Source organism: Podarcis bocagei (genome assembly GCF_964188305.1).
Source record: "Podarcis bocagei genome assembly, chromosome: 7".
In the NCBI taxonomy this organism is placed as follows: domain Eukaryota; kingdom Metazoa; phylum Chordata; class Lepidosauria; order Squamata; family Lacertidae; genus Podarcis; species Podarcis bocagei.
In genome coordinates, this window is record NC_138132.1 from 9,271,000 (window position 1) to 9,491,038 (window position 220,039).

General features: G+C 46.9%; 6 protein-coding genes and 2 long non-coding RNA genes across 10 annotated transcripts; 6 read left to right on the forward strand and 2 right to left on the reverse strand.

Moving 5' to 3' along the window:
- Positions 1-3,585: 3,585 nt before the first annotated feature.
- On the forward strand, positions 3,586-13,375 carry SELENOW (selenoprotein W). Its single transcript, XM_081200776.1, has 6 exons — positions 3,586-3,744; positions 6,608-6,632; positions 7,458-7,511; positions 9,060-9,134; positions 11,805-11,922; positions 12,734-13,375. The coding sequence occupies exons 1-5, from the start codon at positions 3,716-3,718 to the stop codon at positions 11,877-11,879; spliced, it is 258 nt and encodes an 85-aa protein (XP_081056902.1). The 5' UTR covers positions 3,586-3,715; the 3' UTR covers positions 11,880-11,922; positions 12,734-13,375.
- Positions 13,376-20,789: 7,414 nt separating this feature from the next.
- Positions 20,790-27,175, forward strand: LOC308590600 (histone H3.3A). 2 transcript variants are annotated; one of them, XM_081200796.1, is made up of 4 exons: positions 20,790-20,947; positions 24,514-24,672; positions 25,207-25,360; positions 26,450-27,175. In XM_081200796.1, the coding sequence occupies exons 2-4, from the start codon at positions 24,545-24,547 to the stop codon at positions 26,576-26,578; spliced, it is 411 nt and encodes a 136-aa protein (XP_081056922.1). In that variant the 5' UTR covers positions 20,790-20,947; positions 24,514-24,544; the 3' UTR covers positions 26,579-27,175. The 2 variants fall into 2 exon arrangements, with proteins under 2 accessions (XP_081056922.1, XP_081056923.1); XM_081200797.1 differs by having other exon boundaries at positions 24,517-24,672.
- Positions 24,101-146,179, reverse strand: LOC308590683. Its single transcript, XR_014009872.1, has 2 exons — positions 145,994-146,179; positions 24,101-24,357 (listed from the first exon to the last, which is right to left on the reverse strand). It is a non-coding gene; the product is annotated as an uncharacterized lncRNA (long non-coding RNA).
- On the forward strand, positions 44,334-122,956 carry LOC308590505 (homeobox protein otx5). The gene is made up of 6 exons (XM_081200612.1): positions 44,334-44,383; positions 61,515-61,720; positions 100,072-100,129; positions 109,005-109,255; positions 116,354-116,505; positions 119,058-122,956. Exons 4-6 carry the CDS (start codon positions 109,159-109,161, stop codon positions 119,679-119,681), a joined length of 873 nt encoding a protein of 290 aa, XP_081056738.1. The 5' UTR covers positions 44,334-44,383; positions 61,515-61,720; positions 100,072-100,129; positions 109,005-109,158; the 3' UTR covers positions 119,682-122,956.
- Positions 139,482-164,222, forward strand: PRSS16 (serine protease 16). Its single transcript, XM_081200439.1, has 12 exons — positions 139,482-139,669; positions 147,095-147,285; positions 149,057-149,156; positions 152,481-152,610; positions 152,909-153,032; positions 154,364-154,441; positions 155,732-155,779; positions 156,771-157,043; positions 159,690-159,831; positions 161,091-161,270; positions 162,463-162,608; positions 163,952-164,222. The coding sequence occupies exons 1-12, from the start codon at positions 139,594-139,596 to the stop codon at positions 164,012-164,014; spliced, it is 1,551 nt and encodes a 516-aa protein (XP_081056565.1). The 5' UTR covers positions 139,482-139,593; the 3' UTR covers positions 164,015-164,222.
- A 4,880-nt stretch (positions 164,223-169,102) lies between these two features.
- LOC308591731 (uncharacterized protein) lies at positions 169,103-172,868 on the reverse strand. 2 transcript variants are annotated; one of them, XM_081202626.1, is made up of 3 exons: positions 172,289-172,868; positions 170,983-171,208; positions 169,103-169,442 (listed from the first exon to the last, which is right to left on the reverse strand). In XM_081202626.1, exons 2-3 carry the CDS (start codon positions 171,172-171,174, stop codon positions 169,239-169,241), a joined length of 396 nt encoding a protein of 131 aa, XP_081058752.1. In that variant the 5' UTR covers positions 171,175-171,208; positions 172,289-172,868; the 3' UTR covers positions 169,103-169,238. The 2 variants fall into 2 exon arrangements, with proteins under 2 accessions (XP_081058752.1, XP_081058751.1); XM_081202625.1 differs by having other exon boundaries at positions 172,284-172,867.
- Positions 172,869-181,928: 9,060 nt separating this feature from the next.
- On the forward strand, positions 181,929-204,935 carry DMAC2 (distal membrane arm assembly component 2). The gene is made up of 6 exons (XM_081200626.1): positions 181,929-182,057; positions 187,664-187,854; positions 190,086-190,166; positions 192,559-192,686; positions 195,916-196,078; positions 204,401-204,935. Exons 1-6 carry the CDS (start codon positions 182,019-182,021, stop codon positions 204,618-204,620), a joined length of 822 nt encoding a protein of 273 aa, XP_081056752.1. The 5' UTR covers positions 181,929-182,018; the 3' UTR covers positions 204,621-204,935.
- On the forward strand, positions 196,073-197,760 carry LOC308590659. Its single transcript, XR_014009848.1, has 3 exons — positions 196,073-196,188; positions 196,892-197,315; positions 197,654-197,760. It is a non-coding gene; the product is annotated as an uncharacterized lncRNA (long non-coding RNA).
- Positions 204,936-220,039: the final 15,104 nt, after the last annotated feature.

Below are 220,039 nucleotides of genomic sequence, written 5' to 3' on the forward strand. Positions count from 1 at the left end.
GCCTTTTCAACACTGGCCCCGGCCTGGTGGAACACTCTGTCTCATGAGACCAGGGCCCTGCAGGATCTGATTTCTATCCGCAGGGCCTGTAAGACAGAGTTGTTCCGCCTGGCCTTTGCCTTGGAGCCAATTTGATTCCCTCCCCCTCTTTCTTTTTTCTTTTCCTTTCTCCTCCTGCGATGAGGCTGCATTTTAATATTTCAATATTTTAATGTTGTATTTTAGTTTTGTTTTTAAGTTGTATTTATTCAACTTGTTTTTTATTATTGCTTGTTAGCCGCCCTGAGCCCGGCCTTGGCTGGGGAGGGCGGGGTATAAATAAATATTATTATTATTATTATTATTATTATTATTATTATTATTATTATTAATATCTCCTGCAAACCAGGTGCGTATTCTGTGTGGTGTGAACAAAGTGCTTGTTTCCACTAACAGGCTGGGTGAAAGCAAGGCGCTATCTGTCCCAGTGAGTCAGGGTGCAAACTCTGCGCTTTCACTAAAGGACAACACAGACATGAAGAAATCAAGAAAAAGATGTGTGAATTAAGGATGTCAGCTGAATCTGGCCAAAGATGGGAACTGCAAGGTTCAGTGCTAACAGCCAAGACAGCACAGAACAGCACAAGTTTGTTCCCTCGGGCCTGAACAACAAGTGGTGTTTGCTTGGTGTTGTTTTCTGCCATTTCTCATGCTGTTAAGACTTCGCATCTGTGATTTGGCAAGAATTGGGATTGATGGGATGTCATTTGTCCAACAAATTTCCCTAGTAACTGCCAGGTTTTCTGAATCCAGGGAGCGTTTCTTGAGAAGATCTCATGTGCAGAAAACACCCTCTCGACTGTTGGATCCACTCTTGGTCTCATCTGCTCAATCTGTCAGAGCTTTTCTGGCTACCTGGTTTGGGTAGCCAGTTGAAGCCATTCCTGGAGTGCGGGTGACAGCTTCTAGAAGCCACAGGTGAGAGCTGAGTGCAGCGTGGGGACCAAAGGTGGACAAACTTCCCCAGAAGGAGCACATGTCCTCCACCAGAGGTGCTACCCCTCCCTTACCACAGCCCCATAAACCCCAAACCTATTTGCCGAAACCTGGGTGGTGTACATGAAAATATTTTATTGTTGCTGTTTAGTCGTGTCCAACTCTTCGTGACCCCCTGGACCAGAGCACACCAGGCACTCCTGTCTTCCACTGCCTCCCGCAGTTTGGTCAAACTCATGCTGGTAACTTCGAGAACACTGTCCAACCATCTCGTCCTCTGTCGTCCCCTTCTCCTTGTGCCCTCCATCTTTCCCAACATCAGGGTCTTTTCCAGGGAGTCTTCTCTTCTCATGAGGTGGCCAAAGTCTTGGAGCCTCAGCTTCAGGATCTGTCCTTCCAGTGAGCACTCAGGGCTGATTTCCTTAAGAATGGATAGGTCTGATCTTCTTGCAGTCCATGGGACTCTCAAGAGCCTCCTCCAGCACCATAATTCAAAAGCATCCATTCTTCGGCAATCAGCCTTCTTTATGGTCCAGCTTTCACTTCCATACATCACTACTGGGAAAACCACAGCTTTAACTATACGAACCTTTGTTGGCAAGGTGATGTCTCTGCTTTTTTAACACAGCAATAATAGCAGTAAAAGCATCAATGGAATTTACTTCTAATAAATTTTTTCTAAGGGCTGTGTGGAGAGAGTCTCTCCCTTTAAATTCCTAGGAGTTTATCTCAGTGAAGACCTTGCTTGGAAAATCAATACAACCCAGGTGGTTAAGAAAGCCCAACAGAGACTCCATCTCCTCAGAGTCTTGAGGAAGAACAATGTCAATCAACATTTGATGATCTCCCTCTACCGGTCCACAATAGAAAGTGTCCTTTCATACTGCATCACGGTGTGGTACACTGGTTTGACATCAGCTGATACAGAGGGTGGTGCCTACAGAGGGTGGTGAATACAGCACAAGATATTATGGGCTGTCCCGTGAATCCACTGGATGACATTGCGGAAGAACGTTGCCTCAGGAGAGTGAGGAAAATTCAGACCCTGGCTGGCACTTTCTTGATCTCCTACCCTTGGGCAGAAGATATAGAAGCATGATTAGTCACACCAACAGGGTAAAAAACAGCTTCTATCCTGGGCTGTTAGGCTGCAGGATGAAAAGATAACAACAGGGCAACTGACTTTCGGGTTTGGTGGGTGTGCGTCAGTAAACGAGGGGAATTAAGACTAAGAGAGCTGAGGGGGGGTGCTCGTGTAATCTCACTGAATACAAGCTGTACAAGTGACAATAAAGTATTTCAATTCTAAGTATGCTACAGGATCACAGCCTTGCTTGGAAGTATGTTCCCCTGGGAAACCAGAGGCCTTACTCCTGGGCATGGTCGGCCAATTGGTGCCAAATAAGGATAGAACTTTTTTTATGTATGCTACAACAGCAGCAAGAATACTCATTGCAAAGTATTGGAAGACACAAGATTTACCCACTCTGGAAGAATGGCAGATGAAGGTGATCGACTACATGGAATTGGCAGAAATGACTGGCAGAATCCGAGACCAGGGAGAAGAGTTGGTGAAAGAAGACTGGAAGAAATTTAAAGACTATTTACAGAAATATTGTAAAATTAATGAATGCTAGAAGTATGTTGGATAGAAACTAAGGGGTTTCCAGCTGTAATGCTTTAGGAGATACGAAAAAAAAGTTTTATAAATCGGTAAAAGCTTAATGGTAAGGATTTGCTGAACTAACAAATTGAAGTGGAATACAAAGAAGGGAGGTATGAGGAGGTCTGGGGAAATAAGCGTAAGGAAGATATGTTATGGGAAATTATTTGTTTTTTAAACTGTTTTTATGTTGTATTTTGTTTCTTTTTTTTTTTTCATTGTTATATTTTAAAAAACTTTAATAAATATCTTTTTTTGGGGGGGGAAGGAAGTATGATCCCCTGGAACTAATACGCCACGCCCATAAAATTTGATTATGTCTGCCGAGGGCTGTGAAAAATCAGATGTTGCACGCTGCCCTTCCTGAGCTTTGCCCATGCAATGTCAGATCAACATCCAGAGAACCACAGACTGTGCCATCCTCGCTCTCTGTGTATCCCTCGGGCCACGTTCAGGCATGGTTGGCTTTTAACACGCGACCGGGTCATTTAGGAGCCCCCGGCTCTCACCGCTCAACTGCTTAATGTTGCAGAACCAAAGTCCTTCCTTCCTTCCAGAATGTTCCCGCTAAGTGCTAATCAGGTGCTTTTAATAAAATAACAGCCCGTAACCCTGTCGATTATCCAAGCTCCTTTTTTTCCTTTTGGAGGCCCGGAGACACGTGAAACCCTCGCTTCGCACCTGCGAGCCGTGGCCTCACCGTGTCTGGTTGCGGCGGGGTTGGGACGACACCATAGCAGGAAAAGGGGGGGGAAGGAAAGAGATGTAGTTTTCTTTTGCTGCTTTTTCTAATTAATGGTCTCGAGCGGCCGGCACAATCGTGTCTGCGCGCGGGTGTCTCTTATATGGAGGAGGTAGGGGCGGGGGAAAGAGATGCGGAAGAGGGAAGATGGGGAAGAGGGTGGTTTTTCCCATTTCCCGCCTCCCCTACTTTCGTGGTCACAGTGGTGTCGTCCGAACGTCGAGATAAAAGCCTCCTTGCTGCAAGGTTCCGAAGTAGAACGTTGGAGGCCTGAACTGCGCGTGGGAACTGCTACTTCCTGCTGCTGGTTAGAGCCGCAGGGTCCAGCCGTCGCCATGCATGTCAAAATCAAGGTGGTGTATTGGTAAGAAGCCATTGCAAGAAAAAATATATATACTATTGTTGCTGCTGCTGCGGTTATTGTGCTCCTTTCTGCAGCCTTTTTATTCGATTGCTGGGAACGCTGTTCGTCTGAACGGGCCAACGGGCCATTCCTTAAAAGGCGAACAGATTTTTTTTTTTACTATTGCATAAGCTTTATGCTCCTGCATCATCCATTTGCATCGTGCATGTGGAGAAGGAGACTCGAGGCCGCCGATGCTCAATATAACCCCGCAAGGTTCCGCGTTGGGGTTTGCTGCCAAGCGGGCTGATGGCGCCACGCCTCTCGAAGTCGTTTCCTTCGTTACTGCGGTGGTGATCTTGCTGTTATTTCTAGAGCAAGGTCTCTCCGTCGACAACAGAGAAAATGGCAAAGGAAGCCGGTTTCTCTGCCCGGGGGCGTTTGGGTAACCTGGGGAGAGAGGTTCCTATGGGACCTCTTGAAGGTTGGTGGTTTTGTCACTTGATATGCGTGACACATCGGTTTATTGCAACATGAATTCTGGATTCTGGACTTTGGCAGCAAAATGTTTCATGCATTTTGATTGCAAATTGGCCTTATAACTTGTTATATAATCCAGACCGAAGTGTACTAAATGCCTCTATTAATGTGCAGCTTTGCTGAAATATTTATAGTGCTTTCAACGTTATTCAGGATTTTTATTTTTTTAAAAAGGGAACACACGCTATCTGATTGCAGAAGAGCAGTAATTGCTGGAAAGCATGTCTCACAAAGAGTTGTGCTACCAATGGGTAGTAGCAGTATAACTCAGGATATTCAGTGGTGACTGAGTAAAGTAGGTAACATGAAGCCATGGTTTAGGTAGCCTCACCTCCAGAAACGTAGTATAGAGGATCCCTATCCCATGACAGTTCAATGTGGTGTCCTTTTTGCAGAGAGAGAGCATTGAGTGGCGTTGCTCAAACTTCTGTTCCTTCAGCAGAAAAGTAGCGGACAAATTTTGACTAAGCAAACTTCGGAGCCCAGTTGGCTAATCCTGGCAGCAGATCTGGCAACAGTTCATTAGTTTTGAGTGACGGTTACAGGTTGCCTCTGATGCGCAGGCAGCTCAAAACAACTCCCTTTTATGAGCACCAGATCACTGGATCTTTTCTGATAGAGAGCAAGTCCCAAGTGTTTAAATGTAAGCCTCAAGCCTCTCAGATGTCCGGCTGCAAGTGTCAACACAGCCAGGAAAGCAAAGTTGGAAGAGGTTAAGGAGAGTTAAGGATTAAAATCAAGAATTATTTTGGGTTGAATTTTAAAGTCCAATGACCCGCTTGCACAGGCCTTAGACCCCACTTGTGAGTTGTGACCCACAAGTTGGGGAAATGTTGGACTAGTAGAGTCCACTTCTTCAGATTGATGTGAGCAATATTGTACGGTGCTTGACATGAATCCACTGTTGATGTCCACATTCCCACAGATAGACAAATGAAGGTCCCCATGTTAAGCTGTGCATGATGTGTCACTGGCCGGTTGTCTTCATAAATGTAGCTGTCAGTGATCATATGGTAATTCAAGAAATTCTTTGCTTACTATAAAAAAGAAAAGCCAAGCAAGGGGAATGTTTATTAGAAACTTTGAGAATTATAAAACTGAAAATGGATCCCCAAACCTTCCTTGTTTTTAGTGGATTCCTCTTCTTTACTAAATGGGAAGTGGGTGGCGCTGTGGGTTAAACCACAGAGCCTAGGGCTTGCCGATCAGAAGGTCGGTGGTTCGAATCCCCGCGACAGGGTGAGCTCCTGTTGCTCGGTCCCTGCTCCTGCCAGCCTAGCAGTTCAAAAGCACATCAAAGTGCAAGTAGATAAATAGGTACCGCTCCAGCGGGAAGGTAAACGGCGTTTCCGTGCGCTGCTCTGGTTCGCCAGAAGCGGCTTAGTCATGCTGGCCACATGACCCAGAAGCTGTACGCCAGCTCCCTCGGCCAGTAAAGCGAGATGAGCGCCGCAACCCCAGAGTCAGCCACGACTGGACCTAATGGTCAGGGGTCCCTTTACCTTTACCTTCTTTACTCAACTTCAAATGTTGCTCTGAGGTCTGCAGATGTACTTGGTCATCACTTTTGAAAACGTGGGGCTCTAGCCAGCTAGGCACCCGTTTAATTGTCCTATTCAGTGGCGTGAAAGAGAGCTTTTTGGATCCGACACCTGATCTTGCTGACATATAAACTGTCTTCTACCTCCTGCTTCTGAGAGTCTTCCTGAATATGCCTGTTTGAGGGGCTGTACGCATTGTCTGGGTTTAACCAAGGCTGTCTGTGATGTTTCACCTCTTGGAAGTGAGTAAGCATCACACAGGGCTCTTAGCTTTTCCCTTGGATTCAGTATCAAGAAAAGCTATACTTGTTACGATCTGTTAGTCAACCTTGTAAATGAGTCCACAAAATTTACTAACCTGCCACTTTTTAGCTTGCCTGCTCTTTCACGCTAGCCATGGAGGGCATCTGGAAATCGGAACATCTTTAGAGAACTTGTGAAAGCTTGTGGAACGCCGTCTCCCAACATTTAGCATCCTAAATCAGAAGAAATATTGGGGGGGGGGATACACACAGATCTAGAAACTATGATGGAACAGCAGAATGGGAACCAGTGGATTGAAATTTTAATGGGATCAAAAGTTGTAGGACCCATCAAAGTTATATTCCTGGCTCCATTTGATTGCTAGACAGGAGGAGAGCTGCTTAAGGGATTTGGCTAGTTGCAGGTGGCCTGGTGACTACAGAAGCCAGTTCATGGCCGGTGGGTGGAGATTATGGGAGTTGTAGTGCAGCCACAATTTCCATCTTTGCTTTGTGCTAAATGTGATGTTGCAATAATGCTCGCTTTTCCTTTTCTTGTAGTGGGGCCTGAGGATACAGTCCCAAGGTGAGTAGATCCTTCTGCCTGATATGTAGCAAAACCACTTAACATCCTGGTCTGCCGCCTGGCTAAAAGAACCAAAAGTAACTGCTGGTTGGATATGGCGCAGCGGTAGTGGCAGTTAGTGCAGGACCCAAGCAGTATTTGCTAGCGCAGTAGAGTCATGCCAGTATTAGTGCACCACATATTTTGCTTTCAGGGTTTCTGATGTTGGCCTCTTCCACTGGTAGAGAACAGAAAATGCCAACATCTGGAGGAAAGGAGGGTGGCAGGGAAGGTCCCCTCAAACTGATCTGGATCTCTCTGCATCCTACAGAACGTGGGAAGCTGCCTCAGTATTGTTGACATTGACTGGCCGTGATTCTCCAGGGTTTGGGGTAACTTCTCTCTTGCAGCCATACCTGGAGATTTTCGGGATTGATCCTTGGACCTTTAGCACTCAAAGATGTGCTCTGCTGCAGAACCACAGCCTTTCTCATGGCTTGCATGTGCTAATTGAGCACAGGGGTTGAGTCTGAGCTGTTGGCAATGCAAAGCATAGGCCTCTCTCCTCTCCTGATTCTGGACTGCTTTCTGCCACAGATTCTCCCTGCTCACTAAGCCCTGTTACCTCTTCAGCTTCTGACACCTCCTTTTCCCGGGCTTCTCCCTTTGACCACTCGTCATCATCCCACCACCACACCCCGGGCTCTGAGCTTTCCCTAGCTGGTCTCTGTGTCCAACCAGTCCATGAGTGCTTAGGGAGGGCTTTAACTTTCTCTGATAACCACAGCTGTGAGTCGATGTTTCGGAACTCTTAAACAACTTCTCCCTCCTCCTCTTAACTTGTAGTATCAGCAGCTCAAGAAGGAACTCGAAAAGGAGTTTCCGGGCAAGCTGGAAATGGTGAGTGGATCCAGGTGCTGCTGGCACAAGTCGTCTCGCTGACCTGTGACCCGTGCAATTTATGGCGATCCGTGGCAATTTAAGCAGCAGGAAGGGAAGGAATTTGGCATTTCGGTTGCCTCTTAGCGTGGGATGCAAAATACACTGTAACTCAAGGCCCTACGGGGCCCTGACACACACACATACACACACACCCTCAAGAAAGGCACCTGGTATGGACTGAAAACCTGCAATGCATGTCCTGACTTGTTTTGCAGAAACCACTGTAAACCAGTGACAGAGATCTCCCCACTGCAGATCCCCTTCAACTTGCAGACCCAGGATGGTGTTGATTAGTGTTCTAGGCTGATGATTCAGCTGGCTAGGTCATTAGTTCTGTTTACAGAACTAGGGCAACACCCTATTCCTCCATCTACACCCAGTACTGTCTGCTGAGTACATTTTCCGTGCAACTCTGGTTCTCCCCACCCCCAAACTCCTATCCCTCCCTAAAAAGCATCCAGAGTTTTCTTCCTTGGTAGAGCCAGTGTGGTGTAGTGGTTAAGAGCGGTAGTCACGTAATCTGGGGAACCGGGTTCGCGTCTCCGCTCCTCCACATGCAGCTGCTGGGTGACCTTGGGCCAGTCACACTTCTTTGAAGTCTCTCAGCCCCACTCACCTCACAGAGTGTTTGTTGTGGGGGAGGAAGGGAAAGGAGATTGTTAGCCGCTTTGAGACTCCTGAAGGGGAGTGAAAGGCGGGATATCAAATCCAAACTCTTCTCCTTCTTCTTCTTCTTCTTCTAGAGTTCAGCGGTGAAAGAGCAGTGCTTAGCAACCTTATATCAGACGTTCAGCTTGGCTGCCGTTCTTGGCAGCTTGGGAAATGATGTGATCTGAGAACTAAATAATGGCCAACTAATTGTTGGGTCTGTGCTCTCCCTAAAGAAGGAGAACCCATCTTCTTCCCTCCAGCATGCCCCAGTCATCTTCTGCAGCGCACAGGAGATGTTGCACTATATGGTCTGGTGAAATCCTGCACATGGGAGGGCTGGGTGAGTGGGGAGGCAATGCCGCTAGGTGTATGCTGTCTCTATCTGAAGGAGCGTCTACACCCCCATTGTTCTGCCCGGACACTGAGGTCCAGCTCTGAGGGCCTTTTGGTGGCTCCCTCACTGTGAGAAGCGAAGTTACAGGGAACCAGGCAGAGGGCCTTCTCGGTAGTGGCACCGGCCCTGTGGAACGCCCTCCCACCAGATGTCAAAGAGAACAACAGCTACCAGACTTTTAGAAGACACCTGAAGGCAGCCCTGTTTAGGGAAGCTTTTAATGTTTGATGTATTACAGTATTTTAATATATATTTTTGGAAGCCACCCAGAGTGGCTGGGGAAGCCCAGCCAGATGGGCAGGGTATAAAGTAATAATAATAATTAATTACTGTCGTTCTCCAGAAATGCTTGAATAAGAAATTGCAGCATGCTTGCATCTAATGATAATACAAGATGTGCAATGGCTCCTTAAGGTGGTTTCGTTTCATCCCCTCTCTCCCCACCCCCACTTTCTACCTAGACTGGCGAAGGGACTCGTGAATCCACAGGATGGTTTGAAGTCACGGTGGCTGGGAAGCTTGTGCATTCCAAAAAGGTGAGCCGTTCCGGGGAGCCCTGCTTGGCAAGACAGTGGAAGGCCAATACTTTTTTTATAAAAGAATTATCCATTTTTCTTTTTCATTCGTTACATCCATCTCAAATTCTTAACATTACTATGTTATTCCTCCCTCCCTCCCCTCCTAGGCTTCCCCCATCTCCCGCTTCTCGTTTGTTTCTCCTTTCACCCACTTTGCTACCTCCTTTTTATAATATTTTTTATTACTTTTAACATATAAGTTGTAAAATGTACCACAAAACTTATCACTTATACAATCTTTTTAGACTTCCATCAGCACCTCTGATGATCCGCCGTTTTAACCACTTCTTATGCATTTCTTAACTTTATATTGCCTTTACATCTATTAACAAATCATCCTCCCCCTTGTCCATTTTTACAATACTTCTAATAATACTCCTCACAAAACTTCTTGCAACCCTACAAATGTCTGTTCTTCACAAATACTTTTCAAATACTTTGCTACCTCCTAACAGTAAAAGTTACAAGTGACATAACATCAAACAAAAGTAAAAGTAAATACACTGTAATATTTCTCTTATCTCCTACACATTTTCTAATACAAATAATGTGAATGTTTGTTTAAATCCTGCCATCAAGTCTATCGACTGTCTTTGTTTCTGCAAGCATGATATAAATGTTTCCCATTCTTTTTCAAAGTCGCTGTTGTCTTTTTCTCTTACTCTGTCTTTCATTTTTGCCAATTCTGCATAATTCATCAACTTCTCTTGCCATTGTTTTTAGTTGGTATTTCTCCAGTCTTCCAATTTTGTGCAATCAACATTCTTGCTGCTGTAGTGGCATACAGATGGAAGGCCAATTTTTGAGCACGCAGCTATGCAAGGTGGTGGGTGGTTGCAGATTATTCTCCCAATGCTGGAAAACACAATTTGGCAACCTTACAAGATTTTGTGTGTCTCTCTCTTTCTGAACTGTATAAGTTTTATGTTATTTGCGGGGTGGCGTTTTTCTCTCTTCAAGACGGGGGAATTTTCAGAGATGTGTGCCTGTTTTAAATTTGCTCTCTTAAATACCATCTTAGGGACGTGGGTGGCGCTGTGGGTTAAACCACAGAGCCTAGGACTTGCTGATCAGAAGGTCGGCGGTTCGAATCTCCATGACGGGGTGAGCTCCCATTACTCAGTCCCTGCTCCTGCGAACCTAGCAGTTCAAAAGCACATCAAAGTGCAAGTAGATAAATAAGTACTGCTCTGGTGGGAAGGTAAGTGGTGTTTCTGTGCACTGCTCTGGTTTGCCAGAAGCGGTTTAGTCATGCTGGCCACATGACCCGGAAGCTGTACGCCAGCTCCCTCAGCCAATAAAGCGAGATGAGCGCCGCAACCCCAGAGTCGGCCACGACTGGACCTAACGGTCAGGGGTCCCTTTACCTTTAAATACCATCTTAAGCCAATTCACTAGCCTGTAGCCCTCCAGGTATCGTTGGCCTGCAGCTTCGGGCATTGGCTGGGGCCATGGGAGTCGGAAGTCCAAGCATTTCTGGAGGGCCACGAATCCCCTGTCTCTGCACTTGCACATGGATGTGGTTGGGGAAGAAATGGACTATCCCTTTTCTCCCTGGCACAGTAGGAGTTAAAATGTGGGAGGACTCTTATGGGAGAAGAGGTACAGTCCACACACCTATTGTGTCTGGGCGTGGTACAGTCCAAGCAGAGTGGTACTTAAATGTCTACATAGTCCTTTGTTATTCCCCCCCCCAAAAAAAACCCAGAAGCAGGCCAAGTGGAGATGTTTATCTAATCCATATGGGCCTAAAAAAATGTATTTATATAAGTTTTTTATTGTTAAATTGCTTTGGGATGCTTCCTGGGAAGGGATTGCTAGATTAAGTGGTAAAGGGCCATTAGATCCTGACCATTAGATCCAGTCACAGACGACTTTGGGGTTGCGGCGCTCATCTTGCTTTACTGGCCGAGGGAGCCGGCGTACAGCTTCCGGGTCATGTGGCCAGCATGACTAAGCTACTTCTGGCGAACCAGAGTAGTGCACGGAAACGCCGTTTACCTTCCCGCCAGAGCGGTACCTATTTATCTACTTGCACTTTGACGTGCTTTCGAACTGCTAGGTTGGCAGGAGCAGGGACTGAGTAATGGGAGCTCACCCCGACACAGGGATTCAGACCGCCAACCTTCTGATTGGCAAGTCCTAGGCTCTGTGTTTTAACCCACAGCACCACCCGCGTCCCAAGTGAAGTGAATGAAGAGTAAAAGAACAAATTATCAAGTAGGCAAGAATGCAGCTTGTATAATAATAAAAATAAAGTAAAATAATAAGTATATTTGTACCTTGCTCATCTTTTCAGCGTATACAAAAACTTAATAAAGCACTAAACATTAAAAGCTTCCCTATACGGGGCTTTGGGCAAGTGCAGATCTAAGAGTTCAAAAAGGAAAAGGAACTTCTGTGCTGAGAAGCCGAATTCTGCAAGTGGCATAAATAAACTCTACAGTCACATCGTAATGTAGCACCCAAAGACCAGTGTGTACCAACTCTGTGTCCTCATGGCATCGATCTGTCCCTACACCGTAAAGGAACCCTAGGTGGACAATGATCAATTTGGTAGCTTCTGAAACTTTTTTGAGAGGTGGGATGGGGACTTCCTTTTCTGACCTTGCTTTTTCTTTCTGCTAGAACGGAGATGGCTTTGTAGATGATAGTGCCAAGCTGAAGAAGATAATCATGGCCATCAAAGCCGCCTTGGCATAAGGACGGCTGGAAGAAAGCACCAACAGCTTAATGCTTAGCAGAGGTAAAAAAACAACCCGTAAACATTTCTGCCTGTAATACATGTGCTGTCAAGAGTCTTGGCTCCACGGTGGGGTCTGTACTAGGATCAAATTGTTTTCTCACCCTAGTGCTTGCAATATTGTTCAGTTAAGCTAGGCTTTCTCAAAAACGGTAGCAGTAGGCACACTCCCATTGTGATCAGGTCCCTTTACCCCTGGGCCTGCTTAATACCCTAGCTAGGGGGGGTGTATCTACATGATGATGCCAGATTACTTTGTCTGATACAGATTTGAAGCCTACAATTGGCTAGGATGTATCCTTCTAAGTGGTTCTGTCCTGTCTTGCGAATAGCATGAACCAAAAACAGCTACGCAAGTCAGTGGCAGCTCAAGATCAAGGGTGATCTTTTGTTTTTGCTGATCAGGATCCTTGGGGCAGAGTTTGGAGATAAGCTCTGGCACGTGTGAAATGTCTCTGAGCGTGTGCAGAGTTCTAATCCACACCTACATATGGGCAATGCGGTCTTTTGTCAGGCTGTATACAGTAGCATCTTCTGCCCTCTACGCAGTGGCGTAGCGCGGGTTGTCAGCACCCGGGGCAAGGCAAGTAATTTGCGCCCCTTAACCCATAGATTTGCGCCCCCTAACCCCCAGATGTTGCGCCCGGTGCGGCCGGCCCCCCCTGCACCCCCCACGCTACGCCACTGCCTCTATGTGCCACGCTTGAAGCATTTAGCATAGCTGGTGGGGCAGTGGGTGGCAGCTTGGACAAGCAGTTGCTCATGTACAGCGGCAAAATCACGTAACCGCATTGTCTTTCTCTTCCTTGCTCAGCAGCTCAAAGAAAATCTGTTTTGTTCACCTTGGCCGAGCGCTTGATGACGGGAGCTGCTGAAACGTCAGCCGACACCTGGCAGTTTCCTGAAAACCCTTGCGTAGGATGCCAGCTTGAGCAAAGCCTGATGGGAGAATTTGAGCTCTGAATAAGATGCACTTTGACACCTGTGTGCTGACCTGGGCAGCGCCCAGCAACTACAGTGCCTAACACCTTGGTGTTGTGTATTCAGTGTGTGCTGCAAGCAATCTTGGCTTTCTCTGTAGTTCTTGTTTTAATCTGATATACTAATGGTGGAAACTGATTCTAGATCGCAATGGAGGGTAGGCATCATAGAGCCCTCTCACCAAACAAACAAAACAAACTTGTTCTGGCTTCTTAGATCACGGGATGCTCTCGGGTGCTTTTGCCTTCTGCGAGTTGGCAACTTAAAATACGCTTACCCAGTGCTTACACAACATGGTGGAATCCAATTCCTTTTCCACCAAAAAAAAATACATTTCATTTAATATAGGCCCAAAACATGCAACTTGAGTATTCTTTCTTGTTGCTTTTCCACCCCACTCCCGATTTTCAAGTTGCAAGATGGGGGGGGAAATTGAATCCATTTGGTATCCAATAAAAGACATTTCAAGTTGTAACCTGTGTGGAAACACTTTATTCTCTTGCATATTTGTGCGTAACTACACAAAGTTGAGGCGTAGGCTACCTACATTTTTACACCAATATTTTACCTTATAATATTTTACCTCCACCCCTGTCGTTGAGCCCGGGCACGGAGATCCAGCACCAAGGGCCTTCCTGGTAGTGGCACCCCCCTTGTGAAACACCCTCCCATCAGATGTCAAGGAGATAAGAAACTATACGTATTCTGCTCTGGTCAGACCTCACCTGGTGTACTGTGTCCAGTTCTGGGCACCACAGTTCAAGGAGGACACTGACAAACTGGAACGTGTCCAGAGGAGGGCAACCAAAATGGTCAAAGGCCTGGAAACGATGCCTTATGAGGAACGGCTAAGGGAGCTGGGCATGTTTAGCCTGGAGAAGAGGAGGTTAAGGGGTGATATGATAGCCATGTTCAAATATATAAAAGGATGTCATATAGAGGAGGGAGAAAGGTTTTCTGCTGCTCCAGAGAAGCGGACACGGAGCAATGGATCCAAACTACAAGAAAGAAGGTTCCACCTAAACATTAGGAAGAACTTCCTGACAGTAAGAGCTGTTCAACAGTGGAATTTGCTGCCAAGGAGTGTGGTGGAGTCTCCTACTTTGGAGGTCTTTAAGCAGAGGCTTGACAACCATATGTCAGGAGTGCTCTGATGGCATTTCCTGCTTGGCAGGGGGTTGGACTCGATGGCCCTTGTGGTCTATTCCAACTCTGATTCTATACAACTTCTGGAAGACATCTGAAGGCAGCCCTGTATAGGGAAGCTTTTTAAGGTTTAATGTTTTACTACGTTATTATATATGTTGGAAGCTGCCCAGAGTGGCTGGGGCAACCCAGTCAGATGGGCAGGGTACAAATAATATCATTATTTCCAGATTAATGTCTTAAGCTACCGTAGATCAAAGCTGAGCTTATATGAGTGCCATGGATGAATGGCTGCCTTGTATTCCATGCCCATTTCATCCTGTGATTGAAGTTTTGTAGTCTTCTCCCATCGCCTCACAGTGAAAGCGTAACTTCTTGTAGCCTGTATACCCTCTTCTGAAAAGAGATCCAAGTGCAAAAGTCTCCTCCAGAAGTTGATTTAGTGACTGCCCAAGACCACCATAGCGTTGTTGGGATGAATAAAACTCTGCAAATAAATACTTTTCTCTCCCACCCACCCCCCTTTAAGGCATGCGTGAAATTTGATTTCCAATCTTCATAAATGTGTGACGTCTGCTGTAATCCTCAGAAAAACATTGAATTGTATTTACAAATAGTAACATGCCCTCTTTTTCCATAGTTGGAAGAAACATTGAGAAGCATTGGAAGTAAAACCAGGAGTATGGAGTGCTGCTGGAGCAAGAGGGGCTCCAGCTTAAATTATCTAATCTTGTTTGGTATATTGAAGCTTCCCCCTGATTTTGCCAGTGCATGTTTCATCCAAAATATTTTCATTTTAAAAGGCACTAATCAGCTTGGTGCACGTTTTGGCTCACAATTTGTACCTATTACAGAATGCTTAAGGGCTAAATCTCAAGTTTAAATACTGAACAGGAGCTCTTAGGTCCCCGACTGTGATGCTTATGTGAAGCTCTGGCCTGCCGTTGCTATGCCAACAGGATGCCATCACTTGGGTACTAAGCTGCTTACAAAGCAGGAATTAAGTGGTTCCTTCAGAGCTTCGCAAAATGAAATTGCTCTTGGTTTTTGTTTTCATAACAAGAGAGCTGGGAATGGAGTTGAGGAGATGGTGGCTCTCCTCAGTTATGTAGTACCATTATGGTATGGTACTGTACGCATATGACTGTACGCATATGACTGTGTGCACCTTGCTTCTTAAAAGCAGGAAAAATCCCATTCCTAAATTGCTTAACCAAACTAAAATTCCAGGGAAGCAGGGTACTTTGTTTGAGCACTTTGACTTCCTCACAAAGAAACAGTTTCAAGTGCAGCCCTTTGTAGTGTGCTGGGGCAAGGATAAAACTATTGCCAAGAAGCGTAGGGGAATTGTGGATACCTTTTGTGGACTTTTTTTTTTTTAAAAAAATTATACTCTAATGAAATTGCAAGCAGGATTTGCAATAAAAGCTGCAGAAGAAAAATGATAATAAACATTTTGCAATAAAGATATAACGCAATAGAAAAGGTTTGAGTAAAAACACGAGGTGGGGTGGGAAGTCAATTTATGAAACAATTTAATTGTTATGAAGATTATTGTGAAAATGTTTGAAACATTTTATAAAAAATACACTGGGGAAAAAGAAATGTGGAATCTGGCCCTCCAGGTGCCGTTGAATTCCAGTTCCCATCTGTCCCAGCCAGCATGGCCAATGATTGGAAAAGATGGAAACTGTTGTCCAACAAAATCTGGAAGGCTGTAGGTTTAGTGTTCTCTGTACAGGCACGGCTGCTGTGCAGAAGGCACTGAACTTCAACAGGAAGTCATGGGATGAGAGAATGGCGTGAGGGGGCAGACTTGATAAGGCATGTGGAAAAAATTCTAGGACCCAACAAGACACAGCATGGAAATGGGAAACAAAGCATGGCATTTAGATTTAAAAGAAGTAGCTGTTATGAGAGCGCAACGGACTATATAGTTCAGGGGCGTTTCAATGGATGTGCACGGTCTTTTCACAGTGATCTGTAGAGAGCTGAGTGTCCTAAACTTGAGATGGTGGTCACGGGGGTGAAGGAGCAAGCTGTTACTAGTTATTAAATTTGTATAGCGCCCTTCATCTGTCACTCTCAGGGCAATTCATAATTTAAAATATTGACGCAAACAATCCGTACCAAACATTCTCAGTCCAACGTCAGGAACTCCAAACAAGCAAAAGCAGGAAACTACTCAGCTTTGTTGCTTATGTAAAGTTCTGTGCTGAAAACAGAGTTGCTGGGCTCATTTAGAATAGTTTGCACTGATCAATAGGGACTTAAGTGGATATCTTATGAAAATAGTGGCACTATATAATTCCATCCCTTACTACTGCTGCTGTTGGCCCACAGTGGCTTTTGATAGTTTTGGTTTTGCTCACTGTTTACAGCTAACATCCACCAGAGATCTTCCAAGTATCTGTTACACATTGAGACATTTGGCAGGGGTCCAACATTGCTCCTCTCAACCCGCAAATTAGATGAAAAATATTTGAACCAGACATTGCAAATGTTGAGGCGGAGAACTGCCTTGGGAAGTTGCCCAGTCTTTCCCCTCTTGTCTAAAAAAGAATCCTCTACACAGTAGCTAGTCCTTTTTTATAAGTTAATTTCCTTGCTCTGTGTGAAGCGTGCAACAAGTAGCAATAAATTTAAAAAGGATGTTGGCAAGGCGGAACATGTGCAGAGGAGGGGACCAAGATGATCAAGGGTCTGGAAACCAAGCCTTATGAAGAATGGTTGAATGAGCTGGGTATGTTTAGTCCGGGAAAGAGTAGACATGATAGCCATCTATCTCAAAGGCTGGAAGAGGGAACAAGCATCTTTTCTGCTGCTCCACAGGGTAGGGCCCAAATAGATGGATCCAAGTGATAAGGAGATCCCAACTAAACATCAGGGGGGAAACTTTCTGACATTAAGAGCTATTTGACAGTGGAACAGTCTCCCTTAGGTCTTTAAGCAGAGGTTAGACAGCCATTTGTCATGGATGCTTTAGCTGAGTTTCCTGCATTGCAGACAGTTGTACTAATGACCCTCAGGGTCCCTTCCAACTTTACAATTCTTTGATTCTACAGTGGTACCCCGCAAGACGAATGCCTCGCAAGACGGAAAACCCGCAAGACGAAAGGGTTTTCTGTTTTGGAGGCGCTTCGCAAGACGAATTTCCCTATGGGCTTGCTTCGCAAGACGAAAGCCCATAGGGAAATCTCCGGGGACCTGTTTTAAATTGCTGGCAGTCGGGAGCAAAGACTTTCGCCCACAGCCGGCCTTCAGAAGAGGTCCTGGACCTCTTCTGAAGGCCGGCGGGGGGCAAAAGTCTTTGCTCCCCACCCGCCTGCCTTCCCGGGACAGCGGAGACTTCTCCGCTGCCCCGGGCGATCTTAAAATGCTGGCGGGCGGGAGCGAAGCGTTCGCTGCCGACCCCCAGCATTTTAAAATCTCCCCGGGACAGCAGAGAAGTCTCTGCTGTCCCCGGCGATATTAAAATGCTGGGGGTCGGCAGCGAACGCTTCGCTCCCGACCCCCAGCATTTTAAAATCTTTGGGCGAGTGTCTGCAAGCCTCGCGCGCCCGGCAGGAGGTCCCGCCGGGTGCGCGAGGCTTGGGGCGGCAGCCTGTCACCCGAAGCAAGAGGAGCCCTTCGGAGAGCTCCCCTTGCTTTGGGCGAGTGTCTGCAAGCCTCGCACGCCCGGCAGGAGGTCCCGCCGGGTGCGCGAGGCTTGGGGCGGCAGCCTGTCACCCGAAGCACGGGGAGCCCTTCGGAGAGCTCCCCTTGCTTTGGGCGAGAAGTCTCTGCTGCCCCGGGCGATCTTAAAATGCTGGGGGTCGGGAGCGAAGCGTTCGCTTCCGACCCCCAGCATTTTAAAATCTCCCCCTGTCCCGGTGAGATTTTAAAATGCTGGGGGTCGGGAGCGAAGCGTTCGCTTCCGACCCCCAGCATTTTAAAATCTCCCCCTGTCCCGGTGAGATTTTAAAATGCTGGGGGTCGGGAGCTAAGCGTTCGCTGCTGACCCCCAGCATTTCAAAATCTCCCTGCAGCCGGGAGAGGGTCGCAGGGGGCTGCTTTAGCCCCGCGCGCGCTCTCCCAGCTGGAGAGGTGACCCGCGCCTATGGAGGCTCCTGCCATAGGCGCGCGTCACCTCTCCAGCCGGGAGAGGGTCGCCGGGGGCTGCTTTAGCCCCCCGCGCGCTCTCCCAACTGGAGAGGTGACCCGCGCCTATGGAGGCTCCTGCCATAGGCGTGCGTCACCTCTCCAGCCGGGGGAGGGTCGCAGGGGGCTGCTTTAGCCCCGCCGCGCTCTCCCAGCTGGAGAGGTGACGCGCGCCTATGGAGGCTCCTGCCATAGGCGCACGTCACCTCTCCAGCCGGGAGAGGGTCGCAGGGGGCTGCTTCTCTGCTGTCCCGGGGAGATTTTAAAATGCTGGGGGTCAGCAGCGAAGCGTTCGCTCCCGACCCCCAGCATTTTAAAATCTCCCCGGGACAGCAGAGACTTCGCTCCCGCCCGCCAGCATTTTAAAATCGCCCCGGGACAGCAGGGGCTTTTAAAATGCTGGTGGTCGGCAGCAAAGCCCTCCTGTCCCCGGAGCTTGCGGGACGGGAGGTGGGAAGAAGGGCTTTTCTTCCCACCACCAGCCTTCAGAACAGCCTTCTGAAGGCTGGGGGTGGGAAGAAAAGCCCTTGTTCCCCCCCCAGCCTTCAGAAGAAGTCGGGGGACAGACTGCCCCCGGACCTGGTCTGAAGGCGGTTTCCCTAGGAACGCATTAATTGATTTTCAATGCATTCCTATGGGAAACCGTGCATCGCAAGACGAAAAACTCGCAAGAAGAAAAAACTTGCGGAACGAATTAATTTCGTCTTGCGAGGCACCACTGTATGTGAAAAAGATGCAATCTGCTAAATGCCTGTGGACTGCTTGCAAACAGAATAACAAGAATGGAGGGGTCAGTGGGGGAAGCAGAAAGAAACGCAGATGCATTATATTTAGTATTAGCAGCAAGGGTGTAGGGTGGGGGAGCATAATGTAAATTATGTGGCTTGTTCCCACATGGTTTAATAAAAAATGTGAATTTCCCCCCGCAATAAACCAAGTCGAGACCAAAAGTGTCTAAGACCCACCGCTCTTCCCCCTCTGCTGTATATTGGACAAACAGGCCAAACCTTACGCCAAAGAATAAACGGACATAAATCTGACATCAAGAATCACAAAACAGAGAAACCAGTAGGAGAACACTTCAATCTCCCAGGACATTCTATACAAGATCTCAAAGTAGCTGTTTTACTACAAAGGAATTTCAGAAATAGACTGGAAAGAGAAGCTGCTGAATTGCAACTCATTACCAAACTTAAAACCATGGAGAGACCTGGTCTGAACAGAGACATTGGATTCTTATCTCATTATACATGACTAAGCCATTTCTCACCTTCTCACCCCTTGCCTTTTCCTGTAAGACCTATTACAGTTGTTAAGAGTCGTCAACAGGCTCATCTCAGCTATCTGCCAATCTCCCATTCCCACCACCCTTCTGAGTAATACCCCTCCCCACCTTCTCACTATATAGAAGGATCTGGCAACTTCTGTTTCAGTGTATCTGAAGAAGTGTGCATGCACACGAAAGCTCATACCAAGAACTAACTTAGTTGGTCTTTAAGGTGCTACTGGAAGGAATTTTTTTATGCTGTCAAGCAGTGAGTCCCATAGTTTTTTGGGTTTTTTTCAATGAAGTGTGTGTGCATTTAATGTAAATAATCAAGCTGCATTTTCTGTTAAGAGCCTCTTATTTCTGTAGGAATTTCCTCTTTTTATAGTTGCCTGCCAACCCATAAATAAGTGTTTGCTATGTAATTCAGTCCTATGTGTTTTTAAGCAGCTCTAAGTCCCAATGGGATTTACTCCCTAGTATACGCTCTTAGAATTGCAGCCACCCTGCCTGTTTTTATCCATGTTCACCTAAAAGCAAATCCAGTAGTTAACAAAGACTAGAACGGACAAAAGATTCAAATGGCCTGCCACCTGACCTAAAACCACAAAAGTTTGTTCCTGAGGAAACATGATGTCCAATTGCATATGGTAAGTTCACTAGTGTGCAATTTTAGTCTCTCCACATGGCACACAGAATCCATTTAGTATTCCATGGAATCTGTGGTGAGGATCCTATGGAAATCAAATTATGATTTGAGATCACGGCGACGATTGTGAACAAAAAGTGATCACCTACTCATGCTGCAACAAAAAATATTTTAAGTTGCTGTTGGCGTGATTCACATAGGCCCAATTCTGAGCAACTGCAGTTCGCATTCCTTTGATATTGTTACAGGTGTGCTGATTTTTTGTTACAAAACGCGTTGAGGCGATTATTTCAGAACCACACACGAGAGAGACTCGGTTCGACTCGCATGTAAACCGACCATTCTCCTGGAAGAATGGAGCATGGCTTGGCTGGGCGCTGCTCCATTAAAACACATTGCTTTCGGCACAATTTATAGTGTCTATAGTCTGCACCAGAGCAGCTTCTTTTAAACGACGGCTAGATATTTGTGGCGAGGGCAACCGTTGCCATATGCGAAATATGGAAGGAAACCCTGGCGTTTCATGGCTTTCTCTTTCTGGGGCTCTCCGTGCGGGAGCAGAGGCGGCGAGGGCCTCGCTGAGGCGTCGGCAAGGCGCGCAAGATGGCTCCCGAGGAGCCTCGTTCACCTCAGCCGACCCGCCGCTTCTTCCAGCCGTTCCCTCCCCCTCCCCCACCCCGCTCCAGCCCCGTTGCATGATGGTTAAATAGCCTGGCCCTGGAACCCGCCATTTTCTGTTGGGGCTGGCGGGAAAAGCGGGAAGGGAGCGGAGAGCAGCGCGAGCGCCGCCGCGGGACGACCAAACGGCACCAACGGCCGCTGAAGCGCGAGGGGTAACAGCTCAGGTAACGAAAACGCCGCGAGGGGCCGCCGGCCGAACCCCGCTCCCCGCGCGCTCTTGTCCTGTTGGGTGAGGGGAGGGAAGTAAAGGGGGGCAACTGGAAACCGAGGTCGTTTGAGGCGATGCCTTCGCTCCTTCATTTCTCTCCCCCCCCACACACACGCCAACGCTTAGACGCCAAGTCCCGCCTTCCGTCTACATCCCGCCGCCTATTGGCTGAAAGAGCGAGGGTGACGGTCGCTTCGCTGATAGGCCCGAAACCCCTGAGGGAGCTCGGGATGGGATTGGTCGGCAGCCGGTGTCAATCGCCGAGGAGCATTTTTTCCGGAGGTTCTGTGCCCTCCCCCTCCCCCTTTTGCTCTCCCGGGTTACAAACCAATTGGCCGGCCGCGCGCTGGCCAGTCGGGAAGAAAGGCTTCTGCGGCCTGCGGGTGGGGGTGGGGGGGGAGTGCTTTTATGCCACCTGACTCCGGGCAGCCAATAGGAGGAAGCGGTCTCCGCAAAGGCTCCTGGGGCGTGTAGTCCATTTGCGGTGTGGCTCATAGGTGTTCCCCAGGTGTCCTGGCCTTGTAGTCTCCCCAATGCTTCCTGTTCCCAGAGGTCACCGCAGCCCCTCCCCATGAACAAACAACCCCCCCCCCCGCTTTCCTAATGTTACTGCACGTGCTCCCCACCCCCCAGTACGGGATGTGGGGGGGCTGTGGTTACCATGGCAACTGCCTCTTCTGTTTGCCAGGACCACCTAATGACGACAGGCGGTTCCTTTTCTTTGGCCTTGCTGCTAACTCTGGTTTTTCTAAAGTTAGGTTTTACAGAATCAGTCGTGGAGACTTTGTCCATTTAGAGCGAATGGGGAACTGCCCCACCAACCTCATCCAGGCCAGGGGGTGACTGTTCCACCGTAGATCTGCTCTTATTGTCAGAAAGTTCTTCCTGATGTTTAGCTGAAATCTCCTTTCTTATTTAACTTGAAGCCATTGGTTGGCGTCCTGCCATCCAGAGCAGGAGCTAGCAAGCTTGCTTCATCTTCCATGTGGCAGCCCTTAATATATTTGAAGATGGCTTATAGAATCTCTTCTCAGTCTCTTCTGTTCCAGGATTCCTCATAAGGCTCGGTCTCCAGACACAGTATGTGTCTAGGATTTTAAAGCCGTTTGTAAGTTGTAATTGAAGGTTTTTGGTTTTTTTTGCTGGGGGTGGTGGTGGTGCGGATATAGTGCAATCCTGAGCAAGTTTACTTAGATGAATTACAGCCTTGATGAATTCCACTTTGAGCCAGGTGCAGGCTATTTTCACTGTGAGCCAGGTGCGGTGCTCTCCCACTGCTGTTCACACAATATTGTTCTCTCTCTCTCTCTCTCTCTCTCTCTCTCTCTCTCTCACACACACACACACACACACACACACACACACACACGAAGGTGAAACAGTTGGTTTGGCTAGATTCTCCACCCCTCAGGTATTTTAGAAATTAAAAAACTATAAATTTGCTTGTGCATTTTGATAGATTTTTTCACCCCAGAGAATGTAGAAGTATAAAAATAATATTGTAGCATTGGTGGTTGTTAAGGTTTTTATGTTTTGTGGTCTTAATTTATATTTGTGAGATTGCTTTACAAATACTGGAGATAGTTTAGGAAGCTCTTTGAATTCAGCATGTCTAATGTTACTTTTTATTTCTAGCAGTGAAGGTAGAGTTTTGAATCCAGAATAGAACTGAGATATGAGCAAGGAAGCATGGCTTCTACAAAACATCCACATTCTCACACCCAATAATTGTTCATTGAGGAATAATGAACGCCAGCAATGTTACAGAACCAGATTCTGATTCAGAGCCATTACTGCCATTTGATTAGTTTCTTCATACAGTGTTTCCCTCTCCAATACTGCATCCTTGCTAGTTTTTACTCTCTCCCAGAATTAGGAAGCTAGGAAGTGTTGTCTTAAGTTGTTTTCTTGCTGACTTTTTTCTGACCTTTTCCTACTGGGAAAAGTTACTGCGTCTAATAAAGTGAATTCTAACACCATGAAAGTTTCTGCCATAATAATTTTTAAGAGTTGTATCCAAGTAAGTTCCACCCAGAGTAGACTGATTAAAATTCATTATTATTATTATTATTATTATTATTATTATTATTATAGTTTATTACCCGCCCTTCACTCTCAGGTACTAGGGCAGGTTACACCAATTAAAACACAATATTAAAAACAATTTGAAACAGCTTGCAATCACATAAATAAGGTATCTAATTAATAATAAACCCATGTTAGTCGTATCCATTAATTTCATTGAGTCTACTCTTGAGTATGACTAGCAATGGCTGCAACCATAAGCCTTTAGGGTGCCACAAAATTATTGTTTTGCTGCAACAGACCTCTGGAAATTAATGCTCTGTATTAAAGTAATTCTCTGTATTAAAATATGGCACATGCATTTCTTGGGCCTTCTGGTTTTTACCGTGTAAGCCTATCTATGCATTTTCAGAAGTAAGATTGAGTTCCATGAAACTTACTTCCAAGTATAGGATTGCAGTCTTATGTTAGCTGATGCCTGCTTGATTTTTTAAAGGGGGAGGAGCAGAGGGAAAGGTCTGTGGAGCAGCATGTATGACAAAGGGTGAAACAGAGGGAATATATTGTGGAGCTGAGACACACGAATGAGATATGTTCTTTTATTAGACCCTCTTTTTGCATGTCCCCGTGTATAATGCCAGACACTGCCGACTTAAGTGATTTCTGATCAGAAGAAAAGCTACTTGTGCTCCCGGAAGGGCTTTTTCTTTCCCTGACTGAAGTAATTAATCTCTGTAGGTGCAGATACAAGTAAACAGGAGTAGTTCACTTCCTACTGTGGTGTCGGTGTAGACAGCAAGAACTACTTTACTGCTAGTGTAAAACTTTATATTTGTCCCGCACTTCATCTTTCTATGCAAGTGAACTTTAAGGCTCCTGCTCTTTCGACTGTTAAATGCAGATGGGCCTCAGATGAAATGACAAAAAAAGTAGATATAGGTAATGCATCATGTAAATATTTTAAATTTAGGACTTTATCAGGTGTTGAAATAAGTTTCCAGAGAAAGTGGGGCTCGGCATGTCATGTGTCCATCTGCAAAAGCTTCAGTTCTCTTGATGCTGTCTGCTGTACTGCCTAGATAACCAAAGTGAATTGGTTCAGGCAGCTGAATAAGGCAACTGAATTGCTTATAGAAGCTATGCATGAAAATGATGCATCAGGCTTTTGGACAAAATTGAGGAGTCATATATACAGCAGGTGGTTGTTCTGGGGTGCTGCTATGGATAACCCATTAGGTTCCTTCCAAAACCTAGCTTCTGTTATTGACAGGGTTGTGCTTTCTGGTTTTGGGGAATGTTCATTGAAAATCTAGAGGTTCCCCCCCTTTTTATGAATATATTCTATTTGTAGATGTTCTTACCATGAAATGGGGTTTGTAAACTGAGCCCAAGGCCCCAGAGTTGCTAGTGTGTAGTACCTTACAGTGCAAATTAGACACAGAGCTATCAAAAGTGTCCCTGTTTCCCCATAAACTCATCTGCACTCCATTCCCTTAGCAGGTTTCTTGCAGCTTAAGGACCACCCAGGATGGCCCGTACCAAGCAGACTGCCCGTAAATCCACTGGCGGGAAAGCTCCTCGAAAGCAGCTGGCCACCAAAGCCGCCCGGAAAAGTGCACCGTCCACTGGTGGAGTGAAGAAACCTCACCGTTACAGGTATTTGGAACAGGCACTCGATAGCAGCTCAGTTTTTTGGCCAGTACAGGGTGGGGTGGGGAGCACAGAGAAGCCAGGCAACTGCTCTCAAGCCTACAATCTGGTCAGCCCCTAGCATCAAGTAAAAGTGCTCTCCAAAGTTGTCATGGGGCTGGGGATTTGGGAAGGAGGGGTTGCTGCTCAGTTTCTGTACCCTGTTTCCCTCCATCCTCATGACTTCTGGCTGTGTTAGCCAGGTTGGAGGGAGATGACTGCTATTTCCCTATACAGTGGTACCTCTGGTTGCGAACAGGATCCGTTCTGGAGGCCCGTTCGCAACATGAAAAGAACGCAACCCGCAGCGGTGCGTTTGCACACACGCAGTTTGCAATTCACCGCTTTTGTGTATGCGCATGATGTCATTTTGCGGGTATGCGCGAGCAGCGAAACTCGGAAGTAACCCTTTCCGGTACTTCCGGGTCGCTGTGGGACGCAACCTGAAAAAACGTAACATGAAGCAAACGTAACATGAGGTATGACTGTAATTTCTCCCAGGCCTGGCACTGTGGCACTGCGAGAGATCCGGCGGTACCAGAAATCCACAGAATTGCTGATCCGCAAGTTGCCATTCCAGCGTCTGGTTCGTGAAATCGCTCAGGACTTCAAGACAGACCTGCGGTTCCAGAGTGCTGCCATCGGAGCTCTGCAGGTTTGTGCCTCGTCTCCTTGTTGCCTCTCCCTTCTTCGTCCTGAAGATTATGTCTGGTTCCAGAGGGCTGCTCCTTTCTGGGAGTTTAAAGGCCAAAAAGAAACCCTGCTTGCTTTCTGCAGCACAAGCTGTGTCACGTGCCCTCAGACTGTTCTCTTGAGCTGCTTGATATTTCTAGACACTCTCCCTCTGACACTTCCGCCGTTGTCACCTTCTAAATTCATAAGCTGCATCTAGCATCCGTTGGACATGCTAGATGTGAGCTGGAGACTTGTGCCTGAGAGAGTTGTTGTGGGGGAATGTGTTGTGCTGCTTTCTCCTGTGCTGGGGTTTGGAGAGGTGCTTTCTTCCTTTATTGCAGCTCAGTTGATAAAGAAGGAATGGGGAACCTGTGCTGATTCAGACGCTCTTGGACGCCCAGCTCCCATCAGCCAACGTGGCCAAGGATGATGGGAGTTGTAGTTCAGCAACATCTGGGGAGCCACAGGTTCTCTGCCACTGTTGAAATTTAGATGGGCTGAGGCAGGCTTGGAGAAGAGAAATGAGAAGGAGCTGTCACACCCTCCCTTCCAGTCTTCCACCACCACCTCCTCCTTTGGAGGTCATGCTTGTTCTGGCAGTGACCATCTGTGCTCGAAAGTAAGGGAGGAACAGCTGCTGCCATAGCAAGCAAGGTCCTTCCACTTCTTTAAAAAGAAGGTAAGTGTCACTGTCAAAAGATGAAACTGAGATAAGAGTGTGGCAGCGTCTCCTCCTCTTGGGAGCTTGGGGTGTGAAAAAGACGTTGTCGATATTTCTCTCCTGTTCCATCTGGCGATGCTCCCTTCTCCAGAGTTCCAAAAATTCCAAGGGAATTGAATTGCGTGTATCCCTTCAGCAGGCAGGTAATGTATGTGATCGGCCTTCTGTTGCGTGCAAGACGAAGAGCTAGCATTTTGAAATCCATGAGTATGTCAACACACAGATAATCTGTTGCAAAACCTTGCTGTGTGTGTTTTGTATCTGCCCCCCTCCCACGCTTGTGCATTTCAAAACTGCTCCCTGCAAAGCAGTTCCATTATTTTTACTTGAATCTCCTTGTCTCAATAGGAAGCCAGCGAGGCGTATCTTGTGGGTCTCTTTGAGGACACCAACCTGTGTGCCATCCATGCCAAGCGGGTCACCATCATGCCAAAAGACATACAGCTGGCTCGCCGCATCCGTGGCGAAAGGGCTTAAGTTCTCCTCCCCTCCCCCTTCTAACATTTATGCCCCTCCCCAGGCAGCCCCGCCCCTGCTTGTGCAGTGTACTTAGAATACACTCCAGGTTTTATTTTCCACCCCCCTCCTACTCCTGTTTGTAGTGGCTAGGACATGTGAGAAAATGTTAGATAATCTATTGTAGTACCTCTCCAAGATCGGGAGACTTGATTCCTATTCATCATGTACAAGCAAAAAAAAAAAATCCTTTGAAAGCTGTAAGACTTCTGGATGTTGTTTTTTGTATTATTTTTTTTCAGAATTGCAAAAAAATAATAAAAACCCAACAGGGGACACTTTTGAAATACCTGGTTTTGTACACACAACTTTAAGTAGATAATAGGCATTTCAATGATAAAGAGCTTTTGGTCTTCGGTCTGTAAAATATCTGCAAAGAACACTACACTCTTTTTCTTTGGTTAGTCTTTTTTATTTTTGTCTAGGCAAGGAGTGCTTTCTAAATCCCACCCCCCTTATTTTCCATGTGTCTTGTGTCTGTGACTCTGACCTTTGTACCAATAGGGACTACTCATCTTGAGGCAGTAAAGAAAAAATAATAAATGTTGAATGACAACATATTTGCTTCCTTAATTTTTGCTTAATGGTGGTTTGTGGAAGACCTTGCCAGATCCCACTTTCACACAAAGCGAGACAACCCTGTGGTTTGCAGTGCTGTTGGAAATTTTAAAAAGCAAAAAAGGATGGGTTGCCAGTAATTTTCATACAGCATCTCTTTGAGTGTACAGAGCACTTCACGTCCCTTGTCTTGGTAATCTCTTTGTAGGATAGGCCATTATTACTGTATACAGGTAAGTGACGTGGGTGGCACTGAGGGTTAAACCACAGAGCCTAGGACTTGCCGATCAGAAGGTCGGCGGTTTGAATCCCCGCGACGGGGTGAGCCCCCGTCACTCGGTCCCTGCTCCTGCCAACCTAGCAGTTCGAAAGCACGTCAAAGTGCAAGTAGATCAGTAGGTACCGCTCCGGCGGGAAGGTAAACGGCGTTTCCGTGCGCCTCATCTCGCTTTATTAGCCAAGGGAGCTGGCTTAGTCATGCTGGCCACATGACCAGCTGTACGCCGGCTCCCTCGGCCAATAAAGCGAGATGAGCGCTGCAAACCCAGAGTCGGTCATGACTGGACCTAATGGTCAGGGGTACCTTTACCTTTACCATATACAGTGGTACCTTGGTTTAGGAACAGCCCTGTTTATGAACTATTCGGTTTACGAACTCCGCAAAACCGGAAGTAGTGTTCAGGTTAGCAAACTTTACCTTGGTCTAAGAACGGAAGTCGAATGGTGGAAGGGTACCAGCGGCAGGAGGCCTCATTAGGGAAAGCGCGCCTCAGTTTAAGAACGGTTTCGGTTTAAGAACGGACTTCCGGAACGGATTAAGTTCGTAAACCGAGGTACCACTGTACTCGTATTGCAGGCCTGAGGCTAAGGGAAAAGTGGCTTGCCTAAGTCTATCCAGTGCATTTGTAGCAGTGGTGACATTTGAACCATGAACGCTTGGCTCATAGCTTACAGCACCATCCTAACCATGCCTAGTGAGAAGCAAGTCCTACTGCGTGCCGTGGGGCTTACTCCCAGGCAAACGGGGTTAGGATTGCAGCCTCAGTCCCTTACTCTAGTGCTCTCTGCAAATGTGACATCTTGTTTTATACAACTGGATGTTTGGAGATAACAGCGTTGAATTAGCTTGGCACGTGGAAGTTTGGGAACCCTTGACACCTATCAAAAAGAGTAATTTAGGAAGCGAACCTTTTTCTGGTGTGAAGATCATGATTAGGAAGGAAAAGCAAATCTGTTCAGCTGCTGTTATAGGCCCAGTTCTAATGACATTAGAAAAAAGTTGATAATGCTATCCTGAATGCAAACCTACCTCGTGTTTGGAGTTAAATTGCAGTCTAAAGTCAATTCATTAAAATCCTTTTGATTGAGTTAACCTTACTTAACAGAAGCTAATCAACTGGCACAGGATTTGGGGGGGGCACTTTGCTACCCTGATACAGCTGTGTATCTCGGGGTAGAAGGATGTCTTAAACCAAGGTGTGTGTGTTGAATCGGAAGAAAAGGGCATTTTAACCTGCTTCCTTGATCTATAGAATCATAGAATTGTAGAGTAGGAAGGGACCCCTGTGGTCATCTAGTCCAACCCCCTGCGAGGCAGGAAACTCAGCTCAAGCAGCCATGACAGATGGCCATCCAACTTTTGCTTAAAATCCACAAGGAAGGTTTGTTTGCTTGAAAAAATCGCATGAGACTCTTTTAATCACACCCAATGGAGTAAAAAAACCAGAACTCCCTAATGGCAAAAATGAATAGGTTTTTTTGGAATATTTTTTGTCCCGGGTGCTGCTTCTTTAACAAATAAAAGCTCTAGTGTAAATAGTGGCAGAAATGCCGGGACATTGTTTACGACTGTGAAGTTGACAATGTATTTGAAGAACTATGTAGTATGTCTACTTCTGCATAAACTCTGCAATGAAAATTGGACCTGGGTGGTTTCACCTGCCTGCTGGAAGATGCTTTTAACAAGGTGAGTGTCCCTGGTTAATCGAGCCGCAGGTTTTTGTAGAAACCGTCCATTGGTTTAGTTGAAGTATTCATTTTAAAATAATTATATGCCACTCTCCATCTGAATGACACAGGAGCAGGTCACAAAACGCAGTCAGATAAAATCCTGCCCATGAGAAGAAGTGTATATTCCAAGCTTGCTAATAAAGTCTACGGACACAGGCCTTAAGCAGGTGACTAAGATGTATCACAGTTTGCACCTGCCTTATTTCTGAAGGGCAGAGGCACTACCCCATGTATCCTGACTCAGCTAATGGCACCACCATCAGGAGACCTTCCAGCAATCTTAATGAACAAGCAGATCTCTTCCTTTCCCTGGAGGGAGGGGGAGGGAGGGAGGCAAAGACAACATCAGGACTTGCTTTGGTCAGAACGTTCCCAAAACCAGGGCCTGAGGACACCATTCTGCTGGGCAAGAAGGAGGGCAGGGATTTATTTCTGCACGTCTTGGTGTTGCTCTCTGCCGGAGAGTGGGTGGGAGAATGGCAAAGCTGGATACCACCTTAGGTGCCTTGGCAATAAGACAGCGTGTAAAGCGAATAAGGGAACGCGGGTGGTGCTGTGGTCTAAACCACAGAGCCTAGGGCTTGCCACTCAGAAGGTCAGTGGTTCGAATCCCCGTAACGGGGTGAGCTCCTGTTGTTCGGTCCCTGCTCCTGCCCACCTAGCAGTTCGAAAGCATGTCAAAGTGCAAGTAGATAAATAGGTACCGCTCCGGCGGGAAGGTAAACTGTGTTTCTGTGCATCTCTGGTTCACCAGAAGTGGCTTAGTCATGCTGGCCACATGACCCGGAAGCTGTCTGCGGACAAACACCAGCTCCCTCGGCCTATAGAGCGAGATGAGCGCGCAACCCCAGAGTCGTCCGCAACTGGACCTAACGGTCAAGGATGCCTTTACCTTCATAGCTGTCAACTTACAGATTTGAAAATAAGGGACCAGCAGCCTCAAAAATAAGGGATCAGCAGCCAAAATAAGGGATTTAGTCAACCAGCAGCCAAACGAAGCCTCAAGGGGTGGTTCCCACAGCGCAGCAACCCGGCAAAGGGGATGCAGCAAGGAAAACCACCATCACTTCTCCACTGGGAAGCGCTGAGCAAAGGTGAGTCCCCAGGCAACGCGGCCGATTTGATCGGCACAAGGCATGCAAGCTCCACCCCCCAGTCGTTCTTAGACTCCTTATTGGGTGAGCAACGCAGCCAAGCAACACAGTTGGAGCCTCCCTCCTCCCTGGCCGGCAGGGAGGGAGGGAGGGAGAGGAGCTGCTTCCTTTGAAACCCGTGAAATTTAAGAGACAGCAGCGGGACACGGCGCTGGGATAAGGGACTTTCCCGCCAAATAAGGGACTGTTGACAGCTATGTTTACCTTTAAAGCGAATGAATAAATAAATATAAGGGGAAATGCCTTCCTTCGCAAAAACGAGCTGCAGGATAGCTTGGAGAGCCGTGGGTCCAGAAGCCAAATACAGCCTTTCAGGCTTCTGCCAATACTGCACTAACCTTTCTCCACTCCCTTGAGTGTTTATGGCTGGGTGGATTGTGTCCTTCAACTGTGTTAACGCCTCTTGCCTGCCTTCTAGGAGAGAGGTGTGTGTCCACTTTTTCACTTAAGCGTGGGGTTTAAAGGTGCCCTACTGTACAAAGGAAAGACCCTCACTTTCGACACTCATGCTTGATGCTCTCCTGCCTAGATTTGGTGGCTACTCTCTCTGCTTGTGGCAGATTGCTGTGAGTTCAAGAGGCAGATGTGGATGGGGGGAAAGAAGCTGTCTGGAAAGTACATACAGCCCAAACCAGCCTAGATTTTTTATCTTCAAACCAGCACTTTGAATTGTGCCTGGAAAGTAATATACATTCTAGCGCAGCCTTTCTCAAGCTTAGGTCCCTGTATGGTGTTGGCACTACAACTCCCATCAGCCCTGCTGGCTAGGAATGATGGGAGTTGTAGTCCAACAACATCCAGGAACCCAAGGCTGAGAAGACCGCTATAGTGGCTCACCCTGAGAAACTGGTGAGCTTTCCACTAGATTCCTGAGAAATTCTCCCTTTTTGGCATTTCTTAAACAAGTCACCCTATATCCACAAGCTTCTAATTGTCCTTTGTCTAGATGCTGTTTGTACCCACAACTTAACACTATTAATGTGCAGTTCCTCCACTCTATAGGCTACAGGTGGGTGACCACCTGCTGGCCCCCAGCCTCACTTTATGTGGCCCCTGACACCTCAAGCAGCCCCCACTTTGTCAGAGTTCCCTCTCTCCTAATTTCCTCTTTGTTTTTCTTGGCTTTAAAATATGTCCCTGCTCTCATCAGCCCATGCAGTTTCAGAGCAGTATCCTAGTTCTTCCTGGTAGTACAGTTCGGGGAGCAAAGTCTTCTCTGTCGGCTGTCTGTGAACAAATCGGTAGGCTTCTATAGAGCACACTAAAGTCAGAAAGGAATTGCTTTCACTCGCTTTCCAGCAGCTGTTATCGGGTCTGCTGCACACAGACACACAAAATCATCTTACTTGAGAGTAACCCCATAAAACTCAGAAGGGTTTATTTCCAAGTACTCCGGAAGAGGTTTGGGAATTCTAATTTTAGGTTGCCGCCAGGGCAAGGCTCGCAGCAGAGCAGTCTTTATTCCAAATGAGCTAATTTGTCTCTGATTCTACCTCCGCTAACTCAGTCCTCCTCCTGGCATGTGGCCCTCAACAGATTACCCCTGAGCGAATGCGGCCCTTGGCCAAAGGTGATCCCTCCTTGCCCTAGGCCTTGTATTGCAGTAAACCAGAGATCTTTGTTCTTCAAGCCTTCTCTCCCTATGTTTTCCCCCTTATGACCCTGTTTCTTCCTACCCAACAAGCAATCTAGCCAGACTCTCCTTAACAGCAAAATCCTAAACAGGTCTACCAAGAAGCCAGCCCTACTGAATTTCATGGGGCTTGCTCCAAGGTAAGTGAAGCTAGGACCGCAGCCTTGGACTCTGAGCTTTACCCTGCAGTTTCTCTTCCAATTAACCCAGCTTTTTTTGGGGGGGGGGGACAATATGTTTTGTTTTAATTTTGAATAAAAAAATTTAAAAAAACAAACCCAGCTTTAACCATTGGTGAACACTGCTTTTGTTCCAGCTCCAACGAAGATTCAAAGCTGTATTTTCGGAGTGGAAAGCCAACCTGTCCTTGGATGTGCCCACCCACCTGTCAAAATTAAACCCTTCTTGAGATACCAGACGCCTAATACTTATTAAGGCAGCTAAAATTGGTCGGCGCAGGGCTGGGCCCATGTGGCAACCATGCTAAATTTAATGCGAACCTGTCAGAGGCCATCAAGTCAAGATAATCCTCCCTTAGTTCCCAGGATTCTCTGGGAGAAGTCATGACTGGTTTTATTCCTTCAATCTATTTTAATTTCCAACAAAGCCACAGATGCTTAAGAGGCATAAGAGTGCTTTAAAATGTATTCTGTGGGTGCGACCTCAAGAGAATTGGCACGACGAAGGCAGAAAGTTTCTGTGGAATGAGGAAGGCCTTGAGGCATATTTTATTTAATTGAGTGTCCTAGTGATGCAGCAATAAAAATGCTACCACGTTTACAAAGCTAAGCAGGGCCCATTATGGTTTCAAATTGGATGGGGAACCATGTTTTAAAATTCCTGCATTGCAGGTGTGCAGCCTGGGAGTCATTCTGGACTCACAGCTGTCCATGGAGGCGCAGGTCAATTCTGTGTCCAGGGCAGCTGTTTACCAGCTCCATCTGGTACGCAGGATGAGACCCTACCTGCCCGCAGACTGTCTTGCCAGAGTGGTGCATGCTCTGGTTATCTCCCGCTTGGACTACTGCAATGCGCTTTACGTGGGGCTACCTTTGAAGGTGACCCGGAAACTACAACTAATCCAGAATGCAGCAGCTAGACTGGTGACTGGGAGCAGCCGCCGAGACCATATAACACTGGTCTTGAAAGACCTACACTGGCTCCCAGTACGTTTCCGAGCACAATTCAAAGTGTTGGTGCTGACCTTTAAAGCCCTAAATGGCCTCAGCCCAGTATACCTGAAGGAGCATCTCCACCCCCATCGTTCTGCCCGGACACTGAGGTCCAGCACCGAGGGCCTTCTGGCGGTTCCCTCAGTGCGAGAAGCCAAGTTACAGGGAACCAGGCAGAGGGCCTTCTCAGTAGTGGCACCCACCCTGTGGAACGCCCTCCCACCAGATGTCAAAGAGAAAAATAACTACCAAACTTTTAGAAGACATCCCTGTTTAGGGAAGCATTTAATGTTTAATAGGTTATTGTATTTTAGTATTTTGTTGGAAGCCACCCAACAAAATGGCGGGGTATAAATACATTATTATTATTATTATTATTATTATTATTATTATTATTATTACTCTAGGAGTCCCCTTCAACACTGATTCTATGGAAGCTGTGGTACAGGCCTAGGCAAACTCGGCCCTCCAGACGTTTTGAGACTACAATTCCCACCATCCCTGGCCACTGGTCCTGTTAGCTAGGCATGATGGGAGTTGTAGTCCCAAAACATCTGGAGGGTCGAGTTTGCCTATGCCTGCTGTGGTACGATCCATCAGCAAAAATGTTTCCAGGCTCCCCCCCCCCATTTCCTTCTTAAAGCAACTTCAAGGGTAATTAAAAGAAAAGATAAAAAAATTCCTTCCAATAGCACCTTAAAGACCAACTAAGTTAGTTCTTGGTATGAGCTTTCGTGTGCATGCACACTTCTTCAGATACACTGAAAAGAAAATAAATATTGACACTGGGTGGTGAGAGAGAACAATTTCTTTATCGGAGTCGAATCCCAGAGCTATCCAAAGGTAGATCGTAGTTAAAAACCAAAAAGTGAATTGAGCGGGTGCAAAATCCTTTGAAAAAATAAAATTATATGTTCCATCAACAGAGGGCAGCAGTGTTTCACTGAAGCAGCACCTTAAATTGTCCAAGCCACAGCCTGTTTTGCACATTAAATGCGCTTGTGCGTAAAGGCAGGTCAAAGCGAGAGACTTTGGCTGTGGTGGGGAAAAGGGGATTGGGACTAGTGGGTTCTGAGAAGGGGCCAAAAAGCCTCTCTGCCATGGTCCCTCTTCCTGCTCCCAGATTTAGGACATACTCCCCAACATTTCTCCGACAAAAATAGGGACGTCCCATTCCGTAAGGATAATTTTACTCTTTATACCCCTACACATCTTACTGGGTTGCCCCAGCCACTCTGGGCAGCTTCCAACATATATAAAAAACAGAATAAAACATTAAAGTTTTTCGTAAAAACTTTCCCAAACAGGATTGCCTTCAGACGGCTCAGGGGTCAGATAACGCCATACCCTCCAACATTTCTTCAATGAAAATAGGGGAAAGCGGGACATTCTGGGATCAAATCAGAAACCGGGATGGCTTCTCTAAATCAGGGACGTCCCTGGAAAATAGGGACACTTGGAGGGTCTGGAAGGAACAACCATTTTGCTGGCGTCCTAGGATTCTATGATCCATCTGTCTCGAGAGGCAATGGAGTACGCCTCTGAGGGTGAAGTGAAACCGTTGTGTTAGCCAGTCATGGCCTCTCAGCCTAACCTACCTCACATGGTCGTTGTGGGGATTAAATGAGGAGAGGGAGAACCACGTATACCCCCTTGGAGTTCCTTGGAGGAAAAAGGTGGGATATAAGCAAATAATAACATTTCTCTCAGCGTTTTGCTCTGAGGTTTATTTGACAAGATGGCGGCTCCTCGCCCTTCTAGATACAGAAACCAGGCGGACTGGCGGCTGAAACGTAATTTGACATTAGTGGTGGGAGAGACTTCATCGCCACACCTATTTTTTTTTTTAATAAATATTTTATTAAGTTTCCACAATAAAAGACAAAGAAAATACAAAATCACAAAAAACAATACAATACAAAAATACAGACATTAAACACATCAAAAGAAAAAGAAAAAAGAGATAAAAACACATATAGTAACAAAAAACAAAAATTCCCTCTTTCATAGTTTCTCATCTCCAATTAGCTTATTTTCCGGACTCCCTCACGTCTCCCGTGCTTGTATCCCTTTTTAAAAATTAATTCAGCAAATTCATATCCTATTAATTTATCTGTTGTTAATCCAATCTTACATTTTACTTTGTTGCTAAAACCCCTGCGATTCATTTCAATGGCCTTAACATTCATAAATTTTACAATATTTCTGCAAATAAATTTTAAATTTCTTCCAATCTTCCTCCGCCGTCTCCTCTCCCTGGTCTCGGATTCTGCCAGTCATTTCCGCCATTTCCATGTAGTCCATTAGTTGCATCTGCCATTCTTCCAAGGTGGGTAGATCTTGTGTCTTCCAATGCTTTGCGATGAGAATTCTTGCTGCTGCTGTAGCATACATAAAAAAAGTTCTATCCTTCTTTAACACCAATTGGTCCACTATGCCCAGGATTCATCGCCACACCTAAGGCAGCAGGCTAGATTGTAGGGGGGGGGACAAGTTCAGGGGGTTCAGTAGCAACAGCCAGGGTGCTATTGCGGGCCGCCTGAGGCAATCCCTTCATATTGTCTAATGGTAGAGCTGGCCCTGGAAAACAACTGGATTTCTGTTTCCCCCTCAGTGGCAAAGAGGAAGACTCACAATATATGAAAATAGGTTTTGTAGCAAAATATTGATCGCTGCAAGGAAGACTAAAGAGTGGGGGAGACTAGGGTTGCCATACGTCTGAAATTTCCTGGACATATCCAGAATATGGCTGTTGGAAGCAGTGTCTGGGTGGAAATCACTGAAATGTCTGGGAAAATCTGGACGTGTGCTTAAAAAGCAAGGAGATTTTGCAAAACTAAAAAAAAAAAAACCAACCCTCAACAACTTTTGTGTCCAGATTTTCACTTTTTGAAATATGGCAACCCTAGGGAGACCCCTTAATTTTTAAAAATCCATCTTTTGTATTTCAGGCACCATTCCTGTCTGTCTTCCACAAGGCACAAAATGCAAACAAGTGAGGTGATTAAGTATCAGCTGGGCTAGAAAAATGCTTCACCTGTGGTGCTTTTTCACACAGATGTTAAAATGTGCCTCAGCCCTGAAAGAAAGAAAAAGCTGCAGTTCTGCTTATGGGAATTAACTGAGGTAAATATTATTCAGTGATTTGCACACAGGAAGGAATGCTATACATCTGTCAGAGTGGGATACAGATGTGGCCACAAAACCTACATGGGTTTAACTGTTACTCCTGCACTCTCCAGGAACTGGAGAGCAAAAAGGGTCACTCACAGAGTCCAACTACCAGTGCTACAATTTCCCAGCATCTGTTTGTTCTTTCTAGGGGGGGAAAAATACCAGAATTTATGATTTTTAAAGATTTAAACGTTTGCAGTGCATGCCAGACACTCCAAGTATCCCTATTTTCCAGGGACAGTCCCTGATTTAGAGAAGCCACCTCGGTTTCTGATTTGATTCTGGAATGTCCGCTTTTCCTTTGTTGTTTAGTTGTGTCCGACTCTTTGTGACCCCCTGGACCAGAGCACGCCAGGCACTCCTGTCTTCCACTGCCTCCCACAGTTTGGTCAGACTCATGTTCGTAGCTTTGAGAACACTGTCCCACCATCTCGTCCTCTGTCGTCCCCTTCTCCTTGTGCCCTCCATCTTTCCCAACATCAGGGTCTTTTCCAGGGAGTCTTCTCTTCTCATGAGGTGGCCAAAGTATTGGAGTCTCAGCTTCAGGACCTGTCCTTCCAGTGAGCGCTCAGGGCTGATTTCCTTCAGAATGGAGAGGTTTGATCTTCTTGCAGTCCATGGGACTCTCAAGAGTCTCCTCCAGCACCATAATTCAAAAGCATCCATTCTTCGGCGATCAGCCTTCTTTATGGTCCAGCTCTCACTTCCATACATCACTCCTGGGAAAACCATAGCTTTAACTATACAGACCTTTGTTGGCAAGGTGATGTCTCTGCTTTTTAAGATGCTGTCTAGGTTTGTCATTGCTTTTCTCCCAAGAAGCAGGCGTCTTTTAATTTCGTGACTGTTGTCACCATCTGCAGTGGAGAAACATTGGAGGGTACGAAGTTATGAGACCCCCAAGCCAAAGAGATAAGTAACTATTCAGCGTCTAGAAGACATCCAAAGGCAGCCCTGTACAGGGAAGTTTTTAAATGTTAAATTATGTATTTATATGTGTTGGGAGCCTCCCAGAATTGCTGGGGCAACCAAGTCAGATGGGCAGAGCAGTGCTTTTTTCTGGGGTGACGCAGGGGTACGCATACTGTCAGAACACGCCTGGGGGGGCACCCACAGCCCCCGGAATGAGACAAACCTCTCTGGACGTCTTTCTTATGAAGCACAGTCTAGGACGTTCATAAATCTTCAGTCCTGGTGCGCACCAGCGACACATATCCTCAGATATGTGCACACTCACACAGCAGAGTATAGCAGAAGCGATGTGGAGAGGAGGCGTGGCATTCTAATTTATTCAGCAATGTATACAGGACAAAGCAATCATGGCATCCTCTCACATCTTCTCTGAGAGAGAGAGAGAAAGTATAAAAGTACAATACAGCGGAAAAGATAAGACTGGCTTCCGTCCTCACACTTTCCAAGTCTGGAAAGTAAACACAGACATGCGATGTAACAATCACACATCCAGCAACGGGAGAATGAAATATACTGACACGTACCCCTAAACATTTTGTGAATCTTCGTACTTTTGTCCATTTACTGTATCTATTTCCCCCCTTTTTGAACTATAAAATTGAGATTTTCTGGAGTCAAAATGAGAGTACCCCTAAACATTTTTTAAGGAAAAAAGCACTGGGGCATATAATAATAATAATAATAATAATAATAATAATAATAATAATAATAATAAAGCTGAATATGATGTCCCTATCTTCATGAGAGAAATGTTGGAGGGTATGCATGATCTGTAGCTGATGAATTCATCATGTGGGTCTTTTAAGTTACTTGGTACGGGAAACAATCTGCGCAAAAGGAAATTATCATTGAGCGAAAATGGTACACGAGAAAAGAGCGAGGAACATCAGAGGATGGTGGATGCCTTGTCACCAAGTGTTAATCCTCTTTGAACAGAATAATCTCTCACCCGCCACCCACCCCTTTGTCCGGCATGTATTCCCAACTTGTATAAGGGCAATATCTGGAGTGTGTTTTTGTTTTGGTGTGTGTGTGTTTGGTGGGTCGAGTCAGAAGCTTCATGGCTATCATCTCTTTCCGGAGAGAAGCTGCAACGCACACATCTCATGCTCGACTCGAGAGGCAAGGCTGCCCTTGCTTTTGGAGAGCTTTCAAGCCCAGCTTTCCTCCCAGCTTGCTCTCATTTATATAATGAACCGGAGGGAGGCCGTGCCAGGTTCTGCCACTAGGAAGAGGCCGCGCCGTTCAGAAAAATTATGATCAGATTCCATGTGTGCGTGTGTTTATGTGTCACATGTGCAAAACTCAAGGTTGCTGCTGTTCTTTCCAGCACAGCCCCTGCAACACAATGGCCACCTTTTCTTCAAGCTGCTCCTCCTATACCATTAGCAACAGCCTGAGATACACAGAAATTTAACAGGTGAAACTTTGGGTCATGTCGATTAGGGAAATCTTTGCGCTAAATGTCTGCATGCGAGGCTGTTGTCGAAGACCCAGGCAAATAAGGGAAAGAACCCGTGCTTTTCCCCCTAAAAAAATATGTTTACTCTCATTTTTACTCAAGAAAATCACCGTTTTATAGATCAAATAGGGAAAAACAAATGCAGTAAATGGACAAAAGCACAAAGATTCCCAAAATGTTTAGGGGTATGCGTACCCCTGTGTACCCCCAGGAAAAAAGCACTGGAAATAACTATCCTGTGCCTAGAGTGGCCAAAAAAAAATCAGTAAAAGGAACTTGGTCTGTGCTGAAAGCTACAGACACGCAATGCATTGGAAGCATGTGACTTCCTCCAAGGAATTCTGGAGAACTTCGGTTTGTTGATGGGAATTATAGTTCTGCAAGGGGTGAAGTATAATTCCCATGGGCTTTTTTAAAAGGGAAGCCACATGCTTTAAGTGTATTGTGTGTGTATGCAGCTTGAAAAGCAGGGCACAATGGCTTTCTCCAGTATTGGGTTGTTTCCCATCAGCTGTGGCTTCACTTATAATAATAATAATAATAATTTATTATTTATACCCCGCCCATCTGGCTGGGATTCCCCAGCCACTCTGGGCGGCTTCCAAAAGAATATTAAAATACTGTGATACATCAAACATTAAAAGCTTCCCTAAACAGGGCTGCCTTCATATGTCTTCTAAAAGTCTGGTAGTTGTTGTTCTCTTTGACATCTGGTAGGAGGGTGTTCCACAGGGCGGGCGCCACTACTAAGAAGGCCCTCTGCCTGGTTCCCTGTAACTTGTCTTCTCGCAGTGAGGGAACTGCCAGAAGGACCTCGGTGCTGGACCTCACATGTTGTAGGCAGTTGAGCTACAGAACAAAACACTTCTGGAGGCAAAATATTCCTGCAGCACGGGGTTGGACTAGATGACCCTTGCGGTCCCTTTCAACTCTGCAATTCTATGATCTTCATGTACAGTCTTCCATTGTATGTGTGTGCCCCCTACAGGAGAAGAGGGTGCATCAACATTTGGTGCTCTGTCTCTGAGCTATGGCGCATTTGCTGTGTGATCATGGGCGCCTCTGTCCAACCTGCCTCTTTTTGGGGAAACGGGCTCCAGCGCATTCCGTAAATTTAGGTTTGCACAATTACCGTATTTTTCGCTCTATAAGACGCACCAGACCACAAGACGCACCTAGTTTTTGGAGGAGGAAAACAAGGAAAAAAATATTCTGAATCTCAGAAGCCAGAACAGCAAGAGGGATCGCTGCGCAGTGAAAGCAGCAATCCCTCTTGCTGTTCTGGCTTCTGGGATAGCTGCGCAGCCTGCATTCGCTCCATAAGACGCACACACATTTCCCCTTACTTTTTAGGAGGGAAAAAGTGAGTCTTATAGAGCAAAAAATACGGTAAATTGGTTTCAGGGGCTCCATTTGCTTTAGCGCAACCCGTGTCCACTTTAAGGGACACAGACTTTTACCACAGTTAGGAGAGATGGGGGAACGCATTGAAAAGTGTGGGGCGGACAAAAGGTGGGCGGGGAGTTGTATAAATGCCATGCGATCAAATCAAATCGGGAGAAACGTTCATTGTCTTAGAACAGGGGTTAGCAAACTTTTTTCGGCAGGGGGCCGGTCCACTGTCCCTCAGACCTTGTGGGGGGGCCAGACTATATTTTGAAAAATAAATAAAAAATGAACGAATTCCTATGCCCCACAAATAACCCAGAGATGCATTTTAAATAAAAGGACACATTCTACTCATGTAAAAACACACTGATTCCCGGACCGTCTGCAGGCCACATTTAGAAGGCGATTGGGCTGGATCCGGCCCCCGGGCCTTAATTTGCCTACCCACGTCGTAGATGAACAACCTTGCAAGCAAAGCAGAGCAGAAGCTCAGTAAAGACCTGGATGCGATCTAACCTCTCTGCATGAGCTTTGTGGACGTAAAATCAGGATGTATGCTCTATAAACAGTTCATCTGGAGGAGCCTTGACAGGTATGCGCTGGGATGGCATTTATCTATATATTTCTGAAGGGTGGGCGTTTTCACCGGAAAGCCACCGTTCTTAGTCTGCTGGAGGAAAACCAGCGGTGCTTCTAGAAAAACTGGTGCCAGTACTCACCGTGAAGTTCTTGCAGTGCGTGCCACGCTTTTTAGCAACAACAAAAAGATGTGCCAGTACTGCACTGTGGCACCTTAAAGCAGCCTTAAGCTTTCAAGGCAAACTTTGCCAACCTGTTGCTCTCCAGATGCGTTGGACTTCCAACTCCCAGCACACCCGGACAGTGCACTGGGAGGGCACGGGGTTGGGGAAGCGTGCCCTAACAAATTTATTGCGGTGTGAGCTTCCATGGACGGCAGGGGAAGCGTGCCCTAACAAATTTATTGCGGTGTGAGCTTCCATGGACGGCAGCCTGCTCTGTTCTCCTTATTTGTGCCCGCTTTCTCCCCTCCCCGTCCCGTGGCCCCCCCCCTTTCACTGAAGCCCAGTCGCATATGGGGTTCCATCACACTGAACGGATTAAGGTTAATCAGCCACAAATCCCTGCGTCTAAAAAACAAACTAATCATCAAGATTTCCACACTCTCCGCCCAGCTGCTCCCTGGCGGCCTGGCCTCAGAAGCCTGTGGAGCCAGAGATGGGGAGGGGCAGTTTGGGGAGGCTGGGGCGGGGGAGAGTTAGGGTGTCTCTGGGTTAAACCTCTAAAAATACACACACACACACACACACACACACACACACACACACACACACACCCTGTTTCTTCAAGAGCTGGTGTGGAACGCTAGCAATAGGCGCTCTGGAGAGTTTGGCTTCTGGAGATGGTACTTCAAAGAATCATAGAAGGGTAGAGTTGGAAGGGACCCCTAGAGCCATCTAGTCTATTTTTTAAAAAATACATTTTTATTAAAGTTTTAAACAAACACACAAACAAAACACACATAACAAGTATAGTTTCCAATCCTTATTTTCTTAACATCTTTCCCTGACTTCCCCACACCTCCCCTTCTTGTATTCCAATTCCAAAAATTAGCTCAGCAAGTTCTTATCCCCAACTTTTACCTTATTATTATTATTATACTTAATTCATCTTAATTAACCAATTTTAACTTATAAACCTCAACTTAAACAATACTCATTCTTTACACCCTTTTCTAGGGTCGACCCAGATTCCCTTCCACGAATTTCCCAATTTTTATATTAATTGCAAAACAACATAACAGAAAAACAACATATAATTATACACCCTTTGGATTCCAAGACTCTCACTTCCCCCCTTTCCTGGTTTCGATCCCCATAAAATGTCCATCAGTCCATCAGCTATCAGCCTGGAGATCTTACGTCCGAGGCCCTCAAATCTCTCTCAGTCCCTCTCTGCCGGTTTTTTTGGTAGTCCTTTATATTAGACATCAGTTCTCGGAGAAGCTCTGTCCCAATAGGGTCTATGTTTCTTCCAACCAGACCTCCATGTTCAAAAGTGGAGCCCAAATCTTGTTTCTTGTTACTTTTAAGTCCAAATGTCCCAAATGTCCCAAAAGCTCCAACTAGAGCCATCTAGTCTAACCCCCTGCGATGCAGGAATCTCAGCTAAAGCATCCATGGCAGGTGGCCACGCAACCTCCGCTGAAAAATATCCAAGGAAGGAGAGTTCACAACCTCCCGAAGGAGTCCATTCCACTGTTCTTAGTGTCAGGAAGTTCTTCCTGGTCAGCACCAGATTTAGGGCAGTGTGGGACGTTCCCCCACACAGAGCACTGGGCCGATGGGGTGCACAATTGAGAAGATCCATAATTGAGAATGTTCACTTGGGGGTGCCAAATTTAGGCCCTCGCTCAGGGTGCCATACTACCAAAATCTGCCCCTGTCCTGATGTTTAGTCGGAATCTCATTTCTTGTAACTCATATCTGCTCTCAGTCTCTTCTTTTCCAGGCTAAACATACGCAGATCCTTCAACCGTTCCTCATAAGGCTTGGTTTCCAGACCCACTAAGGTCCAGCTCCGAGGGCCTTCTGGGGGTTCCCTCCCTGCAAGAAGTGAGGTTGCAGGGAACCAGGCAGAGGGCCTTCTCGGTAGTGGCACCCTCTTTGTGGAACGCCCTCCCATCAGATGTCAAGGAAATAAGCAACTATCTGACTTTTAGAAGGCATCTGAAGGCAGCCCTGTTTAGGGAAGTTTTTAATGTTTGGGGTTTTATTCTGTTTTTAGTGTTCTGTTGTGAACCGCTCAGAGTGGCTGGGGAAACCCAGTCAGATGGGTGGGGTATATATAATAAAATTGTTGTTGTTGTTGTTGTTAATCATCATAATCATCATCAACATCATCTTGGTCGCCTTCCTCTGCAAGCATTCCAGCTTGTTAATGTCCTTCTCAAATTGTGGCACCCAGAACTGGACACAGGACTCCAGGTGTGGTCTGACCAAGGCAGAATAGAGCGCGGGTGGCGCTGTGGTCTAAACCACTGAGCCTAGGGCTTGCTGATCAGAAGACTGGCAGTTCGAATCCCCACGACGGGGTGATCTCCCGTTGCTCAGTCCCTGCTCCTGCCAACCTAGCAGTTTGAAAGCACGTCAAAGTGCAAGTAGATAAATAGGTACCAATCCGGCGGGAAGGTAAACGGCATTTCCGTGCGCTGCTCTGGTTTCGCCAGAAGCGGCTTAGTCATGTTGGCCACATGACCCGGAAAAACTGTCTGTGGACAAAACATCGGCTCCCTTGGCCAGTAAAGTGAGATGAGTGCTGCAACCCCAGAGTCGTTCACGACTGGACTTAACTGTCAGGGGTCGTTTACCTTTATGACTTCCCTTTATCTGGGAAGGGGTTTGTGTGTTATTGTTTTGTTGTTTCGCTTTAATTGTTTACATGTGTTTTATCTTGTATTTTACTCTGCGAACCACCCTGAGATATTTTGATGACAGCTGGTGTATAAATCGAATCAATCAATCAATCAATAATTTGAAAAGGAGTCGAGTTAAAAAAGTAAATATATTGTCATGTAAGGTAATCTGTAACATTTGCAGATAAATTGGAATAATTGGGGGGGGGGGATACATGCAACAGTCAGGAGAACCATCGATGCATCTAGGAGGGTATATGGGAAGTCAGATTTGGAAGGAAAGAAATATTAAATTTGTTTTAATTGGGGACCAATTTGTAAAAGATAGAAAATCAATAAAAAAAGATTTAAGGGGAGAAAATATTTGCTGCATAAAGAAGTACTTATTCTCTACTTTCTCCATTCCACAAATATATTTTTTTATAAACTTCAATCCTGTCTCCCCTTACCCGCTTTTTCTCTAAACTAAAAATTTCCGTTTTGGGCACCAAGGTGAAATCCTTGCCTCTGCAGGTGAAATCTCCAATTCCCTGTTTTGCGAAGACACAACCGGGCTGCAAAAAAACTCCCCAAACCCCCAATGCATTTTATACGTTGCTTTGCAGAAGTTGCACCTCTTTCACAAACCGATCTTCCTTGTCCTTGTCGGCTTCTATGAACACAACCCCCCCCCCTCCGAGAAGTTTTTGCTCCAACCCAGGAAAGGGAGGGACTGGACTACAGCTCCCATCATCCCTTGCCATGGGTCACGCTGGTTGGGTCTGATGGAAATGGGGACTTAACAAATTTGAGCCCCTCAGCTACTGAAGGTAACGGGGCCCTTTCTGTGTCCAGCTGTCCTTTGTCAACAACAAATTGTCGCTGTTTTTTGTGTTGAACATATGCTATATGGTAATTTACGGACCTAATAGGTATTTAAAGCCATTTGCACATAACAAAATATGTCTTTTATCAAAGTAATTGTTGAACTGAAATACATGCAATTAAGAAGAAGTATATCAATAGTGAAATAATTATTAAGCTCTAACTTAAAATGATTTTTTTATCCATAACAAATTTAATAATGCAAACACATTGGCATTTGGCAATAACAAAAGTTCCTTTAGAAACACAATTTACAAAGACATAATCTAGTCTCTAGAAACTTGCTATAACATTTAATAATAATAGGTGTAAATATATGATGCAAACTACTAATAATTATAAATAGCAGAATGTAGGTACCCTATATATAGATATAAGCAAACCCGTGATATTTTAGGGAGCAAGCTAGCAGGCGGGGCCCATTATAGGAGCCTGCACAACACAAAACACTGTTGCTGTATGTAGGTTTTATTTTATTTGTTTTTTATCTTATATTTTGGAAATGTACATCCGGTTTCTTTTTCCTTTAAATTTTTTTGGGGGCCCCCAAGAGAATGGGGCCCTAAGCTATAGCTTGTTTAGCTTATACGTAAATCCGGCACTGACTACTGGACTTCTGGCAAGCGATGGGCTGCACCTCACAACGGTTGGGAGGAATGTTTTTGCCAAAAATCTCAGAAACCTCATCAGGAGGGCTTTAAACTGACTAATGTGGGGGAGGGAGACAGTGCTCCTGAAGGTAGGAGTCTATCAATTGATGAAGATGATCATCCAAATGTCATAGACCAAATGGAGCAAACAGCATGCAGACCTAGTGGTGGGAGGAAAAAATCCTTAAATAAGAGATACGGGGGAATGATTAATGGACTTCAATGTCTGTACACTAATGCGCAAAGCATGGGAAATAAACAAGATGAGCTTGAGCTCTTGGTACAGCAAACTAAATATGACATAATAGGCATCACTGAAACCTGGTGGGATAAGTCCCACGACTGGAATGTAATAATGGAGGGATACAATCTATTTCAGAGAAACAGACCAGACAAGAAAGGAGGAGGAGTGGCGTTATATGTCAGGGATGTGTATACCTGTGAAGAGATCCAAGATTTAGAACCTCAAAGCCAAAGTGAGAGCATTTGGGTCAAAATTAAGGGAGAGAAGAATAACAGTGACCTCATTGTGGGAGTTTACTATAGATCCCCAAACCAAATGGAGGACATAGATGATGCCTTCCTGGAACAGATGGCCAAGCATGCAAAAGGAAGGGAGATAGTAGTAATGGGGGACTTCAATTACCCGGATATTTGTTGGATGTCAAACTCAGCCAAGAGCATAAGGTCAAACAGATTCCTCACTGGCCTTGCAGACAACTTCATTGTCCAGAAAGTGGGAGAAGCAACAAGAGGAACAGCCATTTTAGATCTGGTCCTAACCAATGTTGATGACCTGGTTAGTGGGGTAGAAGTGGAAGGATCATTAGGCGTGAGTGATCATGCTCTTCTGAAGTTTACTATACAGTGGAAAGGAGCAGCCAAGCATACTAGGACTCAATTTCTTGACTTTATGAAAGCCGACTTCATAAAACTTAGGGAAGTGCTGGGTGAGATCCCATGGACAGTAATACTAAAAGGAAAGAGAGTTCATGATGGCTGGGAGTTTGTTAAGAGGGAGATAGTAAAAGCACAACTTCAGGCAATACCAATGAGACGGAAACATGGAAGGTGCCTAAAGAAGCCAGGGTGGCTATCTAAAGAACTTTTAACTGAGTTAAGATTAAAAAATGATGTGTACAAAAAATGGAAAAGGGGGGAAACCACCAAAGAGGAATTCAAACAAATAGCCAGCACGTGTAGACACAAAGTCAGAAAAGCTAAAGCACAGAATGAACTCAGGCTTGCTAGAGAGGTTAAAAGCAACAAAAAAGGCTTTTATGGGTATGTTCGTAGCAAAAGGAAGAACAAAGAAAGAGTGGGGTCACTCAGAAGAGAATATGGTGAAATGCAAATAGGGGACACAGAAAGGGCTGAACTCCTCAATGCCTTCTTTGCCTCAGTCTTCTCCGATAAAGAAAACAATGCCCGACCTGAAAAATTTGGAGCAAATGATTCAGCAGAGGAAACACAGCCCAGAATAACTAAGGAGATAGTACAAGAATACTTGGCTAGTCTAGATGTATTCAAGTCTCCAGGGCCAGATGAACTGCATCCAAGAGTATTAAAAGAACTGGCAGATGTGATCTCAGAACCACTGGCAGTCATCTTTGAGAATTCCTGGAGAACAGGCGAAGTCCCGGCAGACTGGAGGAGGGCAAATGTTGTCCCTATTTTCAAAAAGGGGAAAAGAGAGGACCCAAATAATTACTGCCCAGTCCTGATCTCGTTTTTTGACAGAATTACAAGCCTGGTAGATGAAGGGAATGCAGTGGATGTAGCCTACCTTGATTTCAGCAAGGCATTTGACAAGGTGCCCCATGATAAAGAAGCTGGTAAAATGTGGTCTTGACTATGCTACCACTCAGTGGATTTGTAACTGGCTGACTGACCGAACCCAAAGGGTGCTCATCAATGGTTCCTCTTCATCCTGGAGAAGAGTGACTAGTGGGGTGCCACAGGATTCTGTCTTGGGCCCGGTCTTATTCAACATCTTTATCAACGACTTGGATGATGGACTCAAGGGCATCCTGATCAAATTTGCAGATGACACCAAACTGGGAGGGGTGGCTAACACCCCAGAGGACAGGATCACACTTCAAAACGACCTTGACAGATTAGAGAACTGGGCCAAAACAAACAAGATGAATTTTAACAGGGAGAAATGTAAAGTATTGCACTTGGGCAAAAAAAATGAGAGGCACAAATACAAGATGGGTGACACCTGGCTTGAGAGCAGTACATGTGAAAAGGATCTAGGAGTCTTGGTTGACCACAAACTTGACATGAGCCAACAGTGTGACGCGGCAGCTAAAAAAGCCAATGCAATTCTGGGCCTCATCAATAGGAGTATAGCATCTAGATCAAGGGAAGTAATAGTGCCACTGTATTCTGCTCTGGTCAGACCTCACCTGGAGTACTGTGTCCAGTTCTGGGCACCGCAGTTCAAGAAGGACACTGACAAACTGGAACGTGTCCAGAGGAGGGCAACCAAAATGGTCAAAGGCCTGGAAATGATGCCTTATGAGGAACAGCTAAGGGAGCTGGGCATGTTTAGCCTGGAGAAGAGGAGGTTAAGGGGTGATATGATAGCCATGTTCAAATATATAAAAGGATGTCACATAGAGGAGGGAGAAAGGTTGTTTTCTGCTGCTCCAGAGAAGCGGACACGGAGCAATGGATCCAAACTACAAGAAAGAAGATTCCACCTAAACATTAGGAAGAACTTCCTGACAGTAAGAGCTGTTCGACAGTGGAATTTGCTGCCAAGGAGTGTGGTGGAGTCTCCTCCTTTGGAGGTCTTTAAGCAGAGGCTAGACAACCATATGTCAGGAGTGCTCTGATGGCGTTTCCTGCTTGGCAGGGGGTTGGACTCGATGGCCCTTGTGGTCTCTTCCAACTCTATGATTCTATGATTCTACCCTGGTTTGTAAAATAACGATGACTTCCTCTCACTGCTGGAAGTGGCTGCAGGTGACATCAGTTCTGTTTGCCTCTTTTCTGCTTCCTGGCTGAGCGAGACTGTACAATTGCCACCTCATTCTCTCCTTGCAAAAGAATGGGGCTAAGATTGAATCCTAAAGTTGGAAGGTAGGAATCTGTTTGCCCAATGTGGTGCCTAAATCTACAACCTCAGTCTCTTGTTCTGCCAACTGAGTTATCCTACAGGCGCTTAGGATAATATTTTATTCTCTTGTAAATTATTCTGATTTAAATGTGCATTTTGCATTTGACTTCCTTCAGTCATGTTTTCTTTGGAAATGCTTAACTTTTGTTGTTGTTAACTTTGCTGCGTTAAATGTGCATTCCGTAGTTGGCCTCCTTCGTAATGTTCACTTTCGAAATCTTTATAAGATAATATTTTAGTTTCCTGCTAATTATGTTGCTTTGAGAAAAAAATGTTTCTGGGTCCGCTATCTTCATCCCGTGAGTAATTTTATAGATGGACTAATGGTAAGGCAACTTTCTGTGTTTCTCTGTCCATCCCTTTTCCAGTCTCGGTGCCTTTAGCAGAAGCAGCTATTCCTGTCATTGGGAAAGCTCCATCTGTTGAATTACTGCCTGTCCTACAGCTGTTGCAATGCACGCAGCTTCTGTCAGGGGCAAAAAGGCTGGCAACCTGTGGCACTGCAAGAATGGGCTAATATAAAGCACTGATCTCAACTGGGGCCAGGGCCTTTTCATTACTGGCCCCGACTTGGCGGAACGCTCTGTCACAAGAGACTAGGGCCCTGCGGGACTTGACATCTTTCCGCAAGGCCTGCAAGACAGAGCTGTTCCACCTGGCCTTTGGTTTGGACTCAGTCCGACCCTTATGTTTCCCTCCCCTTATGGTTTTGATCTATGGGCTACTTTTAAAATGAGGCAGCAATTTTAAATTGCATTTTAACCTGTATTTTAAATTGGTTCCCTCCCCCCCATTATGATTTGACTGTAATTGTACTGGTGTTAGCCGCCCTGAGCCCGGCTCTGCTGGGGAGGGCGGGGTATAAATAAAATTTATTATTATTATGGTGGTGGCTCCCTCTAGGGCTCTGCGCCTGGTGTGGGCGACCCAGTTGCGCTCCCTGAGCCCGGCTCTGGCCGGGGAGGGTGGGGTATAAATAAAAATTATTATTATTATTATTATTATTATTATTATTATTATTATTATTATTATCTTATTAAGAGAGTGAATTTACAGCCTTGGGATGTTTTGGGTTGTCCAAGACCAGGAAGGGCGTCTTGGAGAAGGAGGAAAGCCCATGGCTGCTTGCAGCTTTCGTGGCCGTTTAATTTTACTCTTAATTTTAATGTGAATGATTTATGTGCAGTTAACATGCCCAAATCACATTGTCGGTGAAACCGTAAACAAATCCTAGGGAGCATTTTCTGCCTCCCATGCAACTTTGTTCTTGCTGTGTCGAGAGACAATGGAGTGTGCCTCTGGGGGCACAGCCAAACCTCTGGAGAATCACAGCACCTGCTGTGGCTGCAGAGAACGGGAACTCGTAGCTGCTGCCTCCTGCGTTGTTTCTGCTGCATTAGCAGCACCAAAGCGACCTCTCCGGGGTGCAGGCCTGGTCAGTGTGGTTGGAGGTCCTGGGCGGCTCAGAAGACAAGACCCCCCCTCTCAGTCTCACTGATGGGGTCCAAAGGAAAGCAGGGCAAGACGTTTGGCTGCAGGAGTTGCCAGAAGGAGGCAACCCAACTGTTTTAGGGATTCCACACTGGATTTGTGTAGGGTTTACTCCTTTTCTTCTCCCGAAGATAGACCGCAAGGCAGCAGAGGTTGAGGATCTGAGTTTTCCTTCTCCTATTTTTTTTTAAAAATAATGTTTATTAAAATTTCACAAACAATAAAAAGTTTCAAAATTTAAACATAAGAAAAACTTCAAGAATAAAAACATACAATAACAAAACAAAACAAAATACACAGTAAAAAACAATTAGCAAAAGAAAGGAAGAAAAGAAAGAAAAGAGAACCCAAAAAGCAGAACAGAAAATAGATTAATATTTTCATCTCTTTTACTTCATTCACTAGTTTCTTGACCTCCTCACACCTCCCATTTTGTATTCCAGTTCAGATATTAAGTTCAGCAAATCCTTACCCTCTAGCATTTATCCTTTATCAATCCCCATTTACATTTTCTTAAGATTCTTTTTACCAATACCACTTCTTTTCAATCAAACATCATTTTAATATTCCTTAATTTTACAGTGCTTCTGCAAGTAGTCTTTAAATTTTTTCCAATCTTCCTCCACCGACTCTTCTCCCTGGTCGCGAATTCTGCCAGTCATTTCTGCCAATTCCATGTAGTCCATCACTTTCATCTGCCATTCTTCCAGTGTGGGTAGCTCCTGGGTCTTCCAACTGAGTTTTCCTTCTCCTAGATGGGCTCCCTTCGCAGGTGGGTGAGCCCCCTCCAGCGACGTAGCGTGGGTTGTCAGCACCCCTGTTATGTAGTGTAGTTTCACCCTGGGCCAACAGGGGGATACTGTATATAGTTTTCACTCAGGTCTGTAGGTAGTTTTCACTCAGGTCCGCGGCAGTTAGTTTAGGCGGGAACTCTGAGCTGTTGTGGTTACAATGTTGACAGCCGGCTGCCTATAAATACAGGCCGGCTGAGCTGTTCGCAGTCAGTTCTATTCCAGCTTATCTTAATAAAAGAGCTACTTGAAGAAATCGCTGTGCCGGCTGCTATGTCAACCCACTACTTAATACTGGCGACGAGGATGGGATTGGATGGACATCAGAGCACAGCCAGATGCGGCCAGCCTCTGAACTGAGCTAAATCACAGAGCGAAATCACTGAGCGAAATCACTGAGCGAAATCACTGAGCAGAACCAATTCAGAGCTGACTGTTCTGGCTAGAGCACTGTGTTCCATCCATCGCCCTTCACGCCGGCATCGGAATCATGGCTTCATTTGTGCCTCTACCGCCGTTTGTGCCAGCCTCTGAGTCATGGGACTCCTACCTCGCTCGGTTCGACTGCTACCTCCAAGCCAACGAGCTGACAGCAGTATCAGTGGATCGGAAGCGGGGCCTATTCCTCAGCCTCTGTGGGCCTGAGGTGTTTGAGACGGCCCGAGCATTGGTTGCGCCTGAAGCAGTCCAGGCAACACCATGGGACACGATCCAAGAGAAGCTCCGCAACCACTACGCACCAAAGCCGTCCAAGATTGCTGCCCGCCATGCGTTCTACCACCGGAACCAGGCAGAGGGGGAGTCAATCAACAACTACGCCACCGCCCTGCGACAGGCTGCAATGCACTGTGAGTTCCGAGACTTAGACGATGCCCTGATGGATCGAATCGTCTGCGGGGTCCGGGACATCCATCTGCAACGGCGTCTCCTAGCCAAGCCAGACCTCACGCTACAGAAAGCCATTGAGGAGGCTGTGGCCTCAGAAGCTGCTGAACGCTCCGCCCAGGAGATCCGCAAGTCCAGCAGCCCGCGTCTTGCTAGGGGGCCAGTTCCGGTGCATCATGAAGAGGCCAGCAATGATGAGGCATCCTCCAGTGAAGACGATGACGTGCACCAGACAAAGCGGGAGCGCAGGAAGCTCCAACAGAAGTCCAAGGGCCAACCGGAATGTGCTGGCTGCGGAGGCGACCATTCCCGTGCCAAGTGTCGATTCAGAGACGCCATCTGTAGGAGGTGTTCCAGAAGGGGCCACATCGCTAAGGTCTGCCGATCGGCTCCGTCTGACACCCCCCCCTTCATCGACTCGCAAGTTCAAGTCTTCACTCCAGTCTGCCAAGGAAAGTTGTTTCGCTCTCACCAACTGCCGCTGCCCGTCTGGAACCACGATTGGCCAAACCGACTCGTCTACGCGACGCAAGCTGAACGTCACGGTGCTCATTGAAGGAGCTCCATGTGACATGGAGATCGACACCGGGTCTGCCCTGTCCGTCGTGTCATGGAGCACCATCAAAAGACTGGTACCCAGAGTATCCAAAAGGCAACTCGACTCTCACGGCGTACACCTGAGAGACTACCAGGGAAACGACATTCCCGTGGTAGGCGTTGGCCGGTTCCGGATCGCCTTCAAGGATTTTTCGGGCCTGCTCCGGTTGGTGGTGGTCGAAGGTCAGCGGCCAAGCCTCCTAGGGCTAGACTGGTTTGATGCCCTCGGCCTGGAAGTCACCGGCATCAACTGCATCTCTAACGCAGAGACTGAGGGTCTGGTCAAAGACTTTGCCGAGGTTTTTGACGGCACCTTGGGACAATATACTGGTACGCCCATCTCCTTTAGCCTTGATCCACAAGTCGCCCCCATCAAGCTTAAGCCACGCCGGGTTCCCTTTGCTCTCAAGGCTAAGGTGGACGAACAACTGGACAAACTGATCGCCCAAGGAGTTTTGGAGCCCGTTGACCACGCAAAGTGGGAAACCCCCATCGTCACGCCTGTCAAGCCAGATGGGTCGGTGAGAATCTGCGCTGACTACAAGTGCACAATCAACAAGGCACTTCAGCAGCATGCTTATCCGGTTCCTGTTGTCCAACACCTGCTGCATTCCCTGGGTGAGGGTAAGGTCTTCGCTAAGCTGGACCTTGCCCAAGCCTATCAACAACTGCCAGTCGATGATGCCACTGCTGAAGCCCAGACGATCGTCACCCACCGGGGGGCATTCCGTTGCCGCCGGTTGCAGTTCGGGGTGAGTGTGGCTCCTGGCATCTTCCAAAGCCTTATGGAGCGTCTCCTGCAAGGGCTTCCGGGCATGGTACCATATTTTGATGACGTCTTGGTGTCTGCAGAATCACACCAGCAGCTGTTCGAGCGCCTCCGTGCCGTGCTGACCAGGTTCCAGGAGGCCGGGCTCAAGGTAAAGAGGGAGAAGTGCCTGATTGCCGTTCCACAGGTAGAGTTCCTGGGCTATCTTATCGATGCCTCCGGCCTTCATCCAACCACATCCAAGATCCGCGCTATCCAGCAGGCCCCCACCCCAAAGGACAAAACGGAGTTGCAGGCATTCCTGGGGCTGCTGAACTTTTATAACATGTTCCTGCCCCACAAAGCCACTGTGGCTGAGCCTCTTCACCGACTCCTTAGCACTAAGACGCCTTGGGCCTGGGGTCATCGAGAGACGGCGGCCTTCAACGCGGTCAAGGCTCTCCTTTCTTCAGACAGTGTGCTGGTACAGTACAGTGAATCCAGGCCGCTGGTCCTTGCCTGCGACGCCTCACCTTTTGGCATCGGTGCTGTCCTTAGTCACCGTTTCCCAGATGGAAGAGAAGCACCGCTCGCCTACTTTTCCAGGACACTATCTCCGACGGAACGGAATTACAGCCAGCTCGACAAGGAGGCATTGGCACTTGTGGCTGCAGTGAAGAGGTTCCATGAATACCTCTATGGCAGGACTTTTGACCTCATCACTGACCACAAGCCACTCCTAGGCCTCCTCGCCGGTGATCGTCCAACTCCACCGGTCCTCTCACCACGCATGCTGCGATGGACTGTTTTCCTGGCTGCCTACCATTACCGGCTCATCCATCGCCCGGGGAAATCGATGGGCCATGCCGACGCCCTCAGCCGTTGCCCTCTTCCAGCATTTGTGGAAGACCCGGCTCCAGCTTCATCGCTCCTCCTGATTGAGGATCTTCCGGCAGCGCCTGTATCGGCTGCCACTGTGGCCTCCGCGTCTGCCCAGGATCGCACCATCAGCCGGGTGCTCAACTGGGTGTGGAGGGGGTGGCCACAAGGGCCTTTTGCATCGGAGTTCCAGCCCTTCGCAACCAGACAACATGAACTCTCAGCTCATCGCGGCTGTCTGCTGTGGGGAGACCGCGTCGTGATTCCCCAGGGACTCCGTCAGCGCGTCCTGGAGGCTCTGCACGTTGGCCACCCGGGAATTGTCAAAATGAAGGCGTTGGCTCGGTGTTACGTCTGGTGGCCTAATATGGACGATGCCATCACTGCCTGGGTATCCGCCTGTCAAGCATGCCAAGAGTCGAGGCCTGCACCACCGGCAGCTAAGGGACACACCTGGGAGACGCCAAAGACACCCTGGTCGAGGGTGCACATCGATCTGGCTGGCCCCTTTCACGGCCGGACCTTTATGGTAGTGGTGGACGCCTATTCCAAATGGCTGGAGGTCGCCCTGATGCCCTCCACCACTACCGAAGCTGTCATCCGGGTGCTGCGAGGCCTGTTTGCAACGCATGGGTGTCCTGATGTCCTTGTCTCTGACAACGGACCGCAGTTCACGTCAGGCACGTTTGAGCGGTATCTTTTGGGACTGGGCATCCGCCATGCCCTAACGGCACCTTTTCATCCATCCAGCAACGGGCAAGCGGAAAGAATGGTGCGCTCGACAAAAGAGGCACTGGCGCGCCTGGACCGGGGAGACTGGCATGAGCGGGTCGCCGAATACTTGTTCGTGCAGCACATCACTCCTCATGCGGCCACAGGGAGGAGTCCTGCTGAACTGCTTATGGGCCGCCGCCTCAGGTCACCGCTCGACCGGCTACACCCAGACTTTGCCGTGGCTGAACCCCCAGGCTGTGCCAACGCACCACGGTCATTTGTCCCAGGAAACCAGGTCTTTGCCCGGAACTATGTGGGGGACATTCCTTGGGTGCCAGCCACAGTAGTGGGAGTCACTGGACCTCGCTCGTACCAGGTGGCACTCGAAGACGGACGTTTGTGGCGACGGCACATAAACCAGCTTAGGTGCAGGGTTGGCGACTTAGACACTACCGAGGTGCCCCCAACTGCGCTTGCGGCTCCAGAAGAGACACGTACAGATGGCGAGGCCCCACCTACACCTCCCTCGCAAACTGCCCGCGTGGAGCCGAACCAAGCCGTCTCAGAACAGACTCAGACCACTCCACTTGCGGAGGCTCCACCCACAGCAGCGGATCCAGGGGAGTTGGTTCCAACGCCACCTAGGGTCGCACCACAGCCTCAGCGAGAACTGTGTGGCCCTCCGGACGTGGCTACCAGTCCCCGGCGGTCTGGCAGAGTTTCCAAGCGCCCAACTCATTTAAAGGACTACGTTGTTGGACAGGTATCACTGTTGGTCTAAGTATGGGAAATGTAACCGATATGCTTTTGTGCCTAATTGAACCATTATGCGTAGTGCTGTATATAAGGAAACCATTACGATTGTAACTAACGCCTTATCTCGGTGGGGAGGGGTGTTATGTAGTGTAGTTTCACCCTGGGCCAACAGGGGGATACTGTATATAGTTTTCACTCAGGTCTGTAGGTAGTTTTCACTCAGGTCCGCGGCAGTTAGTTTAGGCGGGAACTCTGAGCTGTTGTGGTTACAATGTTGACAGCCGGCTGCCTATAAATACAGGCCGGCTGAGCTGTTCGCAGTCAGTTCTATTCCAGCTTATCTTAATAAAAGAGCTACTTGAAGAAATCGCTGTGCCGGCTGCTATGTCAACCCACTACTTAATAACCCCTAACCCGGGGCAAGGCAAGTAATTTGCGCCCCCTAACCCCTAACCTGCCGCCGCTGCCAGCTTCTTCTTGCTGCTGCCTGTTCTGGTCTGGTGTGGTTCTCTCCCGCGCTCAGCGCTGCGCTGGGCGGCCGCTGCACTGTCCCTGCCCCAGATAGTCCCTCGCTGTCTCTCCGCACCGCACGCCTGGCACCCACCCCCTCCACAGTGGTGGCGACCCAGCGGCTCGGATCGGATTCGCACAGCCAGCACTGCAGTGAGAGAGAGTGAGTGAGCCAGGTAGGGGCAGAGAGCTGCGAGTGCGAACGGCCCCCCCCCAGATGTTGCGGCCGGCCCCCCCTGCACCCCCCACGCTACGCCACTGGCCCCCTCTCCCCCTCATTTCCCTCTATAGTATGGGGAGGCAAACAAAGGTCTGGGGGCTGGATCCGGCCCAATCACGTTCTAAATCCGGCCCGCGGACGGTCTGGGAATCAGCGTGTTTTTACATGAGAAGAATGTGTCCTTTTATTTAAGATGCATCTCTGGGTAATTTGTGGGGCATAGAAGACCAGGAGGAAGGGGAGCTTGTCACAGCAGGAGGGGGAGACACCTGTTACTCTTCACCACCCGGGTTCATCTCTGCCTCTTGGCCTCCTTCCTCCCAATTTTCCTGCTTCCTAAACTTTGGAACTCACTGCCTGTTGACATCGGTCCCTACTGGACTCTTTTCGGCACCCGCTAAAAACATTTTTGTTTAGGGAAGCATGCCCAGATATGTAGAATGCCAACACATAGCTTTAATCTGTTTTTAGTTTTAACAATTCAAAGAGTTGTTCTTAACTGTTTGCTGCTGGTGGTTTTATTCTCTTCGCAAAATGCTTTGAGGTGTGTTGTTTTTTCCCCAACAATCAAGGCGGCGCATAAGTTTTATGAAACGAAATAAATACAATTTCAGGGAGGTGGTAGGAGCTGGAAGTCTCTCCCACCGTTGCCACTGCTGTCAGATTGCCAGGCAGTTATTTTTATTTAGCGTATTAAATTAATGTCGACTTCTCTGTGCAGAAAGAAGCCTAATTTTCCGCCAGCCGCACGCTCGCCTGAAAAACAAGGAGGCTTGCTTTGGCAGGGAGAATAGGACCTGTTGGTATGTTGCAAGCCCAGAATTATATCGCCATGCACTTCCCCCCCAGCCCACCCCCCCAACAGCCCACCCTCCGGACACCGGTCCGGGCTGCCTCCGAGTCCACCCTCTGCACATTTCCAAAGGTATTAACAAGAGCTTGGAATTCCTGGATGGATTTGTGCACAATGATGCCTTTGTCCTGTCTCTTCTGTTTGAAGCCCGCTCCCACAAGCCACGTGTCCCCCTCGGGTCTGCGGTTTTGCCCTTCCAATTCAACATTTGGGTCGGGCGCTCGCTGACAGGGCCAGGGACTTGCTGTCAGATCACTTGCGGGACCCTCTCAAACACTGCTCAGGACCGTGAAAAGGGTAGAAATGTGCCAAGCGTTTAGTTATTTTAAGTCATGGGTAGGCAACCTAAGGCCCGGGGGCCGGATCCGGCCCAATCGCCTTCTGAATCCAGCCCGCTGACAGTCTGGAAATCAGCGTGATTTTACATGGCTGTATTTTCATACTTTGTTGGAAGCCGCCCAGAATGGCTGGAGAAACCTAGCCAGATGGGCGGGGTATAAATAATAAATTATTAGTATATATTATGAGTAGAATGTGTGCTTTTATTTAAAACACATCTCTGGGTTATTTGTGGGGCCTGCCTAGTGTTTTTACATGAGCAGAATGTGTGCTTTGTTTAAAATGCACCTCTGGGTTATTTGTGGGGCATAGGAATTCGTTTGGTTTTTCATCTTCAAAATATAGTCCGGCCCCCCACTAGGTCTGAGGGACAGTGGACTGGCCCCCTGCTGAAAAAGTTTGCTGACCCCTGTTTTAAGTCATGGGTAGGCAACCTAAGGCCAGGGGGCTGGATCCGGCCCATTTGCCTTCTCAGTCCGGCCCGCGGACGGTCCAGGAATCAGCGTGCTTTTACATGAATAGAATGCGTCCTTTTATTTAAAATGTATCTCTGGGTTATTTGTGGGGCCTGCCTGGTGTTTTTGCATGAGTAGTATGTTGTTTTTTAAAAAAATTTAAAATGCATCTCTGGGTTATTTGTGTGGCATTGGAATTCATTCATTCCCCCCCCCCCCATATAGTCCAGCCCCTGGATGAAAAAGTTTGCTGATCCTTGTTTTAAGTCATTGCATGTGACGGGGGTGTCCCGTTTGGGTTTTTATGGCCTAGCCACCAAAACGCCTCAGGAATATCCCCAGTTGGCATAGAATTGTAGAGTTGGAAGGGAACAAGGCAGGAATGTCAGCCGAAGCATCCATGATAGATGGGAGAGAAAACTCCCAAGATGCAAGAGTCATTTTGGCAAATAGTTCAATCCTTTACAGGGATACCTTTGGCAACCTAACCAGCCATAGGGAGCAGCCCCTCTGGCAACCATTTTGGGCGGTTCCTTGCCCTCTAAAAAAAAAGAAGGCAAACCTAGCAGACGGTTATTCTAATAAAGAGCAGGCTAGACGTTTTCTTAAACAACTTTTAAAAAGTGAAAACGGTTTACCACAACGCCTACAGAAAGAGAACTTCTCTGGGAATTCGCCGCCTTTCTTACCAGGCTGTGCAAACAACCCCGTCTTAGTTAAACTAAGACAGATACTTAGCTGCCCGCAGCAATTAAAAGGCATATTAAACTCTCGTTTCGAAAGGTTTATGCCCATCGGTAAACCCAGCCGTCCGATTTAAAAGACTCTGAGCTGTTAAGACAGAGCAGTGCACAGCCTTGAATCGATGCACTTAATTGCTATATAAAAAGAGCAGATTGAGCAGCAAACTTTAAGCACTGGTTTGGGGGGGGGGGTTCATCGTTTCAGGACTTTTCCCATTACGCTCCTGAAGCCTCTGAGGTTTGGGTGCCATTTTACACACCCACACCCACACACCCACACACCCACACACCTGGATTGGGGAAAGTGTGACTTCCAGGTGAGTTTGAGCCCTAATACCACCAAAGTTGCTTTTAAAAAAAATCAAGCTACTAGTCCATAGGTATTGGAATACAATAGCCAATGATCAAGGGAGGGAAACAATAGTCTGAGGGCGGAATTGTTGTGGGAATTGAACTCTCTCTCTCCCCCCCCCCAATAAATAAATCTCCTTATCAATTTGTTTCTTCGAAATGCACAGCTTAGGTGAATTTGCAGTTCTTCTCCAGGGTGTAGTAGCCCAGGGAGGGGGACAAACGCCCCCCTTAAATCAAGTAAATAAATAAAAAATGCTTAACAAAAAAATGGAAATGTAGGAAGTTTTTGACAGGTTTTTCTGAGCACTTGGAGGTCCGGAAAAAGTGATTTTAAGCAACGGTGGTTAAGAGTCGTTTTGTTCCGAATCTGCTAGACAGAGCCAGTCAGAGGATAATAACAGGTGGGGCTGTCCTGGCTGCCCCCCAACCCCCCCCCCCATAAATCCTGGCTACACCCATGGACCTGGATTAACTCATATATTGGAATCTTTTTAAACCAAGGCCCTTCTAGCGGCAGTGCCCCCGCACATTTATTTTTTAGAAGTGTGTCCTTAGAGGGAGCCCAATGTAGAAAAGGAAAGGGGTGGAGGACAGAGAAGCAAAAAAAACCCAAGGAATCAAATTTATTTCCATGCTTTGCCTTGTCTTCCTTATCAGGATCAATATACGAAACAGGATGGTAGCCCAGTTTCCTTGTGTTTTGGGTGCGGAGAGGCCTGGCTTCGCGTGTTCATGCGCAAGTTAACTAAAGCCTCTCTGCCAACTCGGCCGACCTCCCTCCATCCTGCTAGAGGTGACCTTTAAAATATATTAACACCCCCACACAAAAAAACCCACCCTATCCCTGTGGGGTGCCATGATCCTGCAAGCCGTAGCGTCAAGCAGGCCGAAGACGGGCAGCTTTGCCCTACGCCAGCCTAGGATGTCAGACACTGCCAGCTGTCCTCGTCCAGATTAATGTCACTCACTTGTTAGGCCCCCGGTGGAGTGGATAATTTCTTCCTTTTTTTTGCCATCTCCTGGATTTAGCCCCCCCCCCCCAACTCTCTCCCTCCTTCCACAGTCCCATCGCTTTCGTGGGCAAGGTTGGGGATGAGAACACGAGGGTTTATAATATGGGCTGTATTAATACCTTGGTTTTCCCTTCTGCAAAATAGGGAGATTTTTTTGGGAGATTGATTTGGTTCAGTAGATAGAGGTTGCCTCCATGAGACCCGCGGATGGATCCCAGTTCTCCCCCAGAACTCACGCACTGTGATGGCCTTGCAAAGGCCTCGTTTCTGCTCTGCTCAAATCATCGTATTGACACTGTATGGCCCTCTGTCATGGATGCTTTAGCTGAGATTCCTGCATTGCTGGGGTTTGGACTAGATGACACTTAGAGGACCCTGAGATCATATTCGGGGGGCCTCCTTCATGTGCAGCCTGCTTGAGAGGTCCAGAGGGTGGCAACACGAGAGCGGGGCCTTCTCTGCAGTGGCTCCCCATCTGTGCAATGCTCTCCCCAGGGACGTTCACCTGACACCTTCATTATACACCTTTAGGCACCACGCAAAAACGTCCTTTTTAACCAGGACTTTGATTGACCTGATCAACATCTCATACCCTTTTAAAATGTGGCTCTTTTGGGGGGGATATTATTGGGTTATTGCTTTTACTTTAATTTTATATGCTGTGATCTTTTTATGTGAACCACCTGGCATATAAATTCAATAAATTCAAATTCAATTCCCTTCCAACTCTGCAATTCTATCCAAATCTTGCATGCTGTGGACATCTAGTCGAAAGCCCATCTCCTCAGAAGATCTGGCCTTGCTGCACATAACCTGGTGGGTGCAAGGGGTTGTTAAAAGATGGGAAATCGAAAAAAAAAGCCTGAATATGCTGTGCCATAGATGAAATACCAAAACAACAACAAACCTCTGGTTACATGAAACATATTCAATAAACACACAAGACGTAACCGGCTGTACGTTTGACAAAATAATATATACTATTCATTGTACTGAATTGTAGATTTCAACAGAAGTAACTCATAAAGTTCAACGAAAAAAGTAGAAGACCCAGTGGATCAGTTCATTCTCTAATCAGTTTATGCATAAGGTATGTGAAAGTGTCTGTTCCACCTGTCTGTTCATAAAGTCCAAAAATCCACACAAAAGGTTGTTGCAGTTCCACAGAATCCTTTCACAGAGTCTAAGGCAAGGATTTCCGGAATATTAGCCTTGTTTCGCCGTCTTGGGCTTCATCAGTAGTACAAACTCTAGGTAATGCAAATAAATACAGTATCGTAATCTCACACATTTTCACAGCAAAATTAAAATAAAAAACGTCAACAACCGTACATACTATATATGTAGTATATGTCTCAGGACAGTGGAACTTATAGCATAGTAGTAGCATAGTAGTAGCAACTTTTACAGAGTAGAGTTATGACAAGCACAATATTTATTTAAGTAACAGGTGTTGGCAATCAACAGACACAAAATTCCTACTTTTTTCGTTGAACTTTATGAGTGACTTCTGCTGAAATCTACAATTCAATACAATGAATAGTATAAATTATTTTGTCAGACGTACAGCCGGTTACATCTTGTGTGTTTATTGAATACAGTGGTACCTCAGGTTACATACGCTTCAGGGTACATACTCTGCTAACCCAGAAATAGTGCTTCAGAACTTTGCTTCAGGATAAGAACAGAAATCGTGCTCCGACGGCGTGGCGGCAGCAGGAGGGCCCATTAGCTAAAGTTGTGCTTCGGGTTAAGAACAGTTTCAGGTTAAGTACAGACCTCCGGAACTAATTAAGTACTTAACCCGAGGTACCACTGTATAGATGAAATACCAGCAATGTCCCCTTCCTGTCTCTTCTTGAATCTTCGAGCCACGACACGAACTGAGCAAGCTGCAACCCTCCCTCTCCTTTTCTCTCTTCACACTCTCTCTCCCTCTTTCTTTCTGCAGAACCGTGCAGGTACATAACCCTGCTGCCCTCTGCACCTCCGGATCCCGCACGTGTACCAACAGATCCGGGAGATGCCGGCAGAAAGAGCTATTGTAAAAGCACGGGGGATATTCTGGCGGAGACAAAGGGTCTGGCTGCTCGGGTGAGGCTGGAAGAGGTACCCCCCCTCTGAAGCAGGCGCAACGGGGTGCAGGCCGCAAGCATGGTAGGTCGCTTCCTTTGCTAGTCGCGGGAAAGGGGGTGGGTGGGTTTTGAGAACCGGGGTGTCCTCAAACATTCTCTCGTAACTCTTGGAGACGCGAACTAGGCTGCTTGTTTCGAATCCGAGGGAATTTACGCAGGAAGCTGACTTTTAAGGTTGGCAAAGCTTGGTGTGGTCAACACGGGCTGGCAGCAGCTCTTTGGAATTTCGGGCCCGTTTAGGGGTGCCATTGGGGATCAAACCTGGGACCTTCTGCATGCAAAGCAGGTGTTCTGCCACCAAGCTACGGCCCTTCCTCTGAAATGGAGTTTCCTAGAGGAGTCTTGTTGTTTAGTTGTGTCTGACTCTTCGTGACCCCCTGGACCAGAGCACGCCAGGCACTCCTGTCTTCCACTGCCTCCCGCAGTTTGGTCAGACTCATGCTGGTAGCTTCGAGAACACTGTCCAACCATCTCGTCCTCTGTCATCCCCTTCTCCTTGTGCCCTCCATCTTTCCCAACATCAGGGTCTTTTCCAGGGAGTCTTCTCTTCTCATGAGGTGCCCAAAGTATTGGAGTCTCAGCTTCAGGATCTGTCCTTCCAGTGAGCACTCAGGGCTGATTTCCTTAAGAATGGATACGTTTGATCTTCTTGCAGTCCATGGGACTCTCAAGAGTCTCCTCCAGCACCATAATTCAAAAGCATCCATTCTTTGGCAATCAGTCTAGAATCCCATGAAAAGCCGGTTGGTGCAATTCGAAATATTGAAAAGGCTTTACGTTCCATTTGGGAGCAGGCCTGGATCTACTAGATCTCTCTCAGGCATCTCTGGGGAAGGCCTACAGGTCTTTGCGTCCGTCCGCCCCCGGCAGTATCCATGGACGTAAAAGTGTGGCTAACCTGCCCTTTTCCTCACAAATGGAGAGGGGTTGGGGAATATTCTGGCGTTGTGTGCAGTTGAAACGGAAAGCCGAACGTATAATTAATGTGTTTTGTGGCTTGTTTATTATTTCTTGCATTTATATCCTGCTTTTTTCTCGAGGTGGTGTACCTGGTTTTCTCTCCCCCAGTCCTCATTTCGTCCCCAAAACAACAACCCTGTGAGGGAGGTTAGGCTGAGAGAGCCAGTTACTGACTCCAAGGTCACCCTGTGAGCTTCATGGCTGAGTGGGGATTCGAACCCAGATCTCCCTGGTCCTGGTCTGACACTAACCACTGCTGTCTATCTAAAGAGATGTTTTTGACTGTTCCATGGGGAGGGACAGAGGTGAGGAAGGAGGATCGGATGAAGCAGTGTAGAGAATCAGTGTGCCTCTGTTTCCTTTTCTGCTCCAGAAGCAAATGATAATAATAATAATAATAATAATAATAATAATAATAATAATAATAATAATAATAATTTATTTATTATTTATACCCCGCCCATCTGGCTGGGCTTCCCCAGCCACTCTGGGCAGCTTCCAAAAGAATATTAAAATACTGTGATACATCAAACATTAAAAGCTTCCCTAAACAGGGCTGCCTTCAGCTCTCAGTGCCCCTGGATCCGGGGGGAAAAGGATGCGGGGCTTTCAGATTAGAGCATGGGTAGGCAAACTAAGGCCCGGGGGCCGGATCTGGCCCAATTGCCTTCTCAATCCGGCCCGCGGATGGTCCAGGAATCAGCATGTTTTTACATGAGTAGAATGTGCCCTTTTATTTAAAATGCATCTCTGGGTTATTTGTGGGGCATAGGAATTCGTTCATTTGCCCCCCCCCAAAAAAATAGTCCGGCCCCCCACAAGGTCTGAGGCACAGTGGACCGGCCCCCTGCTGAAAAAGTTTGCTGACCCCTGGGTTAGAGGGCTGTGTGGTTCTTAGGTAGCAATGAAACCTAGCATCTCTCAAAACGAAACATTGGAACCATAATGATGGCTTTCCTGTGCATCAGGGAAGAAGATTGTTAAGCATTTTGAACATGGAAAATGCCACTCATGCAGTGAATATTTATTTCTGCATTTGTTATTAAACATGTTTCTAATCTTCCCTTCGTCATGAAAGCTCAGAGCAGGATGCAATACAAATTGCACTTCCCAAAATATATAAACCACAAAACAAACAATGGAACAAACTAAAGAGGATAAATACAGCACATATTTTAAATTTAAAAAAAAAACCCTATGGGATGGATAGTTTACTTTCTCATTGAAACACTGGGATCTTGTTAGCACCCAAGAAAACAAAGTGATCTAACCGGGAGCCACATATAAACTTACTTCCAAATATACTATTGCCCTTCGTTTGTTTTTTATATCTTTCATAAAATTTATATACCACTTGATTCTGTGAAAAACCCCTCAAAGTAACCTAGGAATTACCTGGCTTATAAGTAGGCCTAGAATGTCCCCAGTATGGCTCCCCTTTATCACACACACAGCCCAACAAGACAACGACAAAAATCCACCAGCAGCATTATTGTTGTTGTTTAGTTGTGTCCGACTCTTTGTGACCCCATGGACCAGAGCACGCCAGGCACTCCTGTCTTCCACTGCCTCCAGCAGTTTGGTCAAACTCATGCTGGTAGCTTCGAGAACACTGTCCAACCATCTCGTCCTCTGTCGTACCCTTCTCCTTGTGCCCTCCATCTTTCCCAGCATCAGGGTCTTTTCCAGGGAGTCTTCTCTTCTCATGAGGTGGCCAAAGTATTGGAGCCTCAGCTTCAGGATCTGTCCTTCCAGTGAGCACTCAGGTATGATTTCCTTAAGAATGGATACGTTTGATCTTCTTGCAGTCCATGGGACTCTCAAGAGTCTCCTCCATCACCAACAACATACAAATCAATATGGCTAACCTGACCCAAAACACCCACCCACCCTCACTCACACATGAAAACAAAGACCGCCGCCACCAACCACAAATGAACAACCACACCCTAGGCCAACCCCAACCTCTCTCACCACCAAAGGAACACAAGTGAACAGCAGAGAACCTGCACAAGCAACGCTGACACCAAACCCTACATATAGTAAGTAAAATAGGAACATGGCCTCCCAACCCCACCTCCACTCACCTCTCCCGCCTCCCCCTCTCACCCCCTTTTCTTCCTAATGTCTCAAAAAATGAAACTGATTTGTAGAAATGTTACATGGGGGGGGGGGGAATACGAGAGAGACATTGCACACACTTTTGTAAATCAAGAAAATCTTTAATAATAATACAAAAGTAGGCCTAGAATGTGTATTTGACTAATCAGGTAATCAGTTTAAACCTTTCACCTTCTGAAAGGGTTTCCCAGATTAAAAAATAAAGCGTATGCCATATTTTTCAATGTGTATGCAATCTTTCAGAATCCTACAGATTGCAAGCATCACCTTACTGGCATAACACACTTGTTCCTGGAATCAGGACAATGGATTTACTCATATGCAGATGTATGCAAATGCCTTCCATTGCTAGGCTAAATGTCCATGTTATCAGCCAAATAAGAGATTCCGTTCATTGGGTGACGGTCCTAACAATAAGTGAAGCATTTTATTTTATTTTATTTTATTTTATTTTATTTATTTATCTCTCTCTCTCTCTCTCTCTCTCTCTCTCTCTCTCTCTCTCTCTCTCTCTCTCTGGGGCATAGGATAAGTGTGATCCTGACAAAAAGTTTTGAGGCCGGGGAGTTCCCACTTTAGCCTTGGAAGTGAGCCATATTTAATCACTAGGTAGATGACGAGGTGATGATCTGGCAGCAGGAAGGCAAAGGCTGGGCAGGGGTTCCCTTCTAAATTGTTGATTTCATTGTGAAGCTCTCTCTCAGCAGACAAAGGAGCCCCGTTTTGCTTATCAGTAGCCTCCAGCCATGCACAATTGCCTTGCTGAGTGGTCCACTAATTAGATGGGGCAAGGAACAATGCCAGCACACCTTTGGAGAGGCTTTCGGGAGGAGAGGACAGATTGGGGAAAAGGATGACTGTGACAACCTTGCTTTGCGTAAGAAGGCCGCCTTAGCTGCAACCTCCAGGGCTTGGCAGGCCCGCTTCGTCTAGAGGAAAAAGGGGAGGGAGGAAAGGAATAAAAAAGGGCAATAAAATTAATAATGGCTTTTGGTGTCTCGCAGGGTAATGTGGCAGCCCAGCCCAGTAGTAAAAAAAGGCAGATGGCATTACTTTCCCGAGTAGAGAGGAGGGAAGGGAGCACTTTAAGATTCTCATGGTTCCCCTGAACATCCCAGGTGAGATCCAGGTAACAGCAGGGCCTCTGCTATGCCCTCCAGGCGGCAGGGAACTGAGGGCTGTCTTGTGCCCATTGTGCCGATGGAGGCGACCGGGCACCACAGCTTGCAGCAGCTGCACAATAGGGTTGCAAATTTGCAAACGGACCGGGGGGGGGGGGGGACCAGAGGAAAGCACCTGTCTTGACCTTGGCTGCTTTTGTGCCTCTTGAGCTTGGGATCTCATAAGTTGGAAGGGACCCCCCCCCCCATCTAGTCCAACCCCCAGCAATGCGGGAATAATGTGCAAATGTGAGCGAGTGAAATTTTTCAAGGCAAGGTGGACTTGGCAGGGTGGAAGCATAAGAACAGCTTTTTAATATCTATATTTCCAGGTACTATGAATGCTCCCAGCCCCTGGGAGCTGGGTGGGGGGACTACCTGCATCCATGCAATTTATTCCCCCCCCCCTTTTATTAATTTTCACCCTCTCTTAGGAATTTGTTTTCTCCGTCAGCTTTCGTGAGAAAGTTGCCCGCTCCTGCCTCTTTCACATCTTCAGTCAATGAACAAAGTCGTAACTGTGATTGGCGTTTGGGAAAGCAGATCTTTCCAATTAAACAGAAAGCGACACACCCATTGCCTAGGCTTTAGACAAGGAGTTTTCTGGTCCCCACTTCAATTTAAAGCCTTTTATTTTAATCTGATTGGGATCTTTTGCCCAACGTGGGACTTGAACCCACGACCCTGAGATTAAACAGTCTCATGCTGTACCGGCTGAGCTATTCCAGACAATTGGGAAATTTTTAAACAGCTGGAGAAATTTGCTGTCCTATCGAAGAAGAACAAAACAGGTATCCAGGATTTTCGGAGAGCTGTGATGGGGCAGTAATATCTCACCTCAAAAGTAAGAGGTATAGGAAATTAGGTCTTATTTCATGCAGCAAAATGTGATTCCCTCGCTCTGAGTTTGTAAACATTTTCATTTAAAAAGTTTATTGTAGTGCTGATAACATAACATTCATTATTATTTCGCCCCTATTTGAGGGGACCCATAGCCGAGAGAGCGAGAGTTACGTCAATCTTGCAAAATAACCTAGTATTACCTTTTGTTTGAAGGTGCTGCAACAGTTTATGACAACGAAATCCTGAGTATCTGATTCCCTTCCCATACAGTGAGGGGGGAAAAGTATTTGATCCCCTGCTTAATTTGCCCATTTGCCCTGTGATGGAGAAATGACCACTCCGTAATTTTAATGGTAGGTTTATTGTAGCTGTGAGAGACAGAATAACAACAGAGGAAAACCCCAGAAACCCAGAAGAAAAGTCAGAGATTGATGTGCATTATAATGAGTGAAATAAGTATTTGATCCCCTATCAACCAGCCAGATGTCAGGCTACCTGGTATCTGCACTGTATTCAACGAGCTGAGATTAGAAGCACCTGCTGTAAGGGAGAGGTCTTACCTATAATCCAAGCTCGTTACAGTACCTGTACAAAAGACACCTGTCGACAGAAGCAATCAATCCAGCAGATTCCAAAGTAGCCACCATGACCAAACAGCTGTCCGAGGATGTCAGGGACAAGCGTATAGACCTGCACAAGGCTGGACTGGGCTACAAGACTATTGCCAAGCATCTTGGTGAGAAGGTGACAACAGTTGGTGCAATAATTCGCAAATGGAAGAAACGCAAAATAACTGTCAACCTCCCTCGGTCTGGGGCTCCATGCAAGATCTCATCTCGTGGAGTTTCAATGATCATGAGAACGGTGATGAAGCAGCCCAGAACTACACAGGGGGAACTTGTCAATGATCTCAGGGCAGCTGAGACCGTAAAGGTAAAGGGACCCCTGACCGTTAGGTCCAGTCGCAGGCGACTCTGGGGTTGTGGCGCCCATCTCGTTTTAGTGGCCGAGGGAGCCGGCGTACAGCTTCCGGGTCATGTGGCCAGCATGACTAAGCCGCTTCTGGCGAACCTGAGCAGCGCACGGAAACGCTGTTTACCTTCCCGCCGGAGCAGTATCTATCTACTTGCCCTTTTTGGCGTGCTTTCGAACTGCTAGGTTGGCAGGAGCTGGGACTGAACAACGGGAGCTCACTCTGTCGTGGGGATTCGAACCGCTGACCTTCTGATTGGCAAGCCCTAGTCTCTGTGGTTTAGACCACAGCGCCACCCACTTCCCCAGCTGGGACCATAGTCACCATGAAAACAGTTGGTAACACACTACGCCATGAAGGACTGAGATCTTGCAGAGCCCGCAAGGTCCCCTTGCTCAAGACAGCACATGTACAGGCCAATGCACATCTGAATGACCCAGAGGAGAACTGGGTGAAAGTGTTGTGGTCAGATGAGACCAAAATCGAGCTCTTTGGCATCAACTCAACTCGCCGTGTTTGGCGGAGGAGGAATGCTGCCTACGACCCCAAGAACACCATCCCCACCGTCAAACATGGAGGGGGACATATTATGCTTTGGGGGTATTTATCTGCTAAGGGGACAGGACACCTTCACTGCATCCCCTTAGCAGATGGACCATGTATCATCAAATCTTGGGTGAGCACCTCCTTCCCTCAACCAGGACATTGAAAATGGGTCAAGGATGGGTATTCCAGCATGACAATGACCCAAAACACATGGCCAAGGCAACAAAGGAGTGGCTCGAGAAGAAGAAGCACATTAAGATCCTGGAGTGGTCTAGCCAGCCTCCAGACCTTAATCCCATCGAAAATCTGTGGAGGGAGCTGAAGGTTTGAGTAGCTACACATCAGCCTCGAAATCTTACTGACTTGGAGAGGATCTGCAAAGAGGAGTGGGACAAAATACCTCCTGAGATGTATGCAAACCTGGTGGCCACCTACAAGAAACGTCTGACCTCTGTAATTGCCAACAAGGGTTTTGCCACCAGGTACTAAGTCATCTTTTGCAAAGGGATCAAATACTTATGTCACTCATTATAATGCACATCAATCTCTGACTTTTGTCTTCTGGGTTTCTGGGGGTTTTCCTGTTGTTCTTCTGTCTCTCACAGCTACAATAAACTTACCATTAAAATTATGGACTGGTCATTTCTTTGCCAGAAACGGGCAGATTTAGCAGGGGATCAAATACTTTCCCCCCTCACTGTATGACAATTATTGTTATGACTTCATTCAAGGGCTAAAGACATTGAAAGGTGAGAGGAGACTAGTTAAAAGAGAGAGAGAGAGAGAGAGAGAGAGAGAGAGAGAGAGAGAGAGAGAATAATGCCTACGCCTTTTGTATCTTGGGTTCTCTTAAGGGCTGGATCTTTTCTTTTAAAAAAACCAAAAACTGGGAATCTGGGGATTATGGCTTATCCAGGAGGTACAACTGCCCTCCTTCTCCCCACTCCTCCCCACGGATGCCCCTGACTGCGTTCACAGGCAAAAGGCATGTTCATATATCTCAGTTTTATTAAACTGAGATATATGATCACCTATGCCAGGCCAATGCCAATCAAGTCTAAATTAGCATTTGCTCTGGGTTCCTTTTTTTATATCTCTGAACGGCTGCAGACAAGTTTGCGTTCTCGATTTCGGTTTCATTTGCTTTCACGTGGGTTTTCATTCATTCACTTATCGAATTCATATCCCGGACCCTCAGGAGCCAGGCTGACAAATTGCACAAACAGCAGGACAATTAAATTGTCTGAAAACAATTCCAGTTCAAATGCATACTGCCATGACGTTGGTTTTAAGGCTCTGTTTTTGATTTAGCGTTTTAACAACTTGTTTATGGGACTATGCGCCGCTTGGAGATTATTATTTTTTAAACTATCAAGCAGTTTATAAATGCTTTTAAATACAGTGGTACCTTGGGTTACATACGCTTCAGGTTACACGCTCCGCTAACCCAGAAATAGTGCTTCAGGTTAAGAACTTTGCTTCAGGATGAGAACAGAAATCGCATGGCGGCGGTGCGGCAGCAGCAGGAGGCCCCATTAGCTAAAGTGGTGCTTCAGGTTAAGAACAGTTTCAGGTTAAGAACGGATCTCTGGAACGAATTAAGTACTTAACCCGAGGTACCACTGTACATAAAATAAAACCAGCCACAGGGAGACTGGGTAACTCAAGAAGGAAGGAAGGAAGTTCTTGGAAACTGCAGATAGAAGTATCACCATCACCTTGCTGGTCTTTCCTTGATGGCTGCTCCCAGTCTGGAGCAAAAGCCACAGGGGTTTAGTTTGACAGGGAGGACCCCCCCCCCCCCAACAAGGGAGGTGAACTTTGACAGGAACCTGCGTCCCCAGTAATCTGCGAAAAGCTCCTGCGCTCCATGGGCCGTGTGACCCGTCATGAGGGAAGTGGTAGGGGCCAGACAGAGAACAAAGGAAGGGATTTTGAGTCCTTGGCAAGATGGGGAGAGGGGGGGGGGGAGTTCCCAAATCGCCAGGTTACATAAAGAAATTGCAGAGAAGTAAGTCAAGGGGCTGTGCTTCTTTGATCGGCTGGTGGTTAGAAATGGCGCTAGTTAGCAAAACAAAATCACAAGGGCTGGAGGCAGGGCACGAAATATCACCCAAGCTTGTGGCTCTGAATGGGTGAAGCTGGCATGAGAACAGGTGCAAAGGGGGGAGGAAGAGAGAAGGTGGAAAGAGAGGCAGTGGCTGAGGCTAACTTTAAAGCACTGCAATAGCACTTTAAACAGTCATGGCTTCCACCAAAGGATTCTGGGAGCTGCCATTTGTAAGGGTCCTGAGAGTTGTTAAAGGTAAAGGGACCCCTGACCATTAGGTCCAGACTCTGGGGTTGCGGCGCTCATCTCACTTTATTGGCCAAGGGAGCCGGCGTACAGCTTCTGGGTCATGTGGCCAGCATGACTAAGCCACTTCTGGCGAACCAGAGCAGCGCACGGAAACGCCCTTTACCTTCCCGCCGGAGCTGTACCTATTTATCTACTTGCACTTTGAGGTGCTTTAGAACTGCTAGGTTGGCAGGAGCAGGAACTGAACAACGGGAGCTCACCCCGTCGTGGGGATTCGAACCACCGACCTTCTGATCAGCAAGTCCTAGGCTCTGTGGTTTAACCCACAGCGCCACCCGTGTCAAGAGAGTTGTTAGGAGACCCCTATTCCCCTCACAGAGCTGCAATTCCCCAGAGTTCTCTAGGAAGATGGACTGATTGTTGAAGCACTCTGGGAATAGAAGAACCTAATAGCATAATATAGCTGAAGAAGGGCAGATGGTGCCTCAGAATAATAGATTTGTAGAGTTGGAAGGGACCCCGAGGGTCATCTAGTCTAACCCCCTGCAATGCAGGAATCTTGGCTAAAACATCTGTGACAGGGGGCCATCCAATCTCTGCCTAAAACCCCCCAAGGTGGGAGTGTCCACAACCTCCCAATGGAGACCATTACACTGTCAAGGAGCCTTTACTGTCAGAAAGTTCTTCCTAATGTTTAGCTGGAATCTCCTTTCTTGTAACTTGAAGCCATGGGTTTGAGTCCTCCCCTCCAGAGCAGGAGAAAAAAAGCATGCTCCATCTTCCCTGTGACAGCCTTTGAGGTATTTGAAGATGGCTGTCATGTCTCCTGGCTTGAGAGCAGTACATGTGAAAAGAATCTAGGAGTCTTGGTTGACCACAAACTTGACATGAGCCAACAGTATGACGCGGCAGCTAAGAAAGCCAATGCAATTCTGGGCTGCATCAATAGGAGTATAGCATCTAGATCAAGGGAAGTAATATTGCCACTGTATTCTGCTCTGGTCAGACCTCACCTGGAGTACTGTGTCCAGTTCTGGGCACCACAATTCAAGAAGGACACTGACAAACTGGAACGTGTCCAGAGGAGGGCAACCAAAATGGTCAAAGGCCTGGAAACGATGCCTTATGAGGAACGGCTAAGGGAGCTGGGCATGTTTAGCCTGGAGAAGAGGAGGTTAAGGGGTGATATTATAGCCATGTTCAAATATATAAAAGGATGTCATATAGAGGAGGGAGAAAGGTTGTTTTCTGCTGCTCCAGAGAAGCGGACACGGAGCAATGGATCCAAACTACAAGAAAGAAAGTTCCACCTAAACATTAGGAAGAACTTCCTGACAGTAAGAGCTGTTTGACAGTGGAATTTGCTGCCAAGGAGTGTGGTGGAGTCTCCTACTTTGGAGGCCTTTAAGCAGAGGCTTGACAACCATATGTCAGGAGTGCTCTGGTGGCGTTTCCTGCTTGGCAGGGGGTTGGACTCAATGGCCCTTGTGGTCTATTCCAACTCTGTGATTCTATGATTCTATGATTCTCCTCTCAGTCTCCTCTTTTCCAGGTGAAACTCCCTCAACCATTCCTCATAAATCTTGGTTTCCAGGCCCTTTAGCGGCAGCAATAATATTTAGGTAGCTCACCTTGAACGTAAGACTAGAGGTGACCTTCAGAGGGCATAAGAACATGAGAAAAAGCCTTCTGGGTCAGATCAGAATCTCATCTGGTTCAGCATCGAGATCCAGCTCTTTCCTGTCTGACCAGAAGTTTTTAAAGCCCTAAATGGCCTCGGCCCAGTATACCTGAAGGAGCGTCTCCACCCCCATTGTTCAGCCCAGACACTGAGGTCCACCTCCAAGGGCCTTCTGGCGGTTCCCTCACTGTGAGAAGCCAAGTTACAGGGAACCAGGCAGAGGGCCTTCTTGGTAGTGGCGCCCGCCCTGTGGAACGCCCTCCCACCAGATGTCAAAGAGAAAAACAACTTCCAGACTTTTAGAAGACATCTGAAGGCAGCCCTGTTTAGGGAAGCTTTTAATGTTTAATTGGATATTGTATTTTAGTGTTCTGCTGGAAGCCGCCCAGAGTGGCTGGGGAAACCCAGCCAGATGGGCGGGGTATAAATAATAAATTATTATTATTATTATTATTCCTATTGCTCTTCCTGGGATGGAGGCAGCTTTTGCAGCAGCTTTTGCCAACCAGGGTCACCCCCCAGATGTTGTACAACAACTGCTACCAACTGACTGGGGCTGAAGGGAGTTGTACAACATCTGAAGGCCCCAGGTAGGCAAGGTCTGCTCAACAGTCTATCCTTCCCTCAGGCAATCTATACCAGTGCTGTTGCTAATTCCCAGCCTAAATTATTACGGCCGTTGTTTGAGCCGGTGATTTATTTTCTGCAGTGAACCAAGTACAAACAGGTTTCCCACTTCCTTCCCAGAAGAAAGACTTTTGTGTGTTTGAAGATGCTTATCGATAGACTTCCACCTTGTGGGAAGCTGAGGTGCTTCTAACATTCGTTGCTACTGCCGGAAGCTAGGTAGTGCTTTCGGGACTGATGTTGTTTTGATGTGGTAAAGGTAAAGGGACCCCATCATCCCTGACCACTGGTCCTGTTAGCTAGGCATGGTGGGAATTGTAGTTCTAGATGTTTGAGACTACAAATCCCATCAACCCGGACCACTGGTCCTGTTAGCTAGGGATGGTGGGAATTGTAGTTCCAGATTGTTTGGGACTACAATTCCCACCATCCCTGATCACTGGTCCTGTTAGCTAGGGATGATGGGAATTGTAGTCCCAAACATCTAGAGGGCCGGAGTTTGCCTGTGCCTGGTTTAGGGGCAGGGTTTTCCTTCTTCTGTTGGGCCACAGGGATGCTAATAGAAAGAAAGCAGGTTGCGCAAAACTGAAGCTAGCCCACATATTTCTCTAAAGCGCAGGAGCCCTGGAGTCTTCATTTTTGTACACCAGTCCCAGCCACCCATTTATGACTGGTCTGGATGGTTCTCATTAGAAAGAATAAGAAATGGGGAAAGGAGAGAGAGATGGGGAAAGCATAGAAGTTGGGAAAATATGAGGGCACAAAGGAGCCCATGGCTATAAAGGCGGATCTTCCACCATATCACAATGAGAAGATCTGAGATTTTTTACTCTTTCCGTAAGTTAACTAGAGTTAAGTGGATCTGAGCTCTCTGCAAGAGCTGTGCTGCTAAATCAAAGGAGAGCACCTTTCAAGCTTATGTAACATAACATTAAGTTATAAGGAAGACTGGCTTTTCCAGTGCTGACTTCACGCTTCCTAAAGGTAAAGGGACCCCTGACCATTAGGTCCAGTCATGACCGACTGGGGTTGCGGCGCTCATCTCGCTTTATTGGCCGAGGGAGCCGGCGTACAGCTTCCGGGTCATGTGGGCAGCATGACTGAACCGCTTCTGGTAAACCAGAGCAGTGCACGGAAACACTGTTTACCTTCCCGCTGGAGCGGTACCTATTTATCTGTTTTTTAACCCACAGTGCCACCCGCGTCCCTTTTGGGACCCTTTTACAACTCTACAATTCTATGATTCTATTTACCTGCTCCTCACTTCCAAATAGGGACACGCATGGCGCTGTGGGTTAAACCACAGAGCCTAGGACTTGCCGATCAGAAGGTCGGCGGTTCGAATCCCCGTGACGGGGTGAGCTCCCGTTGCTGGGTCCCTGCTCCTGCCAACGTAGCAGTTCGAAAGCACGTCCAAGTGCAATTAGATAAATAGGTACCGCTCTGGCGGGAAGATAAACAGCGTTTCCGTGCGCTGCTCTGGTTTGCCCAGAAGCGGCTTAGTAATGCTGGCCACATGACCCGGAAGCTGTACGCCAGCTCCCTCGGCCAATAAAGCGAGATGAGCGCCGCAACCCCAGAGTCGGCCACGACTGGACCTAATGGTCAGGGGTCCCTTTACCTTTAAAAGGGTCCCAAGGCTTATCTAGTGACTCTCGTCCAACCCCTGAAATGCAGGCACCTCAGCTACAGCATCTGCAACAGATGAACTTGCATCTTTATATATTTCCAGTTCATTTGTGCTGCTTCGTGGTTGCTTGCGTTTGGGAAAAGACCACTTCCTTTCACTACAGATGTGCTGTGCTTTCTCCCAGCTGCAAAGGCTCCCTCATTCCTTCTCTGCTCCTAGCTAAACAAACCCCACTCCTACGCTGTGTCTTCCTGCAAAACAGCCAAATGTCACTTTAAATTGGTACTTGTTTAAAGGCATGTTTCCCTTGTTTTCATCTGGTTTTCTGGAAAAGGGGTGGAAGGGAGGAGGTGTTAATTGAGACCTTGCGGCAGGGGAGGGGAGGGGGGAATGCCTGTTTGTCTGTAGAATGAGCCCCCTTCAATTTCCCTGCTGATTGTGTTGATTCTAATTAATTATCAAGCAGCTGGAGGGTGCGGGGACCCACTGTGAGAATTGTTTGGGAGGAGAGTAGCCCCTGAGTGGAGTTTCTTTTGTCTTTGAGCAGCAGTTCCCAAACTCCAGAGAAGTTGCCCTGCTCGCCTCTTGCCGCAAGAAGACTGCCAAGCTGATTGTTGCATATCCCGCCCCCCTTTTTGGAAATGAGAGGTGAAGTTGCTATCACACCACTTTAAATATTTCTAAGAACTACAGCCTGTCTCCAACCTCAGAGATAATAATAATAATAATAATAATAATAATAATAATAATAATAATAATAATAATAATAATAATAATAATATATTTATACCCTGCCCATCTGGCTGGGTTTCCCCAGCCACTCTGGGCGGCTCCCAACAGAATATTAGAAACACGATAAAACATCAGACATTAAAAACTTCCCTAAACAGGGCTGCCTTCAGGTGTCTTCTAAAAGTCAGATAGTTGTTTATTTCCTAGACATCTGATGGGAGGGCGTTCCACAGGGCGGGTGCCACTACCGAGAAGGCCCTCTGTCTGGTTCCCTGTAACCTCACTTCTCGTAATCAGAGAAATGCCAGAAGGCCCTCTGCGCTGGATCTCAGTGTCCAGGATGAACGATGGGGGTGGAGACGCTCCTTCAGGTATACTGGGCCGAGGCCATTTAGGGCTTTAAAGGTCAGCACCAACACTTTGAATTGTGCTCGGAAATGTACTGGGAAAAGTACAGTGGTACCTCGGGTTAAGAACTTAATTCGTTCCAGAGGTCCGTTCTTAACCTGAAACCGTTCTTAACCTGAGGTATCACTTTAACTACTGGTGCCTTCTGCTGCTGCTGCCGCTGTGCCGCCGCTGCACGATTTCTGTTCTCATCCTGAAGCAAAGTTCTTAACCCGAGGTAATATTTCTGGGTTAGCGGAGTCTGTAACCTGAAGTGTATGTAACCTGAGGCACCACTGTACTGGGAAACATACGGGGAAGTTATTTGGAATGACTTAGGAAAAGCTCTGTACAATACCTAATGCTGCAGTCCTGTATGTATTTAGGAGTAAGACGCTGTCAAGACAGCAAGCCACAATATTTACATTATCTTCACCCGATAGTGTGAATTCGCAAACTGATTCTCTCCCCTCCCCTCCCTCCAGTTCTGGCCAACATGAGGCGTCCTTTATGTGGGGTTTCTAGACTAGCCGAATATCAGCAAACAAAAGATTTTTTTCCCTCTCCTGTCACCGCAGCAATGTGAGTGTCAGAGTAGGGAAAATTCTTTTCTAATACATGTTTTGTCGATGCCCACCTGCCTCCTGTCCCCATCCTCTCTTTGTCTTCTTTCTATTTTTAATGTGTGTGTGTGTTTTTCCAATTTCCCACTAAGCCTGTTGGACAAATTAAATTGTAAGTGCATAATTATGGACAGCCTATCTGTGTGTTGCTGCGGTTGCTGTGAAGATTGGGAGTTGGATTAAGCTGTTCTGGAAATCCATTTTCATCTGAGTTTTTAATACCTTTGGACCTGCTGGCTTAGGATCCCAGTCTGACTGCCAGTTCCTCGCTGCTGCTTTAGGGCAGTAATTGAAATGTGTGTTTGGGATCAGGGCTACCGTAATTGCAGGATTACGAGTTCCCTCCTGATTTGTATGTTTGTGTGTGTGAGAGGGAGAGTCATGTAAAATTGCCTTTCCCCAAAATTGCATGTGAATGAAGAGGCATTGAGCAATATCGCCTCCCACTTAGGTTTTCACGTCCTCAAAGGGACTTTCACATTTATAATCTCAGTGATCCTTACACCAGGTTTTCTTATACCCATATTGCAGCGGCTGGAGGCTGAGATATAAATATTAGTTTGTGTAAGGTGCAAAGTGACCTCTTGACTGAGTTGAGATACAAACCAGGGGATTTCTAGCTCATGCTGTAGACCAGGCATGTCCAAAGTCCATTTCAGGGGCCTAATCTGGCCCGCTGGTCGATTTAATACGGCCCCCGTGGCAGTATAAGTCTTGGGGTAAAATCCTAAGAAGAGCTCAACAACTTTGGTCGGCCCTCACACATGTTCACTTCATCAAATTTGACCCTCTTTGAAAAATGTTTGGGCACCCCTACTCTAGACGAAACTTTCCCAATCTTCTGCCCCCCCCCCCCCCGATGTTTTGGACAAGCTCAGTCAGTACAATGTGAGGGTCAGATATCTCCATAAACTCCAACATTTCTCCAATGAAAATAGGAACATCCTAAGGAAAAGTGAGGGACGCAGGTGGCGCTGTGAGTTAAACCACAGAGCCTAGGACTTGCTGATCAGAAGGTCGGCGGTTCGAATCCCCGCGACCGGGGTGAGCTCCCGTTGCTTGGTCCCTGCTTCTGCCAACCTAGCAGTTCCAGAGCATGTCAAAGTGCAAGTAGATAAATAGGTACCACTGTAGCAGGAAGGTAAATGGCATTTCCGTGCGCTGCTCTGGTTCGCCAGAAATGGCTTAGTCATGCTGGCTACATGACCTGGAAGCTGTACGCCGGCTCCCTTGGCCAGTAAAGCGAGATGAGCACTGCAACACCAGAGTCGGTCGTGACTGGACCTAATGGTCAGGGGTCCCTTTACCTTTTACCTTTAAGAAAAAGTGGGACATTCTGGGATCAAATCAGAAACCGGGACGGCTTCTCTAAATCAGGGACACCCCTGGAAAACAGGGACATTGGAGGTTCTGGAGTTATGGGTTCAAGGACCACATTGGGCAAAAGATTCCTGCATTGCAGGAGATTGGACTACATGAACCTTGAGGTCCCTTCCAACTTTTCTATGATTCTTTGGTTCTAATCACAAACTCCTATCAGCCCCGGCCATTGCTGCTATTCTGTCTGGGGCAGATGGGAGTTGAAGAATCAACATCTGGGGGAAGGTGTGGGATGTGATGCATAAGTAGCAGTCAAGTCCAACGTTCCTTGGTTTCCTAGAGTGGACATGCTAGGGGATGTTTGGTCCAGCCAGTCGAAAACTTCCTGTTTCCTTCTGGGCTGGGACATACTTCCTTTTGCATGTGAGGTGGGCGTGACCTTACCTGTCCAGGTAACAAAAGGACCAGGCACGCACCACAACTCATATCTTTTTGGCTTCCTCCATCGTTGGACCAGCAGCTTTTTAGCTATAGATGCTCTGTTGGCCATAGATGCTCTGTTCAGCCAACAGAGGACAACAAAGGACAAAGGGACTATCTTCCAATGGGATAGTTCCACATCTGTAACTAAGTCTGCCTTCAGGGATCCAACTGTGAACTGTGAGTAAACTTCTTTTATTGACTTTAAATAATATTGCCAGGTGTTTATTCTTTTATGAGAGATATAAGGGGTCTTACCAGGAACATACAATTCATTACTAAATTGTATGATATTGAGAGGCTTAAAGAAAGTCTGCAACCTGCTACCCGCTTTGCGTTAAAAGGGGAAGGTAAAACTCTGCTAAGTAAAGGAACTTGCTAGCGCAAGTTAGGAAGGATATTAATAAACAATATATCCTCTCCTGCCTCCCTGAGCATTCCCACAGAAGGGAGACTGCTTAGGCATGATGCTTCATCAATTTAGTAAGGAAGACAAATACAGCCAGGAAATGGGTGAGGTTTTTGTCCAGAAAGGAGTACAAAAGGATTGCTTCTCATAGTGCCCCAACTGCTTTTACAGAACATTACAGATCTCCAAGCGACTTAACAGCAAAAAAAGATATAGAATGCATATTACCTCGGGGGGGGGGGATAATAAATATTTCATATAACATAGAATCATAAAATTGTAGAGTTGGAAGTGACCCCTGTGGTCATCTAGTCCAACCCCCTGCAATGCAGGGATCTCAGCTAAAACATCCATGACGGATGGGCACCCAACCTCTGATTAAAAACCTGCAAGGAAGGAGAGTCCACAACCTCCCAAGGAAGTCCGTTCCACTCTCGAACTGCTCTTACTGTCAGAAAGTTCTTCCTGGTGTTTAGTCGGAATCTCCTTTCTTGCAACTTGAAGTCATGGGTTCGAGTCCTACCTTCCAGAGCAGGGGAAAACAAGCTCGCTCCCTCTTCCATGTTACAGCCCTTCAGATATTTGAAGGTGGCTCTCATATCTCTTCTCCAGGCTAAACATATATAACATCCGTTAAAACAAAAGCCTACTCCGTTAATAAACAGATAATAAACAAAGCAATGCTCAGACCCACCAATTAACAAATAAGCAAAACCCCAACCTCCCCCCAGTCCAAAAATCATTCACAACAAACCAGCAATTTCGCGTGCCCCCATAACCTCCACAACGCACCCCAAAGTCTGGAGTCAAGGGCAGCTGTTACAAATCGGCTTCTCTCAAACCACTTTAAACAGTCTCAAGTAGCTCACGCGGGGAAATAGAGAGCAAGGAAAAGAAAATCAAGCGGATATTGCTTCTTTCTTGATCTGTGCTGGATTTGACCTATGGAACTCCTCACCACTGGATGTTGGGAAGGACATACAGTGCTACCTCGGTTTGAGAACAGTCCGGTTTAAGAACAATTCGGTTTACAAATTCCGCAAAACCAGAAATAGTGTCTTCGTTTGCGAAGTTTACCTCAGTCTAAGAACGGAAGCCGAACGGTGGAAGGGCACCGGCGGCGGGAGGCCTCATTAGGGAAAGCGCGCCTCGGTTTAAGAATGGTTTTGGTTTAAGAACAGACTTCCAGAACAGATTAAGTTCGTAAACCAAGGTACCACTGTACATCTGATGATGCAAGAATACCTCAGCGCAGCTACAGTTCAGGCCATTGGCTTTTTGTGCTCATCCTTTCAATGCCCTTTCTCCTCACATACCACTTAGCATCACACTGCTGGCCGTGTAAATTGCCTTCCCAAAAAAAGTTTTGGGGTGGCCTTCGGTGACAAGGGCGCTCTATCTGCAGCGTTGGGTGTGGAGGTGTGGTTCCCTAACACATTCAGATCTTCACTTCACGCTGCCCTCATCCAGTAGCGAAAATGTATTGTGTGGAAAACCTTAAGTCAATGACTTCCCATTTCCAAAATGAGGAAATCCTGGGATAAAGGGAGGTTTGTTCAATGACCAGACCATACGCCTTCAAATATCTGGACTATTCCAATCATAAAACTAAATATATTAAATAGCCCGAATGTGAAGGCAGTTAAAGGTTGGCGGTTCGAATCCCCGTGACGGGGTGAGCTCCCGTTGCTCAGTCCCTGCTCCTGCCAACCTAGCAGTTCAAAAGCATGTCAAAGTGCAAGTAGATAAATAGGTACCGCTCCGGCGGGAAAGTAAACGGCGTTTCCGTGCGCTGCTCTGGTTTGCCAGAAGCGGCTTAGTCATGCTGGCCACATGACCCGGAAGCTGTACGCCGGCTCCCTCGGCCAATAAAGCGAGATGAGCGCCGCAACCCCAGAGTTGGTCATGACTGGACCTAATGGTCGGGGGCCCTTTACCTTTAAGAAGCGTGAAGTCAGCACTGGAAAAGCCAGTCTTCCTTATAACTTAATGTTATGTTACATAAGCTTGAAAGGTGCTCTCCTTTGATTTAGCAGCACAGCTCTTGCAGAGAGCTCAGATCCTCTTAACTCTAGTTAACTTACGGAAAGAGTAAAAAATCTCAGATCTTCTCATTGTGATATGGTGGAAGATCTGCCTTTATAGCCATAGGCTCCTTTGTGCCCTCATATTTTCCCAACTTCTATGCTTTCCCCATCTCTCTCTCCTTTCCCCATTTCTTATTCTTTCTAATGAGAACCATCCAGACCAGTCATAAATGGGTGGCTGGGACTGATGTACAAAAATGAAGACTCCAGGGCTCCTGCGCTTTAGAGAAATATGTAGGCTAGCTTCAGTTTTGCGCAACCTGCTTTCTTTCTATTAGCATCCCTGTGGCCCAACAGAAGAAGGAAAACCCTGCCCCTAAACCAGGCACAGGCAAACTCCGGGCCTCTAGATGTTTGGGACTACAATTCCCATCACCCCTAGCTAACAGGACCAGTGGTCAGGGATGGTGGGAATTGTAGTCCCAAACAATCTGGAACTACAATTCCCATCATCCCTAGCTAACAGGACCAGTGGTCAGGGATGGTGGGAATTGTAGTCCCAAACATCTGGAACTACAATTCCCATCATCCCTACCCAACAGGACCAGTGTTCAGGGATGATGGGAATTGTAGTCTCAAACATCTGGAACTACAATTCCCATCATCCCTAGCTAACAGGACCAGTGGTCAGGGATGGTGGGAATTGTAGTCCCAAACAATATGGAACTACAATTCCCATCATCCCTAGCTAACAGGACCAGTGGTCAGGGATGGTGGGAATTGTAGTCTCAAACATCTGGAACTACAATTCCCATCATCCCTAGCTAACAGGACCAGTGGTCATGATGGGAGTTGCAGTCCCAAACATCTGGAGGGCCGGAGTTTGCCTGTGCCTGTCCTAAACCTCCTCTGCTTTATAGGACATCTTCAGGAGTAGAAAAGGGTAACGTGCCAAACATCTTGCTTTGCTCCCTTTGGACCACATCAGCGAGGCTGAAAGTGGAGTCTTGTCGTCTGGGCAGCCCATGACCTCCACACACACTGCCCAGACTTGCGCCCCAGGAACGTTACTTCGGTGCTGCTGACGCAGCCGTTTGACTTCACCCCCGGAGCATAGCTGTCAAGCGTCCCTTATTTGGCGGGACAGTCCCTTATCCCAGTGCCATGTCCCGCTGCTGCCCCTTATTGATGATGCCCCTTAAATAAGCTACTAAAGGTAATGGGGCCCTTTCTATGTCCAGCTGTCCTTTGTCAACAACAAATTGTTGCTGTTTTTTGTGTGTTGAATATATGCTATATGGTAATTTATGGACCTAATAGGTATCTAAAGCCATTTGCACGCAACAAAATATGTATTTTATCAAAGTAATTGTTGACCCCTTATTTTGGCTGCTGATCCCTTATTTTTGAGGCTGCTGGTCCCTTATTTTCAAATCTATAAGTTGACAGCTATGCCCTGGAGGCACACTCCATTGTCTCTTGAGACAGCCGGATGCCAATGACTGCAACCCGCTGGTGTGTCTAGAATTTACAAAGCCCAAGAAGTGCATTTTTGGGTTCGTGCACAATCCACCTCCACTGAGTGATCCTTTTGTGCAACAAGTCTTTCTCGCTCGATCCGACTGAAGTCTGCCTAGGCCAGCATTCGTTACAAAAACCGTAGCAGCCGGCAAGAACTCGGCAGCCCGGTGGAAACTGCCTGCCCATGGGCTGCAGAAATAATCATTCTGTCCACCTCTAAGAGGGCATTTTGAGTGCAGAAGAGAAGAAATTGGAAAGTGCCAGATCCCATCTTCTGCACAAACGTACGGGAGCCCCTGAGGCACGCCCGGCTCTGCCCCCCAAGGCAAATTCTGACCCACTGGACCTTGCCACTGAAACCTCCCCACCGCGATCGCCTGCGCACATCCTCCATGCTCATGCTTTCCCCTCAACCATACGGTCCCTCCCTAATCCGTCCCCTGTTCTATTCCAGGACTGGGATTTTCAATTAAGGATACTTACTGTGTCCCCCTTCCACCCCCTCCTCCCACTGCCATTTCCCTAATGAGGGGTGGCTGGTGGTAAATTAATTGTCCTGACAGTGTGACCCTAATCCGCCTGTGTATTATAATTATAAGGGGGTGAGTGTGTGCAGGCCCAGCAAAAGACCTTGGTTATTTCCAGACTGCCGCTTTGTAATTAACTAGCACGTGGCATCGTTAGGCCGGGGATTACACGAGCCTTTTATTTATTTCCTTTTGACTCATTAATTCCTCCCCCCCTCCCTCCAGCCTCGGGCGATTAAATACCTCCTTGCATGGCTGTCCCTTTTAAAGGGTCTGTGGGCTACCTTTGGCCCCCTAACCGGCCTGTCATCTGCACCTCCTTCCCGGCGGACGGACCTTGGCCACTTTGTTTTGTCCTAGTGGGGAATTAATGTTAATTAAAAGTGCATTGTTTTCAACGCTTCCTGGATTACCCTCTGCGGAATATTCCTTTCCCCGGCCTCATTTTAAGTGCATTAACTTAGGAGGAGGAGGACGTGAGCAAGTGGCCAATTATGAAATTGGCTGCGGCACAGCTGAAGGTGCAGGGCAGATTCACACATGCAGGGCATTAAGCCCTGTTTGAAGGCAGGACCAGATGACTACCTGCAGGTGTGGAAGGGGCCCTGGACAGGTATAACCCCCGTCTCTCTTTAAACAACTGTGGTTTGGTCAAAGGCGCTTGCTTAGAGCTGTTAGGAGCCGCGTTAGAAACTCAGATACAGTGGTAAAAGGTAAAGGTAAAGGGGCCCCTGACCATTAGGTCGAGTCGTGGCTGCCTCTGGGGTTGCGAGTCGTGGCTGCCTCTGGGGTTGCGGCGCTCATCTCGCTTTATTGGCCGAGGGAGCCGGCGTACAGCTTCCAGGTCATGTGGCCAGCATGACTAAGCCGCTTCTGGCGAACCAGAGCAGCGCATGGAAACGGCGTTTACCTTCCCGCCGGAGGGGTACCTATTTATCTACTTGCACTTTGACGTGCTTTCAAACTGCTAGGTTGGCAGGAGCAGGGACCAAGCAACGGGAGCTCACCCCGTTGCGGGGTTTCAAACCACCAACCTTCTGATCGGCAAGTCCTAGGCTCTGTGGTTTAACCCACAGCGCCACCCGCATCCTCAGATACAGTGGTACCTCGGGTTAAGAACTTAATTCGTTCCGGAGGTCCATTCTTAACCTGAAACTGTTCTTAACCTGAAGCACCACTTTAGCTAATGGGGCCTCCTGCTGCCGTCGTGCCACCGGAGCACGATTTCTGTTCTCATCCTGAAGCAAAGTTCTTAACCTGAAGCACTATTTCTGGGTTAGCGGAGTCTGTAACCTGAAGCGTATGTAACCTGAAGCATATGTAACCCGAGGTACCACTGTGTAGGCTCCAAATGGCACCTTAAACCACAACGGAATGCCTCTTCGCCAGGGGGTTGGACTAGATGACCCCGAGGGTGCCTTTTCCAACTCTACGATCTCAACTGCATTCCTTGACTGCAGCTTGCTCTTACAATTCGCTTGTCCCAGTATGCAAGGAAGAAACACAGACGGCGGAAATGGAATTGACTGTGGACCGCGGCAGAGGTTTTTCAACTGCGGTCGCCAACCTGTGGCGCCCAGAAATCTCTTCGTGGCCGCAGTTGGGCCCACACCAGTAGCAAAATTCTTGCAGAGCTACAATTCCCAGCACCCTTAGCAAACTGTAGTTCCCAAATACAGAGACGGAGGGTGGAGAAATTCCGCTGTGTGCACCATGTTACTTTAAATAGTCCTGGCTCCTCCCACAGAATCCTGGGAACTGTAGCTTGCTGTTAAGGGTGCTTAAAGGTAAAGGGACCACTGACCATTAGGTCCAGTAGTGACTGACTCTGGGGTTGCGGCGCTCATCTTGCTTTATTGGCCGAGGGAACTGGCGTACAGCTTCCGGGTCATGTGGCCAGCATGACTAAGCTGCTTCTGGCGAACCAGAGCAGCGCACGGAAATGCCATTTACCTTCCCGCTGGAGCGGTACCTATTTATCTACTTGCACTTTGACGTGCTTTCGAACTGCTAGGTGGGCAGGAGCAGGGACCGAGCAATGGGAGCTCACCCCGTCACGGGGATTCAGACCGCCAACCTTCTGATCAGCAAGCTCTAGGCTCTGTGGTTTAACCCACAGCGCCACCCGTGTCTCTCACCCATGCTGAGAGATAGGAGGCCCCAATTCCCTTCAGAAAGCAACAGTTCCCAGGGATGTGTGACTGGTGGGAATTGTAGTTCTGGGAGGGGAACAGGAGTCTCCAAGAAACTTGGTGCCCTTAACAAACTATGGTTTCTGGGATTCTTTGGGGGAAGCCATGGCTGTTTAAAGTGGTATGATACTACTTTCAATCCATAGTGCAGATGGAGCTCTTTTCCGGAGTTTTCAGGCTCTGAAACAATTTGCTTTCTGCAATCCTCCCAAGATCAGCATGGCGTTTACAGTGCTGTTTTATTTGCTTAGAAAACCTGGCGTAAATTTGACCAGACAAATTCCCTAAAAACCCTAAACCTTGATGCAGCATAGAATCATAGAATTGCAGAGTTTGAAGGGACCACAAGGGTCATCTAGTCCAATCCCCTGCAAGGCAGGAATCGTTTGCCCAATCTGGGGCTCGAACCCACAACCCTGGGATTCAGAGGCTCATGCTCTACTGACCAAATGAGTGGCAGTGGCTTTGTGGGAGTTCTAGGTTTGCTGGCACGTGGTTCTTGCTCTGTTTCTGCAGTTGAGACTGCATTTTAGTATTTTGTTTGAAATCTGCAGCATGCAGGTTCCGTTCCCTCTCTTTATGTCGCGATGTTGCACATTTTGCTGACCCGCCTGCCTGACCTGAGGCTCTGTCGTTTTTCTCAGGCCCTGGGGTTTACCCTTGACACTGAAAAGAGGCTCAGGGGCTAAGCTCCGTGGAGCCCGATCTCTGCCTCAAGTGAAGCCTTAGGTATGGGGAAAGGGGGAAATACTAGGGAGAATTTATAAGGGGAAAGAGGGAAAGGGTCTTGTGGTTTGCTGGGGAGGGCAAGAAGGTTCAGACAGACTTCCTCGCCCGCTGGCTGTGCAGATGCTAGACTTGGTGGCCCTTGCTCTGGTCTATGGAGGTTTTTTCGAAAAAGGAAAAACACATACTCAAGAAGACCACTTACCTGTGAATTATCTGGCTGTAACTTTGTGTGCAAGGACATGCATGGAAAGGAGTGCTTGGGACTAGTCGGGACTTTCTCAACTGCCTTCCTCAACTATTTAGAGACCAACTTAAATCTAGATTGTGAAATCCCATTTTTAAGGATGTACGGAGTTCAGGGTTAAAGCTGCCTCGCACTGAATCACTTTGGACTGCAGCTGGTGGGGTGAGGATTGCATGGTGCTGGGGTTTTCTGTATGTTGGGATTTTTTAAAAAGCATGTCAGGGTGATGGGTAGGCTGATCTGTTCGCCCTGATATCCTAGATTTCTATGTGGAGGGTGTTCGGTTTTTGTTTTTTTTTATTGGAGCAGGTTAAACAAACTGGGCAGACCCTATTGACCTGTGTTCCAGGGCTATTTTAAGGATGACTTCTTTTTTCTTTTTATTGGAATTTTATTTACAACATAACATAAACCCCCCACCCCCACCCCCCTTAAGGATGACTTTTCAGCCTGGCTAATTAGCTGACCAAACCTTTCTAGAGCACATCGTTTTTATTTTTAACTTTTATTGCGGCTTTCCAGTAAGAGCCGAAATCAATGATTTCATGGATGAGTAATACCTGGACCTAATTTTCAGCGACAAAGTCTGTGACACAACCAGTGGCCTTTCCAGTTAAAGATTTCCAGCTTCCCGTCTTCTGGTAAACACGTCTGCTAGAAATGCAAAGAACGGCCGCTCAAGGTGGGCCGTGCTAGACTATTGGTGCATTTACTCTTCACTGTGTGTGATACCTTGGCATTATTCAGTTAATGGGATTGATATCCTGTTCGTCCATAGGCTCCTAAGGCAGCTTACGAAAAGTTTGTGTTTTGGAATAGACAAGGTAGTAAGAGTACACTCAGCGTATGCTCAGAGGTTCTTGTATTTTCTTGCAATCTGGTACACCAAACAAACAAACAAACCCAGAACAAATGTTGTTGTTGTTTAGTCGTTTAGTTGTGTCCGACTCTTCGTGACCCCCTGGACCAGAGCACGCCAGGCACTTCTGTCTTCCACTGCCTCCCGCAGTTTAGTCAAACTCATGCCGGTAGCTTCGAGAACACTATCCAACCATCTTGTCCTCTGTCGTCCCCTTCTCCTTGTGCCCTCCATCTTTCCCAACCTCAGGGTCTTTTCCAGGGAGTCTTCTCTTCTCATGAGGTGGCCAAAGTATTGGAGCCTCAGCTTCAGGATCTGTCCTTCCAGTGAGCACTCAGGTATGATTTCCTTAAGAATGGATAGGTTTGATCTTCTTGCAGTCCATGGGACTCTCAAGAGTCTCCTCCAGCACCATAATTCAAAAGCATCAATTCTTCGGCGATCAGCCTTCTTTATGGTCCAGCTTTCACTTCCATACATCACTACTAGAGATAGCTAATCTGTGATGTGGGGAAAATATTGGTTATTGATTGCAAGTTGCACATTTGGGCACTGTGTTTAATTTTTTATTTAAATAAATAAGGCGAAAGCTTGGCATACAAGGTAGAATCTCGATATCCCACCAAAGGCAACAGGGAGATTGTGAGTGGCCGACATGCTTTAACTTAGTTCAGAAGTTGGCTTTTCTGCTTCTTTTGTTTTGAATACGCAAAATTGGGGTTTTATGCAAAATCTGGCGCTGCAGAACTGTAATCTGACTTGTCAGAAGGCTGCATTGATTGCAAGCTCACAAATGCAGCCGTAGGCCACTAGTAACTCTTTAAATAAAAAACCCCCTAAAAGCTGCAAGAACATAGTGCCCAATTACATAGTTGCATGGTGTCATTTTAGAGTAGGTTAGTGAAAATTTGCACCTGCCTGAGTGCAAATACACAAACCAAGAGAGGCGGGAGGGGGAGTCAAAGAATCACCTAATTCTCTAGCTCAGTGGCAGAGCAGATATTTGCCTGTAGAAAGATCCGATCCCTTGGCACCTCAAGTTTAAATTATCTCAGCCACAAGCCCTCCCTGTGAGCTTGGGAAGGTGTTGTCCATCAGCACGGCTAGGAGTGGCCGAGATGGACCAAGGTTGTGACTCCTGTATCCCGTTTTTTGTGATGGTGGCGCTGGGCTGGAAGAAATTTGCTTCTTCCCCTGGGCCGCCCCCAGCTACATCCAAAGCAGCAAAGCCTGTTTTTCATTCAGAGGTATACTCATAAAGAGGGACTTGTGAGCGTTTTATACACTGGAGAGCAAAATGTGCTGCAAGACTGCGTTCATTTTCCACTTGTCAAAAAGGCAGACTCTCACAAGTAGACGTCTGTGCCCCCTGTAACATTTGAAAGATGAAAATAGGGGGCACTCTTGCATACATCTGACACCCTATTTTCACCCCAAAGTTCAGGGCTGCCCCCCCCAACCAATTACACACAAATGCAGACTCAAGGTTTTAGTGCTGTATTACATAGTCTCTCCTGCTGCAAAAGCTAGATGTGTTAGTAAGCTTTCCAAGCTGTTTCATCTTATTCTTTTTAATACAATGAACACCTGTGGCCTGATCCTTGGCATGTTTTCTCGGAAGTAAGCGTGCGTAGAATTTCAGTCGTTGCTAAGGCTGAGGTACTGACTCTCCCCTCTTTCATCGAAGGATAAGGAATAACGATAGCAAGGTACTGCATACGCTGGCTTTGGGGTGAGTCCCATTGAGCTCTGTGGATTTGACCTCTGTCCCCCCAAAGGCAAAACAGGAGCTGGGAAAGGGCTAACTGTAAGAGGGGTCCCCGTCTCAGGTGGTCGGTGGCACGTCTGTGGATTTGCGGCTGAAGACGTCGCATCACGTTAAATTCGCTTTTGATTTTTATTTCCGTGGCTCCTTTTGGAATCCGCATTGCAATGCGATAAAACACAAGTGTTAAAAGGACGCAATAGCAATACTCTTAACAACCATACAACATCACAATGCACTACAGTGGTACCTCAGGCTAAGTACTTAATTCGTTCCGGAGGTCCGTTCTTAACCTGAAACTGTTCTTCACCTGAAGCACCACTTTAGCTAATGGGGCCTCCTGCTGCTGCTGTGCTGCCGGAGCACGATTTCTGTTCTCATCCTGAAACAAAGTTCTTAACCTGAGGTAATATTTCTGGGTTAGCGGAGTCTGTAACCTGAAGCGTATATAACCTGAAGCGTATGTAACCCGAGGTTCCACTGTACAATCGCTACCACAGACGGAAAAATAATTTCGTGTGGCCTGCCAAGACCCTCAGCTATTTTCAGGCGGTTTCAGGGACAGGAGGGAAGGATTGGGAATTGCTGATTTAAAAATAAGGTCTATTCCTGGGGTGGGGGAGTATGTTGATAAAAGCAACAGGTGCCCCCCAGAGAAACCTTGTGCGCCAGTTAGCTTCGCCACGGAGGCAGCCAATTCATGGCGCCTGTTCCGTGGCACCTCCGCTCTCAGGCTGAGGCCTGCTCCAGGGAAACAGCAGCCGTGGTACCCACCATTTCCCATCTCAGGGGAAGCGCTCCCCGCATCCCCAACCACCCTCTCCTGGGCTTGTGGACCCCCCCCCCCATTCCACGCAGCCTGTGCAGGACCCCAAGTTCCTGCGTCTTCCCCCAACCCCGTCTCCTTGAGAGGCCATCAGAATTAATCCCAGCCGACGTTGGGAGAGGTGATGGATTACTGACTTTGTGCCAGCAGGGTGGACATCTTGCCTAAAGTCACCTCGGCCATGTTGCCCCCTCCCCTCCCCTCCCCCGCCCTGCCTGCCTGCCACACTCCCGGATTAGTCTCTGAAATATAGACCATGACAGCTGACATCACTGCCTTCCTTCCTTAAATCTTCCACATTTGGGTGGCTCCTACCTCTTCTTTCTCTTTCCCCCCTTTCTTCCAACCCTTCACCCCTTCGGCCTCTCTCCTCGCCTTCTCTCCTCCTCCGGGCAACCCCTCCGAGGTCTGCGCCACGAGTCGCCCAGGTGAGCCACCCAGGTTTACGTCCCAGCTTTTCCTGCTACCACCTTTTCCCCCCCTCTCCCCTTAACAGGAGATATATGATTATTTGCAACTGATCCAGCTTTAGAGGGGTTTAGCTCCCTTGATAAAATTATATCTAATGATTTAAAGTCCTTACGCTTGTAATACAGCTTGGGCCGGCATTATCGCGCTTAATTAAAAGTACTGCCAGGGGTTTGGAAGGGCCATTTTTTAAATTTCCTCCTTCCCTCGCAGATAACTTTTTGTCCCGTCCCCCCTCTGTTGCGGTTTGTGTGGGGAAAGTGGGACCCCTTCCTTTTTCTCTCTTCTGAGAGCGGATGAAAGAATTGGGCTGCTGGGCTGGTGATGCGGAAGATGATGTTGTGTAATTGCTGGCTACCGATACCGAAAAGGAGACAAGGGTTGTTTTGGGATTCTTTTTTACGTTGAGTTTTAAAAAACCAAACCAAACCAAGGGACGCCAAGGGATTGTGTGGTTTGGTGGATAAGGCAATGTTCCGTCCTTGAGGCTGTTAGAAAAAGGGATTGTGCCTCTTAGAACCAAGGACCTGTCGATCTGCAGTATGCTAAAATATATGTGGGCAAAGTCATGCCCTTAAACTGATATTCAAGCTGCAAAAAAGGCCCAAGATCTTGCTGTCAGTATCAGTACAAAACAATTTTGATTACCTCCTTTCACACCCAAAATGCCTGCCCAAGATGCTGGTAACCTACACAATGATTCTGGCTCAAAAGGTTCTCTGTCTGGTATGTTTGGTTTTTGGGTGTCTTTATTTTAATGCAGCTGCAGACCAAATGGTGGGGGTTACCAGATGCCCCCTCCAGTTGTATCTAAGAGCAATGGCGAAAGGCTGGGATCTCAGCCCAAGACTTGCATGCACCTGACAGATTTGACAGATTTTCTCGATATCACAAAGCAGCGTTCCCTCCTTGTTTCAAATGTACCTTATTTTTTGCTCTATTAAGACTCACTTTTTCCCTCCTAAAAAGTAAGGGGAAATGTGTGTGCGTCTTATGGAGCGAATGCAGGCTGCGCGGCTATCCCAGAAGCCAGAACAGCAAGAGGGATTGCTGCTTTTGCTGCACAGCGATCCCTCTTGCTGTGCTGGCTTCTGAGATTCAGAATATTTTTTTTCTTGTTTTCCTCCTCCAAAAACTAGGTGCGTCTTATGGTCTGGTGTGTCTATTAGAGCGAAAAATACGGTAGTTTGCTGCGTAGCATCTCAGGTTACTGTTTGAGGAGCGCATGTCCAAGTTGCCGGGGACTAGTCGCTTGATACGTTTGGGTTTGGGCTTACAGCATTGGCCATTATTTTGCAACGTCTGCTGGGGCTGCCTAAGTCATTTCCATCAGTGTTTGTGCAGAGGAACTTGGTGGCAGATTGCTCATGTATCTTGGGGTCATTTTACCACTTCCCAGTGAATTCCTGATGTGCTAGAACAGAGCTTTCCCAACTGCGTGTCGCCACACATCAGTGCGTCGGCCGCAGTGTGTAGGTGTGCTGTGCGATCGCTCCTCCCGGGTCTGGAAAGGGGCTAGTTTCACCTCCAGTTTGCTAGCAAAACTGAATTACTGTGTCGCGAAGGGATGCGTGCCTAAAAAGTGTGTCACCTACATGAAAAGTTTGGAAAGCTCTGTGCTTGATATGAATCAAAAATATTGAGGAATTGACAACATTCCGATAAGGTCTTCTGTGGAACTAACAATACATGTGGATATTTTTTTCAGGATTGCTTTCTTTTGCAAGAGTTACGCCCCTATCCTATGGTGCTGTCATTACAGCAACAATTCAAAGTCTACTTCAGATTTATTTCATTTCCCATTTTTAAGCACCCAGTAATAATAGATTAAAAGGTAGCAGCATTTTGGAGGTCTCAGTGAATGGAGTTTGCTCATCCTTAAGTCTGATATTTGGAGCCAGCAAACAATTTGCCTTCAGGCACGTTGACTAGACACACACACACCCACACACCCACACACACCCGCCAGGTTAGGGTTTTCTCTCCCACTATGGACTGCGGCTTTTTTGTAAGTGATCTTGATCTCTATTGTTCCCCTCCTTGCAGCAGATTCAGTTCCCAATCCTGGTCTGGATTGCGAAGTTAGCCCTTCCTTAATTTGTGTGTGTGTGGGGGGTGTCAGGTCTGCACAACTTGTTCACCGCCAAGCAGAACGCAGCCGTCAGGATCGCTGCCTTGGCTACCGTCTCCCCTATTTTTGCAGTGCCAGTCGGGCCGTCAAGTCAGGAGGTTGCCGGACGTTGCTTCCTGGGCTACCTTTCAGCTTAGTTTTGGGGCTGCAAGTTCTTCAGGCCTGCTAGAGGGAGGCACAAAAGCACCCTTTGTCCTCTGCAGATTCCTGGTGATGAAGCACTTCTCCGAATCTATCCAGCCTCAATGTTGAATTTTGGAGCTTATGAGACCCCCACATGCAATCATGCCCAAACTCCACATATATCTTCCTTGATTGGTTCTTCATTTTTAGCCGATAATGCATAATAAAGTGGAGATGTCGTCATTTATTTAAATTGCATTGTGAAAATATATTCCCTCATTCTGGCCTTCTGTTGTTGTTGCTTTTTTGGAGGGGCTGGTTTCTGAGACTCTGTCTTTTTGCATCTTTCAATGGCTTCTTTCAGGAATGGGGAACCTGTGACCTTCCAGGTATTGTTGGATTCCAGTTCCCATCAGCCCCACCCAACAATGGTCAAGAATGATGGGAGTTATAGTCCAGCAATATATGGCAGGCCGCAGGTTCCCCATTCCAGACTTGGAGAGAGAGAGATGCAACTTTCGTGTATTCCAGTGATTGTGGGAAATAGGGTGGTAGCTTCTCCAGATAAATGAATTTTTTGGTTTAGACTGCAATCCATTGCACACTAACTTAGGTGCGAACCCCATTGTGGGCCTTTACTTCTGAGTAAATATTCCTAAGGTGGTGGTTTCCAAGCTCCACCCCAGGACTGCTTGAAAGTTGCTGAGTGTCTTGGCAGACCACTAATTGGATTTTCTGCCTGTTGCAGCAATTGCAAAGCCAGAAGATTTTAATTTGTGTTTTTATTGCTCTTCTTACTTCTTACGCTGTATTTTATGGTATTACAATTTGCATTCCACAGAATGCAGTTAAAAGGGAATATTTAATGTGCGCATTCTGCACTGCAGACCTCCTGAGTGAAGCTCACGAATGACAGTTTGGGAACCCCTGGAGTAGGAGGGGGCTGTTTGTGTGCTTCCTTTGTAAACCCTCAAATAAATTAAGAGTTACTTTATTGACTTTTAGTAAGTGTTCTGCTCTGAGGATGTTACTTTTGTTGATCAGGTGTTGTAACTGTGTTAAAGACTTATACTGCTTTAGCAACTGCTCCTTGGCCTCACGTAACCCTGGAAGTTATAGTTTTCGGATGACTTGCAGGTGTCCTTTTGCATTATTCTGAAACCGCCTTTGAAAATAAACATCTCTCCCTTGTGTGTGGGGTGAGGAAGTAATGGGAGATTCTCAGGAAACCTGCAAAGGTACTGCAATTGCTAAGTACCTGTGCCACAAAATGTAAACTCTGCAAGGAATTCTGAGAGTTGCAGTTGTGGTTTTCTGAGGGCGTTGAGATTTCCTGGCTGCTTTGCAAAACTATAATTCCAAGAGGGTGTGTGTGTGTGTGTGTGTGTGTGTGTGAGAGAGAGAGAGAGAGAGAGAGAGAGAGAGAGAGAGAGAGAACACACAATGACTATTAAACCAGCTTAAGATTCCCATTCATCTTTGCAATACGTTAGGTTTTATTGTAATCAATATAGATGGACTTCTTCAAAACCGTCCATACGTAGAAGGATCCAGCGAGCTTTCCATCACCTCTGCCTGGCGCAACAAAGTCAACAGCCTCCGCAACCTGGTGGAATAGCTGCAACCTGTTGCCTTTGTGGAGGAGCGGATGCAAGACTTTTCTTCTTGCAATTATGTAAAGAAAACCAGGGTAAAAAATAATGGGCAGCTGGTGGGCTGTGCATGCTGTTAATAACGCTGCAATCATTGAATCAGTCTGCCCTCTTCTCCTCTCCCTGCTAACCGCCCCCCCCCCCTTCGCCCGGCCTCATGCCATCTGTTAGGCCTGTGCTTATCCTTAGATTGGAGGTTCCTTGGGGCCAGGCACTCTTTTTGCTTAAGGGGCTCAGCCACCAATTTCATCAAGCTCATTGGGGGAAAAATTGGCTGCAGAATTAGCAAGCGGGAGGTTCCTGAAAGAGCAGTTAGTGGGAACGTCAAAGACTGTAAAGGTTGGGCTCCAGCAAGATAGATAGATAGATAGATAGATAGATAGATAGATAGATAGATAGATAGTTGTTCAGTCGTGTCTGACTCTTTGTGACCCCCTGGACCAGAGCACGCCAGGCACTCCTGTCTTCCACTGCCTCCCGCAGTTTGGACAAACTCATGTTAGTAGCTTCCAGAACACTGTCCAGCCATCTCGTCCTCTGTCGTCCCCTTCTCCTTGTGCCCTCCATCTTTCCCAACATCAGGGTCTTTTCCAGGGAGTCTTCTCTTCTCATGAGGTGGCCAAAGTCTTGGAGCCTCAGCTTCACGATCTGTCCTTCCAGTGAGCACTCAGGGCTGATTTCATTCAGAATGGATAGGTTTGATCTTCTTGCAGTCCATGGGACTCTCAAGAGTCTCCTCCAGCACCATAATTCAAAAACATCAATTCTTCGGCGATCAGCCTTCTTTATAGTCCAGCTCTCATTCCATGCATCACTACTGGGAAAACCATAGCTTTTACTATACAAACCTTTGTTGGCAAGGTGATGTCTCTACTTTTTAAGATGCTGTCTAGGTTTGTCATGGCTTTTCTCCCAAGAAGCAGGCGTCTTTTAATTTCGTGACTGCTGTCACCATCTGAGGTAATCATGGAGCCCAAGAAAGTAAAATCTCTCACTGCCTCCATTTCTTCCCCTTCTATTTGCCAGGAGGTGATGGGACCAGTAGCCATGGTCTTCGTTTTTTTGATGTTGAGCTTCAGACCATATTTTGCGCTCTCCACCCTCATTAAAAGGTTATTTAATTCCTCCTGACTTTCTGCCATCAAGGTTGTGTCATCTGCATATCTGAGGTTGTTGATATTTCTTCCGGCAATCTTAATTCCGGCTTGGGATTCATCCAGCCCAGCCTTTCGCATGATGAATTCTGCATATGTTAAATAAGCAGGGAGACAATATACAGCCTTGTCGTACTCCTAGATAGATAGATAGATAGATAGATAGATAGTTTCCACTTGCATAAAGGGGGTGGGTGTCTCAATGGGCGCCGGATTATACCACTTCTGGTGTCATCACCCCAATTCTTCCTTTCACCAATTTGCTCCTGAATTCCAACTAGTCAACACTTAGAGGGCGTCCGCCATCTTTCCTTTCTTAGCCGCCGCCAATCTTGATTGCAAAATTGCAAAAAAAAAATCAAATCCTTTGGCAAAGTGAATTTGAAAGGCAAGCTGGAGGGAGGGGTGGGGGTAGGGGAGTAGAAACCTATTTCTGCCAGGAGCTGCTGGGAATTGCATCTTGAACTTCTTTCCTGATTCTAAGCTTCTTAAGAGAGTAATTTCTGGAGAACTATCCAAGAGCTCTTCAGTGAAATTTTGGGTCCTTTATGTACTCTTTAATGGGATGTTTCAAATGTCCTTAATCTCCTCTCATTTTGCTTGCTGCAGATGCTCCTTAGTTTTGCTTTTTCTCTCTCTCCAGATAACAGGGGCAGTAGTCCTTCTGTGTAAAGGGAAAATTCTTTAAGCACAGAGAAACAGGATGGGGGGGGGTATTTTATTGAGGACAAGCTACAACAGAATAAAAGATGCTTCTGTAATATGTTGGGGGTTTAGAGGCTGAGACAGACCTAGGGCAAATGCATGTTTGCTCCCGTTATAAGGAATAAGGATACAGAGAACTATATTTGCTCCCCAATGTCAATCATGTTTACTTAGAAGTAAGGTCCATTGGTTTCAACTGACTTTTCAAGTATGACTAATAATAATAATAATAATAATAATAATAATAATAATAATAATAATAATTTATTATTTATACCCCGCCCATCTGGCTGAGATGCTTCAGTTATGTGGAAATAAAATCACATGGTTATCAGGATTTATTTTTTTTAAAGGCTGTATTTTAAGATTTCCCCCCTTTAAAATTGAAACCGGGATCAGATTAAGTAGAAAAAGGGTAAATTGCCAGAATATCCTATCTCACTGTATGTTTTGCTTTTCTATATCCTTGTAAAGAAGCATAGTAGATACGTCACATGTGCAAAACTGTGTGATTTTTATTTGAAATACAAAGATCATAACTATTAGCCTTTGTTGTTTTTGTAAACGGTTCATTTTGCTCGCATCAAAACGACTTAGTTAAAATTTTAAGCCGCAGCTTTGTAAGACTGCTGTGTATTAATTATACCTTTAAAACACATTCGAAGCACATTTCCCCCTCAAAGAATTCTGGGCACTGTGGTTTATCCTTTGCCGAGTTGCCATTTCTAGCACCCAGAATTCTTTGAAGGGGGAAAATGTGCTTTGAATGTGCTTCAGAGGTATAGTTTGTATGCAGCCTAAAAAGAGCAATTACATCCTGGATGTAAAATACGCTTGCTCAGAAGAAAATAAGTTGCTTTCAGTTCTATTTGAGTGGCCCAATTTCAAAGCCACGCTCCCGCTGATTTTGCAATTATAGGGCATGATCCAGCTAAAGTTAAGTACATATCCCATTTCAGTGAGTAAGCTAAGTACAGTACATACTAAACTCTCCCTCTTCCCCTAAATCACTTTTTCCCTTAATTTTGACTGGATTGTGCCTGTGCATTTTTAATATATTTTTATACTAACGAGCATGCATCTTTTAAAAAAAATACTCCAAGTAACAAAGGTTCCTAAAACACATCAAGCAAATATTTATTTAAAACATCGCGTCACTTCTTTTTGCGAAGGGGAAAAATGGACTGCTCAGTCCCATGACCTTGAAAACTGGGCTGGGGGGCTGAGTGTAGGTCTGCATCTACTGACAGATCTCTGTGTGATTTGCAGTAGATTACAAAGGATTTCTGACTTTTAGCTGGTTAACAAAAGCAGCAAGTTTCCTCCCCAAATTAGGCTACTGAAATGGAGGAAGCTTGAGAGGATAGACTCATGGACCAAATAGTTTTGTGTGTGTGCTGTAAGCACAATTCGGGCAGTGGAAACGAAATCCTAGGCTCAGATGTATCCTTTTGAGGGTTGCATTCCTTCGTTCTAAGTGTATGCCTATTCCTCTTTCGAAACCTCTCTTTCGCACTCGGCTCCAGCTGTTAGGCTTCGGGTGCTAAGAGAAAGAAAAATAGATCCCATTCGCTTGAAGTCTGCCTGCTCCTACTCTACACAAATCTAAGTTGACTCAGTAAAAAATATCCATTGCCATTTGCTTGGTTTTCTGCATCTTTCGAGGTCAACTTAGCAACCTCCTGCCCATTAAGCTTTCAGTTTGTTTAGAAGCTTAATATTTCAGGATGGGGAAAGCAGAATTATTTGTAGATGTATTTATGTGACACACCAATTTCTGAGTTTTCACTTAATGCAACACAGTTGATATATTTAATGTATTCTCTCTCCCCCCCCCCACCCCCGGTGTGTGTTTTAGTAGTTCTTGTTTTTATCTGTAAGCTGCCTTGAGTCCTGTCAGGGAGAAAGACAGGGTAGAAATAAATAGGATCATGATAATGTAGGAAGTTTCTTGTTTCTGAGAAAAAGCTGCCATGACAAGGGGCTTATAATTGTTATTTAATTCATTGATGAACCACTTCCTATGAAGAACTTCCCAATGCGAGAAGAACTTGCGTAAAATGTTTCATATATAAAAAGTTAAAACAGTTATATTTACACACACACACACAGAGAGAGAGAGAGAGAGAGAGAGAGAGAGAGATAGCCCTATACAGTATGAGGATAGAGAGATACGAAACAATACGATAATCTTTATTGTCATTGTCCCATACAGAACAACGAAATTGAAAAAATCTGCATCAGACATTCAAAACCAACAAGCGTGCTATCCCAGCTATCCCAGTCTGGTTACCCCCATAAAAACTCTGATACCCCATAATTAAATACAATATACTCCTATAGAGACTACCTTACACTGCGTTTAAAACCAAAATCGCATTTGGATAGACACTGTTTCTCAGGCGGCTAGTCCTAGTCTTTATAACCCTGTACCTTCTTCTAGAAGGCAGAAGCTGAAAGAGATAATTTCCGGGGTGCACACTATCCTGCGCTATCTCTGCAGCTTTCTTATGGCACCTGGAAGCATAGATTTGATCCAAGGTGGGAAGAGTGCACCCAATTATTCTCTCCACAGTCTTTACAACCCTGGACAGCATTGGTTTTCCCCTGACCGTGCAGCTCCCAAACCACACACAGAGACCATAAATTAATACACTCTCAACAGTACAATGGTAAAATGCCATCAACAGGTCCTTTGAGAGATTGTTTTTCTGGAGGATTCTCAGAAAATATAACTTCTGCTGTATTCCATGTATAAAAAGGATTTCAAATGCAATACAGTTGCCAACTGATGGCTTGAGCATCATGTAATGTGGACTTGGAAGGTGACAGATATGCTTATATATAGACATGCAGGCTAGTAAAACAGGGCAGCCCGATAACAAAAACCAAACAATCTGGTAGCTTTGCAGGATGCAGTCCTGGTCCCAGCAGACACAGAGCCCCAGGTGATCGATACTGACCAGTTTATTCTGTACCTCAGTTTTTTATGCCCAGGGGGCCAATTTGAAAGGTGGAAACCTACCTTTCCTGTATGCTCCACCTTCCCTGAATCAAGACATCGTTCAACACAAGTACCTTAGGCACTGTGGATTGAAAACGAGAGGCCCAGCGAAGCTATGTATTTTTTATCGCCCCAGTCAATAAGCCAGCATTCCACGCAAGCTTCCCACATAGAGCCCTCCTCCGAGTGATCAGAGAGTAAATATCAGAAATATAAGGTCACGTTACACGCCCAGGCTGGCATTCACCTGATAACGCAGGCAAGGTGTGTGTGGAAAGGGGGGGACATTAACAGTCGCAGTGCCATTTCTTGGGTTGGGGCATGTTCCATAGAAGATCTTACGGGGCCATATGGAAAAGGTGGTGGTGAGGGAGCCCATAGACCCAAGAAGCGGCCATAATTCTCTACACACCTGTTGATTATTCAGAAGCCTGCTGCCTTCTTTTGCATCCGGTCATTCTGCTGGAGGACGAAAGAGTCTGGGAATCTTGGTGTTGTTTTTGAAAATTTAACCCATAGTTTAAGAGATTTGTTGGAGCAAAAAGCACAAATGTCTGTTTTTAGGTCTCTCTCTCTCTATGTATGTGTGTGTGTTGGGAAGAAATAAAATGAATTCGAGGAGGAGGGAAAATAGCAATGGAAAAGACCTTACTGCCTTTTTCTGATGTTGACATCTTCCCACTCTTTGACCCGTGTGCCTGAACCAAAACATATCAGTCGTATATTCTTGCTTTCGGGCAAGAAGGCACAACAGACCTTTCCAAACTGTGTGTCACGACACATGAGTGTGTCGGCTGCCGTGTGTCGGTGTGTCGTGGGAACACTCCTCCCGGGGCTGCAAAGGGGTTACTTTGCTAGTAAAACTGAGTGGCGGTGTCACGAAATGATGCACGTCTAAAAAAGTGTGTCACCAACATGAAAAGTTTGGAGGTAGAAAGTCTCTCTGTGTGAGTTTCTCCTTCTTCCTGTTAGGCTGCTCCCCGTTGATTTGCAGTATTCCCCAGAAGTGTGTTGGTTGCGTGTGTGTGTTTGTGTGTCTATCTCGGTATCTGCTTCCGAAATCTCCCGATGCAAATCATTTTTACCCTTCACGCCAGCCCATAAACCTGCACACCGTCAGAGAGAACCTGGGATATTCAACTGCCCTTAAAGAAAACCCAACGAAGCCATCCCTCCCTTGTTTATTAATCTACAAGAGTGTTCCTATAATACCAGTCATGTGAGGGCCAGGATCTAAGAATGGAGCTCGCAGCACAGCGCACCAAATTGTTTTTGAGAAAACCCTCCCTCACCAGCCACCACCACTGCTGTTGCTGCTGCTGTTGCCACCACCACTGACCCCCCCCCCCTTGTTTCTCCAGGGCTTAAGAGGAGAAAATCCCAAACCTTCGATCTAAATGCCCAGAGAAGTCCTGGGCTGCAGAATCTCTTACCCAGCTCTAAATCTCTTTTCAATTCAGGTTAAGCTTCTCTCTTTATTACAGATTATAGGGATCTCCCACTGTATCACTTCTGGGTTATCCTTTTAACACATTTTGCTCTTTCTAGCCGGGGTTATTTTTTGTGGTTTCCTGGGGTTGGGAAGAAGGAGCTGCCCTTGGTTTTTCCTCATTTGATCCATCTCCAGCACAAATCTCTGTTATGCTTCCTTGCAGAGGTACCCGGAGGCTCCTGGTCTGGACACCTGGGCACTGGAACTGCTCTCGGGAGAAGGTAAGGCAGAGTCCCCCAACCCACCCCAAAAATAAAGCTGGTGTGCTTGTGTGCGAGAGAGAGAAGGCAGGACATTATGCCACTATTGTGGAAATTCAATGGATGTTAGTTGGCCATGTAGGTAAGAACCGAACTTAAGTGGGAGAGATGATTGTTGTTACCCTGATGTGAGTTGACCTAGGAATTCTCCAACCATACAAGAAGTGACTTCAACTATCTTGCAATCCAGCCAAGGTGTCTTTGGCCATTTATAATCTCAATGTCCACCTGAAATTTTTCATTCATCCCATTCGTCAAAAGAATCCCAGGCGATCTGGAAGCTCAGCTAACCCCATCTTGGAAAGTCACCATTTTACCTCTTTTGGGTGTCCTCTCTAGAAATCGTCGGTCTTCCACTGCAGCAAACAGTCTGGCCATCTCGCTAATGCCGCAAATAGATCTGCGTTTTCCATTGTGTGTACCCCGTGGAAGATTTGCCACAATGGCAAAACTTAATTTCACTATGTTCGGTGAAGGGGTGGCACACAGTATAATGAAACGCTTCCATGTGTTGCTTTCTTTAATTGCACCATTTAGATATAAATATAATTGCCTTTTCTTCAGTTTTGTAATCTAAGATGTTGTGCACGTTTAATTTCCCCCTTTTTCCATGTTCTGAAAACAAGACATAATGGGATTTAACCTGGGAAACGTTGGCATATTTTATGTGATAAATGGGGGAAGGAATCGACCTCTGTCAAATTACTCTGCAGAGTCTGCTAACAACCATCAATGTCGTATCTAGAGATGCGTAGTGTATATTCAGCTTCTGTTACAGTATTGGCATTTCGTCTCATTTGACGGCTGGGAAGCACATTTATAGCAAAGCTGGAAAGGTGGCAATAGTTGCATTCAGTGAGATAGATGTAAAAACCTATGGAGTTTTCTAAATAATGTTTCAAAGTGTATACAGTGTATGTATAAACATAATATCAGTGAAAGGTGGTTGATTCAGTTTCAATCATCTTTTTTCAAAGTATTGACCATCAAAGCAACATTTTAAGCAGACCCTACAGATTAAAATGAGTATAATTTCACTTTTGAAAGTAAGAATTAGATAAAATGGCAGCATTAACAATATATCTTGAGGGGTTGTTCGCATTGTTCTTCAGAAAGAACCCTCAAGTTTTGGGTCAATGTAGATCGTGTTTTCAGGGTTTTTTGCAATTATTTTAAAGAATTTAGAACAACAACAACAAATACATAAAATCCAGTGTTTCTCTGATAATTATAAGCATTTAATGAACGTAGAGGAGCTCTGTGGGTGTGTTTTTTAAGGGAAAATGTTTAAAACTTGGTTTTACTTTTATTTTTTAGTAAATGTATGTGGTACACGCAGAGAGAGACTATTTTAAAGGATTGTCCTGATCTGATTTGTATAAAAATAACAACAACAGCAACCAAAGCTTTTTGCTTGTTTGTTTGTTTCAAAGGATTCTCACTGCATTCTTCCTGCCGCTATATAAATCTATAATCCGAGACACTGCAAAGAGATGACAACATTTTAAATGGGAAAATATCTGGGGCAAAACACCATCTGCCCACTCAAAACCTCTTCAGACTTGCATATTTCATTAAGCCAAAGAGAGGTTTATCAGTTTCCTTACATTAAGGAGCTCATATCTTTCTGGATTGCAAGCATTTGTACACAGATATTAGACCTTTCTTTTTTCTTTTTTTTTGCTGTTGCTTTCCTAATAAAAAACAAATCAGTTAAAATTTGCCTTTAATGGAAAATACGCCCATTTCTTAACAGTTTTTTTTAAAAAAAACTAAATTCATTTTAAGCTGTTCTTGCTGAAATAAAAAGAAATAAATAAAAGTGGAACATAGATAACGAAAAGGAATTCAGCATTTAATTTATCCAGATTGGCAAATCCTCTGGTAGTTTTCCAATGTTCTTTCTAAAGGAGTTTAACAGGGCAATCCTGAACATATAAATATTAATCTATCCTAAAGAGTTTAACAGAGCAAACCTGTGAAACAACCATTGAGTTCCATGTGGGTGCCCTCCAGGTAAGTGTTTAGGCTTTGGGGAAAATATAATTCCTCTATCTTATATATACCCATGCTATCATGTGAAACACAAGCCCCTTTAGGCTTTTGCTTGAACACAACAAACAAATAAATAAAGAAGAGCACAATTATTATTATTATTATTATTATTATTATTATTATTATTATTGAAACCTTAGTCCTTTTTATTTGATTATCAAGGCTATCAATATAGACGTGTGAAGCTATAGAGTTTCTGGCAGGGATTCAAATATAACGTTACCATCGTCTTTTTTTTAATGTTACGAATATACAAACATACATTTCATACAATCCTTAAAAATATTCATACATACCCACATTCAATCCCACAGATACTTCTTTTTCCCACCACCATCCCTTCCCCCTCAAATGTCAAATATAAGGTTACCAGACGTCCCCGTTTCCCGGGGATAGTTCCTGGATTTACAGATCAGTCCCCTGACAAAATCCATCTATTTAGTAGGAAGTTGAAAAGCGTCCCCAGATTCATTGAAAAAAAATCTGGCAACCTTATTCGAAGAGCATTCACGGCAACAGATTGGTGCTGCAACAAAATTTTGCAGCGCAGTGACACTTTTGTTGGCTGTGCCTTAGCTCATGACACTTCATTCTGTTCCATTTCCCATCTAGTTGTCCTCTTCCCTGCCTCCTTTTCCGAAAATGCAAACCCAAAACTGTCTTCCAGCATTCTGTGGTCCCCGAGAGGGCACACTGTCCTCTTGGGACTGTTTTTTGGGGGGGTCTCTTCAGGTTTTCCTTTGTCTGAAAGGCTTCTGCAACCTTGCCAAATTCCTTTTCCCTGTGTGAGGGTGAGAATGATTAACTGCAGAGAGAACAGCACTAATATCCTTGAACACTGGAAGCAGAGAGAACAGAAATTTATTTATTGCACCTCAAGTGTCCAAAACACTACATTATTATGGTTTTTAATTTCATTTTCAGTGCTTCTATTGCATTTTGCTGTATTGCAGTTTGAATTCCATGGATTGTGAGGGTTCTTCACAGACAGCCTGAATGAGGCTCACAGGTGGTTTGCAGACCACAGTTTGGGAACCCCCTAAAGTCTGCTTCCCACAAACCAGGAGAGGCTGTAGCCAGAGGGGACGATGACTTTGAGGACCCCTCATGCGGCCAGAAAATCCTGAGCCGCTTGTCTCCCTGCTCATATCAAGTATTAAGGTTTCTCTCTTGTGAATTAGCCACCTGGTTGAGACCAGAGAGGCAGGATGTTAATTTGGTGGAAAACATAAATGAATTAAATGCGAGCCTGTTCCTCCTATGTCCGCTTGCTAAGAAGCAAGTCTGAGTCCAGTAAAACTTACTCCTGAGTCCCAGGTAAGTGGGCATAGTATTGCAGATTTAGAATGTGTTGTGCCACAAAACAACAACAACAACAACAACTTGGGTGTTTTGGAAGAGGAAAATATCCCTTTAAAATTATCAAGGAATCTAGCTCTGTCCTACTCCAGGCCAGCTTTTTGGAATGGAGAACACATTGCTTAATTAAACATCAAAGGGGCATTTTCAAAAGCAACCCTAAAGACATCTTTTTGTCTGTATCTCTTAATGAATACTGTTACTGCGGTATGAGGCCATATTTCAGGCACCTTGTGGTCAGAGCACGGTATTTGTTCAGACAATAGAAATGAAGGTTCTGTGGAGAGCTTGCTATTGATCCAACATAATCAAAACTCAGTATCCGCCTCTGTTAACCATTCGACTTTTCCAGTTTTTTACAAACATTTCCCATCTTTTTTATTGTTATTATGTTTTTACTGAAATTTTATTGGTGTTAGCTGCCCTGAGCCTGGCTCTGGCCGGGGTATAAATAAAAATTTATTATATTATTATTATTATCTGGGTATGTGCTTTGCAACCAATAAATTTACACCTGTTTCAAGCTGTTTAAATTCCCCCGGGGAAATTATTTGGAGTACATTTCAAAAACTGGAGACTAATAACTGGAGAAATTTAAGAAATGATAGTGAAGAATAACTGTGGGGAGGTGTTATTGTTTGTCACTATGGCATACTTTTTGTGTTTTTATACGGTAAACCGCCCTGCGATCTTCGAATGAAGAGCGGCACAGAAAATTTAAAAATAATAATTAAAACAATAATAATAGATGTAGACCAGTTTCATTCAAGTGCAAAAAAGTAGTAGGGGTGTTGATAAGTCATGAGGCGACATGACTTATAGCATCTTCTTGACTTGTCAAAATTTAGGAAAAAAATTTCTCTTTAAGTGAAAGCCTCTGAGCATATATAGGAAAACACGGTTTGCCCCCAAACCATCCTTAGTCCATCTTCTCTAGATATCTTATCTAAGGTGTTGAAAAGCATATAAGTGCCTGTCTGTCACTTTTTGTGTAGGTGTGTAGTTGTGTGTGTGTGTGTCACCATTCAGTTCCTTTCTTTGTTTACAAGGTCAACCCACACCTCTTAATTGGAAGGGAAGCTATTTGCAGGGACAAATAACTGTGTGTGAGGGAATTCTCTGCAAACTTGCCATTTGACTTTGCCTTGCTATAGATTTGAGAGCTGCTTGTTCTACCCCTTCTTCTTCTTCTTTGAATAACTTTGTAGGGTTTTTTACAAATAAGGACCATAGGAATAATAAACGGTGGCAATAAATAGGCCAAGTCTCCTCACGTTTATGTTTGCAATAAATAGATTTGCAGCAACGCCTGCAACATAACGGGTTCGTGATTTGAACAATAGGTTCATGGGCCACGAATTGGTTTTAAGGAAAACAGGATAGAACAGAGATAAGGGCGGTGGGCTCCCTTTTCTATAACCTCTTCATTGTTTGCCTCTGGAATTGGAAATCTAAAGCTGGAGGGATGCGGTTAAGGTGGAGAAAAGGAAAAAGCAGTGGGAGAGCTAGCCAAACAAAAGAGAGAAGACTGTTAGCATCTTCCAAGCCCATTATCATTAGTGATTGATTCCCTGATGGATTTAGGAACAAAGGAAGCCTGGGGAGGGAGAGTCTTCTTGTGGGACAGAGAAATGGTTCTCTTCGCTGTATCTCCCCCAGTACTGCGTGTGTCCCATAGCTATTTTTCCCAATTCCGGAAATGCATCCCAGAGAAATCTAGGTTGCACCTAAACCTCCGTGGATCCAGCTGCAGACCAGACTTCTGCTGATGCCGATGAGATTCTGAACTTCCTCGATTCCCCCTCCCGCCTTCTGCCCCGCAACACGTAGCTAAACTGCGGAACTGCCTCCCACAGGAAACAGCCAGCGATGGCAGCCAGCCTGAACGGTTTTAAAAGAGGATTAGGCAAAGGAACGTAGAAAGGGACCCACGAGGGTCATCTAGTCCAACCCCTGCAATGCAGGAATCTTTTGCCCAGTGTGGGACTCGAACCCACAACCCTGAGATTAGGAGTTTCACGCTCTACCAACTGAGCTAAAATCATGGGAAATAAGGCTTTCCCAGAGGCATCTCCTTAGCCGCTGCAAGATCAGAGCGCCGGACTTTTATTATGTCTGTTATTTCCCTTCTCACACTGAGAGTGGTATTCCAGGTTCCCAGCTATCCCTGCTTCGCAAATGCAGGATAGCTGTGAACGACCAAGAGCGATGCCCTCAACGCTACTTCCGCCTGCCCATTGAAACCGTGACTTGAACCTGGGTCTCTCGGCTCTGCAGCTGAGCACTCTTGCTACTCAGTTGCCACCAGCGGGTTTTTCAGCTAAGGGGCTATCTAGCCACCCAGTTTAGGATTTCACGGGCAGCCAGGGATTCTGGCTGCTTACACAAGCATCCCAAATTCTGGGAATAGTAGTTTACCCTGGCAGATATACAGCACCCTTAACAAACCACAGTTCCCGGGGTTCTTATTTGTGAGGGATGTGCTTTAAACACCTGGCGTGTCTGCTGCCTCCTCTGTTAATTTCGGCAGTGAGACAGTGGTACCCATATAGGCCTTTGATAGCATCTTTCGTGGCACCTCCTCCTGCCTTTGCTGAGATCCTTCTCCCTTTTCCTCCTGTTGAAGTGAGTCCTTCTCTAGGATAAGGACTGCAAAAATAGAGACCAGTGAGTGGGGAGGATGCTCTGCTGGGCCATCTGCCCTGTTCTTTGGGGACAGTGTGGCTTTCCCAGCCATGTCTTTTTCCTGGATAAAGGTAAAGGGCCCCCTGACCATTAGGTCCAGTCATGACCAACTCTGGGGTTGCGGCACTCATCTCGCTTTACTGGCCGAGGGAGCCGGTGTACAGCTTCCGGGTCATGTGGCCAGCATGACTAAGCTGCTTCTGGCGAACCAGAGCAGTGAACTGAAACGCCATTTACCTTCCCGTCGGAGCGGTACCTATTTATCTACTTGCACTTTGACGTGCTTTCGAACTGCTAGGTGGGCAGGAGCAGGGACCGAGCAACGGGAGCTCACCCCGTCGCAGAGATTCGAACCACCAACCTTCTGATCGGCAAGTCCTCGGCTCTGTGGTTTAACCCACAGCGCCACCCGCGTCCTTTTCCTGGATAGAGGCATCCTTTTTTGGGGAAAATGCTCTAGGCCCATTGTTTGTCTGCTTTGAGTACCGAAGGCCTCAGGTTTAGTCTGTGGCAACTCCAGGAAGGGCTGGGAGAAAACCCATGGAGTAGTGGAAATATCAGCAGTCACCAAAGAACTCAAGGCTAGAAAGTCCATGACTGGCTTACTGCCTTCAGGCTGAGTAGACCTCCTGATTCTGTGTGGCTTCAGTGTCTACTTCCCTCTCCCTTTTTACCAGCTAGAGATAGCTCTTTACTCTAAGGTAACCCAGATTTAGGGCAGTTTCCGTCACATTTTCAAATGCGCCAGGCTTTCCTCAGCACACGAAACCTGCACACGTCGTATTCTCTCCTCTGTATCCTTTGGAAGACGGAAAAACCGAAATGAAAAACTGCAGCTTCTCTCCCACTTGGCAGAGAAGTTTGTTTTCTCTGTCTCTTTGTCTTGTTGCAACCCATTGCTGCGGGGCTCAGCATCTATCCTTGGAACCCTCATTTAATCCATTCACAATTTACAGGCCCGCTTCTCATAAAACCTTGGCGGTTAAGCAAAACAAGCGATGTTAAAGTGCAGTTGGCAAATTCTGCCACCGCCAAACCACGCCTCAGGTTTCTTAATGGCAGAGAAAGGGAATACCACGAAACATTCTCTAGTCTAGGGAGATAAAGCCTGGTCCCCAAACTGGCTTTACCAGAGCCGAAAAATTCAGAAGGATGTTGATGGAGGGCTGGTAGAATTTCAAAGAATTAGGCCCGTTGTTTTATTGCACTGTTCTATCTTGTTCTCAACGTTGGGAAATGTGGAATTGCTTGCAATTTCATTTTGCTCCCCGATTTCAGGGTTGTAGGTCTGTTGTGCTGGGCCACCATCCGGTGAGAGCAAAAGGCACTCTGCACATGCTCGTCCTTACTTGTGGCGCAGCTGAGTCCTCGTGCTGCGCCCTCGTGAGTCCTAACCAAGTCCTAAATATTATTTTCAAAAATTGGTGTGCCTGCCTTTCGTCTGAAGATCACCGGGCGGTTCACGGCATAAGCATACAAAATGAGGACGCAGAATACATAATAAAGCAAAACCAAGAGCAAATTCCCCCCCTCCCAGCACATTTAAAAGGCCATAGTGTATTACTCAGCCAAAGGCCTGGTTATAGAGAAACTTCGCCTGCCACCTAAACATATTTAATGAAGGTGCCAGCGAGTTTCCCTGTGGATAACATTCCACAAACAAGGAGAATATACATATACACACTAGATTAAGAAGTCTAAGAGTTTCATCATAAATTTAAATTGACAGGTAAATTAGTATAACAATAGTTAGCATATACATGGCACCGTATATTTCTCTCTCTCTCTCTCTCTCTCTCTCTCTCTCTCTCTGTGTGTGTGTGTGTATGTGTGTGAGTGTGTGTGTGTGTGTGTGTATGTCATATTTACAATAACCCTGAAGGGTAGGTCAGTATTATCACCATGCTGTAGTGGACTGGGCAGGGGAGTGGATGAAATGAGGCTAAGGTAGGATTTGAACTCGTGACTTTCAGATTCATTCAGCCGCTACACCGCACAATGTTTTGTATATGTTTACACTCAGTTCCCTTAGAACTGTACGCTTCCTTTTTTGAAACAAACAAACAAAAAGCCCCCTCAGAAGTTTGAGGGGGAAAACTATTCTCAGGAGGAGGGAAGCAACAGAACTGCTGTATGTTGCAAAGCATTGGGTTTGAGAGGCCAAACTTCTACAAGAGGTGTGCAGAATCCTTCCCTGCCTCCAGAATCCTTCCCCCCTCCAAAAACCCCAGGCACCACTGTGAGTCCTTAATGTGTTGACTTAACCTGCTCATTTAGGTAATAATAAGACCCTCAAAAGCATGGGCCTGATAGCCTATTGGTACCCATTAGACCCCCCTTTTGAGTTGCTAAAATCCCAATCTCCCCCCCCCCAAAAAAAACGCCTCCAGCTTTCTCTCTATCATTACTGACTGTATGGTAATGTGCAATTCAAATTAAAAAGAGGGTGGGGGAAGTAGGCAGTATACAGAGTGGGGAAGAAAAAGACACCCCATCCCATATCCAAAGGAGTTTATTTATTTATTCGGCTGCCAGTGAGGTTCTAGGCTTTGTAGGAAAGTCAAGAGTCCTCCTTGCATGGACCACCTCTGGAGGGTTAGACCAGAAGGACACCAGAAAGGTGTGGTGTCTTCTCTCGCTTGCCATTGGTCAACCTCTCTCTCCTCCCCACCTCTCCCTCCTTGGGGAGGCGGCCACTAAACTCCTGGTCTTGTCTGTCTTTGCCTCCTGGCTGCAGTTCCAGCTGCCCTTGGGTGCTGAGTGGAGGACCAGGGTGACCTAGGAGGCTTCCAGCCAGCCAGCCAGAAGCAAGAGCGAAGGGGCACTACCACCACCACCAGCAGAAGACCTCTCTCCCCAGCGAGATCTTTGGGGACTCCAACCTTCTGAGCATGATGTCCTACATCAAGCAACCACATTATGCAGTCAACGGCCTCACCTTGGCTGGGCCAGGCATGGACTTGCTACATTCGGCCGTCGGGTACCCCAGTAAGTGGATTTGCAAGATTCCCCCACCCCTTTTTTTTGGTCAGTTTTCAGTTTTGGAGGAAACTTGGGCGATGGGCATCACTGAGCTGGTTCTTGGTAGGCAAAGGATGGAGAGACGTTACTGGGTTTTTCTTTTTTCTATGAATTGAAACCAGTGGGTTATCGGGTAGCGAGGGAGAATTCAGGTAGTTGGCCAAATGTGGGGAAAAAGAGAATAGAAACTGCTTCCGGTTTGGTTTGGGGATCAAAACAAACCGAATGTGCAAATATTGAATTATATTATTGTGGATCGTGATAAATGTTCTTACTCTACTATTTATCAAATTGCATGTGTTTAAAGATGAAATGCCCCCAGTTTTTATATATAAATATAAATATATATACTATTTTTATATTTAATTGTAAAATAAGTATATTTTAAAATAAGTATGTGTGTGTGTTAGTGTGTGTGTACACACACACACATACCTATTTTACAATTAAATATAAAAATAGTTTTGGAGGTTCATATTCAGGTACTGAGACCACGATAAATTAAATGAATGAAAAATGTTTTCAAAAACATCACCAGGTTTGAGATGGTATTTCCAGTTTTTTTTTGCATTCATAGATGCTTAAATTGCCTTCCCACCACCAGGGCAGATTTTGTTGAAAATGTGTTGAAAAACTTCTGCATTCCAGTTTGTTGAGGCATCAATTGGTTTTCTCAATATATATATATATATAAATATATATATATAGAGAGAGAGAGAGAGAGAGAATATTTGAGATTTTGATTTTGATATGTAGCAGCCGCTACATATTATTTTTTAAACCTATCATGTGGTTTACAAGTTCCAAAGGTTCCCTAGAAAGAGATCCATTTAAACGAGCCAGTTCATGCAGACATATTTGTGATCACAATGGGCAGGATTCAGCCAAAGTAAAGTCATTAATAATAATAATAATAATAATAATAATAATAATAATAATAATAATAATACTGCCCTTCATTCATGGTGTTTCCTGCTTGGCAGGGGGTTGGACTCGATGGCCCTTGTGGTCTATTCCAACTCTATGATTCTATGATTCATTCAAAGTTCTCAGGGTGCTCTTATAAAAGCCCGTAATGTTATTTGGATCCTAGTTTGCTGTGCACGCCCCCCAAGCAAACAAACCCCAAGCAAACCACTGGATGCTCACAGATTCCTTGTGGATTACCCAAAAGTGCATTTTTGGACGTTGAAATAATTGAAACTTAAGGGGAACCCCTAAGTCAATAACTCCCTGCTCCCCTGCCTAGTTCAGGTGTTCTGGAGCAGGTTAAGAATCTAAGCAACTAATAGCAGGACATAATTGTTTTTAGTGTTATAGACGCTAAACTTCATAGCAACATTGCCTAGTTAATGTCACAATAATTTTTTATCCCAGACTGTTTCCAGGTGGAGGAAACCTTCCTAAATAAAGCTAGACCATCATTTCTGTCGTGTGACCTGCCTCCAGTAGGCTGGGCAGCTTTTAAAAAACTTTTATAATTGCGAAGAAAGAAGCAGGCAGGGTTATATCTAATGATCATTAGATTTTAATGCATCCCTAACTAGCTTTTAATATTGTTTTAAATTAGTGGAGAGTCCATATTCTTTTTTTGAGTCCGTTGACCAAGCCTCTTCTAGGTAGAAAATTGCTCCATGACCCTTTTTGAAAACAGAAATTTATCCTCCTGTTTCCTTTTATGTCCTGCCTTTCCTCCATGGGGCTGAGGGGTGACCTGGACCAATACAAAAAAAGAGCAGGGGTATCCCTAGGAAGAGATCCCTTTAAACAATCCAATTCATCCAGACACGCTAGTGATCACAATGGGCAGGAACCAATTTGGTACAGTCTTCTATGCGGAGGGGAAAAATCCTGCAGTAATTATATGCCTGTGCCAGGAGGGGGGGAAATACCCTGCTCATCTTGAGAATTAAATTGCTTGCAAGGGGATCTGAGCAGGGGGAAACTAGACAATATCTTACTATAGGGAGGGGTGGTGGAGGAGGAGAACATCCATTGGGGTCCATCTAGGTTAGTGGTCAGCAACCTTTTTCAGCCAGGGGCCAGTCCACCACCCCTCAGACCATGTGGGGGGCCGGACTATATTATGAAAAAAATATATGAACAAATTCCTATGCCCCACAAATAACCCAGAGATGCATTTTAAATAAAAGCACACATTCTACTCATGTAAAAACACGCTGATTCCCGGACCGCCTGCAGGCCGAATTGAGAAGGCCATTGGGCCGGATCCGGCCCCCAGGCCTTAGGTTGCTGACCCCTGATCTAGGTCAGAGGTCAGTACTGCCCTACACTGACTGGCAGCCTTTTTCTAGGGCAGGGGTCAGCAACCTTTTTCAGCCGTGGGCCAGTCCACCGTCCCTCAGAACTTGTGGTGGCCGGACTATATTTTTGGGGGGGAAATGAACGAATTCCTATGCCCCACAAATAACCCAGAGATGCAGTGTTCTGTTGGAAGTCGCCCAGAGTGGCTGGGGAAACCCAGCCAGATGGGCAGGGTATAAATAAATTATTATTATTATTATTATTATTATTATTATTATTATTATTATTATTATTAAAAGAACACATTCTACTCATGTAAAAACACGCTGATTCCCGGACTGTCCACGGGCCAGATTTAGAACGTGATTGGGCCGGATCTGACCCCCGGGTCTTCGTTTGCCTACCCATACTCTAGGGTTTCCCAGCCCTCCCTGCTAATGTCACTGACTGAACCTGGAGCCTTCATAGAAAAGAGATGCTCTACCTCTGAGCTGTGGTCCTTGCCAAAGAAAGGGAGCAATTTAAATGAAAGTCAGGTGTATTTACAACCCTGGGAGGTTCATTTCCATATTTGCCCCAGGCCACCTAACGGATTTACTGAGAATCTGAGATGTAAAGCGATAGGCTTTGAGTACCCAAGGCCACATCTGCCCAGCTGAAAATGGGATGATCAGCTATTCAATTTTATTGTATTTTACATCCCTTCTTCTCAATAGACACTGGAATTGGGAGGGGTGGGCCTGTGGCTCTCCAGATGTTGTTGGACTATAAGTCCCATCTTCACTGGCCATGGCTGATGGGAGTTGGAGTACAACAAGGGTTGAGATCTAGATGACCTTTGGGTCCCTTCCAGCTCTTACAAATTCTGTGAAGAACCCAGAGGGCTGCCATTTCCCCATCCAAAGACTGCAAAGGGCCTTTCATTGGGTCATCCGCTTCCTTGGCAACCAATATCACTTTGGGTTAAAAAGAAAGAAAAGGCGTTAAGTTGATTTCATGTGAAGCAAACAGCTTTATCTCATCAGGGGGAATGAAGTGATAAGAGGGAGAACAACTATATCTAATCAAGATAAGAGATAGCAAGAGATAACAGCATTTTGTGATTTGGGAGGTGGCAGCTGAAAATCTCTACCCCAAATAAGCTTAGCCTGGGTGGAAGGGAGCTGTCAAGTCAGGTGACCACTTGTCATGGTAAAGGCATCATGGGAAATATACAGGATGACATCCAGCTACTCAAGGTAGACCAATCCGAAGGCAGCCCCGTATAGGGAAGTTGTTAATGTTTGGTATTTGATTGTGTTTTTAATATTCTGTTGGGAGCCGCCCAGAGTGGCTGGGGAAACCCAGTTAGAGGTGTGGCACATAAAATAATAATAATAATAATAATAATAATAATAATAATAATAATAATAATAATAATAATAGTGGCTTTCCACCTTCTCTCCCCACCTTGGTATTTAATTTATTTATTATCAAAATGTATACATTGCTTTTTTAAAAAAAACAACCAACCCAACCACCTCCAAGCAGCTTATTCTGGGATGCCCTTCGCTGGCTGTTTCTCTCAGCAACTGCTGGTGGGGCTTTCGTGCAAGCCAGTTGCTGTGTACAGAATCGGAGAATTGTAGAAGTGAGTGGAAGGGACTCCCAGAGTTCATCTAGTCCAACCCCCTGCCCACATTTGTCCCTGGGTGGGCTCAAATAGTTAACAGCAAGACCTACTGTGCTACAGTAATTATTATTATTATTACTATTATTATATTACTTCGCCCATCTGGCTGGGTTGCCTCAGCCACTCTGGGCGGCTTCCAACACACATAAGAATTATAATAAAACATTAATAGTAACAATCTGATCCAGTATGAAATGTCACAATAGCTTTATAATAAACAACTTCTAAATAATAATAATAATAATAATAATAATAATAATAATAATAATAATAATTATTATTATTATTATTATTATTATTATTATTATTATTATTAATTATTTATTTATTTATACCCCGCCCATCTGGCTGGGCTTCCCCAGCCACTCTGGGTGGCTTCCCAAAAAATATTAAAATACTGTAATACATCAAAGATTAAAAGCTTCCCAAATAAGTGCAAAGTATCCCTGAGAAGAAGCCCAGCTCTTTCTTCCAGTTTGGCAAAGTGGTGCTTTTGAGCTGCCCAGTCGCTGGAAATCCCTGCAGCCTCCCTTCTCAGCCTGTGGTCTCCAGCTGTTGCTGGCCTCCCCTCATACCCAGCCAGAATGGTCTACAGTCAGGGGTGGTAGGATTTGTGATGCAGCCACCTCTGGGGACTCAGTGTTGGGAAAGGCGGTGGAGGGAAAGTGGCTTAGATGCCTCTCTTCAGGAATTCCTCAGTCAGAAGATCCTGCAATGGCCGGCAGGATTTCCCAGAAGAGAGGCAGTGTGGTGTAGTGGTTATAGTGCTTGACCAGGACTGGGGAGACCCCACTTCAAAGCCCCCCCCCCCTGAGCCACCAGGCTCCCTGGCTAACTTTAGGCCACTCACTGCCTGTCACCCCAAGCACATGGTTGCTTTGAGGATGATAATAATAATAATAATAATAATAATAATAATAATAATAATATACTCCACCCATCTAGATAAAATGGGGGGAGAGGGAGATTCTTCAGCTCCTTGGAGTCAGGGTGGTGTGGTGGTTAGAGCAGCCTTTCCCAACATTTCCAGATGTTATTGGACTACAACTCCCATCATCCCTGACCTGCTGGCTAGAGATAATGGGAGTTGTAGTCCAACAACATCTGGCGATCCCAGGTTGAGAAAGGCTGGGTTGGTAGTGTGTGAGACTAGGGCTTCTCAGAGTCCCAGGAAGCTAGGATTTCATTGCAGTTCTGGCGGGTTAACTATTCACAAGAGAATAACATATTCTCCACTAAATTGCAGTGGGTGTTTCATATATATACAGTAATACACACACACACACACACACACACACACACACACACACACACACAGTCCAGAGGGGGAGCCCAGTTAGTCTGTTGCAATTACACAAACACACACAATCCCTCTGGGAAAATACACAATTATTGTATTTTAATTTTTTGTTGGAAGCCGCCCAGAGTGGCTGGGGAAACCCAGCCAGATGGACAGGGTATAAATAAATAGGTTGTTGTTGTTGTTGTTGTTTTCCCAGGCCCTTTTAGTGGACTGGCTAAGTTTGGGAGCTGCCAAGTTAAAATTTCTTCTTTCACCATCTCTCAGCTTCAGCCCCTCCTCTGAACACTGGCTTGTTGTAACCATTCTCAGTTAATCTATGGGGAGACACTAGGAACAGAACAATTAGCTCTTTTCCAAAGGGAAGTTCCTCTGTGGGCTCAGAAGATATCTCCTAGACATTCTCCCAGACCCACCACTCTGTGGCGGAATGCATGCTTTGTATAGAGAAAGAGCTAAGGTTCAATACTTGTCACTTGAAAAAGAAGCTGGAAGTCTCTCGCTTGGAACTCCCACAATGGCAGCAAATTTGCTATATCGGGTGAGATGATGTGGGTCTTGTGTTCCAGTGAAGTAACGTTTACATTTAAAAATTAAAGTTTGCGTTTAGAAATTGATATTTTTACAGCTTCTTGGAGAGCTCAGTTAGTAGAACACGAGGCTCTTAATCTCAGGGTCGTGGGCTTGGGCAAAAGATCCCTGAATTTCAGTGGGTTGGGCTAGATGACCCGCGGGGTCCCTTCTGTAGTTCTATAACCTTAAATAACTTACCTCTATGTGAATGCTATAAACACATGGAATGAATGGGTAGGAGGAAGGGGGAACAGAGGGCTCTTTTGAGTTGGACAGTTTATGAGTATTTGCTACTGAAAAGGCACAAATAAAAGTATTCTTAAAAAGAGCTGTCATGAAGCAGAGACATTGGTCCTATAAATCAGCCAACTCCCTAGGCACGAAGGATACCGAAAGACTGCTAGCATTGGAGACAACCGTACCTCCAGTGGGAGGAAGTTCCACAGACAGGGTGCCATAACAGGGGAGGCCCTGCTCTGAGTTGCGCCTTAAGATCTACAAGCAGGGCCTGCCTTGCAGAGTTTAAGGTGCAGGCTGGCAAATAATGGTAGACGCCTTCCTTTAAAAACCCAGCACCTTAAATTGGGCCTGATAGCAAACAGACAGCCAAGCGTGGCTCTTTTAGGACGTGCGAGATATGCTCCTAGTTTCCAGTGCTTCTCCAGAACTTAGCAGCCACAATCTGTACCAGCTGCAGCCTCCAGAGCACTGTCAAAGGCACATAGAGGGTTTATTTTATTTTTTTATTAAAGATGTTCTTGTTTTACAGAAGTATGTGTAATGTCTCTCGTATTTTTTCCATGTAACATTTTTACAAATCAGTTTAAAGGCACATAGAGTTGTGCATCTTATCGTCGTTGTGGTTATTGCTGTTATTTTTTAAAATACAGTGGTACCTCAGGTTACATACACTTCAGCTTACATACGCTTCAGATTACAGACTCCGCTAACCCAGAAATAGTGCTTCAGGTTAAGAACTTTGCTTCAGGATGAGAACAGAAATTGTGCTCCGGGGGTGCGGCGGCAGCAGGAGGCCCCATTAGCTAAACTGGTGCTTCAGGTGAAGAACAGTTTCAGGTTAAAGTACAGACCTTCGGAACGAATTAAGTACTTAACCCGAGGTACCACTGTAACATTCTTGCTGTTGTTCTTTAAATGCAGAGAATGAACTGAACCGACCCACATGTATGAAGAGGGTCACATGATGAGATATGTAACTTTCCCTGAATCCAGATCTCTCCTCTTATTTTTTTAGCCACCCCGCGGAAACAGAGGCGCGAGCGCACGACCTTCACGCGAGCCCAGCTGGATATCTTGGAGGCTCTCTTCGCCAAGACCCGCTACCCAGACATCTTCATGCGCGAGGAAGTGGCTCTGAAGATCAATCTTCCTGAATCCAGAGTTCAGGTGGGGCTCCGCTGGGGAGGGGGCGAAGGGCAGCAGGCCGAGACAGGCACAGGGGCCGGGGGACTCGAAACGGGAGCGAGGTGTCTTGCTTTCTGAACACCCTGGCAGTGCGCACATGCTCTTAGCTGCACTTATGTGCCAGCATTACGGGTGGCCAAAGGGGACCTGTAAGAAAATAAAGGAATTTTGGGATGTAATTTATAATGAGCTCAAAATAATGATCAAGGTTAAAGGGTAAAGGGACCCCTGACCATTAGGTCCAGTCGCGAACGACTCTGGGGTTGCGGCGCTCATCTTGCTTTATTGGCTGAGGGAGCCGGTGTACAGCTTCCGGGTCATGCGGCCAGCATGACTGAGCCGCTTCTGGCGAACCAGAGCAGCACATGGAAACACCGTTTACCTTCCCGCCGGAGTGGTACCTATTTATCTACTGGCACTTTGACGTGCTTTCGAACTGCTAGGTGGGCAGGAGCTGGGGCCGAGCAACGGGAGCTCACCCCGTCGCGGGGATTCGAACCACCGACCTTCCGATCGGCAAGTCCTAGGCTCTGTGGTTTAACCCACAGCGCCACCCGTGTCCCTTTAATGATCAAGGTATCCTTCATTAAAAAAAAACTGGAGGCTTTCCTCCTGGGGATATTAGGCCCAGACATACCAAAAATGTGAGAGAAATATTATTGTATTCCACGGTAGCTGCAAGAATATTAATCGCTACGAATTGGAAAGCTGGAGTGGTTTGTAAAAAGAAACCTGAGTGCTCATTGGAGGCAGAGGTCCTCATATACACTCAGAGTAGACCTATTGGCATGAATGGCCATGTTCCATTTCAGTAGGTCTACCCCGAGTGCAGCTACAAGGATTCAACCCCATGCATTTCATAGAATCGTAGAATTGGAAGTCATATAGTCCAACCCCCTTCAATGCAGAAATCTTTTGCCCGGTGTGTGCCTTGAACCCACAGCCCTGAGATTAGGAGTCTCCTGCTGTACCGACTGAGCTATTCATTCAAAACACTCACTCTATCAAAAGCATCATGGGCTGTCTGTGCAAAGAATCCTGGGAACTGTAGTTTGTTGGGGGTGTTGGTCCAAGGCGCCTGAAACTACAGTTCCCATGGTTCTTTGGGAGAAGCCATGACTCTTAAAGTGAGAGTGCTTTCAGTGTGTGGTGTGGATGTGTTCAAAAAGGTCCCATGATTTTTCTTCTTCTTCTTTCTTTCTTTCTTTCTTTCTTTTTATTTTTAAAATTTTTTTTGGGATCCCATGATTTTTAGGAGTCGGTGTGTGGTTTTGTGTGCATGTAGAGTGCCCTCTGGTGGGAGCACACATTGTTCCTGTTAGGCATCTCTCCCTCAGGAGGCCATCCCACAATAGGCCACTAAGCCTCTGAGACCTCCCTTTCCGCCAAGGCACACTGCACTCAAATCTCTGCCACGGTCTGGCCATATTTGTCTCCTGGCTGCCATCTTTCCTTGTAGCAGTTCACAGGTACTTTGCAAAGAAAATGGAGGCCAAGAGCAAACTCCCATCCTAGTTTGCTTTAACATGCTCCATTCACATAGGTGCCTGCGCATTATCCCAAGTCAGGGAGTGGGGATGGAAGGTTGAAGCAGCCGTCTTATAGCATAGGGTTGCCATGTTTCAAGAAGTGGAAAAAATCCGGACACAAAAGTTGTTGAGCTTTTTCTCCTGCAAAATCTCCCAAAAATTGGGAAATTCCAGACACCCGGCAGCCCTATATTATAAAAACCCATTATTGGGTTGCAGGAAACTTCCTGTTATAGCAGAGGAGCCTAGGACCCATGTACCTATGGGACCGCCTCTCCTGGTATGCCCCGCGGAGGACCTTAAGGTTCACAAATGACAACATTTTGGAAGTGGTTAGATTGGTCTCAGCTAGGGTCAGGGCCTTTTCAGTACTGGCCCCGACTTGGTGGAACGCTCTTGTCACAATAGACTAGGGCCCTGCGGGACTTGACATCTTTCCACAGGGCCTGCAAGACAGCTATTCTGCCTGGCCTTTGGTTTGGACTCGGTCTGACTGACCCTTATGTCTTCCCTCCCCTTACAGTTTTGATTTATGGGCTACTTTTAAAATGAGGCTGCTTTTTAAATTGCATTTTAACCTGTATTTTAAATTGGGATTTTTGTTTGTTTTGTCCCCCCCCCCCATTATGTTTCTATTGTAATTTTACTGGTGTTAGCCACCCTGAGCCCGGGGGGTATAAATTTTTTATTATTATTATTAAAATGAAACACAGACAGGATGTGCCAAAGGTGTTGACATTTGGCCCTCCGGATGTTGCCAAACGACAACTCCCATCAGCCCCAACAGTGCCAGCAAAACAAGGCCAAAAACAAACTCCCCACACCCAATTTCCTGGAACCCTTTGTTGCGTTTATAAACTTCTCCAATGTTACCAGCTTGGGCTCCTCCTATGAACTTCTGAATCCTCCGCCTCGTGTTCCGTTGAAATGGTTCCCGGGGAAACGCCGACCCTTACTTTTGGTTCCCCCCCCAAGCTCATCCTTTCTTGCCTTCCCTCCCCGCAGGTGTGGTTCAAGAACCGCCGAGCCAAGTGCCGCCAGCAGCAGCAGCAGAGCAGCGGGCAAGCCAAAGCCCGGCCTGCGAAGAAGAAGACCTCTCCGGCCCGGGAGACCAGCTCTGAGACCAGCACCAACGGGCAGTACAGCCCTCCGCCGGCTGGCACCTCGGTGACGCCCAGCTCCAGCGCGAGCGCCACTGTCTCCATCTGGAGCCCGGCCTCCATCTCCCCAATCCCGGACCCCCTCTCCTCATCCACCACCCCCTGCATGCAGCGCTCCACTGCCTACCCCATGACTTACACGCAGGCTCCCGGCTACACACAGACCTACGCCGGTTCTACCTCCTACTTCAGCGGCCTTGACTGCAGCTCCTACCTGTCTCCCATGCACCCGCAGCTCTCCGCGCCGGGGGCCGCGCTGAGCCCCATCACCACCCCAACCATGGGCAGCCACCTGAGCCAGTCGCCGGCCTCCCTCTCCAGCCAGGGCTACGGCACGGCCGGCCTGGGGTTCAGCTCTGTGGATTGCCTAGACTACAAGGACCAAGCCGCCTCCTGGAAGCTCAACTTCAACGCCACCGACTGCTTGGATTACAAAGATCAGAGCTCCTGGAAGTTCCAGGTCTTGTGAAAGAGTCTCCATCCTTCCTTTGCAGAGCATCCTGGGACAACCTCTTCTGTCCAAGCTCGACATTGAGGCCCCTGCCTGCGTCTCCTTTCCCCCTCTCCCCCCTTCTTCTTTCTTTAAGAGGAGGCGTTCCTCTCCTCGCCGGCATTGCACGTACTGTAGCATTGCTTTGTTTTTCTGCGCTGTTTTCGGAATCGCCCTCATCCGGCAACGAGGCAGATCCGTGCGGATGTTAGGAACTCGTCTACAGCCTTCGTTTCACACGCCCGGGCCTTGGATGTGTCATTCCTTCGGATTCTTGGCCTGGACTCAGTGACTTGACAGCTCATGAAACCCTCGCGACAACTGGGGTGGCATTTGGAACCTCTCTCCTGGAAGTAGACCGAGACTGGAAGCAACACCAGAAGATCAGAGGTTGTCGGAGTTTTCACAGGGCGTCTTAGAGGTGCCACGGCAGAGGCAAAAGTTTTCAAGAGAGCCACGTTTTTAGAAGCCAGGTTGCTTTCTCAAATGATATTTTAACGACAACAACAAACTGGGTTAGCAGAGACAGGGGCAAGCATCTGCTCACAGTTTGGTCCATCCTTTTTCCTAATGGAAACGAGCAATTCCAGCACCATGGACTTAAGCACATGCTCCATATCCCTGATCATCAAGAGGTTTTATTTCAGCCCATTCCCTCCTGCCTGAAGTGTAGTGCATTGCTCAAGTCGACACCAGCAAGCCGGCACTCTGGTTTGGCGGGGTTTGGTTGTTTTGTTGTTTTCAGAGCCAGTTCAAGACATTTCGCCACCTGAGGACAAAGGGGAAGCTGGTGCCTCTCGTCCAATTTCCACGTACAGAAGCCAAGCAGACCGGCAGTCAAATCTTGCTTCGACATTGGCGACTGGCTCCCCTGCGCTTGAGAGCGGCAGGCTCTGCCTGCAGGACAGCCCCAAAACACCTGCGGCTTTTATCTACTCCCCACCCCTTAGCATTGGCTGCCTGAGTCAGCTGCTGCATTCTGTCTCATGGTAGGGCCGGCGCTGCTGCTTCTTTTTCCATGCTTCATGGTGAGAGTATACCAACATCAGGCATCTGAAACCTTTCCCCCCCCCCCCCGTTTCTGCTTTTGGGACTCCTCATTAACCTCTGACCCTCCCATTGCAGACAGTATTGCTCACTTCACATTCCTATGCATGTCTAGTCAGAAGTAATTAATCAGGTAGCTCAATAGATATTTTTTTAAAAAAAACAACTTTTGATAAACTAAAAAAAGTGCTCTAGTATTTTTAAAAAATACTTTTAATTCAATGAATTATAAAAGCTGCAGAGAACAATGGGTATCTTAGAAGAGGCATTCCCCCCCCCCCTTACACACTGGAAGAGGGAATGTCTCTTCTCAGATGATAATAATAAATCATGATTTTTTAATTTATATCCCACCCCTCTGGCTGGGTTTCCCCAGCCACTCTGGGCGGCTTACAACATGTATAAAAACATGTATAAAAACACAACAATCAAACATTTAAAAAAAATCCTATACAATCAACAAACCAATAATTGGAATAGAAACCAATAACAACAATTATAATACAATAATAACAGTTTACCCAACTGTTGTACCCAACTGACACATGAACATCACCTAAAAAGCAAAGTGTGCTTTTTTGCTTCAGAACTACTGAAATTTGGTCAACGAATCAATTTGTTGACGAAAACACATTGTCTAGAATTTCTTTAATCGGGTGACAGCTGATTAATATTTTAAAAGCTTGCATACGAGTAGCAGAGGAAGATATGTAGATGGTGCCTGGTAATGTTTTGCCTGCCATGTTCCCAGGATCTCCTCTTACACAAAGGCAAGTTTCTAGTCCCTCTGGTTGTGGAGAAAGCTTGGGAACGACTCCCTTTCCATCCACACTTGAGCCTGCTCCACTTAAGGGGATGCCGTGTCCATCACAGAGAGAAGGACATCTCCCTTTCTGGCTAGACTGAGATCTAGCCTCATGGGACTTCCCCAAACATAAAGTGAAGGAGGTGGGTAGCAGATTCACCAACAGAAAACAAACAGCTTAAAAGTACGGCACTGCCTCTGCCGTAAATCTCATAGGACCTCACCTAGTTTGTTCCCGACAACCTAGGAAAAGCCATGCGTTCTGTAATGTAATGGCCCAGTTTTATGGAACTTTTTCCAGTTGATGTCAGACAGGTCCCCTCCCTGTTGAACTTCCCAAAAACTTTTTTTAAGTAAAAATTCCAGGAGAGTTTTAACTGACTTCTGATTTTTACGTTCATCGAGGGTTTTTTGGTACACCGCTTAGAGACATTTGTGATTAAGTGGTATGTAAATTATTATTAATAATAATAATAATGGCTGTTGCTGCTGCTCTGCTTCCTCATCCTAGCTCATCTCTGCATTTTACAAAAACAGATTATTATTTTTGTAGTTAGGAAAGCGCACTGGAGGGGTGAAAATGATTTAATGCAAAAGCCCCGCAAGCAAATCGGGATTTCTGCTCCATGTCTCGTAACCATCCCCACAAACAGATCAGAACAATTGTTCGATAAAGACCAGGCCTAGTTAAAGCTCCGCATAAGCTTTGTGTGTGATTTGCTAATCAGGGCAAATGGCTAATAACTAGGCCTTCTGGGAGAGTCTGAAATCTTTCCTATCCCTGGACACCCAGGATTTGAATCTGGGACCTTCTGGATGTGAACAAAAATAGTCTACTACTGACCTGTGGGTGTATATTTTGTGAATTTTGTTTGATCCTTTGGTATTTTGGATAGCACCAAAATTCCTTTCAGTGCTCAATCTTTTATATCCTGTACAACATGAAATAGTTAACGCAGGATAAATTTTAACTAGACGAGAAATGTGGGGTGAGGCTTAACTTTTCCAGCATCTGATTTCATCTAGGGGTGGGGTGGGAAAATAAAGTGTTTAAACAGTTCAATAAGCATTTGTAAATAATATGATTACTCCCCTTCCCTTAAAAACAAAAATTGCAATGGGTTTTTAAATTTTAGAAAGTTCTATTTTGTAAATGATATTCAACATTTTTTTAGTCTAGGTTTCTTAGCTGTAATACCTTCTTCTTTCTCTTTTTTTTAAAAAAAGAAACGACGACATCCTCTTGCTGTAGATGAGAAGCATTCCCATGGAAGTTGTTCTGTCAGTGGTTTTCTCTATTTATTACTTAGTTTGTGATGAGCAATTTCCTGTACAGTTACCAAAACAAAACAAAAAAAGATTGTTGGTGGTTTTAAAAAAATATAAAATATTAAAATGTAAAAAAAAAACACAAAATAGGTGAAAAGGAACAGTGGCTCTGTGTGATTTTTGTTGTTGATGATTTCAGCTGCTACTTAAAACAATAAATTCTGCGAAATTAGGGCGATTGCTGGGGTCTGCAGGCTAGAATTGAAGATTTAGTGTGGTAGAATCCAGGATGGAGACAGAAGCCCTACGAGAGTTTAAAACCAAACAGTTTCTGCAGATGCTTGGAAGTGGCATGTCAGAAAATTAGGTCAAAAGATTCTACCCTGTCTATATTCACATACATTTTTCTGTCCATCTAATATTTATTGGGGGGGGGACTTAAAGGAGAATTTCTTGTTAAATGCATTTCAGAATAGTTTGCAGAACAAAAATAGAACCTTTCCTTTAAAAAAAAAAAAGCTGCAGTTTTGGAGATAATTCTGATGATTTTGAGTGGCGTGCTTCCATCTCCAGGGATTTCTTGGCAACCAAACTCCACTTTGCATTGTGCTGAGAAAAAGCACCTGTTCGTTCCTTCATGGCAGCCAATAAAATGAGACTTAACAGAACCAATGAGATGTTCATTAACAAAGAAGCATCCTCCCAGGTCTCTATGTGCATACGCAGTTTTGAACACAGAATTTTGGTGCAGAATTGGAGGCTGGAGGCAGGTTTTTGTTTTTCCCAGAGAGCTGAAAGCACTCTGGAAGTGGGATGGCTGTTGGTAGTCTAAACACACCTCCGATTTGTGTGTCTGGATTGGCAGGTTTTGTATTTTTACAAGCTGCAAAATGTGTTTTGACCAAAGTTGACAGTGGAGCAAAAGATGGTAGCTGGAGTAGATAAGCAATAGTTTTTAAAGAGAGTTTTAAAAGTCGCTTGAGAGAGAGGCTTTGCCTCGCATGGTGCAGTAATTTATGTCTGATCCAAAGGGTTTTTAAAGCATCTGAAACCTGCCAAACCTGTTTGCCGGAGCAGCCAACTCTCTTTCAAATCACCTCACAATCTCTAACAAAAGGGGTCAGTCCCCAGCCTGGGTTCCTCCAGATCATGGGTAGGTAAACTAAGGCCCAGGGGCCGGATCCGGCCCAACAGCCTTCTAAATCCAAGCCTCATCCTATTCTCTTTTTTAAAAAAATTATAGGCCACCAAGGGCAACTCCCATTCTATCATAAAAACATAATGGGTTTTTTAAAAGACTATTAATCTCAAGGTTATGGATTCGAGTCCCACGTTGAGCAAAAAGATTCCTGCATTGTGCTAGATGCCTTGCAACTATGATTTTATGTGTACAGTGGTACCTCGGGTTAAGTACTTAATTCATTCTGGAGGTCCGTTCTTAACCTGAAACTGTTCTTAACCTGAAGCACCACTTTAGCTAATGGGGCCTCTCGCTGCCGCCGCTATTTCTGGGTTAGCGGAGTATGCAACCTGAAGCGTATGTAACCCGAGGTACCACTGTATATTAGTCAGAGCCTCTTGGATAGGATCATGCCTGCTGGATAGCTTTAGCGTACTTGGGAATCAAAAAGTTTTGTGTCTCTTTTTTGTAGGGAATCCATACTTTTCTGTGCAATCAGCAATTCCCATTTTCTGTGTTCTGTGACGCCGGCAGCAGTGCCAGCAGCAATTATGAAGAAGGCCGGCTGAAATGAATAACGGAGACTAATGTCACCACCAGCAGAGCTATATTTTGTCAACGCAGCTCTCTTTTTCTTTAAAAAAAGGCCATTCCAGAAAAATGAGGGTGCAGCTTTCTCCATCCGGGTTCCCTGTACACGAGCTTCCAATTTCGGCTTGGGTGTGCGATGCCCCAGCTTTCCAGAAAGTCTTCCTGTCGTCCGGACTCTGTAACCGACCCCAGTCCGCACTTGCCATTTGTTATTTTTGCTTATCTAATTTAGCAAATGCCCCAATCCTCTTAAGGCCGCTGCTCTCGCCCTCCCTCCCTCCCCCACCCTCCCACTGCGCAGATTGGTAACTGAATTAGAAGGGATTATGGGACCCACTAAGGATGACAAATTGGTTCTTCGATGCTGGGTGACAGCTGCCCAGGGTGGCGCTGCCAGCTGAGTCGCCCTGGGTAACCTCCTTTAATTAAGCAGGACTTGGGACCGTGCGCTGAGGGGAAGGCGGGGCTTAAAACAGGAAAGGTAGTTGGAGGACCACAGGGACAACTGAAGCGGCCCCTTGGCCTAAATGCTCCTATTGCAAAGTAGGGCGGAAGCAGCTGCGCAGACGTCGCGGTTTCTCATAACCCTCGTGCAAACCATTTCCGGTGAAAATCATGTTTTGAGTTGATATCTTTGGAGTTATTTTTATGATGGGCTTCTATAGCATCAGCACACGAGGTGCTTTACTGAGGAGCATCAGCCAAAATTACAGGTCTCTGCCCCGAGGAAAATACAGTGAAAAAGCTGGTGCAGATGTTGGTATTGTACTGGTGGCTTCTTGCTCCCATAAACATCTATTCATAATAATAATAATAATTTTATGCCCCGCCTAGCAGGACTCAAGGCGGCTTACAGATAAAAATAAGAACCACGGGAAACATACAATCATTAAAAACAAACAGTAATAGAATTTTAAACTCTACACGCATATAAAATCTTGAGTGGTAGTATGATATCTGCAGACTCTGAGACGATCCTAATAATAACGCTAATAATTACCATGTGACCTTTCATGATTCCCTCACTTGACATGCGAAGAGAATTGCTTTCTTTAAAAACAAAATAGTTGAAAAGATCTGTAGCAATTATGCTGTGATCTCAGTCACTGCATGTTGCCGTTTTAAAGTGTGCACCTAGATTATTTTTCCTAACTGTCTTAATGAGCCTGCAGTTAGCCCTGTTGGGTTTGCATGTCACGGAAGAACAGAGTTTCTCTGTCCCTTATTCGCACATGCAAACCAGGACGATGCTGGAATCAAGGAACAATAAGACTCCAGACGAGGGCAGCTTCTTTTTTACAAAGCAAGAAATTGGGGTGGGGGAACAGGGGGAGAGAAATGCAGCAATTGTCTCAATCTTAAAATGGAATCATAGAATCATAGAATCATAGAGTTGGAAGAGACCACAAGGGCCATCGAGTCCAACCCCCTGCCAAGCAGGAAAGAGGAGACCACAAACCTAAGCCCACTTAGATGGGAGCAAGCTCTGTGGAATTCAAGCAGCTATTACATTATTATTATTTGAAAATTCATCAAGGCGGCTTGCAGCATGTAAAACACAAAGAGTTCAGTCCACAAATATATATATATATATATATATATATATATATATATATATATATATATATATGTAAGATAATTTAAAATGTCAGCCGATCGTGGTTGGTTAAAAAGAAGATATTGTGAAGGCCTGACTGCACACTGCAGTTTCCAGATGACGTTTGGACTCTTAATCAATTAAGGTCACACAGGTTCTGTCCAGGTTTCAGGTTATACCTAGGGATCGGGGTGGGATTACACAATGCCAGATTCCCCATTTTTTAAAATTTGAAATCTAGTATTTCTTTAGATCTGTCTGAGTGGTCCAGTATGCCAAAGCAGAGAACAGCACATACCCTTTTTAATCTCAAACTGTTTACTTTCCAATTGCACCCAATAACCTGGCCCTTTAAGAGCAGCCAGACAGAGAGAAATTTGGCTCTTCTTAATCATTTTTCCATTCTTGTTTCTGCTTGTCCCCTGACCTCAGATGGCCAAATCCAAAGGGGTGCGGGGAGGCGTCCACAGCTTCAGTCATTATAGCTGAGCAAAGCAAATTGTTTTGTGGAACACAACTGTTCGGCGTTTTCTGTTTGTGAAAAACCTCCCTCTCAAAGATTGAGATGACAAATTGGCATGCAAAATTGCAATACAATTAATTCAAACACAACCCTGACCTTCCCCTGCACTTGTTTTTTAAGCAGAGGTATGTGTGGCAGGAAAGATATAAAAGATAATCTCTCTGTGTATGGCTGATATTGACATTTCAAGCTGTACATTTGCAGCATCAATCTCCGCCTGAAATTCAAAAAGGCGCAGCCTTTAAAAACATTGCTCTTTACCATTAACAGATTGAAAGTGCTATTGAGTTTATTCACATTCCTACATACAAGGCTGGACCTATCAAAATTCCCTCTTCCAATCTACTTTGAAAACTCAGGTGGCCTTGTCGGGTCACGGTTTCCTCACCCAGAGGAAAAGATTCGTTGGTGAAATGTCTGCGCTGCCAGGCTGCTGTTAAATGCAGAGGAGCAGGGGCAGAAGAAATGTTGGCAACCTAAAAACAAACGAAATCACTGGATGAATTCCCACAGAAACAGTAGCACAGGTGGGAGAAAAGACGAAGTCCTTCTACCTGGCTAGGACAGGTACAAAAGCCCCCTTTCTCACACCTGGAAAACCCTTGTGAGCTGAGCTGAACAGGAGAGAAGACTTATTGTTGTAGTCAAAAGATCTATGCAATCGCATCTCTTGCCAGATTGCCAGCCCAATAAATCCTACCGCAAAATACTGAGCGCGCTGCCAACACACTCCCTGTTTCCAGGAAACAAAAGGGGCCAGGTCACATGTGCACTTACATCACGGCGGGGATTACAGCCCTAATGGATTTGAAATGTTCTAGGGCAGATTTAACGGTTAAAGGAAATAGATTCCCCAGCCCCCCTATACCAATTAATATACATTAAACTAGCTGAAATAAATGTGCCTTTTGCCAAATGGGAGGAAAACAAAACAACACCACACACACACATACTGAACTATTCTGTAAGAAGTACCGGTAGGTTGATTTCCAAATTGAGAGGTCTGGGGGCTCCCTGGATCAAATGAATGCCGTTCCCTGTAAAATATTCCAAAACCCGTTTTATTTCTTTGTTATTTCTTTATTGTTTTTATAGCCCACCTTTTCATCCAAGGAACTCAAGGGGGCCTACATAGTTTCCTCGCTCCTCATTTAATCCCCAGAACACCCCTGCGAGGTAGGCCCAGCAGCAAGCTTCACAACTGAGTGGGGTTCAGATCTGCAGGGCCCCACCATGCAATTGAAGCCCACCCAACACACAATCAAAGCACATGACTTCCCCCAAATAATCCTGGGAATTGTAGTTTGTTCCTGTGAATTGTAGCTCCATGAGGGGAGAAGTCCTAGCTGGTGGCAGGACCAGGAGTTTGCATCCAGTGAGAGTCTTAGGAAGAAGTGAGCGTTCAAATGAAGCTTTTAATTATTATTATTATTATTATTATTATTATTATTATTATTATTATTAATTTATACCCTGCCCATCTGGCTGGGCTTCCCCAGCCACTCTGGGCAGCTTCCAAAAGAATATTAAAATACTGTGATACATCAAACATTAAAAGCTTCCCTAAACAGGGCTGCCTTCAGATGTCTTCTAAAAGTCTGGTAGTTGTTGTTCTCTTTGACATCTGGTGGGAGGGCGTTTCACAGGGAGGGCGCCACTACTAAGAAGGCCCTCTGCCTGGTTCCCTGTATCTTCACTTCTCGCAATGAGGGAACTGCCAGAAGGCCCTCGGCGCTGGACCTCAGCGTCCGGGCAGAATGATGGGGGTGGAGACGCTCCTTCAGGTATACCGGACCGAGGCCGTTTAGGGCTTTAAAGGTCAGCACCAACAACACTTTGAATTGTGCTGGGAAACGTACTGGGAGCCAGTGTAGGTCTTTCAAGACCAGTGTTATATAGTCTCGGCGGCCGCCCCCAGTCACCAGTCTAGCTGCCGCGTTCTGGATTAGTTGTAGTTTCCGGGTCACCTTCAAAGGTAGCCCCACATAGAGCGCATTGTAGTAGTCCAGGCGGGAGATAACCAGAGCATGCACCACTCTGGCAAGGCATGCATTAAAGCCCCTTCCTAGTGGTACTTTTATTATGAGTATTTTCTGCAGCATTTTCCCGATAGGGTAAAATCTCAGGCACAATGTATTAACTCCGCTTTGTAGTAATACTTTGTGCATGGTCGTTAATTTCCATGGGTCTACTCTGAGCAAGACCGGCATGGGACACGAGAGCCGTGAGAACAAAAGCACAGCTTAAAATCAAGAAAACAGCAGCGCGAAAGCAAAGGTTTCAGGGAATACAAATAAAATGGGGCTCAGTCTTATTGGTCAGGGAGAGCCTGGGTAAATAAGAGATGTATTTTCAGGATTTCTGAAGTAATGGATGGTTGCTGCTTTCCACGTGGCAGAGGGAAGGGCCAGAAAGTCAGAGGCAGTACATTCTTCTGAATACAGTGGTACCTCAGTTCCAGTTACAGATAGGTAGCCGTGTTGGTCTGCCATAGTCAAAATAAAAAAAATCCTTCCAGTAGCACCTCGGGTTACATACGCTTCAGGTTACATACGCTTCAGGTTACAGACTCTGCTAACCCAGAAATATTACCTTTGCTTTGCTTCAGGATGAGAACTTTGCTTCAGGGTGAGAACAGAAATCGTGTGGCGGCGGTACAGCAGCAGCGGGAGGCCCCATTAGCTAAAGTGGTGCTTCAGGTTAAGAACAGTTTCAGGTTAAGAACGGACCTACGGAACGAATTAAATACCTAACCCGAGGTACCACAGTACAGGTTTCCCACAGACATCTGATTGGCCACTATGCGAACAAGATGCTGGAAGAGATGGGGCCGTTGAGCTGGTCCAGGAGGTTCTTCTGATGCGATGCTCTTGAAGCCTCTTCAGCCATTCTGGAGAGGACCTCGTTTCCAGAACCCTCACCATCTTTGTTAAGGTTGACAGCTCAGGAGTATCCCAGATCCAGAGATTTCAGGGCCCAGACCTGAGACCTAGGGGATGCAATGGAGGCAGCCCCTGGAGACGGAGGTTAATTGGGAGAGAACAGCAGAGGAGGGCAGGATCCCCACTTCATCCTGATCAGGGGTGCCAACTTGAATAAAATATTGGGTGGGCCAAGGTAAGCCCTGGCCTGCAGAACTGATCACAAAACATGGCTCACGCACATCATTTGAATGGCAAGGCCCATAAACTGGGGGGGGGGGGCTGCCCCCTCAAATATTTTATGGAGAGGGACCTTCTATGACCCCGTGTCTATGCTATAATTTGAAGCCAGCTTGTGCCCAGCTGAAACTTTCAAGCTACATGCACAGTCTTTTCAAATTATTAATTACAGTATTATCAATCAATCTTTATTACGGTCCAGAGACCCAACAAATCGTTACAAAGCAATGCACATTTCAAACAGCCTACCTCCAGGTTAAACAAGCATTTTGTTCAGACTTAAAGATAGGGATCATTGGTTCTTGCAACCACCGATAAAAACTTCACCACTGCTAATGTTCTAGCTTTTGTCCGGTCTTCCAATAGGAACTTGACATAGTGAGCCTCTGATTTTCCCAAGAAAGGTACCAGCAAGGGTAATATCAGTTCAGCCCTGGCTTCCTCATATTTCGTACAGTGCAGCAAAATATGTTTTATAGAATCAATGTCTTGAGCACACAACCAAAGTCTGTCCTGGTAGGAAACTCCTCTCAGCCTGCCATCCAACACTGCAGAAGGAAAGACGTTTAGTCTGGCTTTGGAGAATAACCTTCGATAATTTGGTACTGTCAGGTTTTTAATGTAAGGCGTTAACTTAAAGACATGCCTATATTGTACTCATACTGCCAGCGGACTACAGACTGCTTGTGTATTATTATTATTATTATTATTATTATTATTATTATTATTATTATTATTATTATTATTATTATTACAAACATCACCATCGTTACTGGCACCCTCACAAGTCCTCCATCTGCCCCAAGAAGGGGCCAGGCAAAAAAAAAAGTGGTGCTATTAGATTGATTTTTTTAAAAGAACTCACACGCAACCACAAGTCAGGTTCCCTCACAACAGACCACAACTTGCACACACTTGAGGAAGGCTCTTTGTCCACCAGATTCTGATTTATTTCTGGGAAGCGGGGAATCTCCGCTTGCCCAGACTAAGGCGGCCTGGGGCCAGGAAGAGATGGGCTTTGCCTCCAGTTTCCAAGCAAGAATCCTCTGGAAAAACAATCTCTCAAAGGACCTGTTGATGGCATTTTACTGTGGAGAGTGTATTACCGTATTTTGCGCCCCATAAGACGCTCCGGCCCATAAGACGCACCTAGTTTTTTGGGGGGGAAATAAAGGGAAAAAATTATTTCCCCCCCAGGCGCGGGGCTGGGGCAGCCCGAGCTTCCCCCGACCCCAGCCCCCAAACAGGCAGCTCTCTGCAAGCCGTGGGAGCCCAGCGGTGGTTCCCGCTGCTTGAGGAGAGATCCGCGAAGCCTGCACGTGCTGGGATCAGCGCTTGCAGGCTTCGGGATGCCTGCAACTCTCCCCAAGCAGTGGGAACGTTCCCGCTGCTTGGGGAGAGATCCGCGAAGCCTGCACGTGCTGGGATCAGCGCGGGCAGGCTTCGGGATGCCTGCAACTCTCCCCAAGCAGTGGGAACGTTCCCGCTGCTTGGGGAGAGATCCGCGAAGCCTGCGCGTGCTGGGATCAGCGCGCGCAGGCTTCGGGATGCCTGCAACTCTCCCCAAGCAGTGGGAACGTTCCCGCTGCTTGGGGAGAGATCCGCGAAGCCTGCACGTGCTGGGATCAGCGCTTGCAGGCTTCGGGATGCCTGCAACTCTCCCCAAGCAGTGGGAACGTTCCCGCTGCTTGGGGAGAGATCCGCGAAGCCTGCACGTGCTGGGATCAGCGCTTGCAGGCTTCGGGATGCCTGCAACTCTCCCCAAGCAGTGGGAACGTTCCCGCTGCTTGGGGAGAGATCCGCGAAGCCTGCACGTGCTGGGATCAGCGCTTGCAGGCTTCGGGATGCCGGCAACTCTCCCCAAGCAGTGGGAACGTTCCCGCTGCTTGGGGAGAGATCCGCGAAGCCTGCACGTGCTGGGATCAGCGCGCGCAGGCTTCGGGATGCCGGCAACTCTCCCCAAGCAGTGGGAACGTTCCCGCTGCTTGGGGAGAGATCCGCGAAGCCTGCACGTGCTGGGATCAGCGCGCGCAGGCTTCGGGATGCCTGCAACTCTCCCCAAGCAGTGGGAACGTTCCCGCTGCTTGGGGAGAGATCCGCGAAGCCTGCACGTGCTGGGATCAGCGCTTGCAGGCTTCGGGATGCCGGCAACTCTCCCCAAGCAGTGGGAACGTTCCCGCTGCTTGAGGAGAGGTCCGCGAAGCCTGGAGAGCGAGAGGGGTCGGTGCGCACCTACCGCTCTCGCTCTCCAGGCTTCAGCGAAAGCCTGCATTCGCCCCATAAGACGCACCCACATTTCCCCTTCATTTTTGGAGGGGAAAAAGTGTGTCTTATAGGGCGAAAAATACGGTAACTTATGGTCTGTGTGTGTGGTTTGGGAGCTGCACGGTCAGGGGAAAAACAATGCTGTCCAGGGTTGTAAAAACTGCGGAGAGAATAATTGGGTGCACTCTTCCCACCTTGGATCAAATCTATGCTTCCAGGTGCCATAAGAAAGCTACAGAGATAGTGCAGGATAGTGCGCACCCCGGAAATTATCTCTTTCAGCTTCTGCCTTCTAGAAGAAGGTACAGGGTTATAAAGACTAGGACTAGCCCCCTGAGAAACAGTGTCTATCCAAATGCGATTTTGGTTTTAAACGCAGTGTAAGGTAGTCTCTATGGGAGTATATTGTATTCAATTATGGGGTATCAGAGTTTTTAGGGAGTCAGCCAGGCTGGGATAGCAGGCTTGTTGGTTTTTGAATGTCTGATGTAGATTTTTTTTTCAATTTCGTTGTTCTGTATGGGACAATGACAATAAAGATTATCGTATCGTAAAAGGTGGGTTCTACAGCTTGTCGCTGGCAGAAAGGTTTCGAAGGAAGATGGGGGAGATTGGGTTGGTAAGGGGTGGGGGAGTGGGTCAGAAAATTTAATCTGCAAACCTGTCAGCAGGTTTTAAAGCAGAAAAGTAGACAGGCAGATTGGATGTTAATCTGCCTTGATCCCCCAGAGACAGATGGGCGGAGGAGACGCCCGCAGAGGAGGAAGACCTTGCAAAGGTGAAGCCAGGAGGCGAACAGAACCGTCTGGCAGAGCCGGGGAGAGGAAGGCGAAGGAGAAAAGAGGGAGATGCTGGGGGGGGGGGGCAGCCAGGGGAGCGGATGTGGGGAAACAAGGTTAAGCTTGGTTTACTTTTTTTCTCTCCCCCTAATGAACTGGATAAGTCGGGTAAGGGAAGTGCAGGCTGCAGCCGGGCGAGACCCACACAAGTGGGGCTGCCTTTGTAGCAGGCCTGCCACCCTCCCTGGAAGAAACAAACCTCACCCCCATCAATGGCGGGAGTCTCAACTCCGATCGGTTAATGAACAGATTTAATATGCATGAGAATCAAAAACATACGGAGGAAATCATCTTCTCACAATCTAGGATTCGAGGGCCTGTGCTGAGGTTATGAGGAAATCCCTCCCCTTATATTATCAGACAAGCGCCATGGCCTCCGTTCTGTTTGCGGAACCCATTAAAGACCTTCAATTTTCCCCCAAAACAATCCAAGACTTTCGATATACCAAACAGTTTCATTTATAAAATTGTTTTGCACGTGTATTTATCTTTTATCGTTGATGTTTTGCTGTTGAGGTGTTTTCGCAGGAAGCAATTCACAGCTGGAAGTAAATAATTGGAACTGCGGGGAGCTCATAAGGTTGTATCCATTGTTCGCCCTACTTGGATCAGGCCCATTTTAAGTAATGGACACTGCTAACTTAGGTCTACTAATTTCAATGGGTCTATAACTTTTCTTTGGGTAAGCCCTCTAGACCATAGGTAGGCCAGATCCGGCAATTGCTTTCTAAATCTGGCCCGCAGATGGTCCGGGAATCAGCATGTTTTTACATGAGTAGAATGTGTCTTTTTATTTAAAATGCATCTCTGGGTTTTTTGTGGGGCATAGGAATTCGTTCATCCCGCCCCAAAAAAAATATAGTCCGGCCTCCCACTAGGTCTGAGGGACAGTGGACTGGCCCCCTGCTGAAAAAGTTTGCTAACCCCTGGTGTAGACCCATTGAAATTAATGAGCCTAAAATAGTCTTGTACCACGGTGGCTTTCAGTGGGTCAATTCTGGAGGTAATTAGTTTGTAGCCATCTATTCTACTCAGGGTGGAATTCTTGTAATGAACCAAATTAGTCATGACTATTAACTTCATTGTATACATGATTACAACTTTTCCCCTGAATGTTTATAAAGACTTTTCAGCATTGATGCATCATCTATTTTCAAGGGTTGGGAGTTGGGGTTGGCCTTCCTTGCAATTTTTATATTGGTTTCCCACTGATACTGTATTCAGCAAATATGTAAGGTGGGGTTTGCCATCTTGAGTCTGTGTAAGTAAATTAATAATAATAAAAAGTACGGTGTTTGGCAAAGATTGTGTTAACTTTTTAGTTGAGCAAACAGTTTTTGATCGATTAATCCCTGAATCAACGTAACATCGAAATACTAATTACAGTGGTACCTCTGGTTACGTACTTAATTCATTCCGGAGGTGTGTTCTTAACCTGAAACTGTTCTTAACCTGAGGTACCACTTTAGTTAATGGGGCCTCCTGCTGCCAGAGCACAAGTTCTGTTCTCATCCTGAAGCAAAGTTCTTAACCCAAGGTACTATTTCTGGGTTAGCGGAGTCTGTAACCTGAAGCGTCTGTAACCTGAAGCGTATGTAACCTGAGGTACCACTGTAATAGCTAGGATAAGTACTCTGTAGAATCAGAAACCTCCAGTTGCAGTTTCATAATTACCTAGGGTTTCACACACACTGAAAAAATACTGCCAGTTTGCACTTGGCGCCTTAAGGTAAAAAAAAACATAAGAGTCTTTTACCTGGATGAGGCCCAAGGCCCATCATTCAGTGTAGACTGTATTGAGATAGGTTAGCTGTGAAAAACAGATACAGGGTGGATGTTGTCCTGCAAATTTTCATTCCAATAATTAATAAAGATCATTTTTCAATAAATCCTGTGGATTTTGCTGAGCTGGGGCATAGTAAGTCTGTTCCGTAAGTAAGGCAATTTCCCCCAAAAGATTAAACACAGAATTATAGTAATATTGTGCATCTTGCAGTTAAGAGAGTTCTGGGGCTGATAACAAGCTTGGTAACAGCTCTCCGCAATTGCTCTCCCGGCCCATCAGTGGAACAGAATGCTATTTATTTCATTTATTTATTACTTTCACATCTCATCCTTTCTCCAGTGAACTCAAGCTGGCATAGATGGTTCTCCATCTCCTCGCCGCTACAACCCTGTGAAGTAGCTTAGGCTGAGAGGAAGACTGGCCCAAGGTCACCCAGTGAGATTTGTGGCCCACTGGGAACCCCCGTCTTCCAGGTCCTGCTGCGACACTAACCACTACACCACATTGCCTTATCAGACCTCTGGGTCCATCCAGGTCTGTACTGCCCACGCTGACTGGCAATGGCTCTGTCCAGTGTTTCAGACAGACCGTCTCAGCCCTACCTGCAGATGCCGGGGATTTGAACCTGGGACCTTCTGTGTGGAAAGCAGGTGCTCTTAGCTGCTGAGCTAAGCCCTTGTTTAAGCTGTGGCACGGAGCTCTTTTTAAAATTCCCAGTAAGATGCACTTGGAAGTAGAAGCTCTCCATTGTCTGTACTGGGCTGCCTTGGCACCATCAGGCCAGGACTTTAGGGCATGCGTCCTAAGGGAGCCCCTTAGCAAAATAAGCAGGAGGCCTCCAACGTTGTCTGGCGGCACCATGGCTGGGCTGAAAATATAATAATAATAATAATAATAATAATAATAATAATAATAATAATAATAATAATACAGTGGTACCTCTGGTTGCAAATGGGATCCGTTCCTGAGGCCCGTTCGCAACGTGAAAAGCCCGTAACCTGAAGCGCAATATCTTTGCAGGTGCGTGGCACAATTTAGCACTACTGCGCATGCGCAAACGGCGAAACCCGGAAGTAACCCTTTCCGGTACTTCCGGGTCACCGCGAGACGCAACCTGAAAAAATGTAACATGAAGCAAACGTAACATGAGGTATGACAGTAGTAATAAATTTATACCCCGCCCATCTGGCTGGGTTTCCCCAGCCACTCTGGGTGGCTCCCAACAAAATATTAAAAACACAATAAAATGTCAAACATTAAGAACTTCCCTAAACAGGGCTGCCTTCAGATGTCTTCTAAAAGTCAGATAGTTGTTTATTTCCTTGACATCTGATGGGAGGGTGTTTCACAGAGCGGGCACCACTACCGAGAAGGCCCTCTGCCTGGTTCCCTGTAACTTGGCTTCTCGCAGTGATGGAACTGCCAGAAGGCCCTTGGCACTGGACCTCAGTGTCTGGGCTGAACAATGGAGGTGGAGACGCTCCTTCAGGTATACTGGGCCTTTGAGGCCGTTTAGGGCTTTAAAGGTCAGCACCAACACTTTGAATTGTGTTCGGAAACGTACTGGGAACCAATGTACGCCTTTCAGGACTGGTGTTATATGGTTCTGGTGGCCACTCCCAGTCACCAGTCCAGTGGCTGCATTCTGGATTAGTTGTAGTTTCTGGGTCACCTTCAAAGGTAGCCCCACATAGAGCGCACTGCAGTAGTCCAAGTGGGACTAAAACAACGACAATACACAGAGGTGTGGTTGTCTTCCCATTGACAGGTACACCTGTCTTCATGCACAACTGAGTTAAATTTCTAAGTTGCCGAGAAAGCCACAGAACAACTGGAGCATTATAACTGACTCAAAATGTGGGGGTTTGTTGTTGTTTTGTGCAGTGGGGGGGGGGAGTCAAAGGGGCCGGAGGGGGGAGGAAAGACCTGGAGATTGTTCTCAGGTATGCACAGAGACACACAGTGGCTCTCTTGAGCCCGCTGGCTGGCAGAGGTGCCCAAACGTGGTTTCCAGCCATGCTGTGATCCAGCATTTCCCAACCTGGTGCCCACACCTTTCAACATTTCTCTGGTGAAAATCGGGACTTCCTATAATAATAGTAATAATAATAATAATAGTAACAACAACAACAACAACAATAATAATATTCTGCCCATCTGAATAGTTGCCCCAGCCACTCTAGGCGGCTTCCAACATATATAAAAAACATAATAAAACATGGGGAAAAACTTCCCTGTGCAGGGCTGCCTTCTAAAGGTTGTACTGTATAGTGACTTATCTTTTTTAAAAAATAAATAAATTTGATTTTCCAAAATTTTAAACAAACAAACAAGCAAACAAACAAACATCATAACTGAACTTGGTCCAATCTTAGTAACATTGTTAAATGACTTCCTCAAATTCCCTTGACTGAATTTCATTATATATCATTGTAACGGTTTTCCAAAATAAAATCTCATTAAATTTACTTAGTCCTCTTGATATCTTTGTTTTTTTTCATCCTAACTTTAAACATGTTGTTCTATAACTTCACATATATAAATCCTTAGCGTATCTATTTCTTTGCAGTATAGTGACTTATCTCCTTGGCTCCGGGGTAGGATAACTCCATACCCTCCAAGTCTTATCGGATGAAAACAGGGACGTCCTCAGGAAAAGCAGGGCATTCTGGGATCAAATCAGAAACCGGAACAGTTTCTGTAAATCAGGGACTGTCCATGCAAAATAGGGACACTTGTAGAGTCTGGGCGCCCTCGTAAGAAGAGGCCTGTTGTTATCAGAACAAAGGGTACCCCTCTAATTCAGGGTCCTGTTCTCACAGCAGGGGCGGACTTTGGGCTTTCCAATTTCAGTGGCACCCTGGGCCACATGACGCCAGCCTTCAGCGCCCCTCCCTGCCTCTCGCCTCCCATTCTACAACATTGTAACCTTCAACACCTCCCTTTCCATGGAGGCACAGGTTGCAGCCACAGCAAAGGTGGCATTTTTCCATCTCCGTCGTATTAAGCAGTTGGTCCCTTACCTTTCTCGTCCTGATCTGGCCACAGTGATCCATGCAATGGTCACCTCCAGGCTTGATTACTGTAACTCGCTCTATGTGGGGCTGCCCTTGAGACTGACCCAGAAACTCCAGCGGGTGCAGAATGCTGCAGCAAGGCTCCTTACGGGGTCCTTGCCGCGGGATCACATTCACCCAGTGCTATACCAGCTCCACTGGCTCCTGGTGGAGTACAGGGTCAGGTTTAAGGTGCTGGTTTTGACCTTTAAAGCCCTATGCGGCCTAGGACCCAAGTACCCATGGGACCGCCTGTTCTGGTATGCCCCGCGGAGGACCTTAAGGTCCACAAATGACAACACCTTGGAGGTCCCAAGTCGCAAGGTGGTTAGATTGGTCTCAACTAGGGCCAGGGCCTTTTCAGTACTGGCCCCGACTTGGCGGAACGCTCTGTCACAAGAGACCAGGGCCCTGCGGGACCTGACATCTTTCCACCGGGCCTGCAAGACAGAGCTGTTCCACCTGGCCTTTGGTTTGGACTCAGTCTGACCCTTATGTTTCCCTCCCCTTATGGTTTTGATCTATGGGCTACTTTTAAAATGAGGCTGCATTTTAAATTGCATTTTAACCTGTATTTTAAATTGGTCCCCCCCCCCATTATGTTTTGACTGTAATTGTACTGGTGTTAGCCGGCCTGAGCCCTGCTCTGGCTGGGGATGGCGGGGTATAAATAAAATTTATTATTATTATGGTGGTGGCTCCCTCTAGGGCTCTGCGCCTGGTGTGGGCGACCCAGTTGTGCTTCCCTCAGTCCGCCTCTGCTCCAAATGTGCCAGCCAGGTGCCCCCCATGGAAAACCAATGAGCAGGACCAGATGGCGACAGCAGCAACTCTTCCCAGTCGCGATTCCCAGTACAGTAACTGGCATTTCAGAAGCACTGCAGCCTCGGACAAGCAAGAGGAGGAAACATGTAGCCACTGCGCCATTACGCTTTAATGCGCCGTCTGCGTTGGTGACCTTTTGAGTTTGCAGAACCCAGTCTCTGCCCCGCGAAGCTTACAATTTAAATGCTGGCAGCTGAACATAAGAGGGGAATGAACGCGAACAAATGCAGTTTTAGGATGAAGGTCAGCGCTCGGAGGCGCAAGATTTGGGCGCGTCTGTGGTGCCACCTAGGGGCGAGAGATCTGGGTTGACGAACCATACTCCTTTTTTTACGCTTCGTTTTTTGCACTCCCGGCTCCAAGAAGATCCCTGTGATCTGTCGTGATTTGTTTGCCCCCCCCCCCCTTTTCTCTTGGTCTTTTGCTTTCCCCCCGGCAGCGCTGCACGGCAGCTCACAAAGCATTAAGGATCGCCTTGCTCGCTGGATCCAGATCTCTCTCTCCAATCCCCAAGTCCACACCCTTCTCCTTTGATCCCGGGGCGTATGAAGCTGCTGTCCGCCACGTGGAAACTGAGCACTGGGGCCCAGAAAAGAAAAAGAAAAAAGTGATGGGGAGAAACGTCCCCAGAGCGGATTCTATTTAAAAAATAAAAGCTCGCAGTCTTCCAGTACGAGGATGGGAGGCAGGAAAAGGAGCAGGAGGCGGGGGCGCAAAGGGGACTTAAAAAACAACAACACACCATTGCGAAGCTCCTCCTTGGACGACCTTGATGAACTTTGCGAAGGAAGGAAATCACGGGGTGGGAGGGCAGCTGGTCATGTGAGGCGAGTCCAATAAAGGGGAATTTTGCTTTGCTTTTTCTTTCAATTTGACTGCGAGACACTTCCCACAGCCGGCAGCTTGCTAGACCCGGGTTAAGTGAATCAGGAGAAGCTGGGGGAGAAATGGCCTCACCCTCCTCTCCTTCCAGGGTCCTTTGGGGGGTCTTGCTCCTTGCACTGCTCTCTCTGGCTCAGGCAGGTGAGTGACCGTCCTTCCATCTTATTGTAACTTGCTCTACGCGGGGCTGCCCTTGAAGCTGACCCAGAAAGTCCAGCGGGTGCATAATGCTGCAGCGAGGCTCCTCTCGGGGTCCCTGCCATGGGAGCATATTCACCCAGTGCTTTTCCAGCTGCATTGGCTCCCTGTGGAGTACAGGGTCAGGTTTAAGGTGCTGGTTTTGACCTTTAAAGCCCTATGTGGCCTAGGACCCTCGTACCTATGGGACCGCCTTTCCTGGTATGCCCCGCGGAGGACCTTAAGGTCCATAAATAGCAACACTCTAGACTTCCCGGGTGGGACGCGGGTGGCATTGTGGGTTAAACCACAGAGCCTAGGGCTTGCCGATCAGAAGGTCGGCAGTTCGAATCCCCGCGAGGGGGTGATCTCCCGTTGCTCGGTCCCTGCTCCTGCCAACCTAGCAGTTCAAAAGCACGTCAGAGTGCAAGTAGATAAATAGGTACCACTCCGGCGGGAAGGTAAATGGTGTTTCCGTGCGCTGCTCTGGTTTGCCAGAAGCATCTTAGTCATGCTGGCCACATGACCCGGAAGCTGTACGCCCGCTCCCTCGGCCAATAAAGTGAGATGAGCACCGCAACCCCAGAGTCAGCCACAACTGGACCTAATGGTCAGGGGTCCCTTTACCTTTTAGACTTCCCGGGCCCTAAGGAAGTCAGATTAGCCTCAACCAGGGCCAGGGCCTTTTCAACACTGGCTCCAGCCTGGTGGAACGCTCTGTCTCATGAGATTCTTTCCGCAGGGCCTGCAAGACAGAGCTGTTCTTTTTGCCCAAAGCTTTGGCATAGTATATTGTATTTTAAAATGGGGTTTCAGAGTTTTTAGGGGTTTTTGAATGTTCTATGTAGATTTTCAGTTTCATTGTTCTGTATGGGACAATGACAATAAAGATATCGTATATCATCAGTCTGGAGGGGGTCCTAAATTTTGGGATGACACCACCCTGGATCCTAGTCAGGGGGCATGTTCTTATCTTCACCCCCTCCCCAGATCAAATCGCCTTCAAGGAGGCTATTTTGATTGCGAAAGACAGCCTGAGGAGGACAGGTCTTGTGACAGTTGATTCTATCAGTTAATTATTCACCATGTAAAGAAACCCTCCCTTTTCCTCTCTCCTAAATCCACCCCCCAATCCATTTCACTGAGTTACCTGGACAAGAAGCTTGGGAGAGAGTGGCGTGGAAGCAGTCAGCTGCAGGGCACCTGATTTTGCATAAAGAAGATCTCAGGTTTAATCCCAGAAGGTCAACAATGTCTAGGCAACACGATGGCCATGTACATACACAATAGACAATCTTTATAGAATTCCTTCAAACCATAACAGGTCCAAAATGAAATCTTTCATCTCAAAGTCTATGAAAATCTTTAAATGAAGCGAGGTACCAGACTTTGTACGATGAAAGACAAGCTGTGAAGCTTTGTGTGTTCAGCAAATATGATGTCCAACACTGAACAATGATTCCGGATATTGACTACTGTTTCGTAGAATTCTTCGTCAGCGTGGTGGGAGGATATAGAATTGCTTCATAAACCCATCTTATTTCGAATGAATGTATGTAAATGAAAATATCCAATGCTGTGGAACAGTGCTCATGTAATAATGTAGTCACTGCTCTGTTGTGTATGTACACGGTCATCGTGTTGCCTAGACATTGCTGACGTTCTCTTTGCAACATGGGGGTTTGTTTGGTTACTTAATGCCAGAAGGGCCTGAAACTCTGGCGAGATGCTGCCAGTCAGTGTAGGAGACAGTACTGACCTAGATAGACCAGTGGTCTGATTTAGTACAAGGCAGCTTCCTCTAGTCCTATGCGTTGCCCTCCCTCTCCATGCCACATATAATTTCCCAAACTTTTGTCATACCCCTCCTTTGTTATCATTTTCCCTTTGCACTAACTAACCCCAGATACTTTTGCCTTTCCTTGCACGCCCCAGGATTTTGATCATATGGAAGTTTATTAATAATAATAATAATAATAATAATAATACCCCACCCATCTGGCTGGGTTCCCCCAGCCACTCTGGGCAGCTTCCAACACACATAAAAACATAAGAAAACATTCTTATTGTTGTCATTGCTACATTTGTTAGTTGCTTATATATATTGTGGACGTGGGTGGCACTGTGGTCTAAACCACTGAGCCTCTTGGGCTTGCCGATCAGAAGGTCAGCGGTTCGAATCCCCATGACGGGGTGAGCTCCCGTTGCTCTGCCCTAGCTCTTCCCAACCTAGCAGTTTGAAAGCGCACCAGTGCAAGTAGATAAATAGGTACCGCTCCGGCGGGAAGGCAAACGGCGTTTCCGTGCGCTGCTCTGGTTCACCAGAAGTGGCTTAGTCATGCTGGCCACATGACCCAGAAGATGTCTGCGGACAAACGCCAGCTCCCTCGGCCTGTAGAGCAAGATGAGTGCCGCAACCCCAGAGTCGTCCACGACTGGACCTAACGGTCAGGGGTACCTTTACCTTTACCTCTCTCTATATATATACTCTCAAAGCAACTTTGAGGTTGATTTCTAGGTCCCTGTTGCTTATTCAACACCAAACAGAAAGAGCTGTATTTGTTCCTGCACTTTGAAATAAAGACCGGGAGAGTGTCCCCTTCAAAATGCACAACAATTATCCCTCATCAAAAGCTCTTTTTTTTGCACAATGTGCTGTAACTCATAAAAACTCCAGACTACACTTCTCAATAAGGCGCTTTGGATTTTTCACCCTATAATAAGTTTTGAGTCACCCTCAAGGAAGCATCCACATTGCCTGCACACTTGAGCTTTCAAAAAACACCATGGCATCACATCCGACCCTACTGGGGCCAGTGTGGTGTAGAGCCAGTGTGGTGTAGTGGTTAAGAGCGGTAGTCTCGTAATCTGGGGAACTGGGTTCGCGTCTCTGCTCCTCCACATGCAGCTGCTGGGTGACCTTGGGCCAGTCACACTTCTCTCAAGTCTCTCAGCCCCACTCACCTCACAGGGTGTTTGTTGTGGGGGAGGAAGGGAAAGGAGAATGTGAGCCGCTTTGAGACTCCTTCGGGTAGTGATAAAGTGGGATATCAAATCCAAACTCTTTCTTTCTTTTCTTTTACTTGGGGGGTTAATTTTGGCATGAGCCACGGTCAGATATGCTCCCCTGGCCAGTAATTGCCAATATACACAGCCGTGAATGAGAAAATGGGGTGTGTGCAGCCATTATCTCAAAGGGAATGGTCTCTTGGCCATTGATGCAGAAGATGGGGGGTGTTCAAAAGCAGGGCTTTCCCCCCCAGCTGGAACTTGGCAAAACTGGGTTCTGGCACCTCTCAGGTGGGCGATTGCCATTACAGTGGTACCTCAGAAGTCGAACGGAATCTGTTCCAGAAGTCCGTTCGACTTCCAAAACTTTTGGAAACCGAGGCGCGGCTTCCGATTGGCTACAGGAGGCTCCTGCAATCAATCGGAAGCTGCAGAAGTTATGTCAGATGTTTGGGTTCCAAAGAATGTTCGCAAACCGGAACACTCGCTTCTGGGTTGTGGCTTTCAGGAGCCAAAATGGACAAGTACCAAGGATCCAAGGTACAACTGTACGTTTCTGAGCACAATTGAAAGTGTTGGTGCTTACCTTTAAAGCCTTAAACGGCCTCGGCCCAGTATACCTGAAGGAGCATCTCCACCCCCATCGTTCAGCCTGGACACTGAGGTCCAGCTCCGAGGGCCTTCTGGCGGTTCCCTCGCTGCGAGAAGCAAAGTTACAGGGAACCAGGCAGAGGGCCTTCTCGGTAGTGGCACCCACCCTGTGGAACGCCCTCCCACCAGATGTCAAAGAGAAAAATAACTACCAAACTTTTTGAAGACATTTAAAGGCAGCCTAATGTTTAATAGGTTATTGTATTTTACTGTTTTGTTGGAAGCCGCCCAGAGTGGCTGGGGGGACCCAGCTAGATGGGTGGGGTATAAACAATAAATTATTATTATATTATTAATATTATTATTATTAGAAAACGAGGCATTCATGGTGAGTTCCGGCAGCTCTTTTTCTAGAGAAATAGTACTGCTCAACAACATATTTTTGGATGCAGGGGCATATAAATTTCAGTTCCTCATTGAGGCCGAATGTGCAGATCTGTCTGTACAATCTTCCATCTCTATGATTCTGGGAACTACTAGTGAGCTGCTTTTAGTTGTCATATTCTATCAGCCTTCTTCAACCTGTTGCCCTTTGGGAAGGGCCACAGCTCAGCAGCAGAACATCATGCAGAAGGTTCTCAGTTTGGTAGCTGGTAGGATTGGGAGCGAAGAGACTCCTGTCTAAAATCCAGTCAGTGTAAACAATACCAAGCGATGATCTGATCTGGTTTAAGGAAGCTTTCCTATCTTCCTAGATGTTTCAGGATTGAGTGAATTCTCCACTCAGCTCACCAGGTGACCTTGGGCCATGAAGATCACCAGGTGACCTTGGGCCAGCCAGCCAGCTTAGCCTACCTCACAGGGTTGTACTGAAGGTGGAAGAGAACCACGCAGAGCATCTTGAGATCTTTGGAAGACAAAGGTTGTCTATAAATGTAAGAAATAAATACAGTGGTACCTCGGGTTAAGTACTTAATTCGTTCCAGAGGTCCGTTCTTAACCTGAAGCACCACTTTAGCTAATGGGGCCTCCTGCTGCCGCCATGCCGCTGGAGCACAATTTCTGTTCTCATCCTGAAGCAAAGTTCTTAACCTGAGGTAATATTTCTGGGTTAGCAGAGTCTGTAACCTGAAGCGTATGTAACCTGAGGTACCACTGTAACCAGAACTCAAAAAAAGAGAGTTTTTCTTCTATTGACCATTTGGGCAAAAGGGACCCACAATCTTTTGAAGTGTAGGAATTTTCAAGGCTCAGGGGTCAGTCTTGATGGGATACTTTTCACCTTGGGACGCTTCGGATGGACTCCAGAAGGAGCAGCCTCTTGGCTTTCCAGAGACCTTGAGACTCTGCATTTCTGCTTGCGAGGCAAATGTGGTCCTGCGTGTGCGTTTTGCAAACAGGAAACTGACGCTGTGCACTCAGCAGCTTTTGTGTCTTCTGTTTCACAGAAGCAAGACGCCGGAACGTTTGCTAGCGTGCTGCTTGATAGAAAAGCAGTGAAGCACAATCCCCCTTTTGGATGTTCATCAGCCGCTTTCGTTTCCCCAAATGTGGTTTGACCGAGTGTTTGCTTCTTGTCAAGTTCCCCCCCCAAAAAAAAAATTGTTGCAGGGGAGGTCAGAGAGGTTTGGGTAGAATACAAGAACAAAAAAACCAAACGCCACACGCCGGCAAACATTTTTAACTACCGCAGGAGTAAAACAAGCACATGCATCACAAACAACAATTCCTCCTTCAAGCCATCTCCAACTAAGGCTGTGGAAACGCTATGCATATAAAGTACATGGCTCCCCCCAAAGAATCCTAGGAACTGTAGTTTGTGAAGAGTGCTGGGAATCATAGATTGGTGAGATCTGGGAAATGCCCATTTCCCAGAATTCTTTGGGAGAAGATTCAAAGACAATCCATGAAACTTTTAAACATTTCCGTGTAGTATAGCATAGTATCAAAGTAATTTTATTTTTAGAATATGGATAGATATCTTTTCAAAACGAGAGCAAGAGCATGCCTTCTTTGTGCCTAGTTTGTCTCAAACGTGACCTAATATAAATGAGATTACCCAGTGAAAACAAGCTCACACCTTTGGTTAAGTTTGCATACATACTTAAGGTACATATATAAGGGCTTGTTTATATTTTGGGAATGGTTTATAGAATCAGAGAATCGTAGAGTTGGAAGGGACCCTGAGTTTTTCCTGATGTTTAGTTGGATTCATCTTCTTAAGTCACTGCATTGTTTTATACTTTTGGGGTGCCCCATGATCATATTATTAAAAAGTAGGGCTCTGTGCTATGAATCAAGCACTGCTGGGAGTCATTTCCTTTTGTTTCCCAGTGTATTCCTTTAAATTAAAAGAATATGGTGTGGCACAAGCAAATTTTTGTTCTAAAAGTGTGGCCCAGAGAAAAAAAAGTTTGAGAACCACTGCTCTGGCAGGACAGCTGCATTGGTCTGTTGTCCGAAAACAAGCAAAGAGTCTGGAGCATCTTTTGTTATGGTGTCCTCCTGAAGGAGCATCTCCTCCCCCATCATTCTGCCCGGACACTGAGGTCCAGCTTCAATGGCCTTCTGGCGGTTCCCTCATTGCGAGAAGTGAGGTTACAGGGAACCAGGCAGAGGTCCTTATTGGTAGTGGCACCCACCCTGTGGAATGCCCTCCCATCAGATGTCAAAGAGAAAAATAACTACAGTGGTACCTTGGGTTACATATGCTTCAGGTTACATATGCTTCAGGTTACAGACTCCGCTAACCCAGAAATAATACCTTGGGTTAAGAACTTTGCTTCACGATGAGAACAGAAATTGTGCTCCGGCGGTGCGGCAGCAGCAGGAGGCCCTAAAGTGGTGCTTCAGGTTAAGAACAGTTTCAGGTTAAGAACGGACCTCCAGAACAAATTAAGTTCTTAACCTGAGGTACAACAACAACAACAACAACAACAACAACAACAATAATAATAATAATAATTTATTTATACCCCACCCATCTGGCTGGGTTTCCCCAGCCACTCTGGGCGGCTTCCAACAAAATATTAAAATACAATAGTCTATTAAACATTAAAAGCTTCCCTAAACAGGGCTGCCTTCAGATGTCTTCTAAAAGTCTGGTACAGTGGTACCTCTGTTCTCATCCTGAAGCAAAGTTCTTAACCCAAGGTACTATTTCTGGGTTAGCGGAGCCTGTAACCTGAAGCGTCTGTAACCCGAGGTACAGTGGTGCCCCGCAAGACGAATGCCTCGCAAGACGGAAAACCCGCTAGACGAAAGGGTTTTCCATTTTTGAGCTGCTTCGCAAGACGATTTTCCCTATGCGCTTGCTTTGCAAGACGAAAACGTCTTGCGAGTGTTCCGATTTTTTTTTTGCTCCCCCCTTTTTCTAAGCCGCTAAGCCGCTAATAGCCTTTTAGCCGCTAATCCGCTAAGCCTTTAATAGCCGCTAAGCCTTTAATAGCCGCTAAACCGCTAATAGCCGCTAAGCCGCTAATAGGGTTGCTTCGCAAGACGAAAAAACCGCTAGACGAAGAGACTCGCGGAACGGATTAATTTCGTCTTGTGAGGCACCACTGTACCACTGTATTTCAACTATGGCTCCCATCAGCTGGCTGGTCCACAAATGCTTGTGCCGTAATAATAACCCTGTGTGCTGCCGGACTCCTGAGCATTCATTGAATAGCCACAATTGGGCTGTCTAAATTGGGCTGTCTAAATGCCAAGATGCATGTGATCGGAGACAGCCTGGCATTATGCAGAAGTGCACAACTTCACGCGTCTTTTCGGTGTCTTCCCCTCCAGGCAGAAATTTCTGGCTGTTCCGCCAGCAGGTCCTGAAGCAGCGAGAGCAGCGCGCGATGCAGGAGGCGTATCTTCGCCTGAGACAGCTGCCTCGGTTCCTGGTCCCAGGGATGTGGGACGCTCCCCTTGAGAGCTTCATCCGCCAGCCCCTGGACCACTTCAACCGGAGGGAACAGCGCACCTACAACCAGGTACGAGATGCACTATGAGCTGGCAACAACGATGGCGCTTACTTGGGTTTATTATTTCAACTCATGCGCAACCACTCGTTCTACGTGCCTGTTTTATAGTTTTGCTTTTCATCTTTTAGTTTTCTTTAAAAAATAATAATTTGATTTTCCAGATTAAAATTTTACATTCACATAACAACATAAAATATAAAAACGAGATTCAAGAGAATCTCCTGGATTTCCCTTTCCCCCTTTGTGGGTCTTATTATTCGTCCTTTCCTTCTGCATCTTTTATAAGAATCCAAATTTTTGTATCTCCGTTATATCCAAAGTTATATCATTACACTACAAGTGTTGTTCCAATCCCACTAACGATTTTAACTGTTTACAACGGTCCTTAAGATAAATTATAAATTTCCCCCATTTCTTAGAGCCAGTGTGGTGTAGTGGTTAAGAGCGGTGGACTCGTAATCTGGTGAACCGGGTTCGCATCTCTGCTCCTCCACATGCAGCTGCTGGGTGACCTTGGCCCAGTCACACTTCTCTGAACAAACAAAGAGTGTTTGTTGTGGGGGAGGAAGGGAAAGGAGAATGTTAGCCGCTTTGAGACTCCTTAAAGGGAGTGAAAGGCGGGATATCAAATCCAAACTCTTCTTCTTATTAAAAAAAAAAAAAATCCTTCCTGTAGCACCTTAAAGACCAACTAAGTTAGTTCTTGGTATAAGCTTTCGTGTGCATGCACACTTCTTCAGATATCTGTGTATCTGAAGAAGTGTGCATGCACACGAAAGCTTATACCAAGAACTAACTTAGTTGGTCTTTAAGGTGCTACAGGAAGGATTTTTTTTATTTTGACTATGGCAGACCAACACGGCTACCTATCTGTAACTGGAACTTCTTATTAAAGTTTTGGTCCTCCGTCCTCCTGATTTCTGATTCTTCTGGTCATTTTTGCCATTTTGGTATAGTCCATCAACTTGATCTGCCATTCTTCTCTGGTAGGGACTTTATCTTCTTTCCATCTCTCGGCTAATAGCATCCGCACATATACATAAATAGTCTTTTCTGCTCCCTTGGAATTTCGGCACCTAGAATTCCTAAAAGAAGAGCTTCAGGGTTTTTTTTAAAAAAAGAAGTTATTTTAGACATTTTTTCCAATTCATTATATATCATTTCCCAGAATGCTTTTACTACCTTACACATCCACCACATCATTTAATTTTCACCTGCTGTGATGATTGTTCCCTCTGTTTTATATACAGTGGTACCTCGGGTTACATACGCTTCAGGTTACATACGCTTCAGGTTACACACTCCACTAACCCAGAAATAGTGCTTCAGGTTAAGAACTTTGCTTCACGATAAGAACAGAAATCGGGCTCCGGTGGCGCGGCAGCAGCAGGAGGCCCCATTAGCTAAAGTGGTGCTTCAGGTTAAGAACAGTTTCAGGTTAAGAACGGACCTTCAGAACGAATTAAGTACTTAACCTGAGGTACCACTGTTCATTATAAAATTATCATCATCATTATTATTATGCTTTACATGTGCTGTCTGAATGTTGCCTTAAGGTTACCAGATGTCCCCGTTTCCCGGGGACAGTCCCCAGATTTACAAATCAGTCCCCATACGAAATCCATCGAAGTTGAAAAGTGTCCCTGGATTCATTGAAAAAAATCTGGTAACCTTACCTTAGGGAAGCCCACCCCCTCTGTAGAGTCATGCTTTGGGGAGGGGGAGTCCCTTTCACTCGTAGTGATATTCCTTCTCTTCTTTACCTCCCTAAAACTCACAGCGATTCTGGATTAACCAGGACTTCTGGCGACGCCCCGACGGACCGGTCTTCCTCTTCATCGGGGGCGAGTCTGCCTTGTCGGTGTTTGATGTGCTGGCAGGTGGGTGTCAGGCAACACCTCAGTTGCGGAGATTGGGGAACGAGGTCTCTTACATAGTCATTCATTCATGGCATTTCAACCCCGCGTTTTTCTCCCAAGGTGGCATCTGTGGTTGTTATGTACTGAAGTTCTCACCCTGGGCCAGCAGGGGGATACTGTAGATAGTTCAGGTCCACATATGCAAATAAGGGATCGAAAGTGACGTTCAGTGATTGGATAGTTACAGAAAGTTGTTACAGTTGCGTTGTAGTGGAGCTCTATATAAGCAGGCTGGCTGAACCCTTCAGTTCAGTTCTGTTCTGGCCTGTGAATAAACAAGAGCTGTTTGAAGAATCGCTGTGTCTTCTGATATGTTCACCCACAACTTAACACTGGCGACGAGGATGGGATCAATGGACATCAGAGCGGCCACTCTCTGAGCTGAGCTGAGCTGAACACTGAGCTGAAACACTGAGCGAAATCACGGAGCAGGGTGAGAACTTCAGTACATAACAGTGGTTCTCTTCCTCCTCATTTAATCCCCTCTACAACCCTGAGAGGTAGACTGAGAGGCAGTGACTGGCCCAAGTGAGCTTCTTAGCTGAGCAGGGATTTGAACCCTGCACTCCCAGGTCCAGCCTGACACTCTAACCACTATGCCACACTGTTTTTTTGAGATGGGACTTGCTAGAGCTTTGCCTTCAATCGCATTTGCAGGGCCCAAGGCTCTGCCCTGGATTGACTGAAGGCGTACGGAGCAACCCTGAGGACGTAACAAAGTTCCTGCACCAGTGCTAGGATGGTTTTGTCGTCACAAATTCCTGTGAATTGTGTCTGTTAAATTGTGGGTAGACATAGCAGACGACAGCGATTTCTCCAAAGCAGCTCTTTATTTGTAAGCTGGAACAGAACTGAACAGCAAACAGCTCAGCCGGCCTGCTTTTATAGGCAGCCGGCTGTCAACATTGTAGCAACAACAACCCAGGGTTTCCCGCCTAAAGTAACTGACACGGACCTGAGTGAAAACTACTTACACAATACTCCTGGTGGCCAGGGTGAGAACTTCAATACATAACACCCCTCCCCACCGAAATAAGGTGTTAGTTACAACAACAACAACAACAACAACAACAACAACAACAACAACAACAACAATTTATTATTTATACCCCGCCCATCTGGCTGGGCTTCCCCAGCCACTCTGGGCGGCTTCCAAAAGAATATTAAAATACTATAATACATCAAACATTAAAAGCTTCCCGAAACAGGGCTGCCTTCAGATGTCTTCTAAAAGCCTGGTAGTTGTTGTTCTCTTTGACATCTGGTGGGAGGGTGTTCCTTATATACAGCAGTACACGTAATGGTTCAGTTAGGTACAAAGCATATCGGTTACATTTCACATACTTCCATTGGACCAACAGTGTTACATGTCCAACAACATAGTCCTTTAAATATGGTCTACTGGCCTTGTGGATTTCCTGGGCGGAGAGTTCAACAGCTTCTGAGGCCACGGCCTCCTCAGTGGCTTTCTGCAGCGTGAGGTCTGGCTTGGCGAGGAGATGCCGTTGCAGACGGATGTCCCGGACCCCGCAGACGATTTGATCCATCAGGGCATCGTCTAAGTCTCGGAACTCGCGGTGCATTGCAGCCTGTCGGAGGGCGGTGGTGTAGTTGTTGATTGACTCCCCCTCTGCCTGCTTCCGGTGGTAGAATGCATGGCGGGCAGCAATCTTGGACGGCTTTGGGGCGTAGTGGTTGCGGAGCTTCTCTTGAATCGTGTCCCAAGGTGCTGCCTGGACTGCTAGAGGCGCAATTGATGCTCGGGCCGTCGCAAACACTTTGGGGCCACAAAAATGCTGAGGAAGAGGCCCTGCTTCTGCTCTACAGACCCTCTTGTCAGCTATTTGCTTGGAGGTAGCAGTCAAACTGAGCGAAGTAGGAGTCCCATGATTCAGAGGCTGGGGCAAACGGCGGTAGAGGCACAAGTGAAGCCATGATTCCGATGCTGACGTGGAGGCGATGGATGGCACACAGTGCTCTAGCCAGAACAGTCAGCTCTGTATTGGTTCTGCTCCATGATTTCGCTCAGTGTTTCAGCTCCGTGATTCAGCTCATCTCAGAGGGTGGCCGCATCTGGCTGTGCTCTGTTGTCCATCGATCCCACCTTCGCCGCCAGTGTTAAGTTGTGGGCGAACATATCAGACGACACAGCGATTTCTCCAAAGCAGCTCTTTATTTGTAAGCTGGAACAGAACTGAACAGCAAACAGCTCAGCCGGCCTGCTTTTATAGGCAGCCGGCTGTCAACATTGTAGCAACAACAACCCAGGGTTTCCCGCCTAAAGTAACTGACACGGACCTGAGTGAAAACTACTTACACAATACTCCTGGTGGCCTGGGTGAGAACTTCAATACATAACAGTGTCTATGCGTCTTTTGTCAACGTTTAAGCTTTAATTCCCAGTTGCTGGCAATTGCTGGTATGCAAAGCGCTGCTGTTCTCCTATCCAGCTTGCAGGCTGCATCCACAACATAATAATAATAAATAATAATTTTACTATTTGTGCTCCGCTCATTTGACTGGGTTTTCCCAGCCACTCTGGGCGACCATATATTTAAAACACTATGAAACCACTTTTAACAATTATGGTTCCCCCCCCCAAAAAAAAACCTCTGGGGGCTGTCGTCTGTTAAAGGTGCCGAGAGTTGCCAGGAGAACTACAATTCCCAGCTCTTCCCTATGAAGAAAGTTGAAATGTTAAACCACTCTGAGAATTGTAGCTCCGGGAAGGGAATAGGGGTCTCCTATCCTCTGTAGTCTTCGAACCTGAAGGTCCCCATCTACACAATACATTTAAAGCAGTATCATATCACTTTAAACCAGAGTTTCCCAAACTCGGGTCTCCAGCTGTTTCTGGACTACAACTCCCATCATCCCATAGTCAGCAGCACCAACGGTCAGGGATGATGGGAATTGTAGTCCATAAACGGCTGGAAACCAAAGTTTGGGGAAACCCTGCTTTAAACATTCAGGCCTTCTCCCAGAGAATCCTGGGAACTGTAGTTTGTTAAGGGTGCTTAGAGTTCTTAGGAGGCCTGCTATTCCCCTTCCACGGTTACAATTCCCAGAGTGGTTTCCCAGTCAGTCCCTCTTCCTAGGGAACTCTGTGAATTATAGCTCTGTGAGGGCAGCAGGCAGGATCTCCTAGTCCTCTTAACGAACTACAGCTCCCAGAATTCTTTGCAGGAAGCCATAACTGCTTAAAGTGGTATCGCCGCGCTTTAAACGTATGGTGTGAAGGTGGCCAGAGTGAGACCTATCCCCTGTTTCTCTTTCCGGTTTTAGGACACCATGTAGAGCTGGCCCAGAAGTACGGAGCTCTGGTGGTGGCCCTCGAACACCGTTTCTATGGGGCCAGCATCAATCCTGATGGGCTGCAGGATCACAACCTTCAGTTCTTGTCCAGCCAGCAAGCGTGAGTTGGCACCTGTGACTCGTATTGCAAACCCTGCATGCGTTTCCGTAATACCGTAACATTTTCTTCAAATATTTTACAAAACGCTTCCATTCCTCCAAAAACGTTTCCTTCATTTTTAATCTCTAATTTTGGCTTGCTCTGTCATTTTTATAAGCCTTTGGCATCTTTTCGTTGGGATCTCGCCTCCTTCCCATTTTTGAGCGTATATCGTTCTTGCCGCTGTCGTGGCATTCATAAATAAATTGTCTTAAGTCGATCGCATCTGGTTGCAAAGTTCTGCCGTCTCCTTTTGCAGCTTGTCTGACCTGGCCTCCTTCCACCACTTCGTCACCCAGAAATTCAACCTGACGTCCAACAACACCTGGATTTGCTTCGGAGGCTCCTATCCTGGCTCGCTGTCTGCCTGGTTCAGACTCAAGGTGGGACCACAAGATCTCCAGTAGGGGCCAATAGGAACAGGGCAGTGCCAGAATTACTTATAAGCTAAACAAGCTATAGCTTAGGGCTCCATTCTCTTGGGGCCCCCCAAAAATTAAAGGGAAAAAAACACCTGGATGTACATTTCCAGAATAGAAGATAAAAAACAAATAAAATAAAACCTACATACAGCAACAGTGTTTTGTGTTGTGTAGGCTCCTATGATGTAAGTCATGGGCCCCGCCTGCTAGCCTGCTCCCTAAAATATCACTGGTTTGCTCATTTCTATATATAGGGTGCCTACATTCTGTATGGGCTGGTTGCATGAGTAAACAAACAGACCCCTGGGTTGCAAAATATGAGTCAGCAATATTAAAAGCAACACGATGGCCAGAAACAATAACAATGTGAAAAACTTTATGGAATAATTCAGAACATCAAAACTAACAAACGGAAGTCTCTGAAAGTCCTTAAATGAATTACGGTGCCAGACTTTACCCAACGGAGAGGAAGCTGTGAATTTTGTTGTTGTTGTTTAGTCGTTTAGTCATGTCTGACTCTTCGTGACCCCATGGACCAGAGCACGCCAGGCACTCCTGTCTTCGACTGCCTCCCGCAGTTTGGTCAAACTCATGCTGGTAGCTTCGAGAACACTGTCCAACCATCTCGTCCTCTGTCGTCCCCTTCTCCTTGTGCCCTCCATCTTTCCCAACATCAGGGTCTTTTCCAGAGAGTCTTCTCTTCTCATGCGGTGGCCAAAGTCTTGGAGCCTCAGCTTCAGGATCTGTCCTTCCAGTGAGCACTCAGGGCTGATTTCCTTCAGAATGGAGAGGTTTGATCTTCTTGCAGTCCATGGGACTCTCAAGAGTCTCCTCCAGCACCAGAATTCAAAAGCATCCATTCTTTGGCGATCAGCCTTCTTTATGGTCAAGCTCTCACTTGTATGGACATCACTACTGGGAAAACCATAGCTTTAACTATACAGACCTTATAAGGACCTTATAAGCTGTGAATTAAATACTCTGGAACAGTGCTCATGTGATCTATTCAACAAAAGATTGGTTAATGAAGAAATTACATATCTTTCTACTTACGAGTGTTGAACTAATTGGCTGATGAAGAATTCAGCAAAACAGTAGTTGTTATCTGGAAACACTGTTCAGCAGAGTTCAGAGTTGGACATCAGAATTGGACATTTGCTGATTATACAAAGCTTCACAGCTTGCTCTTCATCTTCCGTGAACACAGTCTCAAAAGTGAGTCCGTAAGTGACTGCGGAGGCCAATTCTGGATCCACATGTCCATTCTCACTCTCTCTCTCTCTCTGTTCCAGTTTCCCCACCTGGTCTTTGCTGCTGTTGCTTCTTCTGCCCCCGTCAGAGCCCAGCTGGATTTCACAGGCTACCTTATGGTGAGTTCTTGGCAAAGAAACCAGGTGGTCTTTTTGAGTTTGGGGGTGGCCCTCAGAGCTCCTTGAAGCCCTCTCAAATGATGACCACACTGGTACCGAATACCAAGAAAACTAGTGTTAATACGCCTAGGAACCTCACCAAAATGCTGGAGAGGGTGCACCTCCACAGGCACATACCTCCACATGTGGTGGGAGTGCCCCAAAATCCAACTATTCTGGACAACAACCATATGAGAAATATGTAAAATAACCAAGCAAGTATTAGAAATCACCCCAGAATTGGCCTTACTAAACATCTTCCAAGATAATAATGCCCACTTACACCACAAAGAACTCATAACCCACCTACTTTCAGCAGCCAGATACATAACCGACACTGGAGAGACCTGTCAGGAGTAAGCATGGACCAATGGTACCAAATAGTATGGGAAACAGCCCTACTAGAAAAATTAACCAATAAACTGAAACTGACACGGGGACAAATAGAAGAAGACGCCTTCACCCCAGTATGGCTCCCATTTATCACACACACAGCCCAACAAGACAATGACAAAAATCGCCAACAGCATACAAATCACTAGGGCTAACCTGACCCAAAACACACACACACCCCACTCACACATGAAAACAAAGACCGCCGCCACCAACCACAAATGAACAACCACACCCTAGGCCAACCCCAGCCTCTCTCACCAGCAAAGGAACACAAGTGAAGAGCAGAGAACCTGCACAAGCAACGCTGACACCAAACCACCACATTTATTAAATAAAATAGAAACATCGCCACCTGACCCCACCCCCACTCATCTCCCCCCCCACCTCTTTCCCCCTATTCTTCCTACTGTGTCAACAAATGAAACTGATTTGTTAAAATGTTACATGGGGAAAAAATATGAGAGAAAGTCATTGCACACAGTTTTGTAAATTAAGAAAATCTTTAATACAAATACATTTAAAAAATAATACTGATGACCACACGATGGCCAAAAGTTTGCCCGTGGTTGAACTCAGCCTCGGTCAACCGGAAAGGCCTCCAATATTTGGACTACAACTCCCATCAGTGCTGGCGGGGGCTGATGGGAGTTGTAGTCCAAATATCGCCAGTTTGACTCGAAAGGAAATTATTCCTCCTCCCCCAAATAGTGAAGAAGAAAAAGCTGGAATTAATACCACAGTGTGAATCATCACATTCGAACGTAATGTTCCCATCATGCCTGAAACCCCATGTGACTTAACAACTTTGTCCTTATCCCCCCCTCACCTATCTCTCTTTGACTTCTTCCTCTCCAGGTTGTTGCCGCAAGTCTGTCCAATCCAGTGGTCGGTGGTTCCAAAGAGGTGGGGTTTTTAATATTTTCCCAAATGACTCGTTTTTTGGCCGTGTGGCAAAGTGCAACCGTTAAAAGTGGTTCTGTAACGCTTTAAATGCATAGTGCGGACGCCTCCCTGCTTTTTGCCGCCTGTCATGTGCTCCCCCTGTGTTTCCTTTTTTAAAAAAGAAATATTTATTTGATTTCAGAAAAAATATACTAATAATAATAATATTATTAATAATAAAAGTTTATTTGTATCCCGCCCTCCCTGGCAGAGACTGGGCTCAGGGCAGCTAACATCAGATATATAACATTGGTATAAAATCAAACAATAATTAAATTACCTCCTAAAAACAAGTCAGGATCAAACAATAACAAAGTTGATTAAAAATCCATATAATGAGATTACTCTGAATCTTAAGGCTTTCCCCCATCCCCTCCAGTTGTCAATATTTACAACTGCATATCAGTCCATTATCCACATTTTTTATCCATCTAAATTGTCCATAGTTTTTGTTACTTTACAAGTGCGATTAAAATCGTGCCAGTGTTTTCATCTATAATAATAATAATAATAATTTATTATTTATACCCCGCCCATCTGGCTGGGCCTCCCCAGCCACTCTGGGCGGCTTCCATAAAAACCAAAAATACAATAAAATATCACACGTTAAAAACTTCCCTGAACAGGGCTGCCTTAAGATGTCTCCTGAATGTCAGGTAGTTGTTTATCGCTTTGACATCTGCTGGAAGGGCGTTCCACAGGGTGGGCGCCACTACCGAGAAGGCCCTCTGCCTGGTTCCCTGTAGCTTTGCTTCTCGCAATGAGGGAACCGCCAGAAGGCCCTCGGCGCTGGACCTCAGCGTCCGGGCAGAATGATGGGGGTGGAGACGCTCCTTCAGGTATACTGGACCGAGGCCGTTTGCTTACAATGGTCTCCTAAATAAATTACAAAATTTCCCCATTCTTTTTTTCAAAGTTCCTGTCCTCACCTTCCTTTTTGCTTGCCTCGCAGTGCATGGAGGCCGTGGCTGAAGGCTTCTCTGCTGTGGACGCCCTGGTGCAAGATGGAGCCTGGGCCAAGCTGGCAAAGGACTTCCGCTCCTGCCAGGAGTTGGAGGGCTCTGGCGACTGCGTGGAGCTGGTGTCCAACTTGGCTGACATCTTCATGCTGGCTGTGCAGTACAACAATGAATACATGGAGTGGAGCACCATCGCCAACTTTTGTCGTGTCATGACCAACAACAAGACCGGCTCTGCCTACCAGAGACTTATGGCTGCCAACAACGTAAGCCTGCGTCTCGGTGGGCAGGAGACCTTTCTAGGGCCCGGACTGAGGAGCTGTGTCAATCCTTTTCCTTTGTTTAGGACAAGAGTGTGACTGGGCTGCAACTCCAGTGTGGTGTAGTGGTTAAGAGCGGTAGTCTCGTAATCTGGTGAACCGGGTTCGCATCTCCGCTCCTCCACATGCAGCTGCTGGGTGACCTTGGGCCAGTCACACTTCTCTGAAGTCTCTCAGCCCCACTCACCTCACAGAGTGTTTGCTGTGGGGGAGGAAGGGAAAGGAGAATGTGAGCCGCTTTGAGACTCCTTCAGGGAGTGATAAAGCGGGATATCAAATCCAAACTCTTCTTCTCTCACTATTATTTATTATTAGTATTACTATCTGGACTTGCACCTCGGCAGCTGTTTTGTGCAGGCACCCACGGCATGTTTATCGCGATATGAGCACCGCCACTTCGTTTTTTTCAACAACAACAACAAAAGGACTTTATTTTATTTCATAAAGTTTATATACACTTGATTATAGTGGGGGGAAATCTAAAAGCGGTTTACAAAAAAGAATAGAATACAGCCATACCTCAGGTTACAGCCACTTCAGGTTGCGTTTTTTCAGGTTGTGGACCGCTGAAACCTGGAAGTACCGGAATGGGTTACTTCTGGGTTTTGGCAGTCACGCATGCGCAGAAGTGTCGAATCGCAACCCGTGCAGACACGGGTTGCGAACGCTGTAGGTTGCGAACGTGCATCCCGCATGGATCACGTTCGCAACCCGAGCACCAACTGTAATAGAAATGTCTCCCCAAAACGTGCCAGAAAGTACCGTATTTTTTGCTCTATAAGACTCACTTTTTCCCTCCTAAAAAGTAAGGGGGAATGTGTGTGCGTCTTATGGAGTGAGTGCAGGCTGCGCAGCTATCCCAGAAGCCAGAACAGCAAGAGGGATTGCTGCTTTCACTGCGCAGCGATCCCTCTTGCTGTTCTGGCTTCTGAGATTCAGAATATTTTTTTTCTTGTTTTCCTCCTCCAAAAACTAGGTGCGTCTTGTGGTCTGGTGCGTCTTATAGAGCGAAAAATACAGTAAATGATAGGCTCAGAGTAAAACACATGTGTCTGGATAGGCTTGCCTAAACAAACCAACAAAATGTTTTTAGTAGGCGCCAAAAAGAGTACAATGAAAGGTACCTGACTGATTTCACGATGCAGGGAGTTCCAAAGTGTGTAAAAGTTGCTGGGAGTTGCCAGGAGACCCCCTATTCCCCTCACAGAGCTACAATTCCCTAGCTCTTTCCTGTGAAGAGAAATTGACCGTGAAACCGCTCTGGAATTAATAATAATGATGATGATAATAATAATAGCTGAATCGCTATATCACAAGGTACCGTGCAAAAATATTATAAAAAACATTAAACAATTTAAAAAGGAATAGATAGATTAAAAATAACCCAGATGGAGACCCCTAGCATAGCTGGAAAAACTTTCCAGGCCAAAAATGTCTTCAGTTGTTTCCTGTTGTGCCATTGCTGACCATTAGCTGAGCTGGGAGTCCTGGACTCGCAGCGGCGTCTGAAAGGCACTTCCTTGGCCACCTCTGGGTCTGTGCAACAGCCGTTCTGGGACTGAATCTCCTCTTATTTTCTTATATATTTATTGTATAGGTGTGGTTCACCTATACATTGGTTCATCACCCAAAGAAGAAATACAAAAACAGCAGTTGCTCCATAGACAGTAAAACCATGATCCAATCCACCCGAATTCCTTATTAAACAGAATAAAATGTAATCCTAAAATAAAATGTGCAGATTTAGATCTCAAGAATTCCCTTTGCAATTGACTGCGAGCCCACCCAGATCTTTCTTCCAAATCTTCCTAGCTGCCACCTTATAAGTCACAGAGTCATCATTCAGCAGCTAGTTCACCCTCTGGTTAGATTTGTTACCTTCGTGAAAAGGGGTTTTGTGAATCGGTTTCTTGGGTCCATATATAGTGGACGTTGTAGCAAGTGATGGCAAACGTTCTGTACATGTGGTTGCCCACGCAGGCAGAGTCTCTCTTCAAAAAGTATTCCATTGTATCGCCCACCCAGGGCCGGATTTAGGTTTGATGAGGCCCTCAGCTACTGAAGGCAGCTGTCCTTTGTCAACAACAAATTGTTGCTGTTTTTTGTGTTGAATATATGCTACAGTGGACGCTCAGGTTGCGAACGTGATCTGTGCGGGACGCACGTTCGCAACCCACGGCGGCGCGTCCGCGCACATGCAGGTTGCAATTTGGTGCTTCTGCGCATGCGCAACCGCCAAAACCCGGAAGTAACCCGTTCTGGTACTTCCGGGTTTGGGCGGGCCTGTAGCCCCAAAAAACACAACCTGAAGCGTCTGTAACCCGAGGTATGACTGTATATGGTAATTTACGGACCTAATAGGTACCTAAAGCCATTTGCACATAACAAATAGGAATCTACACAGCACAAAACACCGTTGCTGTATGTAGGTTTTATTTTATTTGTTTTTTATCTTATATTTTGGAAATGTATATCCATGGCTTTTTTCCTTTAATTTTTTTGGGGGGCCCCAAGAGAGTGGGGCCCTAAGCTATAGCTTGTTTAGCTTATACGTAAATCTGGCATTGTGCCCACCTCTCTTCTTTTCGAAAGGTGTATTTGGACGGCATGAACATGACGTGCACACAGAACAATCACACAGAGGCCCTGAAGGAGCTGCGCAGCACATCCATCTCCACGACAGGCGTGGGCATCAGGCAATGGTACTTCCAGACATGTACAGAGTTCGGATACTGTAAGTGAGAGTTAACATTTTGCCCTCTGCTCTCCGCCACCTCTTCCTCCTCCACATATTATTATTGTTGTTGTTATTATTATTCACCCTAAGGTCCTGGGGTGGATTATTTGTGTTGGTGAGGAGCTGAGAGTTTGTTTGTCTCAAATCAGACCTAATCTAAATGAGATTGCCTGGCAAAAAAGCGAGCTCACGCCTCTCATTGAACTTGCATACATACTTAAGGTACATAGGTAAGAGGCTCGTTTATAATTATATTTTGGGAATCCCTCACGTTCTTCTGCATCTGCTTCGCTTTAGTCTGGCTGCCCCACGATCATATTATAAAGTAGTCGTGCTCTACGTTACAAATCAAGCACGGCTGGGAGCAGTTTCTTTTCGTTTTCCAACGTATTGAGAGAAGATTTGTTGTGGCGCAAGCCAATTGTTAATCTGAAAGTGTGGCCCAGAGGAAGAAGGTTTGAGAACCACTGACTTGGGGGCTGCCCCAGAGAAGGCCCTGTCCTGGACCTCCACCGCTGAGCTTCTGAGTCCAACCAAGTGTGGGATTTCCCATTTGCATTGTTTCCCGTGAACTTATTTTCTATCTATCTATCTATCTATCTATCTATCTATCTATCTATCTATCATCTACCTATCTATCTATTTATAATATACATTTTTATTAATTTTTTTAACATATCAGTTCCAACAGTCATACAACATAACTTCTCATCTTATATAATATTTTGGACCTCCGTCAACTCCTCTGATGATTTTCCATTTTTTATCACTTATTCTGCATTTCTCACTTTCTGTATTACATATAATTATCCTTAACTAATAATTCTCTTCATAGTCTTTCTTGCAATATTTCAAATAATTCACCTTATAAACTTCTTGCAATCCTACTAGCGTAATCATCACAGTTACTTTTCAAATAGTTCATATATTTACTCCAGTCTTCTAAGAATCTCTGATCCCGCCGGTTTTGAATCCTTCCTGTTAATTTATCTAATTCTGCGTAGTCCATCAAATTCATCCTCCATTCTTCTTTCGTCAGTAATTCTTCTTGCTTCCATTTTTGTGCCAATAATATTCTTGCTGCTGTCATTCCGTATGACAACAACTTACAATCCTGTCTGTTAATATCATCTCCTACAATGCCAAGTAAAAATGCTTCTGGTTTCTTAACAAATGTATATTTCAACATCTTTCTTGTTCCCCGTGAACTTAGTGGCCTCAGCCTTACCTTTTGTGCTTTATTTCTCTCACTCTAGACCAAACCTGTGACGATCCTGCCTGCCTTTTCTCCCGCTTCATGAACCTGACAACTCAGCTTGATACCTGCCGAGAGGTCTTCGGCATCCCCTCTCAGGCTGTCCAGGAGGCTGTGTCCTTCACCAATGACTACTATGGGGCCGATCACCCCAAAGCCAGCCGTGTCCTCTTCGTGAATGGTATGGAGGGTGGGGAGATGTGGGGCCTTCCCAGACACCAGTGTGCAGCGTGTAGTTGCGAGAGGGGGAGAGACCCCCAACTTGAAGCCTATGGAGAGCTCCGTTTTGTCAAACCAAATACAGTCATACCTCGGGTTGAAGTTGCTTCAGGTTGTGCGCTTTCGGGTTGCGCTCCGCAGCGACCTGGAAGTAACGGAATCGGTTACTTCCAGGTTTCGCTGCTCGCACATGCGCAGGTGGTCAAAATGACGTCACGCGCATGCGCAGAAGCGGCGAATCATGGCACATGCAGACGCAGGTTGTGTTTGCTTCGGGATGCGAGCGGGGCTCCGGAACGGATCCTGTTCGTATACAGAGGTACCACTGTATTTATGTGGCTGGTTGTGATTGCTTGTTAGCGAGGAGAAAAGCGCTCTACACATGCTCAGAGGCAGATTTCCCCCTTCACTGTGAGGGGTGTGTAGGGTTTCTCACCGTTTGTCTGTGGAACAAATTCTTTAACCAGGCCTTTGGCTGACTGACATCCAATACCTTTTTAAAATGTGTAATGGAAATGGGGGGGGGTATTGGGATGTTTTTGTTTTTATTATGTGTTTTCTATTTTTTTATATTGTGATTTTATTGTTGAAAACAACAACAACAGACTCCCTCAGGAGGTGATGAACTGTTCTTTCTTGGAGGTTTTTAAGCAGAGGTTGGGTGGTCATTTGCCATGCATGATGTTCATATATGATTTATGATCATGTATGTTGAGATTCTTGCATCACAGGAGGTTGGACCCTCTACAATCCTATGGTTCCGTTTCTCCTCCTCCACTTCTGTGAGTTCCATTTTTGCACGGACAGAAGAAGAAATAATAACAACGCAATTCCATTTCAAAATCTAAGCCAAGGGGGTCTGTCATCTGAGGCGGATATACGAATGAACCCATTGGGTTGCACCCAACTAAGTTTTACTCACAGTAGCCCCATTGAAATAAAAGGACCTAATTTAGTCATGTTCATAAATTTCAATAGGTCTACTCTGAGTAGAGCCACAACACATTTTCCAGCGAGCTCATAGGAGCAGCATAGATCCCCCATCCTGGCATCAGAAGTTAGCTTCCGAGATCTGCCTCTCCCATTGGGTCACACTGGCGAATCAGATTACTTTCTCTCCTCCTCGGTGATTGATCACTGCTTTCTCTCCCCAGGTGACATTGATCCTTGGCACGCCCTGAGTGTCCTCAAGAACCAGTCCCGCTCCGAACGGGCCATTTTAATCAACGGCACTTCCCACTGCGCCGACATGAGGACACCCAGCCCCCGGGACCCACTGCCCCTTGTCCATGCCAAAGAGGTGAGAGCGGCCCAGGGATTCTCACTTGAATGTTCTGGGGATAGGGGGTGGCATGGGGGGAAAAAAATAAATTGGAATCCAGAACGTTTTTCAGGAAGTTCCACTTCTGGTCTCAGGCTGGAGGCAATGCAGGGAAGAATTAGAGTGCAGAACCCTTTTAGGAAAGTTCTGTTTCCTCCTATGAAGATATAATAATAATAATAATAATAATAATAATAATAATAATAATAATAATAATAATATATTATTTATACCCAGCCCCTCTGGCTGGGTTTCCCCAGCCACTCTGGGCGGCTTCCAACCAAATATTAAAAACAATACATTGTCAGATGTTAAAAACGTCCCTAAACAGGGCTGCCTTCAGTTGTCTTTTAAAAGAAAATAGTTGTTTATTGCCTTGACATCTGGTGGGAGGGCATTCCACAGGGTGGGCACCACTGCCGAGAAGGCCCTCTGCCTGGTTCCCTGTAACCTCACTTCTCGCAGTGAGGGAAGCACCAGAAGGCTGGACGATGGGGGTGGAGACGCTCCTTCAGCTATACTGAACCGAGGCTGTTTAGGGCTTTAAAGGTCAGCACCAACACTTTGAATTGTGCTCGGAAACGTACTGGGAGCCAATGAAGATCTTTCAAGACCGGTGTTATATGGTCTCGGCAGCCACTCCCAGTCACCAGTCTAGCTGCCACATTCTGGATTAGTTGTAGTTTCTGGGTCACCTTCAAAGGTAGCCCCACATAGAGCGCATTGCAGTAGTCGAAGTGGGAGACAACCAGAGCATGCACCACTCTGGCAAGACAGTCTGCGGTCAGGTAGGGTCTCAGCCTCTGTACCAGATGGAGCTGGCAGACATCGGCCCTGGACACAGATTAGCCTCTTGGTCTATGAACCTTGTAGTGGGGTAGGAGAGTTAACTATAATGCCAATATATTTTACATCAGGCAACCAATGCGCCCCTTAAGTTTCAGATAATACAAGTCTAAAAAGCCCCAGGCACAAATTTTCATGGCCCTCTAGTATCTGTGGTGGCTCATGTACCGGAAACAATATATTTATTGTTAACTCTGGAAATGTATGCTCGATTCTGAGCCTCCTGATTTATATTTTGCTCCTGGTGTATATTTTGCTCCCCACAAATGTCTGCTTGTTAGGGTCTTGTTTTAAATGTTTTTGTTTTTAATTAATGTGCAAAGTACCTTGAGATGGTGGTTAAAAGGTGGTTAATAAATCAATGACAGTAATAAAAATGAAAACAATTGTCCCTGAATTAGGAGCACAGCCTATAAATCAGGATTCTAGTTAGGCGCCTGGCCAACCTTGGCTTTATTTTCTCTCCCTCCCCACAGCAAATCTCCTTGCAGGTTGATGAGTGGCTGAAGTTAGCGAGAAAGATAAATCAAGGCAGCTGAGGGGCCAGATGAGAAGATGCTTCGCCAGCCCAAACCGCCTACGCCTCTCCTTGCAGAAAGACTGCTTGCTCCTGCCTTGCCTTACGAGACTCACAAAACATCTTTGCATCACCTGGGAAATAACTATGCGGCACAAATGACTGTCGTTTTTGTTTTGTTTTTTAAAAAAAGCTTCAATTTCCAAATACAGATTTATTTATTTTTAATACCCTTGATTCTTCACTGTTGTTGATATGACGACGATGATCTGTCGATGGAGCTGGATTTTGTAGCGGGTGGAAGATGGAGTGTCAATAAGGATGCCAATATATTTTTTCTTTTACTGGTTTTTGCTCCTTTGCTGTCTGGCTTGTGGGATGGCGACGCTTTTCCCATCGCTGTATCTCCGTGGAAAGAGAAAAATGTCTGCTTCGTTTCTGTGCAGCAGACTGTGGGTTAAAGGCTGTTTGTCCCAGGGACATGGGAGAAAGTTTGCGACGAAAGGTAGAAAACCGGGAGCTGTAAAACCCTCCCTGGAGGTCTGCTGGAATCCGCTTCCCAAAGCAATAGAAAACGTCTTTTCTAAGCAGAGTTTAATAGAACCTAATCATAACTTGGTATGGGGATGCGGGTGGTGCTGTGGTCTAAACCACAGAGCCTAGGACTTGCCGATAAGAAGGTTGGCGGTTCAAATCCCCGCGACGAGGTGAGCTCCCGTTGCTCGGTCGCTGCTCCTGCCAACCTAGCAGTTCGAAAGCACCTCAAAGTGCAAGTAGATAAATAGGTACCGCTCCGGCGGGAAGGTAAATGGCGTTTCTGTGCGCTGCTCTGGTTCGCCAGAAGCGGCTTAGTCATGCTGGCCACATGACACGGAAGCTGTACGCTGGCTCCCTCGGCCAATAAAGCGAGATGAGCGCCGCAACCTTTGGATCATGTGGCCAGCATGACTAAGCCGCTTCTGGCGAACCAGAGTAGCGCACAGAAACGCCATTTACATTCCCGCCGGAGTGGTACTTATTTATCTACTTGCACTTTGACGTGCTTTCGAACTGCTAGGTTGGCAGGAGCAGGGACCAAGCAACGGGAGCTCATCCCGTCGCGGGGATTCGAACCGCCAACCTTCTTATCGGCAAGTCCTAGGCTCTGTGGTTTAACCCACAGCGCTACCCGTGTCCCTTATTCAGCATACATCAGGACAAAAGGAAACATGTCTGATCTCCTTCGTGTCCAAAGCAAGCAGCTAAAGCAAAAGCTATACATGAACGGAAGTTCCCAGCAAGCTGTGCTGGAGTGTAAACAGACAGGTGACATACAAATTCCACACGTCTGTTCTTAAGGTGGAACGGAATATCCCAACAGTTATCACTAGAAAGCATTCCAGCCCCCCTGAACCCGGCGATCATTGGAAGTAGGAGAGCAAAGGGCTTGGAGACAGATGGCCCTAAGTGGCAACCATGGTGGGGGGGTGGGTGTGGTGCTGTTGATGAATGAGGAAGTAGGAGAAAAGGGGGTGGATATTTACCAGAGCAACACCATTACTCCAAGAGGCTGCATTTCTAAGCCTCTCTCTGTGAATATTGAATAAACAACATTGGTAAGAACTCTCCTTTCTCTTATCCATTCCTGGCAACCTACCGTAGGGGGTTGGCTCCTCTGAAGCCCGACACTGGCTGGTGAGGAAACCCTCCCCAGAGCCCAAAGAGGATGTCCTCTTCGGAGGGTCTCCTCACGAGCCAGGAGGCCTCTCCAGGGTGCTCCCATTACTGGTTTCCACTTCCGGGTTCCTAGCACTGCGTGTGTTGCATGCAAATGGAGCGTGCATAGATGGGGAGGAACCTATGCAGCAAAAGGGGAGGTTATTTTGAAAACCACTGGGTTGTATCGCAACGTAGTACTGTGTGAACGTATCAGTGCGAGGGTTTCTGCTTCCGCAAGAGAACGTTTTCCTTCCTATGTTCTTTTTTGGCAATTCCTCGTAGCCGAGTAAGATGGTCTTCCACAAACATGGTGAGTCCATAAGTGACCGTGGAGGCCGATTCTGGATCCACACATCCTTCCACAGTGGGGACATAGGTTTCCGGGCAGGAGTTGATCACGGAGAGAGTTTGCCAAGTGTGCCTTCCTCTTAGCACATTTCTCCCTTTCATCCTGAGTTTGAGTGCAGGGGGAGAAGTGAGGAAGAGTCCTTGTGTTGTAAGCCAGAAAATAGCTTATCTCCTGAGTTTACGCCAATAAAACTTAGAAATGTAAGGAGTTAGGAGTCCAACGTTGTTTATTGCAAAGCAATAGGTTACAGTCGGATCGTTCCACAAAACTGCAACCCTGCCCAGTGGTCCAGGCAGTAGTATTTATAAAATTTCAAACAAAGCATTTCAATTTTCACCAATCATATACATCATTACCTCATTTCATGTTTAATACACATGTGCAATAAGCACTGTCAATTTTTGCTGATTAAGTTCTGATTCCCACCGTGTTCTGTTACATTGTGTTAGTGTGCATGTTGGGAACCTGTGTTACAGGTAGCCATTTGCACCATGTACCAACTTGTGTTTTAGCTTTGTGCTGTATCTTTGTGATTCACATATTAGCTGTATTTCTGCTCCAACGGGGGGGGGGGGCAACTTGCAAAATCATCAGTTTCATAAAGCAACAGGTTACCATAACTTCTCTATTAGAAGCACACTCAAGGATTTACAGGGGTACACATTATCACATTTATTGTGGCCCTTTGGGCCGCCACCACATTCCCCCCTTTCAAGCTTAAAGGTACGAGATTACTTGTACCATTCAGCTTGACCCTCAGGTAACCCATCTTGACCCTCCTGAGGCAGTTGGTGGTATTGCAAAAATAACTGTTTTGGGGCTATATTGGAAAGCATGTTAGAAACCAAGTGACAGACTAAGGCAAGTAGACAAGGCACCAATACAATCAAGGCAAGGACCACTAGGAAGAAGAAGAAGAAGAAGAGTTTGGATTTGATATCCCGCCTTTCACTCCCTTTAAGGAGTCTCAAAGCGGCTAACAATCTCCCTTCCCTTCCTCCCCCACAACAAACACTCTGTGAGGCGAGTGGGGCTGAGAGACTTCAGAGAAGTGTGACTGGCCCAAGGTCACCCAGCAGCTGCATGTGGAGGAGTGGAGACGCGAACCCGGTTCCCCAGATTACGAGACTACCGCTCTTATCCACTACACCACACTGGCTTGTTTCTCTTGCTAGGTCTGCCATCCATCTGGTCCCAAACAGATTAGACCAGCAATTGCTTAACAGGTTAGTATTCCAGACTTGTACTGCACATGGGCTACTTTCCGAATATCTGCAGTAATGCCACGAATTGTGTGGGGTCTGCAAGGTTTGCGGGCTGGATTAACTAGCCCAGTGGGCCGTATCCGGCCCGCGGGCCTTAGTTTAATGACCTCTGGCGTGGAACAACCAGCCTCCGGTGTGTGGTTGTAGCAGAGGGCCATTGTCTCGTTGCCCGTGTCCTAACCCACACCGGGACAGGGGTTCTGCCAGTGCAAAGTCAGTATTAAGTCAGAGTCTGGGTCCTAAGCACATGTCAAGGCTCCTCAGCAATTCATAGGCCGTGCCAGGCTGCCCATCTCATTCGGGTCCTTCGGCGGCACAGCCGCAGTACAGCCTAGCAGGAGCGGTGGCAGCGCCGGGCAGAGGGGAGGCCCCAGGCAGAGACACTCAGGCGGCCACTAGGAGGATGGCGGCGGAAGGGCCTGAGGCTCCCAGGGAGGGGCTCCCGGGGGCCAAGGCTGGTGAGAGGAGACCGGAGGGCGGCGGGCCGGGCATCCAAGCAACACAGTTGGAGCTTCCCTCCTCCCTGGCTGGCAGGCAGGCAGGGAGGGAGAGGAGCTGCTTCCTTTGAAACCTGAGAAATTTAAGGGCATCATCAATAAGGGACAGCAGCAGGACATGGCGCAGGGATAAGGGAGCTTCCCGCCAAATAAGGGACGGTTGACAGCTATGGGCCGGGCCCATATAAAATCTAAGGCCCAAACTGAAAAACCCCCTTGCCCTCAGCCTGTACAGTCTCCTCCCTCAAGGGGCTGGGCGAACTGGAATCAACAGCCGCAAAGGGATCAGAAGGCATGCTCCCATGCAAAAAAGGCAAAAAGACCAAAAGCCATTCTCCCATGCCAAGGAGAGAAAAGGATCCACAGCCATCAAAACAAAACAAAACAAAAAGGTGCAACTTGCCATGAGGCCTAAGGCGCAACTTACATAGACCAGAAGTAAGAAAACCAAAATCAAAGGTGCACCTTGCCTTAGGGCTAAGGTACAACTTACATAGACCAGAAGTAAGAAAACCAAAACCAAAGGTGCACCTTGTCTTAGGCCTAAGGTGCAACTTACATAGACCAGAAGTGAGAAAACCAAAACCAAAGGTGCACCTTGTCTTAGGCCTAAGGTGCAACTTACATAGACCAGAAGTGAGAAAACCAAAACCAAAGGTGCACCTTGCCATAGGCCTAAGGTGCAACTTACATAGACCAGAAGTGAGAAAACCAAAACCAAAGGTGCACCTTGTCTTAGGCCTACGGTGCAACTTACATAGACCAGAAGTGAGAAAACCAAAACCAAAGGTGCACCTTGTCTTAGGCCTACGGTGCAACTTACATAGACCAGAAGTGAGAAAACCAAAATCAAAGGTGCACCTTGCCTTAGGCTTAAGGTGCAACTTACATAGACCAGAAGTAAGAAAACCAAAACCAAAGGTGCACCTTGCAATAGGCCTAAGGTGCAACTTACATAGACCAGAAGTGAGAAAAACAAAGCCAAAGGTGCACCTTGCCATAGGCCTACGGTGCAACTTACATAGACCAGAAGTAAGAAAACCAAAGGTGCACCTTGCCATAGGCCTAAGGTGCAACTTACATAGACCAGAAGTGAGAAAAACAAAACCAAACGTGCACCTCGCCATAGGCCTAAGGTGCAACTTACATAGACCAGAAATAAGAAAACCAAAACCAAAGGTGCACCTTGTCTTAGGCCTAAGGTGCAACTTACATAGACCAGAAGTGAGAAAACCAAAACCAAAGGTGCAACTTGATGAATACTGCCCAATGGCTGCCCCATTGTCTCTAGAGGCAGGGTTATAAAGTCACCACTTCTAAATCTTGGGACTGAAGGTGCATTCACAGATACAGGTTCGTTGCTTGGTGACTGGAGCACCAGATCACGGTTTGCATGTGAGTAAGGATGGATCGGAGTTGGCCGCGGCTCCCCAATTTTCAGATGGTCATTTCAAAAGCGGCTGCCGAGTGGACATTCGTGGCTGCGCTGGCAGTGTCTCGTACGTGGCCTTGCTCGTCCACAAGCAGCTCCTCCCTCGAGAAAATTTCCATCTCCAGCTGCAACTCCTTCAGGTCCTGGATCTCCAACGCGAGGGTGTAGAGATGGCGGAAAAGCGTCTGGTCAGCCCTCCGCAATCTCAGCTGCACGGCAAAGAAAGCAATCATTTTCGTTCTCTATCAATGTCCTGGCAATATAAGCACGACACACCATGCATTTAAACAATCCACCCCCACAAAGAATCATGGGAAGTGTAGTTTAAGCCTCTTGCAGAGCTGCAGGCCCCAGCACCCTGAACAAACTACAGATCCCAGAATTCTTGGGGAGGACGTTCTTTAAATGTGCTTGCAAATGTGTGTTGTGTACATTGTCTGGAGAAGATTTATCATGTACCCAGAAGCAACTTTAGCCCACATTGCTTAAAATTTTTGGGTCTGACAGACCCAGTTTGAGTTGTGTGACTCAAAATTGGTTAAGTTTTTGTTGTCTATATTTCAACAGTCCCAAGGTTTGAGAGTCAGTGGTGACCCAGACCTTGTTGCTGGTTGCGAAGGGCCCCCCATTACAATACAAGCTTCAGGGCCCCCAAAATATAGGTCCACCACTGGCCAAGGTTCCTCCCCAAGGCAAGACAGTTTACACCAATCCTGGTCCGACTGCACTGGCTGCCTATAAGTTTCCGGGCCGAATTCAAAGTGCTGGTTTTGACCTATAAATCCTTAAATGGCTCAGGACCGCGATACCTCAAAGGCTGCCTATCTCCATGCGTACCTACCTGGACCTTGAGATTATCCTCTGAGGCCCTTCTTCGTGTGCCTCCTGCACGAGAGGTCTGGAGGGTGGCAACACGAGAACGGGGCCTTTCCTGTGGTGGCTCCCCATTTGTGGAATCCTCTCCCCAGGGAGGCTCACCTGGCACCTTCGTTACATATCCTTAGTTGCAAGGTGAAAACAATCCTCCGTAACCAGGCCTTGGGCCTTGTAACTATTTGTGGCCTTTCAGATATGTTGGGGGCGCGCGTGGATTATTGGTTTGTGTTTTGTGCTCTCCATTTATTTGTTTTTTGTATTTTTATGTTGTGAACCACCCTGTGATATGAAGGGCAGTAAAGGTAAAGATAAAGGGACCCCTGACCATTAGGTCCCGTCGTGACCCACTCTGAGGTTGCGGCGCTCATCTCACTTTACTGGCCGAGGGAGCCGGCGTACAGCTTCCGGGTCATCTGGCCAGCATGACTAAGCCGCTTCTGGCGAACCAGAAACGCCGTTTACCTTCCTGCCGGAGCGGTACCTATTTATCTACCTGCACTTTGACGTGCTTTCGAACTGCTAGGTTGGCAGGAGCAGGGACTGAACAACGGGAGCTCACCCCGTTGAGAGGATTCGAACCTAGAAGTCCTAGGCTCTGTGGTTTAACCCACAATGCCACCCGCGTCTCCATGAAGGGCAGTATATACATTTAATAAACAACAACAACACAGTGTCCTCCAGATCTTGTTGGACTCCACCTCATAATAACAGCCTGTTGAATCAGTGCCCTAGCTAGTCCACCACCTTGTTCTCAACAGTGGCATCCCAGGTGCCAATGGGAAGTTCTTACGCAGGACCATCATGGACAATGGCCCAAGAGTTGTGGTGCAACAAGCACCTGAAGGACATCTCCCGGCTTAAAGAGGGCCTCACCATTTCACTGTGCACCCAGGCGATCTTGTTTTGGAGGCCAGGGCAGCCCCCCTCAAGCTCTTGGACTGCTTCCTGCTGTCCTTCCCCAGGCAGAGAAAATGAAGGCAAGCTGGGCTCACGAAAGACTTTAGGCAAGGGGGGCAAGCCTTTGAAGGGAGACTCCTCTTCGTTGCTCCAGGGCCAGCTGTCCATTGGGAGGTTCTCTGCTCCCGGTTCATGACTCTCCCTGGAAAGTGGAAAAGACCCTGGTTAGTTTCCCCTGACCAGCTCCTCTCCCTGCTGGTCTCGCAGAACCAGGAGAGACATGAAAAGGGCAGAGGAAAAGTTAGCATCATGCTGGCGCAGTCTCTGAAGAAACACCATGCTTCATCTGCAGCAGCGCAAGCAGACGCCTTCTTCTGCCCCGGCTGCAACAAAACATGTCTCTCCCGCATCGATCTCTACAGCCACAGCAGGCGCTGCAACTGTCCAACAGCTTGACCTCACCCTCCATGGCGCACTCATCTGTGGTCTCCTGAGACAGACAGATGCCAGCAACCAACAAGTTTAAATCCGCAGGTCCTTTGTTTGTAAGATAAAAAGCTCCAACCCAAACAGGAAGCAGAAAAACTAAATGCAGAGTTCCAGTTCCCTCCAGGACTTAAAGAAGTAGTCCCAACAGTGTGGCACCAGATACTTCTCCAAACGTCTGCCTGGATTTCTGAGCCGCAAAATGCAAACAAACAACAACAAACAACAGCTGTGTGTCTTCCAAACTTTTGTTGGTCAGCAACAGAGGCCATTGGTGCTCATAGACCTGGCATGTGGATGCCCCATACAAACTGGGAGAGCGAAGCATAACAATTCCACACTAAGGTTGTGCCTTTCCTCAGGCACCCTGGATTCCCAAGACCATTTTCAAACTATAATCCTAAGGCACTGGAGGCTCATCCAATCAGGTGAATGGGGTACTGCCTCACCAACCTCAGTTGGCCCTCAGCCAGACCCCAACCTTCCTACCTTCTTTATTACAATCTTTAGTCTCAGTGTTGCCCCTTGTACAATTCAGCTGCAAGCCAGGGACCCAAAGTAGAATGAGTTGGTTCTGCCTGTTGTTGTCTCTGGCGCCACCTGCTGTTGACCTCCCTGCCTTTCACCCTATCAGTCCAAATGGACATCAACCTGCTACAGCCTAAGGGTTCTTCAATCTATGGGAAATTAAACAGTTAAAACTATGTCAGGTAAGTCAGCTGCCTGTTCTTCAGGTCTACTTGTTTGCCAATTGGGGTTGGCCGTTCTAACTTGTCCCATCGTTCACTCACCTTACCAGCCTCAAGTCGGCCTTCATCCTGGTGCCCCTTAGAGGGAGGTCTTCAAAGGGAGATGTAAAAAATAATAATCTTGATGGTAGAATGGCAGGAGATGCCTTCAAGGTAGACAGGAAGCTGCCTAGGAGTGGCAGTGGAAGCTTGAGGGTGCTGGGTGAATGCCGGCTGGTGCGTTGAAGCAAAAGGAATGTGACTAGCTAGTTCTGCTTCTGATTATTCGTCAAGACCCCTCCGTCTCCTCAGCTCAGGGAGAATATGCAAAGCGTGATCAGGTGAGTGTGACACCTGTGCAGGTAAACATAGGGACTTGGAAGCCCCCAACCCATTAACTCCTTTCTTAAGTGGTTCGGGGGATCTTTGAAGCTCTTTATCTCCTTGCATTCCACAGCAGCATTTGACACCAGAAATGCCACCCGAAAAGAGAAAGAAGAGAGGCTTGGAAGAAACACGCCCAGCTCTCCAAGTGGCCAGCCGGGCTGTCAGTGCAAAGTCCGGGGTGCAGCTGGTGACGGAGCCTGTTCATACGCCCTTGTTTTCTCTTTCTGCCCCAGAAGGAACAGAAAGTCCTGTCAGGGCACTAGGCGGTGAGAGCGCAGGACACGCCCTCACAATCCAGAACACACAGATACTGTACACACAGAGACAGGAGAAGGAAGTAACACACCATCACACATAATTAACTGAAAGCAATTCCCTGCCAGAGGATGTGACGATGCCAGAGGACTAGATAGAGATGTTTGCTTTTAAGGTCAAGGTAGACTCAGAGGGCGTGAGTCGACTGTTAGTCATTGCATGATGGAGTGCTCCCATTCTCTCCTTACCTGATCTTTTTGACCCCACCAAAACACCCACATTCACAGCACATAATTAAAGCACTATGATACCGCTTTAAACTGCCATGGCTTCCCCAAAGGATCCTGGGATCCGTCATTTGCTGAGAGTTGTTAGGAGAGAGCCGCCACCCTATTCTCCTCTGAGTTCCCTGTGAAGAGGGGTTGGTTGTTAAACCACTCTAGGAACAGGGGAATAATTGTAGCTCTCCTAACAACTCTCAGCACCCTTAACAAACTACAACAAACTCCCAGGATTTTTTGAGGGAAGCCATGACTCTTTGAAATTATGTCATAGTGCTTTTTAATGGCATGACTGTGCCCACAGTAAGAGTGGCTGAAATAATGATCTCTTCCCCTCCCCTTGATTTTTATATATATATAGGTACATTTTCAGGTTAAGAACGGACCTCCGGAATGAATTAAATACTTAACCTGAGGTACCACTGTAATATGTTAACTGCTCTAAATGTATGGCGTATTTACCTGTATACCCGCAGAGGTTCGCATAATATATATATATATATATATATATATATATATATATATATATATATATATTATGCGAACCTCTGCGGGTTCTCTTAAGTCTGCAGAAACCACTTGCACCTCTCTGTTGCGGGTATTTAAGTATGAGCACCTGAAAGATTTGTTAAGATTAGTATTAGTATACAGGTGTCAGAGCTGCTTGAAGATCCTAGCTCACAGAAGATCACGCTAGCCAGCGATCATTGAGTAAAAGTCTTTATTGAATTACAGTTTCCATTCTCACGCTGCTGCGCGCAAACTCTACGTCTAGTAGCTAGATCGGCGAAGCTCCGTCTGAGTCTCCGCCCCGTGTGCACCAACTTAATATCCTAGCCTTGCTCCACCTTTTCCGCCTGACTGTCCTCCTCTGGGTCCCTCTACCCCCCGGGGCTTCTTCCTTCCGGGATTCTTCTGACGCTGACCCGGACCCTCCTGCCTCCTTGCGCCGGGCTTTAGGACCTGGTTCCCTTTCGGGGCTGCTTACTGCGCCGCCTTCCTCTGCATTTGAACTTGGCGCGCGCGCCCAACCTTCCACCTTCCTCTTAACCGTTTCTTCGCTCCCCGATGGAGGTGTGGCCACTCCTGACTCATGCCCTCCCTCCTGTGGTGAGCTGCCAGCGCTTCCCCCCTGGCTCCCTTCCTCTTCCCTGCTTCCTGGCGGTGACGCTGGTCCCGATTTCCAGCTGCTCCCCCCTGAGTCCCTTCTGGCTCTATCTTCCTGGGGTGCCCCCCTTGACTCCCCCCTTGCCCTGGCCACTGGTGCTCCTTTCTGTGAATCCTCTGATTCACTGGAAAGACTAGGAGATCTCGGGTCGTCGTCATCACTCATCTTTTCTTCTGCCTCCTCCCCTTCGCTCTCTGTTTCCTCCCTTGCCCGTGCCTCTGCTCCTAAACCCCTGACATCCATCCCCCCCTCGAAGCCCCCCATTCCCCCCTCCCCTCCTTCCGGTGCTGGAGCTGGGGGCTGCTGTTGCAAAGGGACGAACGTCGGATATCGGTCGCTTCCCGTGGCGGGCCTCCATCTGAAGTCTTCCGGTTCTTCCTCCCTGCTCTCGTCGACGACGGTCACCTCCGCTTCCATCTCTGTGCCGCCGTGCTCGAAACCAGGGTCGTCCCCGAAAATGTCCATGTCCGTCTCTCCCTCACTTCCTCCTGGCGGCGTTGCTCGTCCTGAGCATTCCAGCCACTTTCTGCGGAACTGCTCCTCTGGCCTATCGTCCCACCAATACGAGGGTTCTGAGGCGGATCCCGAGGGTGACCCCTCCGGGGAACGGACGTCTCGTGTCGGTTCCTCGTCCGAGTCGAACCCCCGGAACGTGCTGGCCGAAAGCGTGGGCGTGAAAAGCCAGTCGTCGAAAAAGTCTGCTGGCATAGGTCTATGTGGGAAGAGGGCATGAAACTCGTCTTTGAGCAGAGGTTCGTCTAAGGCGTAGCCCGGCACCCAGCTGTTCGCACTGGCCGGGGTGCCCTCCTTGGCGAGAAAGTATTCTACCCCCTCTTCCCCCCATCTGGAGTCCAAAATCTCCGTGACTTCGTTGATGCGCTCCTTCTGTGCCACTCCCGCGTGCCCTGTTCTGTCTCTGGCCGGACTCGGCGCCGTTCCGGGTTCCTGGAACCTGTGCGGTGCCTTGTAGGGAGTGAGCACCGATCTGTGGAATACCGGATGCATTCTGGAACCCTCCGGAAGTGCCAGTCTGAAAGCTACCGGGTTGACCTGTTCTTCGACTTGGTAGGGCCCCAGTTGCTTATGCCCTAGTTTCTTCTTGGCCAACGACCTGGCTGGCACTGCGTGGGCTGCTAACCAAACCCAGTCTCCCACGTGGAGCTCTTCTCCAACCCTTCTGTGCTTGTCTGCTTGTACCTTGTATGCGTGCTTGGCCAGCTCCAGGTGGCGCCTCAGCTGATCGTGGACTTCCTGCAGCTCCGACGCGAACGCATCTGCTGTCTGCGGCTCCCCCTCCCCCATTCTTTCCAGTCCCGGGAAGGTTCTGGGGTGCCTCCCGTTGTTGGCGAAGAACGGCGTGACCCCCGTGGACACGTGCTTCGTGTTGTTGTAGGCGAACTCGGCGAGCGGCAGGTAATCCACCCACGTCGCAGGCTGTTGATTTGCATAACATCTCAGGTACTGCTGCATGATGGCATTGACCCGCTCCGCTTGCCCGTTGGTCTGCGGGTGTCTCGCCGACGCCAGGTTGATCTTGACGTTCAGGAAGCCCATCAGCTTCTGCCAGAAATTCGAGATGAACTGCCGCCCCCGGTCGGACAGAATAGACCGTGGCAGACCGTGAACCTTGAACACGTGGTCTATGAACAGTTTGGCGGTTTGCTCCGCCGTGGCCACCTTAGCACACAGAATGAAATGGGCCATCTTGGAAAACAGGTCCACCACCACCAGCACTGCCGTCTTGCCCCTTGAGCTGGGCAGATCCGTGACAAAGTCCAGGGCCACCCTTTCCCAAGGTTCGACCGGAGTTTGCAGCGGTTCCAACAGTCCGGCCGGCGGTCTGTGCACTGGTTTGGCCCTCTGGCAGGTGTCACACCTCGCCACGTAGTCTGCGACCTCCCCTCTCATTCCAGGCCACCAGAAATCCCTGGCTACTAATTCCACCGTCTTCTCCTTGCCAAAGTGCCCGGCCGTGGGCGCGTCGTGCAGCTGCTGCAGCACCTTGGCTCGAAGTTCGTCTCCCGGCACGTAGATGGCCCCTTTACGGATGAGCAATCCATCTCTTAGCTGGAAACCGTCGGCCGCTGCCTTGCCCCTTTGCACCTCTGCCATCTTTGCTTGTGCGAAGGAGTCCCCCTGCAACGCTCGTCGCACCGCCTCTAGGTCCACGGTCGCCGCGGCGCACGCCCACACTGTCGGTGCGAAGATGTGCATGGCGGCCGCTGGTGTTGCGTCCTCCAGATACTGTGGCTTACGGGAGAGAGCGTCTGCCATGATGTTGGTGTCCCCCGGGACATACTCTATTCGGAAGTCGAAGTTCGCAAAGAACTCAGCCCAACGTATCTGCCTTTGGTTCAGGAACTGTGCCGTGCGCCAGTGCTCTAGATTCTTGTGGTCCGTGCAAACCTGCACCGTGTGCTTGGCGCCGATCAGAAAGTGCCTCCACGCCTTGAACGCTGCGTGAATGGCCAGCAACTCCCTGTCCCATATGGTGTAGTTCTGCTCGGACTTGCTGAGCTTCCTGGAGTAAAACGCTCCCGGTCGCCACACCCCCTGCGGGTCTTTCTGCAGCAGGACCGCCCCCACGGCTCTGTCCGAAGCGTCTGTCTCCACCCTCATCGGCTTGCTGGGGTTGACATGAAGCAGCTGCTCTTCCGACGCGAAGAGACGCTTGAGTGCCTGAAAGGACTGCTCCGCCTGCTCTGTCCAAATGAACTTCTTTTTCTTGGAGCTAAGCGTGTCAGTGATGGCCGCCGTCTGCATCGCGAAGCCCTTGATAAACTTGCGATAGAAGTTCGCAAAGCCGACAAACCGTTGGACCTCCTTCCGGTTGCGCGGGCTCTTCCAATCCAACACCGCTCGAACCTTGGCGCTGTCCATGGCGAGCCCCTTGTCAGACAGCTTGTAGCCCAGAAAATCCACCTCCGGCACGTCAAATTGGCACTTCTCCAGCTTGGCGTAGAGCCTATGTTGCTTTAGCCTGCTCAGCACTTCCTTGACGTGTTTGTCATGCTCCTGCTGCGACTCCGAAAAGATCAGGATGTCATCTAAGAAACAGACGCACGTCTTGTAGAGAAGTCCCGCCAACACGTGATGCATAAATGCTTGAAAAACGTGGGAGCCATTTTGCAATCCAAAAGGCATAACTCTATATTCGTAGGTCCCCAGTGGCGTGAACATGGCTGTCTTCCACTCATCACCCTCCCGCATGCGAATGAGGTTGTACGCCCCCCGCAGGTCCAACTTGGTGAACACTCTGCCCTTCCGTACCTTTGCGAGGAGGTCGTCAATTCGGGGCATGGGGAAGTCCGATGGCCTAGTCACACTGTTCAAAATCCTGTAATCCACTACGAGTCTCTTTTGGGGCGTGTCCCGCTTCTTAACAAAGAATACGGGACTGCCCCCCACTGCCTTGGACTCCCGGATGAAGCCGCGCTGCAAATTATGATCAATGAACTCCTTGAGTTCTTGCAGTTCGTCCTCTGACATGGAATACAGTCTCCCTTTAGGCAGCGCCGCCCCCGGCAGCAGGTCAATTTTGCAGTCATATGGTCTGTGAGGGGGTAGCCTGTCTGCCTCCTTCTCGCAGAAAACTTCCAAAAATTCAGCGTACTTGTGGGGAATCGCTTGCAGCGTGCCTAGCAGCAGTTGTGACTCCTCTTCCTCTCCTTCCTGCCTGGGCACGATGCAGTGTTCAGCACAAAAGGAAGAGCCGAAGGTCAGCTGCCTCTGGTACCAAGCCATCGTTGGGCTGTGCTTGTCCAGCCAACTCATGCCCAATACAACGGGCGTGTCAGATAGTTGAGTGACGTTGAAGCTGATGATTTCTCTGTGATTCCCAAGTCGCATCACCATTGGTGGCGTCTGCTTCACCACTTGCCCCCCGAGCAGCTCCCTGCCATCCACCGTGACAACCTGCAGGGGCAGTGTGGCCGGCAGCAACTGCACAGCGTGCCTGTCGACAAAGTCCTGCCCTATAAAGTCCGCATTGCTGCCTGAGTCAATGGTGATTGGCACGTCTATGGTGATTCCATTGGGCAGCTGGAGAGATGCTGTGAGCCTCACTACTGGTTTGGGCGGGAGGGGGTTCACGGGCTGTAAAATCTCTGGGGACTGCGTCACTAACACGTCTGGCTGGGCCCCAGTGCCTCTTCCTCCAGCCAGACTGCGTCGTTTCCCTGCTGTGGTCCTCCTTGCTGCGTTGCTGCAGTCACCATTGCTGAGGCTGCAGTGAGCTTGTGGGGCCTCTGGGGACACTCTTTTGCCATATGCCCTGGTTCCTCACAGACGTAACACTTCCTGTTCCCTCTAGGAGGCTTCGCTTTCACTGCTGCCGGTGCTAGGGCTCTGGTTGCTGACTGAGCCCTTGCACCTCCAACCTCCATAGGTTCGGCTCCTCCTCCTGGCGGAGGCGTGGATTGCGCCCGCGCTGCTTCTCTGGGAAGGAAGGAGGGGCCCCCGGCTGGTTCGCGCCCTCCACGCCCTTCGTCCTTGCTCCACGGACGTCCTTCCAGCCTCACCCCCACTGCCAGTGCCCTCTGAACGACCTCCTGGGTGGTTCGGGGTCTCTCCCCCCTCGCGATCTCATCTTTAATCGAGTTGTGCAGCCCTTCCCAAAAGAGGTCTCTTACAGGAGCCGAATCTCTGTCCCATTCCAGGGCACTGACCAAGGCGAAAAAGCGGGCATGATACTGCCTGACGCTGGCCCTCCCTTGTCTCAGCCCATGCACCTCCTTCCGTGCAAGATCCACGTCAATACTTGATAAAAAGCACCCATCCATCGCTTTAATAAAGGCATCCGCATTCTGGAGCGCCGGATCCTTATCTCTCCATAAATTGCGTAGCCATGCTTTCGCATCCCCATGCAGATGGGACATGATGAACCCCACTCTCTCTTGTTCATCTCTAAAGTCTTTATGCAGCAGTTGTAGTGCGCACAGTACGTCGGCTCTAAAGTTGGGATACTGTTGCAGGTTCCCATCGAAGTGAGAGACCAGCCCGCCTGCCCGTCTCGCCAACCCAATTCCCTCCTGCCGGGGTGTCTGCTTTGTCAGCACGTCTAACCTGACCTGGAGATCCCTGCAGGCGGCAGCTGCCTCCTCCTCTCTCTTCCTGGATGCGAGAACCTCGGCGTTCAGTTGTGCCACTGCTTTTCTGAGGTCCTCTATCTGCTGCTCAGCCGTCATGTCGTCTGCCGTTCGTGAGCTCGCTAGTAGGCACCTGTTTCTCTCCCCTCCTCGAGGCTGTAGATGCCCACAATGGTGTGACGGAGCTTACTGTCAGAGCTGCTTGAAGATCCTAGCTCACAGAGGATCACGCTAGCCAGCGATCATTGAGTAAAAGTCTTTATTGAATTACAGTTTCCATTCTCACGCTGCTGCGCGCAAACTCTACGTCTAGTAGCTAGATCGGCGAAGCTCCGTCTGAGTCTCCGCCCCGTGTGCACCAACTTAATATCCTAGCCTTGCTCCACCTTTTCCGCCTGACTGTCCTCCTCTGGGTCCCTCTACCCCCCGGGGCTTCTTCCTTCCGGGATTCTTCTGACGCTGACCCGGACCCTCCTGCCTCCTTGCGCCGGGCTTTAGGACCTGGTTCCCTTTCGGGGCTGCTTACTGCGCCGCCTTCCTCTGCATTTGAACTTGGCGCGCGCGCCCAACCTTCCACCTTCCTCTTAACCGTTTCTTCGCTCCCCGATGGAGGTGTGGCCACTCCTGACTCATGCCCTCCCTCCTGTGGTGAGCTGCCAGCGCTTCCCCCCTGGCTCCCTTCCTCTTCCCTGCTTCCTGGCGGTGACGCTGGTCCCGATTTCCAGCTGCTCCCCCCTGAGTCCCTTCTGGCTCTATCTTCCTGGGGTGCCCCCCTTGACTCCCCCCTTGCCCTGGCCACTGGTGCTCCTTTCTGTGAATCCTCTGATTCACTGGAAAGACTAGGAGATCTCGGGTCGTCGTCATCACTCATCTTTTCTTCTGCCTCCTCCCCTTCGCTCTCTGTTTCCTCCCTTGCCCGTGCCTCTGCTCCTAAACCCCTGACAACAGGTAAATACGCCATACATTTAGAGCAGTTAACATATTACAGTGGTACCTCAGGTTAAGTATTTAATTCATTCCGGAGGTCCGTTCTTAACCTGAAAATGTTCTTAACCTGAAGCACCACTTTAGCTAATGGGGCCCCCTGCTGCCGCCGCGCTGCTGGAGCACGATTTCTCTTCTCATCCTGAAGCAAAGTTCTTAACCTGAAGCACTATTTCTGGGTTAGCGGAGTCTGTAACCTGAAGCGTATGTAACCTGAAGTGTATGTAACCCGAGGTACCACTGTACTTTAAACAACCATGGCTCCCCTCCAGGAAAACCTGGGAACTGTCGTTTGTTATGGGTGCTGAGATTTGTTAGGAGAGCTAAAATTTCCAGAGCTCCCTGTAGAGACAGATTAATTCATAAACGACTGATAATTGTAGCTCTGTGAGGGGGTAAGTAGAGTCTCCTGACAACTCAGCAGCCATAACAGTTCCCATGATTCTTTCAGAGAAGCCATCACAGTGCTCTGAATGAGCTGCTGTCTCTCAGAACAGATGCTGGAAAATGACACGTAAGGGCAGGTGGTCTCCTCTTTGCACAACCTACTTGCAAGCTTCCCAGAGATATCAGCCTACTGCTTTTGAAAGCAAATGATGGGTGCTCTCCTTTGGAGCCCAAGGAAGTATTAAGGAAAAGTTATTCTTAAGACAGTAGCTGGGCAAGGAAATGGTGGGGATGGTACATATAGATTAAGTAGAGAAGAAGAAGAACATATGTTTAGAGAAGATTGGAAAATGTTTATTGAATATACGGTGGAAAATTGTGTGCACTTGAAAACGTTGACAGCATTAAGATAAATTCAACAGTGTAAATAAGTTTTAACGGATGGAATAACGGAATACTGAATGGTTTATCTTTTGTAAAATATGCAGGAATTTATGATGTGCAAAATGAACTATGGAAAGAGAAGGGAAGTCATTGATATTTCAAGGATGTTTAAATGAGCATTCTAAATTGTAAAACAGAAAAGTTAATGATAGATAGATAGAGGAAATGGTAGGGATGGTAATAGAACCAGAAACTCAATGCAGGTTTTGCTTGTGAGCATGTGCTGAATGCCTTCCTTTTATTACACCAACTTGCACCCACCCATACAGTGCCTCTGATCACATGCAGAGTGCTTCAAAGAGGCACTTTTAAAACAATCTTTGTTAACAACAATCCCTTTGGACATTCGCAGACATTTCCAAAACCTCATTCTTTATTTAAATCACCACGATCTTGCAGAAATTAGATAAATCAATGTCGAAAACGACATATGAAATTTCAGCCTGGTTTCAATCTTCCTGTCGTGACACCTGGTGAAAAGAATGAAATCCTGGCTAAGCCAGTAAAACATTGTCTTGTTGTCAACCTGGGAAGAAGCCTTTACAAGTTCAACACCTGGTCAAATGATTTTTATCGCACCATATAGATTTGGACAGGTCTTGCCCTCTTTCCTTAAAAGGAGCTCGTCTCCTCCGCCTTGAGAACACATAGAGTAAATACATCTCCAATTCCAGGTAAGGGCAAGAAATCGACTGGAGACTTCATTTGCCGCCTTTGAGCATGCCCAGAATACAGGGCGCATGCTCAGTAGTATTGGAACCGGAGCCTAGACGGCATTCCGCCCTCCTTCAAGCGCCCGTACCGAATGTCACATGACTTGTCCAAGATGGCTGCGCCCATGTTGGTAAGTGACCTGGTGGAGGTGCATGGTTTTTTTCCCCTTGGCAATCGTGTCTTGGCCATGTTAGCAGCGGAGCTGGAAGGACCGGGGGTGGGGAGTCGGAAGCGAGGAAGTGTTTACTTTCACATGGCCGGTATGGAGAAGAGAATGTGCTGTTGTTGCTGCTTTCCATGTGGCTGCTTGGGAAATGGATGCCCCCCCCCCCAGGCTAATCTCTGCTCTGTCCTTTTCTACGGGCTCTTCGCCCGCGCCGTTAGCAGCAACTTGGCAGACAGAAATTAAGCAAGGGGCGCTTATTCATACTGTTGAATTTCTCCGCAAGCAAAGGTTCCATTTGAAGGAGTTTATCAGCAGCAAGACTTAAAAAAGTGGGAACCGGCAACACCCCTTGCAACTCCTGGGGGAAGATGATGAGTGCTCGTAGCTACTTTGGTTACCATGGTTGCCAACTTCTTATTATACCAGAGCTGCTGTTCTTTAACAGCTGTGACAAAAGAGATAATTTAGTAGCTGGAAACTTGCCCCATTACTGCATCTCTCTGCTGGGGATAGTTTCACCTGTAGCATTTTTGCCTGACACCTGCTACTGCTAAAAGCACAGGAGCCTTGATAGGAAGATGTCAGCAGCACATTCTCCCATCCCAGCATCTCATATAATAGAGAAATGTGTATTGGTTTCTGAGTAGCCAAGTTCATAAGTGTCTAGTCTTTATTTTGTTTTGGCTAAACTGAAACACCTACAGCTCCTTGGGTTTGCACTTCTTTTCATTACAGTGGTACCTTGGGTTACAGATGCTTCAGGTTACAGACTCTGCTAACCCAGAAATAGTACCTCGGATTAAGAACTTTGCTTCAGGATGAGAACAGAAATCGCGTGGTGGCAGCGGGAGGCACCTTAGCTAAAGTGGTACCTCAGGTTAAGAACAGTTTCAGGTTAAGAACGGACCTCTGGAACGAATTAAGTTCTTAACCCGAGGTACCACTGTAATGTGGATTCCAAAAACAGTGTTTGCTGTGCGACCAGCTGGTGGTGCTATACATCAACAAAAGATGCTGCTTCTGTGTTTTGACTATTCTATCTGTACAGCATTTGTAATATGTAATTTTATAATGTTGGGTTGCTGTTTCTGCCTGTCAGGGCTCTTGTGCTGTTAGCAACTGCATGACAGACAGAAAATGTGTAGAAGGAGTTTTTGCCTTCTCTGTTGTCTCCTTGCCAGGAAACCAATTACCTGCTGGATTTCTGACCTTACCCAGGGTTGTGCACTAATTAAAAGGGTTTACAGCTCAATCCTGGCTATGTCTACTCCAGTGTAAACCCTGCTGAATTTAGCGGGGCGTGCTCCCAGGAAATCACGGTTAGGATTGCAGCCTAATCCCATTTAGCTGAGAGTAAGCCCAGTAGATGGAACGCGGGTGGCGCTGTGGGTTAAACCACAGAGCCTAGGACTTGCCGATCAGAAGGTCGGCGGTTCGAATCCCTGCGACGGGGTGAGCTCCCGTTGCTCAGTCCCTGCTCCTGCCAACCTAGCAGTTCGAAAGCATGTCAAAGTGCAAGTAGATAAATAGGTACCGCTCCGGCGGGAAGGTAAACGGCGTTTCCATGCGCTGCTCTGGTTTGCCAGAAGCGGCTCAGTCATGCTGGCCACATGACCTGGAAGCTGTCTGTGGACAAATGTCGGCTCCCTCGGCCTATAGAGCAAGATGAGCGTGCAACCTCAGAGTCGGTCACGACTGGACCTAATGGTCAGGGGTCCCTTTACCTTTACCTTTAAGCCCGGTAGAATTTAATGGAGCTTGCATCTGAGTAGACAGTGTTAAGCTTGTTCTGCTAATCCTCTACGTGTAATTAATTGGTTAAATTAAAATATTTCTGCCTCTAATGGCAAACTCAGGTAATAAGTGCCAACAGAAGCGGAGCCAAAACAAAACTTAGGTGCATGGTTGGTTGTAAGGTTTGTGTGCATGTTCCTGCCCATTCTCCATCTTTTGAGTTCACCCGAAATGTCTGAAGAGGGCTATAGCGGATTGTTGTGAAGTGAGTTCATGAGGGGAGATGTGAACAGGAGACTTCCCTTGCTCACTGTGCAAAGTTCCAGCAGGGACAGCAGCACAGCAGAGGTCTCACCTCTGCAAATATCCAGAGGAATCTGGTTGCTTGCTGTTAAAAATAGAACATTAACCTAGATCAGGCACCCCCAACCTGCGGCCCTCCAGATGTTTTGGCCTACAACTCCCATTCTCCCTTGCTAACAGGACCAATGGTCAGGGATGATGGGAACTGTAGTCAAAAACATCTGGAAGGCCGAAGGTTGGGGATGCCTGACCTAGATGGACTACACGTTCCGATCCAGTTGGGTTTCTCTTTTGTTCTTATGGCTGCACAGGAAGAAAGTATGAGAGGTAACTCTGAAACTGCTGCTGTGCCATTTCCCTCCCGTGATTCATAAGGCAACATCCTTCCTCGGTTCCTCTTCATCCTGGAGAAGAGTGACTAGTGGGGTGCCACAGGGTTCTGTCTTGGGCCCGGTCTTATTCAACATCTTTATCAACGACTTGGATGATGGACTCAAGGGCATCCTGATCAAATTTGTAGATGACACCAAACTGGGAGGGGTGGCTAACACCCCAGAGGACAGGATCACACTTCAAAACGACCTTGACAGATTAGAGAACTGGGCCAAAACAAACAAGATGAACTTTAACAGGGAGAAATGTAAAGTATTGCACTTGGGCAAAAAAAATGAGAGGCACAAATACAAGATAGGTGACACCTGGTTTGAGAGCAGTACATGTGAAAAGGATCTAGGAGTCTTGGTTGACCACAAACTTGACATGAGCCAACAGTGTGACGCGGCAGCTAAAAAAGCCAATGCAATTCTGGGCCTCATCAATAGGAGTATAGCATCTAGATCAAGGGAAGTAATAGTGCCACTGTATTCTGCTCTGGTCAGACCTCACCTGGAGTACTGTGTCCAGTTCTGGGCACCACAATTCAAGAAGGACACTGACCAACTGGAACATGTCCAGAGGAGGGCAACCAAAATGGTCAAAGGCCTGGAAATGATGCCTTATGAGGAACGACTAAGGGAGCTGGGCATGTTTAGCCTGGAGAAGAGGAGGTTAAGGGGTGATATGATAGCCATGTTCAAATATATAAAAGGATGTCACATAGAGGAGGGAGAAAGGTTGTTTTCTGCTGCTCCAGAGAAGCGGACACGGAGCAATGGATCCAAACTACAAGAAAGAAGATTCCACCTAAACATTAGGAAGAACTTCCTGACAGTAAGAGCTGTTTGACAGTGGAATTTGCTGCCAAGGAGTGTGGTGGAGTCTCCTACTTTGGAGGTCTTTAAGCAGAGGCTTGACAACCATATGTCAGGAGTGCTCTGATGGTGTTTCCTGCTTGGCAGGGGGTTGGACTCGATGGCCCTTGTGGTCTATTCCAACTCTATGATTCTATGATCCTAATTGCTTAACTAGTCTGGGATTTTTTGAAGCGGATGCATCCAGCCTTGCTGCGGTGCCAGAGGGCAACTTGTAAACAGGACTTTTCTTTTCCCTGGCTTGTGATTGATTTGGTTGTCAGCTAGACAGGCTGGGAAGGAATGTGGTTTGTTGGTTTCCCTCTTTAACATTTCCTTTCCTGTTTCTCTGCTTGAGAGCAATTGAGCCCTTAATACATCTGTTTGGCACCTTGGATTGCGGATGGGATTGCCAATTCCTTCCTGGGTTTTGTCTCTTATGAGCAGCGTGTTGTCTGCAGACATTAGCAGATGGGGATGTTCACTTGCCACAAAGTTCTTTTTCTTTTTCTAGCCTGGCCGGTTTAGCAACCCTAGTTTGACAGATCTGGATGTAAGAGCTCCAGATCTGAATCAATATGGCGAAACAATATGGGCTCACCAGGAGGACCAACGGTTGGTTGTGCATATAAAATGGGAATTGTGGCGTATTTCTGTGGGTGGGTGTAGAAGGCGGCAAAGAAAGGATAAGAGAGAGAGAGAGAGAGAGGACAGCAGATCTAAATAGACTGGAGACCAGCACAAGAGCCCAGCACAAGAGCCCGGCTGGATCAGACCAAGATATTTATTTATTTAGACATACATACATACATACATACATACATACATACATACCCTGCCTTTACCCCCCATGGGACTCAAGGCAGCTTACATATAAAAATAAGAACCACTAAAACATAAGTGGAAAAAACCCACTCATTAAAAAACAGTTGAACATTGAATCATAGAATCATAGAATCATAGAGTTGGAAGAGACCACAAGGGCCATCGAGTCCAACCCCCTGCCAAGCAGGAAACACCATCAGAGCACTCCTGACATATGGTTGTCAAGCCTCTGCTTAAAGACCTCCAAAGGAGGAGACTCCACCACACTCCTTGGCAGCAAATTCCACTGTCAAACAGCTCTTACTGTCAGGAAGTTCTTCCTAATGTTTAGGCGGAATCTTCTTTCTTGTAGTTTGGATCCATTGCTCCGTGTCCGCTTCTCTGGAGCAGCAGAAAACAACCTTTCTCCCTCCTCTATGTGACATCCTTTTATATATTTGAACATGGCTATCATATCACCCCTTAACCTCCTCTTCTCCAGGCTAAACATGCCCAGCTCCCTTAGCCGTTCCTCATAAGGCATCGTTTCCAGGCCTTTGACCATTTTCGTTGCCCTCCTCTGGACACGTTCCAGTTGGTCAGTGTCCTTCTTGAACTGTGGTGCCCAGAACTGGACACAGTACTCCAGGTGAGGTCTGACCAGAGCAGAATACAGTGGCACTATTACTTCCCTTGATCTAGATGCTATACTCCTACCAAATCATACCAAATGCTATACTCCTACCAGATCATACCAAAGCAGTTTGAAGTCCATATTGTGATATCTGTTTCATAATATCTGACCTGATGATATAGAGAGAATCATGGTGTGTGTGTGTGTGTGTGCGTGCGTGCATGCGCTATGCAGAAATCACAATGCGGGAAAACCTTATTTCAGACTTTGTGATATATCAGTACAGTGGTACCTTGGGTTAAGTACTTAATTCGTTCCAGAGGTCCGTTCTTAACCTGAAACTGTTCTTAACCTGAAGCACCACTTTAGCTAATGGGGCCTCCTGCTGCCGCTGCGCCACCGGAGCACGATTTCTGTTCTCATCCTGAAGCAAAGTTCTTAACCCGAGGTACTATTTCTGGGTTAGCAGAGTCTGTAACCTGAAGCGTATGTAACCCGAGATACCACTGTATATCGCAATGTTTAGCTGGTGATATATTGCGATGTTGAAAACCACGTATCGCCCAGCCCTAGATAGGAATTAGACCCCACCAGCATATATAGAGCAGAATATATAAGTGCCAAAAATTATGCGGGAGAATTATATTGCAGAATGAGTTAACAAGCGGCTGGACCTGGAAAAGTGGAAGAACGGTGGCCTAAAAAGGATTTATTGTGTTAATGTGGGAAATGGTCACCTCCCGTTGGAGATGCAAGAAGGAATGACACAAGGAAACTGCAATATTTCGACAAAATATGTCTTCTTTTCCAAATAACTCTCCCTCTCCCCCTCCCCCACCGCTACCCCTGTTTTGTTCTTTCTCCAGTTCCAGCACAGCAGAGGCTTTGTCTCATTATGCTACACTAGCCTCCGGTATAGGAGCAAATCAACTCTCCCCACTCCAGGTCCCGTGAGAAGCAAGTTTCTCCAGTACCTCTGCGACCGTTTCTATGACATCGAAACCATTGTAGACTTTGGCAAGAGGCTAAGGCTATGGAACGCACAAAGGAAAAACAGGTATATGCCCCTGCCACGTGTTTTGCAGGAATGTTTCTGTTGGGAATCTGAGGTGAGAAACCCACGTGGCAGAAGCTGTCCCCAGTTCCAATCACCACACAGAGGCAGCTTAAGGTCCAAGACAGTTTACAGCTGCAGAAGATAAGGCTTCAGTAATATGTACTGATGTATATGTACAGTTTGTAGGCTTTGCAGATACAGATACAGGCAACTCCCCACTTATGCACATTCAAGGTATGCCCCATGGAGGACCTTAAGGTCCATAAATAGCAACACCCTAAAGGTCCCGGGCCCTAAGGAAGTCAGATTAGCCTCAACCAGAGGCAGGGCCTTTTCAACACTGGCTCCGGCCTGGTGGAACGCTCTGTCTCATGAGACCAGGGCCCTGCGGGATCTGATTTATTTCCGCAGGGACTGTAAGACAGAGTTGTTCCGCCTGGCCTTTGGCTTGGAATCAATTTGATTCCCCGTCTTTCTTTCTTTCTTTCTCCTCCTGTGATGAGGCTGTGTTTTAATGTTGTATTTAACCTTGTTTTTAAGTTGTATTTCAATCAACTTGTTTTTATTATTGGTTGTTAGCCGCCCTGAACCCGCCTTGGCTGGGGAGGGCGGGGTATAAATAAAATTATTATTATTATTATGGTACGTGTGTGACCACAGATGCGGGCACCATTTTCGGCCCCGGAAGGGGGCAGGGTGAAGCACATCATGCCAACACACACGTTGCCTTGGAACACCACCTCTGCGCAAATTACAAATATATACAAACACAAAGTATTTTTGTTGCTCCAGCAATTAAGGCGTAACAGACTCCAGCTCACAGACAGACTCGCTGACTGACTAATGAGCTGATATGCCTTAATCACTTATGGCAATGGCTCAGTGGCGCCTATATAGCAACTGGCTTCGCTGACCTTGCACATGTTGCCTTACCTCCTACATGGGGTGGTTTTGCCTATGAAGGAAATTAACCCCTTCCTCCATGTCCGGTCCCTCCAACAGTTTCTAGACCAGAGGTGGCCCTCTAGGCATTGCTGGGCTCCCAGCTCCCACCAGCCCCAGCCAACATGGGCAAAGGAAAGGGATGATGGGAGTTGTAGTCCAGCAGCCTGCCTGGGGATCCTTGAATCTGGACTGTTTTCACACACTAGCAACGCATCCTGTAGAATTCTATCCGTGATACTTCAGCTGCACAATCAGAATGGATTTCAGGAAACAAAAAGTCGTACTGTATTGAAAAAATACGACTCTCGAGCCCTCTGGCCCCAGAATGGGAACCAGGCGTTCCGTTTTGGTAACTGTAACCCCAGTTTAAGGAGTCATTTGGCGCCTAGCTTATAAATAATAATAATAAAAAAAATATTTTTATATCCTGCCCTCCCCAGCCGAAGCCGGGCTCAGAGTGGCTAACAACAGTAAAATAGTACAGCATTCTAAAATCAATTCATTCTAAAATCAATTCAAAATCAAATTAATGGCAACCATTGGGCTAGAGTGCTATGAGGATTACCAAAGGAGGGGGTCAGACTGTGCCTTGGCCAAAGGCCTGGTGGAACAGCTCCGGCTTGCAGGCCCTGCGGAAAGATGTCAAGTCCCGCAGGGCCCTAGTCTCTTGTGATAGCGCATTTCACCAGATCGGGGCCACGGCCGAAAAGGCCCTGGCTCTGGTTGAGGCCAGCCTAACCTCCCTGTGGCCTGGGACCTCCAAGGTGTTTTTGTTTGAAGACCGTAAGGTCCTCCGCGGTGGATACCAGGAGAGGCGGTCTTGTAGGTACAAGGGTCCTAGGCCGTATACGGCTTTAAAGGTTAAAACCAGCACCTTAAACCTGATCCTGTACTCCACCGGGAGCCAGTGCAGCTGGTATAGCACCGGGTGAATGTGATCCTGCGGCAAGGACCCCGTAAGGAGTCTCGCCGCGGCATTCTGCACCCGCTGGAGTTTCTGGGTCAGTCTCAAGGGCAGCCCCACGTAGCGTGAGTTACAATAATCCAGTCCGGAGGAGAGCTCAGTGCGGAGGAAGATGGAGGCAAATTTGGAAAGGAAAGAGTGATTGAAAAATGAGCGTCATTAAGTGAGCTTCCTATTGCCTCAGAGTTGCTTCAGACCATGTTTGTTTGTTTGTTTTGTTTTAATGCCCTCCTTTAATGTTCCTCGCTGTGGGATCGGGTGAACGACAAAGAGCCGGTTACAAGTGATTTGAATGACTAACATGTCCCAACTTGACCCTCAGATACAACATCCAGGCGAAGAACTATTTCGGGGAAAATATCGCAGCTGCCGTCTTTGTCCTGGCTTTGAAGGGAAGCATTAGGTATGTCAAACGTGCTCCGGCCAAAGCAGTGCATTGTGGGAGTTACCTGAGGATCTTCTCAGAGACTCTTGATCCCCTGAGGGACTCTATAGATTCCCTCTTGGTGTTTTCTTTGATGTTCTTTCCAGTTTTATAGCCCAGGGCAGCTAGAATAAAACGGGGAGGGCGGCTTGTTCTGCCAGTTTTCTGTGGGAGCCATTTTGCTGATCCCAGTCACTCGTGCATTTAAAACCATCTCTAGAAACCCCTCAGGAAAGGAGAGAGAAAAGGCTTTTAAACAAACGTAGCTATTGTTTGCTGAGCTTCTTGTTATACAAAAATACATACAATGTATTTCAAAGCATAGGTAAATATACATTGCCCTTTTTTTTGTTCAATAAATTTATCAATGAATCAATTTTATTTATTGATAGTTATTCAGAGATATACAGAAATACATACTCATTGTAAAGTATCTTTTTATATAATGTGCTGAGATAAAACAGAGATAAAAAAGAGCAAAGTCAGAAAGAAGGAAGTACCAGAAAAGGAGAAATCTAAAGAAGAGAAAGCAAGAGAAAAAGAAAAGAAAGAAAAAACTAATGAAAGATAGAGTAGAAAAAAGGAGTTCTGACTCTCTGCAACTACATATGATTTTTATTTTTTAAGATCCAACCATTCTCTCTTCTTTACCAGTATATTTTTAAATCTTAAAATCCAGATATTGCAAGTTCATTTTCTCTTTCAGACAGAAAGTTCCTAAGAAATTTTCAATCCTTAACAAACATTAGTAGTGATTTTTTTCTAATTAAACATGTTAGCTTAGCCATCTCAGCCAAGTCCAATAATTTTATAAGCCATTATTCTATAGTGGGTCTTTCCATCTTTTTGCGTGTTGTAGTCTCATTGCAGTAATCATATATTGGAGTACCTAATTGTCCATAATCCTTTTCTAATTGCATGTCCATTAGCCCTAAAAGAAAGAGTTCTGGCTTCAGTTGGATATTAACTGGTAAAAATATGTTGCAGTAGAAGCGTATTTGCATAAAAACACATGCGATTAAAAAAAATGCACAAAGGAAGCCTCCATATCAGTAGCAGAAAAACTTGGCAGCAAAGCTAACAGCAAACCGTATTGCCTAAAGCAGTCAAAGACCTCTGAGAAAAGGTTAAGTTTTTACCTGGTGCCAGCTGCCAAGGAGCCAGGTGGAAATCACTAGGTAGAGCATGCCTGGGTAAAGCGGGTGGCGCTGTGGGTTAAACCACAGAGCCTAGGACTTGCCGATCAGAAGGTCGGCGGTTCGAATCCCCACAACGGGGTGAGCTCCCGTTGCTCAGTCCCTGCTCCTGCCAACCTAGCAGTTCGAAAGCACGTCAAAGTGCAAGTAGATAAATAGGTACCGCTCCAGCGGGAAGGTAAACGGCGTTTCCGTGCGCTGTTCTGGTTCGCCAGAAGCGGCTTAGTCATGCTGGCCACATGACCCGGAAGCTGTCTGCGGACAAATGCTGGCTCCCTTGGCCAGTAAAGCAAGATGAGCACCGCAACACCAGATTCGGCCACGACTGGACCTAACGGTCAGGGGTCCCTTTACCTGTACCTGCCAAGGAGCCAGGTGGAAATCACTGGGTAGATCATGCCATAATGGGGACCAGAAAAGGCCCTTTTCCCTTGCCATTATTCTCTGAGCTTCTCTCAAAGTTTGAACCTGTTAAGTGTCCAAACCTAAGAATGGTCTTACAAAAAACGCCAGCACCCAAATTCTGTAGAGAGAAAAAGGCAGATTCTGAAATAATAATACTAAGAAGAAGAAGAAGAAGAAGAAGAAGAAGTTATTTATATCCTGCCCTCCCCAGCTGAAGCTGGGCTCAAAGCGGCTAACAACAGTAAAAATAACACAATTTACATAAAACCACAATCAATGAGTTGAAATACATTGTAAAATCAAGTCAATTCTAAAATCAATTCAGAGTCAAATTAATGGCAACCATTGGGCTAGAGTTCTGTGAAGATTGCCAAAGGAGGGAGTCAGACTGTGCCTTGACCAAAGGCCTGGTGGAACAGCTCTGTCTTGCAGGCCCTGTGGAAAGATGTCAAGTCCCGCAGGGCCCTAGTCTCTTGTGACAGCGCATTTCACCAGATCGGGGCCACGGCCGAAAAAGCCCTGGCTCTGGTTGAGGCCAGCCTAACCTCCCTGTGGCCCGGGACCTCCGAGATATTTTTGTTTGAAGACCGTAAGGTCCTCCGTGGGACATACCAGGAGAGGCGGTCCCGTAGGATTATCTGAATAATCCTGCCAGTTTTACACCCCTTGCGCACACACGCCATCTGCTTCCTGCCTTTTGCTGAAGCTGCCCCGTGAGAGAACCACCTACAGGAACGGGTTTTAACAAAGCAACATGGTTTTCGTTTCAGGCTCCGGGGCAAAACGGAATGGGAGGACCAGAAGGGCGGCTTGGTTTTCCTGCAAGACAAAGACACCTGCTTGGAAGGAGCCAACCTCAGCGGCTCCATCATCAACTATGACGGCCTGGATAACCTGGGTAATAAGACGTTGTGCTTTTGTGTGTCCAGAGGGCTTCCAAGTGGCTGGTCCTGTGTTGTCCTCGCTGCAGGAATAGGCAGCTGGGGGCTCTGGGTTTAAATGTATCCGTCCTCCTACCCCCACAGCAGTTTCAAGTAGTTGTTAAATTATAGGGGGAGAAGACAGGGGGATGTTAATGAAATCTGCAAGCCTCCCCCCCCCCCCAATTTTAGTTAAATCCCCCACACCTTCATAGCCTTCTTTTTAAAAAAGTAGCTAAAGGGGTCATCACAGAAGATAAGGAATCTGGGCCTCCTCTGTCCCTCTCTCCAAGGACACCCCTTCCCCTTACTGATCTTACCACTGTCTCCTGGGCCCCATCTGCACAATACATTAAATGTACAGTGGTACCTCAGGTTAAGTACTTAATTTGTTCGTACTTATCCCGAAACTGTTCTTAACCTGTAGCACCACTTTAGGTAATGGGGCCTCCTGCTGCTGCCGCGCCGCCGGAGCACGGTTTCTGTTCTCATCCTGAAGCAAAGTTCTTAACCTGAAGCACTATTTCTGGGTTAGTGGAGTCTGTAACCTGAAGCGTATGTAACCTGAGGTACCACTGTACTCTTACACCACTTTAAGCAGCCATGGTTCCCCCCAAAGAATTCTGGGAGCTGTAGCTTGTTAAGGGTGCTGAGAGTTGTAAGGAGACCCCATTCTCCTTCACAGAGCTACACTTCACAGAGTGGTTTAACAATCGGTCCCTCTTCTCAGTGAGCTCTGGAAAAGCGCTGCAGGAAGAAGCCCTTCCTTTTTAGCTGTCCTGGATCTTCAAAAATGCAGCCACAAGTTCTAGTTCTAGTGCGGCAGAGAGATGGAGCAAAACTTTCCCCCTGCACACTTTTTCCAGGCCACGTGTAGTTTTATAAACTTCTGTTGTGTCGCCTCGCCGTTTCTCCAAACTGAGAAGCCCCTGGCGCTGCAAACTTTCCTCCTGGGGAAATTGTTCCATCTTCCTTGATCATTCCCGGTTGCGCTTTTCCGAACCTTTTCCAACTCTGCAATCTCCTTTTTGAAGTGACACAATTAGAGTTGTACGTTGGCATTATTCATTCCGTTTGCACCAGCCCAACCCCTTAGCAAGGCACAAGGAGGGCGAGTTTTTCAGGCGAGGTTGATCAGAACCACACATGGTATTCTAAGTGCAGTCGCAACATAGGTTTGTATGGTGGTTGCTGTCTAACAGGAAAATTCAATAATACCAGTAATAATTTTATTATTGATACCCCACCCTCCTGGCTGAGTTTCCCCAGCTACTCTGGGCGGCTTCCAACACATAGAAACATACATGAAACATGAAATTTATTACGGTCAGAGACCAGCTTGAGAAAACACAATCTACAATCCCAATAGCAAAACGAAACATTTAAAACAATATACAACAATGGATTTTAAGTTTAAAAGTGCGATCAGCATATAAACACATAAAAACTTTAAAATAGACTACCTTAGAGAAATGACCCAAAGTCGCCCGTGGATCCGGGTTTGGGAATTTTCTTAACAAACCAGATTCAGGGGATGATCTGTGCCTACAGATTTGTGGGCGGAATCTGGCGACAATCTGGGTTGTCTTGTGGTCTTTGCCTAACAGGAGAAGATCGAGTTTTTGCATTACTGGGAGGTCAGCAAGCCTCACCAGCAGGGGGTCAGTGGTTTCATAGAAACATAATAAAACATCAAATGTTAAAAAAAATCCCTGAACAAGGCTGCCTTCGGATTTCTTCCTAACGTTTTGTAGCTCTTTATCTCCTTGACATCTGATGGGAGGGAGTTCCATAAGGCGAGTGCCACTACAGATGCAGCTTCACATCTTGCAGCGAGGGAACCACCACTCAGAGCTGGATCTCAGTGTGAGGGCTGGACAAAGGGAGTGGAGACGCTCCTTCAGGTATACAGGGCCGAGGTCGTTTAGGGCTTTAAAAGTCAGCACCAACACTTTCAGTTGGGCTTGGAAACATCCTGGGAGCCAGTGAAGATCCAGTAGGACTGGTGTTATATGGTCCCGGCGGCTGCTCCCAATCACCAGTCTGGCAGCCACATCCTGGATTAGTTGTGGTTTCCAAGTCACCTTCAAAGGCAGCCCCACGTAGAGCACATCACAGTAGTCCCAAGTGGGAGATAACCATAGCATGTACCGCTCTGGCAAGACAGTGCGCAGGCAGGGTCTCAAGTCAGCATACTAGATGGAGCTGGTAGACAGCTGCCCTGGACACAGAACTGACCTGCAGTAGCCAGTGATTTTTTTCTGATGATACACAATCATATGGACACTGAGGTCCAGCTCCGAGGGCCTTCTGGCGGTTCCCTCACTGTGAGAAGCCAAGTTACAGGGAACCAGGCAGAGGGCCTTCTCGGTGGTGGCACCCACCCTGTGGAACGCTCTCCCACCAGATGTCAAAGAGAACAACAACTACCAGGCTTTTAGAAGACATCTGAAGGCAGCCCTGTTTAGGGAAGCTTTTAATGTTTGATGCATTACTATATTTTAATATTTTGTTGGAAGCCACCTAGAGTGACTGGGGAAGCCCAGCCAGATGGGCGGGGTATAAATAATAAATTATTATAATTATAAATTATTATATGGGTGGAGGGGTGGTGTAGGAAAGGAAACGGCAATGTATTATCAAATATCTATCGTGCATCTGATAGAACTGGGCTCTGGGCAACACTTCTTCCCTCCCCCTCACCGCCCCTTCACAATAAATTTGTTAGGTGCTACAGAGCTGCTATGTTTTTACTTTTAAGTCCCTGTCAGAGAAAAAGGCAGGGTATAAATAAATACATCATCATAATAGGGTTGCAGAGTTCTGACAGGTACTGTATTTTTCGCTCTATAAGACGCACCAGACCACAAGACGCACCTAGTTTTTGGAGGAGAAAAACAAGAAGAAAAAATATTCTGAATCTCAGAAGCCGGAACAGCAAGAGGGATCGCTGTGCAGTGAAAGCAGAAATCCCTCTTGCTGTTCTGGCTTCTGGGATAGCTGTGCAGCCTGCATTCGCTCTTACTTTTTAGGAGGGAAAAAGTGAGTCTTATAGAGCAAAAATACAGTATCTCCTTTCAGCACTGAGCACACACCTGTTTGGACCATGTTACATGCCGGCAGGCATTGCACCGGGGTTGGACGAGATGAAGATTGGCTGCAGCCAGTTTACAAACCTGCTTTTCCTTCCCGCCCTCCCTCCCGCAGTCAACCAAAGAAACCTGAAGCAGCTGGACCTCAGCAGGTGCCCCTACATCGACGACTGGAGTCTGAGCCGCCTTCACAACTTTGCAGACACCCTGCAGGAGCTTTCGCTGGCTGGGTGCCCGCAGGTCACTGAGAGGGGGCTGGCCTGCCTCCACCAGCTCGAGTGAGTACCAGTCAGTTGAAGGGGGTCCGAGTCGCGTTGCCTAGCAAGCAGGGGCTAGGAGTCTCCAGGGAACTCTTGCCTGAGAGCAGAATCCAGATACAAAGTCAGAGGTCTGGCTTGAGAGCAGTACATGTGAAAAGGATCTAGGAGTCTTGGTTGACCACAAACTTGACATGAGCCAACAGTGTGACGCGGCAGCTAAAAAAGCCAATGCAATTCTGGGCTGCATCAATAGGAGTATAGCATCTAGATCAAGGGAAGTAATAGTGCCACTGTATTCTGCTCTGGTCAGACCTCACCTGGAGTACTGGGTCCAGTTCTGGGCACCACAGTTCAAGAAGGACACTGACAAACTGGAACGTGTCCAGAGGAGGGCAACCAAAATGGTCAAAGGCCTGGAAACGATGCCTTATGAGGAACGGCTAAGGGAGCTGGGCATGTTTAGCCTGGAGAAGAGGAGGTTAAGGGGTGATATGATAGCCATGTTCAAATATATAAAAGGATGTCACATAGAGGAGGGAGAAAGGTTGTTTTCTGCTGCCGCTTCCAGAGAAGCGGACACAGAGCAATGGATCCAAACTACAAGAAAGAAGATTCCACCTAAGCATTAGGAAGAACTTCCTGACAGTAAGAGCTGTTCGACAGTGGAATTTGCTGCCAAGGAGTGTGGTGAAGTCTCCTACTTTGGAGGTCTTTAAGCAGAGGCTTGACAACCATATGTCAGGAGTGCTCTGATGGTGTTTCCTGCTTGGCAGGGGGTTGGACTCGATGGCCCTTGTGGTCTCTTCCAACTCTATGATTCTATGATTCTAGGTCCAGTCCAGAGGTCAGGGAATGCAGACGATCACAGAGCTCTGTTTCCAGCACCTGACTGCTGCTGATAGCTGTGTTTAAGAAGGCTGAAGCCAGCTGGTTCGCCTTAGTGCCTTCTCTTCCATGACCTCGAAGCCTGATCAGCTGCAGGTGGAGTCCCAATGCATTCTCCTCCTTCAGGTGTAGCATTCCCAAAGCAAGGAAGGATTGGACTCTGATTAATAAAATACACACGAGGCTTGACCAGCAAGACTCTGGGAGGAGTGCGTGTAATAATTCCTCTCCACCCCTCGGCCCAGGTCGTTTTATTCACAAAAGAACTTTTTACATAGTGTTCGTAAGAACCAATCAGATTTCCTCTGAGCATTTCAAAACCCCCACATAGGACAAAGTCAGATCAGAAGAAATTCTTTTAAGTACAGTGGTGCCCCGCAAGACGAATGCCTCACAAGACGGAAAACTCGCTAGACGAAAGAGTTTTCCGTTTTGGAGGTGCTTCGCAAAACGAATCTCCTATGGGCTTGCTTCACAAGACGACAATGTCTTGCGAGTTCCTGCGGGGTTTTTTTCCTCCCCCCCCCCTTTTCTAAGCCGCTAAGCCGCTTATCAGCTGATCCGATAAGACGATAAGACGCTAAAAGCCGCTAATAGCGCTAATCCGCTAATCCATCAATGGGCTTGCTTCGCAAGACGAAAAAACCGCTAGACGAAGAGAATCACAGAACGGATTCTTTTCGTCTTGCGAGGCACCACTGTACAAAGAAACGATTTCCTACTCGAGCATGCATATGTAGTTCAGAGTAAATAAAATAGGAATAAAAGGAGGAATGCATTCAGCAAAACCCCAGAGGTCATAAACAGGAGTAAACAGGAGAGGCAGTATTTACTATCTCCTTGTGAACTCTCTTCCTGGCCCTTAAGATCTATCTAAAGATTAAACTACATCAAAGCTACCTTCTCTCTTTATGACCCAGGATGCCTGATGGATGAGCAACTGGCCTGTGTTTCAGAATGCTTATACGTCCCTGTCAGGTGTGGAGAAAGCAAATGGCAAAGGTGGAGAGGCTTGTGGGATTCGATCAGAAACCATTGTCAATGAATCAAACCTGGTCAACGCAGTGCTTTCATCGCGGACACAATGGCTTGCTTCATTTTTCATAATTCCTCATAGCAATCCCATCTGACCCCCACACTCTGGATATTTGCACCCCTGCATTCAGGCTGCGTTTCAACAGGAGAAGCTGACCCCTGGCTCGTGACCGAGGGGCTTGTACTGGCAAAATTTGTAAATGCTGGAGGCCATCACAGCAGCCCCCAAAATCACTTTCCCAAAAATTCAGACCCAGTGGATTTGCAGACTTCCTCTGTGCCAGTCTACCGCTGGGGCTGATGGGAGTTGTAGTGCACCTGCTTGGGGGGCACCTGGTTGGCAATAGCAGCTCTGTGCTAACCTGCCAGAGAGAGAGCTGTGAAACTTGAAAGCCTTGCCATCACCTCATTTGCCTTGCCCGGAGTGAGAAAGAGCAGGTTGTTTACGTGCTCCAGCAGGCAATGGCCTGGCTCACAATAATCTCAAGAATCCTTAGTTAAAATAAACAATGGCTTGATGTGCTAGTGCACTGCTTGCAAAATTGACTTGCAAGCACTTCGCACAAACACACACCCTCTCTCTCTCACGCACACAATAACACACTACTGTTACTGCTGGGAAGCAAGCCATGGTCTGGTTTGTCGTAATGCTCAGTCCAGACATGTTACAGATAGGTAGCCGTGTTGGTCTGCCATAGTCAAAATAAAAAAAATCCTTCCTGTAGCACCTTAAAGACCAACTAAGTTAGTTCTTGGTATAAGCTTTCGTGTGCATGCACACTTCTTCAGATACCGGACATGGTTTGTTTCCCCCACAAAGCAGAAGTGCCACACCACTAACAAATCTGGGTTTCGAGAGAAACAAGCCACAAGTTATGAAAATCCAGTACAGTCATACTGTATAAATATGCTTCAGGTTGAGCGCTTTCGGGTTGCGCTCCACGGCGACCCGGAAGTAACGGAGCGCGTTACTTCCGGGTTTCGCTGCTCGCGCATGCGCAGACAGTAAAAATGATGTCATGCGCGGAAGCGATGAAACGCGACCCGCGCATGCGCAGACTCGCTGTCGCATCTTATGTTCCATTCGGGATGCGAACAGGGCTCCGGAACGGATCCCATTCGCATCCCGAGGTACCACTGTAGGACAGTAAGGGGAGAAGTGGAGGGCCTACATTTGATGACAGCTGTGGGAGAACTGGGCACCATTTGAGTAAAACAGCCTGGTAGGACGAATTCCGCCTGCTGGCCAGAAGTTCCCCTCCTCTGGTCTGAGGTGGCGCAAGCAGCTGAAATTGTAGTTTGCTTCTCCCTTTGTGTTCTCCATCCATAAGAACAGCCTGCAGGATCAGGCCGGTGACCCATTTAGTCCAGCATACTGTCCTCTTTTTTTTATCTTTATCGGTTTTACAGATTTTGCAAATTTCACCATCATAATACATAACACATACCTTATTCCTTTTAACCTTAATACTTTAACTCTAAACAAGTTTGTACTTTCCTCCCTCCTCCTTCTGGTTTCTCTATATTTTCTTTATATTTACGCATTTGTCAGAGGACCTTAAGGTCCATGAATAATTAGTTTAGAGGTCCCAGGCCCTAAGGAAGTCAGATTATCCTCCACCAGGGCCAGGGCATTCTCAGTGATGGCTCCGACTTGGTGGAATGCTCTGTCCCATGAGACCAGGGCCCTGCAGGATTTAACTTCCTTCCGCAGGGCCTGTAAGACAGAACTATTCTGCCTGGCTTTCAATTTGAACCTGGCCTGATCTTTTGTTCCCCTTCCTTCCCTCCCCCTCCCCTTTTTGTGAAGATTACCCGCTCTGGGATCCCACAGCTAATTCTCCCCTGATCTCCTTGCTGGCCCAAATAGGACTAATTTAGCCAGCTAGCCCTGGTGATCATCTAATGTTTATTGGATGGATTTCCCCCCTAAATTGATTTTTGATTTTATTGTTATTTACGCTTTTTACCGTATTTTATGCTGGGGTTTTTTGTAGCATCAATTAAGTGTTTTAAATTTGTTGTTAAGTGCCCTGAGCCTGTTTTCCTGAACCGGTAAGGGCGGGGTATAAATAAAATTATTATTATTATTATTATTATTATTATTATTATTATTATTATTATTTATTATGTTTACATTCTATGTGTACTTAATACTATGGAATAATACTATTCAAAATTTCAATTAAATATGCATCCTTCCATTGTTGTAATATATTCGTTCAATGTTCTTAAATCCTCCTTCCACAGAGTAATGGATTAAAACTGGTACACATGAAACACACACACACACACACACACACACACACACACACACACACGTTTTTCACGTGTACCAGTTTTAATCCATTCCTCTGACTTTGTGGAAGCACGTTTGGTGCTGAAACCTTGCAAGGAACACTTCGGATCCTAGTTGTCTAAATACTCTCCTGCCTTTAGCTGCTCAGCTCACATTTGCCCTTGATCTGAAGAATGGAGGCAGCAATGTTTGCTGAATACCAGTTACCGGAAACCAGAGGAGGGAACGAGGGGTCCTGTGTTCGAGTACTGCTTGGTGGTTTCCCACCGGAGGCCTTGGTTGGCCCCTGTGAGAGCGGGAGGCTGAACTGGATGTGCCCCCTGGCCTGATCCGGCAGGCTCTTCTTACAGATGGAAAACCAGTGGTCTTCCAGGAGTTGTTGGACTACGGTTCCCAAGCGTTGCAAAGGATGATGGGAGTTGTAGTCCGGAAGCGTTTGGAAGGTTTGCCGGTCCCCGATCTAAACCATGTGGACCGAAAGGCGAGGGAAGCACTTTAAAGGTTTTAACCTTTAAACCCCTATACTGCCTAGGTCCCTTGTACCTACGGGACCGCCTCTCCTGGTATGTCCCACGGTCTTCAAACAAAAACCTCTTGGAGGTCCCAGGCCACAGGGAGCTTAGGCTGGCCTCAACCAGAGCCAGGGCTTTTTCGGCCGTGGCCCCGATCTGGTGGAACTCACTGTCACAAGAGACTAGGGCCCTGCGGGACTTGACATCTTTCCGCAGGGCCTGTTAGACAGAGATGTTCCACCAAGCCTTTGGCCAAGGCACAGCCTGACCCCCTCCTTCTGTAATCCTCATAGCACTCTAGCCCAATGGTTGCCATTAATTTGATTTTGAATTGATTTTAGAATGAATTGATTTTAGAATTCATTTCAAATGATTGATTGTGATTTTATGTGAACTGTGTTGCTTTTGTTGTTGGCTGCTCTGAGCCCGGCTTCGGCTGGGGCGGGCAGGATATAAATAAAAAAATATTATTATTATTATTATTTATTATTAAAGCTGCTGTGAGTCAGGCAGAGACAACTAGGGAATCAGGACGATCTGGAAGAGGTTCAGGCCATGGAGCATCTTCCTTGATTTGCAACCCTGAGTCAGGACAGGGTGTGGCCATTGCAGATGAGCTGTTCCTTTAGGCTCTCTGCCGCCCACGGTGTCGCCAGTTTTCCAAAGGTGATTTCCCCTTTCGGTTGTTTCGGGCCAGCTGTTCAGGACTGCCCCGTGATCCTGAATAGCAGGAACTTCAGGAGCCAGAAAAGGAAACGTTTCTCCCCACAACCTGCCATTAGCTTATGGAATTCCCTGCCACTAAAATTCCACCAGCCTGGGTATTTGTTTATTCATTTATTTTTAAAAGGATTAAGCAACGTTTATGGAGCAGCCAAGCTGCCGAGGGCTGTTAGCCATCACAGCTAAATGGAACCTCCACATTCAGAGGCACTGTATCTTCGCAACCTTCATAATTCTCTGTTTTAGTAATACTCCAGAAAGCTAGCCGATCTGGCTTGTTGAATTTGTGCGTTGCTCATAAGTCCCAAAGCGATTTACAAGGACCAAACAAGTAATACAGTAGAAAATACAAAAACTTATTTTTAAAAAATATAATCAGAGTAAACACAAAGCAAAAAAAGTGCATGGGGGTGGATCATGTAAGTTAACCTGAAGTCTCGCAGATTAAAAGCAGGACTAGCTAAATGAACCTTGGGTTGATTGGTTAAATTTGCCTCTAGTATTTTTTTTTAAATGGGAGTGGGCAGTTCTTCTTCAGCCCAGTGGACACACGTCCTTATGGGTGGTAAAGGTAAATGGACCCCTGATCATTAGGTTCAGTCGTGGCCGACTCTGGAGTTGTGGCACTCATCTCACTTTATTTGCCGAGGGAGCCGGTGTACAGCTTCCGGGTCATATGGCCAGCATGACTAAGCCGCTTCTGGCGAACCAGACCAGCGCACGGAAACGCCGTTTACCTTCCCGCCGGAGCGGTACCTATTTATCTACTTGCACTTTGACGTGCTTTCGAACTGCTATGTTGGCAGGAGCAGGGACCAGGCAACGGGAGCTCACCCCGTCGCGGGGATTTGAACCACCAACCTTCCAATCGGCAAGCCCATGAGGCTCAGTGGTTTAGACCACAGCGCCACCCGCGTCCCCCCTTATGGGTGGGGGCAGAGGGAAAAAGTGGCTAGGGCAGCAGATGGGGCTTTTGCCTTTGCACAACAAGGCTACATTCCAGCCATTCACAAAATAGACATTTCTGCAACACCCCTGTCCATCCAGCCACATGAAAGGCACTCATAGGACTTATTGCAGCTAATGAACGTCATCTGAGGAAGCGCGATGGAGCAGCACTGGTAGAAGACCTGTCATGACCCAGGAAGCATCTCAAGGGATTCTGTATTCAGTCCCTGAGTGCGAGTCCCTGGTTTAGGCTTCTGTTTACGAAATTTATATTTCTCTTCTCGCTGCAGAAAGTACTGAAGTGGCTTTCAACCCAAGAAAAACACAATAGCAAAAATAAATAAATCACACAACTTTGTTGAAATCACACTGAAGGATAGTCAAGGATGTAATATCATAAAAGGGTTTATCCCCGATATTACCCCTCTACCTAGCCTACAGTGAACCAGGAAACAAACCATTCAATCATGGGTCATAACCATGAACACAGTTCTGCACCTGTATTTTAAAAGAAACAACGTCCTTGCATTGAGACATGATGTCTGTGTGTCACGGCTTAGAGGAGGCCTTGTTCTAAGATTACGTTTGCCGTCTTGCATAAGGGCTAAGATTAGTTTTCATAAAGGCTAAATTAGTATTTGGCTTAGCTAATTGGGGGCACTGTTTTACTCAACCAAGATTTGCGGTTAACTGATTTCAGCAACTGATTAATTGACCACACACCAGAACCCTCATTAAAATCCCCCCTGATTAATCCATTACGGCTTTGGGTGTTTAATCTACCGTCGAGTGTTGTTGTTGTTGCTGAGTCATTTAGTCGTGTCAGTCTCTTTGTGACCCCCTGGACCAGAGCACGCCAGGCACTCCTGTCTTCCACTGCCTCCCGCAGTTTGGTCAAACTCATGCTGGTAGCTTCGAGAACACCGTCCAACCATCTCGTCCTCTGGCGTCCCCTTCTCCTTGAGCCCTCCATCTTTCCCAACATCAGGGTCTTTTCCAGGGAGTCTTCTCTTCTCATGAGGTGGCCAAAGTATTGGAGCCTCAGCTTCAGGATCTGTCCTTCCAGTGAGCACTCAGGGCTGATTTCCTTAAGAATGGAGAGGTTTGATCTTCTTGCAGTCCATGGGACTCTCAAGAGCAGGCATCCCCAACCTGTGGCCCTCCAGATGTTTTGGCCTACAACTCCCATGATCCCTAGCTAACAGGGACAGTGGTCAGGGATGATGGGAATTGTAGTCCAAAACATCTGGAGGGCCGAAGGTTGGGAATGCCTGCTCAGGAGTCTCCTCCAGCACCAGAATTCAAAAGCATCAATTCTTTGGCGACCAGCCTTCTTTATGCTCCAGCTCTCACTTCCATACATCACTACAACTCTGCTGAAATAATAATAATAATAAAAAAATTTATTTATATCCCGCCCTCCCCATCCGAAGCCGGGCTCAGGGCAGCTAACAACAATAAAATAGTACAACATTCTAAAATCATTTCATTATAAAATTAATTCAACTCAAATTGATGGCAACCATTAGGCTAAAGTTCTGTGAAGATTGTCAAAGGAGGGAGTCAGGCTGTGCCCTGACCAAAGGCCTGGTGGAACAGCTCTGTCTTGCAGGCCCTGCGGAAAGATGTCAAGTCCCACCAGATTGGAGCCACAGCCGAAAAAGCCCTGGCTCTAGTTGAGGCCAGCCTATCTTCTCTGTGGCCTGGGACCTTCAGGGTGTTTTTGTTTGAAGACCGTAAGTTCCTCTGTGGGACATACCAGGAGAGGCGGCCCCATAGGTACGAGGGTCCTAGGCTGTATAGGGCTTGAAAGCCATCCTTGCTTTTTTTTGCTCTCTATTGGTAAAAATGTGCAAAGTGATCATTGCCACGAGCATTGCACATGGGCAGGGGGCTGTGCAAATGGCTTTATGAACCCTCCCTCTCTTGTCCTTTCAGGAATCTCAGGTTCTTGGATGTCTCTGACCTGCCCGCCGTCCGCCACAAAGAACTGGTTCGGATCCTGCTGGAGGAGATGCTGCCTCAGTGTCACATTGTGGGGATGAACTATCCCGAGGGGGTGGGCCTGCCCTTGGACTCTGACAAACACAGAGGCGAAATAGAGGAGGAGCACCAGGGAGGTGCTGGAAGCCAGGAAAAGAGAGAAGTCTCCATTTGAATGGGGAGGGCCGTGTCTCAGAGACTCTTCCCCCCACCCACCCCCCAAGCAAATCGGAGCGTTCCCCCAAAGGTGACACAAAGACAACAAAAGACGTGGTTGCTCTGAAGCAGAGATGGGGAATCTGTATCCCTCGAGGTGTTGCTGGACTCCAACTCCCATCAGCCCCGGCCAGCTTGGTTGGTGTTGAGGCATGATGGGACTTGGAGTCCAACAAAACCAGTTTCCCCACCCCTGTTCTGAAGAATGCCTTCCCTACGGTTATTTCACCTTCCTTATATTCCTCCACATAATAAACAGACCCTCCGTATTCTGGCAGTGTGTACCTCCGAGCTTTTATTGTTCCCTTTTTAAAACACAGTGGTACCTCAGGTTACATACGCTTCAGGTTACAGACTCCGCTAACCCAGAAATAGTACCTCGGGTTAAGAACTTTGCTTCAGGATGAGAGCAGGAATCGTGCTCTGGCGGTGCAGCAGCAGCAGGAGGCCCCATTAACTAAAGTGGTGCTTCAGGTTAAGAACAGTTTCAGGTTAAGAACGGACCTAAGGAACGAATTAAGTACTTAACCCGAGGTACCACTGTAGTTTGGTGAGCACACCAGAAACCAGAGTTGTTGTTGCAGGCATCTGTCTGTCTTGAGAGACAATGGAGTGCGCCTCCGGGGTTGAAGTCAAACGGCTGTGTTAGCAGCACTGAAGTGACCTCCCCGGGGCTCAAGCCTGGGCAGTGTGGATGGAGGTCCGGGGCTGCTCAGTTGACAAGACCCCCCTCTCGGCTTCTCTGATGCTGTCCAACGGAAAGCAGAGCAAGATGCAGGAGTTGACGGAAGGAGGTGTACAAGGCACCATCCAACCGCCTTAGGGACAACTTCAGATTTGTGTAGGCTTTACTCCAGATCCTTTTCTTCTCCCAAAGATACCCTGCAAGGCAGCAGAGGGTTAGGATCAGAGTTTCCCTTCTCCTAGATGGGCCACATTCCCAGGTTGACGAGCCCCATTTGCCCTTAGAACGAAAGCAGCTTTTGGTATAAAATAGCACGGGTGTCCTGAACTTCTGGACGCAGGTGGTGCTGTGGGTTAAACCACAAAGCCTAGGGCTTGCCGATCAGAAGGTCAGTGGTTCGAATCCCCGCAACGAGGTGAGCTCCCATTGCTCAGTCCCTGTTCCTGCCAACCTAGCAGTTCGAAAGCATGTCAAAGTGCAAGTAGATAAATAGGTACCACTCCAGCGGGAAGGTAAATGGCGTTTCTGTGCGCTTCTCTGGTTCGCCAGAAGCGGCTCAGTCATGCTGGCCACATGACCCGGAAGCTGTACGCCGGCTCCCTAGGCCAGTAAAGTGAGATGAGTGCCACAATCCCAGAGTCGGCCACGACTGGACCTAATGGTCAGGGGTCCCTTTACCATTTACCTGAACTTTCAGGCCCCTAGCAACAAATAGTTCATTTAATTGATCTATAGCATCCTTCTCCAAGACGCAGGTGGCGCTGTGGGTTAAACCACAGAGCCTAGGGCTTGCCGATCAGAAGGTCGGCGGTTCGAATCCCCACAACGGGGTGAGCTCCCATTGCTCAGTCCCTGTTCCTGCCAACCTAGCAGTTCGAAAGCACCTCAAAGTGCAAGGAGATAAATAGGTATCACTCTGGCGGGAAGGTAAACGGCGTTTCCGTGCGCTGCTCTGGTTCGCCAGAAGCGGCTTAGTCATGCTGGCCACTTGACCCGGAAGCTGTACACCGGCTCCCTCGGCCAGTAAAGCGAGATGAGCGTCGCAACCCCAGAGTCATCCGCGACTGGACTTAATTGTCAGGGGTCCCTTTACCTTTTACCTGAACTTTCATGCCCCTAGCAACCAATAGTTCAGTTAATTGATCTATTGCATCCTTCTCCAACTGGTGGTGTTCTAGATGTTTTGGACAACAGTTGTTGTGCTGGTTTGGACTGATGGTGTTATTGCGATCGGAAATGTCTGATGGGCACCAGGATGCGAGGCTGACTTATTATGGCATGCTATTTCTAACAGACCAACCTGCCCCAAAATGCAGAGCATAAAGGCAACCAGCCTTCCCCATCATCTCTCAGCACCTGGCATTTAGAGGTAGACTGCCTTTGAAGAGGGAGGCTCCACTAAGCCTTTCTGACATTGGAAGAGGGTCCTGCAACATGGCTGTGTCCAAAATGAACTGGAGATGTCCGGTAACAATGAAAGTGGCATCACAAGCATCCCTCTGGTGTCCACACTGACTTTGGAAGGCGGCCTTGTTGAATCTGTGTCAGGAATGCAGTTTGCGTGGTGAAGAAGAAGGAGAAGAAAGGGACTTTGTTTCCTGTTTTGTCCTCCTGTGAAGCAATGTGTACACATCTTCGCTTGCTGGTCCTGCTCATCCTCACAGGTTTGTTTGTTTTCTGACTGTGCTCAAATCCGTCGCTTGCACCCGTTGCCAGAGGCACCACCCGCCATTTGCCCCCTTACGGCACGTCTGCCAGTTGCCTCTTGTTGATGGCGCTTGGCCTTAGAGCCCCAGATGCTGAGCACCTGAGCTGTGCGGTTGGCAGGCTGTTGACGAAAACACAGCGATATTTTTGCAAGTAAGAACAAGCCTTGCGGTGGCGGCAGGCCTGCGGGATTTGCACACTCACAGAAGAGGCCTTGTTGCAGCAGCTGCAGACAAGGAAGATGCTTTCTCCCTGTTGGCTAAATACCTCACGATTTAGTGCGGAGTGGAGCTTTCTATAAATCATTTAAAGCAGGCCTTACGCACTCGTGTTGAAAGGGTTCTTGGATAAACGAAGTATCGACTTGCCTGCTGGATGCCAAAGTGCACTTGAAGAGGCGGGGAGGTTTTAACCTGAATATGCATTTGGGAATCCCTTTTCTGAACCTTTTTGCCTTATACCTGCACAGTGGCCACGCTGCTGCTGCAACCCACCTGGGATCAGGCCGCAACCTGCCAATTGAAGGCCAGGGGTCTAGCAGATGGCATTGGACTTTCCTGCCAACTTCCGGTGTGGCTGCCAGGAAAAAGGTAAAGGGACCCCTGACCGTTAGGTCCAGTCGCGGACGACTCTGGGGTTGCGATGCTCATCTCGCTTTATTGACCGAAGGAGCCGGCGTACAGCTTCTGGGTCATGTGGCCAGCATGACTAAGCCGCTTCTGGCGAACCAGAACAGTGCACGGAAACACCGTTTACTTTCCCGCCAGAGCAGTAGGTACCTATTTATCTACTTGCACTTTGACATGCTTTCGAACTGCTAGGTGGGCAGGAGCTGGGACCAAACAACAGGAGCTCACCCCATTACAGGGATTCGAACCGCCACCTTTCTGATCGGCAAGTCCTAGGCTCTGTGGTTTAGACCACAGTGCCACCCATGTATTGGCAATTCTAAAGCAAGAACAGGGAACCTTGGGCTTCGGGAGCGAAATACGCCCCACAAGCAGCAGAGTGTTTTTGTGTCAGGAGTGGGTCAGTAATAAATCTCATGGGATAAGTGAACTCTCTATTAGGAGAAACAAGGTCTGCGCAGAAGTGCTAGGCCTACTGAGCACAGCAACTCTTCTCGGCAGGTCCTGTGGCACTTGTGGAGACGGAAGGCCTTCCCTCAGCTGCCTAAGTCTCCTCCCCAGGTCCTTCCCAAGCAATCTGAGACTATGCCAGTGTGCCTGATTTTGATCCTCTCATTTCAGCCCTCTTCTGGTCCTGGGAGACCAGCAGGAGGAGAGCTTGCTGTGGCAGGAGGGGAAGACACCCTGTCTTCTTCACCAGCCGGTCTTCCTGCACAAAGGTCAAAAGTCAACCGTATAGGGCGGTGCAGGAAGTGTCTCCCCCCCTCCGCCCGGCACTGAGCAGGGGGCACAAAATTGAGAAGATCCATTTCGGGGTGCCAATTTTTGGCCTCACACAGGGTGCCATATTACAAAAGGTTACCCCAGTGCACCCCTGTTTTTGCCCCGCCTGCTTTTGCCCCTGCCCCCGCCCACCCCTGACATGGCCCCGCCCCTGAAAGGGAATATGGCACCCAGGGTGAAAAAGGGTCCCAGTTCTCGAGTTATTTCAACAAAGGTTTGCCTCCTCCTTATCCTAACACAGCAAAGCTTGCCTTGCATTGCCTGTATCTCCTACAGTCCCCGACACACAAGTGAAGTCTTTTTTCTGATCTAAGCCCACCAGCGATTTCCAGAAGCGAGATCTGCCGCCATCATTTCCTGCGCAGGCTCTCAGCCACTGGAGTTAATTTCCTCTGTGAAGCATAGCAGTGTGTGTGTGTATCTTCTGTTGCCTTCTGTTCATCCCTGTGCTGTACCAGAAATACAGTACTGTGCATCGTGCGTGTCCAGCGCACTTGGCTTTCCAGTATTTGTCAGAAAAAAGTCCATTCCCATTGGCTTCCTTCTTGCTGAGCATTTGTTTCTTACTTGTGATGATTAATCCACGGTGGCCAACTTCTCTCTCCCTCCCTCCCATGAAAAGCCATTACACAATTTAAATTAAATTTCAGACCGGGCCTCTCTTGCTCTCTTTAGTCTGTGTTTCCTGTTTGCCACGGGCCATTAATGACCCAATGGATCCATTGTAAAAGGCCCAGAGAGGGCTGAGAAATGTGACTGTGAGTGACGTCAGTAGTAGCAGAACAGAATGTGTAATGTGGTTTGTTGCTTGCCTCATCTCCGGGTCTTGGGTTTGGCCTCGGAGATCTCCTGAGAACCCTGACGAAAACCCAGCTTGCCCCGTGCCCGGTTACAGAATCATAGAATTGTAGACTTGGAATCAGGGGTGCCAAATTGAATAACAAAATATCGTTGCCCTCGCCCCACATAATCGATCGCATGAGGCAGTGCACATACACCATTTGAATGGGAATGCCCATCAACTTTGTGGAGGCCCAGCCCCCTCAAATCTTCTATTGCGGGGGCTGAAGCCCCTCCTGTTAAGTTGTGGGTGAACATATCAGACGACACAGCAATTCTTCAAACAGTTCTTGTTTATTCACAGGCCAGGACAGAATTGAACTGAAGGGTTCAGTCAGCCTGCTTATATAGAGCTCCAGTACAACGTAACTGTATCAACTTTCTAAAACTATCCAATCACTGAACGTCACTTTCGATCCCTTATTTGCATTACTAGCTACAGTATCCCCCTGCTGGCCCAGGGTGAGAACTTCAGTACATAACACCTACGGCCCCTGGGAGTTGGCGCCCATGCTTGCAAGGGACCCTGAGGGTCATCTAGTGCAACCCCCTGCAATGCAGAAATCTTTTGCCCAACACGGGACTCAAACCCACAACCCTAAGACTAAGAGTCTCATGCTCTGCCGACTGAGCTAGACCCTGAACTCGGGCTTTGGAAAGTCTGAAGCCTAAAGCCTGAGCCTGCGTAGACGTGGTGTGTGTGTGTGTGTGTGTCTAGCCTTGTGGAGAGCAAGCTTTCAGTACCTCCGTTCATTCTGCTGTCCGCACCCTCCCCTCCTTCAGTCTCGGTTTCCTCCTACCTAGGCCTCTCCCTTTTCAGAATAGCCTTGGTATGAGAAAATCCAGACAATAGAGCAAAGGCAAGTCACAGGAAGTTCTCTATCTTCATTAAACGACAGCACGGACGAGACCTTAGCTGGAGGCAACAACCCTCCGCATGTCAACAAGGCCGCCATAAACGAGGAGGAAACTTCTCTCTCTCTCTGCCCAATTTGAGGTCTGCTCCCTTTCCTGTTACCTCTTATGGAACGAGCAGGCGCAGGATTGTCACACCATTTTATTTTTAACCGCTGGTGTCCCCCCCACCCCCAAATTCACTTGCAAACTCGCCTTATCGCCTCCTCGCGTTCTTTGTGGTTGCTGTCACACGAAAATGTGACTCAGGCCTGGAGCAAAGTATGTGTCTCCCTTGACATCTATGCGCCTCAACTCCTTCTCCCTCAGCCTGATTTGTCCTCCCACGGAAGAGATAGATAGATAGTTTGTTGCTATTTATGGACCTTAAGGTCCTCCATGGGGCATACTGGGAGAGGCGGTCCTGTAGGTACGAGGGTCCTAGGCCGTGAAGGGCTTTAAAGGTCAAAACCAGCACCTTAAATCTGACCCTGTACTCCATCTTGCAGCTTTAGGGGTGCTCTGCAGAGTTTAAGAGATGTGATTTGGTAAAAGGGCATTCTTTGAGCACCGGTGCGAGGGCTGCTGCGCTGGCATAAGGTTGAGAGTAACAGAGGCGTGATATGAAATGTGTCGACACAGCTGGACCAGTAGAAGCTTGCTGGGGCAAGAGGTTGCACAGAGCGGGCAGGATCAGACCTACAGCAGAAGAGTGCCAAGAGCCATCGCGACTTCCCGTGACTTCTCTTGCACAACTGGCACACTGCTAAGTGATTTCAAATCAGCACAGCACTGAATTTCTTCCATAATTTTTGGCTTCACCGGCTGCCAAGTGCTTTTTCCTCATCTGCCTGCTATGTAAGCAATGGCACTCATCCCTGAACATCAACAGGAGAGAGAGTGGTTGGCTTGTTGTTTTAAAGTTATAAAACAGCAGAATTAGGAGATAGCAGAGTGCCCAACGACCTGTAAAATTTGTAAAATTAGGAGATAGCAGAGTGCCCAACGACCTGTAAAATTTGATGAGTGGATGTCTACCCTTGTGGGTAGAATGGATGGTTTGGTCTAGAAATTTTCTCCCTGACATGCTAGATATTTTTTGCTTTCAGGGAGTGTTTCCCCTTCATTTCCCCCCATAGAAGGTTACAGTGGTACCTCCGGCTGCAAACAGGATCCGTTCCGGAGGTCCGGCCGCATCCCGAGGAATTCCCAACTGGAGGACCGCTTCTGCGCATGCGCGCATGGCGAAACCCGGAAAAATACTTCCGGGTTTGCTGCGCTCGCATCCCGAAGTTTACATATACAGAGGGATACGTAAGCGGAGGTACGACTGTATTTTAAAATGTCGATCTCCCACCTGCAGCACTCTTAATAGGATCACCATGGGTCCTACTTTGTAGAGTAAAGGTAAAGGGACCCCTGACCATTAGGTCCAGTCGTGACTGACTCTGGGGTTACAGTGCTCATCTCGCTTTACTGGCCGAGGGAGTCGGCGTACTGCTTCCGGGTCATGTGGCCAGCATGACTAAGCCGCTTCTGGCAAACCAGAGCAGTGCACGGAAACGGCGTTTACCTTCCGTCCAGAGCAGTACCTATTTATCTACTTGCACTTTGAGGGGCTTTCAAACTGCTAGGTTGGCAGGAGCAGGGACCGAGCAACGGGAGCTCACCCCCGTCGCGGGGATTCGAACTGCCGACCCTCTGATTGGCAAGTCCTAGGCTCTGTGGTTTAACCCACAGCGCCACTCGCGTCCCACTTTGTAGAGTACAGTCCTCTGTTTGAAGGTGTCCTCTGTTTGAAGGGCCGTCTGGTTCATCTGAAAGACATTTCAAGTTAAACAAGAGAGAGATGGATGTGTGTATGGCTTCAAGTTCCCCATCTACTCTGAGCCCCTTGGGTTGTAGATTGAAGGTCAAAGCCTTCCCCACTACAGCATCGCACTTGTATTTTAAGTTGTAGCCATCATTTCAACATATGCATCTATCAGATAAATTGGCGTTTGCAAAACGTATGCAGATCAGTGTCCTGTCTTATTTTGGCTGGGCATTTCTGCGGGGGTTTTTGGGAATGGAGTCACCACCGTGTTGCAGTCCTCCGCCCTTTCGTTTGGCTACCTGCATAGGCAAGACCTGAGACGTCTTCCTGATAGGAATCTGTCCCTTGGGTGAGCCACGGGGGACCAGCCCTGTGACTGAGTACATGGGAAAATAGGATGGCAGTTGCCTGTTGCCAGGAGGCCGTTCCGCGCTTGCGTAAGGATTCCGCGAACGAGTGGAATTGCATTGTATTTTGCAATATCGGGCAATGACTGCTGATACTGCTTGAGAAATCTGGAGGTGAGGCTGCTGCCATCTCCCACCGCATCCCAGTGGAAGCCTTGGCTCACCTCCTCTGACGCTTGCCCAAGTGGAAGAAGAAACCCAATCTCAGAGCCGATCACGCAGATCGGTGCCAGAATTCTCCCACCCACAGCCTCCACAAGTCTATGCCAACATTCTCCAATCTGGAGATGTTTTAGAGTACAAGAAAAGGCTGTCATTGGCAGGAGCTTCTCTGGATATTTTAAGCAGTTTTCTGTGAGATTAATGAAGATATGATGCTCTCTTATGCTGTGTCATAACGTTGGTCCACCAAGTCAAGGGCTTATCTGCTGTGACTGGCAGGGGTCTTTGGAGTCTCAGGCAGATGTTTTTCCTCTGATATTTGGGGTCCTTTTAGCAGGGTATACAGATGCCTGCTTCTTGGGAGAAAAGCAATGACAAACTTAGACAGCATCTTAAAAAGTAGAGACATCACTTTGCCAATAAAGGTCCGTATAGTTAAAGCCATGGTTTTCCCACTAGTGATGTATGGAAGTGAGAGCTGGACCATAAAGAAGGCTGATCGCCGAAGAATTGATGCTTTTGAATTATGGTGCTGGAGGAGACTCTTGAGAGTCCCATGGACTGCAAGAAGATCAAACCTCTCCATTCTGAAGGAAATCAGCCCTGAGTGCTCACTGGAAGGACAGATCCTGAAGCTGAGGCTCCAATACTTTGGCCACCTCATGAGAAGAGAAGACTCCCTGGAAAAGACCCTGATGTTGGGAAAGATGGAGGGCACAAAGAGAAGGGGACGACAGAGGACAAGATGGTTGGACAGTGTTCTCGAAGCTACCAGCATGAGTTTGACCAAACTGCGGGAGGCAGTGGAAGACAGGAGTGCCTGGCGTGCTCTGGTCCAGGGGGTCACGAAGAGACGGACATGACTAAACAACAACAACAACAACAACACAGCATGCAGGCTACCACAAAGCTATGATACAAATAACAAATATTTCCTACCTCCATCACTTCCCCTGGTCCCCATGGTTCATGTTGGCTATCAATTTCAGGTGGGCAACCTGACTCTGGGCAACCTGACTCTACTATCCAAGATTTTATTAAGCATTAAGACAGATATTCCAAAATGTAGGGTAAAGGTAAAGGGACCCCTGACCATTAGGTCCAGTCGCGGACGACTCTGGGGTTGCGGCGCTCATCTCGCTTTATCGGCTGAGGGAGCCGGCGTACATGTGGCCAGCATGACTAAGTCGCTTCTGGCGAACCAGAGCAACACACGGAAACGCCGTTTACCTCCCCGTCAGAGCGGTACCTATTTATCTACTTGCACTCTGATGTGCTTTCGAACTGCTAGGTTGGCAGGAGCTGGGACCGAGCAACGGGAGCTCACCCTGTCACGGGGATTCGAACTGCCGACCTTCTGATCAGCAAGTCCTAGGCTCTGTGGTTTAACCCACAGCGCCACCCATGTCCCTAAAGTGTAGTGTAGTCTAGTGTAAAAGCAGCTGGCATTTTTACCTTCTGTCACAGTAAACCACAGCTAAGATAAACGGTGGTTTAATCATAGAATCATGGCAGGGGGTTGGACTAGATGACCCTTGGCTTCGCTTCCAACTCTGCAATTCTCCGATTCTATGACAAATCTCTCTCTCCCTAACCCCCCTAGATACCCACCCCAGGCTCTTCTATACTGCACAGAGGTCAGCTCAATTAAGCAACCCAGGTGAGCAAACGGAAGCGGTGTTTCAGCTAACACATAATTAACCTGTTGCCAACTCCAAACAGATAAAGGTCACACACGCACGCACAACACCTCTTGTTTTCTTTTCGGCTGAAACTGCTTCAGAAATGCAACTTGACCAAATAATAATAATAATAATGCCAGCTAAGCTCGCCTCCTGTTTGCAACTGAGAAAAAAAGTTGCCGTGTTTTTTTTTGCACACAGGAAACTGCTGAATTCCTAAAATAAAGGTGCCAATTTTGAAGGTATTTTTAAAAAGGTGGGGCGGGTGAGAGAGCCAAGCCTGGCAAAGGAAGACTGAGAATTTTCCTCATCTGTCTTTGCCTTATAGGGTTGTCAAAAAGGCTCTTCAAAAACATCGGTACTGGACCTAGGTAATAAGGGCTCCTGCCACACTTGTTTAGATAACTTGGAGCACCCACTCGTTTTTACAAATCTTGTTCTTCAGCTGACTGGGAGGAAGAGGGACAACAGCCAGAAATAACCTTCAAACTCTTGCAATGCACATGTCAACAGATTGAACCTGTTTTGCACAAACAGTCCTCTTTGCCTGGGGTCTTTCCCACATCCTTCACAGTAACCTCCGGCTCTAACCATTAGCACACTCTTCTTCCACCATCCCCCTCTCTGGAAATTTACACGCAGTGTCCTTCTAAAGCAGGGGTCAGCAAACTTTTTCAGTAGACTTTTTCAGTCCACTGTCCCTCAGACCATGTGGTGGGCCGGACCATATTATGAAAAAAAAAATGAACGAATTCCTATGCCCCACAAATAACCCAGAGATGCATTTTATAATAATAATAATAATAATAATAATAATAATAATAATAATAATAATAATAATAATTTATTTGTACCCCGCCCATCTGGCTGAGTTTCCCCAGCCACTCTGGGCGGCTCCCAATCAGTGTTAAAAACAGTACAGCGTTACATATTAAAAACTTCCCTGAACAGGGCTGCCTTAAGATGTCTTCTGAATGTCAGGTAATTATTTATCTCTTTGACATCTGATGGGAGGGCGTTCCACAGGGCGGGCGCCACCACCGAGAAGGCCCTCTGCCTGGTTCCCTGTAACCTCACTTCTCGCAATGAGGGAACCGCCAGAAGGCCCTCGGCGCTGGATCTCTTAAATAAAAGCACACATTCTACTCATGTAAAAACACCAGGCAGGCCCCACAAATAACCCAGAGATACATTTCAAATAAAAAGACACATTCTACTCATGTAAAAACACGCTGATTCCCGGACCATCCATGGGCTGGATTGAGAAGGCGATTGGGCCGCATTCAGCCCACGGGCCGTAGGTTGCCTACACGTTTTAAAGGGTGATGAATTTACGCAGTGGCTGAGTCTCAGGATCAACCCAAACTCTTGAACGGATTTGTTACTAGAGCACGACTGTTTGGTTTGTTCCAATAAGGTATTGCTGTCAATTATTTGTCATTCCATCTAATAGCAAGCTCAGGTGACTGAGTGCTGGTCCATTCCGCTGCAGTTCGGTTCATGAAACGAAATTGCGTTCTTCATTTTGCGGTATGCTGTGTTGAAATTGTTTGCATGTAAATGTCCTATTGTTCCACACCGTTTATTTAAACACAAAGGAAATACAATGCAAAGGACGCGAGGGGACATTATCAGTTGCATATTGTTTGTGGACGGAACAATTGCATTTGCCGGCTCGATTTACGATCTGGTGATGAGATGAATAAGCGAACATCGGGCATTTCTGCTAACGCTTCCGTCAGAATTCTGCAGCATCCCTGGTGGTTGCTGCATATGCAGGGAAAACTCTCTAGAACATTGTAGGAATTTTAAGAGATATTTTATCAGGTAGCCCCGAACAAGAAGGATCCTGCCGTTTTGTTTAAAGATGCCCACCTGGTTTTCCATCGCAGTCTTCCTGCCCCATGAACCAAGCAATGATGGAGGAGACAGGTTCAATGATCTTAAAGTTTGATTAGGTGGCCATTGTAACTAATGGAATAATAGGCGTCTGTTCTAGGCTCAGTGGAACCTTGACCTGGAGAAATATCAGGGTGGGGATGTACTGCAACATTTTATTGCAGGCTGTACAGTGGTACCTCGGGTTACATACGTTTCAGGTTACATACGCTTCAGGTTTCAGACTCCACTAACCCAGAAATAGTACCTCGGGTTAAGAACTTTGCTTCAAGATGAGAACAGAAATCGTGTTCTGGCAGCAGGAGGCCCCATTAGTTAAAGTGGTGCTTCAGGTTAAGAACAGTTTCAGGTTAAGAACGGACCTCCAGAATGAATTAAGTACTTAACCTGAGGTACCACTGTACTTGTAAAATACCTACTGCTGTGCTCAGTGCTATTTTTATAGAAAAAGAGGTGCTGGAACGTACCATGAAAGCCTCCCTTCTTCTCTTATAATGGCAATGGCGCCCACCTGAGAGGTGCCAGAACCGAGTTCCGGTGAGTTCCCGCTGGGAAGAAAAAAAGCTTTTTTAGTCGTGTCCGACTCTTTGTGACCCCCTGAACCAGAGCACACCAGGCAGTCCTGTCTTCCACTGCCTCCCACAGTTTGGTCAAACTCATGCTTTGAGCTTTGAGAACACTGTCCAACCATCTCGTCCTCTGTCGTCCCCTTCTCCTTGTGCCCTCCACCTTTCCCAACATCTCCTCTCATGAGGTGGCCAAAGTCTTGGAGCCTCAGCTTCACGATCTGTCCTTCCAGTGAGCACTCAGGGCTGATTTCCTTCAGAATGGATAGGTTTGATCTTCTTGCAGACCATGGGACTCTCAAGAGTCTCCTCCAGCACCATAATTCAAAAGCATCAATTCAAAAGCATCAATTCTTCGGTGATCAGCCTTCTTTATGGTCCAGCTCTCACTTCCGTACATCACTACTGGGAAAACCATGGCTTTAACTATACGGACCTTTGTTGGCAAGCTATTTAAAAGAGTTTTAAATAGCTACTTCTAAAGCTTTGCAAAAGTTGGTTCTCCTTTCTCGCATGTCAGAAATTTGGGGTATCTGTGGACGACGGGAGGAGTGCGTGCAAAACGAAGTGGGCTTGCAACTTTTCTCGAAAGTTTTTTTAAATTTTTATTTGAAAGTGTCAAGGGTAATTGCAACTGCCGTGTGAGCAAAACAAGTCGGAACGGAGGTTATATAAAAGAGGAGCCCCTGGTTATGAATCGAAGGTCAAACCTCCTTAAAATCAGCAGCTGAGCTGAAGGCGACGTAAACAGACTTGTTGGATTAGCAGGTCCTTCCAAAAATATTATAAATTTCTCGGGGAGATTTGTGGAGGAAGAATCTTAACTGGTTTTGCACATTCTGGAGCGACCCCGTCATAAGGGGGTCATAAACCAAATACCTTTATAGCTAAGCACCTAGCTCAGCCATCAGCTATTGGAATTTGTGTACAAAGGACACCTAGGTATAAACACGACCAAGCGGATTAAATTGCCAAACTGAAATGTGCAATTTAAAGATCAAAGAGAGGATAGTTGTGGCCTTTCCTTTTCCCCCAATGCCACTCTCTAGCAATTTTGTGGACTCTGCTGTCACCGGCTTATCTTGATCAGCAGGGAGAAAACTCAGATTGCAACCAGCTGAACACCCCAAATGAGGCAATAATTATGGGGCTGAGTAACTGTTTATGCAAATCTCTGTTTCAGCATCAACCCCCTCCGTGTTTCGCGATCCTGCTTTCGGTCAGGTGCTTGAGAAATTCCATATTTTTGATGAAGCTGATTGACTGTATGGGACTGGCAGAAATGACTAGCAGAATCCGCGACCAGGGAGAAGAGTCGGCAGAAGAAGATTGGAAAAAATTTAAGGACTATTTACAAAAATATTGTAAAATTAAGGAATGTTGAATGATGTTGGATTGAAATTAAGTGGTTTCAAGCTGTAATTATGATAAAATGGTTTTCTTTTTGCAAGCAAGAATTTGAAGTTATAACAATCTAAGATGTTGGAGAGAAAATAAGGTGTTTTTTTCTTCTTTTCTTTTTTTTTAAGCTGTAATGCTTTGAAATAAGGATTTGCTGTATAAACAATTTGAACTGGATATACAAGAAGGGGAGGTATGAGGAGGTCAGAGAAATAAGTTATGAGAAAATAAGTTGTGAAAGTTATGTGTTTTTAATGTTTTTATGTTTGCTTTTTTCTTTTTGTTTTGTAAAAAATTGGAAACTCTAATAATTTTTTTTTTTTAAAGAGAAATTCCTTATTTTCGAATTGTCGGCTAAACATAAGCTGTGTGCACAGCATACATTTAAAGCACACACAGCCCTCCCCCCAATAATCATTCTGGGAACTGTAGTTTGTTAAGGGTGCTGGGAATTTAGATCTGTGATGGGGAAACTACAGATTCCCAGTATTCTTGGGTGGCGGCGGGAGAATGTGCTTTAAATGTATGGCGTGCATAGAATTTGGCATGGGAGGGCGCTCTATAGCGGTGCTGGGAGACCTGTTTCTTTTGGGATAGCTCATTCGGTAGAGCAGGGGACTCTTAATCTCAAGGTTGTGGGTTCGAGTCTCACACACCTGCACTGCAAGGGGTTAGACTGGATGACTTGCATGGTCCCTTCCAACTCTACGTGATTCTAAGAGCGGACACCCTTGGGAACTTTGCTCTTTCTCTCCTATTTTTTTTATCCCACTTTCTACTCTGACACCTACCCTTCGAACTCTTCCATCCCACCAGAGACTATTAGCAGGGAGAGAGAGTGTACACTTGCCAGAGGTCCAAGCCAATGACTTTCAAAGTGTTTTTCCAATGAGGCTGAGGGCCTCAGATAACTGTAGCTTGTCAGAGTAATCCCTCTTCTCCTTAACACTTAGTGGTGGCCTCAGAATGGTTTTTTTCTGCCATATCTCCAACCCCATCCCTTCTGCCATACAAGACACACCGCCCACTCCTTGCTTCAGACGGCCTCGCAAATATTTATCTCGCTGCCCAGGCTTCGCCCCACCCTTTAATTCCCCAAATTATCACCAATTTCCCTTTTTTTTTATAAAGCAGTTTTACAAAACACTTTTTAACGTCGTGTTTTTGCACACGGCTTAGAGGTGGCTTTTTTTCTAAAAAAAAAGTTGCGCTTTACAACTGCTTTCAAATAAATATGTTATTTGTTTCCAAAAAAAATATACCCTGCTTGGGTTTTTTTAAAATTTAAAAACACCCCCACCCTAAAAAACGCCAAATTCTGCGCCGGCTGGAGTTTTCGAACCATCTTTAGAGGCCACATGTAAAAGCATTCCTACAGAACTTGATCTCCTTGACCCGGAGGCCCCACACCTCCGGAAAGCCGCTATGAAAAAGCCCCTCAGGCACTCAGAAATCTCCCCACGCTTCCTCTGCACCTCCAAGCCTGAAATCCTGAGAATTGCTACCGCAGAGAGGCGATGTGGTGCTACACCAGTTGAACTATCAGCCAGTTATGCAACCGTTTCAAGGTGTGCTAGGTGGCCGAGAGAGGAGGGAATACCTGCCCTGTGTGTTTTCCGAAACTGGTTGTGGATGCCCCAGGTCACATCCTGATGTGTGTTTTCTGAAAGTCCCTTAGTTGCCTAAGATGCCTGGTCTTATCTCCTGACTTCATTCCTCGGGTGGGCCCACCCAGTGCTTTCCAATAATAATAATAATAATAATAATAATAATAATAATAATAATAATAATAATAATAATAATAATTTTTTATTTATATCCCGCCCTCCCCAGCTGAAGCCAGGCTAAATGTTTTGGGGTACAGTGGTACTTCGAGTTAAGAACTTAATTCGTTCCGGAGGTCCATT

Bases quoted from the DNA above. Each gene is read 5' to 3' on its own strand.
- LOC308590600 (XM_081200796.1), top strand. From the start codon at position 24,545: ATGGCCCGTACCAAGCAGACTGCCCGTAAATCCACTGGCGGGAAAGCT. The intron at 24,673-25,206 runs GTATTTGGAACA...AATTTCTCCCAG, and splicing joins AAGAAACCTCACCGTTACAG to GCCTGGCACTGTGGCACTGC. The intron at 25,361-26,449 runs GTTTGTGCCTCG...TTGTCTCAATAG, and splicing joins CTGCCATCGGAGCTCTGCAG to GAAGCCAGCGAGGCGTATCT.
- LOC308590505 (XM_081200612.1), top strand. From the start codon at position 109,159: ATGATGTCCTACATCAAGCAACCACATTATGCAGTCAACGGCCTCACC. The intron at 109,256-116,353 runs GTAAGTGGATTT...TTATTTTTTTAG, and splicing joins TTCGGCCGTCGGGTACCCCA to CCACCCCGCGGAAACAGAGG. The intron at 116,506-119,057 runs GTGGGGCTCCGC...CCCTCCCCGCAG, and splicing joins TTCCTGAATCCAGAGTTCAG to GTGTGGTTCAAGAACCGCCG.
- PRSS16 (XM_081200439.1), top strand. From the start codon at position 139,594: ATGGCCTCACCCTCCTCTCCTTCCAGGGTCCTTTGGGGGGTCTTGCTC. The intron at 147,286-149,056 runs GTACGAGATGCA...TAAAACTCACAG, and splicing joins AACAGCGCACCTACAACCAG to CGATTCTGGATTAACCAGGA. The intron at 159,832-161,090 runs GTAAGTGAGAGT...CTCTCACTCTAG, and splicing joins ATGTACAGAGTTCGGATACT to ACCAAACCTGTGACGATCCT.
- LOC308591731 (XM_081202625.1), bottom strand. From the start codon at position 172,309: ATGAAGGCCGACTTGAGGCTGGTAAG. The intron at 171,209-172,283 runs GTGAGTGAACGA...TCCACTTTCCAG, and splicing joins GCCGACTTGAGGCTGGTAAG to GGAGAGTCATGAACCGGGAG. The intron at 169,443-170,982 runs GTGAGGCCCTCT...TTTGCCGTGCAG, and splicing joins CCTGGGTGCACAGTGAAATG to CTGAGATTGCGGAGGGCTGA.
- DMAC2 (XM_081200626.1), top strand. From the start codon at position 182,019: ATGTCACATGACTTGTCCAAGATGGCTGCGCCCATGTTG. The intron at 182,058-187,663 runs GTAAGTGACCTG...TTCTTTCTCCAG, and splicing joins AGATGGCTGCGCCCATGTTG to TTCCAGCACAGCAGAGGCTT. The intron at 187,855-190,085 runs GTATATGCCCCT...CTTGACCCTCAG, and splicing joins AACGCACAAAGGAAAAACAG to ATACAACATCCAGGCGAAGA.